The sequence below is a fragment of the Atractosteus spatula genome, chromosome 11 (assembly GCF_055471065.1).
Source record: "Atractosteus spatula isolate fAtrSpa1 chromosome 11, fAtrSpa1.hap1, whole genome shotgun sequence".
NCBI lineage: Eukaryota > Metazoa > Chordata > Actinopteri > Semionotiformes > Lepisosteidae > Atractosteus > Atractosteus spatula.
In genome coordinates, this window is record NC_142716.1 from 35,789,448 (window position 1) to 36,077,805 (window position 288,358).

The window sequence follows — 288,358 nt, forward strand, 5'->3', positions numbered from 1 at the left end:
TGTAATATATCATTCATTTTCTAGTCTCTCTAGGAAATACGGGCTACTGCTAGTGGACTCTTTTTAATAGTGTCCTGCAGCCGAACTCAAGTCTAGTTATTTCTTGCTGTGCTTACTTTACTAATTGCCCTTGGTACCTTGGTATGCTCTCCTGTTCTTGGGGTTTCCCATAAGGAGACAATTCTGTGTTCTGGCCACTACACCTGGCTTTCTGAGTGGTCATGGTAACTAGCAGCCAATCACTGAACTCTAGCTACAGATGATGGTGTTTGTGCCCAGCAGTTCATGAATCAGTATAACTGCATAATAATTTTTTGAAGAAACACTGTTGATGGGGTGTACCATTATGAATAAACTGCTAGACTCCTAACAATCATGTTGACTCCTTTAATTCAGAATATGGGTATACAGTATATCCATTACATTTGTGCAAGACATTTGTTTAGCTTTCAAAATCCAGTATTCATTTATTAGCTGTGGGAAGAAGAACGGCTTCAAAATGACTGAATTTCAGCTACAAGAAAAGGACATGGCCAGCAATCCAGCAGGAGGGAGGCTCCAGGGAAATGTATTTGCTGAGGTTGTTCAGTGACATCCCACACTCAGATGCGTTTTGAAATAAAGTTCTAGCTGTGGCACAAGCATGCTGTACATGTACAGTATTTAACTGCCACATTTACCCCCTGAGCTCTGAGTACGAGGGGTGGTCGCAGGAGAGGCAGTGCTGCCACCACTCTTGTTAATTGTTACAAAATAATAGGAAAGAAGTAATCGAGTCTTACATGGCAGGGGACTTCTTCTGTTCTCCAGCACAGCTCTGCTGAAGTCTTTATCGGCCTCATTGACAGGACACACAAATACGTTAACAATAAATAACACAATTATCCAATAGGCACAACGGTTACACTACAGTCAACTATTTACAATCAGTAGCTTCCTGAGTTATAATTCCTACAGACCTGCGAAACAAAATTCTGCCACTGTAAACCAAATGCACAAAAACACCATCTTCAACAAGCCAAAAAAAATGCTTCTTATTAAAACTGGACTCTATTCTGTACAAGTCTTTTTTTAACATTCTAAAAGTTATTTTTCTAACCTGTACTTGCAGTTCATTAAACTGTTTCTTTAACTGAATCCTTTTCATTTTTAATCATTTTATAAGTGCTTTCTTTCTGCTTTGATTTTTCTTGATTTAGTGAAGTGTATGGACTACTGCTTTCTAGACTTTAATTTGACTTTTTTGCGGTGTGATTCTGTTGTGTGCTTTAAACAGAATATCTTTAAATTCTTGCCATTCATTCGATGCTGGTGCTATATCTATATTATATCAAAATGCTTCTCTTAACATCTCATTCCTTTATAATCTGTTTACCTGAAATTATGAATCTTTTTTGTGTACTTGTACAGTTTTAAAATCAATTTGAAGGCATACAATATTCTAGTCGTACTTTTCCTTACTCTTACTCCTGTTTAAAAAAGGTTTGATCACTGCGGGCATTATCTCTATGAGGTCATCTGATGAAGTAAGAAATCACTAGCTTTTCTGTTTCAGCAGCTGATATCCAATCTATGTGAGCAGAATTAAAATCTCCCATGAGATTCCACTTCTTCCTCTACACACATTCTTTGTTTCATTATACAGTGTTGAATTGCAATTCATCTGAATACTTCAGTGACCCATAGTACACTTCTAACAATATGCTTTGGAATATTCATAACTGATACATACAGATTCTAAAATCTTTGATTCATCTAGATTAAGTTCCTGTATCTAATCTATGCTATTTGTGCTGTACAGTGCTACACCTCCACTTCTTCTATTTTGTCTCTCTCTCTAAACACTATCTGCTATTTCTGCTGTATATTCATCACCATCGCTCCTTAAGCCACATTTCTGTTATTCCAGTTACATCATAATCACATAAGATAATATAGTAGCTGTTATCTCTGGCATTTTTCTAACTTGCATTTTGTTCTTAATATTCCTGACATTTACAGTAGTTGTAAGCATCTAATTTCCTGGACATTTGGCGTTTTGTTTCTCCTTAGGTTCTTTTCAGCCCTGCTCTTTTTCATTCACCAGTAAAGCAGCTTACATATCAAGGTTTTAATCTCCCTGATAGCCGCGATGTACCCCCTTCAAAGGCATATTATTATAAACTGGTGTGGCACAAGTGGTCTTTCTCAGATTAAACTGCCAAAACCATATTATGGAAGAGTCTAGTATTCCCAAGTGCACAAGAAGTTTGTGATTCCTTGAAATGCAAGATACCCTGTAATATTCAAGCAAATTCTATTTGTTCATGTTAAAGGGAGTCATGGAGCATTGTTTGAATTCTGTTTTATTCTAATCTACACTTCCCATGGTTTTAAGGGGAGATCATTCTTAAGATTTAAAATGATGGCCCATCAGCGAAGGAGGAAGAAATGGCTTTCAAAATATAATCCTTAGTCAAATTCTGATATCTATCTAGTTACTGCTAACATTAACATTTTTACTTTATTGATTGCTGCTCATTTCACTTATGCATTAATTCCCTTGGAAATCCTGACAAATGTTTTATCAACTCTGATGTGACTGTGAAATAAAGGCTATTAAAATAGCTATTAAAAACTATTAAAATAGTCAAATATTCAATATCCCTGTGTTTGCTTGTCAGGAATTCTGAAATCTGTAGCAGCAAGCACAGAGGCAATGCCACAAAAAATAGCATACATAAGACACTTTTCAGTGAAAACAGAAGGTGGGATTCCATTGTGGACAAATTTGAACCAAATCAGCTTTGAAAATCAGTTCCGTTTCTGTCATACATATATAAAAACTCATTTGTTGAGTTTTTAATCCCTTTCAGTACATGTACTGCATATTTGTGCATTATATACTGTATATATACTGACCTCCCAAAGTACTGGGACAAAGACCTTACTGCAGCCATTTTGAGTTCATGCCTATGCTTGAGGTGTTTGGACTTCAGTTTTTCTTCACCACGCAAAATGATTACTTGATTGGATATAACTCTGGAGGTTGACTTGACTGGTCTTAAATTTTACACTTTTCATTGTCATCGTCTTGCTGCATGGTGAACCACTGCCAATATGTATAGAAGCATTTTCTTCTACTTAAACAGGCAAAATGTATCTGTAGACTTCAGAATTAATTCTGGTGATGTCAACATTAGTTACATCATCGATAAGACAAGGGAATCAGTTTCAGAGGTGGGCAAACATGACCAGACCAGTATCTCCATCATGCCACACAGATGAGCTGGTGTTCTTTGGACCAAAATGCAGTTGCTTTCTTACCCCCTCTCTTAAAACTTTCTATTATTTTGGTGTCATCTATAAGAAAACATTTCCAAAACTAACTTGGCTCATCTTTGTTCTTCCAAAATAAATATTTTCTGACTTTTCTGTTCTTGGCACTGGTGAGGGGTTAACATTTTGTGTTGTAGTCTTTGTGTGTCTCCTGTCTCGGTCTTCTGTGAACTGTGGATTTTGATACCTTAACCCCCTTGGATATTGGAGGTTGTTGGTGGATTCGCTGACAGTTATTTAAGCTTTTTTTCTTGACAGCTCTGCCAATTTATTTTTCAGCTGCAGATGTTTTCTTTGATGACCTGATCTTGGTGGACTGGAAAGTGTACCTGTGATTTCTTTTTTGTCAGTATACAGTGATGTGAAAAAGAAAGTACACTGACTTATGAATCTATGGTTTTACATATTTCAGACATATCTGACCTTCATCCAGTCCACACCAAGTCCTAACAGTAGATAAATCTTACCTCATGTGACAGATAATACACACACATTTTACATTGTAATTATTCATTAAACAAAAAAAATCAACCAATATTCAGTAGCCTAACATTCAGTATTATCAATAAGAAGCATCTCTCAAGAAGAGAGTATCTGTTGATTTTGGTACGCCCTATTTCTGTGTCATGTTTGGGATAACATTTTTCTTTCAGCTTTAAAACTGCTTCAGAAGTTGTTCTTTAATAGAAAGTTCTTTGGTTTTCTTTTTTACTTTTGACCTTGGACTTCAAACACTGAAGTCAAAGTGAGATAGCATTTTCACATCTCTCAAATGAGCATAATTACCCAACAACCAAGAACTGAACAAAAGGAAAAAAATTTACCAGTTTGTTTAACTGACCTAGGAACTGAATACTTTATTAAATAAGAGCTACACAATCATATTTTATATTAGAAACATTATTAGAGATCATAGTGAAAATCCCAGTTAAGACTTCATGGTCCCAATATTTTTTTGGGGGGCACTATATCAAACGTTAAAAAAAACAATAGTCTGGAGAATTTAATTTCCAATCCAACTTCTCCAAGAGTTCTGGGCAAAGACCATAGTTGCCACATTTTCCAAGATTCAGGTTAGGCTTAGGGTAAAGGTTACTGCTTAATTGTTTTACTGGATATGGGCAAGCACTGAAAAAGTCAATTTTTTGACAAAAGACAATTTTGGGATTTACTCAGAAGTCCTTGGAGAAACCAGAACTGCCCAAGCAAAATAAAACAGACAACCAGATGTGGCCTGTAACGCATATATACTGTATATCAAGAAAACAAGGTGCTTATGAAGTAAATTGGTCTACAGTATATTACTTCAACTGTGTTCCGAGTAGTGTGCTCAGTAGATCATTCAAATTTCACACATACAAATGGCACCATGGGGAATGTTCTCAACATGAACATGAGAAAACAGACTCCATCACCTGAATGTGGCCACCAGTTCTGTACCTGACTGTTTACTGTATGTACTGCTTAACTGCAGCTCTGTGGTAAGAGGTGACATTGACGCTGCAGTTTCCAAACACACACATTACAAGTACGGTATCATATCAAATGCTTGGGACTAAAGGAACTAATCTGTGAAAAAAGCATTACTAAAGACTGAATATTTGAAATCATGGATCCCCTTCTTTTAAAGCAGAAGAGGTTTGTCACAGCTGTTTAACGGTGCTCAGCAGCCAACGTGCATCCTCCTTTCTGTCAAGGACATGGTGATTAAAATCAGACCTGTCTGGCAAAAGCTCTGGCTGAAGCCATGCTTCATGCTAAGAGAGGGGAGGTGACTCATCTTGCTTGTTTTTCTGCAATATTAAAGGGGAGAGGGGAAACAAAGACAAGCTGTTCCGGGCTTGTTTTATATTGCCTGGTTATGCTGCGCTATTTTATGCCTGCAGCTGCCATCAGGCTCGTTTTGCATACATGCGTGCCCCACGGTTCAATTATTTTGCCTGCCAAATTGTGACAGCCAGCTCTCCCATGCCCACAGCCTACAACCACAACCATCATGGTAGTCATGAATCTGCAGCACTTATTTAACTGGTAAGTTATTTGTAAGTTATTTCAGGTTTAAAAAAAAACTGAAAACAGCCTGAAAAATAAGTCCTGTCCACCTCTTCCTGGTAAAAAAAAAATGTCTTGATCTTAATAAGGGTAGCACAGTGGTTAGCATAGTTTCCTCACAGTGCAGGGGCCCTGGGTTAAGGGCTGTACTTGGGCTGGTATCTCCGTGAAATATGTATGTTTTTCCCATGTTCATGTGGGTTTCCTCTGGGTGCTCCAGTTTCTTCCCACAGTTCAAAGACGTACTGGTAGGTTAATTGGCTTCAGGGAAAGTGGGGTGTGTATGTGCTTGTGTCTGTGTTTGCCCTGCGATGAACTAGTGTCATGTCCGGGGTGTCTGCCTTGTGCCTGTTGCTTGCCAGGAAAGTCTCCAGCAACCTCATGACCTTGCATTGGATGAAGCGGTTAGAAAATGAACAGATGGATGATCTTAAGAAAATCTTTTCACCTTTGCTCATCTTTGGTCCCAAGAAGACTCCTGCAGTTTCTATTTGGTTTCTACTTTTAAATGTAATGACTATTGCCTCATTTGTCTATCATTTGTCTATTTGTCAAACAATTTGTGTCAGGTAAGATCTCTTTCAATAACCTTACAATCTGGTCTGGTTGGGAAATATAAAGACTGAATTTCGTAGAAACTGACAAAAGTGACTCTGCAAATCAGAATTCTAGAAAATATGCAGAACATTATCGATGTATTAGGAGATTGTGGACACCAGTACAGGGAGGAGTTGACAGACACACTTCAGCGGATTCCTGACTGCGGAAGATGGGCAAGAGGCTTCGACCAGTCTCGTGTTTCTTCTGGGGTTCTGTGAACTCCGTCTTGTAACATTTCTCAGCTCTGTTGAGAGCAGAGATTAGAACGAGAATCTTCTTTCTTCACGCTCGGCTGCTCGTAAATTGTCTCAGACTGCTGCTGCTGCCCAGTAGAGCAAATCATGTCATTTGACAACCCAGAAATTGATCAGTTTCAGCCACAGTATGGTTTTCCCCCACCAAGCACCATTGCACAAGCACACCCCCCTACAGGCAATGGTTTAAACAGTCCTACAGTATATTCCTTGATACTACTGCATCTTTCTAACAGGAAACACATTGGGATTGAGGAGTGACCACATGTTATAATCTTCATATATTACCACACTATTGATCTATCCAAGGCTTATTATGCATGTCTGAATTGAAAGGGTTACATAAATGATGAAACAAAAGAAAAATCCTATTTGCCACAGTATGTATGGAGGTTAATATTCTCTATGCAAAGGAATGGGAGATCTCTGAAACAAATTGGGTTGCTGTTGGATCAGCAGGTGGTGCTCTTTTCTCTGAACCACATTTTACAGACCTGTGCCCAAGAATGGTGACCTGGGACACAATGTTGTAAGAGGGGCCTTTCTTCAAATGAGATGTTGATCCCAAGTCCTAATTACTTGGCAGTAAAGGTTCCAGGGCACAGTTTAAAAAGAGTAGCAGCATTAAATCAGGTGTCTCTGGGCTTCTCTTAAGCTCCCTCTTTATTCCACTAGTGAAGCAACGTCTCCCTTCTCTACCTGATCTGCTGTGTAGTGAGGTTGTTGGAGCACAATGAATGCCATGTGTCACTCAGGTGGGAGAGCTACATTTCAGGGGTGAATGAATATATATATATAAAAAGTTTGTATATACATGTACAAACATTTTGTGCCTGGCATGGGGGGTCTTTCTCAAAGGAAGCAGTACTGGAGGAGTTTACAGGCAAGCAATACTACCTGTATTCAAAGTGCAGTTGACACATTTTTTACAGATAGTACCTAATGTCAAAGATCCTATTCCTTCTTCATTATTATCATCATCATGATTAAAATGCAGCTTTTCAATCAGAGGTTCAACTCATATTTACAACATACTGCTAATTAATTACCTTATTTGTTATAATCCACTCCGTATGACACACTTCAAGTATTAGACTTTAGTTCTGTCTAAATTAATTCATTAGTGCCATCAGTTTCTTACTTTTTACAGTGCAGTAGAAAAACAGTTTGATTCACCATCTGCGGAGATGAGAGAAGCTCACGGAAAGTGTATTCTTTGGCAAGGATGTGCTCAACATTATTCTAGAGATGTATTTCACCAGAGCTCGCTCTCCCCCCTCTATCTCTTCTCTTACTTGTCCTCTAATAAGCATGACTTCGGCATTCATAATCCCTGTTAAAAGCTAATTTTCTCAATTTCATGTCATAATAACTCAAGACAGCAGAGTGCAGCACAACAGGCATTTCATTTGTCCAAATCTTTCCTCTGGCCTTGGCGGTAATTTGAATCCGTGGAGTCCCCACAGAAGCCATTAAAATATGTCTGGTTTAATAAAAGCATTTGTAGGACAGCCAATCGATTGACGAATATGACCAACATCCGTTCCAATTCTCCCATTTGAACCTGTGGTGGGTAGGAGGTGTATGACCTTGGAATACTCAACCACTTCATGCAACTTTTGTTCTGCCATTGTTGTTGCTATGGCAGCCTTTTCTATTTCCTCTGCAGGAGCAAACAGAATAGGATTATAATTGGTTAATTAGCAGGAAAATATGCAATAGATATTTTTACGCTTATAGATCTTTGCCTTTTATTTTCCTTTGCACTAGTGACAACTGTGTAATATAAATATGACCTCGAAGAATGACTGGGGTGTGAATCGCCTCAGGGTAATTTGTATGCAGCGAGTGTGGCGTTCAGTGAATGTTCCTGGCTATGAAGGGATTCAGTGAGTTCCATTCTGCTGTAGCTGCTGATTAGAAAACAGAAACCTATTGGCCAAGACTGTGAAACAAAGAGCTGGGTGCTTCTCCACTTGACAGTTTACAGAGGCTGGCAAGAAGGAAAACACTGCTTTAAGACCAGAGGGGACAAGTGCAGCTATTTCCAATTTACAGTACCTTTTTTCAGCCCACTTTGCAAAGCTGTTTGTTTGAACCAATAAGGATGACAATTCAATGTAAATATCATTAAGGAGACAGGGTCGATTTTTTTTTTCTAAATCAGTGGAGGTGTTTAACCAAGAAAATCATAATTTGTGATTTTCCAGGCTATGAAACTTTTAGCAGTTGAGGTTTGTGTTTAGATCCTACTGTTACACTTCTTATTTCAACCAGCAGGCATCAGATTTTGGAGAATGAATTGTGACCAGTGGGAATCTAACCCATTTCCTACTCAATGTCTGCTACTGACTCCTTCACACACCACACTCCTATAAGGTCACAAGAATATTTTACACTTACAGAATTGACTGTACAAATGCCAGGACCGTTTCATTTTTTTTTTCATTTTTAATTAAATTGTAAGTAAATTACAGGAAGACAATTGTATTGCAATGACTGAATCAGACACAAGTTCTAGTGTCATGTCCCTATGGGCTAAAACTCCACTAGAAACATTGGTGCATCAAAGTACATCACGTATACAGGTAGACAAAGAATTTCCATTACATTACTGGCAACACATTACATTATGACAGTGTGCTAAACCACTATGTCCAACATTTTCATGTTTTGGCAATGACTAAGGAAATCGGACAACCTGGATTGCTTAGCAGTCAGGCTGGGCAGCTGTCGTTGCCAAAATGATCTGCCTCTTTTAAGTTAGAGCACAATAAGATCAGGATAAATATATATGTCACAAAGTGCAGTATTCCTTTTGCTTCAGGTTGAATTCTCTGTATCGGAGAAATGAACAAGAAAAAGCTCAGCTGGTCACCAATGTGGGAAAGATGAAAAAGTAGCAAGTCATTTTCAGATGGTTTCCATGGTAATTCTTTAACTCGCACTCTGAATGTCTGCAGCTTACTTGAAGAGGCAGGTAAAGGGATACTGCAGCTTGCAACCGCAAGAGAGTTTCACAATGTATTTCCAGAACAACATCTTAAGTTCATGCAAATGTGTCTAGAAAACATAAAACACACATATTCCATCCAAAATGTCCCTTTTTTGTGTTTTATCTTTTTTAAAAAGGCAAATGTCACGCTTGCAGCAGTAAATTGATGCTGCTTTCCACCGAAGTCCAACTGTTATCTGCTCCAGCTGGGAATTAACGTTGATCAGTTTGTTTAGATTTTCAGTCTTGAAAAACTATGAACAATTTTCGCTTGAAAATGAAACCCGACAGATTTCTCTCCAGTTAATAAAATAACATTGAAAATAAAAATAAAAAAGCAATCTGACTTCAGGACATGGAGTGCTGGTTGCATCATGTTGTAAAAGAAACAACAGTCCTTTCTTTAATACCCAGATAAATCAGAAAGCTGAGGTTTAATCAAGTAACACTTCACTGTCAACGCTAGTTATTTTCCACATGGTCTCCCTTGATTTGGTTTAACAGTATTACAAATACTACAGTATATACAAATACAACACAGTAAATAAAAACTAACTTTTTTCTTTGTAGCCCTAGTTTGTTTCAATAAGTCTTCACAGCAATCTTCACTCGGGAACACTACACATAAAATTGTGCTACAGTGAAATTTCACCACAATGATCATTACATAGCTTTTACAAATACAGTTCAGTACTAATTTTGTAGGATATGTTTAAAACATACCATTTTGTTTTTTAATTGCCCTTTTATACAGTATATCTTACCTGGCATTTTTGCTGAATTCTGACTATTCAATTCAAAACTGCAAAAATGTAATCAAAAGTGAATTTTGGTACAAAACTGCATAAAGGGAATTAACTCCCTTTACAAACTACATGAACAGACCAGTATATCATAACTAAGAACTAGTTAACCTAGTGCAACTTTCCAAGCTTAAGACCTGCCATAGAAATTAATATCCACCAGTCACGTTTTTGCCAAAGATATGCCACAAGTTGAATTTTGTGCCCTCTAAAAATGGACAGAATGCAAACTAAAGCATCACAAAAATCCATTGACAAGTTTCTGAACAAACTGAAAATCAAGACTATTCAAAGTCAAATAATAAAGGCCGAACCTACAGGACATTCACGCTGCCATGAAGTAAGAAAAAGAGCTACAGTCGATAAAACGTGAAACAGTTCCTTTAGGCTACCCCTTTGCTGACAGCAGCACACTCTCGGTTTTAAATGGTGCTGAAAATGATGTGAAGAAGAATGCTCTATTCGATCAAAGTCCCTAAAAACCAGAAACGCTCTTTTCCCTGTGGATTGTGCTGTAGGTTCGGGGTCCATCACTGCTTTTCAGGATTTTTTGCTACATTTACTCCATTCAAAAGCATAAGCTGTTTCTGTATTTCACATCTAACAGATAAAAGATGACATTTGGCAGGAACTTTGCCAGATGAGACAGAACAATTGCAACTGCACTCTGGGAAACAAAACCCCTCCACCGGGCCCTCCTGTAGACTTCACAGAAGAAGTCAACAAGCACTTATGCTTTCCACTGTCCTAAAAGCTCTGGCCTCTACACAAGAAAAAGGCAGAAACAGAAAGTAAATATGTTTTCAACTGCAGTGGCAAATTAATCCACTATAAAAAAAACAGATCTCTAAAAACTCAAAACATGTACTTGATAACCGTTTTCAAAGTGTTTTCAAAGATTACATTCTGGATGCTCTCCATCCGTCTCTCATGAAAGACACTTATATGTATTTTTATATATAAAACTAACTGAGCGAATGAAATCACTGTAAAAAGCTGTAGTCAAACTGAAGTCTAAAATCTGCTTGTGCCTATCCCTAAGACTAATATACTGTATAGAGAACAGCATTCTGCAAGATCTGCCAACAAACTGATTTGGAAACAATAGGAATCTTGCATGTTCTGCAAGGTTATCTCTATCTTACATTGTTGCTTCAAGGTATAAATATCTGCAACTAATAGTGAAAACATACTGTAGGCAAATCCAGTCATTTCCTATCATAACTAGCATTTTGATCAACAGCATCAGTGCCAATATAACTTTAAAGTACAGACAGAAACAGTAGATGGCCTCGTGCTATAAACATGATCGTATCTAGAAGATCTTGAACAAGAGACTTCATATAAAATGGATCATCAGGAATAGTCCTGCAGCCCTTACTGAGTACAACTGCAGGAGGTTCGATGATGGAAAATAAATTTGACATTCTTAGAGCTCAGAGCTTAAGAAGCCATGCAGAATACGTGTATCACCACACCCCTGGTAATGAAACTGCAACGGGCAAGTTATATTTCTCAGGGAGCAGTCCAGAATAAAATTCTATCTAAAAACACTGAGAAGCAGCCAATATATCTGGTGCCTGTAATGACTGGGACAGCAGGTAAATACGTGACTTCTGTACAAAATTCTGCTTTATGGTGACTGCATGTGTAATTGTTCTCTGCCTTAAAAGGTTTGAAATATCTTGGAGGCCATAAATGCAGACACGTATGGATTTCTCTCGGTTCAATGTCCCATGGGACAATCTCAGGAGCAGATAATCTGTTTGATATAAAGGTCCACGACGGACTAATTTCTAAACTCCACATATTCATAAATGTGTGACATCTGGATTTACGCATGCATGCATTTTACATCATTACATACAAGACCCTGAAATCTGGCTTCTGCGTCATTTCTGTTCCATTCAAATAAATATTGCACTACAAAGCCAATTCTGATTCTTTTCTGTAGTACAGTCTGGATTATAAAATCAGCAAGCAGGAAAAAAGAAGGTTGTTACAATGAACAAATTATATTGCCTTTGCATAGAGGCTAAAATGACAGAACACCAAAGATATTATGAGTACTTATTCTGATAAGGGGCTGAAGTGCAGGTATGGCCAACCGCAAGAGACTGCGCAATGCCAAGAGGCATTTGGCACTAGAACATTAGCAAACCATAGTATTAAAATAAATCAAAGAGCTGGCACTAACGATGCCTCTACAAAATAAATAGCAAAAATATATTTCTGAGAATTCAAGAATCAAGTGAATTAAGTAAATAAAGGCAAAAACTTTTTTATCTATACTACTGAAAACTCAGTTCATACACACACAAGCCACACACAAACATACACACTAATACAGTACCATAGTTCACGTAGCATGTACACTAATGATCACCACAATGCAAGTTCCCCTTTCCTGGAAACATTCTGCATTATTTTCCTTTTTTTTTGCTGTCATTTTGAACAGCTTCGATAATTAAAAGAAAATAAAAAAAGTCACATTTGTCTTTCTTAGCTCTTCATTCTGTGCAAAACTGACACTTGTTCCACCTACGAGAGCCACACGCCAGCTGGCTTCAGCCATAGCATTCTCTTCTTTTTTTTTTTTGCAGGAAAACGTAACGTATTGCTTTAAGAAATGAAGATTTGGTCATTGGTAACAATACCAGTTACAGTACAAGCACATCTGAGCTTGCTCTTCTGACTTTGTGTTTCTATTCAATGTGACGTGGTGAAATGTGTGAAAAAGGTGACGGATGTGATTGTTCGAGATGTCTCCTCAGTGAGGTAATTGTTCTGTTAGAGGAAGCTGTCAGGGCTGTGTTTTGAAAACCTTCAGATGGCAGCCCCCCTTTTTAAATTTGCCTGTTCAGTTTTTTTTTTTAATGTTTGGCGGCATTTCGTAAGGTCCGCACGCCTGGAGGCTCGGAAGAAAAGCGAACACCAGCTACCACCCACTTCCACTTGCGCATCGAAGATTCTGGAACCCTCTTCAGCGAAACCCGAGGACCGCTCTGCGTAGGATACCGACAAGCTTCTACACGCAGATCTCAATGGGCGTCGCCACCAAAATCCGACTGCTGGAGGTATCCCGAGAGACTCGGTCGTAGCTGTTCGTGGAGGACAGCGAGCTGGTGGTCGACAGCGAGGAGAAGTGCGGCGCTGTCTCCATGACAACGGTGCTTTTGTTGACGTTGCACACGGGGGACAAGGTCTGCTGCTTCATGCGGTCCACCAGGTCCTCTTCGGAGGAGGAGGAGCTGATTTCGGCAAGGTGGCCCCCATTCTCATTGTCCAGCATCCAGCAGTGGCTGAAGTAGCCAAAGACCTCCTTGACGGTGCAGCGCCTCTCCTGCTCAATGGACAGCAGCTTGCGGAACATCCGCAGGGCCTCGTCGGTGAAGCGGCGCCACTGGGACGGGATCGTGCCAGTTCTGCGTCTCTGCCACCGCACAAACTCCTCGTAGAACGTGTCGGAGGGCAGGGCCTTCTCCCAGGGGAAGTTCCCAGTTAGCATGCAGAAGAGGAGCACGCCAAAGGCCCAGACGTCAGTGCTGTAGTCCACGCAGAAGCCTTCGTGCTTGGAGTTGTCGCACAGCTCTGGGGCCGTGTAGGGGATGGTCCCGCTTACCCGTTTCACAGGAGAACCAGCTCTGCGGGTCATCCCAAAGTCGGACAGTTTGACTTTCCGGCACTCCTTGTCGAATATCAGAATGTTTTCTGGTTTAATGTCACGGTGTACCAGTTTCTTACAGTGCAGGTAGTCTAGGGCCAGAGCCACCTGGTGTACACAGCGCTTGGCTACAGTCTCTGGTAGACCAACCTAGAGGCGATAAAGAACAGCTTGATTAAGCACAACACAGGGATACATAGATTCACATGGATCAGGTCATTCCAGGTGAACTACAGATTGCTTAATGCTACACAGTTAACAGAAAACTCTCTCGATTTTGGCCAGCCTGAGGGATTTTCTGACGAGGGTCAGGTAATAGAGCATTTACAGTGCATGAGCTTAATAGCTCAACAGCGCAGAAGTGCTATTTTGTGAAGAAACCATTCAAATCATCCCAAGTCATGGCAAACTATGAGAACAGAAACCAGAATTCTCACATCTTCTTATTTTCATTGAAAAACATTCAATCTGTCCCCCAACAAGGAAGCTTTGTTTTTCTGCAGAGAATTAAAATGGAGCAATTGTAAACTTGATACAATTAATCAACTTAAGATCAAGGTAAAAATCAATCCTACTAGTCTTTTTTTCTTTTCTTTTTGGGCTTGTATGTATAAATAAGGGGTCCCAGCTCATAGCTCCAACTTATGCTCTACAAGTGACTTCACTCCAGAGTGTAAAATAGCTGACCACCATGAAAGCAGTAACAGTAAGTAATTCACATAATTTGAAATGTTAAGCAACTGAAAGATGAATCTCAAATCCCACGATTGAGAGAAATGCACAAAAATACTTTGTGTGCTCACTGTGTACCGTGTACAAGATTTACATGAAGGCACTTTACAGAAGCAAACTGAAGGTTTTGATGGTGTACCTGGGGTGGAATGATGTCAAAGAGGTCACCAGCCAGAGCATACTCCTGGGCAAACACATAGTACTCGTCCGTCTCGAAGGCTATCCCAAACATGTTGATGATGAAGGGACAGGGAGACAGGTAGAGGGAGATGCTGTACTCTCGGAGAAAGCTCTTGAGCTTGGTGGTTTTTTTCCGGAGGAATTTCAGGGCCATCTTTGTGCCTGTTTCCAACAAAACATATTTAACAATCATGATTTCTATTCATTCATATGTCCTAAAACATATGAATACACTGAAACATATACTGAAGAGAACCCTCACAAATGCGACTCTCACCTCTGCACTTCTGCAGCTTTTACCTATGGGATGTTTCAGAATAACACTGCAGATGTAAAACTATAAAGGAAACCTCTGCTTATGAGTAGCTTATTCTTCTTTGTGTCATTTGTTGAAGCAATGTTCTATAGTTCCACAATGTTAATATTACACAACTGCTATGAACATCATTTAAATTGTCTTGATAACATTTTAGTGAATTACCCAAAAAATATTCAGTCTATGCTTGCTAAAATTCAGAATATGATGGCAGAATTAAACGTTGTGCACTTCTTTAATACATTGCAATCAGCAAGTAAGTATTTTATTGTGATAAATAGGTAGCATGCTAAATTCAGCATCTGATGTTGACATTCAATCTCTGCTTCGACAATATGGCTAGACTGCTCGTTTCAGACTCCTGCAATACTTTGTGTACAGAAGTGCCTCCCGTTTTCAGTCTTGAATAGGAAAACGTGACGAAAAGATGATGATGTTCATTACGGTTTCACCACAGAGAAACAGACCGGGTATCCTTTGATGGCACTATTTCATTCTAAAGGATTTACCATCCTGGATTTATCACCTCTTACTATACAAAACAATCTCTGCCCATTAAGGTCTAAATGTCTAATATATTCCAGCCTGCGATAGACAGTTTCCAGCAGTAGAAATGCCACAGTTTCAGTACTAAAAAAGAATGTTCCAGAAGCTACTTGGCAGAGATACAGGCACTGACAAGGAGTGGTCATGACTTTCTGTGTCTTCACATCAACCACTTCCTAGAGAACAGGTCACGAAATCTCGCAGGCCTGCCAGTAACCCTTTCAAACTTCATATATAATGTAGGGGCTCCAGCACCACAAAACAGCTGGTGCAGACTGGAGGGAGCTCACCACAGTAATCAGAAGGAAGTAGCAAGGGCCCCCAACCGTACGTTTGTGCACAGAGAGAGAACAGTTCAAATTAGCAGACAAAGACTTCAGAAAATGTGTCTTCATATCCTGTGGAAAATTACCAGATGCATGCTTTAATAACGGACACAGCTTAAATATTAAAAAACCAAGCAGCTTAACCCCACCTTTTGTGCTATTTGCAATAGCTGTTAAGTGGATGCTTTAAAAAAATGCAGTTGTATTGCTGCAATAATTATTTCAGCAATTACTGTATATCAAAATGTGTTCATGTGGAAGCTTCCATTGACTCAGTGCAAGAAATATCTTGCAGAGTTTAATAATAAGCACTGCACAATGCTTTAAATTGATTGGAAAACTATTTTAACTTTCCAGTTGAAACTGATTGCACAATTTTACATTGATGAAACCCCTCAGGCCATGCATTTTCTGTACAAACACGCCTTTCGTTTAATATGCAAAACCTTGTGTTCTTGGATTGGTACCGTATTTTGATACTGTGTCTAAATGGATATTTTGCATGAATCAGATGAATGCCATCTGCCATTCTGTATCTCTCGCCACTTATATCACTGCACAAAGTTTATGAACAGCACATGTTATTTAATGGTGAAATGTGAATGATGGCATTTAAAAATAATTTATAGCAGTATGTTCCCCTGGTGATTTGTTTTAGCAGTTCAGATTGGTTACAGTAATGCATTTTTTCTCTGCTACCTGAGCCTTATGAAGGTATGCCATGCTTACATTTGCAAGCTGAACACTAATACAATATAGCAGACTGCTGTCTATGAAAAAGCACTGTGTTCCTCAACAGCAAAGGAAACCCAGTAGGGAATTCTGGAGTCAGATATACTAAGGTTCTCCTGCTATTCAGCCGTCTTCCTCTGATTCAGAGTGGGAGCACCTGTCTTGGGTTTCTCAGTCTGTAAATTATACAGTAGAAGTGATCAAAGCTGGCGGGCCTCTAAGATGTTGTGTGACCAGATGGTCTGTAGTTTGACTGTTCCTTCCAAACATGGTGGGACAGGCTTGCATTGAGTCGTTGCCAGGTGACAACAAGTTGAAACCAGTAATTTGTTCTTTCCTAGTATAGTTCAGAATCCCATTTAAAAGGAAACAAATTAATAAGTAAAAAAATAGTTTTCAAACTTCTTAATGGAATCACCTGAGGTCTTTTTTATGTTAAGGATGGAGAAATTAGCTTTTGTGGATCTTGATCCTCTTTTACTATTGCATACCCATCCACACCTGCCAAATGGTTCCTATATTATACTAAGCTTTTTTATTAAGCATGTTAATAGCCTATTTCAGCAAGAGTCTCTGAGTGGTCTTTTGAACAGTGGTTGTCCATGCCATTATTGGAAGATGATCACCATAAATGGCCTCCTGAAGGAAAGGTAGTTAAACATTGAAAAGTCTGTACCGGTTCTCAAAGACTACAAATGTCTATTTTTTTCTGTCTGCGTTTCTTGTCCATACTAATGAAACTTCTTGGAGCTTTTTGGCATTGAACTCAAAAAAGTGCTTTACCTCACAACAAAAGTAACCATGAGGTCTACACAAATGCAAAAGTGAAATAAGGATCACAGGCTGGATATTTGGGGCAAAAAATAGGATTTCATGCAAATATTCAGTATTTCATACAAAGAGTGAAAGATGTCTATAACAAACTTCCAAGCCTTGTTGCTGAAGAAAACATTTCAAGAAATGGTTGCAGGAAATTTTTAGATTAATTATGTATCCATCCATCCATTTTCCAACTGCTTTATCCAATTCAGGGGAGTTGAAGCTTACCCTGCAAAGCAACTAGCAGGAAACATCCTATATGGGACACCAGTTCATCACAGGTCACACACAGACATACCCACACACACACTCACACCAGGGCCAATTTTCCTAGAAGCCAATTAACTTACCTGTATATCTTTGAACACTGGGTGGAAACCCATACAAACACGAGAGCATACAAACATTGATCAGATATCAGTAACCAAATTATTATGTTTTATTTGTGTAGCAGATCCTATATGCAGGGTGGTGATTTGAAAAACATGCACAAAGTTTTCCTATCAAATAAATAAGATGCGTCAAAATGGCCTCCTCTCATTCATAATCCATATGATCACGCCTCATGAGAGTGCTGTACCTTCAAATTTGGGGTTCAGGGTCATTACCCTGGCCCCCCTGTAATGCAGACCCTGCGGTTGTTGAACAGGCATGCTCATTGAAAGGATGATGGCAGGCTTCTCACCTCGGAGTTTATGGATGACCAGATCAACTTTGCCATATGTGCCTTTCCCCAGCTCCCGAATCACCTCGTAGTACTTGTTAACCTCCAACTTCTCCAGGTTCTGAGCCGCAATGAGCTGCAGCTCCTCCAAGATGTCTATGGAGGCTCGGGAGACCAGTGGGGAGGAGCTCATTCTGCTTCTTGGGGAGCCGCTTAGACGTGGGGGCGGAGGGAGAGATCTTCTGGGCGCTGTTTCTATAAAAAAAAATATCAATACAAAATGAGTTTTTTGTTAACAAAGCACCACTTAAATGTTGAAAACCAGAAATCGGCACCTCTGAGCCCAACCAGTTTTGAACAGACAGAGAAAAACAAATCAAGTCAAAACAAGGCGTAAGAGACCAAAAGAGACCAACACCATTGTATATCTGGTATAAAAAAAGACGACTCATTGCTGCCTCAGTGCTCCAGAAATACAGTTTCAGAATTGCTGGCGTGTATTCTTGTTATGGCTCGGAAACTTTACCCAAACCCTCTGTTACACTGCTTTTTTCAGTCATCAAGTAAGAAGTGTTTTGGAGTGAAATTACACAGGGCAGGGGGCACTGCAGAATAATATCTAGAAAGATCCTATTGTTGTTGTGTCCATGAGAAACTTATTTTACCCAGACTGCTCCAGTTCACATTTAAATTTATAAGACTGCCTGTGACCCTACAATGGATCTGCTTCCCATCATCATGCACTGGGGAAATCATGTCCATTTAATGCTACAGGATTTTGTCTGACGAGCCACAAGGCTGGTGTATTTTGCTTCACTGAAAGTACAAGTTGCCATCCTGCAGTTCCTTTTCTCTCCATCTCTGTACCTTGGAAGGTTTTCAGAGGCGAGAAAGCTATACTCTAAATGATGCTCACTTTGGCAGAAATCTGACAGCAGCTGTCAGCTATTTGCCTTGTATTTATTCACTGTCTGCAAACACAACTGGGCAAGAGGCTCTAGAGCAGAATGACACACCGTGAAAAAAAGACCATGTCTACAGTATGTCTGTTGCCCAGTGAAGTTTCAAAAAATGCCAAAAAGATGAAAAGGCATCATACACAGAGTTTGTAAGACAGTATATAGTTGATATGGGAAAAGAGCATTGTATTCTCCTTCATATGTGAGGCAGACCCAGGAAAGTTGTCTTGGTTCCAATTGAAAACATTTTCATGTAAAAAATATTTATTGTATTTTAGAATTTTTCTTGTTTCCGCACTGTTAAAGAGAAAATATTTTTAGATTTAGAGAAGTCTGATATGCTGTGTACTGGTGCCCTAATTTATTAGTCAGTGTTGTGCTTTATGTTTGAATGCATATTTATGTGAAATGCCAAAGAGTAGTCTAGCATTATATAACAGCAAATGCTGAATGCACTGTAAGCTTGTCCGTGATTAATTTTTCTTTTCTTCCATTAGCACTGCAGCACAAAATCTAGCAAATGTATTTTCTTCTCTTGATGCCGTTGATGAACACTTCTGTAACAATGAATAAACAGGAGCTCCACTCTCTTAATTAAGAGTTCAGAATTACATAATCCTGGAATCCTGCAGGGAGCCCACGTGTAACATTCTTTAAGCAGAAATACTTCAAACGCAGAACACAGCCAGCATCTATTTTTTTAGTTCAAGCACAATCCCGAAGATTTCAAACTCCAGAAAAGGAACAAAAGAAAAAAGCCTGGCCCTTAGTGCAGAAAGTCAGTTGGCTTGTTTGGCAGTTTCCAAAACTCTCTTTCACTTCACTGTTAGTCTTGAGCTAGATGGTTACATAAGGCCATTTATCACAGGCTGATTGCAAAATATGAGTCCAACTGTCATTTCAAGTGATGCACCTCGCTGGTTTTAAAGAGCACCGGCTGCAGATGCCTGCTGCCTTTCCAGAGGATTCCAATGTTTGGATCACTTAGGCCGTTCCTGGCTGCTATGAACAGTCAAGACAGTTTGTTCTCGATGATGATCACAGCTGCTCACGCTGCAGCAGGGGTTACTGTACATGGCAGCTGTGTTGGCGTTGGTTTTTTTTAAAATAATTTATCTTCTTCTAACACATTATAGTTAGCGTTTACATGGACTGATGACAAGATTTTTTATTTCTGTACACGATCACACAAGGTGTAGGCGTTATATTAAAAGAGCTTCAATCGCCTGTTGTAAAGGGTCATAAAGTTTTAGTGTTTTGCACCATTGTATGATTGTTTTTCCTCATTCCCATTCATGCTAGTTTTTGGTTTGACAGACAAGCGGAATGTCTCAAGCCAAGTTTTTACCTTCCTTTTACAAAATGGATGCAAGTATTGCAAAAACACACCTCCAGTGCTCTTAACAGAATGCAGAATTTGAACTCTCTGCAACAAAAAACAGGTAGTTTAATTGCTGATAAAGAAAATCTGTGTTTAAAAACTATATAACCTCAATTTGTAACTCCTTAATTACAAAGGAAGTGTTTGGGGCGGGGGGGGGAAGAACTTGTCTCACTTCATCAGAACCCATGTCACAGAATGTGTTAAAAAAGAAGCTGGTATGACAGTTAGACTTTGTGTTCCCCTGCAAACCAGCTCACTGATGCAGCTCACAGAAGCTGATGGCTGTTTTCGTAATATTAATTATACTACAGTCCTCAACAGGGTTGTAAAACCATTATGCTTTACAGTGAGAGTCACTCATCAACGGCAGAGCATTTTACTCAATCAGATCTCTCACACTTGCCTCCTACCCTAGCAACAGCCTTGTTTCCTTGTCTAAATGTATTTTAATTGATACCCTAAGCAAGACACAGAGTACATCATTTTTCCCCAAGAGAAGCATGCCCAAGTACACATAGGCATTTGGCTGTATGTGTTTTGAGGAATCTATTGTGCGCCATCACCTTGTCAGTGCTGGACAGACAGCAGTTGAAACCCTATGATCAACGTCCCTGAGAGGAATAAAAGAATCTCTCTGCACAGGATAATACAATTCTTTCTTTTCCATGTGTAGGTCTTCTCACAAAGAAAAGAACACTCTGTCATTGACTGGAATCTGAGCTTTACTCAGAAGTTTATTTTTAATTAATATGCAGTAGCTGAGAGGTACATCAAACATCCCTTAACATCTGTGAGCCCTTCAATTATAGCGTTACAGAAACCGTTGCCGGATGGGGGAGGGGGATTTCAGAACTTTTCTGAATGTGCTTTTCTCGAGTTTTTTTTCCAGTCAGGAGGTACTCCTGCAATGTTAACCTCTAAGAATTTAGGCACCATTGCAACATATGCAGTTCTATCCAGGAATATTCAAATAACTACATCTACATAACTCTGTGCAGTACACAGTAGTTTCAGCAACCACTGTTTTGACATACAGTAATGCATGCAGCACTGCACCCAAAGAATAAAGCCAGCACAAATCCAATACAGAAATGGACAAGGATTCTGAAGGTAAAGGGGGGCAGTATTGCTGGCCAAAAGAGAATCATTGCAACCTGAAAATCAATGTGGAAATATAAATTTGAGATCAGGAGGTTCTTCTTTACACAAAAGGTTGTGGCTCCCAGCCACATTGTTGAAGCTGGTAACAAGCTAGATATGACAAATACATGAATACAAATGAACATTTGTTTACTATTTTTTACTATCTGATCACACTTTTGTGGTTTAAGATTGACTGCAGAAGACGTTTACTTCCTTCTCTCCCTCTTGCTACTGCTGTGTTTAGCGCTACAACATGACCAGCTCTCAGGGAGCAGGATGTACATGACTGCTGTGTTTTCAAAGCTCCTTGAACAGCGACGTGCAACAATACATCCTGCAACGTGCACAGTTTAAACTCACCCACCCAAAAAGTTCAATGTTTGGATTTTTTACTCTGTGACAATATGATAAAATCAAGGCTCATTCTTGCTTGCTTAGTAAAACAGAGGGTAGCTAGGGAAGACGTCTTTAATCATCAGTGGTTTTAATTCTGTTTCTGAAAGTAATTTATGTCAAGTTCCATTTAATAGGATCAGGCTGTGCTTGTCATCTGTTTATGGCCTCAGTGAACATCCAGAGTATGCTGTTGATATAGGAGCAGACTTTTTTTACTTTTTGATTTTTACTTCAGTGATGGGGCACCTCTTCTCCAAGTAGTCCCTGCGCATTCCTTCAGAGTCTTACTGTTTTCAAACCTCACAGCAAGGTTTAAAAGGACCTGGTACTCTTTTTGAATGAGGAAAAGAATGGGATTTTCTATTGTTTTCATGCAGGTATGTATTGATTACTGTGTGCTTCTATTTCTCTCCTTCATGCTGCAGAACATCATGTCCACTGATCCACTGTCATATCTGATCATGGTCTGGTTATGTACTCATCTGATGTTGTTGCAGAAATCAGTGCTGCCCAATGCTGCCATTTTGTTCTTATTTGAGAAAGAGGCCTCCAGAGAGCTTCTATTGGGGCTCTCTGGGGCCTGAAATCAGCCTTAATTCTTGGAGAGAGGTTACACATCCTTTATTGGGAATGGTTGTAAAGTTTTTATTTCTACTCTGAACAAAAAAATGCAATGAGCTGTTTAGTTGTCTCATTAGGAAAAGTCAATTCTACAGTTGAGTGGAAAACAAAATTGAAACTTCATGAAGAGTAAGGCTGTAGTCCGGCTGCTCTGAAAACTGAATTTAAAAACTTCACCACAGCACAATTCCTAACACACAAGACAAAGTCTTAACATCTTGACTACAATTAAAGCAGGTTTAATTAAATCTTCTCCTTTACAGTTTACACTATGTGATAGGATTTCATTTTGAGAAATTCATATACTTTCTTGTACCAATGTCTTATTAATGATGACACCCATTTCACTGCCACTACAATGCCCAGAACAAATACATTCTAGTATAATCAGTTTAATTTAGACAGCAAGTAACCAAAAGCAAGGAAGATAATCTTTTAAATGTACCTAATTCTAAATGATACTTGTGGGTTTTTCATTTGAAGGTATTTTAAACATGGCTGAATTCCAGAAAATCAGGCTAATGATGCGCTAGCGAGAAATCTTAAATACTAATAAGACTGCAGGATTTTTTATTTTCTGCTCCCTAGGCAGGACAATATGTCTTTGAAATGGACCAATCTATTATAAATTCACTGGAGCCTCTTACTAGGCAGACCCCTGAAATGTCCTAAACTTCCAAAGATCTGGGATAGTTTCCTCAAATGGATTCTCAACCCTTTCCATACTCACCCTAGTCTTGTCTACAAGGAATACTTTCCGGTGACTTGATGAGAACATCCTGCATCTAAGGGAGCCTCACTCCTTGCCTGAGTTTTCCCATTTCGTCGATCTGACTCCACTTCAGCATTATTGCCAAAATGATGCCATGGGCCACTGACTTACTCCCCTGTGATCAGTGGCTGATCTGATCATTTTACCTTGTCACTACAAGTGTCTAGTCCCTTCCCCAGATGACTTCTGTTTTCTGATCTAAACTCAGTCCCTTCCCATTTTTTTATACGGGATTGAGCACTAGAGAAGCTGGATGGTGGTTCCAAATGGGATGCAGCCTAGGACAGGACTTTCTCATCCTCTAAAAGCCTAGCACACACACGCTAGCCAGTCTATTTTAAACTTGCAGACATAATGCATGCAGCACTGCATCCAAATGAAGGCTGTTGACTACCTGCACATATGAGGGGAGTGTCCGGTGACAGAACAATGTGTCTCTGCATCCTTCCTTACTTTCTTGCCCGAATTATAATGGCCTGAAGCCCCCTATTCTTGTGCAAGCCTTTTTTTTCTTTTATAATTCTTCTCCTTTTTAACATACTGTATTTTAAACAAAATATGTCACAACAGATATAAAGACAAGAGCAACATAATACTAAGTATTTTACAAAGTACAAAATACAAAGTCTTTTGGAGCACATATTAGGTCTTCAGGGAGGGAAGAGAGGCCAGATGGGTGAGTCGCCTGTCCTTTTTCAAAGCTGTATCTTTTGCTTTTGGGCTTACTTTGGGGTGCCCGATGCGTTTAATTAGACCCATCTGAGCCAACTGCAGAGCTCACATTCCCAGGGCTGATTAACCACACGGCTGTGACAAATGAAAACATTAACAGTTTAGCGTGCAGTGCAGTGGGAATCTGGATTCCCTCTCTGTGTCGGGACGCTCATCTGTGTTTGATGTTATCCATATAAAGTTCTCTGGCTCGTCAATAAAATAGCAGAGTGGTTGTCCAAGTTGATTCAATGCTGTGGTATTTACATGCACTAACAGTGCGCTTAAAAAATAAAGGCAGCTCAGAAACGAGAGCATTCTATTGTTCCAAGTGGATATGTGCACTGTTTAAGCACTGTTCTAACTCTTGGTTTAAGCACACTGTTCCACAGAGATATCTTACCATAGCAACCACAGTATAAATGTCTATGTTTTGAATTCACTTGTGAGGCTATTATAAGGGAAGCTAGTTTTCGACACAAATTCATAATGTTATGAAAACACAGTAGAGGAAATCCCAATGCTTAAAATGCTTGTTTTCTCTTTACAGACAAACTGGGGGGCAAATTATTCACCCTGTATTACATACAGTAAGTTATTAGTGATATTCCCACATGTTTTCCACAAGACAAATCAAATAAAAATTACACAATTTACTGAAGACAATAAGGCTCCCTATAGCCGTTTATGTTTTCATTATGTGGAAAGTGTACTTTAAAAAAACGCTAACCCAAAAACAAAGTGAAACAAAAATCATTTACTATAGGCTTGTATTCTCTATTTTAATAATTAATTATATATAATTTATTATTATTATTATTATTATTATTATTATTATTATTATTATTAACAACTACAACAATAATAATAATCTTTTAAGCTTTTTGGATTACATTTTCAGTTTGATGTGTCAGGGATAGGATTTTTGACACAAACCCCCTTTTTTCCTTGCTTGGTGTTGCAATTATATTAATGGAGATGTTGTACATCATATCTTTGGAAATTGATTTCTGCCACCAATAGTAACTGACACTTCTTTGACCAGCTTTGGGAAGTCTTATTGGAATCAGTGAACAATAGATGGTCCTGAGGCACATCTAACCATTGTGCATGTGTGCAAGATACCCAATGGTGCATATGCTGTCCTCAAATACCTTTAAGGTGCACCTCCACTCTAATGTCTGTCAGCGTTTGTTTAAAACATGCCAGTATAGGAGGAGCCCTCCTTTTTGTCCTCGTTCTAGTAAATTGCCATCAATATACTGCATGATGGCAAAGTCAGCGTTCAGGAAGTACTCCACAGGCTGCAAAACAAGGATCAAGGGGGCTGTGATACTGAACCCTGCTTATGATGGAGAAAAGGACTGTTGTGCCACTGTCGACCCTCTTCTAGTCTGTGGTCTACCCCTCAAAGAAATGGGATACAAATCTAGCACAACCTGTGGGTATGGACACATAAAACTACTGTGTAATTACGATCTGTAATTAAGGGACAGAGTGACAGTGATGGGTGCTGCAATCACCCAGCCCTGGGGAGTGATCCTCATCTGTCCCCAGTAAGAGGTGGGCACCACACCGCACTACCTGCCCCAGTGTAGACTGGCTGTGCTCTCTCCCTCCCCAGTGACCAGAAATGGGGCCAGTGGGGAAACAATCCAATGAAAAACAATAGGTATAGACTGAAGTGTAATCTTAAAGACTTAACAAGAATCTGACTCTAACAAAATAAAAACTAGATTGTGAATGGAGATGGGATTAAAACCCCTTACTTCTGGAATAATGTACAATCTTTTGATAGGACTAGTAAGAAAATTTGATTTTGAAAAAAATGCTATGCCTCACATTCAAAAAAGGCAACAATAACAAAGCTGTCTGGCATGATAGTAAAGTCCTCCAACATAGTTTCCCAATAAAAGAATACAGCCATAGCTGAGTCATTACAGCCTAAACACCTGAACCAATTCATACAGTAGGATGCAAATTGTGGTGATCAAGTAAATACAAAAGTAATGCAAATATCAGTTCTCTTGTATTTTCTGGGACATCTGTATTGTCTCACAAGTGAAGCTCTGCTTATTAAGAAATTCAGCAACAGCATTGCAGCATTGTTATGCTTCTGTTGTACTTCACATATGCACGACTATACAGCACTTTCAAGCTTTTGAAAAGTGCTTTGCAATAAACCATACCTTTCCTATCAAAATCTAAAGCACTGAATTTATCTCATTTCATCCCTTCACTCACCTATCCAAAAAAGTCTATCAGTAAAATCATATCAGAATATATGTATTTCAAGGTTCCACACTTAAACAGTTACTTCTACAGTGGAAATTGTTGCCCCAAAGAATTACTAATTTACCAACACCTGGATGTCACTACTAACAAGCCAGATCAAGACATCCCTTGTAACACATTTTTATAGGCCTTGTGTTGCAGGGACTTTGGTCTTGAGAACATAAGAATGGTTACAAATGAGAGAATACCATTCAACACATTTGGCTTGGTACTGTAGTTAGTAGTTACTTGATCCAAGAATCTCATCCAGCCATTTCTGAAAGACACCAAGGTATTGGCTTCAGCAACATAGTTGGGTATCTTGTTCCACACTCCAACTCTTTGTGTAAGGGCATCTAATTTCTGTGGTCGGTTCAATCGGTTGACATGATTTCAGGAGAAATACAGATGTTTTTCGTATGTCTATATTAGCTCCTTCAGTTGATAGTACACGTCAAAGGAGAAACTCCCATCAGATAGACCAAAGAGCTTCTGTACAACTCCATGACAGAATTGTGAGGAGACACATAGAGGGGTAAAAAACATACCGAGGATATTGAAAATTCCCAGGAGCACAGTCCTGTCCATCATTAGGAAATGGAAAGAATACAGAACCACCCAAATTCTTCCAAGACCTGGCCATCCCCATAAACTGAGTCACCAGGAAAGGAAGACCTTGGTCAGAGAAGTGACTAAGAACCCAATGACCATTCTGCCAGGACTACAGAGTTCCATGGCGGAGATGAAAGAACCTGTCAAGAGGACAAAAATCTCTGAAGCAGTACACAGGTTCAGTCTCAATGAGAGAGTGGCTAGATGGAAACCATACCTAAGGAAACATAAAAGGACACCTGGAGTCTACAAGAAGACACATTGCAGCACACGAAACATGGGGCAAAATATTCTCTAGTCTGATGAAACAAAAACTCTTTGGCCTGAATGTAAAGCTCTATGCCTGGGGCAAACCAAACCATGAAGCATAGGACTGGCAGCATTATCTTACGGGGATGCTTTTTAATGGCAGGGACTGGGGAATTGTCAGGATACAGGGAACAACCAACAGAGCCAAATACAGGCTCCACTGAGGAGAACTCGCTTCAGTCAGCACAGGACCTTAGACTGGGTTGTCTGTTTGGTTTGTTTGGTATATTGTATGAATCAAAGGGAAAAAATAACTTCAATTAATTAAACATTCTGGTCATAATGCAATGATATTACTGATTGTTTGGGAGAGGGTGGATACTTTCTGGAGGCAATGTATAAAAATGCTTGGACATTCATATTCCAATCTCCCCATGAACATCTGTACTACACTGTGGTCTTATCTTTCCCTTTCCAGAAAAATAGAAAAAATCCTCCTTGCACACGTGATGGCTTCACTGTTTTGTTCCTTCCTGAGCATTAATCCCCTTGCCATGCTCTATTTCCATTTTGTGCAAGCAAAGCAATGCTATTTGCATCTCAATAAAGTGTTATGTTTGTGCTTGAAGTGAAGTTGGTTTGTTTAAGATTCAGTAAGACGCAAACTTCACCTGGCAGGTTTTTACTTTCCATTAGTCATCTAATGTGAAATGAAATACATTTAACTTTATTTTGGCTTTGTAGCAGCTGGTAGCAAAAAGTCCTGCTTTAGCTCTCTGAGTGTTAATTTTTCTAACAGATACCTACTAAAAAACATTAACATTAGTCTCCAAATCCATAGCTACAAAACATGGACAATTATTTGACCAAAAGGCATAACAGTCTTTTGAGCTACCTGCTCAAAAGTCTTTATTATTCACTCTGACTTTTGTCCAGGTGTAAAGTGAGCTTTATCATCTTTATAAAGGGGTTTAACAACGTTAGAGCTTCTTCTAGTTTCTCTCCTGTCTTTTACAGTGGCGTGCAAAAGTATAACTTCACTGTTGTCAGATCCTGATTTGAGCTCCCTCGCCAAAGCCCACTGCTAATTAAGCACAGACTCCAATCTACGGAGCCTGAATCTCTTCAGCTTCCAAGACAAGGCTGCAACAACACTGCCAGCCACTGGCTCTCTGCTCCAGCAATTCCTGTCATGACTTCTGGAGCACATCAAAGATACAGAGACTGGGCACCACTTCAGTAGCAGGGCAGGGATACCAGTGGGTATTCAGTGCTCCCTCCTGGGAGTGAGGAAAGGATCTATCTTGTCTAGACGAAGGCGCAGCTTGTCAGTAGGCTTTCCTTCTTGGGGTGGAGGTGAAGGGGGTAGGGGGGCAGTAAGGCACCCGCCAAGTTGTAAATTAAAAGGCACAGATTTCCTTTTTTTAAAAAAAATGTGTTGCTCCTTTTAAACAAAATTTGTTGTTTTGTCCATCACAGGGAGCATCTACATCTGGATAACTCTCCCACTCCCCTCCTTAATTTCTAAAATGAATGGAACCTGCAAACACACTTGCAGCCATTACGACATTCTTCAGAGGAGCACACAATAGCCAGCAATAGGTTAACCACTTGTTTCACTTCATGCTGTAGCAAGTGGTGCCCAGCCCGACTGCACGTCCTGCCCTGACAGGTGAAAGACAGAGCCCCTTTCACAGGTTTGCAGACCTGACTGCTTTTTACAGCCCCTTCCTCGACTGTCTTCCTCAGCACATTTTGAGTCTTTGCACAAGAGCCCAGACAGTAGTGAGAACAACTCGCACAAGGAGAGGTGTGTCAGCTCTTTTCCCCACAGCTGATCCAGCAGGGTGGATGCAAGACATCGACACAAGCAAAAAGGGACAGCACCCGCTGTAAGGGTGCAGAATTCTGCCATGCTCTATGCACAATACATGGTAAACACAAATCACATTGACTGTTTATGACAAGTGGGTATGAAGTGGCAGATAACACGATGCCTACAGCAGTCAGAGAATAAATATTTACTGCATGTACAGTATGTAGGTGTTTGTGTGTACATGTTATGTCCCGTTATTAGAGGGACACACTGACGTGCACAAGCTCTGTAGTATTAACACAGAATAATCCGCACTTGCTCCGTGTTTGTGCGCGCACATAAACATGCGCAAACGTCTTCACGCACACCGCATACTGGTACACTGTAGCCCTGCGCCACTAGCACATCTCTAGAAATAAACAAACCCTTTCTCCTCGCATTGGAGCGACAGAAAACCCGACAGCATCAAACGTAGTGTGAACCGTATGCAAACAAATAATTAATTAGACACAATCAGGAAAGGTCACAAGTCAGCCAATAACGCATCTAGGCGTTGTTGTGCTACCGACTGTCTCCTGCCCTGCCTTAGTTACTGTGCTATTAACGAAGAAACGTAAAAAAACACAATTACGGATTTCCAAAAGCAATAGAGCAACTACGTTTGTAAAGCATACCTTTTAACATCAAATTCTAACATACTATGCAACAAGATGCAGAAGCAGTGCCACTTCAGAAATGCTGTGGTAAGACAAAAAAATAATACTAATGGAACCTGTAGACAATATCCATTGTCATTCACTTACCTTTTGAATTTACAATGCATGCAAAGGCTTTCACCGTCTCTCCGTTTAAAAGCAAAAACTTAAGCAAACGGGTGGGAAAGCACCTTGGTTTCGCGATGACGGAAGTTTCTTTTTCCCTTGGAGCGGCAGAAGCCTTTATTTTCCGGAGCTTTGCTATCGATTCACGTACTGTAATGTATAGCGCAATTTCACCTTGCTCGGGAAGCAGGAGCGGACTGCTGCTCTCTTCGCCCTATTGTCTCCCGCATCACTCCCGGATGAAACTGCGAAAAGCCCAACCCTCTGCAGTCACCGTCCAATCGCCGAACACACCGAGGCTGGAACAAACCCAAGCCTGCCTTAAGAACAGTCGTCTGTCTCCGTACAGATTCTTGCCGTTTAGCAATTGGGGATGTATGAGGAATAAAGAATATAGCTTCTTGTCATTGAAAAGAAAAGGTTACCGATACGACGATGCTTACTACTTACCTTGTGTGCGTTTATTGTTACCCAAGGTACTTTAAAATACTACCCAAAACTATTAAAACGGTTAATATTAGGGATTTCATTTAGTTTGCATGCGGTTTAGTCCCTCCAGCGCGAGATCAATGTCACACTTAGACTGAGCACAGCATAAAAAGTTACACATCACTCCCCTCACTAAAACTTCATGGCTAAAAGGGGCATGTTGTCGACATTCAAGCATGAAAGTAGAATACATTATTTCATTTTTTTTCAATCCATCACCAAGGTGAAAGACAACATTTCACCGCCTGGACGGCGTAAAACGCATCAGGGAGAGGACAGATGATTCTGCAACTGAGACATGACATTTCACTTGCACATCTGCACATTTGATGTTCGCAAAGAGGCAATGTTAGGGTCACCTGTCGAGATATCGCCACAATGTACTGTATAAGACCCGGCCCAGGGCAATAATCAATGATGAGCAACTGACAGTTCATATTCTTGGATTGAAGGAACTGGACCGTGAACTCACGGGTTTGCGTCAGAAGTTTACAGGAATGAGATTTAAGGTGGAACTGCAGTGGTACCGCACTGTATGTACACATTTCCTGAGCCGTGCGACTCCCCGTAAACCGTTCGAAAATTGTTACAAAAACAACAAACAAAAACAACAAAAGCTCTCCAGATTCATACAGACCTACGAAAGAGTATGCATTTTAATGTTGTTTTATGTTAAAATACTAGTAGTATGTCACTGTGTAATTGGTGTCGTTTTTAAAATTTAGAATTGTGTATATTCAGAAATTTAAAGGGCACACGAAGGTTAATTTTTAATTGGCCACGCTAGGCTAATGTGCATTGAAATCACATATACAGTACATGCAGAGAGATATAAACTTTTTTGCAGGACGTAGCATTGCTCATTTACTTCATCATAACGGAAACAGAAACGATAGTTTGAGAACTCTGCAGTGATTAATCGTAGAATAACAAGTAAATCATAAAAGTGTAAAATAGCATTTAATATTTCACCAGTGAGACATTCACTACTTTAGTCCTCCTGTTGCGTATTTCATTGTTTTATTGTACAAAGACCAGTATTCCCAACGTTTGAATTACTTCTCTCTGCCCTGCATGGCAGTAACTTTCATGCAAAACAGCAGACACAAATATTAACATCTTATCTCCTAAACACAAGCGTGTTCAGGGTATATGTCGCGTGCAATATTTGCACCCAGTATATGCAGAGAGCATCTGTCTGAAGAGAGAAGAAGCTGCGCGTTATGACTCAGCCATCCGCGTGCGAGTGCCTCTGGAGATGACAAACTCCTTAAATGACCGACTCTTGCTTGCATTGCAGCTGGTAGGTTTGGTGTCTGTACGGGTCGTACTGAATGAAAACAGCCTCAGAGAATGGAAGAAAAACATTTTACTGGGTTACAATCTGACATCTGACAAGTCGGATTTTCCTTCTGCACTTGCTTAAAGATCTCCACGTTTTCAATCAAAACACGGAGGCTAAATGGACCTAGAGTCTAGTAACTGCCAAAATCTTTGATAAAAATGGTCTGCCTTAGAACGACGGCTGGCATCCTCGCAAAAGAGGAATGCACAAATGCAGAAAACAACAAACAAGCAATTGTTCGCGATTTCAGATCACAAACAATGATCTCAACAACCTCCTGGACTGAAACGTGACTAAACTTCTAAGAGAGGCACAACAGGCAAGCGCTCGTTCTTTCCTCTTCAAGAGAGAGATTTCGTTTATACTTACTTTCCAACTTAAAATTTCAGATGTTGCATCTGCAAACAGTTCATCCCAAGAGGTGGCTCGGCGGCTTTGTGCGGAAGGGTATAAATTGCGTTCTTCATATCAAATTCGTCTTCATCTTTCCATTCAGCCCCTCAGACGCAGGACCTGCGTCATTGCACTAGTTTGGTATTCAGCTAGTAACAGTACTGGTTTCAGGACAGATCAGGCGCTGTGATTATTTTTCAGGGCTGAAAGGAGTCAGAGAGAGACTGCAAGGAATGTAGATAGAAGAAAGTAGACTGTGCCCACAAATGTAAAGGGAAATACGAGGTTATCCTACTGACTTAAAGTGTCATGTTAAGTACACGAGGCTCTTCTAATTTGTAATAGGATTGTCATGTTTTGGCAAAATTACAGATGTACACATGTGCAGGGGACATGACCAGACAAGGTTGTAACACAGTCATAATGTTCCTGCAAGGTTTTCAGAACTGGCAGTCCCAGAAGAAAAATTGATAATTCATATTCATTCTGTTCATTGCAATGCAACTGTGCTGCTACAGGCTTCAGAATGGACCTCATGTCTACAGGTTAGCTGTAAAGGGAACTGTCCCACAGTGTAGCATACTTTAGAATAATACCTCTGATGAAACTAGCTATCATACCACTGGCTTTCAAGAAAAAGGAGACTTAATGGTCTTTTTTACAGATATACTGTACAATCTTTTAATATTGTAAGATATTAAACTAGCTTTCACACTGGTTTTGTAATCTGATATGTATAACGAGCATCATAATAAATGTATCGCTGCTTATGCATGTATATTTAGAAAAACAATTGTATACAGAACTTGGATATTGCTTAAATGTTTTGGTATGATTTTGAGACTCACTGTGAAATACAGTACAGTACTAGTGATTTTCACTGTTGCATGTGCGCTAAATTACCTGTGAGACATTTTACTCAAATGATGAAGTAGTTTAATGTGCTGAATATCCATCCTGTGAAAATTAGGAAGGATCCACTACTCCCCCCGTATCAAAAGAAAGCTTTTGTGCAGTCATTATGTTGGATGCTGGACTAAGACAGCAATCTATTGCTCGATGTCTGGAATGTTCACAGGCTGTAATTTGTACCTTGTAAATCATTACAGTCAATCCCAGTCTGTCAATCATAGGCCATGATCTGGGTGACCATGAGTCAAGGCATCTCTCCAAGATTGACACATCATGGATCTTTATTCTAGGGGACTTTAATATACACATTGACTCAAGGTCTTCCAGTCTGGCTAAAGACTTCCTTTCTCTATCGGGATGTTTTGATCTTACTCTGTTTTTACCCCTGCACATAACAAAGGACACACCCTAGATTTAATCATTGCAAATGACTCTTTTTAACATTTTGTATATTGTAACCTTTGAACTCTTGTGTATATGTCACCATTTCTCATGACTTAGCCATGATGCCATAAAGAACTCAGAAAAGTAGTTCAGTAAATTCAAATCATCATCACTACATGCCCTTCCTGAAGGCTAATCCTGATGTAAGGTAGAAACATCTTTCTATACTGACTACTGCTGTGTCAGGGGCAGACGTTTTGCAGGTTCCCAGGCCAAACAGGATAGGCTGATTCTGGTAGGGGTATAGAAACAGGGAAAGCAGAATGGCTGGCTGAGAACCCAATTTAAGAAATAATACAGTGTTATGAACACAGGTCCTCCAGTCCACACTGCACAAGTAGCAGGATCAACTAGATTATGTGAAACTAAAATTTCATAGAGCCATTTCTTAAAAGTACCATGAGACTGGGCTTCTGCACTCTGGAAAGTGTTCTATTAGTAAAAGGAATGAATATTATTGATTTCCTTTTAGTTTTAGGTTGTGATCCCCACATCCATGTTTTGCTAGTGTGAAATATACCCTTGTGTTGGCCTTACCTATACCACTTAGAATCTTATATACTTGAATCTAATTTCTCATTTTTTTCTAGACTGAAGAGATCTATCTTCTTTAACTATATATTAGTCCATATTGCTACAAGGGCTGGAGACATTCTTGATGTTCTTTGAACTCTTTCAGCTATAATGTCCTTATTGCGAAACAGCTATACTGAACACAAAGTTCTAAGTGAGGTCTTAGCGCACTGTAAAGCTTAACTCCCCTGGATTTGAATTCCACACTTTTTGCTAAAGACCCATTTTGTGCGTAGCTTTCTGCAGCTCAAAGCACCCATGTAATATTTAAAGGGTATGAACCTATTCTCAGTGTTGCATTTGAAATGTGAAACTTCAAATAATGAATTTATTTGTGTCATGTCTATCAAATAAAATACCAGTGCACCTGCTTCATAAAGATTCCATTTGCCTGAAACTTTAAGAATTCGCTGCAGTTAAAAGACTTATTCTTTATTGATGCACAGTATATTTCTATAAAGACTTTTGTCATTCGAAGGCATAAATTATCTATGATGTGGTAGAATCTAATCTGCCAACTGAGCATGTCTAACTATCCATCTAAACCAATTTTTAACTTCTACTCTTTTCCCTGTATTGAGTGCTGTAATGATTACCTATTTTTTCCATTTGTGTGAAGTACGTTCTGGGAACTCACAATAGCCGCAAATCAAAAAACTTTTTATAGTACTGTGCATATTTGTATTGTATTGTGCAAGATTCTTCTGTGCATGTCATGTGTGGAATGAAATTGAAAGAGCATGAGCATTTCTCTGAGGCTTAAATATCTTCACTAAGGCAAAAACAAAAAGCCTCATAGTCTGACTTGAGATAGACCAATAATTAAGATTTAGCTATTATGAATACAATTGTTGTTTGCGTGAATGAATGCACATGAGATGAGCAGGGTAGATCCCCGTGATGTGGATTCCATAGCTATGTGAAAGCTAGCCTGGAGAATCTGGGCTCCAAAGTGAAGGCTAATTGAGATTAGGACAGAACAACAGCACATTCTTTCCACTGCTGATGTAACAGGGGCTTGGTGAGCTTGTTACAAGGTGATGTAATCCTCTAGGAAAACCAAATAGAGATTTCTCCTGTGGCTGAAGGGCCGGACTTTTGTGAAGAGAACTGATTGCAATCTGAGGAGGCACTGAGACGCTTGGAAACTGGAGATACATGAGAAACATCACATCATCTTAAACTTTACTAAAACTAATTATACAATTACATATGAAGCCCATGGGGTCTGAATGAATTAAATAGTAGTGCTTCTGAAGTAGAAGTTATTGCAGTATAAGCAGGAAAAAAACAGCTACTGATGAGGCACTTGAGTTGTAGGAGTCTGAAACAAGTTACCTAGTCACAATGTTGAAGGAGAATCCCCATGGTCCTTAAAGAAATATCTGCATATTCTTGGATAAACAAGCTAACAGCACCCAAATGAACTAGATGGCACAGCTGGCAAACAGACAGCATATTTCTTGCTATTAGATGAAATACTGTAAATAAGAGAACACAATTTGGCAGCAACAACTTGTTGGTTAGTAGAGGTTCAGTGATCTGAGGATGTCATCTAGCTGTTTCTTGAATAAAGCCAGGAGATTAAATTGATCAGTATGGAACCTTTCTTGAAGTTTAGTGAAGATAAAGCACAAGAAGACATTTTTTAAGAAAGAAAATTGAGACAAATTGAGGAAAAAGAGGTCAAGCATAAATGCTGTCCAAAGGAATAGATACCATCCACAGCACAATGCCTTGCTGATATCCAATAAGAACCAGGTTTGAAATTCAGTGCATCACAATCACTCATTAAAAAAAACAATCCATTTCTCGCAGTACTTTGAGCACAGTTTAATTTTTGTTTGGTGAATGGTTTAGTTCCAAAGTTACAAATGGGTGGAACCTGATCCTATAGCCATGGTGAACGGATGCACAATTCAAATAACAATCCAAGCATGAGGTCTACTATATTGTATCGATGGCGTATAGTTAATAGTTACTGTTATGTTACTGTTAAAATGCTTATAAAAGCTGCACATACCTGTATACTGTATATCTATAAAAACAGAGTATAAAACAGAGTTTTAGCACTCTGGATGAAATAAAAATTAAGATATATCTTCCAGGTACCACCTGATCATAGGTCCTTGCCTGTTGACACAATTATTGTGGAATCTTGGTTTAGTTATACTACACATGACATTACACATTTAAAAACACAATTGTCGATAAAAAAAGCTGAACCTACAGAAATCAATTGCCCAATAAAATATAAAATCAGTAACAGCACTGAACATCAGTGCATTTTTAATTACTCTGCACCCTGTTCGATTTTTCAGATGAAATAATAGATTGAACAACTCTTATATTTGTTCCTTATATATAATTAAAAAGGTCTCTAGTCATACAGGCACTACACAAACAGGAACAACTCCAGTTCCTTGGCATGGAGCTTCTGGGCTAAATTTTTAATTCGGCACAGGCGGGCATTGTCCACGTCCCCGGCATTGTACACCCTGTAGATGTGGTACCGATCCTTCTCCTTCAGCGCCAGGCTCAGCTCGTTGGCTGACAGGTGCAGCAGGCTTCTCTCTGCCTTCACGGTGGCCTTGACCTCGATGAAGACCTCAGACGGGCCGTTGCTCGCGGTGCCGAAGGTGACTTTGAAATCGTACGGATGGCCGCTCTCACCGTCTCGGTTGCTCCAGATGATGTCCACGGGCCCATCGGGGCTTCCGCTGTCCTTCCAGTTCGTTAGGAAACTGTAGACGTAGCGCTCCCCCCACTCTCCGACGGCCACTGAGCTCGTGCTCTCGTCCGGTAGAGCCACTGTCTTAGGCCTGGAAACAGTGTTGTCGATGACCAGGTCCTCCAGCACGGCCTGGTGTGGCTTCCCTTTGGCCCAGACTGGGCTGTCCAGGGGAATGGGTGGACGCTGGATGTCTGTGCCCTGGAATGTGGTGGAATGTGCTTCCAGCACTGGAGGGGGCTGGAGGCTCCTAAATGGATAGAGAGAGGGGGCAAAAATCAGCCAGCAGGAATAAAAACAAACTTTAGTAGAAATACTAAAGGGCCACAGTACCTCAGACTGCAACACCACCTGCTTGTTTAAACCATGCAATCCTGGTGAATGCGGAACAGAATACCTGGGACCAGACTGGAATCTGTGACTTTCCTGAGACCATAAACCACAGGAGTAGCAATCTCTCACCCCCCATCTCCCCCACAAAGTACAAAGACATGGAGTTTATAATGAAGGGATGACAACAGCCAAGTTCAATCAACCATAACTGTCAGTGATTTCTAATCATTCCTGACATAATTGTCTCCCATAAAAAGCTATTGAAGCTAAAGAAATGCTATAAGTAATACATTCTCTCTCCCTTGCATAGATCTTTTGCATCTCTCCACAACCCCTCACTACACGTGGGGGTCCTAGCCCACTCGTCCTGTGGCCAGGAGGTTGTCCCTCAGCCCAGCAGGTGAAGCAAAATTTACTGCGTCTAAAAGACTCTATAAACCTTTTTAATATGCTTAAATCTTGGGTGTTGTTATTCCTTGTGAAATCAAATAGTTTTACTGTAAGTCTTAAAATCTATAAAACTCAATCTTCTTTCAGAAGAATAAAACTGCACTACAAAAGTGTGAGATGAGAAAGAAATCTTTGTGATGAATGCTATTAATGGCATGATATATAAACATTAAAGTTTATTATTCCACATTAAGACGTGGCATAAATGACATATAGGTGCCACTTTTCAAATAAATCATTCAAACTGATTTAATAAAACTCAGTAAATCACTCTGCAAAATACACGGGAGACTCAGTCTTCTTTTGTTGGGCCAACAACAGAAGTCAAAAGCAGAATCGAAGCCCCATACTTACATGTTCGAAGGTTCTGACGGGTTTGGTTCAGCAGCTACAGCGTCTTCAGCTACAGGCTGCCCGGAATCAGGACTGGTTCTGCTTTTGCTGGTTTTCGGCTGAGTGTCAACAGGCCTCTGCCCGCTTAATGCGCCACCAAGATCTAAAATTAAAGGGAAAAAAAATCAATCTGAAGCTTTAGAATAAGCAGGCAAACCTCTCACTCCTGAAAGAAAAGTAGCCGTATTCACGTCCTTTTCAGGCCACAAATCTTTCTCTACTCATGAGCTGCTGTAATGGCTTCCTCAGGTGGAGGTCGTAGCTCTGCAGGGGTTTAGCTAGAGCAAATGCAAACCTATTTCTTTTAAATGCATGTTGAGCCAGACAGAACTATGTAAATCAGTAGCTACTTCCAATGACTGTTCCCTGTGTTTAAAGAGAGAAAGGAATTGATGGCACAAGTGGGAAATTCAAACTGCCAATACTGGCTTCTCAGTCTTGTCTTTCTGCTTTACCGTAGCTCTCAGCTACTCTGGTCACAGTTTAACTGCACAAATTAAAATTATTTCCAGTTCTGGACAAATCACAGGCCCCTATAGAACTTGTCATGAGCTTGTTCTCAGTGATTGAAGCTGACAGGATGGCTAACCTGTTAATGTCTCTAATTTTAGCTGTGAAAACTAAGAGGGAACATCAGTACGCTGTACTTTCTAAGCTGCACAGTTTGCTTTATTGTTAAAGCCAGCTGTTACCGTTAATAAGCCTCACTGGATAAGGACATAAGAAAGGTTACCAATGAGAAGAGGTCATTCAGACCATCTGGCTCATTTGGATACCTCTTTATCCACCTTTAACAAAATTTAATTTGACTAGAAATGCTGGATATTTTAGTAAAAGAACTGAACTGTGAGATTAGTAAAATGACAGATTCTCCATTTGTTTCCCTAATGCACCTGTTTTAAGTCAATTCAAGTGCGAAAACCATATTTCTACAAACAGTATTGGTTCCAAGATAAGAGGCAGAGAACACTGAAAGGAGACAAACCCAGAGGGTGCCATGCAGTGACTCCGCTGGGCTGGTCTCCATGGAGGTCTGGGTGCTTGTTCTCCTTCACTTCAGCTGCAGCCTCACTGGCCCTGGCCCCGTGGGTTTTAAAGCTCATAGCTGGGCCCCTTAGGTCTGAGGGGGAAGGTTCGGCTGGGGGGGGCCACATCTTCATCACTGCTTCTGCTGCCTGCCCTGCAAGCAACACAAACCAGACCACTTTCTGAAGCAGCTGCATTCACATCAGCAAGGCCCTGTCAGCAACTTTCACAACAATTCCCCACCCCAGCCGCATAAACACTCTTGAGGAAAGCACAGACATCCCTTCATATACTCCTAACACAGGAATTGTAAATGAAACTAAAAATCCTATCCAGTCTCTGGCAATGGAATATATAATCCTCTTGTAAACATCCTGTTATGAAAAGGTCTGCTGTTCAAATTTTGAGATTTATTTTGTAATGCATCTGCTTTTTATGCCAACTGTTATCAGAACATTTTTTAACAATTCTTGCCAGTTAATAGACTGTTCAAAGGCATTCAAAGGCCCACCTGCCTGCTCTGCTGGAGCACAGAGAAGACTGCCAGGAACACAGTTGCCCCTGGCAACTAGTGATCTCTGTATCAACAAAAATGGCAGCCCTGTGTTAAATGGCTACCCAGTGCTTATCAATTTTAGAAAGCAAATTGTGATGTTATAGCATCTCTAAAGCTAAATAAATCTAAGGCAGGAGTGCAATTGGATGATCAAAATCTCATGTTTTAAAGAAATCTGACTCTTTCCTTCTGTTTAGCTCTTTAAGAAGTGTGAGGATTTTCAAGTGGCTAGCTGATGCAGTGTTTGTGTTACAATGTTCAACAACATCCAGCTGCACAAAAACAGTTTGGCCAAGGTGCTTGTAGACAAGGCTCAACCCAAACCTTCTTGAAAGAGCAAACATGGAGCTGTTTCTCAGAGAAAAAGAGATACAACTGATATTTAGACAGAGGAAGAGAATGGAAATTGGGACTAGGCTCCCTGACGGAAGTATCAGTTTCTAGTGACGGGCACCTAGGACAATGCTTTAAGCTGGATAACACCAAACAAGATTAGGTGCCAAATTCATTCGGCGTGCAAGTTTTAGCCTCATGACTTGAAAGCTACTTGTGAAGCTAAGCATCTTTGAGCTGATCAACGTGCAGTCTCTAATCTACCCTGACCTTACCTGTGTAGTTGCTCGTGGCTCCATGCAAGGATGACTTTGGTGGCCAACATGCCAGTGTCTTCTCCCCATCCTCAACACCCCCTCTCCTCTCCTCCTCTGTGGTGCTGCCTGACTTGCTGATGTGGTCTTCTGAATGGATTGCTGCAGGTGAGGCGAGGTGCACCGAAATAAACAGCAGAGAGACATACCGTCAACACTCCAGCTCTACAGCACCACGAACTACTCTCACCAAGACAAAATGCTGCTGCAGTCTCTCAGCACACCTGCATTCATTCATCATTTCTTAGGAAAAGACTAAAACATATGTTTACCTCTTTAACCATCAAGATATTAGCCATGCATTATAAAATGGGTTACAATAGCATTGTATAATTTTAGCATCATTGATAATTATATTCTAGCGGGACTAGGATGGCTAAAAATGACGTTTTTTTAACATTTATAATTCAGGAAAAGATGAACATACAGTACATAGAGATTCAGCAAGGATATTTCAACTCTCACTTAGAATGGGACTTACAGACTTAAAAAAAATGCAATTGTAGCATCAATTCATAAAAACCTGAACCAGAAAATTACAGACAAATCTCTTTTACATCCAGTCACTGGAAAAGTTATGGAAAAAACTGAGCAAAATAAGAAAAATACTAAACACTGTCATTGGAACAGACAACTAACATGGATTTAGACAAAGAATGCATGGTTTAACTGACTTATAATAGTCCATCAAACAAGCCTTAGAACCTTTAACGCTTGGGCATATGATATGAGATTTCCAAACCTCTATTTTTGCAAATGTAAACAGTGGAGTGCCAAAAGGATCTGTCTGAGGATTGTTGCACTTCCTGATCTATATTAATGATTTAGATTCTGATATGGTCAAATTTGTCAAATTTTCTACAAAAAATAGGGGAAGTGACAAATAAAAGCAACAACTTACAATATATCAAACAAAATCATGGATATAAACTTGGCAAACGAATTTTAAGGATGATGAGAGGCAGAGTGATCCACACAGCTAGTGGGAATATATTGAATGGGGCAGGTACACTTAAATCTGAAGTTGCTTTTAATCTGTTGAAATGATTAAATGAGCCAAATGCCGTGAATAGTTCAGTTCAGTAATTAGGAGCTCAGGTAGACTGAAAATCAGTTCACCTTGTAGTTGTCAACGAGTGATGCTGAGCTAAATGTTTGGAATGGCCATTTCTGAGGAGCACTCCAGTGATGAGTTTACAAATTGTTTGAAATATGCTGTTTTTTTTAGGAAAAATTATTTCCAACATCGTAATTAAGTAAGTAGGGGAGGCGTGGTGTGGAAGTGGTTAGCAAAGCAATGCTTGGGTTCAATTCCAGGGGTGCTATCTGCGTAGAGTTTGTGCGTACGCTCAGCATTTTCCTCCGGGTGCTCCGGTTTCCTTCCACAGTCCAAACATATACTGGCAGGTTAATTGACTAGTTAAAAACTGTCCATGATGTGAATATGTGTCTGTGTTTGTATCTGTCTGTCCTGCAATAGACTGGCATCCTATACTGCATGTATCCAACCTTGTGCCCATTGCTTGCCAAGACAGGCATTCAGAAAATGGATGGATGGATAATTAAGTAAATAATTGGTACAATTAAGGGAATAGTTACAACTAAAAACAGAAGACACTGCAGTCCTGAGGACCAGAACCAGAAAGATCCATTATAAAGCTAAATTCGTTGAACTACTGTACAGAATGACAATGCAGGAACCTCACAAGAGATGTAGTGCTATATTCTAAGTGGTTCTGTGAGCTCCTAAGTCCTGTGGTGAAATCTTTCACAAAAACCCAAGAAAGCTCTGCAGCCCAGTCTACAGCATGTTACAGATCATTAACACGATGACGTGATACCGAATTTCACCACACTCAAATTCTCAACTGTAAAAAGGAAGGTTTTTTTCTTTGTACCACATGGCTTGAGATATTAATACCTTTAAGGCCATCATCCTGATTCCAGATTCCAGTATGTATTTTCTAAGGGAGTGAGTAAATTCCCATGTCCCGTTCTGCATCTCCATAGTATCAGAAACACGGGGCTTCTAGTTATTTGGCTCATTCCAATGCTCATTCGCACAGCACGACAGCCAGACCTCATGTCGTCCTGCTTTCAGACAGAGCGTAAAGTCCTGCTCAGCCTAGAAAACGAAGAGACTGATCTTCCAGAATAATGGACAATGGGATGGCCTAGTTTTTGTGCAACAGTTTCTGATTCCTGTTTAGCTGAGAAGTGCTTAGAAATGGCACCTGCAGTGCTCATCAATCAGAGCAGATGGGGGATATGACTGATGGCGAGATGAAGGAAGAAGGAATGAAGCATCAGTCATTGTAATTTTTTTATTTGTTCTGATCTAGAGTCATTAGCAGTTTTGATGATTAGCTCGGATGTTTTTCAATACATTCCAAGGAGGCTGTAGACCAGTTAAGGGTAAGAGTTTAATGACCTGGAGTACAAGTGCTACCAACAATGGGGACTTTGCTCTTTTATCACTTTCCTGTGAATTGTACTAATTGTAGAAGAATTGCACCTTCGTTCACCTAAACTGAAACAAAACATAAGGCATAATTTTTGCACTAGCAAAATGTAATCTTGCCCTTCTTTGTTTATGAGCACAAATTGCGTCGAATGAAAGTGATCTAAGGTTACCTCATTCTCTGGCAGAATTATTTAGCGGCAGATTTTTTAGCAGCAATTCAGACCAGCCAGAAAAAGCTGTTGTAAATGTGCAGCTCAAAAGAAAAAAGAAAAAGAAGGCTATTTATTACCTGTGGCGTTTACTGTGGTGTCACACAGCAAAGGCAAAGTTTAACAAGACATGGAAAAATCAAATCACAGTAAAGCGTAACAGCACGTGGGAAATCTTGAGGAAATACAGTTATAACAAGGCTTAAATGAGAGAAAATGGTGAAAATACTATGTAAATATACACTGCTTCTGGCAAAGCACATCTTGGAGGTGTGGCCCAATCAGACACTGTTAATACGACACACTGATGAAACCATCTTTGTGCAAAAAAGAGAGTAGGATTATCTGTATTAAGAGAAATTGGAAAGAAAAAAAACCTTGTTTGTCAGTTGCATTTTGCTGTGTAATTACTAACCTGTCATGTTTAATACACCATCTCCAGAATTCAGACCTTACTTGTGAAAAGCTGAAGCAGTAGCTGCTTTGTAACTAATAAACTGGCTGCACCTCATTAGTTTTCCCTCCTTTCTTCTCTGCCAACTAGGAAAGCTGCATCATTCTAACTCGTAGACCCAGCGACAGCATCTCTTTCATGTTACAAAGCCGAAGAGCTAACAGACCTGAATTATCATAAGCAGGATCCCTTGGGTGGATGTGCGAGTGCAGCGCACGGAGAAAACACTAATTAGGAAACGGTAGAGATAGCCAATGGCTGGGCTCAGCTCAGCCGCAGAAGGTGAACCCCTGACCTTGCTCATAAAAAACACTCTTGGGGGTGGCTAAGAGCAAAATCAGCCCAAACGAAAACAAACACAAGTTAAGGGACATGACACAGTAGGGTTATGGACACAGACTGCAGATATGTTATTCCAGCACCAGCGAGGCCAAGGGGAAAAAACACCAAAATGAAACTACCTGGGTCTGTCAATGGGGAAAACTAAGGGCATTAAAATCGCCTCTTTGTTAATAAAACAGACAATGTCCTCACAAGTTATCTGCAAGGGATTCTGAGATACACACAAAGGAGACCGAGATGACAATTTCCCAGCAAGTACAGCTCTTTCTTTCTGAAGGCTCTAGGAGGCTACAGAAAGACAAGGGTTCTGCTTACCTCTGGGCTCCAGCCTTATCTCCAAAGGTTCTGGAACCTCCCATTTCTCCTCAGTGCTCGGAATTTCACGGATGTCCTCCGTTTTCAGGAATCTCGTCAACGCTGCTTCGTCCTGAAAGACATCATCGTAATAATTTGGGACCCACATAATCAGGGGACCCCAGAACAGACCCATGACTTACTGCACTTCCTCATGGGAGAACTTTACTTTATTAAAATAAAGCGGATGGAAATTCTGATAATGTTTGCTATCAGAAATAATAATCCATGTTGCAGAGCAGAACAATGATCACTATTTGATTTTTTCCCATAAAACATTATGGGGGTGAATATTTAATTAAAACAAAGGGCAAAACAGCTAGGGAAGATGAGACACTATAGCCCAGTTTGCTGTAATGTTATCCTTTAACAAACTACCCAGGTAAATAAGGCATTTCAAATAATTTTTATTCTTAATTTAGGGGATATCTTTATCTGCAGAGACTTAGAAACAATGAGTACTACAACATTAAACAGTTAAGAGTGACAGTGGAAAGAAATGAGGTGACAATACAATAAAGGCAAATAATAACATTTAATACAATTAAAATATGAATCTCTAAAAGCACAATCCAGAGAAACTGATGATAAATATATCTAATCTTCCCTGTTGTCATTAAACCATACAGGACACTGTATCTTATATTAATTTCCCAGAAATCCCTAACTACCAGCCCACAGGATACGTGTCCGATCAATAAACCTAGCAGAGATATTACTTATAAAATTATTTTGTCTGCAACTGTATTTCCATAACACAAAATTATTCTCAGACACATTCTCTCACAGGACATCGATCTGTTACACACTCTCATGTGTAGAAGCGAACTGCTGTTGTAAGGGAAAATAAAATGCACAAAACACTCTTGTGCTCAACTTTGAGAAATCGTTACACAAACATCAGGAGCCATCTTTTAAGTCCGTTACTTGAAGTTTTGCCTGATTTCCTCTAATTACAGAGTTGTTTACCTAATTACCATTCCCTGTTAGAACGCATTGTTTGATCAATTCCCCTGAAATCCAATAATTAGATCCCTAGGTTCTTCCTTGAAAGCATACATGCAAAGTAACAACAATGCCAATGAGCTTGTGTTTGGTGTGTCGCGAGAAGACAGGCTACATATCAACAGTTTCCTGTGCATCAGTAATCCTGAAGTTTTGAAAACTGCAACACAAGTGGGACCCAGCTGCCCACATGTCATCTGGGCCTGGAGCCACTCTCTCAGTGCCATTTGGAGAGTAAAGGTATTCAGTGTTCTTAATCCCAGGAGAGAAATCCATTCGGTAGGTGTAGCCTCTGGTGGAATGACAGTTTCTATCATTTTTTACACCCGGTGCTGGATTTTGGGGCCCAAGTGAACTTTAGGACAAGTTATAGTTTGCCCCTATCTTCAACTTTTTTTTCTGACACTTTTTGCTGCTCATATTGTATATTGCACTGTTCAGTAATTGTACTCCAAAACTGAGTCACATCAAAAGTTGTAAGATAACCTGTTCTACTGTGCAAACTCTCTTAATTTTATCATTTAATGTGCAATTAGAAGCATATCTGCAATCAATATTTAATGGTTCTTCTAACTCTAACCATTTCTGGCCTGAAATTTGGACTCCTTCTGCTGCTCATATTTTACTGTAAATCAAGAATTCCTACTGAAGCCTACAGACATTGATGCCTTTTTAAAGATGCCTCCTAGCTTTTCTCCTTGGGGCTGTATAGACTCACAAATGCCCACATTTCCTTCAAATGCTCCAATACTCACATCCAGACAGGACATCAGCCCTTGCAGAAAGCGTTCCAGCTCCTTCATATACTTGTCCTTGGTACTGAAGAGCTTCACAATCTCTCTACAAAAAAAAGAGGCTGTTTCACTTCTGCAAATTCACGTGTACAGGGAGAGGCAAAACAAATCTACACTTTTCGCAGTGCCAAGAACACCAAAGAGCAGGAATATAGAAATTAAGCAAAAACAGGAAAGGAAAACAGCCAGAGGCAGCTGAACAAACCTTTAGAAACCTCACTTCTAAACTTGTGTAGTTTTGGACCATAAAGCTGGAAATGCTAAAGATGAAAAATTGGCCCCTTGTCTCAACAGAGTCAAGGCTTTGACAGCTGCGTGGCTTGAATATTACAGCAGCATTTTTGTAGCTGTTTACCCATGTACTGTAACTAACGGAATGTACCAAATCTTAGGCCTAGCATATAACAGGCCACAATTAATGTTTTATTCCTATCATACTGTATGGCACATCTGCATTTCTCAGGCAAATTATTTTTCTCAAGACATTTATAAATCAGCACAAAGATATCTACAGCACTACCTGAAACCTGCTATAGGGAAAGTAATAATATTTTGGCTCAATATGGGCAAGTAGGGATACTCCAGAACAATGCAGGCAAGGTTTTGCTAGAAATAAATTTGCAAGCCCTACCAAAACATTGTGTGTTTCAGCTTAGTGTTTATTAAAATGTAACTAATTTATTCCGGGTTGATAATACACATTCCAGGGCTGGATCAATTCCATTCCCATTGACTGAAATTGAGTTTTGTGAAGCACAAAAAGAGGAAGTCTTCATTACTTTTAATGTCTTCATTACATTACTTTTGTGCAATCTATCAAGTTAGCATCCTCTTCCACCAAAGGTGAGACCCCCCTGAGCAATATAATACAGCCAGTATAGAGTATGTTACCTCTACTGTCAACACACAGCTTCACTTTTCTTACCTGCAAATATCCAGTTTGGAGGTGATGTGGTCTTTTTGGATATAAAGTTCTTTGTTGTCCTTTAAAAGGCATATCACATCCTCTCTTTCATACAAAGGCTCCTCATCAGGCAAGTTTAACTGATACTGTATGTATAGTTTACCCACCTACAGTACATCATTACAGATCCAAAACAAAGAGAAGAGAAAAAAGGTTTATAGCTCACGTTGATCCAAAACCTCTCTAGTAATGTATTCCTGTGCTCAGCTGCACTGTAATAAACCCGGCCTGTATATATGAGAAAAGCAGCTGATACCACTGGTTGTGTTATGCTTAAGAGAGACTACAATATGAATGGGACCTTTAATCACTGTTCCCGAACAGTGGGCATCTTCATCAAATGGGCCACTCACAGTGGACTGATCTTTGTGAAAGGAAGCTATATTTATCAAATATCCACAATTTCAATTAAAGGGGGTCTCTCAGTCACGATTGAATTCCTATGGTGTTGGGAAGGATTTTGTTTCATCTGTCCAACTCGGTATGCTTCTCAAAGATCAAAAAGATAGATAAAAGAACCTTTGCCAGCAGATTAAAAGTGTATATTATTAAAGCAGTGGTACCACATCTGATTAGTGTTTGCGTGAAAGGGGGCTGAGTCAGGTCGGTAATCACAGCCAGCAGGGCAAAAGGCCTTTCCTTCCCTGTCAAAGAAAGACACGGCAGGCCAGGGTTCGCAGCACAAAACATAATAACATGGAACAGTTTGTATCCACTTAACAGCAAAATTCTTAAAGGTTTATAAAAAAATAACTTACTAAGAAGAAAAAGAATGCTGGTGATTACAACAGCCTTTTGAGACTTCCGTACTTCAGCTGTTGTTTACTCAAACAAAAAATACTTAATTTTGTTTACATCTAGTCACTACACTGTTATGAGTATGGTGAAAACCAACACACTCGAGATCGTAAATACTGAAAAATGTAATGTTTCTTTGATGTGTGCAATGATGTTACAAGGAATCTAAAAAGTCTTGATTGAATTATTTTGATGTTGCTGACATTAAAGGGGTACTGTTCATCCCTTCCAAGACATTCCGTTTCTGATATCACCGTGACTATCTCATACACCCCTGAGAAGGAATTACTGAGCCTTCTTTCACATTAGTTTGACATACTGGTAGAGGTTTTTCTCTGCACATCTGAGGGACAGTCATACAGAGTTTTCTGTGAACAGAGCCGTTTCTGTCTCAGAGTATACGTAGCTTAGACTTTTTTGATGTACATTAATTTTCCCACTTTACTACTCTGCTGGTATTTTGCAGATTCCAAAGGCAAGGGAAGAGAAGAACTGATAGATTTATTTTGCCAGGCTCCAACACGTTTGCACACATCTGACACTGCTGTGCTGTAAAACTGAAGGGGCAGGAGGATAAGCAGCCACCTCCTGGAGAAACAGCTCTCGCTCTTGGAGAGAGTGGAAGACACACATGCTCTGAAAGGGTGGGCTGAATGTGTGCACGTGGAGAAGATAACGGCTTCACCTGGCCCGCTGCAGCCACATTGCCACATAGCACGTTGCCTTGGTAATGTGCTGCAGTGTGAACACAGAGCGCAGAATATCTGTGTGCTGCGACACTCTAGTAGCTGACCACGGCTAATTCATATTCTTTCCTTCATCTGTTCATTCATCGTTAAAGGCCTGTTTAACGCGGTGAAGGGTGCGGCAAGCTGAGCTGCTCCCGGACCCACAGGGCTCAAGGTGTGACAGAGAACCCATGACCACTCTCCCCTAGACAGAACACCTGTCCATCGCAGGACCACAGAGCCAGGAATAATGTAGAGCATACCATAAAACTCAAAAGGCGTGTCTCTGGAAGGCAGGTGGACACTGGAGCACCTGGTAAGTACCCACAGGTCAACGCCTCACAGAGGTTAGTCTAGCCCAAAGTCAAACCTGGGTCCCATGAGTGGTGAGGCAGCAGCTCTATTCATATTGAATGAAGGAAGTACAGTATCTTGAAAACATGTGGAACATGTGATGGACACACACATAGTATATATGGATTCAACATCAAATCATTCTTCACACCAGTAATAAGTTCACTAAAATTACAGACCTTTTGCCCTTTGGCTGCTGCAAATATCAATCAAATAGTTATACTTCGGAACACCCCCTCATATTCATGTTGTTTTTACTTTATCACATTTCACATCGCATATCACCTCTGTGACCAGTATTCGAAAGTATCACAGACATTTTAAGCTTTTAGCTTTAATTCATTTGCTGCGTTGCACACAGGAATTTAAAAACAGGAAAAAAAATATTCACCAGCTTTGCAAAGATCTTTTGCTTATCACAAAGAACTAAACTTGAAGAATAAAAGAAGACCAGTATGTCTCACCTCTTGTCATCATTTGTACACAGATTTATAGTATTTGACCATGAAACCACGACTACTCACAAAATGCACAGGTTTTTAAAAAGTAAGCAATCTTTACCTGACCAAAAGACAGTGCCTTGATTTGCTGAGCAATGTTTCTTTCCTGGAGGTCTTCATAAATGTTTCCAAGTTCGTCATGATAGTACAGAAATTTCTGAATGTAGGGCACCACCTTCCGGATCAGGGCCTGCACCGGGGGACAGGGTCTGTAGTTCTCAGTCTGGGCCTGGGTAGTCACGCACTCGGAGAGTTTCTTTATCCCACAGATTTCCAGGAAGAGAGCTCTGTCTTTTTCGTTGAATGTCAAGTTCTTGTCATTCATAATCCTTTTCCCTGTGGGTAGTCAAAAAATCCTTCTTCTGACTCAGAAAATTCAAAACAGTATTTACTAAAAAGTAATTACTTGAGCAGCACAATTTTGATGTTTGAATTTTTTCATTTTTTTAAATTAGTCTCCAATTGCTTCACTTTGTAATCCCTCTCACTGCCCAGTTTAGAGTTCTTAATTTATTAGCTTAAACAGCCAGGCTCACTTCTACGTTCTGGATGGCTAAATGAGGAAGTTGACAACACACACTGTCCTCCGCAAGCTTGAGTAACCTCACTCTAACAACGGGACAGCTCTTGAATGATTTAGATTCCTGTTTATTCCATCTCGGAACCCTTGAATCTCAGAACCTCTGAACATTCCTCAAGACACATTCCCCTTTTTTCCAAATTTTTTATTTGATCTAACTAGGAATTTAATTTTTAGGTTTCTGGAAAATGATATTCTGAACTATGACTTTTTGAATCAGCTTTCCACGTGTATGGTTGTGTTTTTCGATTTCCCTGTCAATGGGCTGAAACCTTTTGGCAATGCTGCTGAAATAAAGTAAGCTATTGATAAGCGGTCATTGGTTTCAGAGCCACACACACTCTCGGTCCTGACAAGAGCAATAAATGGATATTGGCATACCCTCGGAAATACAGAATTGGCAATTATTTTTACAAAGTGTGTTAACTTTAACTTTTACTGGTTAGAGAGGATGACAGTTGAAACTAACATTGCAAGTATTTACACGTTGAATGCTAACACACGGATGGGGATATTTTAAACTCTGAGAGAATATTTCGCTTTCCTCAGTCCATCTGCGTGTGAGGTGATATGGAAATGCATGCAGAGAGGCCGAAAGCAAAATTTATAAGAGGCTGGCTGTACCACGCAGCACAGGAAGAGAGGCTGTAATGTAAATAAGCACCATACAGTAATAATACTGTGACTGGCACAGCTGCACTTTGGGAGATTAAAAAACAAATCTTCCATCTTCTGACCTTAAGAAATCCGCAAGGAATTCAAGACAGAATATTAACTTGTCCTATTTAACATAAAAAAGCAAGCACGGTCTCAATGTCTGTAAGCTATTTGGGGATTATTAATGCTTGGCTTCTAGTACATATACAAAACTGAGAGGAAAGATAACACCATTTACAGAGCTGTGCTATTTTTAATTCACTCTTTCACTAAGTGCAGATTATCTTACATCTGTTGGCCTGGCACAAATGAGCTAGAATGATAAAACTCATTAAGATAAAACTAGGTATCTCCTTATCCATTCATACACTGTGTAGGCATCGGCTTCACTCTGTTTTAATTTTACCTTGCTTTAAGCCTGTTTTGGCCCTGGAAGGCTTCACCTCTGCAGGTGGAAGACTGAGCAGACACACTTGACTGTGGGATTTGAAAACCTTTTCCAGAGTCTTGTTGTCTGGAATGAGAGGTCTTCTTGCCAGTGTCACCCAGCAGGTATCCTTAGTTGGAAAGACTTTCTTGTCACTTAACATTTCTACAAACATAAAAGAAGAAAAGAAAAATGCTTATCCTTGAATTTCACATTACTCAAGGAGCCATTAAGGAACTCAGTCTAAATGATCAATAACATTTTACAACAATTCTTCTAAGAAAAAAGTAAGATTGTTGACCTATTTTTAAATAATGGGGGAAAAAGGAGGGATTTTTTTTATTAAAAAGGGAAATGTATACAACCTTTAATTTAGGGGTATCTACAGTACAGAATAGCTGATGTCACATGTGTGCTTTAAAAATCTCTTCAGATACTGGGTTGTCAAGATTCATTTTGTCAATTGCATATTGATGGATGGACAAAACTCTGGGCAATTAAAATGTCAAATAAAATGTGTGCATTGTTTTTTAAACATTTCAAACACACAAATATAAGGTATAGGCCACATGATATTAGTCCATAAATCTGTTTAACACAGACTGAGGATGTGCATAAAATTCTTCTAAAGAAGATCTTGCTCTGTTATCTTCCAGTACATAAAAGTGAAGGTCAGGTGTCTGCAGCTTCTGGGTCACAACTCCTTCCTTCTTTATCTGTCTATCTCCTGTTTGTTCTTGAAACAGCCGTTCTTAACCTCCAAGACTTCACCACTACTCACCTTTCAGAAAAATGCAGCGATTTCTGTCCAGCTGAAGTTCGCTCTCCTGGTCCTCTGGGGTTTTACACTTGTCAGCTGGAAAAAAAAAAGATGATGTCTTGGATTCAAGTGACCTTCGATGCAAATCGATTAAATTAATCTGAGACTTCATCAAGGAAGCTCCTGTGTAGTTCGCTTCTAAAGCTGTGCAAATGCAATGTGAGAAGCCAGTTTGAATCCAGGCATTGTCATTAACCAAAAAGGCCAGAAGACCCCAGGCAGCTGTGCACTATCAGTCAAGCACTGACTGGGCTTGGCGAGTTCCCATTGCCCAAGGTCTCCTTTGGTTTGCCAAACAAAAGCAAATCACAGCAGATCACGCTGTGGCCTACCAGGTGCCTGTGAGAACATAGTGTTATCAGTGAGAGAGCTGCCAGTGTCTGTTTGGATGCCCTCCCCCTCCTGAGGGCCCTGGACACTTGAATTCTCTAAAGAAACAGATGAGCACATGTTTCAAAGGACATTGCATGTTGTGTTCTCTCCTGATAAGAAACTTGGTTACTTTAGAAGAATAAAAAGCCTTCCAGTCCGCCTTCGCAAGCACAGGTTCTAAATAACTGGTTTAATCCAAGAATCTCATCAGGTCATCTTTGGAAGGAACCTGGCTTCCGAGGGAGGTCTTTTTGACACAGAACCTCAACACCTCTTTAAAGAAAAGCTTCTCCTTTTCTCAGCACTGAGGGCTCCTGCACATAACCCAGAACTGTAAGGGAGCTTCTCTCCCAAAACCTGGTTCTACGAGGCTAATTCTTAAATTTATGCTTCTGTTCTTTCAGATTATACTCATGTTATAAGGCCATATCAGTAAAACAGTAAAGACTGTGGACATGATTCCATGATGCCCACAAAGGACTACAATGAAACTAAAACACAGAGCATCCTGCCTTGCTGTTTAGCCAGTGATATACAACTGTCTCTTTCAAAAATAGCCGTTGAGAGGCACACTGCCAAATGATGCAGACTAATTTGCTTTAACTTGTTTAATGGGGCATCGGGCATATACACTCTATAAAAGCCTTGTGGAAATATTTACTTAAAAGTGCTGTTTTAGAGATTGTGGGGGGAAATTGTTTTATTTTCAAAACTGCATTTACGAATTATGTTAAAAAAGTTCAAAATCCATCTTTTTTCTACAAGTATATTCAATGACATGCAAGGATCATTCTGAAAGCAAAGATCTCTGCTGAAGATTCATACACAGCATATTTACATAATGAATAATGTTTCTTGCTTAAGAAATTCTACACTTTTATACTGTAATCTTAATAGCACTGAAACAAAGTCATATCTGACATACATTCCAGAAAACAAAAGGCTCCCATTTATTCACATTCCCCTTTAGTGGGTATTTTGTTAATCATCCTTTGGCAGGGATTACTCTGACTAGATGTCTTCTGTCGTGTGCAATGATGTTCTAGCACTTCAAAAGGGAAAGTTATGATCATTCCTCCATGTACAATTGCTCTAAGTCCTTCAGACCCTTTGGTTTCCATTAGTGAACTGTCATCTTGAGTAAGAATCACAATTGTTCAATTGGATTGAAGTCTGGAGGCTGAGATGGCCAGTCAAGAACATTTATTTTGTGGGTAATTATTCATTTTTTTCAATTTGTATGCATGTGAATCATTGTCATGATGGAATGTGCATTACCAGCAAAGCTTTAGTTTCTTGGCAGAAAGGGCCAGGTGTGGCCAAAATGTCCAAGTACTAGCTGGTGTTCAGATGCAAAAGAATCCCAAAACATAAAAGATCCCCCTTACAAAAGTTAACATTGCGTGTCAGTGTTTTTTCAACATGAGCTTCAACTTTTACATGAAACATAAGCTGATGAACATGTCCAAAACCTCCATTTTCATTTGATCTGACCATAAGACTCCCAAGTTTCAGTCTGCTCTTTTGTGGTTCTCTCTGACCTTAACTATGATGCTCCTGCTACTACTGAATATTTCTTGAGTGTTACAGTACGTCCCTTTATACTCCAAGGAAACAAGAAACTCTAAGAGGGCTCTATATAGTTCTGGCTTCTTCCATTGCATTTCCAGAGGGTGGAATGCTACTGCAATTTGTTGTTGTTTAATTTTTTTTAAAGCAATAAATGTGACCCTCTTATATTTATGTTATGATAAATATGACTTTGCTCTCTGCAATATTATTTTGATTACAACAGAACATTATTAGAATGTTCTAAATGAAACACATTATCCAGTACACAACTCAATAACATGCTATAAGATGGTTTTTGTTCTGATTTGATCAGGGGTATAAATACATCTGAAGGGCACTGCATTTGCTTATACTTACACACAACTGTATAAACCACAGCTTTTATGGAATCCCTTTATACTAAAACATGGATTTCTTGTATTACCATAAATATTTAATAAATTCTTAAAATTCCTAGGTTCACCTTCTTGCTGTAACATGCATGAAATGAATGGGTTATATAGTGATATAACAGTATTTAAGTTGATATTATTCTCTGATCTAAGCAGCATAGAGACTTGACCCCATAAGACAGATGCAAATGTCTAAATCCCCCAATAAAGAAGACCATGACAGCAGGATACACATAATACTGAATTATCTTTGTGGTAAAGAAGTGTTTATTTCTTTTTTTTTTTTTAAATGGAATTGTAGCCAATGCAAGAACTAGTTTAGGATAACAAATGAAGCATTAATCTATTAATGCTTAAGAGTGTGGTCTGTATAACTAACAATTCTACTTTATATTGCCATCCTCATGTGACCTAGTATTATGGCACTATTTTCAGTGACACGGACAGTTAAGCCACACCTTTTACACATGCTATGACAGAAACATGACCTCATATCCTCAATAACTGACTGGATCATGTTGGATAGTTCTAAACTGTGAGTGCAACTGATTGTGCAAATACTACCTACTTAAGAAGAATGTACAGCAGTACAACTGGACATAGAATTGCTCTATTTTGGAATATCTTGCAATTTTTCCTTTATGTACTTTTTTAGAGCCTGACAGGAAAACATACTCAGCTGTGAGAACTGTTCTATGTTTGGGAGGGCAGGGCACATGGTTGCTGTCACTCTACTTAGGACACCAGTGATTTCAGCCACCTCACAAGACGATAGAAGATCATTTTGTAGTGACATAGAAAGCTGAAATCACAAAGAAGAGCCACACTCTTTCTACCACAGATGAACACCAAGGATTAGGAAGGACAGAAACGATGCGGACATGGGATTTGGGTATCTGTAAACTGTGCCAATGCAACATGTTACTGTTGCAGCTTTTTGCCAGTCCATGTTAGAGCTGCAGATTTATGCTTTGTGTTAACTCACAGCGGACTCCAGCCCTCTCCCTGGAGCAGTAATTTATGACAGCCATGACAGAGTCGCAGTGCGATTGCACCAGTATGGCAGCGACTGTAATTTCCCTCTTACTTATTCTGCAGTGACTGAATGGATTAAATAAACCTCAGAGGCCTACAGTATGTCATGGGCCAGTCAGAAGAGAAAGCACTGGCTTGTGAGATTCCACAGCGTTTATTCATTATATAACTCACCTAGTTTTGCATAAATGATGGAAACATCCTGCAGAATTTCTCCAGTGGGCAGTAACTTCAGGCTGCAAATTAGCTCCAGAAGGTCCACATACTGTTTCATTGAAGGATTGGGTTCCACATCTAAACACTAGAGGCAAGCAAATCGGCAATTGGAAAAGTTATGTTTACTTTTAAAATGTACCCAATGCAATCTGTCTCTACTTTGTGCACACAGTGAAACACAAACCCTCTGTAGTGTCTTCCATGTGTCCTAAGCTCATGCACGAATTTAAGAGAAGCAGCGCTCACCTATCCCTTGCTTGACTGGGATATAGACTTACCACTCCATTCTGTCACAGGCCAAAACTTTAAAAGACTTTAAACCAGGGGAAATTGATCATACAAAAATGTATACACATGTAAAGAGGGTTATTAGCTTATATCCAAGCAATGAGATGCCTCGCACCTTACAGAATAAATCCTTCATGTTCTGTAATTGGCCGTAAAATGGAGCCAGAATGCGTGGCTCCTGCACACAGCCATCTGACTTTCGGATCTGATCCTTGTACCGCAGGAACATTTCGGTAGGATCATTCCAGCAGACTTCCTTTTTCAAGTAGAACCTCCCAGAGCACATTTCTTCCGTTCTATAATTCAAGAGGAGACAGCAAAGTTAATTACCTGGGTAAAATATGTGGAATTTCTAAACACGGAATTATTAACAAGAAGGCAAGCTAATGCACCATACCTTTCATAGGCTATGAAAACAGCAGGCGTGTGCAGAAATAAGTCTTTTAACTGAGTCGGATTGCAGTTTTCGTAGAGGTACGTGTAGACATTGTGCAAGTGCTGTACACTGGTTGTAAAATCAGCTCCTTCAATTTCTTCAGATGAGCTACCCGATTTATTTGAGCACCACAACTTCAAGTGCGTGATCACTTCTTCAATGGAAACAGAATGTTTCATTCCTGGCAGAACACAAACGTTGTGCGAAAGAAGTCAAAAGCTGCCACCAGTACATAACAGATCAGAAAAAGATATTCAAAATGCTGTGAGTCGACCAAAGTCCATGTTTCAGAATCATCAGTAATAAAAACCAGAAACGCTGACAGCTGTAAGCAACACATAACCCAAGGGGACACTGAGAGGAAGTGCATTTAGAACTGAAAATATGAGGCAATTCTGTGCACAGAGAATTTTGGGGAGGTGTGATCCTGGAGATAGTGTTGAAGCTGAGGCCTCAGAAACTTCTGAGAAATATTTCAATTCTGATTGTCAAATCAATAAGTTACTAAAACAAACAAATAATCAAGATAGTAAATGGCCTACTCCTGTTTGTAACTTTTGTTACTATAATCTTAACACTCAGTAATGCACAAGGCCAGGATGTGCTAGTTGTCAAAATGGACAAACTCTCACACTTCTAACTTACCATTATTACAATGACTCAACCAATAATTTAACTTTCAGTCTAATTTTTGGTTCAAAGTTCACCTTGAGCTTAAAGGCAGCAGTTGTATTGCTTTTGCCTACCTAAGAGAACTCATTAGTTATGAATAAAGAAATAGGTCTTACCAATTAAGTTAGTAAATTCACTGGGACTCATGTCAACATAATTGACATGAACTCCCAAGAGACTGAAGACCCCAGCAGAATACAGGTACACCTTGCTAGGGCACATGTACTCCACAGTGTGCTGATCACAGCTGCCCAGGTCTGCTCTGAACGCTGGAACCCAAGGCAATGTGGTCAGGTAATGGGTGAAAGAGGACCTGGCATCTTTCAGCTTGTGTCCCTGGCTGTTGAACACCTGAGCCTGCTTGTACTGAGAGTAGTGGTCCCTGTAACGACACAATCAAAGCACACTCCATTTTCTTCAGTTCTGACAGTTAATCTGATGCTTAAGGTAAGATATGAACAAAGATAAATGAGATTACTACAGAATCGGCAGCAACTGTATAGTGGGCTGAATTGAAAAAAAATGGTGCAAGATTTATGGCAGTTAACAGTTAACACAAGACAACACTTTGATCACATACTGGGGTAACAGGAATGAAAAATGAGAGCAAGTGATGAGATGGCATGGCAATATTCTTCATTGTTTCAAAAATAAAAATCAACAAAGTTTTTCAAAACAAGCCACTGTGAACTCCCTGGGCTGTTGTGCTGCAGTGTCTTTGTGGCTCACTGACCTGTCTCTCTTTCTTTCATTCAGCCATGGGGCTTTCCTGCAGAGCCCTAGTGTGTGGTGTCTCGCTTTTTAAATAGTTTAAATAGAGAGGAGCACAGCTGTCAGATATCAGGATCGTAAGGACTGACAGCTGCCTTCTCTAGACGGTGATTGGGCTAACTGCCTGTCTCAACAGGTTAACTCCTTGTATAAAAAAATAAAACCCCTCATTTGTACATAAATATATTCTCAGAACTGTTAATATGGATTAATATGGATTTTTTACTTAACACATTAATCTTAATTTCAGGATAATGTCAACATCTGATGCCTCGATGCAACATAGAAGTGTGAAAGTATGCATTAAAAGGTACAGATGTGTACAGCACTTCAGTTGTAACTGTTAATAGTACCTGAAACTGCATTGCAACTCATTGCACAGAAAACAATGCTTGACCTCATCAATAGTTCTTTTGCTGTGATGAAGAACTTAATTCAGATGTTCTAAACGGCTGTCTGAGAGTCTAACATTTCTGAAGCATGTTGGGGCCCCTCATTCAATTCTGGACCTGGGGTGTGCGGAGTTTGTGTGTTCTCTCTGTGATCGCATGGGCTTCCTCCAGGCACTCCAGTTTGCTCCTACTGTACATAGTGGTAGGTTATTTAGCTTCTCGGTTAAAAATGGAAAATCCCAAGATGTTTATAGGGTTGGTGACCCCAAAAACAAGGAGAAATTATAATCTAGTCCTGCAAAATCCCCCCCCCCCTAAAATTTCTGCTTTATTCAATCGATATCTCTCTTCTTCACTTGATCTGCTATGTAATGGGGCTGCTGGTGCAGAGAGATTACAGCGCCACACCATGGTGGAGCCGTACTTTAGTGAGTAACATAGATCCCCCCTATTTGTGAAGCTATTGGATGAAACTGCTAAAAAATGTTAGTAGAAGTACTGCTTTTTTAAATTCAGTGGAGTCATAAAAAATATGCATCTACTGTACGCCCAGAGACCTGCTCTTTTCGGAGATTTAAAATATCCTTCAGAACTCAAGGCAAGGTATTCAAAAGACAGAACTAAAGGTGAGTTTGGCACAGAGAGCTGCAGAAAGGCTGCAGCCCTGCATCAAGCACAAGCCTGCTCATCATGCAGGACACATCACCTGTGTCCACATCACCACTGTGTCAGAGCTGCTGAACTGAAAACCCCAGTGCTTTGGGTCTTATGTTAAAACCGTAACGGGCAGCACAGCGTTCAAACATCAAAGGAGTTTCTCCATTCAAAAGTTTCACTGAAAACGATCCATAGAAAAGAAGATTAGCTTTAAAAGTAGCCGTGGCAGAATAGATTTTGGCGATCCTTGCCTTAACCCTCCTCCCCAGAAGACAGAGAGATTGGCCTGCCATTCTGTCAGACAGCACACCACGGAAAACCAAACTGTGTTTAAACTGACTCTGAAATGAACTCACCCAGTAACCCAGTTTTTGTTGAGCAGACCCAGGAGTTCCCGCCTCTGTTCCAGCTTCTGTTTCTTGTTGAGCTGATCCGCTGTTACAAGGGCGTGGAACTCATCACACTGGTGATCTTCAATGATGTACACGTTGTCCGCTGTCCTGGGCCACAGCTCACAGTCGAGAGCCCATGGGCTCGAGGCCTGAGAGAGAATCAGGAGAGCTGTAATTAAGGTGACCTGCCAACACAACTTTAGGGGCTCTAACAGATCAAAACCCACCAGTTCAGTGAAGGAGGCCTACAGTGCTTGTCCACGGTGTCTTGGAAAGATGAGAGACACAGTGTTTAATCAGATACTGTTAAGCACTTAAGAATGAAGACCTTGGACATAGCATAAAAAGAAGTTTCTATCTGAAACAAAACTATTTTTCACAAAAACATTCATATAGAAAATTTCCAAAGCACTAAATAAATACATAAGGCCTCAGATCATTTCTCCTATAAAACCCAGCACCCTTAAGAGTGCTAGACAGTTTAGACATTTTTATTTTTCCTTATGAAACCTGAAAACGTCTATTGTGAATATTTACCCTTTCATACAGAATTCAAAATCATGTTTGTTATATTTTACTGAATATGTACACTGAGTACAAAACATCACCACAGTTATCCATTGAAACCCAAGAAGGAGATGTATCAGGTGTGTGACAGAGTACACAGGTTTCATTCACTCATCGCCAAATTCACAACGCAGAAAAGCAATACAATTTCATTGTGCTGCACTTGTACATGACTTACTACCGGCAGAGATGCTACCGCAGGCAAGCCGTGATGATTGAGGGCTACAGTTCAACAGGTTCCCATGTCTATTCAAGGACACTTTCAAGCAGTATTACTTTTATGAAGACTGTACATCCAGAGCTCGTAGATGGAAACTAGATTTGTTTTCACTCCATTTTTAAAATAGCATCTCTGGATTTCATTTTATGCTTTTAAATATGGCTATATGTCTGTTTGCTTTTTCAATTGCTACTCCACTCTCTTGGTCATCATCTGGTGAAGAACACAACAAGACAGACACGGAGAGCAGCAGTTTTCCAAAAAACATACAACACCCCAGTGCAGAGTTTGAAACACTTTCTGAAAGGCCAGGTACTGGATGAGAGGGGACACTGGATCAGTCTCTGTCCTCAGGGGGAAAACAGGATGAGAGTGAAATGACAGCGTCGTGTTGAGGAAATCAGGATGTACTCAGTATAAGGGGTAAGTCCGAATGTGTGAAATTAGTATTACTGAAACTCTTCCAATTCTGCCAAAAAAACTTTGTTGTCAATGAGCTTTGAATAGCTCAGTCTTTCTCTCCACGTTGTTAGCATAAGGGTTAATACAGATGTCCTGAAATCAAATAAATCATTAGTCCATTGGCAGACTCAAGATTAAATAAAACTTGGCTATAAACAACCTGGAGGATAATCAGTTCTCTTGCATGGGGGAGAGCTATCAAAGCTGCTTTTGGCTCCAGCTGCCTTCAGAGTCACCCTAATCAGTCACAGATCTATCGTGCTCCTGATTTAGCTGTGACAAGGGGGGCAGCCTTAGGATTGGGCCCGCATGACAACACTTGCACCAGGAAGCTCATTCTGAGAAGCTGTTCTGTTAGAACAGCCCTGCGCAGACTCACACTGGTTTTAAATAAGGATAATGAAGCTCTCGGGAATAACAAAAATGTAAAAAACAATGTAACAGATATCACCTGAACTAACCTCTTTTGTTTGCTAGTCTGAAAACAAGTAGCAATACTGTCTAGTCACACTGAGCTTTACCACAGAGGACAGTCTAATCTGGGGAGGTCTTCTCTGTTCACTAATTTGGTTTGGATTTCTTGATGCTAATTTCCCTATAGCAAACAGAACAGGTGTCACTGGAGTTTGGTGCCCCGAATTGCTCTTAGTGGGATTAAAAGCAATAAGTACTGAAGCTAATATGATTGGAAAGAGGGAAATACTTAACTTTCTAATGCACAGCTGTCAATATAGAAAAGCTTATGTAGAAATACAATTCCTATGGAAATCTATTTGCAGAGGCAGCATGCATTTCATGGGAATTATCAAAATGTTCCGGTACATCGGAAGGCATGTAATTTTTACCACATGCAGTGCTATGATAGAGAATCTTCAAGAGTATTTATAATGCACCATGATTAAACAAACTTATAAGTTGCAGGAATAAAGGCAGTGTATTAATTTTTATGTGGGAATAATGACATGTTTTTACAGTACAATAAACACATTTTATCATAATTTGGACCAAGCAAGACAATGCATGGTTCGAAACTATTGGAAAAAAAGGCAACCAAAGTGCAAGAAAGCACTTATTTGGAACTGTAACACCTGAAAATACTGTTTTTTGCTATTACAAAGGATCAACCAAAATGATTCCCTTTACGCTATCAGTTCTAAATTAAATAAGGGGAAAATAATCACAAAATAAGAGTAAGAAAACTTAGGCTCAAAAAAGAAAGATGGCTGAAATAAACTGAGTATGAAAAGTGATTCATATTCCTTCGCATTTCCCCACTGTAAGCGTAGAACCTATTCACCGTTTTGTCTTGTGGCTTCCATAGCCTTTAAGTAGCAGTCTCAGTTTTTTGGGGAACAATTGCTAAGAATCCCTGATGTGAATCTCGACTTGCAGACAGGATACACTTGTGGGCACGGTTGGAGGCAGCCCCAGAGCAGTCATTAAAACTGATTGCCAGACACCAACAAGTTCACAAGCTCCTCTTTTAGACTCTCCTTCCACTGCCTGGTGTTCTGTAATACTTCTCTCTCTACGAGGAAGCACTGTCTCTCTATATGGAACAGTGATTTCAATCTAAGATTTAAGAACAATCTCTTCCTGGAAAAGAAAGCACTTGCATGTTTAATTAAACAACTCAGTCAAGTACAGAGAGCGCTGCAGTTATATAAGGCACAGTGACCTTGATTTCTCACGTTGACAGCTTTTCTTTAAGAGCAGATTTAATTTTTTGCATTGGTCTTCTTCTAAATGTGCTAACAGACACACATGGGCTCTGTGTCTTAACTATTTTTATACTTTCCATACCTCTGCATATAGAAATTGCAGTTCTCTGGGGTATACACATTTTGAACACTGTCACTTATATTTTTTTATTGTTTGATATTCCAAATTTTTTAAATCTATCATACATAAACATATAACATGTACACATACACAACTAAGGTATAAAATGAAGACTGATTGACAGACATGAAAATGCAGATACCTTTGGAAAAATAGGACAAATGCAGAAACGTGACTATGTAAAGAAATGAAGTGTCCATTATGCAGGTGTAGGGTGGCAGGGTGGTGTGGCAGTTAACATTATTGCCTCACACCTCTTTAGTCCTGGATTCACAGACTCCCTCTGTGTGGAGCCTGCACTTTCACCTGGGTTTGCTTTGTGTCGTCTGTGCTAGATAGATAGCTTTCTCCTTTCCCTGTGTTTCAAGGAGATGCACTGTGGTTCCAGAACCATTGCCAGGAGTAACTGCTTCTATGCAGTTATTCTATTTTAAATGGACGACTGGGCCTCCACTAACATCATCTTCCCAGTGTACAAGAAGTCAACACATCAAAGTGGGGATAAAGTCCTGGGTGTCTTACCAGTTCGTTCAGCGTCAGGGAACGCTTTGTCTTTTTGAAGATGAACAAATCCTGAACGCCTAAAGCACTGAAGAACTCTCTCCAGCCACTGGGATCCAGGTCTGCTTTCAAATAGCAGCTGTGCAGCAACACCCAGTCCACCCCTGAAACACCAAAGAACACGATCCACACTTAAACATCTAATTGCCAAGTCGGCAATGAAGCGAATCTCCCAACTTTCCTTCTCCAAATCTTTCTGCAACATAAAATAATATGTTTCCAGCGAGCCCTGGATGTCACGAGCTGCAGTGAGCAACCTGGACACTCACATGGGATATAAAGGTTAAAAACAATGTTAACAAGAGTTTCTGAACACACTTGAAAAGATGTGCTAACAGAGTAAACATCAGCAAGGTCATTCTTATCATCTATGATTTTCACAGCACTGGATCGAAATTCTAGTACTTATCCTTCAGGGCTGTCAGCAGCACATAATGCATCACGTGGATGTGCCGGATTGCCACTATTCTACCACAGACAATGCTTCCAAAGAGTTTTACCCTCACAGCATTTTCGACTCCAGATACTTTGCTTTAAAGAATTAAAATGGTGGGAGTGTTTAAAAAAACACTGGCCAAAACAGCCTTCTATTGTTAAGGCAGAATTCACAGGCAGGACCTTTAAAACTGGTCTCTTTGCACTGAAAGCATTTATAATAACAGCGCAGAGCTTCCGAAATTTCAGTTCACAAGTCCAAAGAATTTTTTTTTGTCCAGTGAGATGCTCCATTCAGCAGTCTTAATCGAGACTAATACAGATTTAGCCTGCGGACGAGAAACGTTCAGATAAATAACCGGAGATTTTGTTAATATCCATCAGTGAGAAAAGGCTATTTTAAAGACTAAGTTTAAAATCCAGCAGGGAATTTCTTTTTATCTAACTTGGCAGATTGTTACAAGATAAAAGATGCAGACATATTTAAAAGTGGTTGTATAAAGACAAAATAGAGGTAATCCACTTTGTTACCTGGAAGCTTTGATGGCAGGTCAATGTTTCCATAATCCTTTGAAAACTGCACCTTGGTTTCTCTGGGACACACAAAACCCTTGTTTGTGAAAACTGGGATTGCTGCATCCAATTTCACATAGTCTCGACCGCACGAATGCTGCTTGATGAACACAAGGTAGCTGATAACAATGTCTTCAGGCTTGACCTAAGCAGAGACGAATAAAACAATACTGTATATATAATGAATACTTTAAACTGCACAGGTCTTGACAGTCTACTGTACTTCTTACACACCAAACGCAGGCTGCAATTCTGTCCTATTGTAGAATTTTGCTATGTAGTCACATTCATTGCAACCAAATCTTTCAGCCAGTAATCAATGATAATTTTTTTCTTGCACCATGATAATCAGATGGCCCAGGCTTTTTAGGTTTCTGTTGGTTAGAGAGCATGCTTTTGTAAAATACTACCTGGTTGCACTCTGATATTAGGGGATTTATGGTTAAAGAAACACTTATTAAAGGTCTTAGAATTACATTGTCAAGCAAATATAAACTTTAGTTGCATCATATTGGGTACCTAGAAAGATTTAAGATCCTATTTGTGGGATTTTTTATGTTCTCAAACTTGGCTTTGGTTAATTTAAAAAACCCTCAATATATTTCAGTCTCACAGGACTCTCTTCCACATGACTTGTAGCCTGGACCCTTTATTCATCACTGTTTTTCTTTCACTTCAGGTCACAGCTAATTTACTAATCTGGGTCCTGGGCAAAGTGGGAATAGTTACCTTCCATGTGCCGCTCTTCAGAATGGGATAAATGTGCTCCTGGAGGACTTTCTCTGGCTCCAGCTCATGCACTTCCAGTCTCTTCAGCAGCTCTCTTACTTGAGAGTTACCCAGGGGATCAAGGCACTCCAGCAGCCTGGGGTTCACTGTACTAAGATCCTTATAAATGGCTTCCTGGCCTGAATGGTACACAGAAACAGGAAAATCTGACCCAAAACTAGATGAACCCATCGATGAGAGAGCTTTTTATTAAAAAAGACCATGCTCTAACATTTATACACTCATATTCACTTCAGACAGTCTTCAAAGCCACCCTAATTCTATCATTACAAATCTGTTTGACTGCAAATCTTGAAAATGTCCAGACACTTCAAACATTATTTAAAGCACTGTTTCCTGTAAGGTGCATTTTACTTCATGTACTGTAAACAGCTATACCATACTTAAAAACAATGGTAAAGGATATTTTTGTACACAATGCAGTAAAAAGCTTAGGAACTTAGAGGAAATCCTAACAATACATCACATAAAAAATGATATTTTTTTGGTTAGGAAGATCTCTGGATGCACTGTTTCTTCAGCTGAGGTTCTCTGTCTTGATATGCCACTTTTCAACTGGATTTCTTTTGCTTCAAGGAATCTTATTTTGACAACAGCAAAGAGATTAAGCTTTGTGGCATCTTGTACAGCTTTTGAGACTGCTGTCATTCAATTATCTGTAAGCCTGACAAAGACTTCATAAACCTCAGTAACATTTCACTCCACAAACAAAAAAATTGAAATAAATGAATTTTGTATCCTCTTGAATAAAAACAACACATTATTTTATTTATCAGCTTTGCAGCTGTTTCTGATGTTTAAGCTCTTAAGTACAGTATTTTAATTGATAAAAGCATCCTTCTGTATTTCCAGAACAGTAACTTACATGAATTGATATAATATACGTCATTGAATCATGTCCTGTTCATGTCAGTACTATATTACTAATATCGGGAAAGTTGTTTTTGCTCATACAGATTCATATACAGTATGTCTGTAGTAGAACTGGGCGATAATTCGATAACGATAATTATCGCGATATAATTTTCCTCGATATAATTTTAACAAAAGTTCGATAAATGTTCGATATAAATGTTCATGCTTTGCGCATGATATGCGCATGCGCACAAAATACTGCGCGAGTGTGCGTGCGTGTTGCAGATCGGGCAGCTAACAGATTTGTTGAATGTCTCTGTTGTTTGTCAAGTGATTGTTGTGTTCTTAAAATAAAGAGTTGTTTAATTTACCAATTAACTGTCTGGTTTCTTCAACTTTCACTCAGGAGAAAAAATCTGCCTTCAAACTTGAAAGAAATAATGATCTTATAATGATTTATCGTGATAATTATCGATATCGACTGATATGAAAATTTTTATCGTGATAATGTTTTTGGCCATATCGCCCAGCCCTAGTCTGTAGTCTGTGGACAGAAAATGGGTTTAAGAGACTGGAAGAAAGTGCAGGCCCTTCTCTGGACTGAACAGCAGCATCAATAGTCTTGTTCTGGTTAATAATGCAGGAGTCTAGGCTATGCTATAGATCACAACAGAGGAATGTAAAATAAATTTTTAATTTTCCCTAGCACTTATACTTGACCTCTCAGTGCTCAGTGCCTTTAAAGTGCTGGTGTAACTAAGTAACTTCTTTAAATTCTCTGGCTCTGTGATTCTGGCAACTCATTTGTACTCGAGAGGGAAAATGACTTATGGATGGACATACAAGGGGAAAATCTAAAAAAATGAATAAAAGCCTTTGGACTGCATGTATTACATATGTGTATGGAAGAAAGTAATTCATTTTAAAAACTTACATGTCTCAAAATCATTAAATAGGTTTTATTTTGGGGGAGGGGAAGGCATATCAACCATGCTAATACGGACTAAATACATTTATACAGTACTTCAATAAAAAATATTTATTTTTTGCATTGCCTAAATATATATTTGGAAGAGCTGAAGGTATACTTGTAAAAAAAGAAATTAACAAACACAGGGAGCTTGTAAAATGAGTCAGTCTGCTCATGAAAACTGTGCACACACAAATGGGACTACTGAGCGCATGTTCTTGGGCAAAGTACACACCAGGGGGCGCTATGCTTGTGTCCATGATAGCAGGACACAACACTCCTGCCCCACAGGAGACAGCTGGCTCAGGATACACGTGTCTAAATGTGCCAAAAAGGTTTATAAACAGTATCCAGTGTAAGTAAACATCTTAGAACTTTTCATCTTACTGCACAAAAATGAAAACATTTTTAGGGTACAGTAAGTGCTCCATGCAAATAAAGGATTTAATCACCACACTGGGGAGAGAAAAGGGCTATCCACAGAACCAAGCAGAGACATGTAATTGCATATTAATTGACATCGGCAGCAATCTAGCACTGAGATTTCTCTTTAATTCAGGCCATTGATTTCCTCGTCAAGCGCTGATTGAAGTGCTGCATTCAAATGCTAAATTCCTGCTGCTTGAAAGGCCTGGTTATCCTAAGGCTTTGTCAAAAAAAGCAATCTGGACACATTGTTAACTACACCTAGAGCTGTCGCTAAAGAAAGACTGACAAAGGCACTGCTTTGAAAGAACTAACCGAGTCGCACAAAGGGCTTGAACCTGTTCAAATAAGAAACAGGTACTTCTCTGTGTAAATCAAAGAATTTAACCTCCATAACGCACAGTTATCAAAGACTATTCGAAAAAGGAAACAGCGATCCTCACAGGCCTGGGGGGACATCTAGGCGCATGGCAATGGTGTAAACCAAAACGCAAGGCAACAAAAGAAAAAGGTTGCAGTTCCACACTGGGTGACTGTAAAATCAAAAAATAAATAATATCGAATAAAAAATAAAAAGCAGCAAACATTCTGGCTTTCCTTTCTTCTTTTTGCCAAACAAATGTATGTCTTGTCATGTTCAGGGTTCAAGGCACAAAAATCATTCTGTGTTAGTAAGCAGAAAGCGCAATGGATAAGCAGAGCCCAGAGGGCACAGATACCTGTCTGGACACTGTGAGGGTTGCTGAGGGGGAAGAAGACGCCCACTCCATCCAGAGCCACCATGCGGCCATCAGCCAGGGGGATGATGGGAATCTTTCGGAGGGCCTGTAACATGGCGTCAGCCTCCTGGTACTCCTGCTCCAGGGTACGGAAGTTACACACCAGCAGTTTGGCCACCTTTTTCAGGGACTCACCTGAAAGGCAGGGCCCCAGATGTCACACAACAAAATACGTGACAGATCCTTATGGCACACACCAGTACTTTCTAATCAAATCTGCTGGCAAACCATGCACACCATTGCAGCTCCCATACCAGACTCTTGTCAGGAAAATGATTTATGATTTCATGCCTTACAGATTACTGTGGTGAAGCACTGGAAAACTGGAGTGAACTATAGAGAGTGAGACATTCACAACACACAAAACCATGACAAAGGAAAAGACAGGCTGAATACAAATTGCTAAAAGGCAGAATATACAGTGAAAATCTTGAAAAATTTGCCTAATGGAAGAAAACGTTCCAAAAATGCTCTTTGGTTCAGCATACGTGATTCCAAAATCATACGGCAGCCGCCAACAATAAAACAAGCACAAAGTAAGAACATGACTCATTCCCGTTACTGGGACTCCAGCCGTCCACGTTGCCGGTGGTTTGGTGACTTTCTGATTTACCGCTGTGTGCGCTGTGCTCCCGGAGGAGCTCCTGAGCCATGGCACTGGTGATGGCGGTGATGTCGGAGCCCCTAAGGCAGTGCACCCCCAGGGCGGTGATCAGGGAGGGGGGAAGGGAGGACTGCAAGGCGGGGTGCAGGTAGGACAGGTTCAGGTGCCGCTGCAGCAGCTCTGGACTAATCACCTCCTGGATCAGCACATCCTGGGACACGGCAATCTGGGAGGGCAGCTTGAACTCCACATTGCCCTCTGGAAGACACAGTGCGTTACTGGAAATGACGGGCAGTCACTACAGATTTCATCTTGGCCTCAATGGAGCTCAGCTTCATTAAAATACAATGTCCTTCGGAGTTGGAGGCTAGCAACAAAAATCAACCTTCCTTGTTGCTACAGGACCAGTGCCTTTCCTTTTCATTTTAATGGTTATCATTCTTTAAGATCATAAAAGGCCTTCAAAACACACAACCATTGATGCCCATCGTATTAGCAGGTTCGTAATTGCAATTTAAAAGTCCTACAGTCACTGTGACATGCATTTTATTACTGTATGTTCTACCATTACCTTGTGAAGGACTGTTCTCAGGTTGCCCAAATTTACAGGAAGAGGAAAAAATAGCTCTACTATTTACGATAGAGAGATGTCTCTGTCTCAAGACAGATGAAAAGACGGACCTTTATCCTCCTTTGTGGGCAGACAAGCTTTTCCTTTGAGGAGCTGGATGATCTTTCCAGCCACAGGATTGAAGAAGTCCAGAATTTCATCTGGAAGGGGGATAAACTGCAGGAACTGACAGAGACCTTGCAGGCCACTGAATTCTGGATGTTCCTACAAAAAAAAAGAAAGAGAATAACGTCTATAAAAACTGGGAAAGTCCTTAACAATTCTTGGAGATACTCTCAATAAATCTGCAGCTGATTGTCTCACTAAGGAAATACCTGGATAAGAGAGAGACTTGGATTGACAGATAAACTTTAGCTTTTAAACTTTAATTTTGTTTGAAATAAAAAAAAGAGCTTGAACTTTGATTTCATCTGTGAACGTATTTTAACCTTGAAGTGTCTTGTGAAAGGTTTGTCTAAACTATGTTTTTAAGGATCACAGTGTGCATAGAAATCACCGCAGTCTGCTTTCTTTCATACCCAACACTTTTACATCTTTAGTTTTCTCTCAGGAGTGTTATGACTGAATGCTTATCAAAGGCTTTGATGCACTACAGTGCACCACATGCACTGCAGGTACGCTTTCAATAAAAATACCCAAAACAGCAGCAGAGAAATGTTCCAGAATTCATCTTAGGATACATTATACTGTGGACTTAGAAAATCCACCCTTAATTCATTTGGCAAAGTTATTTCTCATTTCAAAAGCTAATCTAGTGGGGCATGATGGCTGCTATGTGTCATCCAGGTGGGTGCTGTACTTCAGAAGTGGATGAAGAGGGTCCCTCCTACATGTGAAACACTTTGGAATCCTTGGGAATGAAACTCATTACACAGGCATAAGCAATGAATAGGTACATTCAAACAGGAATGGATACAGGAACAGTTTGCATGCAGCAAGTCCAATTTAAGGAACTCAGTTCCTGGACGAAAACAATTGAAAAAATAACACCTGTCTTTGGAATGTATCAACAAATTATTTGCACTATTCTAATATCTTATACATGATTACTCTGAAAAAGAATAATCAGTTTTTAGAGCAATTTAAGAATGCAGCGCGTCCACTAATCACATTTGTAGAGGAATTAGAACTACCGAATCTGCTTTGACTTTAGAATCCAAGGCAGCCACCACATCTCCTTCGACACAGCTCCAACTCTTACCGTGAAGATGTCCATGGCGTGAAGGAAGAGCTGAGGGATTTCTGAACGGAGCCACTGATTCCACGGGCTGTCACGATCCACGTCTTCTCTGGAGGATGGAATGTCAAAGTCCCCTGCGGAAAAGACAACAATCAGATACTACACACTCAGCTCCCGCTATATGAGCATCATTGGTACCCAAATTTACGGTCACAGGCCAAAAGCGAGACCTAATTTGCATTAAAATACACATAGAAGTCTCAACTTAATTCCAAGTGCTCATTACTGGACATAAGATAGTTGAGATTAGGTACTTTTCTGATGTATTTCCATAATTTGGCACCATAAATTGCTAAGTGTACAGTTGCCACGGTGGCGCTCAGTTAGCATTACTGCCTCGCAGTCCTGAGACCCTGGGCTAAGTTCCTGCGATGCTACAGTACAGTATGTATGTGTAGTTTGTATGCTCTCCACTTGCTTGCATGGCTTCCCAGCCCTGGTCAATTTTTTGGATTTGGGGAAAATTCGCATTGATGTGTGTGTTTGTGTCTAAGTGTGCCCTGCAATGGACTGTTATCCAATCCAGGGTGCATCCTGCCTTGCACCCATTGCTTGCTGGTTACTTGCCAGTACCCCTGCATCAGAGAATGGATAGATGGATGTTACAACAAATAGAATTTAACAACACATTGTTGTGTTTCAATATATTATGAAGCAGTTATATGGAGGACTAAAAACTGCATACAGTAATCTCTATAGCATACATGAACAATAAATATGAATACTGAACTAATCAAAATTCCTTAGTAAACAAAAATGGCTTATTATGTTAGTTAATAAATCTTGTGCAGTCAAAAACAGAATGAAATCTATTACTGTACAAATAATATAGAGCATCCGGCTATCTGGCAATATGGATTCTACGGTATGCTTTCATAAAGTCTAGCTCCTCTATATTTATGTGAAGTACCAACAACAAAGTCCAAGCAGAGCATTGTGGTCTGAAGATGGTGGTTGCCTAGCAATTCAAAGAATCTCTGAAATAACTTTTATCAGCCTTGGGATGACCTCTCAAAGTTACACTTCAACAGGCTTTAATTTAAGGCTGAAGGCCTATTTCTTTACTCTGTTTTTCTTAGTTTATACTCTAATTGGGTTGCAAATGTTCAGAGCGTGTTACATCTTTTCATTTATCTCAGTCTGCGGTGTTCTGCCCAGTTACTGTAACAAGAGTTTCCCCCATTTTCATATTCCCACTACTGGAATCACTGCACTGGGTCCTGCCATTGAGCTAATTCTCTGACAGCTTAAAACCTGGAATGCTAGGCCCAAGATCACAGACCAAGGAATTCTCAGCTCCAAAATTGAGCTTACCTACTAGAAATACACCTGGCAACCTTTAACATCCCATTATCTGGGTTCCAGTCCTGGGATCAGATGAAGAGACCCATGTTCTCAATTTACCCTGTGGAATGTCTTTTGGATAACCCTAACAAAAGGCCCAGGACAGCAGGATCCCTACTCTTGAGGCTGCAGAGATTGTCTATAATGCATCGTAATTTGTACACCACAAACCCGCATCCGGGAGGAGCGTAATATTGTCAACTGCTGTGTCATTCAAGCTCTGTAGAAAAATGCAGTAAAGGGTACAGATTGATCGATAGCTGCACCCAAAAGACAGAAAAGAACATGTACCTTGAATGATGAAGCGAAACCCAAAGCTTCTCAAAGGCAGAAAGGCAAAGACAGGCTGCTTCTCTGGCTGCATGGTCAGGCCTTGACAGTCATCCCCATTGCTGAGTTTAAAGGCCAGCGCTATTTCAGTGGACTCCACGTTGTCCTTGATCTGCAGAAGCACAAAATAAAAATGAATTCTGCCGGAATCAGGTCTGAGTGCAATTAGTTGGATAGCCTCCTCTCGGCTTTCTAGTTTCATGCGGGCTTGAGGTGACATCAGCGAGTGTCGCTCCTCTCCTCCAATCAGATCTTACTCTCCTGTCTGGCATGTCTGCGCAGCTCACAGGATGTCACATGACAGATGGCTGTGCAGGTGGGTGTGGCTGTGAAGCACATCTGCACCTCTCATTAATATTGTTAATACCCTGTATTCCAAAAACAAATACTGAACTAATTTTTTTATAAGTAGTGATTTTAAATTTGGCTACAAGCCAGACTGGCAATAAGCAAACACAGAACTAGAAAAGCTACAGTATGCAGATATGTCAGACTTCCTTATGCTATTTATTCAGCTAAGGCTGTCATTTTTAGGGACAGAACACCATGTACTGTAAATTAAAGATAAAATCCAAGTCACACAGTAACAAACAGACATGGTTGCAGCAGTCAGTGCTTGACCTGATTCTCAACACACTGGAATTTAAATGAGCCTCTATCCTACATAAAAATGTTGTGTCCAGAAAACAACATTCTCCAAACACTCAACTGCCTTTACTCATGTCACCCAGCTTCATTAGTATTGTACACAGTTGCCTACATTTTTTCTTAACGCAGACTGGTCCTGTTATGTCTGCAGTGTGAGAACAAATGCTAATTGGAAAGGGGTCTTCTGTCTCCCCTGAAATTAAAGTCTGGATACAGGAGAAAAAAGAGGGTTTTTCAACTGGATCCAGTGTTGCCAGCAACAATATCTTATCTAGCAGCCAGCAGCTTTGTTTAGTTTATTACTTTAGTAATTCTTTGCCTTGCTCCCTGTGTTTGCACAGAGACACTCGGAGTTCTGAAAATTAATTCACTACACCCTGTTAATAAGGCCTCTGTCATTAAGTTTAAATGAGACGAGAGCGAAAAGTGGCTTTGTTCTGAAGAGTGAAAGCTGTACAATGATTATATAACCCAGAAAAAAAAATGCAGTACAGAAGCCTGGAAAAATGTCCAAAAATGTGAGCTTAGCTGTTTTAAATACAATGTTCACTCTCTTCTTTAGAAACTTGCATGCCGAGATTAGTGTGGGATGGTTGGAGGTAGGTCAATACATATTGCCATATAAAAATACTGTGCACTGTATTAATCTATTTTGAGTAATTTTTTACCCTCTGTACCAGGAGTCCTTAATCCTGCAGTTGTTTGGTTGATGTGTTGGCAGATTTTCTAGGTGCCTTTCAAGCAAGATCACATGAAGAGGTGGGAGAAGCTACTGTACTGAACGGGTCCAATTAAGCCAATAATGAGATGGTTTAGGTCCTTATGGGTCCAGATGAATAATATACCTGCAGACCTACTGGCCCACCAGGCTCAGGACTGGAGTTCTCTGCTCTGTAGCTCCAGACTTTCTGTTAGATACTAGAAGGACGTTTCTCTCCGCGAGTAATGAAAAGTTTCATTAACAGTGAAAGATTTAATCAACATTTCTGATGCTGATCAGAGCACTCTCCAGACTTCCATCTGGGACCTCATCGTCCCACCACCAGTCTCTCCACCTACAAACTATTTAGAAGTACTGCCTCACAGCGCTGGGGCCCTGGTTCAATTCAGGACCTGTAGTGATTTCTACAGTACATGGAGATTGTATGTCCTCCCTGTGTTTGTGTGGATTTTCTCTAGGTGCTCTGATTTTCTCTCACAGTCTGACGACATGCTGGTAGTTTAATTGGCTTCTGGGAAAACTGGCCCTGGTGTGAACGTGTGCCTATCTGTGTTTGTTTGTCCTGCAATGCACTGGTGTCCCATCCAGGGTGTACTCTGCCTTGCACCCGTTGCTTGCTGGGTTAGGCTCTGGCTCCCAGGCGACCCTGAGTTGGATCAAGTGGTTAGAACATGGAGGAATATAAACACAGCATGGCAAATGGATGTCCACGAGATTACAGGGTTGTATTGAAATATAATTATGAATCTCGGGGCTTCGGAAGATTTTTCCTGTTATGCAGCACTTTCAGAAATCAAAACCAAAGTCTACAGCCAAACTTGGTTAACTTGAGATCTGTAAGGAGGCAGCCATTGACAGAGTGTCACACAGGAAACCTCAATGAATCTCACTTGCCTTCTTGGCGCACAGAGCGCGTTTCAGGACCAGCCACCGCTCCGTGCCATCTGTGTGCTGCACCTCTAGGACGTTGCCGGCCAGATCTCTCCTAGTCATTGATATGACACGGTTCTCACTCTGAGAGAGAGAGAGAATAAAAAAAAACAAATTAGTGAGAGGTGAGAAGCTCTTTTCTACAATTAAGGCTGTCAGCTGCTGTGGAGGAGCTCAGAGCGACAATGATTCCACACTACACACAGAGAGGCACAGTCTGGCAATTCCCTTTGTGTGAATCTACTGCTAAGCTAATTAACAAATGCTAATTCTTGAATGAAAATGGGAACAGTTTGTTTATTTAAAAAATGTTCAAGTCTTTCAGGAGCCTTAAGCTCACAGGGCCAAAATAAGCCCTTATTTCTATAGCAGAAAGTGGACTCAGAGTACAACAGGACAGTTGTAGACCTCCACCAGCAAATCACCACAGCAAAAGCCAGTACAATAAGTGCCTCCCCATCCCCCAGGGCAGTCTCCTCCAGCATGGTTAGCTATAATGGGTCAAAAACAATTGCAACCAAATATTCCCAGAGCACCAAGGTTGCACTACAATGCGGTTGATTCTTGAAATGGCTTCCATTGTGCTGTAGCTCTGAGCACAAAATCGAGTTCCATTTCTCGAATCTGCTCTCTGAATGCCATTCCCAGGCGGCATTGTGATACTCCCAATGTTGCAGTCCACGCTTAAGTGAGTGAGTGCATTTGTTATCGATGAAGTTAATAAAACACAAAGGATGCATTATTCGGCTAGCACGTTGACACAATAGTTAGCAATGCTGCCTTGCAGTGATTAGTTCCTGGGTTTCATTCCGGACACAGGGCGCTATCTGCATGAGTTTGCATAGATAAGGTCACTTTAATGGCCATATACAATTTCTTGTATTAGGAATTTGTCTTTTCACATACCCCAACTTGCTCTCCATGAGACACACAGACAGGGAGAGAAGCTTGGGGTCAGAGAGCAGGGTCAGCCATTTATACTCAGCTGGGGTTAAGGGCCTTGCTCAGGGCCCCAACGGAGTAGGATTCCTCCGCTGGCCGCGGGATCCGAACCGGCAACCTTCCAGCCACAGGCACAGATCCTGAGCCACAGAGCCACGGCACCGCCCTGGTTCATTTTATTGCAGTATACTCTCTAGTCAGCCACTAGTGACATGATATGCTTCTCAGTCAGCAAGCAGGGGCTGGAATCTCAGAGACCCGCTGACCTGGTTGACGATGGTGATCGAACGCAGCCTGTGGAGGAACAGCAGCAGCGATGGGTGAACGTCGTGGAAGAGGTTCCGCGTCTGGTAGCTCTCACACCGGAGAGGCAAGATTATCTTCGTGGTCCAACTGCTTGGAAAGAGAACCAGCAGATATGAGACAAAACAGTTCACCGGTATATTATATAGAATATGCAAACTGCATACCACAGTGAACTTCAAGAAAGCTTTGCCTTTTGCTTTTTTGCCTTTTGAAACAAAAACAACAAGTCCTGGGATGTTGATCTACATCAGTTTTAGTTTAATCCAGACCTCCATCAAAACTCATGTATTCAAAACCCAACTGTAGTTTAATAAATGAGAAACTTGTAGGGCTGCACAGCTTTTTAAGTGGAGCAATATTTCACAAGAAGGCAAAAAAAATAAAACAGCTTAACCACCCTTCCCTTTCCCCCATCCACAAATGGAAGCTCAAGAAAGGCTGTTCAGACCAAAGCAGAATGACGACCATGAGGTCTGGCATGTTGAAACAGGTTTTGAATATTAGAAGAAGCACCGGACGTATTGTTTGAAAAATGTACCTGTTTAATTTCAGTTCCTCTGCCACAGGTAGGGGTCTCTCTGTTTCGAGCCAGTGTGGCAGTATGTAGCCCATCGGCCCACTGTTCTTGTCAAAGCAGATGTGGAAACCATTGGAGTGAATCTCTGGACAGTCAGTCACTTTGAAAACGGACTTGAAGCCAATGCCCTTCTGGCCTATGAGGAGACATGGAAAAGGTTACAAACAAGAGAATACCATTCTCCTGGGAGACTACTGCTGTTACTCTACCATTATTCTCCATTCGATTAGTTTCATCATTTGAGGTCAAACTCAGATCTAAGAAGCAGTGGGGTCAAGGAAGGCTTTGGATTTGACACAAATTGGTCTATCAAACAGGTGAAGAAAGAATCCTTTGGCACAGTACTTTGAGAACATTCAGAGAAAAGGAAACGCATTTTACTGGAGAGCTGAAGCAGAGGACTGTATTAAAATAAACAAGAGAATGAGATTTTCCAAAACGATTTTGAAGCACATCATCACCATGGGTAGATTTTGAAATTTTGTACAGCAAAAGCACTAGCCAGATATTTGTGCATGGGAGGCTTCAAAAGAGGATAGTTTTTTTTTTAATTGACCATAATTCTCCCTTTTATAAAGTAATATCCCCACTCCCCGAAAGAGGAATGAATTGGCTTGGAATTATCTAATGGGACAGAGCACGTCTTTTTATTATACTGCTGGGAGAGATGTGCAGTGAAAATGACACAGCCCGTAAAAGAGAGAAAATGGAACAAATTACAAGGCAGCCACTCGACAGCACTAGTGCCACTCAGACTGTGCATAATTGAATCCTTTCCTCAATTTGACAACCTGAGTTATAGCACAGGTAAAAAAGCACAAAGGCCTGTGATTTAAATATTTATTTTCAGGGAACCAATTTACTTGCCTCAGTAATACAAACACAGATAAAACCGCTATCTTGACTGTCTCCAGCCCATTTCCGTGTCAGTATTATACAATTGGCTACAGCATTCCCAACTACATTACTACAGGCCTCTGAAGTGAATATCATTCTTCCCAATGCAGAATCTGTGTATACTTTGAAAGACAACCTAACACTGGGGAATATAACCATGAAGTCTGAGTTCAAGATTTAAATAAGAAGGCTATTTGCCACGGTGGAGCAATAGATAGTATTGCTGTCTTGCAGCACTGGGGCCCTGGGTTCAGTTCTGGACCTGAGGTGATATTTATGTGGAGTTTGTATGTTCTCCCCAAGTCTGTGTTTCTGTCTGTCCTATAATACACTGGCATCCAGTGTGTCTTGCTGCTTGCTAAGAACTACGGCTCCCCTGAATTGACTAAAGCAGTTAGAAAATGGATGGATGGAAGGTTTTTTGAAATTGGACTCAATGGTGTTGAATGTCAGGACTGCTGTTTGTAGATTATGGGTCAATACTGTCTTCCCATTTAAAAGTGACAAGGGTCTATACAGTACATGGTAAAAGCAACAGGAATTGTTACTAAAAGCTGTTATGAAAAGGGCCAGGCCAGCAGCAATGAAGACAGTGGTTTCAGCTGACCTTCCACCAGAGGTCATTTAGTCCTGTATTGCTTGTTTACAGGCTCACATGTGGTGCACTGTTTGGGTTTATTAGTTAATTGGAGAGAGCCACATTCTCACATGGGGTTAATTTAGACTAGTGTGGGACTCGCAGTGATAGCTGGTGTTGGGCTACTTCAGAGTATGTTTTTGTGTTGTAAATAAACAGTACAGTATTTCTGCTGTCCATCACGATCTGTCCATGTGCTCAGGCTTCATGAGCCACCTGCTAAGATATGCCTGTCACATTATGCAAACTGATCCTTCCAGTAGTGTAAAAACAACCATTTTTTACTAGTGAACACAGCGGAAACAAAAATCTGCTAAAAACTAATTATCAGAGTGAAGCCGCGCTCGTTTGGTTTTGTACCTATGTAGCCGTATTTGTGTTTCCCTTTTGTGCTTCTTCCCACATCACAGACGGCACGAATGTTCCTCTCCTCGAAGCCGCACTCGTTGTTAAGGATGGAGATGCAGTCCTTCTCCACCATGAATGTCAGAGCTGGCTGCAGGCCCCCATCAGCAGGGTAGCTGTTGTCATCGGCATTCTGTAAGCACACACTGGACATTTAGAGAACTGGGCTTCTGCTTCAGAACTGCTGCCTTCTCTACTGTATTCTTTAAGCAATTTAATCTACAGAACTCTTTACATGGACCCCTTTTTGTGTATAACAGTATATGTAACTGTTGTACTGTACGCTACTTAGAATAAAGTTATCATCCAAATTAGTACACATGACTACAATTATTACTAATAACAACAATAATAATAATCATCATTACCATAAATCTGCCACAAGCAGCTGTGCTTTCTGAACAGCTCACAGAAGAAGAGTAATACCTTTTCTACCATACACTATATGCTTTAGGAAATGTTTTTAAAAGCAATTGATCAAAATATGCTCAGCCAGTATTTCAACAGCCCAGTTGTCTAATGAAGAGTATTTCTGAATAACTCAACGGTACTTGGACTCTCTGAAGGACTGTTCTGAAAACTTACATAAAAAAATTAAAAGACTTCTTGGTGCAGGCAGTTCACATTGTAAATAAAGTCATTCCTAACAGAAGATCATTTCCCTCTTTAAGTTGGGAAGTTCCAACGTTCAATTTCTAGAACACCCACTGCAGCCACAGAACTAGAATAGCTGGAATTGAGGAAGGTCATGCCTTTCACCTGCCAGAGAACACATTTTACACTTCAGGACACTCCAGAGACATAGAGGAGAACGACGATGCCCCACAGTAACATCCCTGCAAGCTCACAGGCAATAGAAAAACCTTGGGGTTCACTCCTGGCAGAGAGCCGAGGATACTTCAAGCCCAAATTGAGGTCTTCTGAGTAGTCAAGGAGGAAGTCAGTGACCCTGGAGAGCCCCAAGTGCTTCGTGGTTCATAGCATCCGCAATTAACTGTTAAAGACTTTCTGAATAGCAAAATGGCAGCTGGTTCAATTACATCTGAGAGAGCTGGGATGAAATAAAAGACAGAAAACCCTGTAGCTCTCCAGGAGCAGTGCTGGAGACGTGGCCCACCAGCTTCAAGACTCAACTGCCCCCGAACAGCGACGAGGCTGCTCTGACCTGGATTAGCTCCAGCACGAAGTGCGTGTCCTTGCTGTACAGCTCAGTGGACAGTCTGTCCAGGCTTCGGCCAAGCCGCTCCTGATGGACCTTCATCAGGTTCCTGCCCTCTTCGTTCAAGTCCACCCCGATGCCAAATTCAGTTTTTCTAAATATGCAAATTGAGATAGAAAGAGGCAAGACTGTTAAAGTCAAAACAAAATTAAACATAAATATTATACAGCAAATGCTACAAATGATATAGATTAATAGCAAGATTATCACACAGGCTCTTAAAACAGCAGGTGCTTTGATGACATATTACAAGAAAAAGCCTGAAATTAACTGGTGGGACATATTGATGACTTACATCCATCCATTTTCTAACTGCTTTATCCAATACAGGGTCATTGGAGATCCACCGTCTATCCCAGCAAGCAACAGGTGCAAGGTAGGATACAGTACGGTATATCCTGAACAGAATGCCAGTCATCGCAGGGTACAAACAGACACAGTCACACACACCAGGGCTCATTTTCCTAGAAGCCAATTAAGTATGTCTTTGGACTGTGGGAGGAAACCAGGGCACCCTGAGGAAATCCATGTGAGCACAGGGATAACATACAGCATAAAAACTCCACAGCCCAGGAATTGTACCCAAGGCCTCAGTGCTGTGAGGCAACAGTCCTAACCACTGCTCCACTGTGCCAGTGGAATATTAAATCACAGCATTATGTAAGCATGCTACATATTACGTCATTGACGTTTTGCACTCAAGTTTGCATTCAAAGGGGTTCAGATTTACGGTTCTTTTGCCTGAAAAGCTGATGCCTCAATTTGACACAGAAGAAAAATTATTTCTGAACATCCCAGCAAGCTGCCTGTTTCTCACTACTCCCAAGCATGTTGAAGTGAGAACTGATTTGTCCTCAATTAAGAAGTGGCATATATTCCTGAGGTGCATTAAACTAACAACGCACAAATTAAGAGTGCATAAATTTTTCCCCACCCTCGTTCCCAGTGGCCACCACCGCAATCCAGAAGTCATCTCATCCTACGGACTAACACGTCTACCAACAGCCAGTTGCTGCTAAGTTAACCCACACACAACTGCTGAGTGAATCACATCCTCTATGAGAAAGAAGGACAGGCGTGGCTCCAGCTGATGTGAGCTCTATAGCTGTTCATGTCACTGTAATCAGCTGTTATTGCTCTTTTCGTTCAGCTCAGAATTCCAATGTAACAGTTATCTCCAGACCTAATATCGTCGATGATAGCTTTGCACTGGTTCACTCTTTCCTCAGCCAGGCTTTTCCCCAAGTCTTCGGATCCCTGTCCGTCCATCTCCGCCGGGTCTGCGTTCACAGCCCCGGAACTCAGGCCCTGGCTCTCAGAGGCGCTGCAGACCTGGCTGTTTTGTTCTGAGGTAAGTTCATAATTCTGCTCCTCGTCATCTGCAAGAAACAGCACAACACCAGCCTTAACATTAAAAGCAATGGCAACATTCCATTACAAAACTGCTGTAAGACTAGGTAACTAGGTAAAGTTATAAAACATTCTGCTTTGTGTCCGGGCACTTCATGATGGCTCTTTGCCTGTCTGGCAAAGAACATAAGAAAGATTACAAACAAGAGAAGGTTTTTGGGCCATCTAGCACTTTTGGTAGTTGGAGGCGAATTGATCCCAGGATCTCATCCAGTTGTTTCTTGAAAGAAGTCAAAGTATCTTCAACAGGTCAGAGTATCAGCTTCAACAACATAGCTGGGAGCTTGTTCCACATTCCCACCGCCCTTTGTGTAGAGATCCTCCCACTCTCAGTTCTAAATGCAATTCCACTTAGCTTCCAATGGTGTCTTGATGAATGGTAATGAATGGTGGATAGAAAGCAGGTTTTGATTTAGGTCTATACTAGAGTGGGAGAATGCTCACAACATGTGCATACGGGGAGCTAGAGAAAATTACCTCAACCTGAATATTTTGTCTCTTGAACCCGAAAAATCAAGAATACGGAAAACAAAATGTAGATTTATATGTGTACATACTGTATATATGTACACATTTAGCACATATACAATGCATATATATCTGTAAATGCATTCCACATAATGTAAACTTGGTATATACTGTAATTTGTCCTGGATAGGGCAACTATTTATCCTTTAATTAATTAGCTACTTAAATAAATAACTAATAAAAATAATTCATATTCAGAGCATACACAGCAATGAAAAGAAGGAGTCTGTGTGCACAAAGAATTTTCTGGGCCTGGGCCTAAAACATCATTATAATTAAACAAAACTGACTGCAGCTTTTCTGGTACAAATGTCAGCATCAGCCTTTTGAAAGAAATTCTCTTTACCAGAGATCTGCGATGAGGACTTGTCTTCAGGCTCTGAATCAGACTCCAGCTCGGGTTCCTCATCACTGAAGTCAGCCACCAGTGACCTGCTACTCTGGGACATAGAGTCAGCAGATCTAGCCTGGGAAGAGATACGCGAGGATCAGTCACCAATCACTCACAGTCACAGTTATACACCCCGTGCACAAACCGTTAAGATTGAATAGCGGCCTGTCTGGCTTGGTTTACCACTACCACTCTCACAGCAGCAAGGTGGGGATGAAGGCCATATGCACCATGGAGCCATCAGCAATAACATGCCCTGTAGCATTGATTGGAAGACCAACAACTTCTACACGTAAAGCTGAAAATCTTACAGGGATTTCTGCTGTGCTGCTGCCCTAGGATACATAACCTCAGTCATAGTCAGCTAATAACACTATGCAGGCTAGGACCTCATTCCTTTCCATGACTTTTCCCTGTGGAATCCAGTGTTCCAGTGGGTTTTTTTCTAGTGCGGCAGTAACCCCCACCAGGCAAGGACATTAAAGTCAAGTTTAATTGGCTACTTTAAAACCGTCCTGTTCCAGGGGACTTAATATAGTACATACAGATTGTTAGTTCCCAGTACTGCAGGGGATACATGACAATACAGTGCAGTTCAGCGCAGTTTTCAAACAAGATTTAATTTGTTATAAAAAAAATGCCATTTCCTGGAGAAAACCCAAGGAGACACACAAAGTGCAGAGTCCTCCTGTACTCTGAATTCAATCATTTTTCAGGAAGGTTTTATACTGTAATCCAAGTACAGCCCCTAGTACACTCTCTAGAAGTGACTGCATATGCATTTGAACCTATACAAAGATTTGAACGAAAAGTTTTTTAGTGGTTATCTCCACTCAGCTATTCAGTTATTCCGAAATGTCACATACGACAGAAGTCTGTCTCCCTACATTTAGAATGAACCCCAGGTTGCACCCCTTCTCATTTGTGGTCTTTTTAACATTCTGGATTACAGAGCTCACCCATGATCTGAAAGTACCTGAAAAAAATGCTTTTAAAAAATGAAGATCTTTTGGGTCAATATACTGTACTATTCTCATCATCTATGATTATAAGAACATTTTGCCATTTGTAATGGGCTCCCAAAATACCCTTCAGAACAGCTTATTGCAATACTTGACAATATCCCAAATGCAATACAGCAACATGATATAAATTGTAATAAACCATGGCAAATCAAGTGGACTATGATGTAAAAATTATAAAATTGAAAATATCATTTAGATGTACAGCAGCACAGCTTCTTCAGGGGAAGAATGTGCCCTTAAAGTATGCAGTGAAGAAATGCAGCCCAAACCTTTGAGATCTTGGACGGTACCACAGGCAGCTGAGGTGAGCTCAGCTTGGTCTGAAAGTCTTTCACCCACTCCGTCAGACCCAGCAGCAGGCCCATCTGGTGCAGCCTGTTCTTGTAGCGGCGGTCCGATTGGGCCGTCTGTAAAAGAACCGCCTTGGACTTGGCCTGGCCCAGCACCTTGGAGAACGGCTCAAGGAAGACCTGAAACAAGAAGACAAATGTGTGTTACTGTCGAGGGGTCTGTTAATCATGTACTCTCTGACTGGAACCACTGCAGAATAAGATGGTTTAAATGCAGCCTTGTAGTTAGTCTTAATAAAGCAGTGCAATACACATTTTATACATTATTTTTCCTAAGGTCATATACTGTACAACACAAAGGTATTGAAAGTTTTTTTTTTTAGCCTATGTAACAATGATTACTCATCCTAGTGAGCAGCAATAATGATAGCTGTGGAGTTGCAGCTTTCGTTACAGACATTGTTGCAGACATTTTAAATTACCCTTAGTACCTGCTACTGTCTCTGGGATCGACCGTTCATGAATGTAATTTATTAAGCAATACATATAAACTAAAGGAATAGGTAAATAAATGTTTCAAATGAATAACGATACAATTTATTTTCAGTGACTGTTATCTGCTGAGCCCAGGCATAATTTATAACACACTGAGCTCAGAATTCACTGTCAAATCAATGACACTTTTCATTCCAGATGCCATGACATTACAGCTCCACAATGAAAGGCTGCTTTCTACTTCCCTAAGAGGAAATTCAGAGCCACTTATTTTGCCATACTCAATTCGGCTAACATGACTAAATGCTTTTTAATGTTGTTTTCTTGTTTTTGGTACCTGCAAGTTTTAAAAAAACATTTCTAACAGAAGAAGAGACACAAAGAGCTAAGGTCTTTTTGAAATACCACTTTCCAACTGGAATCATTTTATTGATTCCAAAAAAAAAGATATGTAATAAATAATTCAGAATTTGCGTTGCCAGCTGCTCCGACACACAGTTGAGTTGTTTTCCCTCTTCAACGGACTGAAATGGAAGAGAAACATTGCGCCAAGACATCTTCATCTCCTGGGTTTTATGAATGAAAAGCTTTGAAGTAACTTTTAGAACTTGCCATCTAATATCTTAAGGCTGCAGACTTGGTCTCAGCGACACCGAGGTGAGAAGCAAGCTTTTAAACAGTGATCCACACAGCACTCCAGAATCAGGGTTCAGAGCTGACAGATCCACAGAGAAGCCAAACTCGAAACCTTTATACTTCTGCCAAAGAGTGGAAAAGCTGAGTGGCATCTACACTCACTTCTTACCACAAAGTTGAAAGGGAAAATTGAAATTAACTCCTTATCACTCTCAACATACTCCAGCAGATGCTGGAATATTATTGTGAAAATAAAAATAGAACCCTACCTGCTTTATTAGGGATTTGCACATTTTTGTTGGTATTCGAATGAGACAGTCAAGGACAAACTTGGCAGTTGTGTTCAGTGAAAGTGCTTCTTCAGGCTGTGAAAAATCTGACCAAAACAAACATTTCATTAGTTCAATCTCAATAGCCTCACCTGGACTTCTTAATAAAAAAATATTGACTGCATACAGTACAATACTGTGTCATTATACGTTATGCTCTGAAGTATATTTCAAATCTGTACAGGTAGAGTTCAAAACAAAGGTTTACAATTTTAGGAAAGCAGACTATGGAGGAATGAGACAGAGTTTAAGAGCAGTAGAATGGACTCAAGTGGATATTCTGCTTGAAGAGCAGAACAGATTAATCTTAGAAATTAAATCAAAGACTAGAAAGCAGTGTCTCAGATGGGCTAATTAAGAAAAATAAAAAAACACTTTATAAAAATGATTTAAAAAGAACAGCATCTAGCGAAAGAAAAGGTGCACTGAGAAAAGCAAGCTGAGGTAAATAAGGATATTAATATAACAATTAAAAAAGAAAATATTGCTATGGAGACTACAATTGTGTTTTTCAGTATTACAACAGGAAGAAGGCCATTACAGGGTGAAGTATAAATAATAATAATGAAAAAAATAGACAATGAAAGGGAAAAGGCTAATGTTTTAAATGAAAATTCCACTTGGGTACTTTCCAAGGAAGAAACTGACAACATGCCTCAGGCAGAGGAAAAACAATACCCTGTATTTAATAATATTATCTTAAAAACATGCAAAAGTGTTGCAGTTACTAGAAGTGTTTAAGAGAAACACATCTCCAGGGACTGATGGTATTTCAACAGTGTACTTAAGGAAACAAGAGAAGCTATTCATATACAGTACTGTACCACTACAAAAACTCTTTCAGACATGGTTTATACTCATTGACTGGAAAATTGCTAATGTAGCCCCCATCCATAGAAAATGGCAATAAAGTCTTGCCAAGAAATTATAGACCAAGAAGTCTTGCACCTATTACTTGTAAGATTACAGAGATGATACTTTAAACTATTCTCAAATGTCATCTGTATGGAAGCAGAATTCATGGGGATAGTCAATGTAGATTTAGAAAAGATACTGTAGGTGTTGCTTAACTGACATGCTAGAGTTCAACTAGCAACAAAATTACCAATTGTCACTGTACAGTGTTCATTAACCACTCAGTGCCCACTTGGCTTCATTTACAATTAAAAATAGTACTGTGTCACACAATATTACAGATGGCAGGCATTCATGGTACTGGTTTTGGATTGTGAACTGATTAATCAATAAAAAATAGACCACTTATAAGGAGTAATGTTGGGATTGTGTTGACATTACTAGTTGTCCACTAACACAACTGTTGTTGTTTTTTTTCTTTCATTAGAATCGCTAGCACAAATTCAGTTACAGGACAAGCAGGTAGTTGAAACAAATTAGAAATATAATAACTATAATAAAATACACTGGAAAACACTTAAGTGTTTATGTATCATAGTCGTTTTCATTAGACAATATGTGGAAGCAATGAATATTGGAAAACAGTTAGGACTAGCAGTGCAATTCTTCAAAAGAGAAACACAAATCAGAGTATACAAGTGGAAGCTATAGTGATGTGTATGTAAAACCGAGAACCCTCTCTTCTTTCACGAAACGGTTGTTTGAGATTCTTGGATCAATAGGCTACTCTGTACCAAATAGGCAAGAAGGGCTGAATACCATCCTATCCTTTGTCCGAAATTTTAAGTCAACTCAATTTAATTTTTCAAACTCCACAGTAAGACTTAAACTAGAGGATACTACTGTGGAAGCAAAACTACATTTGAAACAGAACAGGAGGCAAGTTGTTTGTTTTACACAAAGGATTGTTGGAGTATGGAACACGCTTCTAAGCAAATGTTGTTAATATTGTTGAAATTGATACCCTGATTTCATTCAAGGATGAAGTAAATGAAATCCTTGAATCAAGTAGGTACAAAAAACCAAAAGAGCTAAATGGGCCAAATATCCTCATTTCATAGGCAACATTTTTCTGTTATATTTAAAGGGAATTAAATCTGTAACAGAAGCTTCACCGTAATTGATAAGGATTTTGCTAAGGCATAGATGCATCCCAGAGGCACTCTGCATCAAAGCAGATGAGACTTGAAAGTTTAATTAGCTGCTCATGGATCAAAATTAGCTAAGCCATATTGTGGTCTGTGAGGGGTGCAGACTCACAACTGAATCACTTATCCATTTCTTTATAGATTGAGCTGTGCTGCACTTGCCACACAGTCCTTATTATAATTCTGTAGTAAAATAGAAACGTATCAATTTTACCTGCTTTCTTCACACAGAATCAGGGCTGTAGCACAGATCTGCTTTGTGCTACAAAGACACTGCTATACCTACCTTCTTGGACCATCGCAGCAGCCAGGGAGCTTTCCATGTGATTGGCCAACAGAGCTATAGGTGCATTAGCAATCCCATCAGCCAGCACTATGGACACCAAATGTCCAGCAGTGTCAATGGGATCCAGTGCCGTTGCTGCCTCTGCAAACAGCTGAGCGCTGGTGAAATTTGTGACTCTAAGCAAGATTCCTGGCTTCACCTCTAGGGCCACCAGGTCACCTACAACAGCTGTGCCCATTTGAAAGAGAGAGAAAAAAGAAAACAGCTCAAAACCAAACTACTCAAAAATGAAAAGTAGTAGAAGCACATACACAAGATGTATTACATGTTTATTTGAGAGCCCGTAGATAACTAATCATTTCCATTCCATTGCTCCAAATAAATTTCTAGTCTGCATCACAACTCCAGCTGTAGTCTTCCCCATTCTTTTGCCAGCCAGCAACTACCAAAAATAGATTATTTACACTGATACCGTACTGTTCAACAGCTGATGCCCTATTGAGCAGCCCTTATTGTAATGTTGGTAGACATACTTTCTCCTGCCAACTGGGTGATTTTCTTTCCAGCGTTCTTCTCTATGAAATCCTTAAGGTTTCCATGCTCGGGTTCGAACACCAGCTCCCACTGCGACCACTCTGACAGGTCCTCCAGCAGGGGAGCACTCAGGAGACAGGCCAGGGCGTTTCCTATCCTCTGTGGCCCCAACAGGCCTACCGACTCATTTGCCTCAGTCCAGGAGCTCCTTTAAAAGCAACACAGTTGAAAACACATTGTAGTTACCATTGGATTAGCGAACAAGTAAAGGTTAAATTCATGCTGAAAAGACAAGAGACAAAACGTTTTGGCCGTGGAGCTTTCTTCAGGTGTGAAGAATAAAAACATAGTTTTTCAGCTTAAATCACTGTGCAAAATAGTGACGAGCCAGGTTTCATAGTTACAGCTTGTAATTGTATCTCTTATCTAATTAGGTAGCTGTGTCAGTTTGTGTAAGCTCAAAGGAACAAGTAAAGGTTTATTCCATGCTGAAAAGAAAAGAGACAGTGTTTCAGTTGTGGAGCCTTCTGAAGAAACCTGGCTCGCCACTATTTTTCACAATGATTTAAGCTAAAAATCTATGTTTTTATTCTTTTTGAGCATGTTAAATTAAACTATGATAGTAATCCACTAAAGTTTATTTTTACTTCAATAAATGCCCCCATAATACAAGCAGGTGTTTCTTCTATCTCCCATTTATGAACGCTTCCAAATTTTGGTCATGGAGAATCAGCAAAAGAGATCTAACCTTGCTTCCCTGGAAAACAGCGGCGCTTCGTAACGCACAGGGCTGGCCTGGCTGGCGTGAATCCCATTGCTCTGCTGCTTCTGGCGCTGAACAAGAACGACGAGAGTAGACAAGGACCCATACCCCAGCTCCCGACTGTCTCTCACTTTGTAGTGATTTCTTAAGGCGGATTCGATGGCAGGAAGCTATAACATTGATTGTGAAAAAAGAAAAGGGGTCAGCAGGACAGCAAGACAGACCATGCTGCTGTCTCTATCATCATGGGACTTTGGTCCTATTCTAGCCTTGGGGTCATGTACTCTCCTGTTGTGTGACCTACTGTATAGCCAACCTCATCAGGGTAAGTAGCTTTCTGATGGTGCATATATGTTTGCTATCTGGGACACAGAACTTGCAAACAAATTACAGGATGTTGAGCAGCTTAAAGGCTGCAAGCAGAGATAGTGTTAATGAGCAGCCTGTGACCATGGTTTGCCAGTCAATGCCTGTCTGAACACTCCAGGGATGGGGCTGGCTCTAACCAGCCAAGACAGCCACAGCTGGGTGAGCAGCAGCATCTCCTGGGGCCCTGCAGTGTTATCAGAATGAGAGCTGTGTCTGCTCCTCATCTGAGGCCTACTCCACTCTGGGCTCTGTGCAGCTCGCAGTTTGAGGGTAACCCAATGGCTTTCCAGTGTGTGTGGTCTCCACAGCTCTTGTGCTAACAGGAGTGTGAATGAAAATGCGGGTAGACAGGAAGAGCTCTCTTTGGATTTTACACATGATGATGCTGCTATTACTGAATGTTTTCCATTTGTTACTGCCTTTTACCCCAGGGAACCAGGGAACTTTCTGAAGCCTCTAGATAGTTCTGGAAGCTTCCTTTTAACTTCCAGAGAGCACAATTTCACTGCAGACTTATTTTTAAATGTTATTTACAGGAATATTTCAAGATGTGAATAAATGCCTTTTGTTTTTGGCATTAAATTAAGTATGTCAAATACAGCTTTTCACCCTGTAATGCTATTATGATTACAGTACTGTACGGTATTATGATTTTTTTAAGTGAGACACAATATCCAGTTCATAACTTATGCTGCACTATTAATTTTTTTGTTCCTATTTCTTTAGGGTATGAATAAATGTGGATGGCACTGTATTTTAACTGAGTTGTAGGATATTATTAATGCACAATGTGCAGGAAGGCAGAAGAGTAGATGTGACACCGAGCTTCAGCAGTGGCAGAAGCATGATCCTGTGCACGTCAGCCACATTAAAGTCTATGTCAAGTTAAAGCTGCACTGAAACAGAAACTGCATACGCTGCGTTGTGTAGAAATACCGTTGAATGCATGAACTATACCCTACAACATAAAAACAAAGAATTCTGAGGATTGGGTTAACACATCTTTTTATCAATCAATCACTTCAGGCATTCTACCAATTCCTTTGAGACAAATAACACATTTCAAGACTGACAGCTTAGTCAGACAAATACGTTTGAGATCTTTACTTGACAGTATTCTACAATATAGTCTACAATATAAATACAGTTGGCTGCTGTGTCTTTTCAAGGCCTGTAGGGTCCAGTCAGCATCACTAGATGGCAGCCTAAACACTTCCATTCATCACTCACTCTGTCTTGGCCTTCAACTCCACACTGTTTGAGGAACTCGAAGACATCCTGCTGGCTGGGTCTGAAGCCACACGCCCTGGAGTCCCAACTGCTGAGTGGTAGAGCCCCTACACCAGCCTCCTTCAGAATCTGTGCCAAGAACAAACCCAGTAAACCCCATTAACCACAGTGGGCACCCTTACAACAGATCAGACACACAATGGCCAGAAAACACAGTTAGGAGCTCAAAGGTCTGGTTTTCCCATGGGATGGGATGCAGACTATTCACAGTAAAGTAATTTACTGCTCAAAGGACAGTTTGTCCAATTTGTCCGCGGTGAGGGGGGGAGAGAATCGGAGCAAAATGCTTTAACAAATCAGAACACACATTTGAAGAAATTTCCTTTCCCAGTTAAAACAGGCTTCTCTCTCCCTATCCGTCTGTCTGTGTGTCTCATGGAGAGCAAGCTGGGATATGTGAAAAGACAAATTCCTAATGCAAGAAATTGTATAGAGCTAATAAAGTGATCTTATCTTATCTTATAAAATAAGCAAAATGGAGAAAAGAGCAACAAGTTGAAGGGAGAGATTAGCAGAATGAAAGAAGCGGTCCAGAAAGGCTCTTGCCTGAGACTGTTTCACCAGGAACTCCAAGAAGGTGCCGTGTTCCATATGGGCAAACTCTTTAAACTTAAAATGATTAACCATAGCCTTCTCCAGCTTGGACAGGTAGGACAGGTCAGGCAAGCCATTGAATTTGGAAATTTTCTCCTGGAAATACTGCTTCACGGAAGCTAGAGGCAAAACGGTACAAAAAGGCAAATGTCAGCTAGGGATCAACTAAAAAAAACACAAAGAAGGCTCTTTTCCCTACAGTTCCCCAAACCATTTATCCCCAAACCATAAAACCGTCATTTTTTTTGGTCTTATCAGTTTGCAGTCTTAAGTGACTTAATGTAGGTAGCACTGTTATTATTGTTTTCACTCAAGAATTAGATGCGGGTGTTATGTATTGAAAAAGGCACCGATAACTTGAATATATACTTCTAGGGCTTCACCTGTTTTTATATTTATTAACATTACAGAGAATCACCACAGGGCTGTGTCTTATCTCCCACACTGTGCATTTTGTACACTAATAATTGTAAGAGCAAATACACAGACATCTCATTGAGTTTGCTGATGACAGAGCCCTGGACAGCTTATTAAAGGACCCAGAAAATCACCATGGTCCCATTCTGAGTGATTTTACTTAATAGTGTGATGAATTCTCTTTAAAGGTACAGTAAAAGTAAAAAAACAGAAGATAAAAAAGGAGCTGATCACTGATTTTAGGAAAGATGCAAGACCCCTCCAACGACTGTAATTAATGGTCTGTAGAAACCGTAGAGGTTTTTCAATGACTAGAAGTACTTAGGACTGGACATAGTCAAAATTTGAGGTAGGACAAATAGGACACCACTTATGAAAAAGGCCAACAGAGACTTTTTGTTCTTAGGAAATTCAGCAGCTGTACTTTAATGTAGACAGGGCTATTTAACACTTTTCTATAAATCATTTTTTAATTTAAAATACTGTCAAATGTGTCAGTTTGGCAACATCAGTACTGTTAATTGTAATAGGTTGGGGAAATTAGTAAGGATAAGCAGCAAAATAACTGGTGGAAATCAAATCAACCTAAATAAATAAATAAATAAACAGAAGGGGAAAAGCATTATGGAATGTATAGCTCACCCCCTCCACTGTGAATTTACACTACCCCCATCTGAGAGGCACCTCTGTGTCTCCAGGTGCAATGGTAACAGTCTCAGGAAATCTTTCATCCCCTTCACAATCTCCCTCTCAAACATAGGTCACCATATAAAAAAAATAATTCAGTATTGCAAAAACGACAAGGTCCTGGGTTGAATTTTGGACCTGAGGTACTATCTTCATGGAATTTGTACATTCTCCAATGTGTTTGTGCAGGTTTCCTCCGGGTGCTCCGGTTTCCTCCCACACTCTAAAAACATACTGGCACATTAATACGCTTCTAAGAAAACTGTCCCTCGTGTGAGTGTGTCTGTGTTTTCTGCAACGGACTGGTATCCCATCCATCCTTGAGACTCCAGCTTCCCCATGACCCTAAAATGAATTAAAGCAGCTAGAAAATGGATGGATGGATATTAAGCAACACAAGGGACATGAACGCAAACACCTGTCTAGAGTGACGAGCTTTAATACTGAAAGTTGTGAGATTGCTCTGTGAAAGTACACTACAACCATCTGTGAGAGACCTCTGTGACTCCAGGTGTAACACTGCTCATTAGTGTTTAATGACCGACAGAACCCCTACCCTCGCTAGGAGCTTCTACAGCTGCTTTCTGTTCCCTGGTCTCCTTATCCTGGGTGGGCTTGTGGGTCTTCTCTTTGGCCACCAAGTCTGTGGGCACCTCCAGAGAGCCGCCACAGATGGCCAGTTGGAACAATGCAGTGGACAACCGGTCACCTGACACCCGGAGCAAAAAATCCTGAACATGCTGGAGAAAATAAAAAAAGAAGAATCCAAACAATTTTACAACTAAACACAATGGGCCTGCCTGTCACACAGACATCTGACTGTGGAGAATCGTCTGATTTTGTGGCATTGCTGTGCTTATCACATTTTTACACCATGTATTTACTTTGTCTTATTACCACGATTTCACTGTGTTTTAGAAGGTAGCAAAAGATTTGAAAACAAGTCTCCCTTTTCATGGTAGTATAATGGCAAAAGGATTTTACATAATAAAAGAAAATAATCCTACAAAAACAGTTAGTATACAGCTGTCACCAGGCAATGAAATACTGTATAAGAAAAAAACTAAAACATTAATAAACATCATTTTAGCACAGGCTTGGATTAGTAGATGCCAAGCATGACAATGCATAATGAGCAAAGGATTTAGAACATCCTGATCCCTTTATTAAGCTCGGCTATAACCTTTCTTACCCGAAACGCCAGCTTACAAGATTTTCCAAGCAGCTCTGCATCACATGTTTTATTACAAAACATGTAGACACAGCCAAGACATGCAACACCAAGCTTCTGTTCTGATGTCAAAGATGCACTACTAGGAGGTTTGTGGTTCTGTGCTTAAGGTAAAGGGCTTGCTACCAGGGGGATCCAAGTTCAAGTCCCAGCTGTGCCTCTGACCCCCTGTGACACAAGCCGTTGCACCTCCTCAACCTTCAGCTTTTCAATGTGTAACACCGAGGTTGTGTTGTAAGTGACCCTGCAGATGATATTGTAAATGTTTAATCCTGAGATTTCCCAGGGTACAGTCTGTGAGGGGACAGACTGGACGTGACCAGAGAATGCACAGCTTGTTAAACTTTTGAAACGGTTTCAGAACACATTGAACTGTATTTGTCAATAAAGATTACGGATGACAAACAATTTCTGACTGTAAGAGCAGGGAAGTTAACCCTGGAGCTCTGTCTAAATTCCACTCTTGGACTGAACAATTTTCTTCCCTACAGCTGCCTCTTAATTGTACTGCTGAGGTAATTTGCCACTCCTCCCACTGATCTGCTGCTGGAGGAGATCACATATTACCCAGGTGGGGGTGCATTTTAGTGTGCCCCTACCTACTGTATATGAGATCCTTCGGCATGAAATGCACTATGTAAATACAATTAATTACTTTGATAGCCTTTTCCAGCAAACTGGAAGCCAACTATGCAGCACGGTGGAGCAGTGGTTAGTGTTGCCGCCTCATAGAACTGTGGCCCTGGGTTCAATTCCTGGGGTGCTCTCTGCATGGATTTTTGTATGTTCTCCCTGTATTTGTGTGGGATTCCTCCAGGTGTTACAGTTTTCTCCCACAGTCCAAATATATAATGGTAAGTTAATCGCCTTATGTAAAATCAGCCCTTGTTTAATGTTTTAATGTCTGCATGCTGCATGTTTCTGTCTTGAGTGTGCCCTGCGATGGGCATCCCATCCAGGGGGTATCCTGCCTTGCGCCCGTTGCTTCCTGGGAGAGGCTCCAGGCCTCCATGACCCCGAATAGAATAATCAATCATTGAAAGTTGGTAGAAGCGAATTTTGCTCAGAAGCATTAATCTTTAAAAATTCCTTCTCTATTTCAAACCAAACTTAGCAACATCAAGAAACCTTTCAGTATTTTAAAGATTTTTCAAAATGCTGGCAACCTTGACTCACCACATGCCATCACCCCCTGCCTAAAAGCATCCCCCTTGCTGCAGCAGACAATTTAGTACCTTGGTCATCCTGGTGCTGAACACCCCCTCTGTGTTCTTGAAGACCTCCAGCACAGCCTCCGCTGCAGTCAGGGAAGTGTACTTCTTCCTCAGCTCCCTACTGCCTCCTGAAGAGAAAAGCTCAGGCCCCTGAGCTGGCTCCATCAGGGTTCTCTTGATCTTCCTCATCCTGCTTTCCACCTCCTCCATGATTTCCCTCTGAATGGTGGCCCTGGCTTTGTCCATAGACTCATGCTCGGATTTCACAGCTTTCCTCAGCGTCTGGCAAAGCCCAAGGAGAGAGGGGGTCAACAGTCCAGTCTCTGAAGAGAAATACATGCACTTTATCTTGTCAAACACACACCAGCTTTGGAGCTCACCTTCCATTCATCCCTTGTGCTTTGTGGCATAATGGAAAGGACCTATTCCAAACAGAGTTTTAATTCTCAACAGAAGACTTTCAGAGCTTAGACCCTGATACTGCAGCACAGACTGAAGTGCATTTGGGAGAATCGGGCGTCACGCTTTCCCAAAGTCTTACCGAAATGGAAAGAGCGATGCTCTGGATTCTGACTCCCAGCTCGTATGGCGACTCGCAGTTATACTGATCTGCCAGGTGTTTCATGAAATCAGCCAGGTCCACTTTGGTGCGGTTGAGGTTGTGCTCTTTCATGAAGACACGCAGACTCTGCAAACATCAAGGAAAAACAATGGCCAGAGGCACAAGTTCATGTATGTGGAACATGTTACAGGACAGCTAAGGAAAAAACATTGAATGACAGCAAGCTGCCTCTTCCTTGTCCTGGTAACGATAAACTAGCACAGTGGAGTGAACTAAATTATCTGAATTTTAATTTGTTTGGTAATTAGGAGGGTGGCACGGTGGCGCAGTGGTTAGCATTGCTACTAGAGCCCTGGGTTTAATGCCAGACCAGGGGTGGAATCACAGTCCAAAGACATACTGGAAGGTTAATTCGCTTCTGGGAAAACTGGCCCTGGTGTGTGCGTGTCTGTGTGTGCCTGTGCTGGACTGGTGTCCCATCCAGGGGAATCCTTCTTTGTGCCTGTTGCTGGCTAGGATAGACTCTGGCTCCCCCATGACCCTAAACTGTATAAAGTACTTAGAAAATGGATGGGTGGTAATTAGGATGAAACAGTTCTGATTTTTCTCCTGCAAATCAAGTCAGGGTCAAGATCTGTTATGAAATTCCAAATCCTCCAACAGTCTGTCTCTGAGGGCTTCTGGGACAGGTGAGAGAAAAACAAATGATTGGGATTATATTCCAATTCCAGTTCTTAGTTACCTAAACTGGTCTAGTTATTTGCTTTTCATCAATATGTTTTCAATTTTTTCCCAGGGCTTTTACAGCTGATCATTTAAAAGATGCCATTATTTCAATAAATTATTATTTTCAATAAATTTGTTTGAGTTCAAACAAATAACCAAATCTCAATTGTCAGAAGAAAAGCCAAATGTCAGAAGTTGAGGTTTCCCCCTTACTACAGTTTAGTGTGGTAATACTGTAGTAAAGTCTAATGCAGAATGGTGAAATTATTAAATTACAGCAGAGCATGCATATCAGGACTCGCTTCTTTACAGAGAGGTTTTTAGGGTCTGGAGAAAACAGGCCTAGCCCCGCTGTTGAAGCTGATTCCTTGGGATCCTTGAAAAAATAGCTGGAATAAATCCCTTAATCAAGAAATTACCGGCATCCAAAACAGCAAGATGGGACAAACAGCCTTTTCTCATTTGTACCACGTTCTTATGAAACAAAACAGTGGGAACACGACATGAAAATATATGCAAAGCATAAGCAATGTAAAACATTAGGACAATTGGAAAATGACCATGCAAATTTTCTCCAAACGACCTTTGGAAGTGAGCCTGACATTATGTGCCCTAGGAGATGGAGGCTGGAGTGTTCAAAGGTGATCACTGAAGGAGGGTGTCCTCAGGGGAGATCTCAGATGGGGGCATCCTCAGAGGGGATGTCTGAGGGGGGTTTCGCTCAGAGGTGATCTCTGAGGGGGGGGTGTTTGAAGGTGAACTCTGAGGGGCTGTGCTCGGAGGTGATCTCTCTGAGACAAAGTGTGACAATCACAATCACCTTTATGATGTCCACAGTTTCGATCTCACGTATGTCATCGTCCTTCCACATGCGATCCACTTTAAACATTCTGTGGATCAGAGGAATCTTGCACAGGGGGCCCAGATTCAGCTCCTCAAAACGCTTCTTGTTTTTCAGGGCTGCCAAGCTCTGGCCGAGTTCGTAGAGGGTGCACACCGTGCGCACTCCTTCCACCGACTACGAGAGAAGACACACAAGAAACAGATCTCTTATCCAGGACAGTGACACAGTTGCTACTGTAACTGCCTTCACTTCACACACGGTGACCTTCAGCAGATACATCAGTGGACAGGTCTTTTCTGTAGCAACCCCGAGAGCCACTACCTAAATGCCTGCTGACACAGTAAAGGAAGTGACTTCAATGAAATTGAAACTGAAATTGAAATTCAATGAAATTATCCATAAGAATGTAAAAAGCTTTGGTAGAGTATATATTCACAGATCACTATAAATACAAAGTGGATTTACAAACAAAATCAAATTTGTTATAGAAGTGAGTCATTTCTCCAAAGAAGCAGCTAAAAACTATTAGCAAAAACACTGCATGACTGCGTTCTTTGATCCCCTTTAAAAGATGTCAGTATTAGTGTCAATAGCAGTTTTCCATCCAAGGCGGCTCAATAGTCTACAAGTACAGTATGTTACGTGTTATGTGGACTGATATCAATTTTGAAGACAAGCTATGGAAAATATTAAAACACTGGTGTAAATTATTTCAGTTAATCCATACCTAAAACGGTCATATTAAAATAGCTTTCTGGATCTTTCCTAATTCTAATTCAGTCATTAGTGGCCCTGTAGGTGATCCCTTTGAACATGAATTTCTACAATATATGCCAAAGTATGCTGATAAGGACATGTGCAACTACAGTAGAAGCGTCCTTTGAATTAGATGTTAAACTGGAATCCTGACTATTCGGTCATTAAAGATTCTAATACAGATTTAGAGAGCCATTATTGAGAGCATTCTGACTGCCTCTATAACTGCTTGGTTTGGCAATGCGCCTGCCGCTCCAAAGTAGAGTAGAGTAGTGTAGTTTATTGCCATATGTACATGTACATTGGAATTCTTAATCGCGCTGATCTCTCAGGACATACACAATACAACAGACAACACTACACAATGTAGACAACAGGAACAATAAATAAAAATAAATATGTAGTAGTGAGACTAAGAAAAAAAGGGGTAGACTACATAAACAGTGCGTGCAGATGTGTACTGAGTCTGAGGCCCTGCAGTTAGCTGTTGTTGAGGATGCACACTGGCAAACTGCAGTGTGTTGTTCACTCTGTGAAGAGGGTCATTGGCTGTCATTCAATCTGATTTGTACAATTCCAGAGCAAACGAACAGGCAGGAAAGATTGCTGGTGACCCCTCCCACCCAGGTTGCCTCCTGTAACAGCTTCTTTCCTAGGGCTGCCTTTTTTCTTAACCCAAATTCCTAGTTAGTGTATATGTGCACTGTCTTAATGATGTCTATTATCTTCTTGTGTACGGTATATAGAGAATGCTTTTGCAGCACCAAGTACACCAGAGTAAATTCCTTGTACATGAAATGTACTTGGTGAATAAAGGTCATTCTTTATCTCTCCGTCCTAAGGTTCCACCTCAATTCAAGTCATGAAGTAACTTATTGCGTCTCCTTTAGATCTGCCGTTACAGAAACATTCAGGTAATGGATGGATATATTCCTTCCTACGGGTAAAGTGCTTAAAATGGGGATTCTTGTCTGGACCACATTCCCCAGAATGCTGTGGGGAATGGGTTGCTGCCCTTGGTCACCTAACCAGCTGGTGCTAGACAATGGGTCAGACGACAATTTTAAAAGCAAGAAGCTTAGGCTTCCAACTGTTGCTCAATCTGTTACCTGGGAACAGAGGGCAGATCCCAGAGGTAATGAAGAAGGAGGTGACTGACCAAATAACAGAGAAACTAAGATACCTGTAAGTCTGAAAATTCACATCTTCAAAGTTCCTGTTTCATAACATCCTGCACAAGGGTGCGGTGCAGATCCTTTTGGGTGAAACACACTATATACAGTATATACAGTATCTAAGCAACTACTGTAATTAACAAATTTTACTCTTACTGTATAGTATATTGTGAATAACAATTGGTCCTCTACTTTATATAAAAATTTCTACCTCACTGTTAACTCTTCCAAAGCTTTCCAATTTCAAAAGCACAACAGAAGGAGAAGCGGGGCTCACCTCAATAAAACTATTTATCTCCCTGAGGGTTCTCTGAAGCTCCTTCACAGCAGTTAGATCTCGCACAGCAACAATTTGTATACTATGCAGGGACTTAATTCGTAAATGTCTGCAGATTCGGGAGTCAACCTATGAAAATTAAGAAAAGAAAATTACTGCATAATTACACAAGTTTTTTTATTGCCATACCTTGGAGACAAAACAAAGCTAAAACTTATTTTCTGCATTCAGTTCTTTGCTGTTTCAGTCCATATACTGTACATGTAAAATTATTAATCAGTGACTTGTGACTGGCTGCTGCCTACTGACACACATTTCTATGACAAAAACAAAAGATTTTGTGCTTTTAAAGACTGAAAATGTTAATTTTCAATTGTGAAAGCAATTTTATCCTGCTGTGCATCCAAGCTGCTGTTTTTGAGGAAGACAATGAATATTTTTTATTTATTTTTGTAAGACAGCAGGATAACACTTTAAAATATTCATAAAAATGGAATTGATTTATGATCAATCAAGTGTGATTCAACACCATGCTGAGTGACTTCTGTGTCTGTCAGTTTTTTGTTCTCCATTGGTCAGACACTGATCTTAATAGGAAACAAAGTAATGATTAGGAGAAAAATATCATAGCTACTTCTAAAGAAAGTAACAGTTGTGACTCCAGAAAAGAGCGCCCCATAGCACCAGCAATTGACTGCCCTACAATCAGAAATAACCAATTGCACATACAGTACACATACAGTATATACACTTCCTAAGGATCTGCAATCCACACGGACAAGGAGACATATTGTAAGTGGAGATTGGGAGCAAGTGTTTTTAAACCTGAGAAAACTTCCCTATGACCCTTCAATGAGGTGGTGGCTAAATAAAAGCCTTAAATCAATACGTTAATAACACACAAACAAGCAATGAAAGGATCAAATAGCCTCAGCTAACTTACTGTATAAACTTTGAATGTTCTTATTAACACTTAGTACTATACAGAATGTTAGTAAGAAACTTAAGTCATAAACAGATGTGAACAGACAAGAAGAGTGCAATCAAACTGTTTGTCTTAATGACAGTTATGCTCATGTTGCAGTTGTACAAATTACAGCTACTTTGTTTGTATTCCAATTGCTCACTCTTCAACAATCATTCCAAAGGAAACCATGATTACTTTAAGTACCTTCTGAAAACAATAAACCAAACCTAACCTAACTGAACCTAAACCTAACTGAACTTTTCATTGTGGTCACTTTAAGTCTACTAAACTCTTATTAAATAACCATGACCACAAATCTGATTTGGACTTCAACAACTGGATTTGCTCCTTCTAGTGACGTGTGCTCATAAAAACTTTTCATTTTGGGCCATTTGGTTCACCAGCTTCCTTTTCTTGTTAGTTTCTTCCTTTTATTAATATCCGTATTATTCCCATCTTGGGTAGTGTGCCTCATGAACTTTAGACGTGATAACTCAACCTCAACACAAGTGTTAACCAAAGGCCCAGGCATTATAGTACTTTTACTCAAAATAACTCGGTGACCATTTTATACACATAAAACCCGTGTGAAAATCCTCACTCCACACCTCCACTCAACCACTGGTGTTATATACAACATGTGAACTGTACAAACATTTATTGCTTGAGGCTGTCTCAATGGAGCTTGAAGGGAATAACTGATAAGTTACAGTGCTGCCTAAGCAAATACAAGTAACAACATTTACAAACATTTACAGGACAAACGTATTCTTGGACATTTATATCCACCAACCTCTTTGCTCGTGACAAGCTCTCCTTCGGCAGCGATGGCACGGATGCAGTCCTGAGCCAGGCTGTTCACCTCTGAAATGGAGAAGTTTCTCCCAGGCCTCCTCTCCAAACTGAGATCTTCCAGAACTTCTGCAGCCTGCATGTTTGAATTGTGAATTTCCCTCATCTGGGCATTGTAGGCCTCCTTAAACACTGGGGCGCTTGATTTGCTTCTCACTTTCTTTGCTGCCTCCTCCTGGAGATTCTTCTGCTGGGCTTTTGTCAGCTTGGCTCCCAGAGCTGGGAAGTCGGACTGGGAAACTGCAGAAGCCACAGGAAACGGGACAACAGCTGGCCAGTGAGAGGGCCCTGGGAAGACCGCAGCTGGAGTTACTAACAGGGCTGGTCCCTGAACCATAGGGTTCGGTGGCTGTGGGGATTCAGCTCTCTGCTTCGCTATTTTCATAGTGCTCTGCTGTATAGCTGCAAGACAAGAACCAGAACCAGCTTATGAGATAGGCAGCAGTTAATCAAAAATGCAGGAGACCAAAAAAGGAACATATAATTACTGTATATCTCTACAACACTGACCATGAATGACCACACAATAGAGGAATCTTTGTCTCTCATGGACCCAAATATTGCTTTAGGTCACCACATCACAGGAAAAGCTGAGGCTACAAAATTGAATGAATTTAGTGAAACATCTTAAGGGAATCAGAGAAGGTTTTGAGGAAATCACTATAATATTAGAAAAGTAGCAAACATAACTTTTCTGCTTTTAAAAACATCTAGTTCTCTTTATTAGGCCTAATAAATTGATTTTTTAAATTATTTTTAACTGTCAAAGCCATTCAAATGCATTTTACTGATTCCTCTTCCACCACGAGAAACTGTTCTGCTGTTGCAATCTTATTCTAAAAAACTCATCAGCTAAAGGCAGCCTTCATTACAGAATCACCAATCACAAGCAGTGTGTACTGTATATGGTTCAGTTTGAACTTAGGCATACAGTGGAACAAAGAACAGCCTGGGTGCAAAGCACAAGGCACTAACCCCTGTAAAATCTTCACAATTTCATCAAAGAATAAGATAAAGAAACAGCAGAGTCATACAGTACATCTAGACTGTGCAACAACGTATAAATTGGGATTCTTCTTACCAAAAAGGTTTTGGCTAACTATATCAAAATCAACTTAAGTGGTTAAAGCCATGAAAGAGATATCAATGTTGAGTGGCAAGGACCAGCTGCTTGCTGGCAGTGGTAACTGCCCTTTGCCCATATGTCTGGTTACTAAAATTTCTTTCAGTGATGAAAAGGTGCTATTTCTGTTGCTTCTTTGGTTTTGTTTGAAAACTTTGACATTTTTTTGTAATGGAATTGTAAAAAGTTATCTGGATTTGCAAAGTTTGTTGACTGAGGCAAAGAAACTCTTTGGGGTGGGAAATTCGCCACCAGTTACAATAAAGTAAAACAATAAACCAAACCTAACCTAACTGAACTTTTCATTGTGGTCACTTTAAAAAAACAAAAAAGTATATGAAAAATCATGTGATGATGTAGGTTTTCTCCTACTTTGTAAATGTTTTCTGAAATTCAAAATGTTGTGGCACATTTAAAGTCCAGTCCTGCCTGTAACCTTTAAAGTGCAGCCCTTGCTTCCTCTTAAGCAGTCATTCAAATCAATTTCCTCGTTAGATTAAACGTGGCTGAACCTACCGTTTTGACATTTCACTTCATTTTTAAGGGTTTGTCCTCTGACCTTTATATTAAACATTTTCAACAGCCTGATCCATTCACAGGTGTTGCCTGGATATCACATGGAGACATTTGATTCCTCAGGTTTTGCTCGCACTAAAACCTCTGTGTGCCCTTTAGCAATGTAATAAACTTTACCTGATGGTTCAGCCTTGGCAGCCTGAGGCTGAAGTGGCTGTGTGGCCCACTTCATCTCCAGAGGCTTTGATGTCTCTGGGCCTGGGAGAACAGAAATCGCAGAGATTGGCCTGTGGTGAGAATTGTGAAAAACCACATCTCCTTCGATACGCAAGTCATCCTTCAAAGACTCTATAAAACTGGTGACAGAAGGAAAGCCGAAAGACCTCACAGTCAGGTTCCTCTTGTACTTCTGACTGTAGAAGAGAGACAGCTTTTTGAGTGGAATACCTTCAGGGTGCTGTTTTAATAGATCTGTGACATCCCAGCAAGCCTTCTCCATTTTGCCTGTAAATTAAAATAAAATTGTAAACAGTAAATTTCTTTTGGACAGTGAAACAATAAAAACAAAGATTAATTATAAACAAAACAGTTAACTATCTTGCAATCTTGAAATAAAACATATTACTGTTCCAAAGGAACTGAAGCAATGCAATGATGCAGTTTAAAGTAATGCTTCTTAGATAAAGTTAAGTAACAACAAGCAAGCTTTTAAGTAAATGTCAAATTGGCTTTTAAATCTGTCAGTTATCTAAGGTTTTTTACACAATTTTTTTACAATTCCTATAAAAGCAAAACTCATTCACAGCAGACATAAGTCCTACAGTCAAACCTTGTGTGTAACATTAATCCATTAGAATGGTAACTACTGCTTCCTGACAGTGAGCAAATGTTAGATCATGAGTTTATTAAACATACTAAAATAGAGACAAACACTGTCAGAGATGGAAAACCCAAGGCTTACACAGTATCTCTAACACACAAACATGAGCAAGGTTCAGATTTTCACAGCAAATTCAAAACTCTTCAAAAGTACATTTGGACCTGTCCCAGTTATGAATTCAGTGAGATAATTTAAAACTGGGGAACGTGTTGTGTGCAGTACGAAATGATAATATCATGTAGGGATAGCCTTCTGTCACATTCTTTTCATCAGTGAACTTTTTCAATGTTACATTACTGAGCATTTCTAAGCTTTTCTTTGTACACCGTCCCAGATGTGTATAATCAGCATTCTTACAATAAATGTATTCACTAGGAGCAATCCAACATTTCTTAAAGAAAAGAGCATGATTTTGACTATGGTTTTCTCTGTATCATAGTCAAATTAATCATTTCCTAAATTTCCACATGCCTTGTATTAGCTAATACATATCTTTCATTACTGGCAAGGCTCTGAGACCAGGAAGACACACACATACATTTCAGTTCTACGCCTGCTCGTCACACAAACCATAACTCAGTGTCTGTGTCCATGGCACCAAATCTGAATCTGCTCACCCAACAAACCTATGTTTACACCAGAAGCTATTTTGTTTTGATATATACTGTAGTAATATAGGTCACACCCTGTTCCTCAGACTGGAAAGGATTTGGGAAGGAGAGGCAATGTCTCTCAGGCAGTTTTTCCAAAAAGAAGCATTCATTCACCGTTAGAAAGATCAATGTTAGGTGGGAAGGGGCAGCAAAGCAGAGCCTGTCCCAGACGCATAAAGTGAAAGACTGGACCACACCCTGGGTGGGCAAAACCTCACAGGAACACAGGCACAAAAGTAACCAATTAACTAAAGGGAGCTGGGAGGAAACTGGAGCGCTTGAAGAAAACCTACATGGACATGGGGAGAACACGCAAACTCCACCCAAACTGGAACTGAACCCAGGACCCAAGAACTGTGAGGCAGCCACACGCTGAAAAAGGGTAGTCCTGCATAACGTCCTGGGAAGAGCTCACCATTGAACACAATTCAACTTGTGTTTAGCCTATAAGATGGAGTCAAACACTATCAAGTGTACTTAACAACTTCCTCGTCTTCTTTGTAAAACAAAGTTTAATCAATAAATTCTATTCAGACTTGTTTTTCTGTGGAGGTGATCAATCCAGGAATAAATAACATGGCATAACAATTTAACTATTGTTTGGTAATATAGTTCCTACTGAGAGGGATGGAGGAAATAGCTGTTTTTTGCTTGTTTAAAAAATCAATACAATAAAAAAGAAGAAGTTAGAATTTGTGAAAGTACGGAAAACACCATAATAAAAATGATAGCACAGTTCAAGCACAGTAAATACAGTTCACAGCAGAAGTGAAAGTTACAGAACAATCTCAGTAAACTGTACCTAGAGAGAAACTAGCCAAAAACTGACAATGACTTCCAAAACATAAAACTGATACTGATGCATGTACAGTACATCAATATTCACAATGGCATTACTTAAAATGATTTTTTTTTGTAAAAAAAACCTCCACTGACAAAATTCCATAGCAACAGTCATGGTACAGTAAACTACAATATCACAAAATAACACAAAGTTCTCTGTACTAATGCTAATTAAAGACAGTTCCAGGTGAATCCAATCAAGAGGGAGGCAGCTGAAACGAAACCGCTTATTCCAGTTTTTAAGTAATCAAATGTCATTGCTGCTTCCTCATTCCTGTGATAAGACAATAACAAAAAATTAAGCTAATACAACAATGGCAGAGAGTGACACTGGAATATACAGCGCTAGAATTCAAACAGATCCTAAGTGATGTCTTACTCTATAGAAGGAACCTCAAATCTTTCATTTTTCCTGCACTGCATGTACATGTACAGTAGATAAGACATAAACCAGCACTCCCCCATTCAGTATAAGACTGCAATATCAATCCATTTCTTTCACTAAAGCATCACATCTTGGACTTTTTGTTGGTTCTTCTTAATTAATCCCAGGACAAATCTCCCAGGAGAAACTCAGCATGACAGTAAACATTGAAAAACCTTCAGGCGACAGTTCAAAAACATTTAAACTGAGGTTGTCAAAGATTTGCAAAATAACCCGAGCGATTTGGTAACCTGAAGCTAACTTGAAAATGACAAAAAAAGCACAGCACTATTTTGTAGCCTTACCAGTGTATATAGATCCTGTATTTCTTTTATAGTCACCTCGGATGCTGCATTTCCTGTGAAGCTGTGAACTGGTAATTCTGTTAACAAGAGGCAGTAGTCCTGCTTATATTACTTCAGTCCCCACACTGTGAAGAGTGCCTCCCCCACGGTTTGATAAAGCCCAGACAGCTAATTTGAGCTTACCATGAAACAGAAAGTGAAAGCAAGGAAAGGAGCCCTTTAAACACAGACAGCCTCTTTCAGTTACATTTCACTTCTCTCTGCTTGGTTTCTGGTTTCCATCGCTTTCATAGTAAATCACACTCACATTCAGGATTATCGGTATGACAGGAGAAAAATTAAGGATAAGCCCACATCAGGTTTTAAGTTTTGATTTTAAAATATAAAAAGCTTGTTTGCATGATTTTTAACTATTTTTTACTATCTAGAATTTCCTATACAGTCTGAATCCTGTATCACTTCTAAACTGGACAGAACATAAATATCTTGGATAACAGTACTTTTAACCACTGCCACATTCCTCAGCTGAACATGTATCCTGTGAGCATTTACAGTCAAAAAGGCTTGTTAGCTCTGGCAACACTTCCTTTAAAAGGTGTTTCAGAAGGTATTTGAAAAGGTACAATCTGATGCCATCATTCACAAAGTTTATATCAAAACACATCACTCAAATGACCTTATGACTGCTTCTCTACAGAAAAAGCATGAGGACTTAGGTTTCACTTTCCTGGCTGAATACAGCGGTTTCGTTTCTGCTAGTTCACTCAGGGCTCACTCAGGGCTGTTGCATAACACCGGTGCTCTGCCTAGCAACAGCAGAGGAAACGTTTTTTCTATATTTCAGACAATAGCCCCGTGGTACAGACAAATTTGAGAGGCCAACAATTTCCCGTTGAACAGAATATTCCTATTTATTTCTATAAATGATAAAGCGCACTGACATGGAGACACTGTACACAGCAGCATTCAATATACACTATTATAAAGTAACACTGTCACAATACTGTTGCTTTTGTAAACCAGTAAAGGTGGTGGTGAGGGGAGTCCTCCAATAACTGTAAAGCCCTTTGAGTGGAGTGTCCAGAAAAGTGTGATATAAGTCTAAGGATTATTATTAGTTAAATACATATTAAGGTAACTTTAAGCAATTACATGCCCTTTATCACAATGCAAAGACACAATATTCCAAAAACGATTTGCTGGAACTTCATACGCAAACAATTAAAAGTCAATTATTCTTCCAAACCTTAGAAAATTTGGGCAAAGCCCAAACTGTTTTTCTTATTAGATTTGAACTTAATTCAATATGAACGAATGTAAAGTTTCTACAAGTAGCCTGTTTCAACATACAGGAGCAACATTTTGTTTAGGCTTCAGTTGTTACTTTTTACTTTACTTTAGTTGTTACTAAATGTTGTGATTGGCACAAGGCAACCGCAACAGCAGAGCAAACTAAAAGTTGTATTTAAATATGTCTTTAATAAGATGGCTCAATCTCCATTTCTTAATCTGCGTTTAACAACAAATAAAAATACAGGTTTTTGGAAGAGGCTAAATATTTTGATTTCCTTTTAAAAACATTTTTAATGATTTATAACCATCTATTTTCTTTTTTTAACAAGTACTTTCACTGTTCTCTAACCAAACAGAAATACATAAGTGACATACTGAAGTAATATTACAGAGCACCTACAGGGATTTTGCAGTGCTTTATTTCAGAATAATTTATGAAAAGAAGAACTGCAGAATTTCCAATCCCACGCGTTTTCTAAGCACGTTATCTAATACAGGGTCGTGGGGAGCAGGAACCTATTCCAGCGAGCAGCAAGCGTGAAGCAGGATACACCCTGGACGCGACACCAGTCCATCATGGATTTGCTTTTGAGCACAGGTTACTCAAAGGTCATAAGCATCTTTAGACACACTTTGAGTTGACAACATACCTGAACCCCACTTGACGGAAGAACTGGTGCTGGCATCCGGGTCTCCCTGCTGACCTGGGGCGCTCCAGTCGAAGTCCTGATCCGCAGGGAGGCCTGCGCAGTCGCCCGGACTCACCGCCTTCACGATGTTCTTTCCACCTTCACGCACCATCCGGGCCTCATCCCCGAGCAGCAGCAGCAGCTCCTGCAGGCTCTCCAAGCCATAATCCTTCAGGCGCAGCCTGCGATGGTACATAATTCCGTACGTCTTGCGGATTCTGGTCAGTTCTACGCCTTGGGGAAAGCTCTGGAGTAAGGCAATTAACTCCGCTCTCAGCTGTGGTTTCATGCCATCTGGAGAAAGGCGACAGGGAGATAAAGAACATTTTCGTTTTTGGAATTGTCAATAATTTATCTGCACTAGCTATTGTCATGCAGCAAAACTTTCAAGGGTTAGGAGCGGATTTCAATCAAAGAACCTGAAAACTGCCTAGCTGGTTTGCAATGTTTTACAAAAAAAATAATCTACTCTATGTATGAAATACATTTTGGAGTTTACTGTAAATGTAAAGGACTTCTAAAAACTTCCTCAGTAATTTCATCCTTGTGCTGCTGATACTGTATGTTAGAATGGAAGACAAAGACACATACGTCAGAATGCTATTGTGAAAAAATTTTAATAAGGTAATCTGTTCCTTTACATACTATAATTATAACTATGGAGCCGAGATTCTATTTCAATTTTGAATGGTTAAAAAAAAAACTTACTGTCTGCACAAAGTACGTATTTGATTTAAATAAGTTAATGGTAATACGTGATCAAATCTGTAATCCTTTATTAACTGACTTTACACAAAATATGAACAATATTAGCAACTAAGCACTATACAATATGCAGTAAGGCTCCTTTCCAGTGCAAGAGTGATGCAAAAGCTATGTGAAGTAGTGCATAGAATAGTTTAAATAGGGTTAGAGTATCTGTGTCTGTCTACTGTACTGTAATGGACTGCTATCCCATCCGGGATGTACCCTGACTTGTGTTCATTGCTTGCCGGAATAGGCTTCGTATTCCCTGCAACACTGAATTGGAAGGTGATTAGAAAATGGATGGATGGAAGTCAATGTCAGATCTGACATTGCTGTCGGTGCTGCTGTTTTTTTAATTTGTCTCTTTTTTTCTAAGAAGGCACCCAATGTCAATATGACAATGCATCATACCCTAGATTTTGTCTATTTACAATACATTCTTGGTTTGTGATAAAATATTTAAAAAGAAAAATACAGCCCATAAAAACAATGATGAGGAACATGCTTCAACACCCTATAGTGGGCTGAGCGTCAGATGTTTTACACCTTTTTCTCATGAAAGCCTTAAGAAGAAGATGATGTTTCCAGCCATGAACAAGATCTAGTTATGAATTACCACTGCTAAAATTGCCAAAAGTGGTATGTGTAAAACTGAGGATTCTGCATGAAACTTAATGACTGAGCATGCAACCCCTGGAGTTAACATTTCCCTTACTCTTCCTTTTTTTATCTGCTTGACGTTAAGGGTTTTGTGCGAAGTAACATCACATACTGAACTGGCATACATTAAGTGAAAAGGTGCCCATTTTATTATTTATAATTTATTGTGAAATAATATATTAACATTTATTACATAATAATTCCCAGAAACTCATAAGATTTTGTGCCCTGGCTCATTTGGATGATAAAGGCAAATACGTCAGAATGCTATTAATTGATTACAGCTCCATATTCAACCCAATAGTTCCTTCCAGACTAGTCAGGAAGCTGAATGACCTGGGCATCAACACCTCTCTGTGCAGGTGGATTTTGGATTTCCTGACTGGCAGACCACAGACTGTGAGGGTAGATGAGAAACTTTCTTCCACACTGACCATCAATTTAGGTGCCCCTCAGGGCTCTGTGCTTAGCCCTCTGCTGTTCTCCTTGTTTACCCATGTATGTTTGGCCAGACACAGCTCCAACTCTATCTTCAAATATGCTAATGACACTACCATCATTTGCCAAATCACTGCAAATGAGGAGACAGCCTACAGGGACGAGGTCAGGAACCTGGAGGAGTGGTGCCTTGACGATAATCTCTCCCTCAATGTTGGCAAAACCATAGACCTAGTCATTGATTTTAGAAAGCAGGGTGGGGACCACACAACTATTCACATCAATGGGGTGGCTGTAGAGATGGTTAGCAGCTTCAAGTTCCTGGGTACCTTCGTTGCTAATGATTTAACGTGGTCCCAGCATGTAACTGGAGCTACAAAGAAGGCACAACAGCGCCTTTACTTTCTCAGACAACTGAAAAAATTTGGACCGTCTTCAACTGTCCTTACCACATTTTAAAGGTGCGCTATCGAGAGTGTGCTCACATGTGGTATTACAGTGTGGTTTGGCAGCAGCTTGTTGTCTGACCGGAAGGCATTACAGGGGGTGGTCAGGTCAGCCCAGTCCATCATTGGAGTACAGCTCCCCTCTGTTTCAGACATTTTTACAACTTGCTGTCTCAGGAAGGCTGGAAGTATCACTAAGGATACCAGTCGTCCTGGTTTCTCACTTTCCTCTCCCCTTCCCTCTGGTAAGCATTATAGGAGCATAAAGGATGAAAGTCCAGACTCAGAGACAGTTTCTTCCCATAAACTTTCAGATTACTGAAATTTACCCCTACACCTCTGGCTCACACTGATGTGTTCTTTTTTTTCCTCTAAGATGTATGTTATTTAACTTGTTGCTGCTGTTCTGCGTTTTTGTATTTGGTGTTTCCTTAATATCTTCTATAGGAGCATACATGCAAATAAGCATTTCATTGCACTTGTGCATATGACAATAAAATAAAGTGAACTGAGAATGAGCACTGTCAAGCCATCTGGCTGTGAAGCTGTTCCAGTGCAGCCTTACCTTTGGGCGAAGCTGCTACAGGCTGAGGCGGAGACACAGCAGGAGATGAACCAGTAAAGGCTGAAACGTCACTGGCACCATCTGCGTCCCACGAGGCTGAGGCGGATTTGCTTTGAATGACATAGCCACTTTCCTGCTTCACCATATCGACTATGTCGCTCATTGATGCCACCAAATCTTTAACTGATTTGAATCCCAACTTTCTCACGGAAAGGGGCTTTTGGTACCTGTAGTAAAAGTTCTTGCTGATCTTATTCACAGGGAAACCTCCTGGATACCTCTTGCACAGTCTTTGCAGCATTTCACGAAAGGCCTCTATTGAGCATTCTGGTGCAAAAGAGCAGAAACCCAAGTCACGCTGTTTCAAACTACTGCCTTCTAAACTGTTACAACAATAGTTGTGTCACATAAGAAATCCTAACTGAAGTAGAACAACATATCCACAAAATCCCCACAAAGGTCCTGCCTACAGTATATCAAGGGTAGATCAGTTTATCTGGCTGGTGGAAACTCCTGACAAGCAATTGCTCTCAATTTTAACCTAAAAGCAAACTGAAATGATAAATTACTACGATTGCCCACAACTGAAATGTTAAGTTGCTCTTAAGAATGCATGTATTTTTAAGAGGAATCCGTTACTGGAGTAAAATCAGATCACAGATAACTACACTGATGTTTTACGCCATGACTGAAGTCATCATTTTTTTTACCCAATACTCTTTGTGACCAGTTAAGTGAACTGAGAACAAGTTAACTGCAATGGTACTCTAACCCTATTGGACAGTTGAAGTGCCCTAAGGGCTAGACAGACACCCTACATTAAGAAACAGCAAACTTATTTAGGAAATGATTACAAACCATTTGGATTTTTTTGCCAGTATGGCATTCTGTAAACTATTCAGAGGAATATGTGGAATTCTGAGTGACAGCGATATGGGGCAGGTGCTGTTTCATCAGTGCAACACTTCTCTAATGGGGTCACCCTACTCATTGCTACAGTATATAACCACAGTAAAACAGGCGTCTACTGGACCTCACTATTCAGTACTTACCTCCTGCAGAGTCTTCGACTTGAGGCGGGCCAAGCTCTGCATCTTGGCTTTCAGGATCGTCAGGGGAAGCTTTGAGCACTGCATCATCAAAGGATTTTCCTATCAGAAGAATCCCACTGTCAGTGGGGACCATATCCCAGACGTCGGTCAGCTGCCCCGCCATCTCCTTCAGAGACTTGAATCCGTATTTCTTCAGGGTGAGGCACTCCTTATACACCTGGTTGTAAGTGTTGCACAGCGTGTGCAGTGGAATGCCAGAGGGGTACAGCCGGAACAGGCTCTGCAGACGCTTCCTGAGTTTGTTCAGAGCTCGACATCCTGGAAAGCCGAGAACAGACGGGTCAGGGTGTGATTCAGGAGTGCCCATGTCTCTAAAAGCTTACTGCAACATTCTAGACGTATCAGATACCGGTGAAGGAAAGCAATTTATTTTAAAACTCAGAATAAAATTCCTAACCTTGCTCACACATGGCACTACAGCATTTTTTTTCAATCCTGATGCAATGTCTAATGGATAAAGAGACTTGAGTATTAGTAATCAGTCAGTTTTTAGAAATATGACCAGAATCCTCTAGATGCATCATTTGCATGGGTCATTCAATATCAATTACATATGGGTTTCTTGCACAGGCTTTCGTGGTCTTAATCTGGGCTGCTGGGCTGTTATCTGCAGCTCTGTGATCACACAGAGGCAGGCACAACTGGATCAGCACTGCTGATGGGTGGATCTTAGTTCACAAGGCCAATCTCAGCCTGCTGGATAGAGGTAAGACCTAGGAGCTCACAGCCCCATCCCTTCCCCTTCTCCTGTTTGCTGTGTGAACGAGAAGGATGATCTGATTAACTAAGGCCTGCTAACAGTAGAGGAATGTTAAGTGGGGATCTGTGAAGCCTGTAAAGAGTAAAACTTGATTTAAAAGCACACTTAAAGTGATTTAAGAGTAAAACTCTAACTTGATTGGCTTGGTGGAGGAATGGCTGCTGGCAACTCAGGTGGACTGGAAAGTAGTGGTGTGAAGTCCCCTGGACTGGACGCGGGCTGTACCCACACCCCTTTCTCATCAAAGTGCAAGGAGACTTTGTCCAGCATCTCCTCAAGAAGGCCTTCCAGAGACCCGAAGCCATGCAGGCCGAGGTCAAGCTGCTTCTTGAAGGTCTGTCTGTAAACCAGTGGGATCTTCAGTATCGGGATGCCCTCAGGGTAGCACAAGCAAAGGTGATGGATTTCTTCCTTGAGCTGCTCCATGATGTTAACTAAGTGAATAAAACAAGACAAACATTGAAATAATCCAATCTTTAATTTATACAACTGATCACATACTGCCCACTATAATCATTTTAAAAGCTCTCAGATGTGCAGTGAGGTCCCACTCAAGAGAACAACAGTTATACAAATTTTTACGAATACGTTTCTTTATACAGTCTAAATACTATACAGTACATTTAATATAATGTACATTCTACTGGTATATCGGCACATGACATTAATCCATAAAGATAAGTGCAATATGTTCTTTTATCTTTCATGGTTAGTGGACAAGGGAGCTGGGAGAGATGTGCTCACTTTTGAATCAGGTACAGACTTAACATCTTTACTTTGTCTTGAGCTACACTGGATCAGGTAAAGGTTCGTTCAATGCTAAGAGGTAAAGAAAAGAAACAACGTTTCGGCTGTAGAACCTTCAGGTGCGAGGCAGAGGGGGGAAGTAGTAGATAAATGAAGCACAGGAGAAAAAAGACAGAGTAAGTAAGAAGAGACAGGGAGCAGGGAGGAATTGGGCATAAAGCCGGTGAAAATGAGTGTCCAAATTAAGGAAGAACAGGAGAGAGGTGTGGAAAGCCTAAATTTGCAAATGAACAGAGAGGATTTAGAAGGAAATGAGTCGGTCTTTGAGAGAAGGAGAAAGGTATGTTCCAAGTTTAGGAACGATTTTGATTTTGGATGTCTTTCTGCAATAGTAGTTCTGAAACTGCTGTGTGAGGGTACAGACAAAGAGAGCAAAAAATATCTTGATTTTTAAAGGTGAAAAGGGGGAACTATAGGTCTGGAGAGATCTTTGATCTTCACAGCTCTGACGTGTTCCCTGACGGTCTGCTAGCCTACTTCCTGTCTCTCCAATGTAAATGGCTGGGCATTTTCTACATGACCTGCAGTGAATGAGGATGTTTGAAACACATGATGTCATCTGGGTGTCATGGAATGGTCCAGATGAGCCTTGAATGTGGGTTGTATTGAATATTTGCAGATGATGCAGTGGATTCTGTTGCAAGGAAAAGTGCCTGGTGTGGATGGTTGCTGTGGGTGGTTAAGGGAGCTGTGAACATGAAGGTTGCAAAGATTAGGTGGTTGGCAATATGACATGATGGGGCGGTCAGGAAAGAGGGTTCCAGTGGAAGGGTCCTCTTATAAGATGAGGAAGTTGTCATTGATGGTCCTGGGAATAGGAAGGGTGTTGGAGTTGTGAGCCTGGGAATTCTTATTTGGGTTGATGACCCAAGATCAATAACATGTGCTGGATATCCTCTATCAATGAAAAACGAGTGAATTTAGAGGGCATGGTAATGGAAGACTGTGTCGTCACTGCATAGCCATTAGTGTCTGCAGACCCGCGAAAAAAAGGAAAGAACTTACAGTGTGTGTGCAGAGGAAGGGGCTATCTAGCAGATAGCTGTCTGAGTCAGTGGGACTGTAACAGACAGAAGTTGAGAGTTGTAGGCGATTAATGGAGAGGTTTATGTCCAGAAACAGAGGAGTAGTGGAAGATATGATAACTGTAAACTTAAGGGATATGCGAAAGTTGGTCAAGTGATGCAAGAAATGCTCTAGTTGGTCCTTAGAGCATATGACAGCACCGGCCCAGTCATCAGTGTATCGCCTGTACAGGGGAGTGATAAAGCCGGTATAGGAAGCAAAGAAGGATTCTTCTACCCAGCCGACAAAAATATTTGCATAACTGGGTCCCATCCTCGTGCCCATGGAAACTCCTCTAACCTGCTGGTAAAAGAGGTTATTTGAAAGAAAAGGCATTCAGTGTGAGGACCAATTCCAAAAGGTCAATCAACCCACACTGTCCTATCAAATTATTACAGACAGATACTGTATGCTGCTTAGGAATTACCTATCCTGTCCACAGCAGTGAGAGTGGCACATGTAATATGATTCTTCAGTCTGTAAAGTAGTATCATATCCATCCTTTTCTAGTCAGTGTGAAATGATGCTCATGTACAATAAGTGGCTTCACAGAGGTATGCCATTATAGAAGCTATTATAACTGTTAGCAGCTGTCCCACATTTCTCAACACCTAGTGGATTCAGTGCTGGGATGTTAGAGCTGCAATTGCCACTATGACTAATCGGTAGACCAATTTACATTTAGGTGTATTTCTCTGTATTTTGGCATGGAAGTACGTATACATGCAAGCATAACAAAACAATTTCAAAAGTCCAATTAATGTATTTTTATCATTAGTTACTGGAAACCAGGAATGTGAGGATGGATTTAAAGAAGATAGCTATCTGAGGACTAATATGGAAAACCTGAAGCCAGTATTCTTGCAAGACTGAAATCATATGTGCATGTAATCAATACTGCTAAAAGATCAATACTCTTACACCATGTTTCAGTCATTCTACTGTATGTCTGAGGTCGTGAACATTCAGCCCAGAAGAAGTTACTAAAAGAATGGCTGTACTCTGCACAGGTCTGATTTTTAAAATCACTCTCGGATCTCTCGCTGAGTCTGTGGCGAAAATAGTTGGCGCCCTGTGTTCAGTTTGTACTTCTACATTACCAGTTTGAGAAACCGATAAAAGAGCATGCCGCTGTTTTCGCAACAGATGTTCTAGAAGTTACTGGTAGTATTTTTTTCGGTTTCCTTTAACATTAAAGGATCATTATATTGATGACCTTAAGGATAATAAACCAGTTTATCTGTGAACATGAAGGCTGCCCTTTTGGATTGGAACTAAAGTTCAACACCGGTTTTACACACGGCACTTAAAACATCACATAACTTAAACGTCATTCCACAATCCTTTTCATTACTTTTTCAACGATACTGTAAGAACGTCTTCTTTTTGCATGTAGCGTTTATGTTTTTAATTAAAGATGTCTGTTGTGTTGCACATTGACTATTCTCCTCGGTTAACTGCTAAATAAATCCCACAGCATTAAAAGATACAATTGCAGATTAAAAAACTAAGTGCACCGCCACGTGCTTAATATCAAACACTTCAAAACCCCAATTCTCCGACAACGTATAAAACGATTAGTACTGTAACATCGCGCATCCTGACAATTCATTCTCCTTCCACAGACACAACAGACTAGTGAGATTCTAAATGCCAAGTCTGCAGAAAAAAGGTTTTTCCAGTCACACACAAAGGGGGGGCAATTTACAAACGATGTACCTCAATAATCCGGAATGATGTACACATTAGCTGTTTGCATCTTTATTGCACGAAGAGAGTTGAATTTTCCTTCTTCCTGTTATGTCACGAAGGGGGAGTTACGTACATTAGGAGTCGCTATTTTACCCAGCTCTGTTTGGCCAGCAGAGACATGTGGTTAATAATAGGTGTAGGGTGCACAGAAGGCCGAGGCATGGCTGTCTGTCCCGGAACGAAAAAGTTGGGTTGGGTTGAGTTTGTCAACTCCTCTTGGAGTCAATATTTTGGCATTCAAAACAAAAGATTCGGTTCTTTTAGCCGTTCGGTTTACGACTTTTTTATTGTACCATTACGTACTGTTCATGTTGCTCTTATCCGAACCAGGTCCACAATACCTTTTTCTTTGTAAAAAGACGACCAAACGTGTACACAATATTCTAAATGGGGTGTTCCAGTGTAGCCTTTTAATAAAAAAAATGGCACAACTTCACATCATTAACATTCTAAGCTTTTAACCATGTATATAAAGACATTTTATTTATTTCTCCCCCCTTACAGTGCCTAGACTAATCACTTTCATGTTTTTTACAGAAGTAAAAAGCCCAGGGCTTCCCATCTTTTATTTATCATCTACATTTTGCAGCATGTAACACTGCACTTCCCTACTTGAAATTTAATCTGCCAGGTTTTAATGAGCAACGTACTAATTTGTTATGAATATGGAATATACAGTAACACATATATATATAGCATGAATACATGCAAAACTTAAATGTCCTAATTGAAATAACGTTATATTTAATTTGTAAACATATTCTAATTACAGGCATTTGTAATACAGTATGTAGAGGACTACCTTAATTAATGAATATTTTTTTACATTTCCTTTGATTATGAAAATGAAACACAAAACAAGTGGCATACAGTACATTACGATATCATATAATCTTTCTGGTTAAAAAAAAATACATTCATTACATTTACGGTGACAGGTAAAGAATAATGAAAATTTGTCACATGCACCTTATCTGTGTTTGTAAACTGACCTTAATGACACAATGAAGTCAAGCTCTCATGTGATTCCAATGTACATTAATGGAATAGAACAGCTGAGCAGTTTGCAGGTGTAATAACAAACAAGTTACAGCTGAATTACAATTATTGTGAATTCACATTCACAAATTCACATACGGTTCACAGACAGTCCAGAAATGTCATTCGGTTTTCTTACTCTGTGCCCTAAAGAATGTATTTCCTCATTGTCCAGTATTGAGGGTCTCTTAATATTTAAGTGTCACTCTGTAGAAGACGTCCTTTATTGGGAATAGCTCCAATTCAGCTTGTGGGTCATAATACACCGTGTACTGTAATGTAATGTGTAATGTGAACAAATGGAAAGAATATATCACTTGGGTTTAGGTATAATAGACATGCAGAATGGAGTATTATATTAGATATATATTAAATAGGTTAGTAGGAAATAATACTTTATATTACAACAGCTAAAGTGTGGATTGCTAACAAGCTTCTGTTCACTGGAATCAGTTATTATTTTCATCCCACATAAACTTGAAATTGACATCCTTCATCTTGTCCTTGTACACAAAGTCAAACAGCTCTGCTTGGGCCACTGTGAAATAGTTCTTCCAATCGCCACATATCCCTGAGAAAGAAACAAGCATTATTCAGTTTTGTTTAGGAGCACTGACAGTTGTTACCTTTGAACTGCTTGTTGAGTGGACAAGCCCAGCACACCAAAACCAGCCTCCCATTGTACAGAATTCGAATTGGGTACCAGGGAAGTGAAACCATCATAACAATCTCATCTTATTCTGGGACCAGGATCTAGCAAGATCTAGCATGTCAACTCCTCCTATTTAAGGAAATAATGGATTTACTTAAGTTCATTCTGTGCTCAGATGGAACACAAATTGTGGCTCTTCAGGACTGGAGTTATAGAGTCTGATTAGCCTTAGGCTGATTCAATCTTATCTAAACATTAGGAAGCCTAAGATCAGTCCTAGGCTGTGTGAAACCATCTCTGAGACCTTGTTTTTATGTTATAAAAACTTGTTTTTATGTTTCATGTACAAGGGCCAGACATGGCCATCAAACAGGCCATTTATCTTTCAAGTTCTAACAGTGGTGCATGCACAAAAAGAAATAAGAGATTCGAGCACAAAAGGAAAAATTGAAACCTTTAGAATCCTTTAAATCTTTTATAAAAGATCTAAGATCTCTGATATATGTATTGATGAGAGAAAGGATATTGAGTGAGGTTAATATAATTCTACTGTGGAGTAATTTAGAATTTAGGTCCATGTACTAAGGAAAGATATTGTAACATAACCATGTACAGTACTATGTGACAGAATTTTCTCCTGATGAGTCTCAAAGCTCAGGTTACCTTTTCTGAGAAACTCAGATTTTTTCTGATTCATGAACTCTTCTGGAACAAGAGAGTAATTTGACATCTTGTTCTGCTTCATGTTCTTGAACGTGCAGTGATCAGCTATCTTCTCAATCAGCTCAGTGCTCAGGGACTTTCCAACAAAATCAGAGATTTTGGAAACAGAGTCCTTCAGATCCTGTGAAGACCAGACCACAGAAAAGGTGTCAGTTGGCCTTTAACTGAAATCTGAGAAGAAATGCAGTACACACAAATGCACTCTTACAACGTGGCATTAGTCAACTGTGATTATCCAAGGGAAGACACGTGTTTGACAGTGTCACTGCATAATTTTCACCAAGAAAAGTTTTGGTGAAACATTCTTTTCTTTGTTCTCATCTGTGTTTTTGCAGTGCCATCAGTGAAAGACTCACTGCTCCACCAACTGGCACTACATCTGCTGTTTGGCCAAATGCAGCTCACAGTGTGCTGAAAGATGAACAGTCATCTATGGCAGGAGCTGCCTGCACACTGCTGGAGTTTTACCTCTATGCCCAGGTTTAAACAAGAACCAATTCAAATTTCGGAGGGCAAATAATTTAAAAATGGTCATATCTTAAGGAATAAAAACATAATCTATGATTTATTTTCTACATGTATATCCTACTGCAATTAATTATTCTGTCCATTCTTGAGCATATATTGTAAAACTGGTGACATACCCAAATCATTTCCTCATATGTCATGTACAATATGCGGTCCTTGGCTTCTGCATTAAGCCATCCTTTCACATGATCAAACCATGAGCCAAACATCACTGAAAGAGGGAAGAGAACAGTGGCATCAAGGGTCTCTTAGAGATTCAGCCAAATTTAGAATTGTTACGAGATGGGATTAAAAAGACCACTGCAAAGCTGTAAAGTCTTAATTGAAAACTATTCATAAGTTCACACTTTAAAGAGGTTTAGAATTACTATTTCAACTTTCAGAATATAGTATTCTGTTTTGTAGAATAACATCTTGGGTGACTAAACAGATAACAAGCCATCAGAAATAAACAATATGATTTGTCCCCAGTGTACTGTATATTACACAAAAACTCTTTAAAATAAGTGCAACATCATTCAGTTGATCAGCTCAACATTTATTTTTCTGTTCATTGTTATACTGTAAATTTCTGGCAGGAACTGATTACTGACATCTTAATGAATATCAATTTGGGTCTAGTTTAATGTTTAATTGTTTAAAAGTTATATTTTGCTCCATTTCATAGTTATTTTTCTTTGTGTGAAGAATCATGTCTCTTTTTGAATTTTTGGAGGACTCAAATACACCTGTTAAATCTGCTGGGAGACATTTGTACCTGAGCATAATGAAAATGGTTGGACCAGGTTGAGACTGTCACATGTTAACCCCTAGGGGAATGCCAGCATTAATTGTTGTAGTTGTACACACTGTACGTTTTCTTTGGTGTGTTAGTTTCATGCTATAAGTTGTACTGTAAATAGACTGTGGTAAAGTACATGCTGCACCGAAACGTTAATTGTGTTGCTCTAATTACAGTTGTATCATTAAATGTTATATTACAAAGAGGCATGAGTATGTAATAAATAATTAACCAACACCATGTTCTTTGAACCCAGCCAGATGATGCAATTACCTTGATGTAACATTCATGCACAACATTAGCCTTCACAATGGACCCTGCACTCTTTAGATATCACTTATACTGTAGATATATTACTTGTAACTTTTTTGTTTAATTAGGGTTTTAAAATAAGCAGTTGTTAAATTTTTTTTTAGTTCAATCAAACATTTGCAAATTTAACCCAAACCATTCACTTGTTTATTAGGTAGTTGATGAATTAATAAAATGATTGTGTACTTGAATCAAGGCTGTGCTGCTAATTGTGACACCCTGATGAGAGCGATCATTTATGCAATGTAACTTCCTTTCCACACTGGAAACTTGCGTTTCTTGCGACATACTAGTAGGAACTGGTTGTACCAATGAGAACAGACTGTAACAACAGATTGCCTTTAAGCAAAATACAGTACCTTTGGAAAATATTGCATGCCTTTTACATACTATAGCACATGACCAGGAAAAGAAGACTTCTCCCTATATTTTAGAACTCTAATGACTATAACCACAGTCTATACCGCCCCGACAATGGAAACTATGCATGGAGCAGTAAAGTGCTATATTACTTAAATACATAACATATACTGCCATAATGATGGCATCACTGTTGCTTTACACATCTTCCAAAACAGTGCAGGTGAACAGCAGTACCTGCAGCACTGAAGACCTGAAACAGATCAGCCTGCAATACAGTTGGATTCATATTTCCACCCCCAAAGCATTCACAGCTCCAACATGGAGCTGGTACTTTTACTGACTAGATTCTTTTATCTCTTATACTGTATGTTTAGCCTGCATTAAAAAGTCCCAGTTTTACTTCATCACCGTTATTTTTTAGTTTTAGTTCCTTACTAATGTGTGACATCTTTTTATAAATAGATTGTACCTTTTCCATCCAGGAATTTTGTGAGGAACTCATCCCAAGTCCCTGGTTTCACCAGATAAGATGCCATTCCATAATAGTGGTAGGAAGAAGTAAAGACATCCTTTGGGTTTCTCATGACATAAATAACCTGGATTTGTAAAAGAAGAGGTTAAGTTTTCTTTGATAACTTTTGTCTGTTGTTCTGTCTAAACAAAGCAGTGGATTTAGACTTTACCAACTTTAGTCTCTTAACTGTGAATTCAATACAGTTTTATTTAGGGATTATGGATACACACAGTGCTATTGTTGTGCTCCTTAGAGACCTTCCCTGAAGTTACATTGAAATGAAGAGTATTCTTTTTATGTATCTTTCTTGACACTTCAGCTGCCTAGCCTACCCAGTCATGAGTGAAATTATTTCTACCACTTGAACACAACCATCTAGAGCATACAAACACAAAATCTTTAACACAAAGAGGAGTGTCTGTTCCTAATCTGGACTTTAATTTTAAACCAGATAAACCGGTTGCTTAGACGTATATAGTGTTTTACTTTATCTATGCTGGACACTCCACTCAAAGTGCTTTACAGGTAATGGGGACTCCCCTTCACCACCACAATGGCAGCGCATCACACACTGTACGTTCACCGCACACCAGCTATCAGTGGGGAGGATAACAGAGCCAATTATTAGGGATTATTAAAATAATTATTAGGGATTATTAGGAGCCCATGATGGGTAAAGGCCAATGGGAAATTTGTGCAGGACACCGGGGTTACACCCCTACTCTTTTCAAGAGACACCCTGGGATTTTTAATGACCACAGAGTGTCAGGACCTCGGTTTAACGTCTCATCCAAAGGATGGTGCCTTTTTACAGTATCGTGTCCCCATCACTATACTGCGGCATTAGGACCCACATACACAACAGGGTGAGCTCCCCCTGCTGGCCCCACTAACACCTCTTCCAGCAGCCACTTTAGTTTTTCCCAGGAGGTCTCCCATCCAGGTACTAGTCAGGCTTACACCTGCTCAGCTTCAGTGGGTTTCCAGTTGTGAGTTGCGGTCATTGCAATTGAATTTCTCTGTCCCATAACACAGAGACATTTTAATTTTTTTCCAGACTAGATAAATCCTAGGTTGCATCTACACCTGCAGCAGCAGCATGGCAGTGTCTGAAGGTCTCCTACTGTACCTTAGGCTTGCTCTGGAAGTAGGACTGGGGCATCATGCTGTAGTGGAGGTGGGTGGCAAACATGCGTGGCGAGGGCCTGTTCTCCAGGTTCAGCACCATGGCGCGATGCTCCTCCAGCCATGGCACGCGGTCCCAGTTGGGAACGGACTGCACGACCGTGAAGTCCCCCTCGCTCACAACCAGTGGCAGGATCTCCTGCATCCATGTAGTGCCTGCGACAAACAGCCACATTCACATGATACCTTCAGTGGATCTGAAGCTTCGGTTATTGTGAACCCTCTTTATAGTTTACAGAATTTCCAATTAAATTACTAAATAGGATAAAACATCCTCAGTCAGAGCCATGATCATCGGTCTCAAACTGATCACCCACAGGTCATCAAAAGTCCAAGCAGTTCCACAATCCACACTGCAAAATATTTTCAAGTGATTTTTTTAATAAAGCCCTTTCATAACTGGTTAGTTGCAGCCAGAGCTGATCTGCATTGTATTTCTAATGTAATTTGTTGTCATTTGGTGCTTTAAGAATCACCTGCACTCGGTGATGTATATTCAAACATTTTCTAGTTATGACAATGGTCAGAAACCACGGAAACCATATTTACAGTACAGTTGTGTTTCGGAGGTGGACGATCATGATGGTGAAGGTATGTGGACGTGCAAGCATCTAGAATATTTTATTTGATATAGACAGGAAAAAAATAGTCTTTCAAATTCATTGAGTTGAATTATTCCAGCAAGTACACCCTGAGCTTTGCCAGCAAGTATAAAATGACTGCCACATACTTGATCTGCAAAGACAAAGTTGCCATTTTAAATAATTACAGTATTAAACTACATTACAAAATTAAACCCACCCAAAATAAGATAACTATCTAACACTTATGTCAGTGAGATTGCACAATAGCAGTGAGTGTTCTAGAGCTATTTAACAATATTAATGAGCATCTCATCAAGAAAAGCACATCATTCTCTATATATTCCATTTTCATTGATGACAGTACTGATTTCTTTGACAGTTTACAGCCTGTGATGTTTTTGAGAGATGTTGATGAAAGCTTGTGAAATGTGCAGTAGAAATTTTTCGTTGTCTCACAGAAGCACTGGAACAACAGTCTGCTGTGGCATTTATTAACACATTTAACCACTGACAGGGCCCCAGCAATGTGAAGTGGGATATTGCATATACCCAGTACTTCAATATTACTATTCAAGCCTGTTACAGAAGGTATTAGAGTAGTTGCTGAGATCTGTTGACTTAGACCTTACCAAAAACCCCAAAACATAAAACTGGACAAACCCTCAAAGGCTGCAAGCAACAGCACAAACAAGTAAACTTCTGCTGCATATCAAAAGACTGGACAAATGCCCAGAAACATAGGCAACAGAACAAGAAAAACAATTTCTACTGCATATTAAAGAAAAGGACAGGAAGTACTGTAATTACCTATCAAAGAACAGAACAAGCACTCAAATTGTGAAAAAAACTTCTTTCTCCGCCTCTACTGTGAATGAAACCTGAGAAACCCTTGCAGTGTGTCTGTTCTAAGGCACTGCATTACTGTACTTATTGAGCTCAGTTTGCACAAAACTGTCTCCAACTCTTCTGGTGAAGAATTTCCCACAAAACTGATAACAGCAGTGCAATGAAAATGTACAAGACTAAGCAAACAACACTCACTGTGCAGTAAATCATTTAAAATAAAGTGTCATTTCCATGGTTGTGAAATGTGTAAACTACAACTGCTTAAGGGGATTCCAGGACAGTTCCATGCTAACTTGAAGGAAAATTAATTCAAATATGGTGACTCCCTTTACTTCCCTTAATTTCCTTGGCAAAGCAGGAAAACTCTTGGTCATGAATTGGAGCCATCTTCAATTACAGCTTGGAAGAACAACAGTTTACTCTCTTGTATCGTACTAAGAACCAGATCAGCGTGTCTCCAGCATTGTCAGATAGATAGTGCCGTACTAAATACAGTAGTTCACTACCAACACTAGAACGGGCATTCGTGTACATAAAAAAAATTATTACTGGTCCCTCATGTTGAGATTATAGCAAACCATTATAGCAAATTGTTGTGTATTTTCTACTGTTTAATGAAGAATGTTTGAAACTTACCAGATTTAGGATAAGTCACAATAATTATGTCGTCGCTACGAAACGTGAAGTCCTCAGCATATTTTAAGCTTTCTGTGGGGTGCAATAGCTTTGGCACATACACCCCCTTGTATACTGAATATAACTCTTCTTCCGTCATCACTTCTGAAAGCAAGAGCTCCAGTCTGTAGGCGAATGCTCCAGCTACTGACAGGAGGGAGACCTCCCTAGGTTTTGACTGTTCTTGGGCTGTTTTCCAGAACTTACGCATAGGGAAATTAAACTGTGGGCAGGACCAAAATTACATTTTACTTCCTTAGCGACGAGTATCAACAGAGATCTGCTCTTGCAGCGTCCCCGACACTGGCTTTTTAAAACCAGGTTAGACAGAGTAGAACAATATCTTAGAAGCTCCCTGTCAACAAGTGATAAAACAACGAATGATGCCGAAGAAATTAAAGACTTCAAAATCCCAGAAGACGTAAGACAGGTTTATATGTTTATATGTAGTTTTAATGTATTATATACCATGTACTGTAAATAAGTAATGTGTCGACTACATGAAATTAACATTTACTTAATTACGTCGTTCTCTTTTACTTAATACGGTAATAAGCTTCACTAGTAAATTGTAATAAATAACAATTTAAGTTTTATTATTCTTCCTACCACAATAACTTTGCAGCTCATGGCCTCTGAGTCACAGAAAGCTGCCAAAAATGACCCCAGAAACTGTTTTTTTCACATTCAAATTCAGACAAATTTTATTTAGTATATATACTAGTATATATAAAGTATATACTATCAATACAACCGCCAGCTCAATCGAGTTCCCTCCCCCCATCCCAGTATGAGATGTTGTGATTCTGGCTGCTGTGTTTGATTCTGGGATTATATTTTGGGGAAGAATGTTTGTCGAATCCCAAAACATTTCTCACAGTGCAGTAGAAAGTACATCTCTGTCTCTGTTTCAGTCAGGTCTCCCTGTGTCGCCCAGTTTCTATTGCGAGATTGTGGTCACTGAGCCTATACTTTGTCATACATTGTCTGTTTCTCACACTGGTCAGATATTCAGCTTGTGTGTATGGTCTGTTCAGGGTTCTGTAGCATTCCAGTTTATGTTGTGCTCATGTGTGTGTGTCCCAGTGGGTAAGGTGGTGTTGTTTGGTTTGTGTTGTGATTTGGTTGATTTTGATTTGTGTTGTCCTGTGTTGTAACCAATATTTGGTTGCTCCCCATTGTATGCTGATTTGTAATGGTTATTGGCCTGATTCAGTATTATTGCATTGTTAGGAGTGTTTCTCTGTACACGGAGGATGTTTTTACAAACCTCCATGCACAGAACTTGTATGGGGTATCTGTCCGATTAAGTGTAATCTTTGTCTGTGAGTGGATCCCACACTTCACTGCCAGATAGGGAAATGGGTTATATTACACTTTCAAATATTCACAGCCAACCACAACCCTGAGTGAAGAATTCTGTCCTTTTGTTACTGATTTTCACTGTGTATTTGTTATCTGAGTACACTGACTTCATTACGCTGTAATCTTTACCTCTTACACCATTTGAAGGAGTTTATAAACCAATCCTCTATGCCAAATTAAGTCACATGCTTTTTTGAAATTAATAATGCAGGCAAATATTTTTTTGTTTATAAGTGTGTAGGGTGTGAATGTGGTCAGATGTGTAGCAGTTTGGAAGGAAGTCAATCTGACCATATCGATCTTAAACATAGCTCATTGGTTTTCTCTACTAATCCAATATTTACATGCTGGACTTCACCTGGAGAGGGGGATATGACATCACCCTTTCAACTTATTGGAGATATTCATCCTTTGTCTGTTCTAAATGTAACACTTATCTAGTCTCACCTCACAACTACTAACCTTGTGGAATTAACCTTTGCAGTTAATGTGTGCTGACTCAGCACTCCTCTCAAACATAATAAAGAAGAGTAATCATATCTTGAGGCTGGCACAGTGGTTAGCATTTCTGTCTCATTGCACTGAGGCCCTGGGTTCAGTTCCTGGGGTGCTATCTGCATGTAGTTTAAATATTCTCTTTCTGTTTGTGTGGGTTTCTTCTGGGTGCTCTGGTTTCCTTCCAGAATCCACAAACAGACTTTTAGGTTAATTGGCTTTTGAGAAGATTGGCCCTTCTGCGAGAGTCTGTGCTTGTGTCTGCCCTGTGATGGACTGGAATCCTATCCAGGGTACTGTATATCCTGTCTTGTGCCCGTTGCTTGCCGGCATAGGTTCCAGCTCCCCTTCAACACTGAATTGGATGAAGTGGTTAGAATATGGATGGAGGTACATTATGTACTGTATATTACAAATGTTTCATACGTCACCCCAGATAAGAGTGTCTGTTAAGCTCCTGGGAGGGTTTTTTTACTTAAACTAATGAGCTCTGGTTGACTATAACCCAAACCCAGTTCACAACCAAGCTTAACACAGATTGGAACCAGAGACTGCAAGTATACAGTTTTAAGGTGGATGAATGATCTATTATGAAATAATTTTTTAGATGAAGTCTTTTTCATTTCTGACACACTATGAAAATACATGAGAAAACTTTAGGTTTGCTTTCTCTGGGAAAGAGTACAGTTTTTATATAGTACATACTGTGTCATTGTAACACTGTTATACTCTGTCTCTGTGTAGTGCAAAAGTAGTGAAATGTAAGTTGATCAGTGTTTGTTTGGGTTTCATTGCATTGTTTTTCCAGAACTACAGTTCTGGATGCTGTAGAAGAACCTCAGACAGCTGAGGGCTTCAGCATGCCAACTCTCAGACAGCCCAGTGACCAGGGAATTGTGAAGAATAAGAAGAAAAAGAAGCTCAAACTTACTAAAGGGGAAAAGAAACTGGTAATATTCTGAACACCTTTTTTTTAACCAAGACTTTGTATACAAAAAAACGAAACTGACATAACGTCTTAATAATGGTACATTTAGCAGCTTTGGGTACAAAGCACATAAAAGTTTTATTTCCAAAAGCTGTCTTGACAGCTGACACAATGCATCATGTTAATTTAAAACACAGTCAAACAGCCAAAGCAATGCTGCACAGTTCATTCTTCAATACCTCTCCTAGGTAAAGTTAAAATAAAATATTACAACATCTAATACTATCATTACTGCTGCTACTGATATTAATAATAATGGGAGGCATGGTGGCGTAGTGTTTATCAGTGTTGACTCACAGCACTAGGGTTCTGGGTTCCTGCTATCTGTGTGGAGTTTTTATGTTTTCCCTGTGTTCATGTGGGTTTCTGCTAGGTGTTCCACTTTCCTCCCACAGTCTGGTCGGTTAATTGGCATCTGGGAAAAGTGGCCCTACTGTGTCCCTGTCTGTGTGTTCCCTGCAAGGGACAGGCAGGGTCAAAACAAGGGTGTGTCCTGCCTTGCCCCCATTGCTTGCCGGGATAGTCTCCAGCTCCCCTGTGACCCTGTGTTGGATAAAGCATTAGAAAATTAATAACAAGAAGAAAAAAGGGTACTGATGAATGCAGTTATTGTGCTTTACGGTAGGTGTTGACTTTACACATAGGCAAGGCTGGAAAGAGCCTGCAAGGATTTGCAGGCCAAGAGGGATGAATATGAGCAGTTCCTGGATCGCATGAGCTCCTGGCTGCAGCAGCACCACCAGCGCGCAGTGGAGCTCTTCAGCTGCTTCGATAAGAGTGGCACAGGACTGCTGAGTGCTGAGGATTTCCAGCTGGGTAATCACCACTCACCATCCCTCGATCACCTCCTGTCACTCTCCTGTTCTCTTCGCATTGAAAACTCCCAAACTCACATTCCTAACTCTTATCTGAGAGAAAGTTAATATAATATCCTTGAATATTTTATCCTTTCAAAGTAAATAACTAAAACCACACCTTTGACTTATAACTGTATCTGAGATGTTGTTCCTTTCTGTGCATGGTTTTGATACTTATTTTGGACAAAGAGAAGAATTAATATGGCTAAGTATACTGTATCTGAAACAGCCTTAGTCAGTCACATATGGTGGGATCATAAACAATTAAACCATTCTATCCAGTAGCCTAGGTCTGGGGTTTAATTATTACAGATCCTCATAAACAGGGTTCTAAATTTATCCAAATCCTCCTTACCTCAAATTATTAAATTTCTGAAACTTAAAACAGCGGATTGTGATATCTTTTTGAGGATTGTGTCATGTTAGTTATTATTTATATTATTATTAATAATAGTATCATATTTAATGATATCATTATATCAATAATACTATAAACATTATTATTATTCAATAATAATAAAAAAATACCCTACAACTGTATAGTGCTTTTCATCCCAAATGATCCCGAAGCATTTTGCATATAAAAGTCACCCCACTAGGTGACACCGCACCTGAAGTTAGGTATCATGTCATTGATTCCAAGGAAGCTGGAGCACACACACTCGGAGATGGCCCCAGGGTTAACACTTCTGCCTAACACTGCTCGAGCAGGGCTGTGTCCCTGGGCATTACTTGGCTGCATTAGATATTGCAGTCCATAGGGAATTGTGCCACCCAGTGATCCACAATACTACTTTCAACAACAGATGGGTTTCCTTACAAGTCCTCCCGTCCCAGCACTGACCAGGCCAAGATGACTACAAAGCAAGTTTTTTTTTAATTGAATTTTACATTTTCAAAACCGTCCCCCCCTGCAGATCATTTAGGTTTACTTCAATTTATGTTGTTATGGCATGGTTCACAGCTCTGTTGTACTGTTCTTTACCATGGTTTAAACAGGATATAATATCAGACTTCACATGGTACCCTACAACAAACATTAATAAGGGCTGCTCAGCTTCGTCAGCTGGAACAGGTTTCTGCTGTCTGCCTGTCAGGTATGCGGGACCTGGGGATACCCTGTGTGGAGTTCCAGCTCCACCTGTTGGCCAGGCTGCTGGAGAAGGATAACGGTGGGAAGATCGACTACTTTGAAATGAGCACCAGCTTGCAAAGGGCCAGGTAAGGGTGAGACTCCTCTCTGGAGCTCAGGCACACAAATCGGATCCAGTGATGTTCCAAATATGTGTTTTTTATATTCATTTCACAAACTGCTGTTTTGAGGTTAACTGGATTTGGCTTAAATGAAAGAGCACAGTCCACTGCACCATGGGAGCAACAAAAGGAAAAGCCATTTTCACCACCTTGGCTGCCACACACAACAAACAAAATTAGCAGTAGAATTACCACCCTCACATCCTGATCTTGTTAGGTCTCATAAACTCAGCACAGGCGTGGTCAGTATAGGCAATGGAGACCAAGGAACAGCAGGTTTGCTGTTGTGATGTTTGTGGATCAGTAGGTGGTGCTCTTCCCTCTTGATCACAATCTCCAAACTTAACACTCCATATGTAACTGAGAACACTACTGTTGGATGTGCCATCTTTTAGCTGAGACAATAATCTAAGGTCCTTACTACTTGGGTTATTAAAGAGCCCATGACATATTCAGGAGAGCGGGGATGTTAACCCTTGTGTCCTGGCTAATTTTCTATGGTTCATGTCAGTGATGTGCACACTTCCACCTCCCCCTTAATTCAACTGGTGAAGCAGTTTCTCCCTGCTTCCCCTGACCTGCTGTATAGTGAGGCTGCTGTGCTTCACCCAGGTGTGGGTAGTATCTCAGTGGTTCATGAGGAGCGGCTTAAAAGCTTATGGTCATGAAGAGTCACATAAATGCAAGAAATTCTTTTAAACAACTGTACGTAACAACTTCATATTTATTCAAGAGGAATAACAATACAGAATAGTATTGTTATCGAAAAATGTTTCTAGAATGTTTTAGTCAGAGTAAATTTCACTTAACCCACTTGGCTGAGCACCGATCTCTCGGCCACATGGCGGGGAGGCAGGGACCCCTGTGCAGAGAGAGGAGTGACCAAGGGGCAGCTGCACAGGTAGAGTTGGGGGTTGGAGGAAGGATGCAAAAGACAAATGCAAAGGAGAGAAGTGGTTCACGCATAGTATTTATAGTGTTTTAAATTGTAGGAAATTATGTCAGGAATTAGTATAATAGGATAGCTGAGGACTGCTGTATCCCTCTCAGACTTTAATTGTAAACTCCATTTATTGAAGGGCACAGATAGAGAGAAGCTCCTGAACATAGAGACATTCATCACAAGGGAAGAAAATCCCCATTTATCCTCTGGGCAAACTGCACTGAATGAATTGGACAGTTTGTCCATGGGGGACTGCAGGTCCTTATACTGGCCTTTGTTGTTGTTGTAGAAAATTAGTGTATAAAACAGAATAATGACATTTTCAATACTTAAATGTTGTTTAAAAAATATCAAACATTTAATACTGTTATCTACCTGGAATTTAAAATTTTATCTTTCTGATTTAATATAAGACAGGTCATTTGTTTGTTGCTTCATGAAAGAAAAGTGCATCTCAGACCAATGCTTGCAAGATGGCAAGAATCAAATTCAAAATCACTTTAACACTCTTTTTCAGACTGGCAGATCTGAAACTCAATAAGGAAGAGGAAGGCGACAAAGATGAGGTAGACACCAAAATAGCTGAAGAAGATGAAAAAGAAGAAGCAAGACGACCCATGTGTGCAGAAGCCGACCACTTGGTCATCACCAGAGAGACGCTGGAACGCTGCCCTGTTTGTCAGCTGGCGCTCTGGAAGCCATCAGCTCCCATCAGAGAGAGGTACCTATCTGCACAAAACATCATTGCTAGAATAAATGCAGGACATGTACTGGTATGTACTGTCAGTCTACACTTTATCATCATCCTGCAGTTTTACTGAGTGAAACTGAGCATTTAAAACCAGTTCTTAAAACCAGAACACCATTCTTGATTATTTTAGAATAGAACCAGCACTTCACAGAGGTGCTCGGTACATGTGCTCCATCAACATATGACTGCAGTTCTGACATGGACTTTGCACTGTACCTGAGAGGTTAGACAAGAGGTTAGCCAAAGCTGGCAAGTGTTCTGTCCAGTTTTTGATGCATTTCAGTCACAAGATCACATGGCTTGTTGTCTTATCTAAGTTGTTGTCTTATATAAGTTGTCTTATATTGCTGTGTAGAAAGGTCCTCTAATGTGTTTTGTCTTTTGGCTCACACAGGTTCCTTCTCCTGAATCTTAGACTCATAGCTTTCGATGGTGTTCGATCTCACCCAGGGCATTTCGAAGATGTGGTTCCTTCCAGCATCAAAGTATATGGACTAATAAATCGAATACAGGGGCGAGTGGGAATTGGAAGCATCAGGCTGAAGATTTTCAAGGATAATACATACTCGCAGGAGTCCGTCCTCTCTCCTACCATCTCCCTTGAAGAATCTGGCCTTGTGGGAGGTCCCCCAGAGTCACCCACGCAAGCGACACTTTACTACGACTACAGCGTGGAGTTCCCCGACTGCTCCATCATAAACTGTGATCATTATTTCGGGTTAAGGCGTCATTAGGTTTTACATCATCTTAAGTCTCTGCATGTCCTCTTCTTTGGAGTATACAGTCATGATTCATGATAAGTCATGATAAGAGTCATAAGTCTGATTTTCAATTGTTGTCATTAATTTACATAATGTACAAAAGTTAAAATGACAACAAACTAAGATTAAATCTAAATATTAAACCACTAACCTAAAAACCTAAAAGACAACCCTCACAATCAAACATACAACCAGGAGGAAGAATTAAAACGTGAATTTTATGAAAATATAACTGTTAAAACCACTGAAATATTGGACTACTGTAATCATGTACAGTATCAATTTACACAGAGAGGCACAGTTATATCAATACTTTTTTTCTTCCATCATTTTATTGGTGGCCTAAGCGGTCCTCCAGTGAGGAGAATCTTAGGGAGTTGGTCCCTGGTACGAGAGACATTTTTTAGAAAGAGGAAAAGAAAAACACCTTACACACTTACCTGTTTTCAGCATTACCTTAGCATTTATTATATTGCAAAGGTACAGACACATTTATTCAGTTCTTACTTAGTTTAATGAAAAGACAAATCATATACAGTATAATTAATGTATAACAAAATAATTGTCAATATAAACGTTGTAAAATCACAATCAGAATTTTTCATGAAAACAGATGAAGTAACACTGTCTTACAGGTAACAACAGAAAAAGATGAGGTTTGAAAGACAAAACCCAAACTTCAGTCCGACCCGAGCACAGAGTGTACAGGATGAATCAGGACCCAGGGGTTGATACACTCGATACTTCCCCATGTTCGTCTTTTAATAAGAGACATTTCAAACCATAGAGAAAAGGGCAGCCCTTCTGACTAAATACCCATTTTGTCTATTCCAGCTCAATCAGTCTGATACATCCGCCAGATCTGTCAGGCTGACTACTGATTCAAATCATCATAATAGGATTTTACACTCTGAAACGGTAAATGACTTTTCTGCTTATACTGTATAAAATATTGGCCCTATAAAATTAAGATAGGGTTTTTACATTTTTACATAGTAAAGATAAAAAAGTATATTATACTGTGATTATTTATGACAAAATGACAGAATTTGGTTGTGTAATGAATACAGATACAGAGAACATCTGAGGCTTGTTGGCTGAAAGACACCTAACAGGTGAATCTGTCCTGTCGGCGCCCTGCACAAAGGCACTATTTCAGTTCTGAACTCTTGACAGCTGCAATTCTTGTGGATCCCCAGGATGAGCAGCGGTCTGTATGATGCTGAATTTGCCAGTTGTGCTGCCAAAAAATGTCATCTGTCTTCAACAAAGACCTAGAACTTTATTTTTTAATCAAGACAAAATTGCAATTCTGTGATTACACTCTTTCACAGAGCCAAAGTTTTCCAGATCTACAACAGACTCCCTGTTAGGTGTCTGTCATTGACTGTGCTAAAACAGTGTTCGAGCACTAAAAACTTGATGGTATATTAAACATATTATAATTAAAAACAATAAGCCGTCCACATTTTTGGCCATTTTTTCCAAGCCACCCAGTATCAAACAGCATATTGTTTTTTGAGAATTGTAACATTGTAAAATTGTTTCAGTCTTGAGCAAGTAGATTAAAAAAAACAATCTGAACAGCAACTCTAGAGCAACGAGTTCCAAAAAAAAACAACACAAAATGCTGCTTCAAACAACAACAAAAAAGAGCTAAATTCTTGAAAATCCTTCACATCCACCTGAACCAGGGAAGTGCTTTGCACTTTGTAACAGTCACTGTATTTAAATACTATCCTGTTTATAAAACAATTCACAAAACAAGAACACATACACTGCATCTGAAGTTCCGGCGCAGTCTCTAAGTGCACGTCCCGGTTAGGGTCTGGCCAGGCAGGTTGACGAATGTCCTGCAGGTCAACAGTTTGTCGGCGAGATGCATGACGATCCTCGCAGCTCCGACTTGGCCACCAGTAATCTCAGCCGGTCGCCCGAAGAGCGAATCAGCTCCCTACCTCTTCAGTGAAAGGGACAGAAAGGTATAAATAAATCAGTTCGCAGCTCAACACTGCACAGAAAATGTCCTTACAGTACAGTAGACAGACTCATTGCCGTGTTCAATATCATGAGGCAGTTGTCTAGCACTAGTGAAAGCAGGCTATCTGGTCACCTTCCTCCAACTGACCCCCACATGTGAAATAAATGTTTATTAAGGAACTCTAAATAGTACTCCAGTGATACATTCACTGGCTTTAGGTTAACTATAGCAAATAAGACATTTTCCCATTATTCCCTTTATCTCTTTCTTTTTAGCTGCTGAATAGGTGGAGATCAACACGGCCAATCCCAGACGCACAAATCCCTTTCCAAAACACTCACATGCTGTAGTCTATTCCCACCAGGCTTGCTCCATTGACAGCCAGAATGCGATCCCCCATGTGCAACTTCTTACACATGGCCGCAGGAGAGTCAGGAATTACAGACCGGATGTAAATTCCGCTCATTTTCAGCTGCGTTTTCTGTGAAAAAAACACAACCCAGAATCAGATTTAACCTAAAATAGTATTAGAATGAGCATCCAGATTAGAGTGGGATTAGGGAGCAGAGGTTGCAATTAATTATGGGTATGAATTTTAAATACGTCTTTGTCCAATCACAGTACAACAGGAGACAGAACTATTCTGACTATTTTTCATTCTGTTATTTTGCATCTGTGAAGTCAAAGTGAGCTCACAAAGCCAACTCTGTTGCCTTTATTATTTTCACAGAAATGTACATCACCGTGGCATAGCTAGCTCTGACCAGTGACACAGATGTATATACAGTATGCATTGGAAAGAACACCCTTCCAGGATGAACAAGGAGATGCCAGACAGCTTAATTTTGTGAAGTATAGTAGAGTTTTGATTGGATTAGTACCCAGAATAGATAGCCAGACAGACCCAACCATTTTGCTAGAAATATTTACCTAGGAATTTATTGCTTGCTGAGTTCAGAAATGCTAGTTACTTTTTATAAGAAATATGTCCTGCAGGTGAATTGTTCTGGCAAAACCTGAGGTGACAGGGCAACAAAATACCCCTTTGTAAGTTGGCATAGAAGGACCAGCACTTTATTATCCAGAAGGAAACTTCCATTAGAAAGCCCTAGCAACATTAATCATGTTAAGTAAAAAAAAATCTCAACACAACTTCATCATAAAATACACATTCTATCAGGTGTTTACACTGTTTGCCAAAGTAGCTTCTAAAGCTCTGACTAGGGTAAATAATGATTTTAATAATTATCTTACTTGCTGTTTGGAATCATATAATTTTTATTTTTATTCTGAACACTCAGACCCCCAAACCAGCTGTAAAAGGTAATAGTAATAGTAATAGTCTGTATATATTGTACAACAAGGTCATAAATACTGTATTAAAATCAAAATACCATAAATGGGAAAACAATATTTTTTGGGTTTTCTTGTAAATAAAATGTGTGTGATCTTTGCATTCCATTTAAGTCCATAAATCATTCCCATCATTTTCAATTTCCAATCATCATCATCATCTTTTGCCATAGGATGTAAACCTATTCTTCTGAAAACCAGTAATCTGAGTTTCATGTATAAAACAAACATTCACTTTAAACCATTCCTTTAATTTCTAAATGGTAAATTATTTAACTATTGTTCTGGCAAACGGTCTATTTATAGAAGCAGTACACGCCACTCACTGTCAGAAAAAATGCGGAGACTAAAGGCTGCAGTACCCCCTCATCACCTGAGGAGGGCACCAAATACTCTGCCATCTGGGACTGATTATTACAGTACACGAGTACTTGATTACAACTCCTGTTGGTTACAGCTTTTAAAAATAACACCGAAGTCAGGCTCAAACACATTTCGACCGACACTTCCGAATCTTGTGCTTTATATTAATGCCCTTCTTAATTTAGAATTAAATTCCACTCCTTTCAGTATCTTACATTTAAAAAACATGAAAGTCAACATTTTGGGTTTTGTAGAGTGTTGAGTCGGAACACATGCTATTTTAATGTTTTCCCCCCTTTCAGCTGTTTGCCTTTCTGGAGATGACTGATATCATAGGGCTTTTTCCACAGGACAACAAAGAAAATTGCAGCATTGATTATTATTATAAAGGAAGTGGAAAAAATCTCTAATGCTGGAACAGCCTGCTGGAGGTTTTACTTTGTGAACCTGGAAGTCTTCCCTGGGCAACATTTGTCGAGACTGAGACATTCCTTTTCAGAATACCACCACAGTATCTAGAGACCTTTGTGGGTCCAGATGGTTGTGACGCATGTCAAAAAGTAACTTACTCAGTTTATGCCTCGCCCAAAGGAGCACAAAAAGGTTCTTAACTCTCTCAGAGCGACACAGATTCCAGGGCAGAATCAGGGCTTGACCTGGAACTCCCTGGTAACAGTTCATCACCCTGAGGAAAACCCATCCTGCTTCATACCGAGGTCATGTGTTTCCTCTGCTCACAAACTTGTCTGCTGTTTTGATGATTGTTAGTGAAGTGGATGTTGCAACATGTATAGTGTATTGCATTTTCTGCTAATTTTAGAATGACTTCCCTTTAAAAAGTAATTAGCCATCAGGGCATCTCACTAGATCTCAATTAATTAAAATATATTCATGCACCAGGGGTGTTGTTTTTTATCACAATCCATAACAGACACCACCAGAAAGCCATCTAGTCCTGGTAAATGTCTCAGCAGCCAGACACCAATCCCAGAAACACAGGGCACAAATCTGGACTATATTCTCCAAGGGATGTCAGGCCTTGCTTGAATAAACCATTTTTAATCAATCATCCATCCATTTTTAATTTATCCAAAACAAGGTCACTGTGTGCTGAAGCCTATCCCGGCAAGCAACAGGTACAAGGCAGGATACGCCCTGGGTGAGAAAAGTTTATCACAGACGCATTTACACCAGGCCAGTGTTTCGAGAAGCCAGTGAACCTGCCAGTATCTCTGTGAACTGACAGAGGGAACCAGAGCAACCAGAGGAGACCCAGCTGAACACGGGAAGAACATATGAACTGGCAAGGCAGCAATGCTAACCAGTGCACCACTGTGCCATCCCCTTTTAATCAATATTAATGGTCATTTACATATTGCAAGTATGACTCATAAACATTCTTGTGAAAATCATATTGTTGGGTCATCTCATTCAACAACTGGCAAAAATAAATACGCCACCATACATTTATACAATATGTCATACTCAGACACTGCTGGACCAATGTCAGTTTTGAATGGGCTCTGGGATTCGTGCTCATCCTCACCTGTAAACTGAGCCCCAGGGACAGAAACAGGAAAGGAGTCAGTGATCAACACAGCTTAAGTGTTTTTAACTGGGAAACAGAATGAGCCAAAGTGAAGCTGTGTGACAGAAAATAAACATGTAAAGCGTGGAAAGCTAAACATGCAATAATGATTACAGTACAGCTTAGGAAGATGTTGACACAAGTACTCTGGAGTGCTGTAGAGGCTGTGTATACAGATACAGCTTGCAGCGAGTCTGGAAGTCTGCAGCAGGGATCTATTTAAAGGCACTGTGTGCATAACTGATCTCATGAAGCTCAAACACAGACAGATCCACAATCGAGGCATCACAAGAATACATAAGACACAAGGACGAGGTTAGCTGGGTGCTGCTTAGAAAGACATCATCCTATTTACCTTCATTTTCAGTTGGGGATGGCATCTCAAAAAACAGAAAGTTACACAAACATAGCTTTAATTGTAATTTTCCAAATGTAATTGTTTCCTATAAACAGTTACACTGAACTGCATAAAGCTTACACTTGCTAAATAGAACGGGGTCATGCTCCTAATATTAATCCTTCTGACCTGCTGTCAGCTGCTCAGCTGATGGAGTTACTGTCTCAATCAGCTGCAGTTATGCAAACATTTCTATTGCACAATAGCAGAAGTCTTTGTTAATTAGAAAGTAGCACACTGTCTCGACAACACAAGAATGAAAACACTGGCAGAAAGAATGGAGACAAATCCACAGCTAATCCTACTCCGTTTTCAGTTAGAGTGAACTTTAAAACACAACAACCCAGTGTTCACTGCAGTCCTATGTATCCCAAAAGTTCTTGTTAATGATTATCTTCACTGTAACTTTTTTGATAAGTGGAAATGTGTTGAAAAAAAGGAGGAGCTTTGAGTAACAGTATAGCTAGGAGTGTTTTAGTCTTGACCGAAAAAAAACAAAACATGAGGGAATTTCAATATTTAAGTACCAAATCCTGGACAGTACTGACAAACTACTGCCTTCAAGACCACTGTGGCAAAAAGGGCCTCTGTGAGCAAGAGAAGATGAGTGTCCTGTTGCCACTGGCTCCAGGAGATCGGATAGACCTACGCACAATTAATCACCACTTACCTCATTCCAAACAGGATATTTCAGACTAGTCTCCATTGTCTCCATACTAGTCTCAGCATTCTTGTTCCATTGTTTCCTCTGTGCTTTACTTTCTTTACTCGGCTACAAACTATGCTTTTGGTTTTGACTGTGCCTTTGAAATTCCCTAGAGTTTGCTTGTCTTTACTCAGCTACAAACTTTACTTATTTCTCCGCCTATGGACTCTGGACTCTGCTGTCTTTCATTCAGTATTTCAGGTGGGGTAGCTGCGTCAGCATGCATAGGCTGCAAAGGAACAACTAATATGTTTATTCCATGCTGAAAAGAGAAGAAAGAAAACACACCGTTTCAGCCGTGGAGCCTTCTTCAGGTGTGAGCTCTTTCTTCTCTTTTCAGCATGGAATAAACCTATTACTTGTTCCTTTTGTTCAGTATGCCTGCCAGCTCTGCCCTGCACTTGTGTTCCACTCATGACCTGGGATTGCTGCTCACATTCGGATTCAAGCAGCACTGTTACATACAGATTCTACATACAAAGACTGCATCTCAGAAACAAAGGCACAGACACACTCACCAGTCCGTCCACCAAGGCTAGACCCAGTCCATGAGGGCCCCTCTCCAGCTCCACAGTGAACACCTCTTCCTCTTCCTCGGCATTCCTCTGGGCCCCGCAGCCCAGAGAGCGGCTTTCCTCTGGGGATGCAAACAACAACAGGCACATTGTGGGGAGGGAAATTGAATCAGAGCCATCGTGTTTCTATAGCAACACTTCCCATGTCTGTAGACCTCATCACCCCTCAGACTAGAGTTGCAGTTGGAGATTGAGTTTATCATACTCATACCATCAGACAAAACTGCTGTGTGTACAAACAGTGCAACAGTACAGTGATAGTACGATACTGCAACAACAGTTTTGCAGGGTGAAAAACTGCCTGAAAATCCTCTAGGGAAAACAAATGCAGGTGAGTGGTGTTTCCTTTGCGAAAAACCTTTCCTTCCAAATGTTTTTTCCTGAAGGGAGTCGCTACTGGGCTGCAGGAGTTTGCAGGAGGATAATAAAATCTGACAGGGGTCTGAGATATGGGGAGGAGACGTCGCTGGTCTAACAGGACAAGAGTAACATTTAAGGTTTATAAATAGTTGTGAGATTAGTGGGAGCCTAATATTTAGAAACTGGAAACTGAAGTGAATCCATCTTTAAAGAAGATTGTCTACATTCCTTAATGTTAGAATTTAACACAGAATCTGAGTAACACACTGGCTACCATTTTCTATTTCTGGCACTGTGGATGAAAGTTTGTGCAGAGAAAGCATTTAGTTTGCAATCTGTATATCCATATGCACATTCTAGTGGGTTAGGCAGCAATCAAACCCAGTGGGAGTTTTGTCATATCCGTGACTTATTGTATTTGCAAGAAGACTGGGGTGCAAAATGCAATAGTGTTTACAGGATCACCCTGATCAATTAGCTACTGCAATCTCCAATCACACAGCTTACTGCCAGACATCCCCAACACCAGCAATTCCCATCGTGACTTAGATTCCATGCATCAAACCAACTGCAAATTCCCACAGTGGCTCAGTGACAGCTTCTCTACATCACCACTTCACTGGAATTACTGTGCTAGATTAAAGGATTACTCTTGCTACCAAAAGAGGGTTACATATTAGCACTAAATCGCCAAAAGATAACTTTCAAAATGATGAATGTCATATGATCAGGATTGGCCCACCTTTTTTTTCAGGACATATTGTAAACAATGCCATCATATCTTTATGAAAGGAAAATGCCATGTATATATAATTTATAGTTGCAAGACAAAAACCCCTCTGTATTTAAAATGAGATTAATTTACAGTACACCATGGATTATATAAGATTTGGAAAATAAAAGTATTCATACTTTGCTACTAATGTTTAAATTTTTTAGAATATATTTTAAAAACTAGCAAATGTATAATTTTTGAACATTTATGGTTTAACAATTAAATGTAAAATCAGCTAATAAAAATTCCGGAAATGGAGAGCATCAATAATGTCTGAGGACAGCAAAGACAAACAGATTAGCTTTTAAAATAGTTGGCCAGGCTTTTTGTTGCTGTTGATACCCTGGCTTCTTTCAGAAATGGCTGAATGAGATCCTTGATCAACTACTAGCGAATAAAATGGGCAAGATGGAATGAAAGCCTGCTCTCGTTAATAACCTTTCTTATGTTCTTTAGTACACAGCCTAGTGCAATTCCTTAATGAAAAATTTGGAGTTATTTGCTTTTGTTATTGAACATGAGTGGATTTTTGCCTGAAATTAGACTTTTTCCAAATTATTTATTACTTATCACTGATCTGATTGTGCTTTTAGAGATACGATTGTTGATATTTCAATTTAAACAGATCTGAAAGGTGTAAGAACAGTCATCAGATTAGATTAGATGGAAAGGAATATTTTCTTTGTTTCTTCCTCACGATACAATTTCACATCCCCACTGAAAAACCACACAGCTATTAGACTTAGTCTTAGTTACACACTTAGCTTCTTAAACAATTGTACAATAATAGCTTTGAAAACAATGGGGAAATCAGAAAGGAATGTTGAATTGTTTCATAAAAGGTTTTCAAGAAGAAATTGTACACACCCTGCTTTGAACACAGACTCACAAAGAACAGTAAGAGCTAACAAAGGACAACACCTCATTCTTAAGGAAGTTCTCGTGGTTTGAACAGTAACAGTATAAAGAGAAACATTTAGACTTCATTTATGTTGTGCTCTCCAGAGATAAACAGAATGTTCTCACAGTCCAGCTATTCTGCTTCGCAAAGGAATTCTTTATTTGTACTGTTCAAGGTTCTTATGATAGTAGGGACCCGTGAGGAGATAGACATTTTTTAGCGGAAAGAAAAATTATGTTGCAAAATTGCAACAGAAGGACGGTGATTGCACATTGGCAGAATCAAAACAAATTTTTAATTTCTCAGATAATGCATAAGGCATTTTGGTTGATCCAAACACTGGATCGAAAACTGATTTGAGAATTGTGAACAAGGCACACAGTCTGCACGCTATGTTTTTGATAGCACCAACTGCAGAAAGACAGACACACCGTTTTTGATTTGGGTCAATAATTGAAATAAGGAAATTTTAATAAAAAAAGTTTTGAATGATTATACGGTATCTTCATGATGGTGGTTCTTGAGTCTTTCACACTTCTCAGCCAGTCCATTTCTGTCCAATGAGAGGTACTGTTTGTGATGAAACAGATCAAAACAACTGGACTCCTGATTCTGCCAGTGCAAGTTTTGTAAGTAAAACTGCGTACAGTGGCCTCGTTATTTTTCTCCTTCATAAGACGAGAAGAATTACATTTCCAATTTTTTAAAAAGTGCAGTCTCACCCTTAAACCACCCCCATTCTATGTGTGAGCAGTCTACAATTTCAGACTGCATTTGTATAACAATTTGCTACTATTACAATTTGTGAGATCATCCAATAACGCATGACTTCAGCTTGTACAGAAGCATAGCCTTAGCCTTAATAGCCTTAACCTTGGTTCTACAGTATATAGAGAGTACTGTATATAGAGAGAATCTCTGGTATGAACTTCTTAGATATTATTAAACTTTTACAATTGGATACAAGTGCACTCGATCTGTTCTGTTTCTCACTGCCATCATATTTAGGCTTCATGGTAACAAAGCAGCAGGAAAAACATCAGCTTGACTTATGTGACATGGCCAGCAGCTGTATCACACTGCAGCTCACAATTGGCAATCCACTGAAGCTCAGCAGGTGTGAGCCTGGTCAGTACCTGGATGGGGTGTAAGTGTGCTCACCCTGTGGTCTGTGTGGGTCCTAATGCCCCAGTATAGTGATGGGGACACTACTGTAAAAAGGTGCTGTCATTCGGATGAGATGTAAAACCAAGGTCCTGACTCTGTGTAGTCATTGAATACCCCAGAGCGTTTTCTAGAAAAGAGTAGGGGTGTTACCCTGGCCTCCTGGCCAAATTTCCCATTGGCCTTTATCACTCATGGCCTCCTAATTATCCCCATCTATGAATTGGCTTCATTACTCTGTTCTCCTCCCCACCAATAGCTGATGTGTGGTGAGTGTACTGGTGCACTATTGCTGCTGTCGCATGATCCAGATGGTGCTGCACATTGGTTGTGGTGGAGGTCTTCATTACCTGTAAAGCACTTTGAGTGGAGTGTCAAGAAAAGCACTATATAATTGTAAGCAATTATTATTTTTATTATGTGAGACTCACCACCTTCCCTGTCTGGGCTGCTGCCATTTACGATGTGCTTGTAGGTGCCTTCCTGCAGGTCTGCCTCTGCCTCGGCCAGCTCCAGGCCTTGGGGTGTGTTGGGGGGTGTGAGGAGGCAGGAGGGATCCAAGGCCAGTCTCTTGTGGCAGCTGAGGTCTGCCTGACCCGGCAGGCTGCTCTGCAGTTCCAGGTTCTTCAGTTTCTGGGTGAGCACTGCCTCGCAGGAGCTGAGGTCACCGCTGCAGGCGGCGTGTGAAAAACGACCGTGGGGAGGCACTACCGAGGCATCTTTTTCCTTGGACTCCTCTTCAGCCCTGGGTTTTCTGGAGGCCTGCTCACTGCTGCCCTCCTCTGGGGAGGCAGATTCCTCCGTGCCATTTGGAGAGCAGGACACCTTCTTTCTTTCTTCCTCCTCCTCGACTCTAATCTGCTGGCTCTGGAAGGGGAAAAAAAAAGAAAGCAGAGAAGGCTATGGTTTTTAAACCAGCAAAACAGGGGTGTCTTGAAAATATTTTAAAGCTTTATGCAGCTTTATTAAAGTGTTTATGCTTGCTTCTAAAATACAGATTCATGCCCCACTGAATTTCTTTAAAAATTTAAAACCCCAGCCCAGCAGCGTCATCGCTGCCTCTGTGCAGTGAGCGCAGGAGTGTTGGTTTCCCCGTGCTGAGGGTCTCTACCTGCTGGGGCTGCGTGGTGCTGGCAGACGGCTCGGTTGCTCTGAGCTGCTGCAGGAAGTCCTTCAGTTGGCTGAGCTGCGACAACAGACCTGGCTCCTTGACTGGCTTCCCCAGCTCGATGTGGAAACTACTGCTGGGCAGGATCAGGGGAGGGTGATTGTCAAACCCTTCCAGAATATCAGCTACAGACAGTGAAAAGCAATGGGCACAAGTTCAGGATTGAGTATTAAGACTCAATTTTACAAGTCCTTTGATTGGGAATGATCTGTGAAATCACAAATGAAACCTGAAATCAACAAAAGGCCCTAGGCTGTGAGTGCCTTCAGTTTCAGGTGTCCGCAGGGTGCTAAATTCTCAGAGGCATGGCAACTGGACTCAATAGATAGAGGCATGGCAACTAGACTCTTCCTTGGTTCCAAGGTTCCACAGCATGATGCTTGTAGATGGTTTATATGCCATTGCCTGACACCCCAACCAGCTCCCTGGACAGCACCCTGGACAGGGCAGAAGGACTCCCTGCTTTTTCACTTGTGCAGGGAGAGATAGAAGACCTGACCCTGAAGAACTGAAGAACTGGAAGACCTTCTTGAAGAGATCAAGCTAGTTTACCAGACTAAGGCTTTAAACTGAATCATTTACATTTTGTCACTGCTTATCTACTCCTGCTTATGGAAAATATATAATTCCAATTAGCACACTACAGTCCTTCAGCTGTTACTTTGCTCATAGTGTATTTTTATCTGAAACAGCGAGCCTTACAGGATTAAAGGTGCTGAAAGTACAAGAAAAATAACATTCTTTGTGTAACTAGCAGAAAATTGCTCTAAATTTCTCTTTTCCGCCTATTTCTCCTTGGCCTTGCGTGGCTGGGGTGTGTGCATGTTTTGTTTGCGTGGTGAGGAGTGGGTTTCTCTCACCTGTTCTCATGGCAGCGTCGGCCTCCTCTGGGGCAGGGCTCCAGCCTGCGGGACACGAGCGCCCAGGGTTGTACCCACGTAGCATGTGGTGCAGCTGAGCAGGGTTGAGGTTGGCAAACTCGCTGCGCAGGGACCGCCAGCTGGCCTGGAGGAGGAACAGCACAGAAACCACACTGAATGACTCTCTGCGTGACACCAGCTCACTGTCCGCAGTTCCTAGGATTCGATTTTGGTTCCTCATTTTGAAATCACAGCCTGTTGCGTGCAGTCTGAACTGATTTCACCTTGCTGGCTCTTTCGACACAGTGGCTTGAGAGCTGCCGCAGCAACCTCCAGCCTGCAAAGGTTCTCAGAGACGAACAGCAGGAAACCATGGGGGAGGTATTTGAGTGTAACACCAGAGTGCTTCACGAAAGGACACAGGGATAGTGCAGTGATGATTTGCTTCACTTGTAAGCTCATGCTTCCCAGTAAAATAGCTTTATAAATTCCTACTAGGAGCTGGAAAGTGAAAAGGGAACGTCATAAGAAATGTAGAAGAATGCATGAGGACTAACACCACCAAAAATAAAGGACTGAAACCACAAGAAAATATAAACAGCTGCCTGAATCACAATTTCTAGACTGCCACATTAAAAGTATCCTCAATGTACAAGCATCTATTCAAAATCTCAATACACTTCAAAACATAGCATTGTGAATGCATGACTGCACATAATCATTGCTTTATGAGATACTTTAAAGAGATGGATATCACAGAACATAACAGAGGCCCTCTGATTACAGTGACTGTGTGCTAAAGAACAAGGAGGTCAGAATTGCAGATTAAGAAATATAGTTTGCACAACATGCTCTTTCAGACTGTCTTTTCCTTTCAAAACAATTTTAAGTTGATGTCATGTACTCAGTGTAAACCAATCATACTGAAATACCTAAAGTAAGGGCTGATTAGGACCCACATATGCAAGCCTATTCTAAAGGGCATTTTTTGGTCTTTTAGGATACGAGTGTTGTTGTTCAAATTTTTAAATTTCTAACTAATTGGTCCCAGTGAAATGTGTCAATGTTGAGATGTTTATCTTGATGTGAGAGGTATATTGTCAAAGAGGTGCTAATTGCGACCAGACTCAGCCCTATTTGACTTCACCGCAATGAGGAGATTACAATTGACTAAAATATGTTACACGAATGAAGAGAAAACCTTATCTGTTAAAATAATTGACAGAAACCAAAACATTACTCATTCTTGGCTCCAGCAGTTAAAAGTTTGAGCCATGTAGAATGTTTGTTTCTGCTAGCAGGTCTGTCTCTGTATGGATGTGCATTAAATTTAAAACCAATATGCTTGCATGTATGCACAGTGTGAGTCAGACCTTTTAGAAATATTATTCTGTGTTAATAAAGGCAAGCTATGTCAACTGCAGTGAGATTAGGTGAACAAATACTCTAACATGGGCTGTGAACTCAGGAAAAGGGCAGAAAAATATAGCGGCCTATCACCCTTCATCATTACTTAGACTGTAAATGACAAGTAACTGAAACTCTCTTGTCATTAGCTTTTTTTTTTAACACAGCAGCTAAGAAGTCAAAATACAGAAAACCAAAGCTGTGCTGTGCCAAGTGGTGCTGAAAAATTGATTTTATTACTTGGAAAAAAAGAAGATTGTTGTAAGCCAACAATTAATAATCACCATCCCTTGTCAACACCAATAAATAATACGTTATGCCATGAAAACAGTATTATCCATAAGAACAAAAAAGGCATATAGCCAAGGCATGAATGATATTTTTCTATAGTTATTATCCTTCTTATTCCATACATAGAAAATAACATTTTAATGGAAAATGTAAATAAGGATTATTAAGTGTGATAGAGATATGAAATATGCACATTTGAATAAGAAAGCTGTTGGAAAGCTTTGATACCACTGAATGATTTAAGAGGCGAATTGGCTGTGTGAATTCATTTTTTGCATAGTTCAGTTCCCTGAATTGCTATGCTGTACAGCTTTGGGATTTATAGACAGATAAGACATGCTATCATGCAGTTAGTGTTAGCCTTCCACTGTGCTCTTTATCATGAGCACTGGCCTGCCACTGTTGCCCTTATCAGCACATAGTCCTCAGCCTCTTCAAGAAGGTCAAGGCAAGACAGCGTGTTGCCAGCTCCCACTTATTACCCAGCACTTAACTGTGCAGCTCACAAACTACAAATATCAGTTTGGCCCAGTACAAAACTCGGTCTCTGTAGTCCTTAACTGGCACTGTGTGCCAGTATAACTGCACGTTTATATTTCCGTATGCCACTCAGAAATTCTTTTCACCTGCCAAAAATAAAATGTTCTCCAGATGAATTCTTGATTAAATAAAAGTGCTTTGGCAAAATAATTCTTGCATTATTCTTACTTTGCCCTCTTTAATCTTGCAGTTCAAATAAACATCAAGACCATCATTTTTCTTTCATGCCTGCTTGCTTTTAGTGTATTTACTACTAGATAAACTAATCCAAGCACTTCAGGCATTGATAAATAAACCATTAAGGTGCTACTACATACGTCAGCAGAAAATTGCCAATTCATTCCCTCAAGGTGCACTTCTAATTATTATCTCAATCACTCAACTGCAAGTGCAAAAGCTATTAACATACTGTATATCAATAGTGGAAACAAAGATGGGAGAAGCCACCAGCTGTAGCAGAATACTGATTAATACAGAAGTTTACAGAAATTGGCTACAAAGCAGATATTCTAGAATGTGCTCCAGACTAGCAGCTTTCTGCATTCGTCCATTTTCTAACCACTTATCCAATATAGCGTCATGGGGGAGCCAGAGCCTATCCCGATAAACAACAGCCACAAGGCAGGGTATACCCTCAATGGGACACCAGTCTATTACAGGGCAGACACACAGACACATTCTCACTCACACCAGGACCAATTCATTTTATTATCAAATATGATGCATATTTACTGATGGAAAAAAGAAACGCAACTTCTTCTGGAATGACAAATGCTATAGTTATAGCTTATGTACTTGTCAATTTGTTTTAAGCCCTCTGACCAGCAATACAGCTTGTGCAGTGAGGCATTGCAACTTGCCAATCACACGAAAGCTCGTTAGGTGTACTTTTACCCAATGAGGTCCAAGTGGAACAATGCCTGATCAGGTCACCTTTAAAAAGCCTTATTTCAAAGCTTAGGTCACTGCAAGAAAAAGGCCACACTTAGTTAGATTTCTGTGCATTCCATAATGCCTCGAATGTCACCAGAAGCCAAGGGAGAAGGCCACTGGCATGCTGCAGGCAGGCATGTCATGTGCCAGCGCTGCCAGACACTATGGAGTAAGCCGCTCCACTGTGTCCCGACTGCAGAGCAGGTTTCAGCAGACTGGCAGGACAGATGACTGTCCAAGATCTGGTCGCCCTCGAGTGACCACATCAGAGCAGGACTGACACATCAGACTGGTCCATCCATTTAAAGACTCCAGCTTTTTAAAATAGCAGCTGTAGAGTGTCCATGTTTCACAACCATAATGAATTGTGGATATTCACACTGCCTTATATACTGCCTCTTGGGTGTTTAAGTACAGGTTGCTATTACTGAAGCCCCTTTTTCTCAGCTGTCCATAAGACAATGAGGCCTGTTTGATATGGTTCTGGATGTCCTAGTCAATAGTAAGTCTTCAGAGAGGATACTTCCAAGGTAACTGAAGTGAGGCACAGTGGTGAGAGTAGAATAAGAGATGGTAAAAGCAGGTAGATCAGTTGGATGACCACTGACACAGAACCTCTATCTTTGCAATAATGACAGACAGCCCTATTCTTCTGACCCTATGCTCGTACAGCTGCTGTGAGTGTAGCTTGCACTGCTTCTGGGGTGTGTGCTACAAAAGCACAATCCTTGGCATACTGAAGCTCAAGCGCATGTTCCGATTTTAGCCTAATACAATGGTAGAGTCACACACTGAGGTCAGTGAGGAAGTTTTCAGGAAGCTTTCAGACAACAGTAAAAGAAATCCTGCAGGATACTGGAGCCAAACGCTTGATTTCTGCACATATCCTGTGGAATACTGCAAGGATGTTAACCTCCAAATCCTGCAGGATTTCTGCATTCATCCTGCAAAATTCACTGCAGGAGAAATGCAGCATTGTTCAGCGTGGCTCATCAGGAACCTTCACAGACAGAGGACAAGGGGGGGGGTCCTCAGAGAATCCCCTTTAAATTTCCATTTACGTTGCATCCCGAGGCCAGTGGTCTATTGTGTTCAGCCAGGCTCACAGAAAGGGAAACAGGATAAAACAAGACACAAACTGTTTCATCTCCCGCCTCCGACAGACGCATCCTGTTTGATTTGTTGGTTTGTTGTTTGAAGGAGATGGCGGTTCCCTTCCCCAAGCTGGCTGTCTCCTGAAGTGAACTCTGATACTGTCACACTGGCTCCTGCTCACTGACACAGTGGCCGATGGAGTCTCTTCTTCCGAAGCATGGGTAAGGCACAGTGCTGCAGTTTTTGGCATCCTGCTCAGTTGGTGCTGATCCTTTCTGAGACAGAAACAACTGTTCTGCAGCCCTTTCTGACAAACTGCAGAATGTGACCCAATGTGACAACAAAGTGCTTCGTAAAATATAACTTGATTTCTTGATGAATTACCTGTACAATGTAGAGGACAGGGATATAGAAGCACAAGGACAAAATGTTCCATTATCTAGCTAATGCAGGGTTTGTTTCAGATATTGTTTTTGGTTCAAGGCTCTGCTAAGTAATGTAAAAAGTATATGTTGTGGTTTCCACTAACTTTACATTCCACAATGTGGTTCTGTCTGGCTTTGTTGGTTACCTATGTAAAATGAGCCAAGGCAAAGAACTAGGTGTTTGATACCAGACTGCTATACTGGGCTGAAGGGCAAGCATTGTATAGAGCTCATTTAGCTACAGTATCTGGGACTAAGGTACTGGGTTCTACTACAGTTCAAGTCTACCCCAACCACCTCCCCACTGTGTGAAGTGGTATAGGTTCAGCTGGAATATACATGGTGCTCACACACTTCCTACCCTGGTTGGTGGGGATCTGATTACAAAGAACATGAAATCTATGTTATCTTGCTACTTGCTAATTGCTAATTTCTTTTTCTCCTTAGGGAACAAAGCAGCAATTAATACATGACAGAAACTGTGTGAATTGCAATGAAAATATTTCTGCTGAGGGGCTGTTAAATGTATGTTGAAGCATAGTGTCTTTGATACATACATATAGAGTACTGCTTTTACAAAGCCAAAGGCCCTGATATTCTCTGTCAAGTAAGCATTCACATGTTCAAGAGCTGTAACTCAGGATGGAGATCAAGTTCAGCTAAAGAATACTCACAGAACAAACAAAAGAGCATCACATCAGTCAGGATTTCCACTGTTTCCAGGTAAGAGCCACAGTAACAACGGAGACTCCTAAGAGCCAGAGGGTGTTGCTCATGTGAATGTGTTTATACAGGCTGTACAGTTTAAACCCACACAGGTGATACAACAGCACAGGCAATCACCTAGCAACTAAGTTCAGTCCTCTCGGATTTTACAAATACTTTCCCAAACACTCAAAAACCATAAAAAGTATATTTCTGAGCTTTGATCTTATGGGTGGGGTCGTTTCAGTTTTCAACACTGTCGACATCTTCTTTGTACAAGAAATGGAGATCTCAGGCATATTCAGAGATATACTATAGGTAGATACGGTTTACTGGTTAAACTTGCTTTTGTTCTCTCAGCAACATTGTATTATTTTTCAAGTTTAATCCTGTATCAGAGAGTCCTGGTCCCACAGAGTTTTCTATGTCTCTTTGTGGGATTAACATTTCTACACCAGTGTAGGAGGTATGGCAGTTCAGTTAACGCTATATTAGAGCTACTGAACCCTTCTTCAGTCTTCAACTCTTGGTTATGTAAAAACAGCTGGACCAGAGGCTGGACCACAGTCCTAGAGGGACAGAGGAGGGAACACCTACACTATGTAAGACGACATTTTTTTTTTAAATCCATTACTTCAGCAATCTTAATCACTTAATGACTTTGAGCTCAGGGTGAAGAAGAAGGATTTTGTGCTGACGTAAACCGTTTGGAAACAACTTTTAATTAGCTACTAAAAAAACAAATGGGCAAGGAGGGCCAAATGGCTTCTCCTCAAGCCTCCTGAGCCTTCTCCTGAAAACTTCTTACTCTCTTTTACAGAGGGCATAAGACTGAAAGGGAGCGACTGAGGCAAAATTCTGAAGCTGACAGACAGCAGAGATAAGAATGTAATTACTGCATCTCATGTCATACTGTAGCTGTTACTCTTTTACTGTCAAAAAAGTACAATCAAGAACAGTTTGTAAGGAAGTTCACTCATTAGAAAAAATATTTTTCATTAATAATAAATTCTAATTGTATGAATGTATTTTTATACCTGAATTCCAGAACAATGAAGGCCCATTGGACCCAGGTACTGTATTATCTACTCCTGTATTTTTTGTATTCACCTGAATGTTGTTCTGAAAATGGCTTATGCTGAAAATCGCTGGACTGTGTGGAGCAGAGAAAAGGCAGGGACATTTTTTAAAGGAACTACTTGATCCACTCCAGTGGGAGCTCTGGAATGACTCTGTGATGAGGTCATGCTGCTCTTCAGTGAGGAGGCCACACTCTTCTAAAGCCGATTTTCTTAATGACCAATGACAAAGAGAGGGTCATTAACCCCCGTCAAACGTAAGATACAGTCACTGTGTGGGCTGGGAGTGTTAATGACAAGTCATTCAAAAAGGAACCACAGACTGTCTGAGGTATAATAGGCCTGACATCAGCCTCTTTCCAAAAAACTGGAACCAAGCTGGATTTCAAGCTTCATTAATTTCACAATGAAAACAAGGCTGCCGTATCTTTTAGCTTTTTGTTGCTGGGCTACTTTACTAGTTTCCTTGTTTTATGACCATGCTGGTTTTAACAAGCTGCAATTCCCCAGGCATTTAAGAATTCATTACCTTAAGCAAAAAAAATCTTACACAGTTTAGAAAAGGTATGGGGATCACAGATGCTTATAAAAGCCTCTGAACCGTAAACATTTCCCCTGCACTGTGTTTTTATTGCTATTGTTAGTATTTGTTACAAGAAAGGTGAAAAAAGTTCAATAAAACTAATTTATATAGTGGCTCACAGGCAAAAATTAATGTTTGAATTTGAGCGGCCTGTAGTAACTTAATGGGATTTAAAGGCTGCAAAAGTTTTAACTCTTTTAGGAAAAGGTTTGATGGCCTACAGTGGAATCCAGAGAAAAATTAGATTTGAACAATCATGTTTTGGGATCATACCATTTATGTGAAAGCTTGGCACGTTCCAGATTCAAATATCAATACACCATTTCACTCCCCAGCAAAACAAACTTTTCACATTTGTGCATTCAACTACGTTGTTTTCACCTGCTCTGAGAGGACTGTAAAAGGGCGATGTTTTTCGGAAATTAAATTAAATACTCTACGGCAACAACATTCCTGTTTATTCAGAATTTCACTATGAATCGGTTTTGAAATTATGCCAGCTTTTAACAGAGAGAACTTTCTCAGCTGCAAGAGAAAAGGCCTCTCATGGAAACTCTTTTGTTTTTCAATTATTATTTTTAGCACGACCCTTTACTGAAGTGTAACAACTGTATACAGAAAAAGGCTGAGAGGGTGACAGATCCCAAATACAAGCCAACAGGAGCAAGGCAGGCTGTTGTGAAACGGGATCAGAGGTCAGAGTAGGAATTTGCAGACCTCAGACTACAAAAACCCTGCAGCTTTTCTGCAAGACATGCATGAAAGCCTCCTTTACCACCCTTTTGAAATTTCTGTGCTTGTTTTAATCCTTCCACAGACATTCATTTCTGTAAATCATTCATGAGGGCTGAGGTCTTGCTTAGGTTTAAAAGAGTCTGATTTTTGGAATGGCAGAGCAAAATAGTCACAACTGGGGTCCAAGGGGGGATACTCACAATTAAGACAAGCCCTCAAAAAAAGGGTCAGAGGTCACCCAAGGCCCTGCAATGGAGTCACTGACCCCACAAAAAATCCAGGACCATTAGCAATGCGAAATTCCATTAGAACATTTTTTCAAGTGGCAGAAAAATACTTAAGTACTTAATTACTTTTAAGACCAAAAACACTAACTTGTTTGCAAATGTGATTATTTGATACTTGTTATGCAGGAACGGCACTAGCAGTAGTACTAGGAGCAGTACTACTGTATAGTAGATTTAATCAATTTACTCCATTCTTTCTTTGATGTATTAGTGCCCAATTAGCAGTAATTGTAGTATGTCATAATTTAAGGGCTAAAGCCAACTTGGTTAACTGGTTTCCCAACTAGATGATCACACATCTTTTTAGTAAAGGGCATCAGACAAGTGCTGAAAGATCAACAAAGGGATAAAACAAACCAGCAGCCTCCCTAAGTTTGAAAAGCACAATGCATCTGAGTCACGAAATGCCCACAGCTTTATTCAATACAATAGGGCAATGTGGAGCTTCGTAACTAAGCACAGGCTTATCTTCAGGTGAGAGTAGATAAACTGCCTTGGCTTCATCTCCTCTAACACCTACACATATTGCCTTGTGCAATTTTTTACATTTTAAAACAGGATCCTGCAGTCTTGTCCTAGAATGTTTTGGAATGAATCAGAGCCCGTTGCTGTTGATAAAGTACCGATTGTCAAAACAATGTTTTCCACACAAACTGTGGAAACCTGTTGCTTTCTCTCAGAGACACTTCAAGAAGATTCACCACTAAAGCTGGTAAGACCAGAGGTTAGAAGTGGAAATGATCAGGAAGTGCATTAATGACTCATAACAATGTTTTTTTAACAAAGAGTTCTTCTTCATGGCATTGTTCTTATGTTTCTAGAATTGTACAGAAAACTGTACACAGCAGAGAAGATGAAACAGCCGCATACACAGTCTATTTAGGTGGACTGTCAAAATAATCTACTTTAAGTGTACTGTTTCCAACAACATTAGCACACGGAACTTTACACAGCCTCTCCTCAACTTGCTTGCAGTTGTTTTGACTGAACAGCTCTTATTAACTGATCAACTGCTTGAGTGAACATGAAACTACAACACTGTACTTGACACACACACACACACAATACTTTTTTCTTTTGTACAGGTCCTCCTGGTTACATTTCAGGTAATACACCTGAATAAGGGCAGTTCTGAGAGAACTCAGAAATTGATGTCAATTTCAAATCCTTTTTGACCTTTTAAGAGTTTAAAGCAAATTCACAAATACTGTACTGCACACCCCAGAAAACTGTTATCGATTAGCATGTGATTAAGAACCAGCAGACAGTGTTCCTCCAGGACCAGGGTTATAACCCACATTTTTCCCCAATAGAATCAATCTATTACTCCGAAGGGTTTAAAGCAGGCCATTTCAGTGTGCCTGACCTGTAAAAAAACAGCCATTCTTTACCACTAGAATGATTTCCCTCAAATGATGTATATGTATGAACACTTCACACTCCTACTCCATCTTCCCCTGCCCTCCTCGGCCTATCCATTACAGCTGACCAGGTCAGAAGGGAGTTGAGGAGACTCCATGCAGGGAAGGCAGCGGGTCCTGACGGTGTCAGCTCTAGGGTGCTAAAGATCTGCGCGGACTAACTGGGTTCAGTGCTGCAGTACATCTTCAACCTGAGCCCGAGATTAGAAAGGGTTCCGGTACTCTGGAAGACATCTTGGCTGGTGCCAGTACCCAAAAAGGGGCACCCTAAATTCTTGAATGAGTAAAGACCAGTGGCACTGACATCACACCTAATTAAAACTCTGGAAAGGCTTGTACTGGACCACCTCAGAACCCTGGTGAGTACAGCACTGGACCCCCTGCAGTTCGACTACCGGTCACACTTGGGAGTGGAGGATGCAATCATCTATTTGTCACACAGAGCTAACCCTCACCTGGAGAAGACAGGAGCATTGTGAGAGATATGTTCTTTGACTTCTCCAGTGCCTGTAACACCATCCATCCACCATTACTGAGAGATAAGCTAAGGGCGGCGCAGGTGGACACTCCCCTGGTGTCCTGGATTATAGACTATCTGACCTGCAGGCCACAGTATGTACGGCTACAGAGCTGTGTGTCCAAACAGGTTGTTAGCAGTACTGGGGCTCCACAGGGGACTGTCCTTGCTCCATTCCTGTTCACCTTTTACACCTCTGACTTCAGGTACAACTCTGAGACATGTCATCTGCAGAAGTTTTCGGATGACTCTGCAATTGTGGGGTGTATTAGAGAGGGAAGGGAGGAGGAATATAAGAGCTTGATTACCAAATTTGTGGAGTGGTGTCATCTTAACCATCTCCAGCTAAACACCAGCAAGACTAAAGAAATGGTCATGGACTTTCGAAGGAATAAGTCTCTGCTGAACCCTGTTTCCATCCAGGGTGAGGACATAGAGGGGGTGCAGTCCTACAAGTACTTAGGGGTACACCTGGATGATAAGCTGGAGTGGTCTGGTAACACTGACACCCTGTACAAGAAAGGTCAGAGCTGACTATTTTCTTAGGAGGCTCAGGTCCTTTGGTGTGTGTGGAACACTGCTACACATTTTTAATGAATCAGCGGTCATCTTCTGCGCGGTTGTGTGCTGGGGCAGCAGCATCTTGACAAGAGATGTAAATAGGCTCAATAAACTTATCAAGAAGGCTAGCTCTGTGTCGGGGCTGAGCCTTGACCCCCTGGAGGTCGTGGTTGAGAGGAGAATGCTGACCAAGCTCACAGATATCATGAACAATGCCTCTCATCCACTTCATGGGACTGTTATTGGAGCACTTTTAGCAACAGACTGCTCCAGCTATGGTGTTCAAGGGAATGTTTCCACAGGTCTTTCCTCCCGGCGGCTGTCAGGGTGTATAACACTGCCCTAGGCTAGGACTGCTAGCCCTTCATTTGCTTGTCTATGGACAGCATGTTGCTCCATTGTGCTTTTTTTTTGGACAATCAATCTGTATATACCTATGCACATTTTGCACATATTTTATTGTTTTTACAGTGACTATGAGCATATTTTGCACACACCTATGTATTTATTTTTATTTATTTATTTTATATTTATTTTGTATTGCTGTATGTATTTTAATTTTTCGTCTATTCTGATGTCTGTTCTTTTTTGCTTGTCTTGGGCTGGACTGCTGTAACACATCAATTTCCCTTCGGGATCAATAAAGTCTTATCTATCTAAAATATGAAACTCAGTATGTTTTCTAGAATTTGTTTTACTGATAAAAAACGAAGTTTCACCAGCTACACTTTTCAACATTTGCTCTTTTTATTTTTGTTTTTTTGCAACAGCAACCAATTACTATTAGCCTTTGAGAGAAAATATAATCCTGAGTCCCATGAGTAAGATTAGGCACCAATACAGCTTCAGTGTTTCAATTCATGGGGGCAGGGAGATGCTTAGTACTGCACAAGTGTCCTTGGCTTTCACAGGCCTCTGTCTGACAACAGACAGTATTGTTACTGCTAAAGTCTCACACTAACAGGAAACAGAGTAGCTCACTATTGTTACCATCTCTGTTTTATAGTGCTATAAGGTGGCAGTGTTCATCAAACAAAACAGGTTAACTACAGTTTTAGTAGGTAGCTGCTTCAGCATGTGTAGGCAGCAAAGGAACAAGTAAAGGTTTATTCCATGCTGAAAAGAGAAAAAAGGAAACAACGTTTATTCTCTTTTCAGCATGGAATAAACCTTTACTTGTTCCTCTGCTAACTACAGTTTTGTCTAGAGGCTATCCTACCCAACATTTAGTACATATGGACATGAAAAAACATTTTTCATTGGGTATTAATGCAACAGGAGTATTCTCGAGATTATTGACCATTAGCCAAGATTATTTCAAGCAGTTTATGCCTTTGCTAAAATTGGGGAAAAAAAATAAGATCAATAAGTGCACCACAAAATTACTTGAATCCAAGATTAATTGAAATATCTGCTTCTTCCCAGAAAATGTAAATAATTCAATGAGAATTGATTTACATTTGCCACCCCTGATTGGCTACATTCATTAGTTTCCAATTTTTCAGCTACTTGACCAGAAATACATTCCTCTGTGTTACACCTGTGGTTAGATAAAACCCAACAGCTCTTTCATCAAAGCTTGAATCCTCTCCAAAGTGTTTCCAATCCCTTTAGACATGTAGAAAGCAATTAAGAGCCTCTAACTGCCTGTCTCCCGCATTGATCCTGATATAGACATATATATGTCATATAGACATAGACAGCTCTGAGGGAGGACAGGAGTGCACCAGTCAGTCAATGGGTCCTACCTGCAGCAGGTTCTCCTTGGGTTTGGCCAGCAGGTTAATGGCCGAGGAGAGCTTCTGAAAGAAGTCCAGAGCCAGGTCCCCCAGCCCGATGCCCTGGATCCAATCAATCAGCAGGTCCAGATTAGCGCGAATCTGCACCCCTTTGGACCACTGATAAAATCCCCCTCCGGAGCCTGACAAGAAACAGACACTCAGACAGCGCCACTACAGAATCAGAAGGAACCTCTCACCTTGCAGACAAACACCCCCCTCTTTCCTGTAAATAAATACTGTCAAGAACACATTTTCAGATCTGTAAGAAAAACAACCATTTTAACCAAAAATGAAATTGCATTCCCCCCCCCTTCATTTTCTCTGTAGATTAGCGATTGATCTATAGAATAAATAACAGACCATTCTTATCTCAGCCCTGATCTAAGAATCTAACTATCAAAGGTTTCCCTGATCTTACAGAAATATTAAAACATTTGATTCTTACTATTCTACTCTACTCCTAAAACATTAAGGACTTCCTTAATGTTTTCCCTGCTGTTGGCTGAGGCAAGAGTGCTGTGAATTTGCGCGGGTCAGGGGGCACCCATCCTCACCTCGCTCCATCAGGGCGTTGAAGAGGGAGGCGTTGGTGAAGAAGAAGAGATAGGCGAAGAGCTGCGAGGCGATCTCCGCGTGCACCTGGTATTGATTGAGCAGCTGCAGGGTCTCCTTCAGGATGTCCAGGATGCTGCTGACCCCCTCCGGGATGCAGAGCTGCCCGCTCTCGGAGAAGGGGTTGCTGTCCAGCAGGCCAGGCAGAGTGGCGTAGAGGGTCTGAGGGGGCAGAGGAGCATGGCACAGAGAGTCAGCAGCCCTTTCCGAAACTCTAGGACATCTAAACCCTTCTGACAAACACTCGTGCACAGCCACGCAAAACCCCACTTTAAGATAATGCAGGCCACAGTGACTCCTCCATCCTTTGGAAGATTAACGTACTGCATAAGTTTAACTATCCATTTTCTAAACACTTTACCCAATACAGGGTCACTGGGGAACTAGAAGCTATCCTGCCAAGCAATGGGCACAAGTTGGGGTACACCTTGTACGGGACTCCAGTCCATATGGCAGGGTACATAGACCCAGACACGCCTTCACACCAGGGCCAATTTTCCCAGAAGCCAATTGACCAACCAGAAAGTCTTTGGATTACAGGAGGAAACCAGAGCACCTGAAGGAAACCCATGTGAACATAAAAAGAGGTAGCAAGGCAAACCACTGCACCACTGTGCCACCCTTACTGCATAAATAAGGTGTTGAAAACCTGGTTTTACTCTTTACTGGCCTGACTTAACATTCCTCTACTTTTACTGGACTTAAGTTAATACGAGGGATTCTGAGAGCTATTTTACGATTTTATAATTCTGTCTTAACTGTCCTGTTAGGAGTTCTGAAATGGTGTATAACAATGGGGACTATGGGTGAAAGATTTGTACAATTCAAAGGCAGCTTTTGATTGTTGTTGAAATGTATTCTTTTGAACATACATGGAGTACATGGTGTGCTGCACCACAGTCCATGATTGCAACTGCAATGACTGGAATCGTCATCAGCTGTACTTTTTGATTGGATTTTAAATTTTTACTCCAGCAGAGAGCGAAGAACATTATGTTCGTTTTGACAGGAATGAAACTGCCATGGTAAGAGAGCTTTACCGACCACACAGCTGGTACAAAGGGTTAATTGAGTTCAACGTTTCCACTCCTCATACCAAGCCTGGATACTGTCTTTTTGAGCTGGGTTGTCTGCTATACATCATAAGGGATTTTTTTCCAAAGCTCAGATAAGATAATATTACTCACACAGCCCCACTGTTCCCTCTCTGGGCACACAGCTGACTTTACAAATGAAAGTTCTCACCAAAATAAACCCCCTTACACTCTGCTCTGACAAACCACTGCACATCTGGACAGCTGACAAGGCTCTGCACTGCACTGCTGTGCAAAACGGTCAGACTTTGTACAGTTTTACTCTGGCAGTTCATGGAAGTATAGTTTCAGTTGAAATATACACAGGCTCTCCTGATCAGGTTATGAGATTCATACTCTTTTACATTAATTAGTAACATTTTAAGAAGTTGGTTTGACACATTTTTTATAGAAGATAATAGCGTCATCCTCAGTCAAACATCTGCAAAATATTGCTTGTACACAATAAACATATATCAGGATCTCCATAGCCCAAAATGTTTGCTCCAACAGTTTCAGTATACATCATAAATCTTAACACGAGACACAAACCTTCAACTACTTCAAAACAACTTTATTACAACTGCTGCTCCACCCTCCGAAACACTGAGAAACACTCCCCTGACAGTGAAATGAACTGTTTGGTCAGAACAAAAAAGAAGAAGGAGAAACCTATGACTTTTAAACCTTAAAAGAATTTGTGAATTCACCATACTCACTTTCAGTCGATTTCTTTCATGCCGTTTTATTTGTGTCTAAAAAAGGTTTTCATGCAACACTTTAGAGGCTGAGCCCAATTTCATTCACAATAACGAGCTGGACAGGGTGAAAGGCCCACAGTGACTGGACATTCCTGCCGTTTCAATTTAGACAAGCCCACTCTGAATGGAGCTCAGTACAGCACTTCAGCAGTAGTCTGCAAGAGTGGTGCAAAACAGGCTCTTTATGTGAGCAGAGCCTTACAAAACTGGCTTTGTCTGCTGACGTCCTGCTACTTTTACACAGGCAGCCGTTTCACATGGGCTAAGGCCCCACTTGCCAACACAAAGACCTGTCTCTTTACCACATGGACATGCCTTACAAACCTCTGTTTTAATTGACATGATCTTGGTTTCTGTTTTAGAGGAATGCCTTTAAACAAGCTCACGAAAGATCTTGTTAATTGTTATTTTAACTGATCATGTGCTTGATAACATGGATTCAGTACTGAAAAAGTTAAAAATTGATAATGCATAGCATTTATCTTAATGTTTTTACAGTCTGTGACAAAGATTACTGTATGAGCAATACTGTCAGCTCATTTGCAGCTAAATAAAAAACATGTTTCTCTTTGTATATTTGCCTTACACTATTATTTTAACAACTTTTTTGAAAATATTTTTTTCATTTAAAAACATTCATACTCCAAAAAGCTATTAGTTTCATAACTTTTGAGATAAAACGTTTTCAATACAACAAAAAGTGAAACAAATTATGTAGCAGATAAGGTGCAACACAATAAACATGAATAGCAAACACACAGGTGAATGAAAGATCAACCAAGAGCTGTTTGAAATATGAAAGTTTGAAGCCATGCTGCAGTGACATTGATCACTTCTTATTGCTGTATCATTAAGAACTGCTGTGGTGATGTGTAATTGCAGGAGCCTTCTTAAATCTCTTCCTTTCCCACTCAGGCTTACCAGTCATTCAAGGAACGTTTTTCCAGATGTGACCCACAGAAGTGATAAGGAATTCACAAACTAGTATTGGAGCCTGCAGTACATTTCACACTGGAAGGAACTTCAACAACCAAAACATGCTTTTGTTTGTGGAAACCCTGCAAACAGCTGCTTCCTCTGTGAGCAGATGGAATTGGATGAAATTCCCAGAAAGTACACTCAACTTTTAATCTTTGTTATTTTAGGTTAGCAGTTAGCCTTTCTCCGACTTGTTTACTTCTGATATAAAATTGCACACAGGGCCGAACAAGTGTAAGCATTTGGGGTCTCAAACGATGTTGTCTTATCTATCTGGGGGGAATTGTGGGATGTGGGAAAGCACAAGGCCCACATGTTAGTTTTAGCCTTATTGATTATTTGAAGTTGTTTTCTATGGGAAAAGACAAGAATAATAAATGTTTTCAACAGCAGAAAGTCTGGGTTGTCTAAAAACATGCTCCTCATCCTCGTGATATTAAAAAACAAGCTTCAAGCAAGCCTCAAACAGTTTTCACAGGATTAAAAAAACTTATTTTTAAACAAACATGTTATGGAGGAATAATGCAAATACAGTAATAAAAATGTACCTAAAAATTATATAAAACATAGAAAAGTGTTATGTTGGTCCTCCACTTTTTTGTCTCATTGTTGTTCAGAATTGTGGTACTTTTATTAGTACTTCACAAATAAAGAGCAAACCAGCCCTAGAGCAACTCACTACTTCTTTACACAGAGGGTTGTGGGAGCATGGAAAAAAACTACTCTACCAGGTTGTTGAAGTTGATACTTTGATTTCTTTCAAGAAACTGCTGGATGAGATCCTTGGATCAATTAACTACTACCTACCAAATGCACTTCTTTGCAACCTTTCCTCTTATGTTCTTATTTGACTCTCTGCAAACTGACACAGTTATTTCACAATTTACATTCATATAGTCTTGCACCTTAATAAGGAACATGGGGAGAAACAACTTCAAGAGCCCTCACAGCAGAATAAAACCTAATCCTAATTCTACGTTTTAAAGGATTATTTTAATCTGGAAGGAAACAGAACAAGAACCCAGTAAAAGGAGCTGGAATTCAAGAGAGACTAGCAAGTTGCCTCATGTGACTCTCATGCTTTTGTGCTAACGAGTCAGTATTTGTCTGCCTGGGGATCCGGAGCTGGTGTCAGCAGGGAGCCACACCACACCGAAATCAAGGCCGTTTCTGGACCAGCACAGAGAAAGCCACAGCAAGCCCTCACAAACTGTTCTTGGCAAAGTAAACAACCACATACAGAAATAAACCAACCAGACACTGCCTAATTTATGTGTTTTTTTGTTCACAGACAAAATAAAGCTCCTAATCTTTCCACAAATGATACACTATGAATAGCTTCATGGATTTTACAAATGATCAATCAGGACAAAAAAAAAGGAAAATAAAGTAGGAAAAAAGTGAATTCCCTTCGTTGTTTCCAGACTCTCGCCCATACTTCACCGCTGTGAAAAACTTACATTGCTTGCACTCCCTGGGCAGAAACAAACCAAAATAATCCCTGGGCTTTTCTAAATGTGGATCTGGCCACAGAATCATATCCTTTCACTGCCCTTCAACAGCCAAAGCCTTAATTCTCGGTTTACAATTCTAGCTGTCAAAGATGGACAGACCAGGCCCTGTGTTTTAGGCTATGCATAGGATAGCCACTGGTGTGTCAGGCTGTGAAGCGGATAGTCACTGGTGTGTCAGGCTGTGAAGTGGATAGTCACTGGTGTGTCAGGCTGTGAAGAAGAGACTGATGTGGCAGGGATGACAGCCACACAAACAGAGGATGGTCTCCTTAGAGTACACTGCAGTAACCGGTTTGTGTGGTGCTGGCCAGGAAAGAGCAGGCTAACAAACAGGCACCCCATGAGTTCACAGGTTGTTCCTTGAATCAGCACATTCAAGAAAATGATTTACAGTCCTCTTCCAAAACTACTCTAGCAACCCCTGAACACCAGTCTTACCACTCTGCACAACATTTAATTTAAGTACACTCTAAATTTCAGTAATTGTTTTGAGAGTCAGAAAGTCATGTTAGATTAAGAGTTGGGTAAATTTATAATTTTTGTCAAAAGGACTTCATTTATGTTGCGTCTATTTTTTTCGATTCAGTCCTTTCTGTGATGAATAGCTAACTAAGCCATTGACTCCTTCTGAGTTTGTGGCTCTTTCAGCTTAACTGTATTTGATTGGCATTCCTGTCAAAAACGTCTTTGTCTCATGTTTCACCGTTTATTCTGTATGAGAACCACCAAATGCAGAAGACACAGGTGGAAACTTTATAAAAATGTATTTAAACCTGAACAGATAGCACTTCTTTATCCAAAGGGTTGTGGGAGCACGGAATAAGCTACTCTACCACATGGCTGAAGCCGGTACTTTGGCTTCTTTCAAGAAACATCTACATGAGATCTTTTAACTACAAAATAACATTGTTCAAACAATCTATTCCAGAATTTCAGGAATTCCTGACAACAGTATCTACTGAAATTTCACCTCAGCACTAGTGGCTAGTGAGTGGCATTCTGCAGATCCAATGAGGTACCCTACTCTGTTAAATGCATCTATACTGACAAATACTGGATATACAACATCCAGAAAACCACAATGTTTGAATGTCAGACTTCAGATAGATTCCCAACTATTAGTAATAAGTAATTTAAAAAATTAGAATATATGTACAATTAGGTCCTGGGAAAATTATAGTACTATAAAGAAGCAAAAGGTACCAATAAAATCAATAAAATTTAAAACTGAAACAGTTGTACTTTTAGTTTTTTTGCCTGGTACTATAGCTTTTGGCAACAGAACATTTATCTTTTAATTGTGTTTGATTACTGGAAAACATTTCTGTCTTTCGCAGTTAACTCACACCTTAGCCTAAGGCTCAATAAAAACAATGACTATCCTCATTTTGAACTGGTCGCGCAACATAACCAGATATGGTGTACTTGACAAACGATTTCTGCTTTGTCCAAAGACACAGAAGTGACAAGCTTAGTGTCTCTGCCTGACACCGGCCCTTGAGCAGTAGGCTTCTTGGAACTCTTCCAAGTGAAAGTGTTCTGATCCCACCAATGGAGGAAATGGGACACTACATCACTGGTGTCAGGCTCTCTAAAAAACATGACGAGCTACAGAAGGAATTGCAGATGTCAAGGCATGTTATTCACTGCTAACAGAAAGAACGGTAGTGAGTAATGCTGAGTCTGTGTGGGGCCGTGCCTTAATTCTGTCCACCACCCACTTGCTGATACATGAAGATAATTGTTCCAATCAGTGAAGTGGCTGCAGCTGCTTTCCTAACGAGCGTCCCACCTGATAGAGCAAAGTGTACTTTATTGCCATTACAATGGGAAAGGACTTTGGAATCTGCTGTTTATGTTATACAGTATAACATCCGTTATCACAAAGCCATTGATTCCTGGTAAGAGGTAACAAGGCACACACGTACAGAGACAGAGACACCGAGGCAGCATGTCTTTGTGAGGTGGGAGGAGACTGGAGCAGAATAAAAACTGCGAACTCTTCACTGAAGGTATCACAGATCAGATTTGAATTTGGGACCACTGTAACTGCAAGGGTAAAATATACAGTGCAGTTTTCAAAATAACAGAAAAGGAAAGCATACTATTCTGTACTGTATTCTCACTCTTGTCTTCCCTTGCTAAAAACATATGACCACATTAGCTCAGAATATGTGTCCTTGACGGATGATGATGGCAAAAAAAAGAAAATGACAGTTCTTAGATACTAGGCACATTTTGTGTTAAAACAAATATTTCATTTCGACAATCATATAACAAACTGTCTATTACAACATACTGCTGCTCCTGCAAAAGAGGAATTTTAAGTAGAAAACCAAAACGTAGTTGGAGATTAATTTTGGGACCGATGGGTCCTTTGGTAACAGAAACTATCGAGGCAGTTGGATTTCAGGAAAAAAAACTGTGCCAATAATATTCTGGAGTGACAGCTTTACAGTGGCACTTCATCTGTGAGATGAAAAAGATTCATGAACGATGAAGGAATAAGAATATAACACAGTGACAAAAAATAAAATGATCTTATCCAAAATTCCATATCCTGATTAAAGATGAAACTGGAACTGGTGGCCCTTCTCAGGCCTGCTGCCCACTGTGCTGTCATGACATCAGCTCTGCTCGGGTTCACTATTTCTCCAACAGCAAGTCAAGAAAAGATGCCTCAAATCTCCCAATTTCCTATTCAAATTCATGTCCAAATTCCAGGACTCCCAGGGGCAGTCTGGGCTTCTGAGTAATGCATTTGACACGGAGACACACCTGGAAACACTGCTGATGAAAATTCCTGTCTCAGATTACTTATTATATCACTGAAACTACACACACAAAATGCAATTGTTTTTGAAAGGGAGATTATGTCAGCAGACTGATTCAGCAATCTGTTCTGACTATTCGAATAATTATGTTACATAAGCTTCCGCGACCCATAATTGAGCTCTGTAATCACATTTGTGTGTGTTGGTGTTAGCACTACTTAACAGCTTTTAATGCTGTCCTACACCAAATTTCCCTCAGGATCCAATCAGGAACTGTCATAGCCACTATACTGTAGGTCTAATTGAAAGGTCATCCATTTATGTTCCTGTACGTTCATAAAAAGAGGATTTTCATTACACAAAAGCGCATGGCAGTGAGGAACAGACAGACAAGCAATGTTGTAATAGCCAAAACTTTGAGAGGTCCTTCTTGTGTGCCTCTTAAGGTATGGCAAGCTGAAACAACACAACTATTGCAGAAGTATTTGTAATATTTATGGTGATGGTCATACAGTATACTATTTGTGACAGTTGCTTGTGTTTTACTTGGAGTAAAAACATTTTACTTTTCTAACTCAAGGACATTTTATTTAATTTCTTTGTTAAACCTAAATACTCAAATGTACAGTATGCAGAATTTGCATACATGAAGTTACAGCCTTGTAACCTTTCTTGAGTCTTCAGAAAACTATGCAGGAGCATTACTGACACAATGCTTCTTTGTTGTTTATCTTCTCACCAGAGTAATTTAGTTATTAGCACTTCCAGTTCTACGCAGACACGCACACAAATAAGTAACAGTATACTTCTAGGCTAAACACCACTGCAGACTGTATGGCAATAGCTGACACAGTGTGGTGCTATCTGGGTTGGAACTGAATTCATAGTTAGAGGTACTGTATTAAGTGTTTTCGGTGCTGGCTATGATCCTGTCGTTATGCCGGCCTGAGCTTTCAACAGCTGACCACTGGCCAACCTCATCCCTGCTCTCCAAGGAGCTTTCCATGCAACCATGGCAACCATGGCTCACTTCCTTTCATCTTCCTCTCAAGGAAACAGGCTGCAGCACCAATATACATCCCCCCCAACACACATCTCCTCTCTCTACCACAGCTGCTTCCTGATTGGATGAACTTTTGCCGAAAGCTAGGTGAAGTTTCCTTTTCTCTTTGTACTTGTCATTTCCTGCTTAGTATTGTAGAAACGTGTAAAAATGGGGCCTGACCATGTGCAGATTAAGCTTAAAAAGGGTGGACCTTGCCTATATATTAGCTGCTCTCATACTGAACCTGAGGCTGAAAGAAAAAATCTGATTTAATGTTTGGTGGAAAGTAAGGCCCTTACCAATGGGTTTTCCCAGCATGGGAGAAATGTCGTTCAGATAGGCAGAGCTCACGCTCACCTTTCTTAACCAGACGATGGAACTTTAGAAGCAGCCAGCTTTTTCCATCCACCCTGACAAACATGCCCAACATGCGCTCAGACATCCTCCCCACAACTGCCTGAAGCCTCTCTATGGGAATGCAGGATTTACAAACAAGACTCTCTAACATCTATGCTATTATGCAATAGAGGATTCCACAAAGAGTAAAGCTTTTCATCAGCTGTCACCAAATCCAGGCATAAATTCCTATATTTACTGTACCATTGCTTTCTAGTACAGCCTTTGACAGTATGTTTAAACATTAGGGCTTATTCAGATAAGATTTGCATAGAATTCCCAACAACCTTCAAGAAATGGATGAATGTGACCATCAGATTAGTAATTTACTAGCAATGAGATGATGTAGATGGTCCACCTGGCCTCCATGTATTTCTAACAGTTCTATTACTTTTTAAAACATATAATATACGAACTTTGTGGAATGCACCAAAATCACCAATTTCCGCAGTCCGCCCTTGTACATTTTGTGTCGCATAATTCCCTTTGGCAAAGGTCTTGCGGAATCTCTTGAAAACTTGCTGCTGAGAAAGTGACATGACACTGACGTAGCCAGTTCAATCATTTTTCAAAATAAATGCCACTATCTTCCTAAACAAACCTTTTGCGAAACACCACACTCAGCACAAACCCTGTGAGGACTTCTGTTGATTTAGAAACTTTAATCACAAGCGGTCCCTGGTATTTAATTAACATATTTCTTCAGACTTTAAATCATGTTGTTGTCCCTCCCAACCAGCTCCTGCGTGATTTGGAAATAGACCCAAAGAGATCACCGGGCTACAGAATGCATTTGATGTCCACAGCTCCTGGTTTTCAATATCTGCCGTCAGGCTGGCACAGAAGCACAGTCCCACAATGCCTCTGTTGTCTGGCGTCTGATCCGCAGTGGGCCACGGTGTTGTTGTAATAATGCAGCATTTATTCCACTGCTTTACTTGGGAGCTTGTACAAAGGAAACTGCAATAACGCCCTGCTGGGAGTGCCCTCCTGGGGCTCTTTGTGGAAGCAGTAAGCCCCTGATTGTTGTTTGTAGATCTAAGTATCTCAGCTGAACCACCAGCCTGGAGCATACACAATAAAGAGCACTGGCTGCATATTCCCAGGAGCTGCTGAGAAAGGAGGGATTTCACGTTGGATTTGAATCCCCCCTGGACACCACAGCCAGTTAAACACTGAACCGTACTGATCTTTCCCAGTAAAAAAAAAGACAGCATGTCTTAAAAGAGTCAGTAGTAACATAATTTAATTTCAAATGGGAAAAAAATGGCAAAGCAGCCTTGTGTCCAAGAAAGAGGTACAGTATTTGTACGGCCATATTCTGACCAGAACCGTAACTGCTCTTGTGGTTGGGAAAACACAGATGCAACATCCTGTAGCTGCTTACTAACTTAATTTCTTGGTTATGTCCCCTGAGAGTTGCAGAAAAAAGAAGCCCATTGATAGTTCTTTGCAAACACATACTGTAAGTAATTTAAGAATGTTTCACAAAGACGAATCAGGCCTAAGTCAATCATTTAGCTTAAGGTTATATTGAGATTTATCAAATGAACTTCCAATTCAACTGGGGGTAGAAGAACAACAACCAGCAGGCCATTCTCTTTGAAAACTGTCAAAAGTTCTTTCTAAATGCACATGGGAGTCTTGGTCCATTAACCTCTGCCCATTGAACTCTGGTGTCTCTCTAGACTATTATTTTTTAATCCAGTAGTCCTGTAAAGACCCTTGCACTTCTCCTGCAGATGAGTCCTCAGACTCCTCCTCATTCTTTCTGAGTACAGAGAGACCTCTGCCCCCCTCTTTACAATGACACCCCCCATAGATCTACATGTATTTCACACTACTGCAACTCTATTATGGCAGCTGAAGCACATTCTTTGGTTAGGAAAACTGTTCACACTGTTCAGGGAAATGCTGGGATTTAAAAGTGTATTAGATGTCCAGTTTGTGACTTGATAAGCAATGCTTATTAATCCGTAAAAATGAAAATGGCAAGGAATTGTAAGCGTGATCTGTTTTTAAAGTTTTAATTTAGAAATCACTTTAAATGACTTTTGTCATTTGAAACTAAATGTATAATTAGAAAAGAAAGAGAAACGGTAGGGACTACAGGGGAGAGAAGAGGAAAGAGGGCAATTTACTATAATTATTCCTTCAAAAGCACCACCTGGCCCAATGGAAAATAAATGGGAAGTTGGTATCTCTGGTAGTCACAGAAGCCATGCGAAGAGTTAAGGTTTTGTCTCACGTATCAATGTTTTTTTTGTCATGAGGAATTTCGTGAGGAGGGCAAGCTCAAAATGTGTCCCCTTCTTCAGTGTCCATGTGGAGTGAGTGCAGCAGTGATGCAGCCAGGACTCTGGGCCTGCTGCCACACACAACAGAGGTCTGTGTCCCAGTGGGAAGGGTCTGGCAGAGGCTCGACCTGGCCCCACCCATCCACAGGCCGCACTGTTTACCCATCGCCGAGGTAACAGAGGGGCCACACGCAGGAGAGCTAGCAGAGCAGGGCAACCCAGGAAAAAAAACACGACCCTCATATTTTAATTGACATAAAGCTTAATTAATGAATGCTTGGAGATGTAAAAAAACATCTGTATTAACCTTACTACTTTTCCAGTTGATGGTCATTTTATCAATATTATGAAGAAAATGCCTGTACTGTATGTTTACACTGTTAAAATAACTACTGTTGAAAAGAGGTCAAATTCTCTCTGAGAATTTTTTGGCTAATGTTAAAATTCCACTAAAAACATTTGCTAGAAAGTCATGCTCATTTCCTCTGTGCTGATGACTTTCCTGTTTTACAGAGTCATCCCAGATATCCGGATTGAATCTGAGTCTTAACGAGCAGTTGCTGTTATTATATATTCAGGTGCATGGAGAATTCAGACTCCCAAACTCCTTCCCTAACCCCCCACCCCCATCCCAACTCCCTCAGGGAACATCTCCCAGTGATAGCTTATAGAAAGCAGCTTCTTGGCTGGCTGGATGCTTTTTTTCCCCCAAGAAGGGAAAGATGAAACAGAGCCTGTGACTTCAGTGAAGACAGTGTAGAATCTATACATTTCCACTGGCACATTTCTGATTTTGTCAGGCATGCTAATTGCATGTTAAACTAACCAGTGTCTGTATTTATAACTTCAGCCTCCTGTTTTGCCTATAGCTGAACATTTGATTTGCATGGTGAAAAAAAACACTAGCAGAATAGTGCTTACTTTGGTGAGGTAGTAGACAGACTGCTGGAAGGTAAACATAATGACCTCCTCAAGGACTGTCATTGCCTCCTCGCTGGCTGATCTGGTGGCCGACACCTGAGAATCAGACATTTCTGAAAACAAATCACAGTAGAGACAACAGCATGATCCTTGTTCATGTGTTAAAATGCAAAATAATGAACAGACTTAAATTCTGGAACTTATGCATGAACAACATGCAATTCTTTTTTGTGTGGTCAGATAAGAGTCATGTACAATAACGTAATAATACAACAACCATCCGTACATTTTCTAACCTCTTTATCCAATACATGTTCATGGGAGGGCCTATCCCAGCAAGCAATGCGCACACTCATACCAGGGTCAATTTTTCCAGAAGCCAAATAACAAAGGTCAATTTTAGGTGACAAAGTTTGTGTTTTCAGTTGACATCAATGACCTTAGAAGTATTCCTGACATCCAGTAGGCATGAGGGGAGGTCACTGAATAGTTGTCTTGTTTTTGTTTGAGTGGCCCGAAAAAAAGAATGCAACTCTACAGTGCTTCGATCTCAGTTCAGAGTCAAAAGCAGCAGCAGGGAACATCTGTTCATCCCCACCAGCAGACCCAACTTCAGGCTGCAGGAATACCAAGGGCAGTCCTGGGAAAGATACAGACCTGATGCTGAGAGATGATGAAGGCTTTAAGCTCTGCTGTCCCGCTATACAAAGCTATATAACGCTATACACAGAGACATACAAATTAATGTTCCCAGGCTCTTAATTACTTATTTCATGCCCCCACTTAATTACCACAATGTATTCTGCCTGTGAAAAGGAAATGTGTGGCATATGCAAAATGTTCATGTCGTGGAGTTGCACCACTTATCTAGCGCTCCTCCTGTCCTGTGGTCACTGTGCACAGTGAGTTCAATCACCTGCGATGTCCTCCTCGCTGTCCCAGTGCAGGAGCTTGGGAACATCCTGCTGGATGAAGTGCAGCAGCTCTATAGAATTGGCCATCCAGAAGACCAGCGGCTGCAGGCCGGGGATGAGCTCCTTGATGCCCAGCAGGCTCAGCTCCTCGGGGTCCGGCTCAGCTCGACTGGAACCCCTGGAGCCCAGACGAGATCAGATCAGCCAGATCAGCTTTCCCACACTCGTAGGAAAAGACAGCTTCCACTAAAGGACTTCAGCAGCAATCTCTCCAGAGCAAGAGGGAGTGAGCCCCTTTAACAGCTGCAGCTCAAATAAAAAACCCTGGCTTACCAATGCACTTGTCTCCCTCTTATGCTATCCGATGTTTATAAATTGCACTACTTTCCCCGTGTGGCTTGTTCTAAGCGACCCATAGGTCTCTACATTGATATGATCACCACAAAAGTAAGGGTGGTTATATTTCAAGGAAGATAAACTGTTATAGGCTGTAGGCTTTGCTCTGGTGAGCAACAGTACTCTAGTATCCAAAACAATTGCATGCCATTCCTTTGCAAATACTGTATATTAAATGATTTCTAAATTTCAATCCTAGAAGGAACACTGCACGGTAACTGCGCTTGCTCACATAGTGACAAGATGTTCCTACTGTTAGATCATGGACTTACAAACTAAGAGCAGGGTAGATTGTCATACTGTACATATATACATTTTACATTTAAATATTTCATTTAAAAAAACGCTATTTTTCCACCACCACAAGACATGCGGTGTTATAAACTAAAGCATTCACACTATGGAGAGTGCTTTGAAACACTAGAAACAGCTTTAATGGGTTTACAAATGGGTTTATCTCCTAATAGGAGGGACTGTAAGTATCTGTGTTTCCAGCCAATTTAAGTGTTCACACTTTTGGAGAATGAATGGTTCACATTAACAAAACAGCTCAGAATCCATTAAAGAGTATGCCGTAAGGCAGAAGATTTAGCAATTAAAATGAGCTAGCTGTGGGTGTGGGAACAGTTCTTAAAATATGATTTTAGCATGAGCAAAGAATGATATAATTCATTTTAAAGTGTTGAGCACATGGATAAAGAAGTGGTCTCACATTTCCGACTGGATGGCAGCAAGCTCCTTAGTCCTTTCCTACGATACAAAAAGATAAGTGATATTTTTGAAAGCAAGAACAGCCAACATGTGAGCAAGTGCTGTAACAAACAAGTCCTCACATTTCTACTGCAGTAGCATGAAGAACTGCTGTGCTGTTTAATTCTGATCGATTAGTTCTGGTTACTTCACAAATCAGGGCATTTTCCTTTTTGGGATATAAATTAAGATAAACTTAAGAGGCATAACACTTTAATTAAATATGAGTGATATATATATATTAAAGAAAAAATTTCAAAACACTAAGACACAGACACTTCATCCTTCTTTTACCTATCAAACAACTGAAAAGGAAAAGTGTTTTTTTTTCTTTATTCACCCATGCTGGGACACAGCATGGGTGTTCTGTATCTTGCAGAAAAGGATTTCCAAGCATTCTTTCACTGCAGGTAGTTAGATCACTTGCTGTCTGCCACAAGAATTATTCATACAGAAACAAAATAAAGCATAGAGCTGTCATTGTTTAAGATGGCAGCAATGAGGCAAGTACAGTAGGTAGAACTCTGGACTCCTGACCAGAGGGCTGTGGGTTCAAATCACAGGCAGTAACACAACCCCTATAACCTTGAACTAGAGGCTTTATTCTAGTATTCTATACCTATACTATGTTCTAGTATTCAATAGTATATATGTACCAAAATATATATTCAAAAATCATAATAGGTATTTGTAATCCCAAGAAATAGCTTTGGATTAAAGCATTCTGTCACTTGACATAGAGTTCTCACCACGGTATATGAGAAAAAAGAATCTTATTTTAAAAAGAACAAAGTTGAATAATTAAGGCCCTAGTGGAGGACAATGTGGTATACATTGATACAGTAGTTCAACTGATACAGTAGTGCAGAGCTTTAGCAATTCAAATGAGTCCCAAGAGAATGTCGGAACGTTTCTGAAATTGCAGAATTAGTGGCGTTTCCAAGCGGACACAACTACGCTTTTCCCCACAGTACTGAGAGGACGTCGCCAACTGATTCTGACAGACTCAGCCCTACAGATACATACCCACATGGCAGTCTGGACCTGGCTGGCTATCCTGAGCAGAAGCCTGCGGATGTCTGCCATCTCCAGGGAAGTGGCCGCGTGCTGGATGCAAAGACACAGCAGGAAGGCCGGGGTGAGGCAGGGGTCGCTTCCCTTGGGGTCGGTCAGGTGGATGATCCTCCTGAGCAGCTGGTCCTCGTGCTCGGGGTCGTACGGGAGGGAGAGGTCTGCCCCGTCAGGGTCCTTCAGCAGGGGCAGCAATCTCAGATAGGCAGCTTTGGACTTCAGGGCAGAGCCACACGTTCTGCAGGTGCCCGTCAAGCCAGGGGCGTGCGACATCAGCCACGTGGGTCTCTGGTTTGCGGCGGGGGCAATGGGGTCCTTGAACATGAAGACGTAATGGTCGCCAAGCCCCAGGAGGTCCCCCGGCCGGAGCTCAGCCTCGCCTTTGAGGGGGGCGCCGTTGTGAGTCACGGGGGCGCCGTGGAGCGGCCGCGCCAGCGTCACCGTCCTCTTGGCTCTGTCCCCCTGGCCGGGGGTCTCCAGGCGATGCACGCAGCAGTGCTGAGGCAGGACGTCCGGGGCAGAGAGCAGGATGTCCACTTTGAGGTGCTCTACATCCTCCCCAGTTGAGTGCTCGCTGCAGCGCCCAAAAATGTGGGTCACCCCGCTCAGTAAGTAAATGACGAAATCCTGGAGAACACAGATGGGATCCACATCATAAACACACCGACACAGATCAAGACCTTTGGCCTACTCTTGATAGATAAAGCTGTCATGTTTTACTCTCCTGCTGAACCAAGGTGGTTATCGCTTCTTTGCGATTGCATTCATGCATCTATTCTGGTCCCGCTGAGGCCTACAAATCAGTGCGAGAGCGAAATGGAATGGAATGGTTAAATAATCAAGAGTTGAGTCGGAATAAAATTCTAGGACCAGGTCTGGAATATTCCGATCTAAAGAAACAATCTTGTTTGTGAGCCTTAACAACAACTGTTTGTGATTTCAACAACTAAAAATCTGCCCCTTGTATGAAGATGCACCAGAAACCCCAGTTGAGTTTCCTTTGCAATCTTCAGGCTCAAGATGTGAACTCAGTTCTGACATGGACTCTGGAATGCAATTTATTGGACAATACAGCATTAAAAACATCCACCCACCCATTTTCTAACTGCTTTATCCAATTCAGGGTTGCAAGGGAGCTGGAGCCTATCCCAGCAAGGAACAAGCATATAGCAGGATACATGCCTGGAAGGGAAGCCGATCAATTGCTGGGAACATACAGTACACTCACACCAGGGTGAATGTCCCCAGAAGCCAGTTAACCTAACGGTATGTATTTGGACTTTGGGAGGACACCGAAGTAACCAGTGGAAACCCATACAAAAACAGTAGAACATACTGTACAAACTCCACACAGATAGCTCCCCAGGTCTGGAATTAAACTAGGGCTCCAGCGCTGTGAGGCAGCAATGCTAATCACTACGTCACTATACCGCCCACGCTTCAGACAAATTGAACATAATCTTACAATGGAAGAGCAGCGCGGGCCACATTCTAAGAGAGGCAACCCAATGCTGACACACAGCTCAACAGCTGTGATGGTTAATCCAGGACACTGAGAGTTTATTCCAGCTCAATGCTTTGATTTGTAGCACTGAGAGGTTTATACTTCCTTTCACAACAGGAGGATCAAATGAGACTTTTTGAAAAGAGTATGTCACAAATCCTATCCCTAATTTTCTTGCCCAAGAGGTGTGTGTCACCATTTCAAGTTAGTCCAACAGCGAAAGGCTTGGCTGCAGTTCTGGAAGCATTCATTGATTTCCCCTTTCATTTCAATTATGCATTGACCTCCCGCTTACTCTTTTTTCAATCTCTAATGATAATGCTGGCAAACCCTTAGTTTGAATAAAGCTAAAAACCACCATCAGAGCACTACACAACATGATAAAACAAGATGCACAAAAACCAGGCTTGTAAAATTTTATTTTACAAAAGACACCAGGAGCATATCTATTGAGCTGTATCTGCAGAAAGTCTTTAACAGTGTCTTCCGTCATTTTCACCTGAATTCTCCCTCCCTGGAGCTCTGCTCTTATCTTTCACTGAAATAATCACTTTCACTGTCTTGTTATGAATGGTGGCAAATAATGTTGTGCCTGTCAAACGTCTGTAAAGGATTATGTGTGTTTTTATATTGTGTACTGCAGTGTTTATGAGGGTTTTGTTAGCCGCTTTCAAGTAAAAGCGATACTGACAGGTCTACTAGCAACCAGACGAACAAGACTGGTCAATTAGCTTCCTCTCAATTCTGTTATATTATGCTGAAGTACTAGAGAGAGAGCCAAGATGACCAAAGATGTCTGAGTTTGTCTCTTGCTATTGAAAAGAAAGATCTACTTGTCTCATTCCTCTAGAGACTTGGTCCTTGTTTCACAGAGATTCCCAGCCTGTCCAAACAAGGGTGATTATTGTGCGTGGCATTCATGTCAGTCAAGGTTAGTGGCCTATTCAACAGGGAAAGCTTCAGCATTTAACTTTCAACTAGTGTCAAGGTATGTGTACACAACACATGACAACAGTTTTCACAGCAGTATATATGCCAAAAAGGGGGCACTTAAAATTCAATGAATGAGGCTAGTAGGTTTTCACAACACAATGAAGCACATACCAAGAGAAAACTTGGGACTGGGCTCTCTCTAAAGGTTACAATAGAGACTGGAGCTCAAAGCCAGAGTCCGAATAATCGTGGCATCCTGTCTTGTCATTGTGGTGTCTTGTCAAAAGAAGAAAGGTGTGCCAATTCCAAATCCAGTACTGTGCCGGAATCATGGCGCAGCCTGCTTTATGAATCCCGAGACAGGAAAGCTGGGAAGGCGGGATCTGATAAGGTGGCCGGCTGGATACCAACAATATGAGGAACATCTGTCACTCAACTGCTCAGGAAGTGTGGTCATTACAGCCTGTAACACAAATCCCATTCACAGGATGGGCTCTTTTATTCAGCCAAGCTACTACTGACAGAGCAGAGCAGAGCAGGGCTAATCAGGAGACAGTGGAGCTGTGTATGTTGTTCCAGTGGCTAGAAACAGTTATCTGGGCAGCTCCAAACCAGGACTGCTCTCTGTGGTTAGGATCTGGCTCCACAGTAACAGTTTTTGTCAAGGACTGGAGGGTGCTGCAAACCATAACAAATCAAGAATTGAACTGGCCTGGATTCAGGATGAGTACTGCTAGTTAACATTCAAACGGAAAAAAATCCACAAGACACATACTGTAGGTACTGTAGAAGAAGCATTCCAAACTGATTTAGGCAATTTGCTCAACGCTGTATCAAAACTACATACTACAATTTTCAGTTACCTCAAGAATGGATTAAACGCCAGAGTTGTTGAGATTACATGCTTGACAATTATACTTCAAAAACTACACATGTACCGATAGTGAACATAGATTTCACTTTTTAGTTCATTCGAATGCTTCCAAATCAGACAAAAGTTAACAATTCCACCATATCCACACATGAATGGACACACATTTTAATGCTTAAATATGGCACAACACACCTGCCTTCAGCAAGATACAGGGAGAACCTGCTATATGCTGACACTAAGTGTTTTGAACACCAATGCACAAAATTACTAACAGCAATAATTATTAATACCGTCACAGCAGCTACATCTGCGGATTCGGATGACTTGTGATCTGCAACCAGGAAAAGCTGGTTTATCAAAAAATACACACTGCACGAACCTGAAAAACCTGAACCCGAGTAACATCTTCCCCAGAATGCCTTTGTGCTGATTTATGCGTTATAAGTGTGATCGCTGAGGGCAATCCTGGGCCAATCCTATTGCGACAAAAGCACAGGGCAACGCTCATCACTTCCTTCACAATGGAGCTTCTGGCAAACTTTCAGCGATGTAAGACAAGGAGAACATACTCTCCACAGCAAAATGCACTTGCAAAGTTCAGATGGGCTAAGCCTGCCATTGCAATTAATCTCACTAAGATCTATTGTAAAAGCAAGGCAGACAAAATGAATATTGACCCAGAAAAGTATATAAATGATTTATACTTAAAACACACCTTGCATTTCTATGCTTTACTGAGCTTATGGTCTCAGACAGCTGAAGGCTTATAATTCCTACATGCAATGGATTTGGAAAAGTGCTCATTTCAACTTGGCAGTTCCCAAGCATGTTCTCTTATACATTAAATCATTATCTGTATTTTCTTTAAGCTTTCTGCAATTTTCCATGAGGTTTAATTCATTCTAACTACTACACACTGTAGTGAGAGAGAAATTACAGCTAAGCGTTAAGGTTTTTTTTCAGCACTGCTTTGCCTGCAAAGTCAAAAGAGGATAAAACTCAGACCACAGTGCCCTGCCTGAACTCAACTCCCTCCAGATAAAGCTCTGTGCTGTAGGAACAGAAGATAACAGCTCAACTGAAAAACCAGAGGAGCAGAGGAAGACAGACCATGTTCTTTGATAAGTCCACAGAGGGAAGAAATATCGCTATAGGACAATGGAAAAAAAACCAAAATGAAATCTGATTCAGGTGAAGAGACTTCTGAATGCTGCCCTTGAATGTCACCATTGTTGTTCTGAATTAACTCTGTTTCACCAAACAGTTTTCTTCAGCAAAAAGACAAACGTAGCATCCCTCAAGTCATGGTTCTAACATTTCTGATCTGGCGAGAACACTTTTTATGTTTTAATCCAGGCCTTATTCTGTGAATGTTCTCGTCAGTGTGCACGAACCTAATACATTTCAAGACAAAGGCTGTCAAGTTTGGATTGTGCTGCTTTGTTAAGTTAGAATAAAGGCATCTAAGGCATGAGCAGACTTCAGCATGCCTAGAATTGACACAATCCACTACAACATAAAAATGACATTAAAATACACTTTTTTTTTTCTCAGTTGCAAATGCTCTTCTTGCAAAACAAACCACTTATGAGGGTTTGCATCTGAAAACCATTGAAGTGTATAGAGATGGTATCACAATATAAGGGCTGAACTTTACCTTCCTGGATAGCTTCCACTGACAGGCATATTGCTCCATTTCAGGATTAAGATCCCTTATGTTGTGTGGGATGACAGCAGCTATACACTGCCTCGCAGAACACAATGAACAACCTCTGTTCCATTCAGGTGGATCCCACCCATCATCTGCAACCATAATCGCAGGGAAATCGCAGACTATTCATGCAAAATCCATGGTGAAATATCTTTCTGTAACCACAATGCTTTTACAGTTACCTGCTGCCAAGGGAAAATGCCTATATGCCCATTAACCTTTAAAGGGAACATTTCAGGTCACAATAGAAAATTTCCTGGTCATTCTAATTTCAGTGTATCTCAAAGCTTGCTCAATTATAGGGATCACAGTCAATCTTCTCTCTCCACAGAGCTCTTTCATGAAAAGTGAAAGATTTATACAATCTTTCAATCGGCCAACTGGTTTTGCTCAGCTGGAAGCTTTTACCCCCACCAAAGTGTTTCATTTCTGAATGGTATAAACTACAAAATGTATCTAAGACTCAGAGCCCATTTTTCTCCAGCCTAGGTTGTGAAATTCAACTTCCAACACACAGGAAGACATGGAGTTACAATAATTCAGCAGCACATCAGTATTCTGTATGACAAAACCTGAAACAGATCAAACTGCTATGCAGTAGTAGTCACCTCTGTTGCTCCAAATCTGTATTATATTTGTTTAATTAATCAAATCAAAATTGAATCTTCAAGTGAGAGCTGGGAGAGGAGGCAAACACAACGAGAGGACATTGTTCCTCTTCAACATACTGTATCAGAGTAAAAGGCTGGAGTAAACAACACAAAGAATTCTGTCATTTGCAGAGATCCTTGGGTTGCTTACAAAACAAAGACAGCTAAGATTTGATATTTTTATCACCACAGTGGAAAAATGTTCAGGGAATTTTGTCTCTCACTGCCACTTTATACCACAGAAACCTTCCTCTTTCATTATTCCTGGAGTGTAAAAGACACTGGAAATACACAATGTCACCAGCTGAGAACAACTCTTTTGCTATAAGAAACTGGCCGATACATCAGCATGAACTGATTCTGGTGTTGCTAACTTAGTTTTTAAGAACTAGCAACTTCTGTACAAAGAGAGGAAGCTTAAGAGCAACTTTACCCTGGCATGAAGCACCCAGACGAAAGGAATGTTTGAATTAGCCCTGGCCCAGTCTTTTCTAACCCCATTGGAATTTAAAACTGACCAGATCTTGCTCAGGTATGAAAGTGTTCTTCAGTTTCGAAAGAAAAAAAAAACAACTATGATGGGGATCGTGCAGTAACTTTGGTTGGTACTGTATGAAGAACAACATTTTTCTCCAGTGTTTGAGGGCATGCAGAGGGCATGCAGAGGTACCCCAGAATGCCCTGAGAAACAGTGCCCCAGTGTGTCCCCGCCAGAACAGGGGCTCCTACCTGTCTGTAACTGTAGCCCTGCAGCAGGAGGAAGTAGGGGAAGTCGAAAGGGGGGTGAATGGAGTACTGTGTGGCGTTGTCGTCGCTGCTCTCTGTCTCCTCCTTCTCGATCCGCAGACACTGGGCCTCTTTGTCCGCCTCTGGCTCCGTGTCCTCCAGCAGGAGGGGCTTGGCCTTGCGGGGGTCCTTGGACTTCACAGACAGGTCCATCTCGCTCACACTCCTCCACAGCGCCAGGCTGCTGTTGACGTTGTCGTCGATGAATGCAGAGGTGACCCGGGACCTGATTTTCTGCAGCTTGCGAGCCTGGGCGTTGATGCCTGAGAAATGAGAGAAAGGTACCAGAACTGCCATCTTTCCAACTGATGCTCTAGATTATGCGCAAGCAGTGCGTTTCATTCATTCCATTTTCAGGAAGCTGCTTAAACCTGGTAAAGGCCATGTAACTGGAGCCAAGCAGGACTACACCCTGGAGGGGAGGGGATGCCTCTAAATCGGGTATTTAAATTATTATATGCCCTCACACACACGGACAAATATAAGATACAAATTAATCGAAACACTTGGGTCTATGGGAAATGGCAGGAAACCGGAACAACCACAGAAAACCCATGTCATCATGGAGAACATACAAACTCCATACAGTTTATATGGGGGGAAGGCATCCCAGGCCAGAGTGAAGCCCAGTACTCAAGAGCTGTGAGACAGCAGCTGTAAGTACCAAACCACCCGATAGGTTCATTTTAATTATAAAGATGATATATGAAATAGCTGAAATATGTAAAAATTATAAAGATGCACAACTGCTTACAAGCCTTTTTCCGCAGAGAAGGAACTAAGACTCCTCTTGCACAGCAGTTTGAACATGAATTTGTCCAAGTTTTTCTTCATCTTCAACTTTTTTTTCCATCATGACACATTGGAAAGAAAAAAGGATCCTCTTCCCAATGTCTAAAAGGAGCCTATGATATTTTACCCTAGTAAATGTGAACGGCACTGGCCCTATAATCCTGTGGTTTACCAAACCAAGACAGAGCTTAACTTCTGTTGTGATGGTTACCAATAGCCTGTATGTTGGCTTACCATACTGCTTTACACCTGTTGTTTCCATACTACATTACTTTCCCCATGCTGCACTCTCACTTTAACATCCACTTCCATTCTCCTATCCAATCACACTCATTTGGTTTCTGTCCAGCAGAAACACCAGAGCGTTCTTGTAGGCCGTTAAGAAATGTGGTGAGAAATTCTTTACAAAAGACATTTAAAACTCCCCTGGGGATCCTAACATTAAAGACAAACTTTTCACCCCCTGCCTAGGAGAGTGCAAAAATGTACATACAGTAGCAGAACTTCTCTCAAAGCACTAATGATGATCTGCTAGTGGCTGTTCCAACCTTAATATTTTATTAGAATATATAATATAATATAATTATATAATATATAATTCTTAAATTTAGATTTTGGATAGATGTGTTAACTGAAAGTGACCTCTTTTAAACACAGTCCTGCTGACAGGAACTTCTGAGTTGCAAGACTGTCAAGAAATTTCACCTCATACAGACACAAAACTCAACTTTCAGTGTGCTTTGGACTACGTATAAAACAACACAAACTCTGCCATGTTCCAAAAAGAGTTAGCTTGCAACCAATTCAATTTCCTTCACTGTGAGGAATTCAGTCATGTTCCACAGAGTATCAACTTGTTTGAAAAATTAAACAGAACTCGAGTCATTAAAACACAAACAGATTCAAGTTCAATCCATTATATCCGCCGAGGAATTTACAGGAACCCAGCCTTCAGCCGGCCTCAGTAGGCGTTATCGGCTGTGGAAATGGGTGTTCTCGCATTGTTTTGCCAAAGACAGAGGTGCTCATTACTGCTGCTCAGCTCCTCCCCAGAAAAGTCTCACTAAACCCCACTGAACACAACAGGGGTCAGCCAAAGTCAACAGAGTGCACTTCGATGTGCAGGAAGCAAGCCTTGATGGAAAGAAAAACAAATGACAGGTTGACATTTTTCACTTCCTCGGCGAGAGTGAGAGAGTCCTGCTCTTGGGGTGGGGTCTTCAGGAGTCCTGAGCCAGCCAAACCCCTGAGCCACTCAGAAAACAAAGACAGCAGATAAAGGGAACCACTCAGGCTGTTTTCACTCTCAGAGAGCCAGCGCTCCGGTTCCTGCTGTTTATCTTAAACCTGCCAGTTTCTGCGTTCCTTTATCTTCGAAAGACCTTTGACCCCCCTCTCCTGATAGCGGGTTGGTTACCATGATGGAGATGGATATCATCACCAAATGTGACTGAAAGGACAGTGCCCCCTCTCGAAGGAAAACTGCAGAGTGCCGCTTTTAAACCAGCCGCCTCTCCCCAAAACCCATTCACGTTCTTCACCTGCCTACCCCCCCCAACCCCAAAACTGGCATATTTAGCTTGTAAAACTGAGCTCCCCCAAAGCATGAGAAAATTTTGATATTCCTTTCTCCCCTTCCTCTTCAGGGGAAATTTACAGTCAAATAAAACACCTTAAGGATCTTCTAGACTTACTGTCAAGGAGCTATCAGCAACCTCAAGAGGATTAAGTTTCAAAGTTTTCACGGTTTATATATTATATAAATATATAATTATATTATACAAATGACTCTAGACGCCAAGACGGGGTCAATTCTGGCTTTTCCATGTCAAATCCCTTTCTCAAACCATTTCTCATTCAAATTCTGTTTGTTTTTCTTAACAGAATTGGAACTGGGAATTAGTTTGAGGCAGGAACTGTAACACTGGAATTGACCCAAACACTGCTGGGTGGTCATGTCTGCGGCCCCCTCCTCCTTCAACCAGCTGTGGTCAACATGGTCAACCCAAATGGCATTGAAGAACGGATAAGAGCAGGCCTTAACAGACCAGAACGAACAAGGGGTTGCGGGAATATGGCACATGGCCATTTTGGTTGCCATTCCAGTAGCAACTACCAACCAAATATGTTGTCATGCACGGTATATCCTCCTTTCATTTCTTACCTCTCCTATGTTTCTACATTTGCGTGGCAGGGCAGGGTAACAACTGTCATATTTAGAAATTTTCCAAAACTATACTTGAGCAGGTGGGATTTTCAACAACAGCAGTCTTCAATCTACTAGGGAAATGAGCATTTAGTAATGATATTCAATGCTCTCAAAAATGAGTCAAGGAAAGCCTCAGTTTCTGTAAGTTCTCCAATTACCGAACAAGAACATATTAAATTGAATACTGATGGATACCTTTTCTCTTAGTAGGCTATTGACATAAATGTACTGAACTGCTAATGGACACACAGAGTATCTACTTGTTTGAAAAATTAAACAGAACTCGAGTCATTAAAACACAAACAGATTCAAGTTCAAACTGTCATTTGTGTCCTAGAATTTTTTTTTTATTCTTCTCATTAGAGAAGCTTCCTTAATATAAGCATTACTTCAGTGGCAATGATGTCTTTTAGCTCCAACATATTGATCTCTACCTGCTGTAAGCGTGTCTTTCTCCCTGGCAGTCTTCTCCTCCACACTGGACTTCTTCTGAATCTCGAACCGCCGGGAGAAGCCCTCCTTGGGTTTCCATAGCGACTGCAGCATGAGGGGCTTCTCATGGTCGCCCACCACTCGAAAGCACTCTGTCCTCCACTGGTGGTCCTCCCCAGTCCGTCCAATCACGTCACACAGAACATAGTCCCCAGCCTCAGCCTTGTCCAGCGAGTACCTGATAGTGCACAGATGAAGATTAAACATTCCGACGGAGAAAGTATGTCTTTACACTTGGGGCAGGTTTTTGAAATTTGGTACCTAGCCCTGTTATTGAAGTAAATTTCATGGGACCCTGCAAAAACAGATAGCCGAGATTCTTGTATCACTCTGCCACTGGCAACCAAACAAAATGGGCTCAATGACCTCCACTCAATGACAGCCTTATCTTCTTAAAAATGCTGATATGCAGTTGACTGCTTTTTCTTACACAGATCTGAGATTAATCTGAAATCCCATCTAAAACAGATTTCCTACAAACACATTCATTATATCTTAAGAAATGCATACTAAACTGGAACAAGAAGGAATTCTTTTACCCAAAGGGCTGTGAAATTCATAGAAGAGCATGTATATGAGCCCCTCAAGGACATCACTGACAATGTCCAGGGTAATCAGGTCCTGTCTGAAGACCACATCACAATGCACAGCATGTCAGGTTAGTGATGACCATGCTGTCAGATGGCTGCCACTCAGGACCCGCGTTTCAAATTGGTGTGTGAATTTCAAATTTCAAATTTCAAAATGGTGTGTGAGGAGATGCCATTTCGGGGACAACAGAGAACCAATGACAAGGTCAGCTCTATTTCCAAGAAAGCTGCACTGGCAAGACATTCAACATCATCCACCAAAGAACTGGCTTTCAAGTGTGACTCCTATTGGAATCACAGATTATTTGAGCCAGACATCAGCCAGACTATGCTGATCCATGATCATACAGGAAGGAATGACTGTCCATGTTTTCTCTGCCTTTCCTCAAAGCATCTCACCCTACCATACTTCTCACTGCCTGATGACAATGTTCAAAATATACAGAGGCTACATGCATAATAAGACTCATATTACAAGCAATTATTCTGATACTATATTTTGCTAATTAATCAAGGTAAACCTGACCTTGATTTTTTCATATATTTTAGGTATCAGATGTATAGTATGAAATATGTATACATCTGTAGAAAATATTGACTGATTTCTTTTCTTATAAACACACATTTCTAAGGGATTTGCAAATGATATATTGTTTAAATAAAACTAGTAGAATTAGAGGAAAGATGCAAACATTTTTCTATGTTACTAGATTTAACATTTTTCTATAAGTTATTATATTTAACCACTCAATTTGGATTGCTGAAGTATTGTAGATGGTGATTCATTGTGGAGCTGGAACAGAAATGGATCTGACCTCAGCTATTTTCATCAAACCAAAAAACGTAAATTTTTAGGTAAGAGAAGGTATTGTAAGTGACAGTCCAAAAAGAGAACACAGATATAACAGTACTTATAACAGAAATACAACATTATAACGCATAAAACAAAAACAGACATTTTAAAACCTTCCAAACACCTTCCATAGTGCACCAGGAGCTTTCACTGAGAGCATCAGATTTTCCCCCAACAGTGAGGTGAAGGCCAAAAATGTGGTCAGTCTGGAATTTTGCTAAATCCCAGATTGCTGAGGGATTTGGTGCTCAGTGATTCAATCAGACAAGGGAGGACACCCTTCTGCCTATTTGCTGAGTGGATGTTTTTTTTTTAGCCTCCCCCACGCAGGGGACTCATAAGTAATGAGAAAGCCCTGCTTGATATACAGCCCTCTGCCGGAATGTAATACTGTATGTCCTGAAGAGAGTGTGCATGCACAGGTTATCAGATCATACCTCATCCCATGCGAGTCAAGCAAGGACTGCATCCAGACAACTGTTGCCTTCTTCGGGAATGGTATGAGGTCAAACCACAAATCTGCTTACAATGCTCAGTGATAGAGAGCAATAATTTACACAGGGCTTTTTAAAACCTCTAAGCTCTCAACAAACAGAGGACTGCTTCCCCCTCCAGCTCTATTATCCTGCACTTACATTTAGAGAACACAATGTTTCTATAGCATCACTGATATACTACTTACATGTACCTATGTGATTTGTAAACTCAACTGAAAACAGCAATGCAATGGTGTTCACTGTGGTTTGAAAGCCAGTTGCATTTAATCTTCCCCTACAGGATTCAGAACAGCTTAAGGAATAACACACATGTCCAGAAAACTAAACAGAATGGAATGCTGTAGGTCACACACTGCAGTTGGTGAGAATGCTGAATTTAATAACAATACAGTTAACCTACTACTGTATATATGTTTTTTTTAAATCAGTATTTTTTTTCCATCCACAAATGTCAACAAGCAAACTAGCCAGATTCACATCCTGCTTCCTTCACACAAGCATGGAAAGTTTCAAGGTTTTTCAGTTGAACCTCAGTTGAAGAGCATCGGTTACCTCTTCTCCATAACAACATTCTCTCTTCACATACCTGCACTCTTTACAATTTTACATTTGTGTACAGAAAAGCAGGAAGGAAGACGTCAGTTCCTGCATAAGCCCTTTCCCAAACAGCTACGGTGAGCTCCTGTCTGCTACTCTACAAACAGCAGCCCTCACCTCTCCAGGGCCTCCTTCACCAGCTCCTTGGCGCTGGAGCGCGGAGTGGCCAGCACGCTCTTGTAGTTCGCGCCTTGGCTGATCTCGTTGCCAAAGATCTTCAGGACGCCGGGGGCGGACACCTGCATGGAGAGCTCCGCTGGGTCGTCCGTCACCTGGATCCCACCCATGACTGCCGAGTCCCCCACTCTCTGGCTGTCCTTCAGGTAGGGGCTCCGGCTGAACACCGTCGACAGCCGGTTGTTGTGCCTTCGGATCTTGTTTTTGGCTGGCTGCCTCACTCCCACGCTTTCAGCCGAGCGGGTGGTGATGCTGGAAGAATTTGACCTTCGGCAGAGACGGGAGAAACAAGTGAGAGCTCGGAGGCACAGGAATCAGCTCACACAGAGACACCGGCCCTGTACCCCGAACCAACATTGCCACCCGTGGGAATACTCCTAGCTGAAAAGCAAAACCCAGTCTCCAACTTCAGAAGTGAAAATTAAGATGCACAACTGAGATCTGGGAGATCTTCTTTATGTGGACAGTTGAGGGTGTCTAGACTAAATAAACCAACACATCCTTCAAGAAATGACGCCTCTCTGGGGTCATTAAATAAATGACCAAAATAGGCTAAGGATCTCTACACCTTTGTAAAAGGTGTCCAAAAGCTTAGAATCTAACAGCTGTCACAGAAAATTTCCTCCTAGGTCTGTTACTGTTAAACCCTGAAGCCAACGGGTTCTCTTTACACACTGAGACAGGAAATGAATTGCCTTAGGAGTACATGACCATGAAGAAGCTGTGTAAACAAAGTGTTACCAGGGAGAGATACAAAACATAGACAACCTCTTCAATACTGGATCTATAAAACAATTAGAAAAAACGGGGCTGGATGAGTTAAAACAGACTGTTTTACCTGGGAGTGAACGAACAGAAGGATCGTCTTTACATAAAAGATTGTGGCAATCTCGAACAGCCTACCCACTCATATTGAAGAAGATACCCTGGCTTCTTTCAAGAAACAACGAGATCCTCTGCTTATTTAGCTTCTATCTACCAAACTGGCTAGATGTATTGAATGGTTTCCTTTCATCTGTATCTTTTCTTATTTTCAGATCTTTTATAACAAGGGACTCTTAGAAACAACAAGAAATTTTTCAGCCCCTGTCCAGTTGGGTGTCAAACACAACCATACACAGTGGATCTGCTCTGACAACTTTATTCTCATTGTGTTTCTACCAAAATACAGACAATCAATCCTTTTGGAACTAAACGGTCTCTTTATCAGCCCTGAATAGTGTTTTTGTAGACTGTGGCAACGATTCTTTGTAAGATAAACAGAGTTGGTTGGAAAGGTCGGATATTTTCCAAATTTGTTCAGGGAAGGAGGAACGAGAAGTCCCAGGCTTTATAGACAACCAGAAAAATTAACCTAAGGGTCTGTCAGCCTGGGCCTGCGATAAACACAACTTTTCAAAGATGTGCTTCTGTATGAATCTCAATACTTGCAAAAAAAAACAGGGTGAGGAGAGCTCTCATGGAATAAAATGTTAATGTTAAAGGAACTGCAACACAAGTAATTGACCAAAAATATTATATAATTAATAACTTAAATGTGACATTGACAAAAAATATTATAAAACATAAAACATGCTTAGCTTCGCTGTAACCACTGTAACCTCCAGAAACACTAAGGCCAATGACAAAATAAATAACAAATTAACTTTGGCCTCAGGTTTACTTTTCTTTAAAAAAATAAAATGATACAATTTATATATGCATTACTATGTGAAGGTTTTTAGTCTAATACATAAGAAAACTAAAAACTAAAACTTTGTCTTCACATCTTCATTCAATGCAAGCACACCTTGATTATAAAGAAAATTTTATCCAAATAATTCACCTTATTCAAATATGCCTTTTTTTACTGATCGTTAGAAAAAAATCACACTACACTTATATATTTAAATATAATATGCAGATTCAAGATATAGATTAATCTTTTTGACATAAATTTATTTTAATTGATCATTCATGACTGATCCTGATATACTCTAGTGAGTCAAAAGCATTAACACTAAATCATCTCATGAGATACTGAACACAAATCATGAAGAGATTCAACCTGTTGAATGTCAGCAAAGAAAAATACAAAAAGGATCCACTCTGCAATGGTAATCAAGAGTGCTACTCTGTGTGCTATGATGTTGGAAGCTGGACTAGGCCCAAGAACAGTCACTCATTGTCCAGTGCATTCACAGCCAGCAATTCCTAACCTGGCAAGACATCTCAGTCAAACAGACTGTCAAAGATCTGGGAGACCACAAGTCCTGCCATTTCAAGAAAACTGACACTCTGTCATGTTCCATCTTGAGACTGTAATTGGACAGCCAGTCGTACTGCATCAGAAAAGGCAGGCTGCAACAAGCAATTGATGGAACCTGAGAGCACAACACTACATTGATCACATCCTAGAAACTCACTTGCCACCCTTGTTGTGGGCTTCTTCTGATTGTACAAAAAGAGAGCAGGAGAGTGCACATCCTCATGCTGCTGACTGATAATGGCTTTCTGACGAGGTGAGAATGTGAAGATGGGGATCCCCAGCTTGCCACATTTGAGCTTCTTTGAGCTTTTGTAGGATAAGCTGGGAGGGGGTGGCATCTGGGGCTCAGAGACCAGGGAACAGGTACACTCTAGTCATGGCTGTACAAGAGAAATCGTACAGAATCCCAAGACAGGATCTAAAACCTGTGTTTCACACAGCATGTATTTCTTCTGATTGCAGCCAGGCATTTACAAATATAGTGATCATTATATATGTTTTATTATATACTCAGAACAGAAACTAAGAGCGTGAATGTCTATTCTTTTCCTTGAAGAACCAGTGAAAAACTTCAAGGGACGCTTTTAAAATGATTCTGTTATAAACTCTCGTTGAATAGTTTTCTGTGTTTCTTACAAGATATTCAGAAGATTAGGGAGATTGCAAAAGGCCAATTATGTTGGGCTCAGTTATCTATCAGGACAGCACTAACATTAAACCTAAGACAGCACATGTATAAATTTATATATAAATGTATTATGTTTAAGGTATAGATGCACATATATATACAGCAAATGTGATATTATAATGCTGGGAGATTTCAATTTTCCATTGGGATATTGTGACGGGGAATAAGTCAATGAGTGCTTCTTAACCCTGTCTGTAAAGGTTCCTACGGAGGAAAATGTTGTTATTCATTATCAAACAACCAGCATATAAAAGTAAGAGATGTGATAGAACCAAATGGAACTGGGAAAATGTGAAAATATTAATAATTATAATTTTAGATAATCAGATTATAAGGAACAAGGTAGAGCTTACAGATGGTGAAGTGGGAACAGAAAGATTCAGTGTCAAACAAGGATAATTATACTACAGGGAAAAAAAGTTCAAGGGTCAAAACAAGTCTAGGAAAAGTCCAAGTCTTGGATAATATTGCTTAAAGGGTTTATTAATAGCATATAAAAATATGAAGAAAGAAAGAGCTCTACTGGTCATGTAAAAGGGTCCAAAAAGATTTAAAAAGTGTATGCTGGGCTTCAGGCACAGCCCATCGCAAAAGATATTGTAATTGCCAAGAGGGAGAAAGAATACAATGTTGAAACACAGACAAAAAATACTGCAAAGATTTTTTTTCAAACCTAAAAGGTTTAATTACTTTATGAGCTAATGTGGGATTAGTCACAGAACATAAAAAATTAAATTAAACATAATTACGATTTACTTCATATCAATTTTAACAATAGAATAAATCAATAATTTGTATTATAGAAGAAGCTTCATCAGCGTTCGGTAACATAAGTATTTAAGTATACTTGACAGGTTGTCAAGTCTGGATCATCTTAAAAGTAACAAATCAGAGGTCTGATAGTATTTTCCCAGTCAACCTGAAGGAAATGAGGAGGTTATCCATACAGTAGATCCCTGGCTAGCATAGTTCTGCGTTCACGTAGAATGGGAGCTATACTCACAAGCTGGAGAATTGCAAATGTAACACCAATTCATAAAACATAGGGGGTCAAAACTAAACCAGGAAACTATAGACCAAACACTTACTTCCGTTACTTGTAAAGTTGTAGAAACAATAGCTAGAGATAAACTACAAGAATACTTACCAAACAATGGCTTTTTAAGACAGAGTCATCTTGGATTTGGAAAAGGGAAAATCTTGCTTAAATTACCAATATTCTTTGAACAAGTAACAATTACAGTTGATACCACTGATCTATACAATGTGATCATTGTAGACTTCCAGTACAGTTTTAGTAGGTTGATTCTCAAAATAAGAGCCATAGAAATCCTGGGCAATGCATGCATACGGATGAAGAACTGGTTAACAAAAAGAAAACAGCATGTCATCGTAAGGGCCCTAACCTCTAATTGAGTATGTGTACTGTATGCTGTGGTGTACCACAGTGATCCGTTTTAGACTCACTGCTCTTCCTTACATACATCAACAATTTAGATTATAATTATCTAGTTAGCAAACTCGATAGACTTGAAAAGGATACAGAAATAGGGGGAATGAAACAATAGCATGTGTGTCAACACTGTGGATTGGGATGGGCAGATGACATTTAACACAGAGGAGCTCAAAGTGGTCCACGTAGGAAGTAGGAATGAATACCAAACCATAAAGATCTGTCTGTTTATACGGATTTTTCTACTAGTACTCTATGTACTTTTCAAGAAGTTGTGGGGAGGCAATGAAAAAGCAGACAGAATGCAAAAGGTATGAAATTTAAATCCAGAAGAGTTATGTTTACATTTTACAATGCACTATTAGAACATCGGGACCTAGAACAAGGAGATTTTGAGGAGACTTGATCCAATCACACAAAATTCTCAAAGGGTATAACAACTCATATTGACTGCCCATGTACAGTAATTGAATTCTCTGTGATATAATTATTTATTAAATAACAAGCAATGTGTCTTTTCATTCAAATTAAAGAGGAATGAATAACACTCAAGGTTATTATAATAGTAAAAAATGTTGGTGGAGGATTTGAAATTGCTGAATCTTTATAACATCCATACACTAACTCCTTTGAAGGTCTTTGTTAAGATTATTTCACACCAGTTAATAAATATTTCTGACAAGGAGCACCCTGCGATTTTTTTTTTATGGTAGCCTTTAAAGAGCATGCAGTTGCTGAGAATTATGGGTATGAATATTAATAAGCTCATATCACACTGTCGCCCTAATAAGGGTGAAACAGCTGTCCATGACTGCTCACTTTGACCCTTAGCCGTAGAAGGTAGAGTAACAATGAGATGTTATAAAATGGTGTCATCTCCCAAGTATTGTTATATAGCATGGGTTAGTGTAAACATATACATATGAATTACATATACAATAAATACATACAGTATATAAATGTCATTAAATACCTCAAATTGAGGCAAAGTGGAATTCCTTTCTCTCTTATGTTACGTCAAGCTGAGACAGCCCATACAGTATGTGACCCTTGATGGAGTAACTGGTTTTAAATGAACAGAATACTCAGACTTCACTACAGTAAGGGCCCTGTCTTGAAAGGTAAACTGTGCTACAGAACAATTGTAATGTTCAGGGTGGATACTGCTGCTGTGTATGGAAGAAATAAAGCTTTAGTAGCACAATATACAGTAGGTTTGCTGACACCCTGCCTGCCACAAGATTTTCATTACTATAGGAGAGAGGTGGAGTTTGCAACTAAGGAAACAAGAAGAGCTCTTTAGCCTTCAGGTAGTCCTGTAACTGCACTCTATAATTGTCTGTGCTATTTCAGCAACACAGTGTCACAGGATTAAAATGAGAAAACACCTGCTTGTGATAATTTGAGCTGTGATTTGGTGCTATTCAAAGGTGCTGTACATTCAGCTCCATGTAGCATCACTTAGATATACCTCAGTTGTGGCTCTACAAGGCTTTAATGGGTTTAGATCAATATTCAGGTCGTTGAAAAGACCAGCTGGATTGAAAACACAGACACACTGGGACCCCAAAACCAGGACTGAGGACCCCTGCTTTAATCTGAAAATCAGCGATGTCCACCACTGTGCAGTGTGTCAATAACTGCAGTTAAGATGTCAAGCAGACATCTAAAAGCTACTGTATAACCTTTTATTTTTACTGTGAATCATATGGTATTATTCTGGCACACTTTTTTTTCTCAATCTAGGGGAAATACTGAAGATAAAAATATCCTGTTGTCTGCTTTTTAATCTTTATCTTCAGGTGGTCTTGAAAATTCTTTAGATTACCATGTGAAATTGCCATCAGTCAAGACAGTTCTTTAAAAGACGCTCTCTGGCCAGGATTTGAGGAGATGCTTCATGCAGTAAAAATGTGATAAAAACCGAGTTCAAAGTGATTTCAGTGCAAAATGACACAGAGCCAAACTACAATCTCCACCAATTTTGTTAATATATTCTACCAACAGCTGGACATGAGATAGTGTGGTGCTACTGATAAGAAGCATCTTTCATGCTACAGTGATACATGTACGTTATGTAGGGTAATACATATTATCAACATATTGAAAGGTTAAGAGGAACAACGCCAAAGCTCAGATAAACTAACAGTTGATTCCTTTCATTTTTGCTTTTCTGACTGGATCTCCGCGTACAGTAAATCATCAGATCACCGTGTAGCACAGCAGATTGGAAAGGACACCCCGTCAATGCACGTGCCCTCCACAGCCGTTACCCTAACTAACCGGATTGCAGCTACATCGCCGTCCACACCACACGCGAGACAGATTGCGGCACTCCAGTAATCTCCGTGGGCGGCAGGGCCTGACAGCACTTCTGATCTGAAGCTCTTTCAATCCTCTGAGCAAAGGGCTCCGTTAATCCTCTTGAGCTGTCAAGGTTATTTACAGCTAAACGACGGATGCCACCTTCTATCAGGCACTCCGAATTTTACTCAATGTGGGGGCTTGGTGTTCTAAGCCAGTTTAATTATATATTTCTGATAACTTCACTACATACCCCCAAAGACAACCACGCTAGCAAAGAGCAATTTTACAGAACTTCAGACTTAAGACGAACACTTTACGCTTAAACAGAAATTGCCACAACCACAGTTTAACAAAAAATGTCTTTGGTTTGGAATTTTGCTGTGGACAAATCTTTCAAAAGATTACTAGCACTACATCTACGTCAATTATATCTTAAAAATAACATGTACAAGTCCCATACTGTACTTATCTAAAATGTAGATCTGTCATGTTCTTAAGTTGGCAGAAGTCCGTGGCTCCTGCCTATACTAACCCATAAGTTACTGTATCTATTAATTATTTTGTGTTTACGTCAGTCAGGTCTGGTGAATGTTTCACAAGTGAGCCGTCACGATTTTACGACGTGTTAGGGTTTATGATATAATGGTGTGCTAGAATAGATTTATCTCCCAAGCTCACCAGACGTCCTGGACTTTCCTCGCGGGAGAGTAAAAGGACAACAGCACAGCTCTTCTCCGGTTCCTCAGCAGGATGAACACGCGTGCCCGATTCCCTCCCCCGTATTTAAATAAATACCTGGACAGGTGGGGCCGGCTGTCACAACAAACGTACTGTATGACGCCTATGACACAGCGGCCAGGAGTTACCAATCAACATGATCTCCCTCGCCCATACTTTAAAAAGCAAAATTAAAAAAAAAAACACAGACGTATATGCTTTTATCTAAGTATTTCCAATAGGAAAACTAACGCTAATAGTTTTTTTTCTCGCTAGTGTTTTCAAACCCAAGGAACTGAACTTGCCCTTATAGTAAACTAGACATCCCTAAAGTAAAATTCACAAAGCAATAAAAACACACCACAATCCCCACGAGAAATATGGGCATATAACTCGGCAAAGTTGTTGAACGAGTGAGCGCACTATTAGAATAAAGTTGTTGAACACATCATGGAATAAGCACGAACTATATTTTTTCATTGTCATAGGATTAGCTAAAAGACGCTGTAAGATTTCGGCGATTGATCCCTTCAACTTGATCCATCAGACTCGAAGTATAAACGACTACGAACTAAAAGCAAAACTGAAATTCCCCCTTGCTCCCCAAGTACAGCAGGTGAACAGGCCACCCCCGCCCGTGTGAATCTGTTCAAACCAAGAGGTACAGTACATGAGAAGAGGGAAAAGGCGCAGGTGCGTATTAACCCGTTACTTACTGCACGGATCCATTGCTGGGTTTCCGGCCCAGTTTAGCTAAGCGTCTCTTTGGCGAGCTGATCAGCAAGCCCACGGGGAAGTTTAAAGCCTGCTTGGCTACGTGATTACTTCGCTCTTCTGAAATCATTTTGACTCCTTTTTTGTTTTCTACGTGCTCTCCCGTGTCTCTCAGAGTGTCCCCGACTGGAGCTGCAAGTCTCTTTTTCGCATTCCAGATGAAGTTCTGGAGTCTCTAGCTGTAAAGAGAGGACTGGATTTGCGAGCAACTACGTCCTTGATTCTTTTGGGTGCCAAGTGCTTTTTTATTAATCCACAAGCACACAACGATCCTGTTTCCTGTCACTATGAATTGGCGCTCAGTGCCCCTCAGTGCGGAGACTCTCCCTGTGGCTGGCTCGGAGTAACAGGTCCGAGATGAAGAAACAGGCAATCTCCTGGGCAGAGACTGACGATTTTCAGCTTTTCAGTCATGCCACACACTCCTCGATTTTCACATTGGAAAAAGGGAGAAAGTCCACCCCAATACGCAGGGTTTCAGATGACTCGTCTGAAATCAGGTGTTCACCTCATTTCTCCAATATCGTGCTTCGAAAAGAAAAACGGATCAAAACACCGGTATAAAAAAAGCCTAATGACTTTTTAAATTCTTTTGTAGCCCCATTTCTTAATTGCTATTCATATGACTAATGTCACAGAGAGGAACCTTAGTCAAGTCCAGAAAAAACTGTGATTTCACACAGATGAATCAAGTACATATTGAGGAAAAAGTCCCAAACGAGAGAGGTTCTTCGATATCGAAATCCCGCTAGGTAGCTCACAATTCGGCAACCAGATTTCAGAGCTAGCGTTCAACTTCACCCATCTCTGTGCGCTCAAGTGTCGGTGCCACAGAGCTCAGTGCGTCGTCAGAGGACAAACACAAAAAGTTGTATTGAATTCCTCCCTTACGTCATCGCTAACTGCAGGATTGGGAGAAACTTCCCCTTCGGACAAGGAAGGGAGGATCGTACTCTTGCTTGTTTGTGTTAAACCGTAAGAGGTTTGTTTCTGTTCAGATATGAGGGCCGCCTGATTTCCTCTTGTGTTTTCACACGCTTGCTTTGCAACTGCTTATAATTACGAAATGGCTAGTCCGCTGATAAATCGATTAAGGAAAATTCTTTAACGGCTTGAGTAGCCGGGTCCTTCTACAAAGCCTGGGGAGATGTGTTTTTCAGACACGAATGGATTACAGTACGACGCATCATCTTTTCCTGCAACGTCTCCGGCACTATTGCCAACCTTAACATTTTCGTAGCTTTAAGCTGAATTTCGGGTTTCCCAAACCCGGGTTCAAACCCCGGAACACCAACACCTTACACTAGCTCAGATGAAAGTAACAAAAACAGCAGTTTCATCACCGGAGAGTAAACTCATTTTTAGTTATCTTAAAATATAAGCGCTCTCAAATCACCAGCGTTGTTTAACAGAGTCAGGAGTCAACGAAATATATTCGTGCGAGTTGAATTAGATATGCGACAGGATTATGGTCCCAAGAGCAATGTAAAAGCAGAAAACAGTTCCAATTCATTTTAGGAACAGTTACACCGATTCATCCTAAGTATTCTGAATAAAAATATATATATATAGTAGTTTAAACTTGCAGATACAAATACAAATATAAAGTTCCACACACAACCTCAGTTATCTTTATGAAGTCTGCAAAATGCAAAAAGTCTGCAAAATGAGTTTATTGGGGGGGGATCAGATTTCAGATTTCAGCCTGCTCCAGCAGACATGTGAACGAAATCCGAATACAGCTGGATCCTGTGCTGTTTAATGTAATTAGAATGACGTCAGCTCACCCCGAAGTGGAAGAAGGCACAACTAGTGTTCAGGCTACTGTGGGCGCTGTATCTGCGGTTAACAGGCGGAAAGGGGAAGGGTATGGCACACAACGGGAAGGATATTCCTTGATTTTTTAAAATATTGACTCGCGTCTTTGCCTCGAAATTCAAAAATGGCCGCCCGTATCCAGACTTGCTGACGATGAACAGCGGTGAAGTGTTTACTGATCGTAACCTGTGACGTTTTCAATTTCATAATTTTTATTTTATTTTTACTGTGAATCAAATGGTATTATTCTGGCACACTTTTTTTTCTTAATCTAGGGGAAATACTTTTTCTGTCTAAAGTCTAATTTGAAAAGTCTTAAGTACATGATGGAATTAAAACGTCTCTTAATACACTTTTTTCTTTTTTATGATCTTCGTAAGAACTAAAAAAAAGTTACAGCCAAGAGGAAAGAAGGCCATATCGCCCATTCTAGTCCATTAAGTTCGAAGTTTATTGATTCAATGACGTCAAAACGAGCTCTCAGTAACAACTGTCAATCAACCGATTAATTGTCATGCCATTAACGAGACCTTGAAGTGTTTTATAAGTAATGGTAAAACTAATGTTTTGCGTCATCGGTTGTAAAAGACCTTAAGAAAAAATCCATGTATACTGTATCTAAATAATTAGGTTACTCATTGACTTTTCAGTTCTAGGGTTCTCCAATCCAGCAGTTTCTATAAATTACCAGCTTCTACAGACTCTTCATAGTGATCAATTAAGCAAGTGATTTTTTCAATTAATTAACTTAGAGGTCTAGTGGGTCCACAGTCTTTTACTTCGTACTTTTCCTCATCTCAATGAACCCATTAATTTAGACAGATTTCTGGTTTAAAGGTTCAGTAATTTACAGGTGTTGCCACTTTTTGGGAGCAGTAACCTCTGCAACTACTACAATATTTTCTGGTGTGCGAGGTGCTCCCCCTGCTTGTGAAAGCGTTAACGTCTCTTGATCCTAATGCGTTGTCGTCCTGTACTTAACTCGGTTTAGAAAACGGTTTAAATACAGGCTGAGAAATGTCATCCACGGTACCACATAGCAAAATTAATTTCTTGGATCTTCCATTTCGTGCCATTACATGACTGAAATTTCACTGAATCGATCTTTATTTGTTATATTATCTCAGGTGCGGAAGGTGCGCCTGTTGCTTGTTGGGATAGGCTTCAGCTCCTCCGTGACCCCGCATTGGATAAAGCAGGTAGAAAGTGAATGGATACAGTAGATACAGCCGTTCTTTAGAATGACTATTTCCTATTTGTTTTGGTCAAAACAACTGTCAGCACTCGTGTAATCATGTAGTCATTGCTTAATAATGTACTGTAATGCGCTGGGATTCACATTCTGCAATTTCAATTTTTAAACCCTTTGAAAAAGAGAACGAGAGAATATATCATTTGATAACACTAAATAACCTGGTGTGGGAGAGTGAGGTCAAAGGTTGACAGTCGAAAGATAAGCAACTGTAATAATATATTGTAGCTAGTGGTCTTTCTAAGTGTGATACGTAAAGAGATGAGCAAGTGTTCACATTGTAGTTTCTCCGTTTATAACGGTCTGTGCTGTGGTCAAATCATCCAAGAGCATAATCCAGGTGTATCTCAGTGGCCTCTGTTGGTAACGGTTAGTAATGCACTAACCGCTAATCCTACTGACCAATGCCACCGATTTGCAACTTTTTGTATTTTGTGAAGATATAAAGGCTTCGGCTTCGGCTTTAATTACGCTACATAGAATGACTGGTTTCCAGAATTTTAATGTCTCTTGAAGAGCCCCACCCTGTTGCTATATTGGGTTCCTGGGTGGTGAAGTTGGTCACATATTTTCCATTGTGCAGTAGAATGGTTAGTCCTGCTGACATTATTGCTGTTAATAAATGTCTTTAAGAATCAGAGGGTATCCAGAGATGCCTAAATCTAATGACAAAATGCAGGATTTTATCATTTAAAGGCTACTAAAATGCAATCTCAACAAAATAGTTAACTGAATGGAATATCAAGAAGAGTTGTCTGTGTTCAGGAATACATGCAGTATGCTGTATGTAGTAAGGGGAGGCTAGCATGCTGAAAGCAAATGGCATGAAGTCCAAACCTTAAGCACTCAACAAACAGAAACAAGGGACAGATGCTGGAGAAGACTGCTAGGCCTGGTGCTTCAATAATCCTTAACACTGAGTAGCAGACATGCTGAAATATGCTCCTTCATCAGTCCTGCCTGTTCTGTCCACCTCTCCAGGAGGCTTTGTTTCTTTGTCCCCTGAGGTAGAACCAGCTGCCTGCCAACATCAGGACTCTGGTGACTCAGGAGACCCGTGCCTATCATACTGTCTACTGACTACTGCTGTAGATAAACTACTGTAATAATGAACAGCAGCATTTCTTGGCACTGTGTTATAGATCAATAATCTGTGCTAATCACATTATCTACTAACAGTTGTAGTGCTGCTGTTCCTTGCCACTGTGCTATAGATCAAGAGATCTGTGATTAACTCCTGTATCTGACTATGCAAGAACAATAAAACTACTACATTTTACTATTGCACTTGCATGTTTTAAATTTGAGAGGTGATACAGTGGTACAGTGGTGCAGTAGTTAGTATTGCTGCCTTGCAGCGCTGGGGTCCTAGGGTGCTGTTTGTGTGGAAATTGTATGTTTTCCCTGTGTTGGCATGTGTTTCCTCTGGATGCTCCGGTTTCCTCCCACAGCCCAAAAACATAGTGATAGATTAATGAGCTTTTGGGGAAATTGACCCTGGTGTGAGTGTGTTTTTCTCTATGTGTTTGCTCTTTGATGAACTGGCATACTGCCCAGGGAATACCCTGCCTTGCTACCCCATGACTCGGTATTGGATGAAGCTGTCAGAAAACGAATGGGTGGAAATAAATTTGAATTTACAACATTTTTTTTCCATTATAACCCATGCAAGTCTCTTGAAAAATACTTTTGCAAAGTGATTACAGGATAGAAAGGTTTGGATTCTGGGGGGGTTGCATGTTCAAATCCCAGGCAGAGGTGGTAATGCTGTACCCTAAAGCACAGTAATTTGCCCAGAATGCTGTGTGAATGTTCACCAAAATGTCTATGGGAAAAAAAAGACAATTATAGCCCCTTTACTTTGGATAAAAGGCTCAGCTAAACAAATTGATTCATCCTAATAATGACAAAACTTAATTTCCCACATTACACACACATCACAGTATATCACAACAACAGCTCTCTGTACACCCCACAAAGCAAATAATGTAGTAAACTATTAGCACTGGGCAGCAATTTTAAGTGATTTTTCTTTATTTTATTTAATCAGCTCCTTAAACAAGCAGTTTCTCAGTTTCACAGAAATTGAGCCTGTAGTCTGAAGTAATATTAATCCATTTCATTCTTAATATTTTATATGATAGTCCTAAAATATACTGGAGGTGATCTAGCTCAGTGTGAAAGTATAGCGATTTTGAACTCCTTTGGTAGAAAAGAAATTTATGACTCCCTGCAGCAGTAGTACTGTAAATATATCATATTTCTTATCTGAAGCAAGTCCTTACTTGCATTTAGAATATGTTCCCACTAGAGGGAGCGAGCGATACATTTGTTTTCGTACTGAAGAGCAGTAGATTTACTGAGCAATATACAGTACTTCTATGTAAAGTTTAGGTCCTAACATTTCTCAGAGATGTACTTTCAAAAATTTGTTGAAACTGGTGTCATCCTTTCTGACTTACTGCAGCTGAACCCTTTCAAACAAGTTTGTGTATCTTACAGCATTTTCCATCTTTGTTAGGTAAATATCGAATTTCATTCTCAATCTAAGTGTGAAATTAAATTGTCACTTTTGTTTCCCCTATGCCAGGAATGGGCAGCTCCAGTCCACGAAGACCATAGGGTCAGAAAACTTTCAGACTTTCAAGATTCATTCAGTTTTTGATCTTTCTTTATTGCCATTACATTACTGAACATTTTTCACATACAGTACCTACACTACCTGATTTGGAACAGCTAGCTGTAGGTTTGTCATGCCTCAGCTTGAGTCTATGAACCTGACTGCAGACCGGGGAGGATAAGAATGCAGACAGACTCCTCTGCCCAGTCCACCTTCAAGCCACTCCACACTGAACTCATTACAGGCAGCACTGCCCAATCAGAGGAGAGGTGTGTCCCTCACCAACAGCTGCACAAGCCTGCAAGTGTCCAGGAGGGGGCCCTGTGTTCCTGAGAGCAATTAGAGCCCTGACTGACTAATCCCGTGTTGCGCCTGGATGTGACCCAGGCATGAAACCGTAACCATTGAGTTTAACCTGTGCTTAGGTGAGCACCTTCACTGGATAAGCCGCTCAGAAGACCCAAAATTGTTTTTTAAGACTGGGCTCTCCACAGCTCCACAGCTCCTGAGCCTACTCTGGAAAGAATGTGACATTCGGAGAATGAGACACAGGGACATGCTCCTCCAACACATCCACCCGCTGAGCCATTCACTTTTTGACACACTGTGAGGAGGAGGAGTGCCAGCTATAGGAAAGGTGCATCTCTCACTACCCTATCTGCAATCAGCAGGCACCCAGAAAGTCATTGGAGTCACTGTTTTGCCCGATAGCTGACAGAACTCTGGCAGGCTAATCAGGCACCTGTGCAAAAACTGTCCAAATACCGGTCACAGTCGCTATGGAAAGACTGAGGTAAGAGCTTATGCCAAATGCACTGGGCTGCAGATCTCAACTGTCATCCTGAGCTCTGGTACAGGCGGAGCCATTTCGGAGCCCTCTGACTGCTTATAAAGCTAATTTGGATACATACTGTAAGTCAACATAAGTGAAAAGTACCTGCACAGGCTGTATTTGTCCCATCTATGTCTTACAAATTAAACAGTTATGCACAGAGCTAAGTAGTGATCCAACAGAACATGGCTTCGCACAGTGACGGTTCATGAAATAAATCATTTTTCTAATGGACGTTTGCAGTATTTCAACACCATTAAATTGGGGGGAATACAGCTACTCATAAATGTTTGGAGTTAATCTGAATTCTGCAACTGTTTAACAGCAGACCACAGTTAAAATGATCAATAAAGACACAAAAATTGTGGTAAGTTTGTGTAATGAAACCCTGCCCTGTATTAAGAATCAAATTTCAACACACAAACAAAAAATAAACTTCTAGGTTCAGAATGCCAAATGGGAGCATTTGAAGTGCCTACTGTATATGGACTCTTAAATTACTACCATTCGTCTATTATCGGAAAGCTGCTCATTCCTGGCCACAGCAGCCCTAAGCCTGTCTCAGAATCACAGTGAGGAAGGCATGACTCTGTTCTGGACAGTGTGCCAGTCCATCACAAGGCGCACAAACACACAAAGAACACAGGGACAATTCAGAGACTTTAATTACTGCCTTGGAAGATATCTGTCACACTATGCAACTAAAGTTTGTTTATTTGTTTTCTTGTTAGCCAAAAGCAGGTTTAAAATCACAGCTGCTAATGATTAAGGCTATATCCCATAAGACATAAAGCAAGTCTCAACTTTTTATGTCTGCTGATTTGATTTTTGGATGTCTCTTTCTCCATTTAGTATGCATTATTAACTTGAAATAAAAATGCTCTGACAACTGAGTACACTTTTTTTCCAGACTGGCCTTCAGTTCCTTAAAGAGCAATGGTTGTTCCTGTTTTTTTCCATTCTGTGGCCTAGTAGTATTTCCTTCTTGCTGTTTTTGCTATAGGATTAGCAGTGTTGTCACATTTAGAAAAGTTATTGCCAATTGTATCATGTGAGGTGAAGACTTAAGGAATGTGTTTCCTGTTTTAAGTTTCAGTACATTTGGTGACACTAAACATAGCACACCAAAGCGTAACCATCATGCTGTAGTTATATGGAAATGAAAGTTTAAAAAATCCCCTTGCTGTTGTATGTTTTACAACTTAGATCCATTCTGATATTTTAAGACATGGCTACTGTGTTACAGTGTAAGTGGAAAGAAGGGAGACATCACAAGCACAAAAGCACAAACTAATCATCTTCAAAAGGTTGACCATTTTAATTCTGATGTCCCTTATTTAGAAAATATTGAAAGATTTTCACAGAAATATCAGCATCAAAATGCTACATTTTGTACCTTTCTATTACAGACATAAATAAATATAACAATACAACTTTAACAAGACTTTCCCTTTGCAAATAAAATATTTTTTGAGGTTTTTTAGTTTATCTCGAAGTATAATTTCCCCAACTTTACTAGTAACAAGAGTAATATTGACTACATTTTCATGGTTTAGTTTTGACCTCTCTTTCTGTCTTCTCAAATGCGTATATTTTAAAAATGTAAATTTTAAAATTGTCATCATTTTCTCCTCACCATGTTTCAGTTACTCCTATAATGTTGTAGTTCGCTGGTAATGTTGTGGCCTTGGATTCTGAGTTGTGTCTAGACATTTAATATCATTGCATCTTTATAATAACACCTTTAAAATCAATACCTAAAAAAGATATATGACAAGAGAAACAAATTATCAGTCTGCATATGAACACAAAGCAAACACAAAACAAGTTCCCAAAATCCAGAGCTCCTGTGGGTGAGTCCCTGATTTCTGCCGGGATGGTGTTCCAGAGCTTACACTGTCACCCACAAAGTATAGACGCAGACTAGAACACTTTGTACACCAGAATCAGCTGAAGGTTGTGTAGAGGGAAGTAAAAAGATAACATATCAGCAAGATACTGGCACGTTGTACCATTTAGATCCTTGAAAGTAAGAAGAAGACATGAATAAGTTAAGCTTGTTCTTAATTCTGCCTTGGATTTTCCTGATCCCACCAGAACTGGTCTATTGTGACCTCCCTGTTCCCCCATTTACAAACTCCTCAACGACTCTACACAAATGCTTCCATATCATACGAGTCCGCCTCTAGTTCAAGTGCATCCTGTCCTGTTTAGACAGAACAACCCCCATTAAGCTAGACAGCACTAGACACCCTATCACTTGAGCTCCCTGGGGCCCTGTCATCTTCCCCTTTTCTTCCAGTTTGGGAAGCAGTTGAACACAACAGTCTCTTTGAAATACACACACTGCACATTTCCGGCAAGGAATCCTGTGGGATTAGGCTACTTTGATTGAAGAGAAGCTGCTACAGAATCTGTCTTACAGTTGAGTGCCAAGACTGTCAGTATAGTGACTGCTGAACAGAAGACGTGGAGGTGGACATACAGTAGTATTAATAACTGTTCCACATGCCCAGACAAGATTCACTACAGATCTATCCTAATTATTTTTTTTCCTTGAGTGCAGCTTCATGCAGAAAAGCCTGCCCTCCAATCACTCCAGCCTTTGGCAGTAGAAATATATTTTGTAATTCTAAATAATTTGAAAACCTAAGAAAGTGAAGAATGGTTCATTTAAAAAGGGAAATCATTTACAGACCAATATTCACCCGTGTTCTGTAAAATAAGCCAAAGTTGTGAAAGTACTTGCCTAAAAACCATCAGCAGACTGTCCATTGTCACTAAAATCACATTCAAATAGCGATTTGATAGCTGTATTATGTCATCTGGATGTTTACCTGAACGACAAGAGCTAGTGGTAAAATAAAATTGCTCTGCATGCTGGTGGAGCGGACCGCACATTTGTGACAAGCTCTTTTTTGAGGTTCAGCATAAAAATATTCTACTAGGAGTATATTAAAATCAGAATTCACAAAGAAATTCGGAGAGGCAGTTTTTTTTTCCCAATCAAAGGCGACGTGCAGTGTTAGATTAAGACGAACAGAAAACCATCAAAGTCATAGCACGGAATGCCGAGATAAAATTAACGTTTTGTAGGCTGTGCACCCTTACTCGAGGCGACGTTGGTTCTAGGATTCTTTATGTTGCGACGTTAAACTTTTATTGTATTGTCACACACGCAAAACCTCGTCAAGCCACCCGAGAATCTACAGCCAAGTCCAGCTCAGAGGCGGGACAGAGAGCGCGTCGGGGGCGGGGGCTCCTGCTCACAATAAGGAAAGTAAATTGCAGGGCGCACGTCACTCGGCCAAGGGGAAGAAGCAGAGTAGAACTCTGCTTCTTCTAGAGGAAATTGTGTGTGTGTGTGCGATTTGCAAAAACCAAAGAAAAGGCAGATTTTTACTTGTTCAAAAAGCAGGGACCTGCAAAAAGCGAAGCACCATGAAGCATTTCTGTGGACTGAGGAACTCTTCCTTCTGGGTAAGACGCAATAGCTAACTTGACTGTAACACAAATTACGACGTGAAAGGTTATAATTAAACACAGTACTTCACCACGGGCTTGTGGAATATTGTTTGCTTATCAGCTGCTTCTGTTGCACACAAAACGAAGCAAGCTCGCCACGCGCGACCCCTGAAGTCATGCACTGAAGTCAACACTCAGTGAACATGCAGCAGTGCCAGATTTATCATTTTTCTGCGCATCAAAACATCGCCTGGTGTATGTCCACACCTAGGCTATTAGAAAACGCTGATCAAGTCGCGTGGGTGTTAGATGCAATGTTTTAAATGGCTGGGTAACAGTTCTTTATGGCTGGATTTTGGAAAAATGCTTAAGTTGCCGAACCCAAACTTTGCGAAGAGTGTAGTACAACTAAAATATCGTACCTTCATAAGAATTAGCAAGATGCTAGACGTCGCGTACTGCTTTGAGTTTTCCCCGAAGGGTTTGCAAGCTGCAGGGATGTATCAGTCCCTCTTCCTCCTTCCGCGGTATCTGTGATTTGCTCTGCGTGGGGCATCGCAGCGCTGGAGCGAATGGTGCAATACAGGTGCGTCGAAGTGGGCGCACGATTGTCTGCAAAACATGCCCCCTTTCGAGCCAAGGTGTGGTACAGGCAGCAGGCACAGCTTTGGGGCGCACTGGTGCAGCTTACCAAATTTTACAATAAAGCGCAGTTATTGAAGTCCTGTTGTACGAGCGAGCGACAGAGACTTGGCTAAGTACTGTCCAAGCAAGGCGACCAGCCGCGGGAGTGCTTCACGGTGACACTCGGTGACATTATCTCTACAGATATTTCACCTAACGACAGTGGATTAATTTTAGTCGTCGGAAAAATAACTCACAGTAAGATACTTAGTATTTTGTTGAAATTGTTTCACAGGTTATTGACTTTTTGGCCAACACACAGGCAAAGAAAAACGTATGAAGTGATATAGAAAAGTGAGCTCTGGAAAGGGACAAGTCAAAAAACTAAAAGACAAGAGACTGCGCAGAACCTAAGCACGCTAATGTTTTACTGCTTATGCCGCCGAGGAAGTTCGGTAGGGTAGAATAACCCCTTCAATACTCTCAATACTTCAGTAATCTCCTCGCTTCCCTCCTGTCAATTGTCTAGAATTTAAACCCCTTAAACTAAGTCTCTCATCCACTACAAAGTTATTTATTTAAGGTAAGACTCCTGAATTGACATTCAATTCGTCATGGTATGTCTGAGGACTCACATCATGTGTTCTTTTGTTACAGAATGAGAGAAGGAGTATAAATCTGAGCAGTTTGCCCATAAAGTTGTTCTTGTAACACACAAGAACAACTTTATGGGCAAACTGCTCAGATTTATACTCCTTCTCTCATTCTGTAACAAAAGAACACATGATGTGAGTCCTCAGACACAGCAGTGTCTCAAAAATGTTACCACAAATCTGGTGAAGCTTGTCAACTGTGATGGAACTCAGAAGCAGAAAGTTACAATAATTTGTTTTGTGGATTTTTTTAGGATGAGAACAAGAGTTTCTATAAGCTTACTTTACTTCTCTTAGAGAGCTACTGACTGGAGATCTAATGTTTAATTTGGACCTCCCTGCCATCTTCCTTACAGTGCTGTGCACTCGATAGACTGTGTTCTGTAATCCACTTAGGCATGGACGGGGGTTGAAACCAGTGAGAAGCAGATCAGTCAGAATTGGGGAACTTGGTGTGATGATGAGAACTGAGAACAGAAGGCACTTCTTGACACAAAGGGTTTTGGGAGTGTAGTTGAGGCTGCTACCATGGCTTCTTTCAAGAATCACCTGGATGAGATTCTTGAAATCAATAAGTTAATAACTAACAAATGGGCCAGATTTTATTACTATTCTTTTTATAACTATTCTTTTCAGAACATTTTTTGGATGAACAGCCCTGTTGGGACCACATTTCCCAGAAACCTCTGCTGCTATCAGTCACCTGGCCAGTTGCAGGGAGACACTTGGTCAGATGACTGCTTAAAAAGTAGGAAACAGAGGTTTCTAGTGTTAGTATGTCAGTGTATATCTGCTGCTTGAAGGCCAGAGGGTAGAAAGGGAAATAAATTTGTGAGTTTTTGGAACTTTTAAAAGGGTTCTTTGTGAAGACTACAGTACTTATGAGAGTTGTGGAGAGAAACTCAGTTTTTAATAATTATAAATTTTGAGAACAGTCTCGGGGGAAACCGCAAAATTATTTGTTGAGGCTGGTAAGCTGTTTAGCCGCGGTTTGGCTGAGATAGTTAGGGACTTTAAGATAAAATAGACAGGCTTTTATTTTGGTGTTTGGTAGTGATGCATTTTTTATTTCCCCTGCACTGTGAAACAAAACATGCCTGTTTGGTGTGTCTATGGCTTGGACCCGCCTATTTTAAAAATCCCATTGCTTCACGCTGTCACAAAAGAAACCTGACATTTAATAGGTGGCTCAGATCTAATAGTGGCACACCTCGAATGAAGGGAACTTCTTTAAAGCTGCTGTATCTCACATTTCTGTTCTGTTTCAAATGAAAGAATAAGTCTTTCTGTTATTATTTGTTGACTTGGCTGACTTCTTTATTCAAAGCAACCTGCATATATACAGTACAGCTGGGTAATGTACTGACACAATCTGAGTGAAAAACCTTGTTCAAGGGTACAAGAGATGTACTCTAACCAGGATTTGAATCCGCAATCCTCCGGCTAAAAGTTTAGCGCCCTCACCATTCCTCAACATTGGTGCCTATATTAATATTTCTTAATATGACATTTATAACTTTTATATTCTTTTAATGAAAGGAGTTCAGAAGGAAAAAAACCTCCAGAGACAGAAAAGGCTTTTCTACATGCTTATAGCCAATGTTTAGGTATGTGCAACAACTTGTTATAAGTAAACTTTTTATTCCGTCTTAATAAAATTAATAGCAATGTCTTAAAATCTTTGTGCTAACGTGTTTGTCTCCAATGCAGGGTATCAAGGTGTCTGATAATTGTTGAGTGATCCTGTGGATACAGTGAAAGGAAAACCATGAAGTAGTTCTAACAAAAAAAATGCAAACTAATTAAGGCTTTGAAAAAAGCAGGATGATGAATAACACATCGTGAGCGGGAAATGTAGTGGGTGGACAGTGAGTCTGACAATGTGCTTTTGTCTAAATTGCATAAAGTTCAAACAGCAACTGATGTGTGGCTGACATATGGTGTTTACCTGGTGTTACCACAGGGGATGAAAGGGTACAGCAGACAGATGTCACTTTGCTTTCCCACCTGCTTTGTATGATAAAAAGAAGGCCTCTTCCTGGACCCTAGCCTCTGCCTGCAGGTAGATGCTGATGTTGGGGATGTTTCACTGGGTCTTCACTAGTCCACTATTATTGACCCTTTCACTGGGCTGACAAGCAGCAGGAGTTCAGCTGTGCTGTGGGCCTTTTCCTCGAGTCTGCTTAATTATTGCTCAATAAGGCCTACCAGTGCCAAGCCTGTTTAGCTCAGTCTTCCAGTGGGCACAAAGACTTTTCTACAGCTACTCGTAATCAAAGTTAGTACTAATTATTAGCTAATGAGGAACAATTAGGTTAGCATGGAGACACAGTGGTTAGCATTGCGGTCTCACCGTAAAGGCCGTAATTCTGGACCCGGGGTGCTGCCTGCGTGAAGTCTGTATGTTCTCCCCGTGTTCATGTGGGTTTCCTCTGGGTGCTCTGGTTTCCTCCCACATTCCAAAGACATACTGTTAGGTTAAGTGGCCTCATGGGAAAATGGGCCCTGATGTGAGTGTATGTCTGCCCTGTAATGGACTTGTTAACCACTGTGCCTGCAAGTGGTACAGCACAGCAAGGCTAACCACTGCACCACCATGACACTTTTACTGCACAAGTAAGATGGTGAAAACCTGTTTTTTTTACTGTTTATGCACCTCACAGATCCCCCACTTAACACCGTTCTGTTGTTAACAGGCCTTATTTAATATGAGGACACCCAGGTGAAGATGGGGAGAACCTATAAAATCCAAGCAGGCAGCACCTGAATAGAAACAGAGTAGAAACCCACGCTCTGAGGCAGCAATGTTAACCACTGCGCCACTGTGCTGCCCTTATGTATTGCACTTATTCCAGGTTGTTATGAATTGTTGATTTAGAGATGACCTGTAAGACCTGCTGTTGGCCACCAGTGGATTAGAGCATGATTCCAAACCTCAGCTGGTAGCTGGTGAAGACAACCCTAGCATGCAGGAATGGAGTCATGCTTCTAGCTGTGGATGGCAGTATAAAAGTGATCACATTGCAGTGATTCAGAGTGGGAATGTAGCCCGAGATGTTTAATGTAGCATCCCTGAAGGTTTCTTTATCTGTCTCAGAAACTCTGTCAAGTTTCAAGATGTACAGTATATCTTGGATTACAGAGTGATATGGAAATTGATAAATGCATTCACATGTAGGATAAGCAGGTAGTGGATACTGTAGTAATGATTTAGCAATGTTATTTCTCTTTTGTTACATTAATGCATTAAAAAAAAACTGATTGTGCATTTGCATGCCACGGTGATAATATACAGTAACATGTACCTCCGGCTCATTCAGTGCTTGATGCCACAATTGCCATATCCTGGTGAATGTGGTGCTGATAGTTTCAAAATTCAGCCTGGTTACCAGTTACCAGTAAAAAGAATGAGGCAGTTCTCTCAGCTTGACATGAGGATTGCTTCAGTCCCTGTCTGGGTGTTTCTGATATTATAGATGAATAACCTTTTGTGCACCCGCTGGAGAGACCTATCTGTTCCCTGTAAACAAATTATGCTGCTGGTATTAGTCACGACCGCTGTAACATTGTTTAATTCTCTCTACGGTTTACTCTATCCCATCCCATTTCTCTTGGCAGGAAATGCACAGAATGTGCCTACAGCCTGACTGAGTTAAATACTGTGTGATTCAATTTTTTTGGAGCGCTTGTCGATTAGAGTTGGTACTGCCATTTTTCCTGCTGCAGGGGTCATGCGAGGTAACAGTTAGCAAATCTGTGAGCCGATCTCGGTCTGCCAGAGCCCCAGTTTAAGACCCTGCTGTATTAATGGAATCACACTGCCTGTCTGAACAGTACATGCTGTCTGTGTGCTTTATCTATTTTGTCCTAATGTGTAAAGCGGAAAACCTAACACAGTGTTTTATAATGTCTCCATCTCTTTTGAAAAATAAAAAGATTTCTGTGAAGGAGTAATTTTCTGTGCTCTGTCTGCGGAACATTTTCATCTCCGAAATGTATGGCTTTTTTTTTCAAATCAGTTGGAACCCCTTTGATTTTTCGCTTGTATTGTGTTGAAAAATAGTAACATCCATTATGCTGTGGGTCAAATTGACCGTATGGTTTCAATCTACTCAGAACAGTCATATAAAAAAAAACCTCACCTGGCCATCCAGTAAGAAATATGCAAGAGAAGTTCTATTTCAAATGCTGAATTTAATAACTGACAATTAAACACATTTCCTTTGTATAAACAGTCCGATTTTGTTAAAACCTGCAGATTCAGGTGATTGCAGCCTTGATCCCTTGAACCCTTTTAAAATGATCTCTTTACTTTCTTTCACTCGCTTTACTAACTTTGTGTGTGTGTGTGCTTGTTACTGATGTACTTCTTCCATTTGGTAAGTGGCTCGGGCGGAGGTTGGGAAGATCTGGCATTTTGCATGTTCTTTTTTACTGCCAGGGAATTGAGGTAGAGGCCAGATCACCAGAGGCCAAAAGGCTGTACATTTCTGTCACCTTATCAAGGCTGTCACCCCCTCCTTTGGTGGAACTGTAGTCCAGGATGATTTTTGGTTTCTTATCCTGTCTTGTCTCAGAGAGGCTTCTTTGTGCTTAATACACAGACATTCTTGTTTGTCTTGGGGCAGTATGACATGAAAGTAGTACTTTCAGAGAAAGTGAGTTCTGAGTAATTTAAAGCTATGCTCTGCAGCTTCAGACGTTCATTAGGGAGCGCTGGTGTGTTTCCTTTCACTGTTCCCAGCCTAGTCAGCTTCTTCTTTTGTAGCTCAGTTCTAAGTTGGTAGCACACGAAGAACTATCACATGTTAATATTATGGCCTTGCAGCTCCTCACTCGTATCCAGCACCACCTGCATCCCCTGATTCTTCTCAGGTGCTCCTCTAGCTCGGCTTCCAGTATAAACTTGCATATTCCATGCATAAATCGATTTCTCATCACATGGTGCCCAAAATGTGATGCTATACCTTGCTGGCGTGTTGGGCATGAACTGCCTGAAAGGACAGTGTTCTCCGAATGGAACAATGCGTTCATCCACTGTAACCTGAGGACCAGCATTGTACATGATGCAGGATCTCCATCCATTTCGATTTGCAGCTGTGTCACAGTGGCTGTTTCTGATTGCAGCCAGCTTGTCTCTTTCATGTCGAGCAGGCCTAGTGTGAAGGCTATTGAAACGAATCACCCTAGAGATGATATGAAATGAGTCCAGTGATGTGGTTGCTGGAAAAATTGCTCTTCCACTCTCTGCATTCCACAGACTAGCAGTTGCTTCTCCTTTTGGTTTGTAAACTCCAGCTAATATCTGCAAACCTATGTTTGCATGTAAGTCGGCCTGATCACGTGACTTCTGTTTCTCTTGAAATGCATGCCTCCTATCCAAGTGGGTCATCTCACTACTGCTTAGGGTAGAAGAGTTCAAATGCTGATTGTATGTCATGGATTCGATTGGCTGCAAATCCTGTAGACCCTGGTGCCATTTTGATTATATTAGAAGCTGACTGCCTGCCTTGGGTTTGTTATGGTGATATAGACTATTCTGTTTTTCCATCTTTAAATTTCTATATCCTTTCTCTTGAGAATGGTTGTGTTGTCCCATTGCTTTCATTTGATGAAGCCCTGGCAGATACCTCCTCTGAAACCTCATCAGAAGGAAAGACACAATTAGGATCACCAGAATCACCAACGTCTTCTGTCTCTGAAATGTCCTATGTCTGTAAATACTCATTCTCTATGTTACTATCATTACCTATGCAGAACCTGGGAGGAGCTCATTTTTGAGTGTCTAAGTTAGACATGTACTGATTCAGCAATAAATCAGGAAAGCTCTTTTGCCAAATGCTTCCAGGAGCACAGGCTGTGGATCAGAATTAACTCCAACTCCATCTTTGTGTACAAAGTCTGCACAGTCATTCCAAAACGGATAAAAGAGTCAGAACACTCCATATGTATTCATGACCCTAAATGAGAAAAACTCATTCAATTATACCGAGAAACAGATTAAATAGTAATGCTGTCAAGTTAAAAACTAAAATGAGTCAAGTTGACCTGCAACTGAATAGGAGGGTTAAACATGTTTCTTGGCCAGCAGTGAAGTGTGTGTGTACCATTAATGTTTGCAGCACTGGTTTAATGATTGCCTTTGAATTGAGAATAACAGAAACATCACTCTACAAAAGTATGGTTACAGATCCTTTGTGTCACGCAAGGAGGTGTCCTAATGTATAACTTATTTCACTAAAAATCTGGCAATTTGGAAGAGAGCTTGTACTTGGCTGTTGTATTTTTCATGATTGATTTATGTCTTGTCTTACAGCTTTGGCTCTTTGGACAAATGGCTGACATGCTCCTCATACTTGCTCACCTTGTGATTTTCACATTCTGCATGTTCCAAGGGGCTTCATGGGACGTTTAACGTGCGCTGGAGGAGTAGTGTATCCCTCCGTGACCTCGCTCCGTAGGTGCCTGGGAATCGCTGAAGTTGCCTATTCTGGCCGAAGTGCTAGCTGAATAATCCCAAGATGACGCCTGGCAGGCCTCCACCAGATGTTCCAGGGGAATTCTACTAGTCACATGGCGCTTATAACTAAAATGCTTTTCTCATCACAATATCCTCACCCTAAACACTCATGTGCTCTCCCACTATATTTGCTTCTGTTCTGAAAGGGTGCCCATCTGTAGTGCTGCATTCCTACAACTACTAGGCTTTTCATTTTGTGATGGCTGCAGATCAAGAGAAAGTGACGTTGCAGTTAGCTGTCTTAATAAATGGTGCGGTGGTTTATTATTTAATATGTGGTTTCCATGAGTTTGTCCATGGCAGTATGACAGTATTTTGTTTTTGCACTTCAAGGCTTACCATTTCTTTTGAATATCCTGCTTCAAATGTGAACAAATGAGAAGAGTGGCTGTACCCATCAGACAGGGAAGACATGATGTAGGATTAATTGTTGGATTAGGATTCAGTTTGAAATTTAATTATTCATGGCTGCATGCTGAGATGCTCTAGAATTAAGTCGATCTTAATCATTTGCTGTGATGTTTTTTGCTGGCGGGTCTAAGTGCAGCTAAAATTACTTTCTTGAGACTGGACAGATGCTGAAATACCCTTTGATTGCAATTGGTTTTATTTATTTTCTAATTTTATGTGCTCTAATGGAAAGAAGTACTGTACAGCTAGTTTGCATGTTGCTAAACGTGGGGCCAAATAGAATTTCTCATGTTGTCAAAATAACCCTCTTCTTTCTTAGTTTTATTGTAACCTTCCTTCCTTTGCTTTATGTCTTAAAAAAAAAGTTTATTAGGCTTTTTTACCCACTTAAAGTAAACAGAACCCCCTAGTATTGCAGTAAAACAGTAATGAAATTAAAAGGTAAGATGAGAAATAGCATCTGACCACACTGTCATTGCACTAGTAGATGTACTTGTCTTGCACTAAAAAATCTAGCCATGCATTTTTTACACAAACTATTTCTGCAAATTAACACAAGGATGTGAGGTATCGAACCATCTCCACCCAGCCACATCAAGCACATTTTTTTAGCGGCTGTTACATCTGCCCGTAATGGACAGCTGTCAGTTGACATTGTGCCAGGAGAATTTCTGAGGTAATTCAGGAATTATCACTAAGTACTGTAGGAGAAGGCATGGGCCCTGCCTTAGTGGAGTAATATTTGCCTGTTTAACAACATTGGATTGTGTCCATTGTCACTGTCCGAGATAGAGGAGCAGTCAGCTTTGATTTCTGAAGACCCTACCTAATGTTTTATGTCCTACTGTACGTAAATGAATGCCTAAAACCTGAAACCACGAATTATGTATTGCATTATGGCTTGAATATTAGCAGGCAACTTGCTGTGTTTTGTCTGCTTTGTCTTGATGAGTAGTTACAGAACTCGTCTTTCAGGCAACATGCAGTGAACATGAGTCCATTGCAAGGGAATTTGACCTGCTCAGAAATGTCAGGACTCTTTGGAATGGTTTGATAATGGTTAACTAACACAACTTGTTGAAAATTAATTCTGATGAAAAATTTACAGTGTCATTTTCTTTCTACCTGACAACTTCGAGGCAGCTGAGGCAGACATCTCTTTATAACTCACCCTGAAGATTTTTTTTCACACTTTAACAGGTTCTGTAATACAAAACCTTATATGGGTAGAACAATAACTATGTAAAATAACAAGTCCTGCACTCAATAATGGATTGCATTTGACCTTAAGACAACTTGATGGTTGTCTTAATTGCTCATTTAAAGAATGGAAAACCATTTCAACAGCTTTTGGAAAACCATTGTTTTCTGAAGAGAATTGTTCTAATAGTCATTAGAGGAATTTTATCTCTGTAATGTCGTTTCCTTCTGCTTGTTTTTAAGTGGTATGTGAACTAAACCATCACAGTGAGAGGAAAAGCAATGCAAAGCCAAATTAGAGCAATTTCAGCTGATTAATATGGTTCTTCACATGGGGTCACATGGAAACTCTCAGAACCCTCCAGAGAAGATGGGGATTTTTAAGATGTAAAAATTGCTTCTTATAAGAAGCATGTAGTGACAGGAAGACATTCTTTAAGATTAAAATAAAATCTGTTTTTTTTTCACAAAGGTAGGGGGAGGAAAGAGTGGGTGATTGATAGTTGTGTAACAACACAGTGGGATTTCTCATTTCCTGTGGATGACAAAGCATTCTTATTGAAAACAACAAAAACCAATAACCCACTTTGTGCCTTTGTGATGTTAAACTGAAATGAACTACAGAATTCGGTACCTAATGTCACCTTTAGTCTTAGTCACTTAAGATTTGGCTTAGTTTAGTCGGGTTTCTACCTGAAAGCAGCTCTGTTTATAAGGCATTAAGAGAATTCCATGTCTTTCTTGAGAACTGGATGGACCAGCTTTGACAGAACAGCCACACATTGGCAGACTCTCCAGGTATGCTTTTCGTACTAAGACATGTTTCAGAGCCCCGAGGTCCTGACTAACTGGCTATTAAAGATCACTTCGTGGATAATATAAAAGGCACTCTGTGGAGGAGTAGGGGTGTTAGCCCTGGAGTCCTGGCTGAATTACACTTTGGATGTGTACAGTCAGGTCTTCCTAAAATTTCCTGTTGATTCAGTGTGGAGAAGAACCCATTCACCACTCATGTACTGTGTACTGGAGCTGCTGGCACATACAGTAATAGCTACTCTGCAATACCCAGGTGGGGCTGCACTCTAGTGATTCTTAAAGTGTGTCCCCTGCTGTATGTGAAGTGCTTTAGGGTGTAAACAGCTCTATAAATGTGATTGCATTAATTATTTTCCCTTCTTATGAAAAAACACTTTTGGCGCTTGTGTAGCTTTTGTGGTAGACCATTGCACTAGTAATACAAAGCCTTGGGGTACATAATTATAATTAGTAATTATGGCCTTTTTTTTCACTAAGGAAACTGACCTTCATATTGCAAAAGGCTTGAATTTAGTTTCTAAATAAAAGCGTTTTTTGGGTTTTATTGGAAAAGTGAAAAGTATTACTAATACACCATATGACAGATCTCCACTAGTGAGAGGTTTCTATTGCTGCTTTTCTGTTTCAAATCACTGGGAAAATAAATTGGATGAAATCTTGTAACATTTTGGCTGTCAGCTGAAGGAGAAGGTCATGAAGATGAGCAGCTTCTAATTGGGCTCCAACACTGAGTCCAGGAACGGTGGCTGTGCTCTTACTGAACTAGACAAGCGCTTGCGTTTCCCAGAATAGTGCAGTGTGAATCACTACTGCAGTGCCCTATTTAACACTGACAAACTCTTTAGCACTTTTTTTATTTAAACAATATTAGCCATGTGGATTTTGCATTTTACTTGCTTAAAACAGAATTGTGTTTGTCCGAGCTAGTAGTTCCAGGTGGAAAAGATAAAGTTGACTTAATGATAAATTGCATTTATTCAAAATAAGTAAACATCAGCGAGGTTAATCCAGGAGGTCTTGTTAATGTGTAAAAAAAGTTGTACTTGGTGCATAGAATTTCTTCTATTCATATTTATACATGTACTTTCAACAAGTCCTCAACAGTGTGTAGATGGTTACCTGGTTACCTGTATTGTCTGTACAAAAATCTTTTAATATAGAAAACCTAGGATCCATAAGGAGTTCATAAGCAGTCTCAATCTAGACTTGAAGTAGGAAGATCTGAATATACTTAATCATTCATTTCGGCCCTGGCTTCAGTTCTGGGCCTGGGATGCTGTCTGCGTGAGGTTTGTATGTTCTCTCTGTGTTCGCAGGGGATTTCCTCTGGGTGCTCCAGTTTCCTCCCACAGCCCCAAAACATGCTGGCAGGTTAACTGGCTTCTGGGAAAATTGCCCCTAGGTGTGAGCGTGTCTGTGTGTGCCCTGTAACGGACTGGTATCCCATCCAGGTGTGTCCTGTCCTTTTCCCATTGCTTCCCCCACGACTCTGTATTGGAAGAAGCAGTTAAAAAATGGATGGTTAATTTTACATTTCCTACATCAGAATTGACTGATGAGCAAAGTATAAAATGCATTAAACAGTAAGAGATCTCATTATTACTTTTCCCTCGTAATAAGAAGTTAGCCTGATAGTAAGTCTTAATAATTTGTACTGAGTCTTTACCAGTTGAACGGAGATTTTAATGAAAGTTCAGAAGGAGTGACAGCAGCCAAGTTCCTCTTCACCTCTGCTACTCTAACTTGTGATCCTCCATGACATTGCTTCCCAGAATTCTACAAAAATCTCAGTGAGAGCCTCCATTTTCCTCACAATCATTTTCTGTTGCGTTCCTGCTCCACCCCATGTCCACGTTCACATCGAGATGTGGTGTCGCAAGTGGCACACAGTGTTAACCCTGAGAAGGAAAGTGTGAAATTAATTAGTGTTACTATAATCTTGAATACGTAATTTAACATTTCATCAGAAGTAAAATTCAAATCTAAGAGATTAGACAGTGTTGCCAAGAGTGGAACAGTGGGTGAGGTTGTCCTTGCGATGCTACATGCAGAAGATCTCAGCTGCTCAGTTCAGTCTGACCTGAGGCGTCTCACCCTTGTTTCCCAGGGTTGGTAAAACTGGATTGCCATGACTTTTTTGATGGAAAATACAGTAGCCGTTAGTGCCTCAATCTGAGAAATTGTTCAGATGTTTGGTTATTTCCCTAAACCTGTCTGAGTAGCTCATGAGCACTGTTAAATAAACTTGCACAGGGCTCCCCTGAAATGCACATACCCACTTTTTTATTTTTAACAGTAAGTAAGGCCCCTGACCCCTTCAGCAGTCAGTGTTTAGTCCTGTTAAGAGATTTTTTCAAAACTAGTTTCGTCACATTCCAAACTGTTCATTGTGGATTGAATCTCGGCAGGACTATTCTTTTCTGTGAAAATAGTGAAAGTGCCCAAGCCCGTTTTTTATTTCAGCATCCTGACATCGGCCTGTGTTTTACTGACCAAAGGTCAGTGTCTGAAGAGTTTGATGATTTTGGGTGGTGTATTTTAGATGCTTCGTTCATTCATTCCCCTGGCTAACCTCTTTGTTGTTTCTGTCATGTCTTTTTCACGGTGATCTAATGCTGTTGCAAATCCATTATTTCGCACTTATCTCTGCCCCTAATCTTCATCATTATCTGCACGATGTCAATGGCTTTTCTGTATTAAAAATGTCTGATTATTCTAAGGTGTTGTCTTGAAGCTGTAGTGATGAACTCACCTGTCATTCCTCTCTGAAAATTGGCTCCTTTAACAGCCCTAGTGTTTCTGTGATGCCTTTCATAGAGTGGGCTTTCCTTGTTTTTTAGCCATGTTTTGTTGCGAAATTCTTAATGATTTTTATTAGTCAAATCTGGTTTTAATTAGTAAACAGACATGATCAATAAGTCGAAAGCATTAGCTTTAGACTGTTGTTGTACTTCATTCAGTGTGGATATAAACAGGATCTTCTATTCTCTCCATAAGCAATAGGACTTTCTAAGCAAAGATTTTTCTGAATACCTCGAATTCCTGTCTGCAAACTTGTGAGTATGGTATCAGCCTGTGTTAGTTCTCCTTTAGATATGATATTGGTTATTCTTATGTTTAATGTTGTAAATGTTTGGTTAATTGTTGTTTTGGCAATACTAATCCATTGTTCATGCCATTACACTTGAGTAGAGTAGGATCCATCTGTGTCTGGTGGATTTATTGAGTGAATTATGTCATCCACAGGGTGGAAGCTAATAAAAACTGGTGTTTGTCAGAAGCATTCTCTGGTTAGAAGGGCAGACCCCTTTATCAAATTGTGCCTACAACACATTTCATGTTATCTGCACTGTCCCTGTCTCCTTGGAAACTGGCCTTGTCAGTTCCCAGAAGCTAAGACAGACCAACATTAAGAAAAAAAACCTCATACCTGTTAGTGGTCTGTCAGGTTTCACATTGACAGAAGCCATGAAATGCCATTTTTGTTTTTAGCATCCTGCTGGTGTTGTGTTTCAGAGATGTTATTAAATTCAGCTCCTTAGATTTGCCAAAGAGGTTGGCATGGTGGCACAGTGGTTAACTGGGTTCAGTTCCTGGGGTGCTATCTGCGTGGAGATCGTATGTTTTCTCTGTGTTTGTCTCTTCCTCGGGGCACTCTAGTTTCTTCCTATAGACCAAAGACATGCTTAATTGGCTTCTGTAAAACTAGCCCTGATGTGAGTGTCTGTGTTAGTATTAGTGCAATGCACTGGCATCCAATCTAGTGTGTATTCAATCTTACACCCTTTGCTTGTTTCCCTGTGACTCTGTACTGAATAAAGCAGATTGGAAAATGAATGAATGGATGGACCTGGATAAGGTTTACATCCTTGAGAGGAAAATTATGGGACCTTGTACAGTATCTTTGTTTTAATCTAATTCAGTTTAATTGGTCATATTCCTCTCCTGGTTTTGCTTGTGGCTTTTATAGTAAGTCTGACCTATGCTGAAAATCACATTTCACATAGAACAGCCACATACTGATTGAATTCTTAACATAACTTAGATCTGTTTTATGTTACCAGTTTAATATTTATTCCATTTATCTACAGACTAAAATCTTTTCATTGGGCAAGGAGAATATTGTTGTCAATACATCTTTATAAGGATGCTGTGAAACAGGAGGGCAGGGAAGCAATTCTGAAATGTATTGCTAATCTGTTGCAGTGCTTTTGAATTGGAGAGACAAACCCAGAAAGCTATATTTGCAGAAATAATCTATAAATGTCAAGTCACATGTCATGGAAACAGGAATCAGTAAACAGGTAGTACTGCTAAACACTGCATCTATGACTCACCTCAGATTTTAGGATTTGTTAGTGCAGTGTTTGATTTCCTGAAAGCCCAACATAAAATATAAGTGTAAAATACATCTATATCATTTCCAAACCCTGAGATGTACAGCATTTTGTGGGTAAATAAGTGTAGAGATGTTCTGAGGTCTACAAAATGCAAACTTTAAAAATTGTTAAATCTGTAACAGGTGTGTAATGATTGCATTTAATGTTAATTTTCCCCTTACATTTTGCTTTAAGTGTTCCTTGACCTTAAAATATGGATAGTAACCATGGGCTGGGGGATATCTAATGTTAAAGGTGACCAAACTGAACCAAGTAACTATAAACTGACCTCCATTAAATGTAGTGCTTTTGTAGAAATGTAGAAAAAAAGTGCCAGCACCTTCCTCCAATCCAAAAACAAATTTGATGTTGGTAAAAATATTGATGGAAGCAGGCTTGTTTATCAGTTTATTAGGCTTGATAAAAACAACATCTCAGAGGACCTTTCCTTGGTAATGGACCTTAAAGATAGAAAACTGCCTTTCTTTGTCATGGTTTTATCTTTATAAATTGGGAGAAAGCAATTCCTGTACTTTTTCTTAATTTTTTTTTATCTCAACTCAAAAATAATAACATTTTTAGCAGGGTTAGATAGCAAGCCAATATTATGCCAGTTCAGTGTTATGGATTATAAATGAATGTTTTTTTTAATCTAACATGATTCAAATAGTAATTGGTGATTATTAGGGAAGTTATTTAGCTCTGTGAATCTTTAAAAGTGCAAAGACTCTGTAAGCAAAATAAAGAAATGAGACATACCAGTACAGTGTTTTTCTCACTGTGAGCCCCATAATGACCACAGCTGAGTGAATATTAATTGGAAAATGGATGCATCTCTTATTGACCAAATGGCAAGCATTCACAGGATTAAATTCAGGAGTATCGTTTGTAGTCTGCTGTTGACAAAGAGGCCCCTCTAAGCCATCCCAGTACAGCACTTAGGTAAAAAATCCCCCTAATTACGTAATTGACTTAAACAAGAGTCAGCCACGTGAAGAGCTAGCTGCTGAAGACACAAGTGTCCTCCTTTTTTGTGCAGGGCTCTTAATGGAGTTTTAAATGAAGGTTTGGGAGGAGGTCACACTCTGTTCTCGATGTGTAAAAATCGCATCTCTTGAACTTCCGCTTGTGCTTCTTCTCTCACGCCCCGCCCCACAATCTAATAGCCATTACCTCAGAGTTAAACCAATAAAACATTAATCCAAGTCAGCCCTTGACTTCACATTAATTAGGGTTTGTCTGAGCTACTGAAAAGGGAGGAGCAGAGTAGGAGTTAATGACTACCTATTCAGCCCTTTGGACAGTCCTTAATCTCACACCAAGCAGTACATCGGGAGCATTGACTCATTCCAGGCCCTGACCAGCAGCTACTGTACCATTACGGTTGCTTCCATTTACTCTCTGACTGCAGATCTGGAGTTTGATCTTAGAAATTCTTACGCTTGGACTGCAGCCACACCAACCAACACTCTAGACACGATTTACAACTGTTTTGAATAGATGTGCAGTATGTGCTTATTTTGCACTGCTTTAAACCAGATTTACTAACACATGTCCAAAGCTTAAAAATAGCCTTTCCAGACAAAAGGATACTTGTAGAGGAAAGTGGTTACAATATCTGAATTATGTCTAGGATTTCTTGAATTATAGGTTCTCAGACCATATTTGATAGCTACCTGCTGAACTTCAACTTATTACTAGTGGTGCTACAGTACAGTCCCACAGGTCTATGTCAGCATGTGCAGGAACAGGTAAAGGTTTATTACATGCTGAAGGGAAAAGAAAAGAGACACGACGTTATGGCCACAGCCGAAACATTGTGTCTCTCTTCTTTTATTTGCAGTGTGCACTAACCCTTTACCTGTTTCCTAATTAGTAATATGTTTGCGACCTCTAGGTTGAATTTTGACTGCATCCATTCAGGCTGAGCGCAGCTAGGGCACACATCATTAAACAGCAAGTAATATTGGACAGCCAAATAAAACTTAGCTCAGTGAGAGAAGAAATAGCAACTGGCTAATGGCAAACACCCTAAAACAGGTGCACAAATTTGCTAGCAGTGTTTTCCCTGGTTTCTCCAAAGGTGGGGAGTCTGTTTCTCTGCCACACTGGAGGGGCTAGTTCTTCATGCAAGTGGGAGAGACGCGTGCTCTCTGTCGTGCCCAGAGCTGCAGACCTCCTGCAGAGAACAACACGCCACAGACCCTTGCACCCACACTGCTACGGACCTGAACAAAGCAACACAAAAGGGAAACACTTTGTAATAACATAATTAATTATTTCATGCGTGATGTATTTGGGCCCTGTGATTGATGTCCCTCTTTAGCACAGCTCCTTCTGGTTTGAAGGGTTGCTCCTTGGTAAACCAAAACGTTTTTCTCTTTAACCTCTCTCTCATACAACTAAAAGAAAACTCACAGAGCAGTGCAAAATACATTTTCTCTTTTTTGTGAACTAAACAGTTCTATAGTCATATACTGTAATTTCGGTGTGGCCATGTTATGGATTTATTTCTTCTTTATTTTCATATTTTTAAGTTTTTTCCCTTGCTTGGGACTTTGCCACCTTGAACCTAAAAGGGCATCAAAAAAGTGCCTGGAACCTGAGAAGTGTGTGTTTATTACTATAAGCTTATGAAGGAATGAATAAAATCAGCAGCTGCTTAGAAATCTCCTGCACATGTCCCTCCGGTTAGAAAAAAGCAGAACAGAAAATGCTTACATTTGGCAGATTTCAGTCTGGCTTTTTGGATTTTGGTCTGCATTTTGAATGTTAACATTCACTGAAGTTACAGAAAAAGTAACTTTGCAGAAAAGAAAGAACTAAAGATGAATAGCAAAGATTTGAGCCAGTAGCAATTTGATGGTAGAGTTGTTTGCAGTGTGTCATTCAAAATTATTTAGACCGCCCATGCTACCTCTCTGTTATTCTGGTATAGGCTGAGTAAACCCAGAAGTTGTTGGCTCTGTGTGAGCTAACACTTACACTTATCATTCATTAGAAATGAAGTGATACACATTTGCAGGAATAGAGCTGCTGAAGAGTCTGAACACTGGGTGATAACGTGCAGATACATGAGCATGAAATGGAAATGTGCAAAATGTAACACATTTAAATGTGGTGAATTGCTTGTAAATATATAGTAAAAAATATCCTGGTCTGTGTGGAATATCCATGACAAATGAAAAATGAATGCTAAATGAATCCCATCATCCGTGAGAGCTAGAATACAAAACTAAAACACCATTCAAAAGTTGGTTTTGCTTTTTCCCCCTTTATAGGCTTTGTTTCAGTCAAATGTAGAGTTTTTTTATTAATCATAATTTGGAGAAAAGAAAATTCATTATTCCACATAAAATAGCTAATATATTGTAGTATAATAAGAGGTGAAAAATGTTAGGGACCGAAAACAATTCTGAATTTTCCTTCAGGATGATTTTAGAATTGATGTTTGATAAGTATATGCTGTTTATTTGTTTGATCTTGGGACTAAGAAGTTGTAGTAACGCCACACTGGAGCTGACATCTGTGCCTGTGACTAAACTGCACCTTTTCACTGGACTGATGGGACTTAAAAATGTCCTGAACTTCTAGTGCTATTAACAGTATCATCTTGGAACAGAGGAAGTAGTCATTTAGATTACAGTACTGTATATTGCTATACATGTGAAGGGGGTGAAAAGTATTCTGGGTTAAAAAAGCACTTATGTTTGTTATCTTTCAGGCTTAAGATTTTATGGTTGTTTTATACTGTCTATCTTAGGTGATAATTTTTACAGGGATGCCAGGGGAATTCTGGGGCTGACAAACTGTAATCTCATTGCTGCATGTGGCATCTTGTGATTCTGTCAGCTTACGATATGGTGCTATTGTGCAATTTACACTTCCTATAATCTTGCCATACAGTACTTGTAGATCAAACTCTAAACGACTCTAAATTCGAAAGCCCATGTTGTTGGTTTATATTTGTGTTTTTGCTAAAGGGCACCTGTTGATGTCTGTTAGTATCTATTATTGTATGTTGGAAATTTGTAACATTTGTAGTAGTGTAATGTGCAGTACAAATGAAATGACAAATGCAGGGTGCTGATCTTAAAATGGCAGTGTGGTTTAATACACTATAATGACGGCGATTTAAAAAGAAACTGGAGAATTTCTGCTGTCCTCCCTCTCAGAACACATTTTCTTTGGCTCTTTTAGCTCTCTGTGATGTTTTTGTTTATATCCACTTACCTGCCCAGTGTGCTTTAAGCCTGTACAGGGTGGGAGAAACGCTGCCTGCTTGCATCTCAACAGCACTGTTGAAGAACAGTGAAGTGCTCTCAAGGGGATTGCTTGGTGTGTGCAGCCGAGTGCCACAGGCTCAAGGGAAGCAGGGACAGCTTCGCTGCTCTCAGCAGACATTTCAGCCTCTGTGGTCACAGCCGTTTGTCTGAAAGAACAACATCCTGCAGCCCATATGGGCTGAACCAGTCTGAACCAGTTAGTGTTGTCTGCCCTTCTGGATCAAATGATCATGTCTACAAAAGGCCACAGTCCCATATTATGGCACAGCATCAAAGGCAGACGCTTTGTTTAAACTTTTAATTGCTTTGTTTAAGCTTATGCTGGAGTAATGAGGTTTGTATATGCACTACTGTTGTTTTGGCATTTGAAAATTTGCAATTTGCATGGAGGAAATGTTTTTTTTCAATCTCAGACCACCTGCGGCATTTACTGCGTGATATATTTTATAGGTACAGTAAACCACACGTATGCTGTCTTCAATTAGCGCTTCTGTTGCTCAGTTGCTCTCTTGCTTGTCGCAGCTGTGATTTATTGTGGCCCTCTGTTTAAAAGCTCTTTCCCTTTCCACCAGAGAACCTTCAGTTGAAACGAAGTATTAGAGTCAGTTCTGCTGAGATGTTCTGCACGCTTGCTGTTCAGCTGGAGTTGTGCACTGAAAACTCTGAAGAGCTGAGTCATGTCGCGAGTTCAATTATTGCTGAAGGGTAGAGATTGGCAGTGTGCCGGTGAATGATTTCAAGAGCATTGAGCTGTCAAGTGCGGGAAGCGCCTGTGCACACTGGCTCCATGTTTGCAAAGTCAGCTACCCCAGGTTTCTTCAAAATATGCAAACCTTTGGCAGTTTACTTGTCAGGAAGGGCAGACATGATCGGAGTTTGAAAAGCTTGATGTGCTCGACTTGCATTTGGTACCTCTTCGACGCTACAGAGCTGCTATCCTTAGTTCTTACAGCGATGAAGCAGGCCCGGAGAGATGTGCTTACTGTAAAACATGAGCTGTTTTATTGATAACTTTGATAGAAAAATGATACAAATCGGATTTCTTTTTTTTTACCACATATACATTGTATTGCATAGGATTTTTCTATGTCATTTTTTTTAGAATATGCCCACCGACTTGTGGATCTGAAATGATGTCGTTACGTCTCGGCACACGGTGTCAATCCCTGCATCCATGTGGGGCGAGTCAGACTCCATGTTTTAAACATGGGAAAGGTTATAAACGAGAGGAGGCCATTTGGCTCATCTAAACCATTTAGCAGTTAAGGGCTGAATGAGATCCTTGGGTGAATGAACTGTTTTGTGCAGGGTCTTAGATTCAACAATATAGCTGGGTAGTCTGTTCCATACTCCTGCGACCCTTTCTGACCACTTTGGGACCCAGTCTCAAACGTGCAAATGTCTTTAGAAGTTAAGCCACTCAAAAGTTTTAAAATTAACATGTATAAATCCCCTGAGGAATGTTTAGTCAGATTGTGATCATTGTCAAGCATATGAACAGACCCTGGGCTTCTGAATAGTTTTCCAAAATTTAACAAATAGTTAATTCCTGTTTTTTTTTATTATTGGAAGTTTGGATTCTGCTCATCTTCTGTGATAGCTCCACAGAACTTTCTTCTGGCAGCCCATCTGTCATTAAAGATAAACATCCAGGGTCCTTATATAATGAACACTTCTGAGGAAAGTCCCTAATTACTGTGTACTAGTGTGGCAACTCGACTTCTCTGATATCTGGTCCATATAGACTACAGTATAACAATAACATGCCCAGGTTTTATAAAGTGCTGATATTGCATTCAGAAATAATGTTCCATATATCATGGGCAGCACAAGTTTAATGTAATTCTTATTAAACAGTAACTCAATAATAATTTCAAACGAAACAGATAGGCTTAATTTCCTAAAGTGTCGAAATGAAAATAATATATATATAGGGTTTGTAAATATAAATAAATACCTGGACTTTGTAAATTTGTGTTTCTGTCCATAAACATTTTGGGAGTTGTATATTTGAAACAGAATGGTTTCCATATATGCTGCCTTCTTTATGCTTGCTGTTTTCATGTTTCCAGAACCAAGGAAATGTGTTTCCCATAGAAGGCCCAGCTGCTTTGTAGGCAACATTTTGCCTTTTGCCAATAAAGATGAGCTCACTGAGCACGAGCCTTGTGACCTTCAACAGGAGGTGACATGGTGTGAATTGACTTGTGCTGTCAAATGTGTACTTTCAATTCAATTAGAATCAATTCATTGATTTAATGGAGTAATGAGGAGGAAGTACATACTGTATATACAGTATGTTTATACATAACCAACATTGAACTGAGACATTTAAAGTACTTGTGAACAACATGTTAAAAAGTGTGTTTAATTAAAAAAAAATATTTAAAACTGCTCTGATTAGTAAAAGGGGAGAGAAATGACTAGAAAAGTAGAAAAGCCTGCGTATTGGAGATATTTCAGAAATCATTCTTGTCTACGCTGTCTGCACTTTGTGACAGCCCTGTGTGCATTGAGGAATTTCCTTTGTTTTGGTTATTGGATGAATTCAAACCTGTTACACAATCATAAATACAAACAACATTCAATGAAAAAATACAGTGCAGTACATTTAAAGATACTGTGAATAGGTCTAGCAATAAATCAATTTAATAAAATAATGCTTTGTTAAACAGTAATGAAGGGTAAAAGTGGTGGTTATGTGATTTGCAAGCTTCCTGGCCTCAGCCTGGATTTCCATCCCCTGTGCACTAGCCCACCATCAGGCTACTGCTGGCTACACGCCGTACATTCCTACACAGCTACTTCTACTGGCGCACCACTGTCTGCCTTCCTTCCTGGTAGAGGAGTAGATCCACTCCTTGCACCCACTTTGAGCTTTTGTTGAAAACATATGTGCCTTTTATATAGACATAATGTGTTTCTTTAAACCTTACTCCTCACACGCGCACTTGACTAATCAAGTATACCAGAATCCCACTTCTTTGAAAAATCTAGTTTCAGGCTTGCTCTCAAATTAATGAAACTGCCTTTTCGCTCCACCGATAGAAGCCATGGTGGATATACTCTCCTCACACCTGTGTAGACAATGAATCGAGAAGCATCCACATGACACCCGGATGACAGACTGAATTAATCCAGAGGCCGGCCGGGCAGTCAGCATCTACAGTACATTCAGTATTTTGCATGTTGTGCTTTATGTATTTCATCCATCCATTTCATGGAAGTGCAGCCCCCATCTGGGTGATGCACCAGCAGTCCCATTGTCCAGCTGATTGGGTGGAGAAATAACACATTATTTTTACCAATTGAAGCCATTTTTTACCATGAAGGGTGTTACTCTAGGGAGGCCAGAGTTTGCAAGCCCAAAGTGGAATTTGGTCCCCATCTGCGAGGTTGTTGGTCTTGCAGACTGGTGAGCAGTGTTTTGGAAATTACGGTCTAGAGGATGACCAGCTGCTAGAGTGCCAACACCACCTACTGTGGTAACCTAGTTTTTCTTAGAGATCTCCCATCTTAGAACTAACCAGGCCCAGTCCAACACCTCTCAGTGTAATATGGATTTGACCTCTTTTACTGTAAGAGCCAGAAATGATCACCTCTTGCTTGAGAAGTGCCACAATAGCAATCCCAATGATTTAAGAAGAAACGTTTTCCTCTCTGGGTGGCACGAGGGGGCATTGGTTAGCATTGCTGCTTCACAGCTACTGGGGTCCTGGGTTCAATTCCTGGGGTGCTACAGTATCTGCATGGAGTTTGTATGTTCTTTCCCTGTTCACCTGGGTTTCCTCCAGGTGCTGTAGTTTCCTTCCACAGTCCACAGACATATTCTTAGGTTAATTGGCTTCTGTAAAAATAAAATGGACACTAGTGTGAGTGTATGCGGCTGTGTGCTCTGCAATGGACTGGCATTCTGCCCAGGGTGTATCCCACCTTGCGCCCAGTGCTTCCCAGAATAGACTCTGGGCCACTGTGACCCTGAATTGGATAAGCAGATGTTGAAAGTGATGTGACGGTGATGTTTCCCTCTGTGGCGGGGGCTGCTCAGGGCTGTTTGAAAAGGAAATGGTTAGTGGAACATGATCTGGTCATGTGGGTTTAAGGAAACATGAGAGATGAACTGAAAACTTTCACTGCTGGTTTTGCCTTTCTGCAGAACTGGGTGCATGAGAGCAGTCAGTGTAAGAGATTCGATGGCCTTTAGGGCCCGGATTTCCTTCTTTTGAGTCATGAGCTCAGCGACTTTTGCCACCACAGCTTTCTTGAAGGAAGAAAGAAAAGGTTATGTTGAAATCATGAAAAGGTGAGTTAGCATTTTAAACTTTTTTTTCTTTTAAGAATTGGAGAAATGAAAGTGGTTCTGGAGCACACTACAAGCATGGTGTACAAACAAGCATGGGTGAATCCTGAAAATGTATAAGAAGACATTCAGTGAGTTATAGCAACTATAGACCCATCTAGCTATAGACACAGCAGTGTCTCGCACAGCACCTTGGGAACCCAGAGAAGAAACGTGAAAATGACTTGTCTGGGTTCTCGCACCTTAGTCACTAAGAATAAAGGCTTCCAGTTACACGTGCTTCCTGGGATTTCCCTGAAAAAGAACATTCTGGAATAGTTCTTGCCTTTGTTTGTTGTGTGATGATTCACTTTACCTGAAAAATAAATTCCGTACCTTTGCAATAATAAGCAGATTCGATGCTTGTGACAATATTGCATAAACATGATGGAGAAAACATTCAAACAGGAAATTGACTATATTTATGTAGAGAAACCCGTAAATTCAAATTCTAAATGATTACATTCACTTAATTAACATGCTGTGATGGACTGGTGTCCCATCCAATGTGTATCCTGTCTTGTGCCTGTTTCTTGCTGAGATAGTCTCTGGCTCCCCATGACCCTGCATTGGATGAAGCGGTTAGAAAAGGGATTGATTAATTTACATGTCAATTAATATTCAGTCACTGTAATTTCCAGGGTAGCATTAAGTTTTAGTGGGAAGTTTGGTTTTGATTTGGATGCTACCGATTTCAGTCATATGTGTGTATACAATCTATGCATCACATTAGAAATGAAGTGTAGTGTGTTTTTCCTCATATACACTGTATGTTTATGACTCTCCTTCAGATGTGAACTGTGATATTTTAAATCAAATAAAAAAGCTTCATTAATAATCAGAATGAAGTTTTCGGTTTCACTCGAAAGATGTTTTTCTTTAAAAAAAGCTCATGTTTTTTGAGAAAATGTATAATTAAATTTGGTTGTTGTTTTTCCTAGTGTATGCTAGTTGAAAGACGTTTCCTAAAGCAGCAAGAGTGTTGACTTCACGGTGATCATACAGAAATGCACAGTGAGATGTACTGTAGCTGTAATGGGAGGCAGGTTCATAGTATATGGTAAGATTGAGTGTCTAGGGGAGCTCTGTGAAGTATGTCTGTAGGCTATTCTGTGTGTAAGGCTCACATTTTTGGGTGCTGAGTAATAGTAGAGCGGGGGAGGGTGAGTTGACGTGTTATTCGTTATGGTGCTGAAGAAATTCGACAATATACAACACAACAAACTACAAACTGTTTGTTCTTGTAAAATGCCTGTTGTTCTTTTTAAACTTTGTATAGTTATACAGTATAGCAAACAATCCATATTCTCAGAAAAAAATGTGGCTCATTTAAAATACATTGCTGAACTCAAGCAGTTAAATTACTGGAGTGTATCTAATCTTTAATTTCAGCCTGCATTTTAAGGGATCTTTGTTTAACTGTTCCAAGCAGATAAAATAATGTCTTTCGAGATGTTTTGTATGTTGATGTTTATTTAATGAAATGCAAATTAAGCAACATACAATATACACAAATGTGTAGCAAAATGTTCTGAAAGTAAGGCAAAAAGACTTTGTTAGTTGTCCTCATATTTCTTCACAGAGATACTAAGTAATTAGCTGAATTGTAAAATGTTAAATAAAAACATACTTTTCAAGTCTTAATATCAAGGGGATTTTAAACCCCTAGACATCTGAGATTACTTCAGCTGTTCCAGTACTTCTGTAGGCGTACTTGTGGGTTGAAGAAACGACACACAAATGGTTTGTTTTTCTGTGCCACAAGATTTTTGTGGACTAGTTCTTGTTCTGGGTATAGCAAAAATATTAATTTATACTCATATGCGGTCTAGCCAAAATTTAGAGAATATCTCACCACAGCGCATGTTTCATGATTCCTTAGAACCATCAAGTAGTAGCAAACCAGGCCTTTTCTTAAGTGTGTCATGCTGTGCCTAAGTGGGCCGATGCAAATTTTTCTCCCTACAGGCATGATTGGACCAACTTGGGCATGCACTCTAATATTGTGGTAGCACAGTAAAGACAGCAATTTTTTTTTCCTTGATGTGTCATTTCAGTGTGAGACAGTGCTGTAGTTGCTGCATGCATTTACTCTACATGCCTAGAAAAAGTGTTTCAGGAGTGGGGCTTAAGAATGTCACATTTCTTATCTACTGAGACAAAGGAGAATGTTTTCACATCCATTAACCTTGCTTTCTCATTTGAACCACCATGAGCCACCCTGAGGAAATCTCAGAAAAACTATGAAATGTCATAGGAGTTATGCACTAGATATCTCTCAGGCCGCATTCATGGTCTGTCTGTTGGGTGGTATCTGATTTATACACATGAATCAGTAACTGATCAACTGTAACTCTGCCTTCCCTAGTCTTCATTTTGCTTCACAGCAGCACAATGTATATAGAATTAGAATAATAAGATATAAAAATCATTAGATTAGTAAAAGGGGAAGGAAATGACTAGAAAATAAGAAAATGGAACTTATGTATGACTGTAGGTAAAAATGTGTTTATGATATTTCAGAAATCCTTGTAGTCTACACTGGCCACTATGGGTTAATGAAGTCCATGGCTGGTAATTGGATGAATTCAGTCCCCCCAGCCTGATTTCTTAAAGCTTTGTTCCTGTCCAGTGTTCTTTTCTGCTTTGTGTCTTCTGCCCATACCTGGCATTCTGGAGCACTTTTTTTATTCTACATGATTCAGCAATGTAGCCGTGCCCTGGCCTAATCTTAAGCAAATAAAGAAAACTATTGGAATTACAAAGGAAATTTTACATGTTCCCTAGTGTAAAGTATCACTTGGCATGGAGCCAACTGAGGAATAGGCTGTCATGCAGTCTGAGTTCTGCAGGGAATTAGACTGAGTTACTGTGATACAAGCCTGGTATAGTATAATGTAATAATTCCTATGAGTTGAGAAGGTAGGGAGCAGAGAGAAAAATAACAGTTTATAAGTTAATAATAATTGAGAATAATTCCTTAAATTATATAGCGCTTTTCTGGACACTCCACTCAACACGCTTTATAGGTAATGGGGGACTCCCCTCCACCTCCATCAATGTGCAGCACCCACCTGGATGATGCGACGGCAGCCATAGTGCGCCAGAACGCCCAGCACACATCAGCTATTAGTGGGGTGGAGAGGAGTGATGAAGCCAATTCATAGATGAGGGATTATTAAGAGGCCATTTCTGGGCTTCTCTGTTATCTGTGCCAATTTAATTATAACTTAATATGACTTACACTTTGGTGCATTCTTTAAAATATGAGCAGTTGAGAATAGTCAAGAATCTGCTGTAAGTGATGGAGATGGAGATGTTTGCTCAGTGATTTAAAGGGTATTCTCAAAATCAGTTTTAATTAATAACTTTGGTACCCTAGTCCTTCTACAAATAATTATTTATAATAGTGCTAGTATCGTGATAGAGCCTTACTTGACAAAATAAAGAGATATCCCTATTTGTGTAAGCAGAGGACAACTCCAGGTTTTAGTGTGACAAACCTGCAGGAGAATCCATCAGGAATAGACTCAGAGGGGTGCTGGAAGTATTTCATGTACTGTAACAGAAGAATCCCTTTGGATTTTAGTGAAGGCTTTTTTTTAAGGCTGTCAGAATAACAAGATATGACTGGACCAAAACAAAACATTTGAATTGATTTCTCCAGAAAATGTGTGAAGAGAGCAGCTCTTGAGATGAATGTGTTATTTTTGACCAGATGTTAAATACAGAAACTTGTGGGAAGATAAGTATGTTACCTATATTACTGCATTTGAGTGTTTGTTCTTACTTTATTACATTATTTCCTGGTATTCTGAGGCAGTTACCCAGGGTGATGTAGATAAAATAGGACTGTTGGCATAAGGAGCTGTTTGAACCCTTAAGTAAATATCAATGTTAATTGGTTCATGAAAGCTTTAAGGAAATGTTTAATGAAAGCTGTTAAAAACGTGTATTACAGAAAGCAATTGACTGTCTTTGCTGACCATACTGTGTTTGTTCTGTAAACCTGGCTTGTAAATCTAGTTCGAGTAGAAATACTGCTTTTTTATTATTGCTGTATGAATCTGGTTTCTGCTTTTACCTTTGTGGCACTTCCACAATGTTTTTTTCTGGAATGCAACATGCACTCAGAGTAATGCACTCACTTCTTTTCTAGAAAAAAACAGAATAACTTTTAGTGCCACAAAGTTAAAAATGCTATTGCGTAATACTTAGTGGATTGCATTTTCTTCTTGTTAATTTTGAGGTTTTTTGTTTACCACACTGTGTGAAGCAGTTCTTTTTGAAGGCAAGGCGACGAGGATCACCTCATGAAATCAATCTTATTCACTCAGCCATGAAACACTTTGAAACAGTGGATTAATTGCTGAAATTTGCAGTGAATATTTTTTTCCAACTGTGTTCATTTTCTCAGTTTTCCTTCTCACCCCACTGTGTAGCAGAAGCAAGCATTTATGTACTGTATAACACAGACCTGAATCAGAATTAATAGCCTGCTTAGATGGTTCTGTTTCTAGTATTGGGGAAAATGGTCACAGCAAATTCCTTTACTTATTTCCTATATGTAGTATCTTCTTCAGAATGTATATTTGTTTAAGTTTAAAATCAGTGAAGGTACACAAAACTAAGCATTGCGTATTTCCAATAGATTGACTGTAATAGCCCTTTATTCTATTATATCTCAATCTTTTAATTTCAGGAGATACTTCTACAGTGTTTACTAATATTTGTAATTTGGTGCAAACTTGACTAGTTTACTAACTATGCCAGAATCTCAATTTTGATGATAATTAAGAAGAGCAGTGTTTTTCGAGCAGTGTTTCTAGTACAGATCCATGTCTTAATCAACATCCAAGTAAAGGGAAGTTATTGACTTCTTAAAGTCTAACTGAGCCTAATAATTTACTATGTCTTGTTCCCAGAGCAAGTATTTATTTTGTGCTGCCATGCATATTTAAAAAGACAGTAAAGTTAAAACAGCTGAAAAGGTCCCATATACTATCTTTTTATTATGTTACTAGAAAGCTGCAAACATACTATCTTTTTATTATGTTACTAGAAAGCTGCAAACATTACCCAGAGGTAACTGCAATTGCAATTGTTCAGCCATGGGAAATACATCTTTAAACTTGTGTGTTAGTTTTATCATATTCAGTCAAAGAGGTTATCATATTTGTTTAGAGTTAAGTATGTTCTATAGAGGTGGGTGATTCTATAACAGTGAATGCTTCAACAAATATACTGTATTGGAAAAGCAGCAGAGTAGAGATTTGATCAATAAAAGATAGCCCAGTCTTTCTATGTCACTGGAGAGGCAAATAAGAATGATTCCATTAGAAATTCATCATATTCTGGAGGTACCTTGACTTTGAACTTCAGTGCACAAACTATTTTCTTCCTCCTGTACTGGAGGTGTGGGGAGAATGGAGAGTAACAGATATGATAGACATTTTGAGAAGGTGCAGTGCACAAATAAAAACAACAAAAGGAAGAAAAAGAATGGGAGACAAATGGTTCATTCCTTCCTGGAATAGATCACTTTGCACAAGGGCCTCTAAAAACACCCATGTGGCAGTTATCTGGCTTGTAATCTTTGGGTTGTACTGCGCAGAATCTAATCTATTCAGAATTCCATCTGTCTAGACAGAGGTTAGGAAATCTGGATTTTATTTTTTTGGGGGGGGAGGAAACAAATAAGTAATGCATTCAACAACACAATAAAAAATCAAACACATATTCTCATATTCACTTAGCCAGGGGATAAACCTTCCTATCCATCTCTTCCCATTTTATCATACTTTCCCAGGTGAAACATAAGGTTATTTCTGCATTATTGCAAAAAAGCCATGAAAATGTGTAGAATTTAAGGCCCTTGATTCTGTTCAGTGTGTTAGGTCACTTTGTGTACCCTTTAGTTTGTCTCCCTTCAGTTGTGGAACAAAACCAGTTTCATGGCACTGGGGTAAGGAGATAAAAGATGTGGACTGCAACCACAATGAATTGCTGCTGATACTGGTAATTTGTGGGAAGAAAGTGCCTGACAGTGGTTTTCCTAAAAGCTTTGCTTCTCCAAATTGCTCAGACTTTTGTTCTCCAAGCTCTTTTGTCAATAATTTTTAAGCAGGTGCAAGAAGGACATACTTATTAGAATTCAAAGTATGTATCAAACATCTTTGACTGCCCTGTCTATGGATTTATGGCATTTGAGTGTATATTGCAGAAATTGTAAGGATCCTCCTTCTAGTGGGCTGTGATGCTGTTTATATTTATCAGTGAGGGAAGTGTTCTCTGATTGATAGAGCCTGGCTACATAATAGCCTAGGAGCAAAGTAATAATATATGCTTGAGCTGGTTGCCCAAGCGACCAGTCTGAAACTTGCACAGATACAGGAGTTCACTTAAACATTGGAATGGCGAGCTTAAAATAGAGGCATTGTGTTACATTGCAAAGAACATTTAGTCCTCCCTACTGTATGTGATTAATACCGTAAGTATGGTGATTCTTCTTGTCTCCTGTCATTATACTGTAACATTTATTTAGAGCGAATTGTGTTGGGGATGCACACAGAGTTGAGATACTGCTTGTGAGACATGGGGTCCAGGATTCTGGGTTCTATTCAAGATTGGGGTACCTTCTTGAGGTGGCTTTTGTGTGTTTCCCCAGGTTTAGAGTGGATACTCTACTCTTGTTTCTCATGGTCCCAAAACAGATTAATGAGCATGACTAAATTTGTACCCCTTGCAATGGACAGGCTTCCTCTTCAGGATGCTGTCCTGCCTTGCACCCTGTGCCCACTGGATTGGGCTTGGCACATGTACACCCTCTAAGGATCAAGAGGCTACTGGGGGCTAGATGTGAGAACATTAAGGGCCTGAGTGAGGGACAACACTGGACTGTTTTACAGCAGCTTATTTTGGTTGATCTTTATGATGCTATTAAATTTCTAATTAAGCCATTATCTCTTTTGCTTAAGGGGATTTACAAACAGCTGCTGTCTGGTCTGGCCATTTGCACTTATCTGTTCAAGCGTTTTTTTCTTAGCCCTCTTACGAAAAACACTGGGATAGTGAACTGTTCAATTTAAATTTAAATATATATTTAAGTCTTTTGCAGAATCAAATTGATTAGTTGCAGCTTCACAACTAGAAGATACCATCGAACACCTGTGTTTTTCTGAGTGTCTAAGCCCCTTTTAATTCCTTGTTCTTTTGCATTTACAGTAGAACCGTGATTAAAATCTTACATTTCTGTTTACCAAGGTAACTGTCACATGGGAGACTACAGTAACCGTTTCTCGAAACAGACTTTGCGAGGCCTTCTGTTCTGCTGCAGATTAATAAAGGGCAGCTGTTACTGCTGACGATCAGACTGTAATTGACATTGGTAAGAACCTTGTCATCATGTGGCACAGAGGGGAAATGCACTTGTTTCCCTTCTGCTGATAAGCATCGCAGCCTTGGTTACTGCTCCCCCAGCAACACTTTTGCGATTGGAGCTGCCTTATGGATCCCAGTAGCTTGTAGTCAGCTCATCACTCTGTGTGTAGTGACATTCTGTTTGTTCAGCTGCTGCATTTATCCCAAAGAACATGGCATGGTGGCGCAGTGGTTAGCATTGCTGCCTCGCAGTGCTGGGGTCCTGGGTTCAATTTCTGGGGTGCTTTCTGTGTGGAGTTTGTATGTTCTCCCTGTGCTTGTGTGGGTTTTCTCCCGATGCTGCTGTGTCTTCCCACTGCCATAAATCATACTGGTAGGTTAAGTGGCCACTGGGAAAATTGCCCCTGCTGTGAATGTGTACATTTGTTTCTGTGCGTGCTTAGCGATGGATTGGCGTCCTGCCCAGTGTGTATACTGTATGTCTTGTGTACAGTATATTGCTTGGCACTGTGACACTATATTGGGTAAAGACATTATAAAATGGATGGGTGGATGTATCCAAAAGAATGCATGAGGTCTACTGTATACAAATACAGTGGGATATACAAATTTAAAAAAATGTATACATTATAGTAGGCTCGATTGTTCGGTAATTACATCCACAAAGTCCTAGTTAGCTGAATTTTGTCATTGCCACACATGTTTTGAAGTGTATAAGATGAAAGTAGCGAGATGTGGGAAGTAGAATTATCTGGAGCCTCTTTATCATAGCAGTGCCCTTCAGTTATGTAGTCAGATATGTGTGTTTATACAGTACTAAAAAAATCTGTAATCTGGCCAATTTATTCTGGGCACCTTTTTGTTCTGCTTAATAATAGCTCTGCATATCTAGTGACCACAAAATCTTGTGCCGTTTAAGTTCGTTGTCGTAAGAGAACTGTGTATACTGGACGGTGCCTGGTATAAGTTATCCAAATAGCAAAGCTTGAAGGTATTGAGTCGAATGAGGGAACTAAGTTGTACATTTAATACAGTATCTGTTTTGTTTCTGATTTATAGCTTAAAACAATTAACCCAGACAAAACTAGAGCAGGAATGTACAGCAGCTGTTTGTAAAGTATGTGTGTTCATTGCTCCAAACAGAGGAAAATCCTGTTTACGGTCATAGCCTGTTGGTGGACTTAACTTGCCTTTATTAGTTTATGTTATATCTACCCACTTGGTTGTGGTTTGTAGTTGTAGTTTTAACAAATAAGATCTAATTTTAAAGAGTTACTGTACTTGGAATGAATGATATAAATTCCACATACAGTAAGCAGTTTATATGATGAAAGTTTCTAAGGGGGAAGAACATTCCTTCTCCATTAAGCTGAGTAGTTTAAGCAGCGGGGTCTGGTGAAAGGCAGCACCTGGGACTGATAGCATGTGCTGGCTGAGCGAAAACATAAATGTTTAAACAAACATCCGTAATTGTATTTAATACTGGGAACACCCACACAACCTTTCACATACAGAAAACCTTAACAGCCTTCCCACACCTGTGTCAGTTAATGGAAAGGTGCGCTATCACACGTGCTTTTTCCATTTTTTCCACGTGACATCACTGGAGGATAAGGTATCATGATGGATCGACCCTGTTTTATTGTTCCCTGTGACGCGACCTCAAAACTACTTGGCGCCGAGAAGGGGGAACATGTCTTTCACATGTCACCCAAATTAGCAAACCTGTTACACACAGCTCATTATATTCAAAAAGTAATGTAAATGTAATTGGGAATTATTTTGCATAAAACATATGGAATATCTGGGATACTTTTAGTAAATTGCCACCTGATACATTCCAGTGTTTAAAGCAATCTCTTACACTGACAGGCTAAAAGACTTTTTAGCCTTGAACAGAGCATCCTGGAACATGATCCAAGTATTCAGAATCCTCCCTCCAAGGCTGTGACATAGTCAACCCAGGGCACTTCTTCTGAATGAACAGTGAAATGAGAACAGACACAAGTGGAAACTATGCTCATATTTAACACTGAGAGCAGAAGGCCTCCTCTCATTTTAACCATTGTTATGTTTTTATGAAGAGTGTCTCAATGCAAAGAAGTCACTCATCTGAAGTTACCAGAGAAAGACACTTTAATGTGGACACTTTAATTAAAGACACTTTAATTCTTTTTTATACTTATTATTATTTAATAACAAGAGTTTTCAACCTAATATATGAGTTTGGCAGTCCCTATGCATAGTTTTAGCACAAAACACAACGTAAAGCAAATTTTGCATCCAGCCAGTTCTTCTCTTACTGTAGGTCGAAGGGTGTTTAGGAGCACCCTAAGGTTTTTAGTGCTGAGGGAGATTTCTACATTTTGTGATTTATGTTGTTATTTTCTTCCTCTGTTTTCCTCATCTTGGAAATGGTGAGGAACCTGTTTGAGTATTAGTGTGATGTTCGTTGTTCTTTGGAAGGCTACGGAAATGTTTGGATGGGTTTTTGAGAAGCTCTCTGCTCAAGCAGACATTGGCATAACATCAGCAGAGCTGTTTGTTTTGGAAATGCAATCATAAAAACATCTGTTAAACAGGCAGCAGCAGTGACCAAATAAACCCACTGGTGTTATTTTTGTGCTAGTTCATCCACTCAAGGACTCCCACTAGTAAAACAGTGTGCTAGTGTGTTTTTGCTGTTGGCCCCGGGAATTGTTTTTTTCAGTAGGATGAACTTGTCTATTACAGTGGCAAAGAACATGTCATTGGTTATGCGCCGAATAAGATATGTAATAAAGAAAAAAGGCAGATATGACCTAGGCACATGCTTTTAAAAGAGGTCACTGCAGTGTTTAAACTTGAGAGAAGCAAGTCCCAACAAGCTGCTCTGTTTCATACTACGTGTCATCGTCTATGCTACATCTCCCAGCCATGTAGTGGCCTTTAGCCTGGCCTTGATGATAAATATTTGGAGACCATCAGACAGATGTTTATTGTGTGCATTTCTGACTGCATTGCGGTTTTTCTGTTTATGCACGTTTTCATTCTCCTGTTTCTATTAGATTTTGAAACCTGAGTCACCCTTTACAATATCAGTTTCCTTCTCATTTCTTACACACATCGGAAACACCTGGGATTTCCCTTGTCTGAGTAACGATTAGGGAAGCAGCTGATTTTGGCGTATTGAAGTCATTTGTGTGTGAAACCTGAAAATCGTTTCAATGCAATTTTCACTACTCCTAGCTAAAAGTGGTGGAACACAAGGAATATATTGTAATCCTCAATAACATTTTTATTGAAAACTTTTAATTCATCTAGAGATGACATCTAGACAGTGATTTTATAGCAAATGCTGTCTTTAATAATAACAGCAGGGCTAAATGTACCAAATTCAGTAGTTTTTTGTATAAGAATGTAAAAAAAATGTGATCAATGTCAATAATTAGTGTAATCTCTGACAGTACTGTCTATAGATTACCCTGGTTGACAGGTCTTTTGAATCAATTTTAATATGAAGTACTTAATGGGAAGTTTGTCTTCTAATGCCATGTAATAAACGGGGATAATTTTTTCTGAGAAATCTTAGATTACTTACAGTGAAGCAATACATTAAGCATAATACGTGTGTACACTGATAGCAATAGTTATCACTTGCATACTGTTGAACATCTTATCGCTCAGGCAAGGAAGCAAGAAGGCGTCCCACCCTTATTTCGCAAGAGGAATCTTGTCACATTGGCCTATTTTGTTTCTTGCTGTCTACTTCCCTACTCTTCTGTTTATAGTCATCCATCCATTTTATAATCACTTCATCCAATTCAGGGTTGCAAAGAAGCTAGAGCAACAGGCACAAGACAGTGTACAGTGTACATCAGCCATCAGGACGCCAGTCCATCAGAGGGCACACACAGACACACAATTTTCCAAGAAGCCAGTTGTTCCACCATTATGTTTTTGGAATGTACACAGATAGCAGCCCGGGTCTGGAATTGAATCCAGAGCCCCAGCTACTTGAGGCAGCAATGCTAAACACTACGCCACCGTGCTGTCCCCATACGAGTCTCAGTCCTCTTTTTCCTTCCTCTCTCTCTCCACACAGCCTTTCAGCTTTGATTTGTTTTTTCTCCAGCAAGCAAAAAGGGCAATTGAGTCCCAGCTTGCAAAACCAGAGCTTCCCCTGGCTCAAACCTGTTTTGTTCCCCAGAGTTAATCTCATTACGGGTTTCCATTGTGATCAGAAAAGGGAAGCACATCACTGTTGCTTTTCAGACTCAAACTTTATTGAAGAGTCACAGGAGAGTAAACTTTGCACTTCCCCTTTGAGTCACAAGTTACAGTATGCACACATCCTCCATGTTGTGCAATCAATTTTCATGCCAGCCGTCAAACTTTCATTGTAATAGAATTACATGTGGGGTTTAATTAGTGTGACAACCTGATTTACAGTTTTGATCATTTCCTTGTACCTTCAGCACAAGGCAGATGAATTGTATGTACAGCAAATCTTTGTCTGATTTTGTACTAAAATACATCCATCTGTGTTTTAAAATGCCTTTTTCTGTACAGGAGGGACTGGCAAGCAAGGGGCACAATGTGGGATAAACCCTGGGTGGGATGCCAGTCCAGTACAGGGCAAACACCGACACAAACACACTCATACCAAAGCCAGTTTTCACAGAAGCCATTTAACCTCCCAGAAAGTCTTTTGATTGTGGAAGGAAACCAGAGCACCTGGCGGAAACCCACATGAACACTGGGAAAACATACAAATTCTATGCAGAAGTCATCTCAGGAAATTAACTTTAATTTTAAAAACAAATTTTCCTCCATGAATTCATGAGGAATGCAGACAACCTCAGCAGTAATGTGCTTAATTTAAATGCCCAAATCTTCCCTGTGACACTGAAGCTGCATTTTTAGAACTGGTGTATTGTGGATGAAGATATTGTGCTTGGTGTTAGTAATATCTGAGTGCTGAAAGGCATTCTAAATCAGTGTATGATTTCCACTTTAATCTTCTTAAAATAGATTTTCTCTTCAACTCAAGAAGTATACTCAAAGCAGGGGTCCTAATGTGTACTGTGCTGGATAATTGCAGGCTTTGTTAAAGTCATTAGCACTCTTGCTTTTAGACATGTTAATAGTATATTAGAGAAAATGGCCAAACTTAAAAGGCCAAGATGCAAGCATTAATTCATTTTGTCACAGCAGGGTACCCAAGCTTTGAAAAGAGCATTGGTAAAGTTTGTGACACAATGCTTAGGAGACACATTAATTCGTTTTGCCATTTTGACTAATTAAATCAGCCAGCAGGGACATAAGTGAAGCTGTGGTTTGTGAAGCTGTTCTCACTTGGGTTCTTAGGATTTTTTGTTCTCATTCACTGTGTTTCTGTGAATCAGATATGCAGGTAACATTTAATATTCTGCTTTAATTAGCAGATTTTCTGCTGTGCCATGGTGCCTTTGTAACTTTCTTTGTTTATTAATTGTTTTTGAAATTGTTTGTTTTCTGCTGACACCCCCCTTTCTAAAAATGCACCCTTGTGTCCTCTCTGTTACCCAGTGCTCTAGCCAAAATGGGAAAAGTGCTGTGTCTAGGTTTTCAGGGAAAAAAGATTCGAGACTGTAGCATATGTTTGGGTTTCTGAGTGCCTTTCCTGTTCACCAAACTTTGAGACGTCACCACAATCCCAGCAGTGCCAGCGTGCCATTTTAATCTTTCACTTTTTAAGTGGTCTGCCCTGCTCTTCCAAACTCTCTCTGGTATCCAAGGTAATACTGGGCCTTCTTTCTTCTGTTGGTATCCCCCTCTCTGTCACACTCAACTCATGACTCATTACACTCTTAAAGAGAAAATGCAGTCCCAATTAGACTGGTTATTAAATCTCTGTAACAAAAATAAATGAATTGATATTGTTGCAAAAGTGTCCAAGTTTTGAATTAAGCAGAAAATCGACAAATTTGTGAAAGTACTGTATGGTTGCCATATTGTCGGAAACCACCGGTCTTGCCAAAGGCGAGAGCGAGAGTTTGCATGAATTGCAACATGAAGCGGCCCTTCCTGCTCACTAGTTACTGTTATTAACTAATGTACAAGAGAATAGGTGCAGTTGGAGCAGCAGATATTTCACTGCAGAAATGTTCCAACGTGATCTGTATGCAGAGTTAACAGCTAAGTAGTATTTGTCTTTAAAACTGTTTCAAAGTTGAGAATAATGTTTCTATTAGATTAGAAGAGATGTATTCACAAGCCTACTTGTTTACAATGGAGCTTTGTTGCCTCGTTTTGAATCACACACAATGACGGCAATGTGGCGCTGCACATGCCTGGAAATTTAATCTATTTTGTGATGTAAATTGGAGGTCTTACACTTTACAGTGTATATTTTGCTTTCATTATGGTACTCATCAATGCCGATTATTCTAACCCCAAAATATACAAATAGCGTTGCAGTTCCCCTTTAACTCTTGCAGTCGCTCCACAGGTTTTCAGCTTGATTTACTCTGTGATGTCCATTTCTCTGTCTCTTCACTAATCTAATCAGTAGCATTTTGAGCCCAGTTGGCGTTTTTCTCACAAAACTGCTGTAGTAACAAAAACAACGTGGATCATGTGTAAACCATGTTGATTTGTCACCTATTAGAGATAAAGTAAGTCATGCATTTTCTGTCATTTTTCACCTTCTCTCTATTGCAGTGTTAAATAAAGTATTATGGGTATATTGTTCTTTTATTGTGCCTTTAGGCAATATATGTCTTTGTTGGGTGTCCTACAGGTTATTATTATACATTGAAAAAATGACTAAGGATTACATTAATATTTCACATTTGAAAAGAATGCTGCTGATCATGGCCATGACTGGGAGAAGCTGCATGTTGTCTGCATTATTACAGCAGTCTGTGTGACGTGCTGTAATTATTCACTTCCTAATAATGAGATGGTCTTTCACACAAGCCTGACCTTAGGGAGCTAACTGACTGAGCTGTGTGACATGGAGGACAGGCTCAGTCTGATTGGTTACTTTAAATTGTCCATTTTTCCTTGTCTCTTCTCTGGTCTGGTGTCTCATCCAGGGTGAGAGCAATCGTGCATTGTTCTGTTATGCTGCAGCACAGTCGGTTTTGATACTGGATGGATCAAATTCATATTATCTGTTTATTTAACCTTTTATTATGGTTCTTTATTTATAATGAAATGATCAATATACTTTCTGTTGTTGAGAAATGTTTTAAATATTCATGGTGCTGTGAATATTTATAGAGATGTTGTGGTACTGGATTTAATTCCTTTTTTATCATGACTGTAAAAAGACGTAGGAAATGCAGACATAATGTGCTGCAGACATAATTTTCTCTGAGCTGCTGTTTTACACTACTGTGCAGTAAATCACTAGATAAGATCCACTAGTTAATGTTGTCTGACTCATGATTTAAAGTACTGTCAGGTACAGTAGTTTTTTTTCAGTAGAATAGCCTTATTCAATGTGTCCAGTTCCATTAAAACAAGCCTTCTTGCACTATAGGATCTAAATCAGTAAAAATATCTCTTTAACAGTGACATGGAGTGTTTAACAACGCTTGTGGTTAACATATTTTTTAGCAGGAACATTTGAAACCATGCAGCTGTTGACTAGAAACTTCACTTCAGGCATTTGCATTAAAATTGTCAATCAACACGGATACGATGTTAAAACAAGGTGTTTCCATTGTCTCGGGAAAAACTAGACAGCCATGGAACAGCCTGTCTTTTGTAAATAAAATGTTTGTGAATTATTGTAAATTAAAAAAGTAAACCTTCTTAATTGAGCCAGAGCTTTTTGTTACCCAGTCCAAGATTTTCTCATGTTAAACCTGTAATCTGATGAAGGTTAGGTTAGTTTTGCATTGAATGTTGTGACGGAGCAACTTCAAAACCACCAGAGTCTGCGTGAGAATCGAACATTAATTCAGAGACAAGAGTAGCATCAGCAGAAGCCATTTATTAAATAAGTGCTGTATGGTAACATTGTATAAACTGACGCAAGCACTTAAGCCTTCTCTTATGTATAGAGTGTAAGCACTAAGGTTAAAGGTTTTAGGTTTTTCAGGTTTGCTTCTTTTATTATTGTTATTTTGCAAGTTAATACATCTACGACTCTGTGATGCCAAATAAAACCAATTCCAGCAACAGAAGAAAGGTGTAGAAATATAGAGAGCAGACTAAAATCTCTGTCACAAGTGCTGCATTGAATGTGAACCAGACCCATGATATCCTGTTACAGACTGTGCAGTCAACCATATGCACAGCACCTCAGTAGGAAACACTGCTGAATCTTAGGCAGGTCACAGGGCTTCACACATGTGGGAACAATATCCCTGTAAGCAGGCAAGGACAGAGGGCTATATAAAAGGAGAAGCAAAAATAAAGGCCATAACAATCTGACAATGTTCGTGAAGACAGCACTTCTGTCTATGTTGGCACCTGTTGTCACCTTAATGTCTGTTAGACAAGTGTGCCCAGTCAGACAGAATTCACATTAAAATAACTTAAGCTTGGATTCACTATATGGAAGGACAGCTGGCCTTTGTCAGTGCCATTTACAACATTTCCCCTGGAGTAGAGAATTTTAATGTTAATTCTTTACTTTGTTTCAAAGCTGGAGGTCAGTATTTATTTCATGACATTACAGCCCACCTCTCTGTGGGAGCATCAGTAGACCTTGTTTTTCCACCCTGCAGTCCTGTGTGTCAGATCATTTATTGGAGACAGAGATGGTCAATCAGATATATTACATTAACATTTTGATATTCTAGTAAATAACCTTCAATGTCAATTCAATTATGGGGCTACCAGACTTTCTTAAGTAATAGAAGGTAGTGTTTACTTGAAACCCTAGGGAAGAGGACAGACTCCTGGACCATGCCACCTACGCAGAAATTGAAATAATTAATCTTTCCCAGCGTTCATCTCTTCACAACACTCCCTCCTCCCCTGCAGCATCTTTCTTTCTACCCTACTGCAGTACACTTCCTCAACAGCTAACTGCAATGCCTCAATACACATCTGCACTTTGCACTTTTTGCATGGTGTACCATGTTTTCTTTTCTCACTTCAACATATTTATTGTTCCTGTTGTTATTATGAATGTATGTAATGTACTGTCTATATTGTGTGGTGTTGTCTGTTGTACTGTGTATATCCCGAGAGATCATCGCAAATAAGATTTGCAGTGTACAGTACATGTACTGTACATATGGCAATAAACTCTTCTTGGCTCACTCCACCTAGTGGTGGGGTCTGGTATCCATATCCTCAACACCATACTGCGGTTCCCTCAGGTGTGCAGCTTGGTGCTAAATCAGTGTCTCACAGATCTCACTCACCAACTCTACAGGCTTTGTCTGGAGCTCCTGAATGTTGGTGTTCTTTCTTTACAAAGCTGAGTGATATTGGATTGGGACCAAAAATATATGAACCAATGAATGTCCCCATTCTGTACCTGAGCTAATGACAGACTACTCATTGCTATGTTTCCCTTCCTTTTGAATCCCTGTGTTATAGGGAGTCTTTTGTTTGTAAAGTAATTTGATAGGGGTTGAATTTCTCTATGCTTTGCTAATACAGCTTAGTTTTGACAATTAACAGTTTTTGTTGTCTGGTAAAGGAGGTAATTACTACTGTGGTATGTGGTATTATTAGTAACTAGAATTTAAATAAGAAAGGTTTCCAAGGGACTTTGCACAGGTTTGTCTTTAAAGAAGCGTGAATGCCATGTTCTGCTGAGAATTGGAGCTGAGAGATTGTTTTGTTCTCTCCCTGCAGGATTCTAGCTTGACTTTGCACACAGACAGTCCCGACCTCCCAGATTGCTTTCAGAAGTCCGTGCTGTCATGGGTCCCCTGCATCTACCTGTGGCTAGCCTTACCTGCCTACGTGCTCTATCTGAAGCGAAACAACAAAGGATACATCATGATGTCTGTGCTGAACAGAGCCAGAACTGTAAGATGAAAAAGATTCTGTAAGATAGTTTAGTAGCATTTTGATACAACACCTTTTGGAGTGTAACATCCATAGGCCCCTATTACAAGAATAGCTGTGGCCTTTGCTCCTGTTAACCGGAAGTCCGCCCCCAGGAGTAATTTGGAACGGGGAAGTATGCTTAATCTTTGATCTGTTCTGAATCTGAGTAAACACATTTTTTGGTCATGATACTTTATACTTTGAGCAGATGTTCAATGTTAGGCTTTCAATTGTGAAACAAAGACTACAATACAACCTCTTTTTCTAAACTAACTTTACAGGTTTACAGTGTAGGACTTGAATATACATGTCTATAGCATTTAGCTGTAGATTTACTGTATTTGTGTTTTAGTGTTTACTGTCTGTGTCTGTTTTTCTGATAATTTAATATGCTCCATGGTCAATGCATTTACTTCCACACGCAAAAGTTAAGTTTGATACCCTGTTTAAGGCCAAGAACCCACATGCTATTATGTGTGCTTAACTGCTACAGGCACATCCGTTTCCTCATTGTGTCTTTGATTGAAGCTAGAATATTGTGAGGATTTTCTTATTTTCTTCGCTTTCCAGTATGTCATTAGCAGAGTTTTTGTGCATTTCAAGGTATTTTAATTGTTTAACAGCTGGAATAGAATCACTTAAAATTAGCATTGAATAGTCTTGAAACTGGATTGTCACATATGACACATTCCTCCCTTGCAGATTAGTAATATCTGACTGCTAAAGGCAAAAATCTCAAAACAACAAGGAGGAAACAGGCTATGCAAATTTATAGTCTAATAGTGCTACACTACAGTGCTACAGTATACGCAAATGCATTCTTATACTTTTAGAATAGTTTGAATAAGCTGAGCAAAATTAGTGTTTAAGCAAATTTGAGAGTGTAATTTCTTTGGGTTGTAAAGCATCTTGCGTGAATTTCTGTATGGTGGCCTATAAAATAAACAATATGGGCTTGTATTCGAGATTAATGAATTAACATGTTCAGGGACCTTCAAAACCAGAAAACAGATTGAGGACATGGAGGCAGGTATTAGCCATTCTACAGCTCCTGCCTCTAGCCCTGGCCTTTAGAAGTCCTCTAACCTTTTCAGTTTCCCAGTGCTTTTTTTCTGCTATGACAAAACAGTGTGGAAGATTTATGTGGGCCTGAGAAGCAGCCATACGTCAGCAGACCCATTGTGGTCATTTAGTGGTGTTGATTTGTTTCTCCATTCTTCAGGGCAAAGAATGCATATTTCCAAGAGTTTTTTCCAATCAGAAAATCCTGGTTTATTTATTTAAATAAAAAGGATGGACCTGAGAAATCCCTTATTTTTCTGTGAATGTGAAGAACGTGGCTCACTGTTCTGAAGCCCAGATCCCTGGTTAGGCCTCATTTGGCTTGTCTTGCTGTGTCACTGCAGGTTTTCGGTGTGCTGCTGTGGATCACCTGCTGGATAGACCTTTTCTACACCTTTCATGAGCTCCGCCAGGGCCACATCCAGCCTCCAGTTTACTTTGTTTCTCCTCTGCTTGTGGGCATTACAATGGTCAGTGTGCATCCATTCTGAAGATAATACAGACAGTACTAAAGTGAACTTTATGTGTTCTCGCCTTTTACCTGTTTACCGCATGGGTTCTGTGTGATTTTGAATACTTGAATCCGCTTCTCTTTTGAAGACTAAAAAGATTCAGTTCTTCAAGCCTGGCAGTGTAGTCCATTCCCTGAATCTCAGAAATTCTCAGGACGAACCATATACTTTCAGTCCATCAGCCCCTGGAGATGTTTATGCTTAAGTACGTCTACTAATTGTAACACATCTGTCTCTTCTTTGCTAATATTATTGAACAAAGTGCTGTCTTCTCTCCTGAGCCTCATTTCCCCTTCCGTTTCCTTTTTTTCTCTCAGAATTTTTTCATCCTTTACTGTTCAGCAAAACTGTTGTAATTTTGGAAATAAATATTTTAGTCTCCATTGAAATATTATTTTATCTCTTTATCTTGGTGGTTCTAAGTTCCCTTTTATTAAAACATATGTTGTGTTTAATTCACTGTTATTTTTTGTTAATTTTTAAACTGTATAGAAACATTTTTTCTCTCATATTTCTGTTAACTGATTTATTCAACCATTAAGAAAGGAATAAAAAGAAAGGTCTGCCATTTTTGGATGTAGCATCCCTATTGTTTTTTCCCTTAATTATGTCAGGAAAATTAAAATATTCCATGATTACCACTTCTTCCTTTTAAATCTAATTGTAAATTTTCTTGATTTCATTATATGAAACTAGCATTATGCCAAACATTTTGAATGTTTTTTATAGTCTAACCCATATACTGTAGTTTCAGCTGAGTTCATCTAGGTTAGCCTCTTGTGCCTGAATGATCTTTTTATGTACCTTGCAACACATCTCCCTCTTCCTTCTGCTATGTCTTTCTGGAACATTCTGTATCCATTAAAGTTGTATTCATCACCATTACTCTCTCTTGACACTGCTTCTTTGTTACCAAATATATCATAATTGACTGCTACTGCTGTACATTCTAATTCTTGTATTTTGTTTTGAATACTCTTGGCATTTACTGTAGGTCTAAATACTGAATTCATTTAATTAATTTTTCCCTTTTTGCTGTGATCCGTATGTATCGCCCCATTACTGAATTTCTCTGCAGATCTTTGTCCCTACTTGTCTGGTGCCTGTTTTGTTCAGATGTAACCCATCATGTCTGCTGAGACAGCCTTTGTTATACAAAGGTTTCTGGTGCCTCAGAAAGATGAAGCTTTCTTCAGCACATTGAGTCTTTAGCCATGAGTTGTGTTGACAGATTAGCTCCAGTTTTTCACCTTTGGGTGGTGAAAACCACTGATATGGTCCTGCTGCTTAGTTTGTTTCCAAGGTCTTTGTGCTGTTTGTGCCAATGGTGTTTGTCCCAACAGTAACGGTTCTTTTCTGCCTTTGCTAGGATCTGGTCTATTCACAGTTTTGTCGTGTTAGTGTCCGTACTGCATACTCATTTGCAGTGTTTCTATACTAGAGAGTTTCCAACAAACTTCAGTGTCCGTGATGGTGAGATGGTGTCTCATCATGTCCTTGACTTGTTTAGCAATGTGATGTCAGGATAGTCTGCTCTGTTTTACTTCCTTTGACAACCTTGTCAGTTGCTCAGTGCTTGTGCTCTGATGACGTTGGTGCCACATTTGTTATGGAATGTGAATAATTATATACTGTATCATTTACCATTTGCAAATATCCATCAGTGGATGCATTTTGCGAGATCTGGCATTTCATGCTGCTGTCTCAGTTCCTGCAGCTCTAATTACAGTGCATTCACTATTTCAAGGTGGTACTGCATTTTTAAGCTGTTTTGTATGGATGCAGTTTAGCTGCTGACTGTTTTTCAGGATGCAATACATGCTTAAATATTTTAAATGAATTATATTCCTACATTCTACATTGTAACTTATCCGTGAGCTTATATGCTTTTGCTAAACTACATTTCAACAATGTTTATCTATCTGTTGAAAGAATTCTTTGGAGAAGCCATATACTGTAGAGATGAGGTGTTTTTAAGAGGAAGGAGAAATCATTATGGATTGTGGGGCATGTGAATATGAATCAGCCATCTCCATATCTTTGTCATGAAAATGGGATATCAAACAGCAAAGCAAGCTGTCTGTGGTTGCTTTTCTTAACCTAATATAAGTGAACCAGAACTGGAAGTCTCAGTATATAGTTCTGCTTTCTCACATTGTGAAAGAGTCATGGCTAAGTAATATTCATCAATGTATTTATCAGCTATGGTTTGCGTTAATTTGAAAATGTTAATCTTTTATTATGATAATATTGACATGAAAATGGACTGAGTTGCCATTGCCAGGCATGTTTCTCAAAAGAGGTTGTTTGGGTTTCCCAGTGTTACATCCCCAGTATGGCTCAGTCTATGAGGAGAATGGGGACTAATATATGAGCCAGGGTTTAACAGACGGAAATACACACAACTACATGTAGGATGGTGAAAAATGCTAGGAAGTAAAAAAAAACACAGGGGTAAGTGAACAAAAAACCCCAACTAACTACACTATTCTACAACACAATTACCCGCTAAACCTGTCTCCCGAGAAAAGGGTGGCAAAGCCAAAGAAAAGTCTTCAGCAAGCTGTCTACTCTATACTAAACTAAGCTATAATGGAAAACTAAAAAAAAACATACTGGTGCCACAACAATCCCAAACCTACACCACAGCTAAGAAAACAAATCTGACACATCTCATGTTTTCACTGTTTCTTTTTCTTACACCTCTCTTCAAACATACCCTCAGGACGTCTCGTACTGGCATTTAAAACCGGATCGCTCTCTTCAACCAATCCAGAGAGAGACTTAATTTAGGGATACTCCCACTTCCAAAAATGTATTCCCGCATGGGAGGGGAGTAAAAAATAAAACAAAACATAACACCAGACTATTGAAGGGAGTCCTCTAACCACAGGCTGTATCTGTATGGTCCTTGTGTTACAATTTCGCGTCTGGGTATCAGTAGGTGATCTGATTGGCCAGAGCCGGTCTGTAGCACAGTGACCCTCTTTGACCTCCCTGGAGCTAACAAGCATGCCGTGCTGTCAATGAGGGCCCTGCCTGTATTCAAAGGTGGGCAGGTGGGAGAGGTCTGCCTCAAACTTCCTTCTTCTCCCCTGTGTGCGGTTGCAGGGTTTGTAGTTGCGAGCCTTAACCTGAAAAACACACAATTTGGGTGGGTCAAACAAAAATTAACAGTTGTCAGCTCTCAATTTTTAAAACAACCCTTGTAAAAAAAGCCCTGCTGTTTGTGTGGCCCCGTTTGCTGCAGGCCTGTACATGTGTAAGACCTCTTGTTCCCAGTGAGTTTTTAAACATGGTGCTGTCCTGCCTGTTGTCTTGAACACCTTTGCGCTTGACTAATGAGTGTTCTTGTTCCCTTCCCAGCTCCTTGCCACGTTCCTCATCCAGTACGAGAGACTGAAGGGGATGCAGTCCTCAGGGGTTCTCTTCATCTTCTGGTTCATATCTCTGCTGTGCGCCATCGTGCCTTTCCGCTCCAAGATCTTACAGGCCACATCCCAGGTGGGCAGGCGGGCAGGGGGATCTCCTTAAAGAGATTAGATTCAGCAGAGTTCAAGCAAGGACATGGGTGTGTTGAGAAAAGAATAGTAGTGCTGTTGTTTCGAAAACTTAGCCAGCAGTCGGATTATTAAATTAGAAGTTTTCAAGCTCACTGTGTGGGATAAAAAAAGCTTACAGGACTATGATGTGTGCAGGCATTGCTTCTCATTTGTGGTAATATATATAAAATAAAGGAATATGTTTTCATTTAATTCACCAGACTCAAAGTCAAAGCTCACTTCTAATTTGTTTTTATATTTTGTTTGTTCTTCTACTTTTATGCTCTCGCTGAAACCTCCTTGTTGTATTATGGGCTTTGTGGACGTCGCCACTCCAACATTTTGACCTCCAATCACTAGGTTTTCCAAGTTGAAAAGACAGCCCTTCCCCTGGCATCCATGCTTTGGAGCATTAAATTTTTTTACTGGAAAAATTCAAAGGGTTCAGTTTTCTAAATAAGGAATTTATTTTGAAATTTGAGAAACCTTTTCTCTAGCTAGCCATATGACCAAGGTTTAAATAATTTCAGTACTTTCACTATGTTCTTATGGGACATACTGTAGTGTTCCTAAACAATGAGACTGTACATCCCTATCCAATGGGATGTACTGTACAGTCTCATTGTTTCTGATGCTTCCAAGATCATCATTATCATCATCATCATCATCATCACCTGTGCTAGTCATCCAAAATAATACCACTACCCTCTTTGTCTTGCAATTGGATGTGTAACTTTTAATAGTACAAAAGAGAGAAAAAAAATGCAAACACAAAAATTGTGGCAGTGCCATCCAGAAAAATTCTATGGTTGGGGAACTCATGCTGTGTATAGTGATTAAGGCTTGGTTGCTGAAACTCTGACAATCGTAATACAAACCTTTCAGCTGACTCTACTGTTTCTAAAACTTTGAATGTGTGCCTTGTAGACATAATTCTTCAGAGGGCTTTTTTCTTCCAAAGAACCACAACAAATTGTCATATTTTAAGTTGAACATGCGAACATATGTGTGGCTTAGTTCTCAAATGCAGTACTTCCTTGCCATGTGTTTTCTTACAGGGCAGAATTACTGACCAGCTGAGGTTTACCACCTTCTATGTGTATTTTGGACTGCTTGTGGTGCAGCTGATCCTGTCCTGCTTCAACGAGAAGCCCCCCCTGTTCTCCAGTGTGGTCACTGACCCAGTGAGTTTGTGTGGCCGGGATCACTCCAGGCTTCTTGTCTGGTTTCTGTCAGCAGTGTGTTTCTGGAGAAAATAAAGTGCCCCAGAAAACACCTCATATGTTATCAGTCAACCCATTAAATAGCCTCTTTAGTTTCCTGTCATCTGTCCATTGATCTGCCTGTCTATTTAACATGCCAAAGATGACATTCTTGAGCCACCTTGTTTTTGACATTTTGTATAATCCTAGAAATTGAAGATATAGGCGTGTGCCTTTCCTCCTTTTGTGAATAGATTACTTCTCAGAGCACTGAATCTATCTTTTTCATTTCTTACTTTAGGGAAATTAAAATGATCTAAATAGTTTGCACTCTTATAAAAGAATTCTCTTTTTATCAGAACCCCTGTCCAGAAACTTCTGCTGGTTTCCTGTCGACCTTAACATTCTGGTGGTTCACAAGGTGAGTCTTCCTCTATTCCCGGTGTGACTTATGTGGTCTGCGCAGTTCAGGACACGGTTGTGGCTGTGGTCTGCGCAGTCTGGGATGCAGCTGTGGCTGTGGTCTGCGCAGTCTGGGATGCAGTTGTGGCTGTGGTCTGCGCAGTCCAGGACACGGTTATGGCTATGGCCTGTGCAGTCTGGGACAAGGCCATATCCTTATGTATGTCATACAGCTTCTAAACAAAATAATATTAGATTTAAAGTCAGTTGAAAATGAAGAGCCTTAGAGAAAGAGGTTCTGGAGAAACATCATCTATATTCAATTGCTATTATGACTTTTGGAGAATCAATCAGTCAGTCTGCTGTGACTACAAAGGCAAAGCTAGATACAATTAGATTTGGAGGTAGTATTTTGTAAATGATATAACAAAGTTTCATTTTGCAAGCATTTTATTCCTTTATACATCATCATTTTTTTCTGATTTTCACCTTCTTACTTTCAGTATGGCTGTCAAAGGTTACAAAACCCCCCTGGAAAACAAGGATCTGTGGTCCCTGAATAAACAGGATAGCTCAGAAGTCATCGTGCCAAAATTTCTCAAGGAGTGGGAAGTAGAAAAGACAAAAGTTCAAAGGTATAGTTTGCATTTTGCACTAAAATAACAGTCTTTTCAAAAAAGCTTTAAACTTCATCACCTTCCAGACAGCCAACACCCTATTACTTCCTGCAGACTTCTGATACAGTTCTAAGGAAAAGTGCATTTGCATCTCACCTTATCAAAAAGAATGATTCAACCATAATAAAAACCCATTAAGCAAAATACAGTTAATTGCAGAAGCACTACACAGACTGTAGCAAGTATGGACGAAGTTCAAAATCTTTTTAACAAAAGAACAATACAGTACATTTTGCAATGACTGCTGTGTTTTTGCATATTTCTACTTTAGCTAAGGCAAGGTTTTCACTGCAGGGTCTATTTTTAATCTGATATTGTGAGAGAATGTCTGTCATTGTTGCCTGCAGTGTATTTTCAGTTTCCCCATAGTGTCCTCATGCTCACAGTCTGGTTATGGAAGCCCACATTGTATATCTTTAGCTCTGTCCTAGCAGTTCATTGTGTTTTACTGTACTATGATTTTACTGTTGTTTAGACCTCTGCAGGGGCCACACATTAGCTCAGTGAACAGAATCCTGTTCTTGCACGTAAAAACAGTAGGGAGCCCTTCACTCACTCAGTATCTTCCAGCTTCACCTGGTACTGTTAGACCCTGGCCTTGAAGTAATAAGAAAATCAAACCAGCTTCTTTTTCTGTAAAAAGAGAAAATACAGTCTGCAATTTATCCTCTGGTGTAGGTTGTAGTTTATCAAGTGCATTAAAAAAGAGGGAGTGAAGAAAAACTTATTTCGGAAGTGAAAGGCTTCATGCCACAAAAGGGCAGCTGATAGCTGGGCTGTTGAGCTTTGAAATAACTGTGTGCAGTGTGATTCTCTTGACATAGTTACACTCAGGGGTGCAGTAAGCCTTAGGGCAGATCTTCCAAGAGTACATACAGAACTGAATTACCTCATCTTATAACATTTCTTGCCATTATCTTGCACACTATAAAACAATAACATCTTTCTAGTCTATAGGTGCATTGTTCCGTTTTTTTTACCTGTCTTTCTGACACATTCCATCATGTATAAATGGAGCAACAGCTGTGTGAGAGCCAGGTTACAGGACTAAATTAGGCCCCCTTGTTCTTCAAATATCAGAACAAACCCAGATCGTTAGATCATTGAGCTACTAGCAACCAGTTAATTTAGATGGGCAAAATAGCCTTGTCCAGTTAGTAAGCTTTCCTGTGTTTTTATAAAATAAATGCTGGATTTGGAAAGAGATTAAATGATGTCAATGATTTCTGTACCGCAGGGGTTATGATATATGAATATGATTGAGTTTTATTTTTTGTGTAATGCCCTTCATTACAAGTTGTGACAGAGCTCTTTCTCAGTTATTTTCACAGACTGAGTGTGTGGCATTAATTACTGTAAGTAATAGGGGGTAGTCCTGCGTAGCTCAGATGCTCTTGACTGAGTACAGGTTGAGCTGCAGCTCCATTTATGGGTTCTTTGGTCTAGTCTGCAGCCCCTGGGACATGTCTTAACTGACACTAACCGGCTGTGTAGAAGTTTTGTGCAAGAATTAGAAGTCTGTAATTATAAACTAGTATTGCATTCATTTCAGGTATCATATTCTCAAAATGTGTTGTTCTTTTGTGGAATGGTTTTATTAATTTAGAAAGCTAAATCTCTCTAAATGAGGCTGAGCCCAGGGGAGCTTGTGAAAGACACGTAGTCAACTCTCAGTGTTGACCAGCTGACGACATTGCTTTTAGACCATCCAAGGTCTTCAGATCATATTGCTATTTTTGTTCTAAGAAAATGGATATACTTCGTCCAGCGTTCTTTATTTCAATACTACAGATTGCCATAGATCTTATCACTCACTGAGTCAGACCATGACTGGGATAATAATTTATCATGGGTTTAAATCAAGTCACTGTCCCCAAAGCTCTCCTCCGGAGAGATATTGCTCTTCTGAGCTGAACGTGCCTTGTTTTTTCTTGGTGTTATGTGACAGGAAGAACCAAGTGCTTTACTCCAAATCCCCCAATGTCCCTAATAATCACGTGGATGGGGGCCCTGAGGAGGCCGAGGTGCTGCTCTCGGGGAAGAAAGAGGCTATACAACCTTCCTTCCTCAAAGCGTTGCTGAAGGCCTTTGGGCCCTACTTCCTCATCGGCTCTGCCTTCAAACTGCTCCAGGACCTGATCAACTTCGTCAACCCACAGCTCCTGAAGTAAGAACTGATCCAGGGACTCGGGCGTTATTCCTGCAGAGCAGCTGTCTTGTTGACTGGTGACTGATGACAGTACATGCCGATAATGTGCAATCATATTCTCATTTTGGATTGCGTCTGTCTAATGCATTTCCAGCAGGTAGTTGTTTCTCTGATGATGTGAGGTAAAAAAAACAACTAAATTACAGCTTTAAGAGCTGTCTGCTGCAGGAGCTGTTGATGTACTAAAAGGCACAAGGTGAAGAAAAGGTCTTTAAACTTTTAATGGGTCCTAATTTAGCAGAGTAGTATGGTATTGAATGTGCTTTGTATATGGCTAAATACATCAGTGGTTTATCTAGCTGAATCTTTTCTACATAATTCTTCAATTAATTATAGTATCTATCTAGGATATTTTAATTATGCATAAGTGTGTTTGTAATTCATGTCTCTTGTACCTTATTTTGTCTTCTGAATTTGCAATGCAAACCAATTATGTAAATTTCCCAGTTCGTAAACAGCACACTGAACCTTTTTGTTTACGCTGGGTATAATTCTGAATAACAAATTTCATCATTTGAATTACTTTGAATTTCAAATTATTGTCCTTTCAGTAATTCGGTAATAATGCTATTCTCCGAATCCATTTAGCCTGTTACTACAGAACTGAAAATGACTCCTCATTCTTCTAAAGACTTAATATGTCATATGGGAGCTGATACATTTTTTTTCATAACCAGACCTTATAATTCACCATTATGGCTATGAAATAATTTTAAAAATGAAGAGACTCTATGCAATCAGTAGAGAAGGCTGACTTAAAGGATCTAGGATCATGAATGAAAGGAAATGATTGTATAGTATTATATTATAATATTATCTATAGTATATTATAACATATAATATTATCTGTGAAATATATGATTTATATACAGTATTAGATGTAGTACTATCAAAATTGTTAGGACTGGGATAGTTTTTTGTTACATACTAATGAAATTTGAAAAAAAGATTAATAGGAGGTAAAAGTATGTAATTTCAGCTTTTGTTTCTGGGTATTATTTTGCATACATGTTAGAACAGTGTCACTTATTGTGTTCAGTACCCCTGTTGCCGGTGAGCAGAAGTACTGGAAGAAACTTAAAGTACATTAAACAAGAGCAAAGTTAGTATTTCGTCACATACTGTACCTCTTACACAAAATGACTGCTTCGAGCCTGCAATCCTTTGACATCACTAGACTATAAATATGTTCCTTTGAGATACTTTGCCAAGACTTAACTGTACCCACTTTTAGTTGTCTCTTGTTTGTTGGTTTTTCTGACTTCAGTTTCCTATTCAACAAGTGCATATTTAATAGGATTCAAATCTGTTGATTGACTTGGCCTGTTCAGACGTTTTCACTTCTTCCTGATGAACTCCTTGGTCAAGTGTGCAGTCTACTGTGTGTCGTTGTCTTGCTGCAGAGTGAACTGCTGTCTCATGAGTTTGAAGGCACTTTTTGGACATGGGCAGACAAGGAGTTCATGTACACTTTAGAATTTATTCTGCTGCCATCTAGAGTTACATAATTAATAAGGACCAGTGAGCCAGTTTAGGAAGCAGACATACATGTCCAAGCCATGACACAACCTTCACCATGCCTCACAGATGAGGTGGTGTGCTTAACATTATTTGCAGTTCCACTCTTTCTCCACAGTTTTTCCTTTCCAACATTTTGATAAACGTTTATCTTCATCTTGTCTGCCCATAAATCTTTTTTTCCAGGATTGCTATGGCTCAGGTACTTCTCTTTGTACTTTTTGCAAATTCTAATCTGGCCTTTCTGTTTTTAGAAGTTTGCATCTTGCAGTGCACAGTGAATTGAGAAACTTTCACCCCTCTCTATAGATTGTTATTTTACATTGCTCTTCACTGCTCTAATGATTTTTCTGTCATCAGCTGCTGTTGTTTTCCTTGCACTTTGCCGATTGCTTACTCTTCCAGTAGTTTTTTTTTCTTTATCAAGACATTCCATATTGTTGAGTTTGCGATGGCCAATCTCTCTGCGATATTTCTAGTGGGAATTTTATTTGCTCTCCAATTCACAATTCAATGCTTTTCCATCATAGACAAATTTCTAGTCTTCATGATGGTTTATGCCTTTTAGCTCAAGTTGCATACCCAGAAAGTAAACTCCAAAGGCTGACACCAAGGCAGTGGATTCACAGCTCTGTATTTGATAAATGCAACATGGAACACCTGAGCAATTAGAAACCACTGTCACCATTTTGACAAAATTCAACTGCACACTTGAAATAGGGGGATTGAATACAACAAGTGACATTGTTCTAACATGGCTAAACATATGCAAATTAATACCCAGAAACAGAAGCTGAAATTTTATACTTGTGCCTCATATTAATCTTTGGGTTTTAAATACAAATTTCATTAGTACACATAAAAAATGAACAAATCTCACCTCACTGTCCCATGCTTACACTTTTTTTTACTGTATATAATGATTATATAATTCATCAAGTCTGCAATTGTATTCCTTGAACAGTGATTATTTTGACAGGTGCTTAAATGAAATAACAGATACATGGTATTTAAAAAGTTAAACTGGCATGACCTTTTTGTATTTCTGCTCATTTAACAGTTTTTAAGTAACAAAGTTTCAGTTTGCCAAATGTTTTGGATATAAAATACAGAACAGGCAAATATTCAGCTTAAAAAATGTGTTTAATCTGAAGATGAAGGGTATTTACAATGTACAGGCTGTAGTCACAGCTTTCAGAGAGGCTACAGGAGGGCAGTGCTCTGTCCAGAGGCTCCAGCTTGATAGCTGATTAAGTCTGCTTTGAACAGAGCTGCTGACGTCGGTCTTGTTATCGGCATGACGGGTTGTCAGCCTGCTGTTCTTTCTCCCTCTCGGTGTGTGCCAGCCTGCTGATCTACTTCACCAAGAAGAAGGGAGTGCCCTCCTGGTGGGGCTATGCTCTGGCCTTCCTGATGTTCTTCTGCGCCATGCTGCAGACCATCATCCTGCACCAGCACTTCCAGTACTGCTTCGTCACTGGCATGAGGCTACGCACCGCCATCATCGGAGCCATTTACAGGAAGGTTAGGGACTCTCCGGGGTCCACTCCATCCCCAAATATTCAAATATCCTGCCACACAAACGGCAGTCTGTCTCTGCTGGCCCTCTTTTCTGCATGTTATTTTTTTAACTTTCATAATACAGTACATGTTCTCTGCTTCCCGCTGTGATAAAAGTCCGGATTGTACTGTGTGCAGTAGCATTTATCTTTTCCTTCCGGCTTCCTTGAGAGGTGGTTTGAATGATTAGTGGAGTTTGTAATCCAACACCCAGGACATCCAAGCCAAATTTAAGAAATGAACGGTGTCTGGGCTCTTAAAAAGTTCACCCATGTTCGGCTGTAGCTTTGATGACACTGGATCAACCCTGTCCTTAGATGTGACTTTCCAAGCAGCAGTGCACAATTAGGAGAACATCATCTGGGTTGGGTCTTCTGAGCTTTTTGAAGCAACAGTGATTCCTTGGACCTGCCAGTTTTCTGCAGGCTTGCAGTGCTGTCACTGAGGGCTGTGCTGCTCCTCCAATCAGTATTGGAAGCTTGTGCCATGGAGGAATGGCATTTTTGAAGAGATTTTCTGCATGGCCTGGTTTTCTCTGTTTTGTTGTTGGCACTAACCAATAGTTGAAAAATAATAGGCAATTCCAGAAGTGAGAGGTCCAGCCATCCATCTGTTTTCTAACTAATTCTAGGTCAAGGGGAAGGCAGAGCCAGTCTATCACCTGGCGCGAGAAGAAATAGATATAAAATGGAAAATGGCAAACTATGCTGAACTAAATATTGGTAATAACCAATTTCTGTGTGGAAGTTTACATCAAGTGTATGTATATGGGAAGTACAAGCTGTAACGGGTAGGAAAATGATGGTAATGTTGAACTTATTCCAGGCGCTGGTGATTACGAATGCAGCAAAGCGCTCATCTACTGTTGGGGAGATTGTGAACCTGATGTCTGTAGATGCCCAGCACTTCATGGATCTCACCACCTTCCTGAACCTGCTGTGGTCAGCCCCACTGCAGATCATTCTGGCCCTGTACTTCCTCTGGCAGGTACGCCCACAGCCCCGGTCTTATCAGTTTCTTTCCGCCCAGGAGGCAGAATCAGCTCAGGATATCTGCAAAGGATGTTGTCCATGAAGATTTTTTGTAACTTTTTCACTCTGTACTTGGAGGAATCCACATGAACCCTTTTAATCTGCTTTGCAGGATAACCCTCACAATGCTATTTTGAGTCTGATTCAGCTCTTGAAAGCTATTGCCTTCTTCAGTAGTAAAATAAGCTCCCTTGATTAACCTTGGGAACATAATATAAAAAACAAATCGTACCTAATTTGTGAAATGCTTTGCTTCAGATGGTACACACAGATCTTCAAAAGCCACTTAATAGCACATTTTGTCAGGCCAGCATTTTTTAACATTTAATACAGCAACGTTGCTTTTTTGCCTCTCAGTATGTTTATTCTTCTTATACGTGGTTGTTACCTCTACTGTAAAGCATTCAAAGATTTAAATAGGATGAAGATTTGTTACCATTTGAGATAACAAGAAAGGTAACAAAATAAAATCTTATTACATTTCCTGCACACGTCTTCCTGAGACTCACCTGCATTTGGAACATTTGCAAAGGCCCAGTGTTGAATGATTTAATTACTTATTATGTTCTGCAGTGAGAGCCAGCTATGCCCTGAGAGCACCTTGTCTGTTCCTTTTGTGCTGCAGAGAACTGGCGTTGTGGTTTAGATAAAGCAGTCCAGACTCAAGGTCCACAGTGAGAAAGTAACCCATGAATTATGAAAAGATTGTGTTTTTTGTTGCAGGCAAAAATATCTGGTCCAAAGCTAAATGGCACCACCCTCAAACTTTATTTTTTAAAAAACTTTTTACTTTATTATGTATGTACAGTACTTTTATATCGGCTCAGATTACGCTTGTTAAAAATAGAGTTTTCAATCATTTTTAAGAACCGCCTTTACAGTTTTTTTAGGATATTAAATTTATTTTTAATGTTTTTATTTGTTTTTAAACCTGTTTTATATAAAGAAGATTTGGTTTCCTTTTATGTTGGATCAGTTTCCCCTGTAGGAAATTGATCCAGCTTAAAAGGAGCATTATTTCCTCTGTATAACACAGGGTAGGCAGAGTTCTGTTTCTATCCACACAGTGTTCCCTGTTCCAGGGATTGTCAATGTTTTGTTTTTGTGTAGAAACTTGGTCCCTCTGTCCTTGCTGGTGTGGCGGTGATGGTGTTACTCATTCCTTTTAATGCAGTCATTGCCATGAAGACACAAGCATTCCAGGTAAGACATTCTCAGGTTTAGATTTCATTTTCGTGTGCTGTTTCATGTGCTCCTGTGTTTTGGAAAGTGGCGAGCAGTTGCATTCTCATTCGTGTGAAAGAGGGCTCATTCAGTGTTGTGAAATAACCCTTTGGGCGCGAAGTATGTGTGTATGTGTGCAAGTCTTCGTGTGAGAGTGTGTGCGCTCACGTTGTGAGGTGAATACAGGAGGAGAGATTGAATCCCAGCTGTGGATGAACAGCTTACGTGACATTTGCTGTTTTTATTAATTATCGTTTTGGGGGAAAAGAAAAGGGTTTAAGCTGATTCTTGAGATGAATGAATATGTAGCTCAAATGCTTTATTCTGCATGTCAAAAATGGTACTTGCGTTACAGTGAAACAATCCTTTATAGATTAAATGTTGCTGAAATGCAAGAAAATAAATGTTGATTTAAGATTGAGCATGTTGTTGCTTAATAAGCTGAATTTTATCTCTTTAAAGGCAGTGTCACTGTAGGCTGATAGGTTCCAACCCTTTAAGATTGTTTTTATCAGAACTGTAAAGATTCTGAACAGACCTACCTCTTATCATCTTTTTGTTTTAGATAAACTTCAGTGCATTTAGCTAAAACACCAAACTTCTTTGGTTAAAAAATTAGAAGAGATATTAGTGTTTTACTTATTAATATTGATGCATAAGTATTTTAAGAAAATACCATTATGTGTATGAAACACTGATATTATTACACCTCATTGATATACTTCACTTGAGAAAACACATCAGGGGGCAATTTGTTCATGGTTTAATATTGTAATTTGTTTTTTTAGTTTTGATCTATTGAAAAAAATTAACAGGGTTGGTTATAAGAATGTAGACATCTCATTGAGCTGGTCTTGCTCATTTGGTTGCTAGTGACTTAATTTATCCATGGATCTCATCCCACTAATGTCTGGAGGATCCCAAGGGATCTGCTTGAACAATATGGATGGGTACTGTACCTCCTGGCTGCAGATTGACACGTTGTTGTTTTTTATAAATGTCTGTGTGTTTAACCAAGCAGAAGCATCAAACTTGTTGGGTTAAACATTAAAAGTGCTATTAGTGTTGTACTTTTTCACAATCTAAATTTCACTTTCAGATTGAAGTGAAAGAGAAGCATCTTGTCCACCGATTAGGACCAGATTCACAGGCTCTGGAGTCTAGGATGGGCTACATTTGTGCTATTTGGAGACAAGTAAAAGCAGTTTTAGACAGGGCATACGATTATTAACCTTTACTAGGATTTAAATGTGACCTAAAGATAAAGCCCAAGTGAACAGAATGGCTCTACTTGTTTTACACAAGAAGATTACTAATGGTGCAGCACAGCTAGTCTGACATTTTACATTTTATTCCCTTTTTTATATAAAGAACAAACATTGTTTAAATGTCAAAGATTGAAATATACAGCTACAGCACTGAAGTCATTGTCTTCTATTAAAGAGCACCTGTTGAACTATTTTGGCATCAACAGGTGTTTTTCTCTCTCTAAAAAGCTGTGGCATTGACATTTTAGATTTAAATGCCAAGTGGAATTACCTATTTCCTGGAGGTAATATAATGTGTTCAAATTGGACAGAAATGCAACTTTTTTTTCACTTTCATTAAACAAAAAACAGCTTAGGGGCTAAAAGGCATTACAGATTTAAAAATCAGGGGATTTCCGTGTGAAATGAGTTCATTCTGTTCCTTTTTCAGATGGAACAAATGCAGTACAAAGATGCCCGCATCAAACTGATGAATGAGATTCTCAATGGCATTAAGGTGCTGAAACTCTATGCCTGGGAGAATTCGTTCAAACAGAAGATCATGGACATTCGACAGAATGAACTGAAGGTCCTGAGGAAAACAGCTTATCTTGGGGCTCTTTCAACTTTTCTTTGGACAAGTGCCCCTTTCCTGGTAAATTCATTTTCAACTTACTCTGTTTTGATATAGAGGACGTTCTATGTTCAAGACAATTCCAGATATTCTGTTACAAAGTTATATATTTATTCTTTCCAGTATCTGGGGTCAACTTTAGATTTTTAAGGCAGAAAAGTTTAAATTTTCTATTTAAAAATAACACCTTCATGGCACACCCTGTGGAGAGGTGTTGTAAACAGGAACGGTGCTAGGCAGGTGTAGTTAAAATAAACACACAAGCATAACACAGAATTCTCTTATCTCCTGAAGCACTGCTGTACTGTCTTCTTTGTTGGCAAATGTTTGTCTTTGTTATATCAGACGGCACCATAACACAGATTCCCCCAGGGGATAATAAAGCTTGAATTGAATGAAAGCATCCATAAAATAGAGAGAAATGTTTTCTCTTACGGTGTGAAGCAAATACCCCAAACTCTTAAATATAAACTAAACTCTAAGCTGCTCTTTCAGCTTCTCACTAAACTTCTTCAGATCCCTCTCTGTCAGTAATCAAGGAGCTAAAAACAAAGTCACCATATTTGAAACTTTAAACACAACGTTCTCAGATGCTCCTTCTAGGGCTGTTTGCACGTGAGACTATCTGCACCCTGTTTCCAGCCAGCAGATAAAAGACAGACTCTGGAAGCCTCTGCTTCCTGGTTTTTAACTTTCACCCGCCCAATTGTGTTACACCAAACAATCTGGTGACAGCAGGTCATTCTCCACAGCCCTACAGCTTTCTGTGGAATGTTGTTCTTATGATTAACAGTTGTGTGTGAATTTGCCAGTCTTCTGCTCTGGTAGCTGAAGCTTCCAATCCAACTGGCTCAGCAACCTCTGCACGGAGGCATGCACCAAATCGAGTCTGCAGCTTACTGTAGATAGGCATTTCCTCCCAGACCAGTCTACCACCAGACACACTCTGCGAGCTCTGAAGCCCCATCCTTCATGTGGAGATAAAATAGTTTCAGGGTGTAGTGACAGAATCAGCAGTGCCAAAAGTAATAGATAGTTATAAGCTATTTAGTTTATTGATGCTTTAAATTATGTTTTTGTTTTCAACATAATCAGTTTTATTGATCTCACAAATACTGTACATTTTGCAAGAGTACATGTTTTGTTTAAGTATGATAAGCCCATACTCAATGGCCATTTGTCTTTAATCACTCTTCTTGTGTAAATTATTGACCGTCACAACATGCTGTTACTATTGGTCATTCAGGTCCTGTATATCTCTCAGAATGAAGAACTATAAGAACTCAAGATCTTGTTGTTTTGCTTTAAGAAATGCACATCATGCAAAACTGAGCTGTGGTTTAGCTGATTCTTATGTGGTAACATTTTGGATAGATGTACTTGACCTTTTTAGACATCTTATGTGATAAATAACTGCTTGTGTGTTTTAATTAGAAATAGCTGATTTCTGTTCAAAATTGCTTTTATTTTCAGTTGTTTGTAATTATACTGTAGTAGCTTTCCTTCCTCGGGATGATTCTGAAAACATGAAAGAAAAAATCACACAAAAGGAATAAGCACCAACGTTGCAATAGATAGCTATGTTGGAGCAATTGTTTTTATTTTTGATAGGAAATAACTTACTCATGCCACTAATCTATTAATAGATTAATTAATAATACCTTGCAGTGTGCAAACCACAAGATTTGTACTCCCTCTTTTTCAATCAGCAAATCTCTGTAAAAATATATTGGAAAGAGCAACCCGGTTTGTTCATTTGGTTAAAAAAGCAAATCTTTTCCTTTCTATTCTGGCTTTGCTTTTCCTAACTCGAGTAAGAAGCTGTGAATCCATACTTATTTTGAGGCTTTCTCACCATGAGCTCCTGGAGCTCCTTTGCATCAAAGCTGCAGAGCTGCCAAGTGAATGTGGTGACTGCTGCCTACTGCCTGTTCACACTGCCGTGCCACCCTCTGACCTGCAGGCGCAACTGAAACACATTCATCTTTGTCACAGCTTTCGAATACTGCATCTGAGCAGCAGTTGCTGAGCAGCACTATTATCGCCTGCTTCTGGAAGTGCCTGCAGCAGGGTGGTCTACCTGCAATTCTGTCTTACTGCTTGACAGTGCCAGGCCTATATTTTTGTGGTTCATAAAACACAGGGGCCCCCACTCCTGGTCCATGAAGGCTGGTGCATTTCCAGGTTTTCAGTCCAGCTAGGGCTCTTGAACAACCTTAATCAGCTCATTATTGGCTTAATTGGACCAATTTAAATGCTTCTTCCAGTTCTTGAGATACTGAAGCTTTACAGAGACCTGGAAACTGTGAAGACATAGGACCAGGACTGGACACCCCTGTTATGAATCGTTCGGTTTTGATTTCTGTGAACACGGACTGTTAGTACCATTTAGCAGGAAGTCCTACCTCGCACCCAGCACTTTTGGGATGGGCTGTTGGGCTGTGGGCTGCTGTGTCATCAAGAGAAGCTGGCTTCCTGATATTTGGTAGGATAGGAGGTTGATTCGCCTCAGTGTGAAGACTGGTGGCTGTTGTGTTGCTAGGTTGCTCTAAGTTTCCAGGTCTGGTTTCTCTTTGGCATCTGTACTCAAATTAAACATATTATTTATGATGATAAAAAATAAACATAGGTATCACAGTGGTGTAGTGGTTAGCATTGCTGCCTTGCATCACTGGGGCCCTGGGTTCAATTCCAGACCTGGGATGCTATCTGTGTGGAGTGTCTGTGTTCTCCCTGTGTGTATGTGGGTTTCTCCTGGTTTCCTCCCACAGCCCAAAAACATACTGGCAGATTAATTGGCTTCTGGGAAAATTGACCTAGGTGTGAATTTGTGCATCAGTGTTTGTTTATGTGTGTGCCCTGCGATGGACTAGCGTACCTGCAGGCGTACCCTGTGTTGTGCCTGTTGCTTGCTGGGATAGGCTCCAGCTCCCCCATGACCCTGAACTGGAAGAAGTGGTCAGAAAATAATTTTACTGAGTTAGAGAGAGGAAGCTTAGAAACAATTCTGTTCAGAGAATGAGGAACTAGAAGTGACCATGTCTTATCACATCTTAAAAAAATAAAAGCTTTAGCTTAAGCTAATCAGTATGAAGGTTCAATTCTATTCCCAGAAAAACAAAAACCTTTTCTCCTTCCTGCTGCTCGGCTGGGCCTCATTAATGTTGTTTGCTTGTTTTTTTTAGGTTGCCCTGACAACGTTTGCCGTTTACGTGACAGTGGATAAAGATAACGTGTTAGATGCTCAGAAGGCCTTTGTGTCCCTGTCACTGTTCAACATCCTGAGGTTTCCTCTCAACATGCTTCCACAAGTCATTAGCAGTGTTGTGCAGGTAAGCAGGGCAGGCGCTGGGACTCTGGGTGTTCTGTGCTGGAACCGCGAAGAGACCAGGCCTCACTCACACATCACTTTATTCCTGAAGTGGTGGGTTGAAAGGGTGTGTGCAAGCTTAGAAAACAAGCTGTAGCATTAAAGGTAACCACCCTGTCACCAACATTACAAAAGGGATGGCAAAGATTCTAAAATTCGTGATGGTAAAAATCAAGAAGTCTACCTCAGAAAAGTGAATTACACATTTCTTTCAAAACCCCTTTTCACAAGTAATTTCATTGTCAATGATGGAAAGAAAATGAATGTGTCATCAGCAGCACATGCCTGGTTTCACACGCATTCAGTTTGAACTCGATAATTAGATTGCATTAAGATTTGTTGTAAAGTGTAAGTGATTAGTGTTTGTCAGTAATTAGCTGTATGCATCTCATACAGCTAATTAGATCTGAGTAACACATGCTTCTCAGCTGTGGAGAGGGTTTTAATTTTGGATCCCACTGTAGCTCTCCTGATTTTCCCATCAGGAGTTCTGATTGAAATTTTGCATCAACACTCTGGCCAGAGGCAGGATTGTTCTGCATATTATGAGAGTGCCTGTTGGTTTATTGCTGTAAACCACAATGCCCTAAGTTTGTGTAAGAATAACTGGGTCTCAGCTAATCCAAAAAATTACTTTGCTGCTGAGCTCATTAAATCTAAAAAAAAATTAATAGACTGCTTCCTTAATTTCTACAAGTCTGTTTTGTTCTAACAAGTTTATAATAAATATTCACTTCATGTCATGTCGCTTCAGTAGTGTTCTTATCAGTTTATCTCTCTCTTTCCTGTGCTTCTGAAAAAAATTGGTTCTTGCGCTTAAGATACATCTATCTTTAAGAATCTGTTTTATACAAGGAAATGGGTCAAGGACTCTGTAACTGTGATATAATGTAAAACAACTTGAAGAGCAATCTTCATGCCATCATCTGAATAACAGAGGTTGAATAACTGCTGAATAACAAATTGTGCTCCATTTTAAAAATTCTGTGTTCTTTTTTTTTACTGGCGTGTATTATTTGTTTTCACTAAAGTGAACTCTTTTGCTTAAGAGTTGTGCCAACAAGCATTTCCTCTGCACCAGTAAGAAAGGCTGGGTTTTACCTCTTTGGCTAGTGCGGACCCAGAAAGCAGAAACAGCTCTTTGTAAATGTATATAAAAAACAGATTGGGATGCAATGAGTAATTTCAGTGGGTAATTAGGGCGTTTTTGTGCAGCTAAGGCTAACTGTGCTCCCCAGCTTTAGACACAGTAAATAAACGAGAGGGGAACCTGCTGCACAACTGGTGGCTGAAAAGAGATGTTTTCAGCTTTTTGGTCCAGCTGGGCTTTTAAAAACCTGAATCAGCTTATTGGCTTATTAGGATCAGTTTAATAGCTTCTCCCAGCTGAATAACAACAGGCCTCAGCCTGGCGCTACCCTCAACTCCAATAAACCTGTGCAGAGCTCTTCCCATTTCTAGACCTAGTGGAGGGGGCGATAAAAGATGATGTGAGTGTTGCTTTCCTGATGGAAGCCAGATGCTAAGCCTTTGTTTCCTTAATAAATTACCCCTCTACCACCACCACTCTGCATCCCACCAGCTTTACTGCCCCAGCGTCTCTGTGTCCCAAACATCTAGATCAGGATACACAACTGCTGAAGTATTTTAGGATCATTTCTGATGCATTTGCATTTGAGCTTGGGATTTAATTTACTTGAGCCCTTTATTAATACTTTTTGTAACACACCCTAGAATAGGGTGTCTTAAAATATGAAATTTGATAGACCAGTCAGAGTAAGACAGGCACACAAAGTGGCTGTAAGTTAAAAGAATAAGTGTATTATTTACACTGCACAGGAAATGCCTACAGTAAGTTCCCTTTTGAGCTTCTCAACAGACCTCATTCCCTGACTAACAGTAGCCGAGAAACAAAGCCTCTTTCTGACTTTAAACAACAGTCTCTGTCCAAAACCTTCAGAAGTCAAAACCTGGTCAGCCCTTGTCTTCCTTCTGTCGCTCCCTCTGGTGCAGCTGGCATCACAGACGATCTTCTCTCCATCTTCAAACGGTGATGGTGACTCACCGTTTGAAGCCCCTGGTCTTTAAATTGCCTTGTCAACCTCTCAGGTGTCAGGTTCATCTTGTCTGATCCTACTACCCTCTCACACCCATGTTCTTAGGGGAAAAGACAACCAGCTATGGTCATTTGCTGCTCAAGTTCTTTTTGGCTGAATGTAGAAACAAAAGGGCTACGTGGCTGTCAGGTTTGTACACGGTTCCACACCGGCCCAGCCCCAGGGTGGTTAAGGGGAAAACTTGCTGTTCTCAAGTTCCAAAGACATCCTGGTTAGACTTGATTGGCTTCTCCAAATAGCCTCTTTCCCCATGGCCCTGCGGTGGACTGGCATACCATGCAGCACGAAAGCAGTTGTGCTGTCAGATGAACGGGAAGAAATAGCTTTACTGACAATGAAAGAATGTGAAAAAACAAACTGTTTTCGGACTAGCCCATGTTCAGCCTTATGAACAGAAAGGTTACAAACAAAAGATGGCTATTTACCTCATTCTGCTCATTGTGTGGCTAATGATCCAAGAATTCTGTAAGCCATCTCTTAGAATCAACATCAGTGCTATTGTATGTGATGTGTCAGAAATAACTGTTGCACATGACACCTCAGAAATAACTTAAAGGCAGGAGCAGCATTATCAGAAATAGCACTGTGTCATAAGTAGAAGAATTTTCTATGGTAATGGTCACTTATCAATACATATTGATGGTAATAATGTAGGGTGACTATGGCTGTATTACAGAACTCTGAATGCTGCTGAAATTTAAGAAGCTGTTAGAAGATCCATCTTGTGTGCGTCTTCTCTGGAAATGGTCTTTTTTGTCACAAATTAAAACTTACCTCAGACCTTCACTGAAATGTACTGTGACTGCTTGCATCTCTACAATCCCAAAGCACTTTACTTATCGGAGAGGACCCACTTGCTCTGCCACTTGAGTGCAGCCCCCACCTGAGTGACACACAGTTGCCATTCTGCACCAGCAGCCCCACTACACAGCAGATGAGGTGCAGAAGGGAGAAATTACTTTACCAGTTAAATTGTGAGGGAACTTTTGGTAGGATAGCACTGGGATAACCCAAGGGTACCCCAACTAACATTGGTTTTAATGGCAAACTAGCCAGGAGCTTGGTTTAATGTCTCAGCCGAAGGGCAGGACAGTCATGGTGTCCCTCAAAACCATACCAAAGCCTGAAAATACTGGACCAGATGGAAGTACGCCACCTACTGGTCAACTCACACTGTAGACCACAGCAGCATTTTCTTGTCTGTTTCCAATCCCAGTATTGATCAAGCTCAACCTATGATCAGCTTCTGAGATGGTAACTCTGCTGTCAAGTAAAGTAAAGCCCAAGTAAAATGTAAAGCAGTGGACTCCCTCTTTGAAAGAGACGTATTAGCTGATAGGTAACAGGTATCAGGTAATGTTGAAATATAGCACACTGTGACTTAAAATGAAATATAAATGTTATTAAAACATTTTAAATGTGTGTGCGTGAGAGGTTTTTAAACAGGACACAGATTTCAAATTTTTTGTTTATCATGGAAGCAGAACAGTTTCCTAAAATTGTGTTGTATTTGTGTTTTTTTAGGCTAGCGTCTCCTTGAAACGCATTCAGGACTTCCTGAGTCATGATGAACTGGACCCAGACAATGTTGACAGAAAGAATATAACCGCAGGTACACAACTGGCCGGAGGCTTTTCTGAAAACAAAGTTCGCCCTTTTCAGAAGCTCCAACCCAGATGACTGGTCTGAACCAGTTTGGGCTTACTCAGCATGATGCTCAAGATAGTGAAGAGACAGTTATTGGGGTTTGTTCGTAGTTTCACACTCATTTTGCAGTGTGAAAATATGTGGTTTTAAAATCTGAACAGATGAAAAAAACAAGAAATAATTAATCATTAATCTTTATTATGGAGGGACAGGATACAGTATTCAGGTGATATGAATTTTCTTTCTAAATTTATCTGAGTCCTTCTATATACTGCATAATGTACATACAGGGTTAGTCAAAATGTTGTCGACAAATACAGTTAAAATCACCAGACCTCACCCCCTTAGATTTTTATCTATGGGGTTTTGTGAAAGATAGTGTGTTTGTGCCTCCCCTACCCGTCGCTCTGCAAGAGTTGCGAGGACGTATCACTGCAGCTGTCGACCAGATTGACAGCAATATGCTGGTGAAAGCGTGGCAGGAATTTGGTTACTGCATTGATGTGTGCAGAGTCACATGTGGGGCCCATATCGAAGTATTGTAAGGTAACTGTTAGAAACTTTGATATTTATGCTTTTGTTTGAAACCATTTTTGTCACAGTAACCCATGTAATTTGTACTTAACTGTCAAAGTTGTCGACAGCCTTTTGACTAACCCTGTATAATTAATGTAACACTTCCAGCTTTTTCATAAGTGGCAACTTCCTGCTTCAGGTAGTTCTTGATTTAAGTGCTCTTAATTTGCACATTTGTGTTTTAAGGCATGTCAGACCTATAAACCATTTCTTATTTTAGGTCGGATCAGTTCTAAGGCAACTAGAAGGAGTGATTGAGAGAGTACACATATCCAACTTTGTGTAGGGGTGATTAGTCTCTTGGGTGACATTTGGACAGCTGGGTGATCTGTCCTTCCAGACACTGACTGTCTCCCACCAACTCACAAATACTAAATACATCAAGAAAATAACTATCATCTTAGTGTGTACAGTATGTTTATATTGTATAAAATCTACAATAAAATTATGTGAGGGACTGTGTGAGAAGAAATCTTAAAAACAAAATTCAATGTAAAGAATTTGCAAATACAACTGTAATATGCTGTACTTACAAGATGTGCCCAGCTCAGAACTCGAAGAGGGGATCCAGTGGCAGGTCAGGGAAGATCTGGAGAGCTAAGCAAACAAGCAGAGAAACACAGCCCAAGGCTGAAGTAAACAGGCAAGGGACAAATCCATAAAAACTTCAAATCAAGGTGCTGAAGGAGTATCCTAAAAGCCAGAGAGCCGAGTAGGAAACAAAGTTTGAAAACCAGAGCAAGCACAAATAACAAGCCAGGCAGTAATCCAAAGCAAAAGTCCGAAAGACCAAACATAGTCCAAAAACCCGAGGAAACTCCTGAAAAAATGCCAAAGCCAGGTGAAAAACACACCAGGGCTAAGCGCCTTAGTATTGCCAAGGCAGGTCTTAAATTTATACATTAATACGGATTAAATACATCCAGATGGGATTGATTTCCATCCATACCTTGTTGTTTACAGCCTCATTTACAGGATTGTCAGTCATGGTGATCTCTGTGTGGTTGGCAGACTTGCATAAGCAAAGACGACAAAAAAATCATAAAAGTTATTTTTTCATCATGCAATAGAAAAGTTTTGAAAGCACAGTTTGTTACCAAATGTTTCTAGCAGCGTAATGTGTGTAGTGTTTATTCTGGTATGAAAAACAAAATGCATCTTGGTGCCCCATATTCTCAGAGATTCTGTTTCACAGGACATTGAAGACACTGTAAATGTCTTAATTATTAAGAGTGCAAAACAAACACAATGTTCCTAAGTTTGTACTCTTAGAGAAGCCTTCTTTTATGGTAAGAAAGACTTTTCGTGTTAAGGTGCAAAGGGGAGCAGAGAAATATTTGTTATTGTGAGTACATTTTGAGATGACCCCAAAAGTTTTAAACAGTGAAAACAACAGTCAACAGTTAATAGTCAGCTGAAACCTGCATATGGAAAACATACGATATTTTTACAAGACTTCAAAGTAAATGACATCCAAAAGACTTACTGCCAGGAAAAAGACTAAAGATAGCTACACAGTCCAGATGTGACTGTGTGTTTGTGACATTTCCAACACAGCTAGCAACAGTGTCCTCTTCTGATTTTTCATGAAATTGATAAGAAGCATGTAGTCTTTCATAAATAAATGTGTGTCATTGTCTTGATTAAGGAGGTCAAACCTCTAGCTGGAAAAGGAATGCATTCTGCCCTATTTACTTGCATTCTTTTAGGCAATTAGTTTTAATTTCTGTGTTTTTGAATTACTGTATGCGAGAATTTTGGAGGGATTTTCACTCTGCTGCAACAGAAGTAGTTAGTAGTTGTTGCATTTTGAATACATTAAACAACAACCTTGTGTTCCCCTCTTTCAGGCTTTGCTGTCACTGTTGTAAATGGGAAATTCACCTGGTCTAAGCAAGGAGCTGCAACTCTTCACAAGTACGATTTCTTGGTATTTTACTGGTTGTGCCAGCTGTACAACATGTACTGATTTGGAAATACTACAGAAACACTGGATAGGAGCACAGTGATATAAATATATGAACAAGCTATAGAAAGCAAGATCAAATGGAAATGAAACCTGATTTTAGTGACTTCAGATGCAGTGACCTCATAAATTTGTGGTGCACTATTATGTAGTGAAACAAATGTTTTACATCCTAATGTTGTTAATATTTTATAATAATAAAATCAGTTTTTGATTGGCTTTTTCAGAGAGCCCTATAGAAGAATGGACAAAGTATTAATATTTAGAAAAGGCTTTATATATACAGTATATACTATATACTGCATACAACTTTAATATAATGCTCCTGCTTTTCCTTTACTTATCCTTTACTTTGTTTCATATAGTTGTGAGAAATGCAGTTAGATCTTCTCTTAATGAGCTTTATGAGCTGCATGGACCCGCCTAAGTAACAGTGGAAAGATGGAACTAGACTTAATTTCCAATGTGTTTGATTTGAAAAATGGAAGTTCCGGACAATTAAAGTGGAGCCCCATGCAATGCCTTCAGTGTAGTAGCTTCACTCCTGAAAATCATAGCCCCCTAGATCACTGACAGTTCTGTTGACCACAGGAGACTGGACTGTTGCACATCTGTCATGATATTGCTACACTAGTAGTAGTACTTAGCTGTGACAGGGTGAAATTGATCAATCCCAGGTGTGGGCCTTGTCTTTTCCATTTCTCCTGTAGCTATACAGGCCTAGACACTCTACTGCTCTTTTTCCTAGCAGTCTGTAGCTCTCTTGTACACTTATTGTCCGGAATATTAAGACACTCCCAGTCAATAAGGTACTGTGCCTAAGACAGCAGCAAGACCAGCTCAAACTGATGTGTATTCCACCATGGATCCTTCCTTGCCAGCCAGCTCAGTCTGAAAAAAAAAGTTTGTGTTGCCCACCCCTCTCAGATTTAGCCAGAATAATCCATCTAGTTGTACTTTTTATTCTTAAAACTGACTAGCATGTCTGTACTCAGGGGGCTGGAACCCACAGGTGAATTTTACTCACCTACAGTACAGCAGCTATGGGTTGAGCTGGTGTGGAAGGACTCTGGCACACACAGTTCACCAGAGCAAGGGTCTCAGTTTGGCACGTCATGCTCCTGTACAAGCTCAGATACATGGTTTGGTGTCAGACCATGCAGAGCTTAAATAAGGAGAACAATTTTGTACTTACCTCTGGTGCTTTCCTCTGTCTGCAGTATCAACCTGATGGTGCCTCAGGGCTCCCTCCTGGCAGTGGTTGGCCACGTGGGCTGTGGGAAGACCTCTCTGTTATCCGCGTTGCTAGGGGAGATGGAGAAGCTGGAGGGGGAGATATCAGTCAGGGTTTGTTATTTGTGTTTCATACTTGTTTGATATCTGCTTTAGTCTCATAAGAACATAAGAGAAGTTATGAATGAGAGGAAGCCATTTGACCCATCTAGCCTGTTTAGAAGCTAGGTCAGTTGCTTCTTGAAAGAAGCACTTTGATGTAGTTTCCACTTTTGCCTTCTGGTTTTTATTTTACTGCTCATTGTGAAGAAGTCCTCTGGGTTTACTTTTGTCAGTGCCTTTGAGGATTTTGAACACTTTTATCAAGTCGTCTTTTAGCTTCTCTGTTCAGGATTAAAAAGGTTTAGTTCTTTCAGCGTGTCACGATATGGCATTACCATAAGCTCCAGAGAGAGTGCATCTGGTTTTACTTCTGTGGACTGATATAACTTTTCTATAACATGGTGACCAACATCATACACAATATTCTAATATACACAAAAGTCTCTAATATGGGTGTTTAACCTCTTTTCAATGCAAAGACACACATGGCAACATCCAGCCTGACCCTGGAATTGGTTATGGTAGCCTTGTGGTTACAAGACTAATGTGGCTTATTTTTAGAAATTCTTGTCATGGTACATTTTTTTTAAACATTACAAATTGGCGACAATTAGGCTTTGTGATGAAAGTTTGAGAGCAAGAGCTAACCCTCTGATGGGCCTGACTGAGTATATGTATGGGTAATGTACACCCATTCATCACTTCTCAATCTCTCCCTCCATCCTGTCATCAGCAGGCAATTATTATTACAGCCTATATTATTATATTGGGCCAGTCAGATTAAAGCGAAAGCAGTATCTCAAGTTACTTATGTACTTGATTGCTCAAGAACTAAGTTAGAGTTCTTGTTAACTTAATTAAAAGTCAATTCTAACCAGCCAAGTAATAACTTTGCCACCCAGTTCATAAACGTTACGCCTGCTTCACACGGCCCCCTTCCGAAAAATGAAAGGCAGCTCTGACTGTGAGAAGGAAATTGATACCACACCCGTCAGTGGACCGGTCGAAGGCATCGTTTGCTGGGAGATCGTTTTAAGATGGCAACTGTGGTTTTCTTCTTCTTTTCAGGGTTCAGTGGCCTATGTCCCCCAGCAGGCGTGGATTCAGAACGCCACCGTGAGAAACAACATCCTCTTTGGGCTTCCCTACAACGAGCAGAAGTACCGCAGTGTGCTGGAGGCCTGTGCACTAGTCACTGACCTGGAAGTCCTGCCGGGAGGGGATATGACAGAAATTGGAGAGAAGGTATTGATGGACAGGGAGGGGCTCTTATCAGCTTGCAGCTGTGCACCAAAATGTCTGCTTGATCTGAGTGTTCGTTGCCTGAGCAGCGGTGATGGACCCTAGGGCTGCACTGATGTGTTTGGTGAACCATGAAGCTGGAGCTGTGGCAGCTCAAGCGCTTGCTGATTTAGCTCGGCTTCCTTCCCCTCTTCCTTATTTACCTTCTACCTTCTTGTCTTGCTTCATTCAGTTTAACATAAAAAATAAATATATCCATAAAGTAAAATCCACAGTCAGTTTGTGCAGATTGAGAAGGTTAGTAGCCGTGGGAATAAAGGAAAACTCCATTCTGTGACACCTGAATCTCGATTGTCTGAAACAACGCCCAGATGGAAGGAGCTCAGATGTGCAAGATAATCATCGTGGTCGCGACAGTCAGTGATTATTGTGACCTTCCACACTATTTGTTTGAAGTACATGTCTGACTGCTGTAGCTGTTGTGCACCAACAATTGTGCCACTGCGGGAAATGTTGTGACAGATTGAATAAAGGTTCTATAGAATAAAGTCTTCGTTGTACTACACACATTAAAAGAGCAGAGTTCGCAGGAAGGACAGTTGCTACTGGCTCTTCTTACATATCACATCCATGTTTTCTTCAATGGTTAGCTTGTAATCAGCAGTACTGCAAAGATATTTGTAATGGTTGAGAATTGTAATCTATTGCTCCTCGATGACTGTTGATTTTGCAACTTGTAGTTGCTTTCTATAATCAATGACCATATGGTTTCCTGCACATTAAGTTGAATGAAGGAGTTGTTACATCACTCAACAAAATAATCCAGACTGAAAATGACAGAGTCATCAGCAAACTTAATGATTTGTCTGTCAAAACACAAGAGTTTCTACAGGTGTCTGTATAAAAATGTACTGTATAGGATGGGGGATAGCACATAGCCCTGAGGATACGCAGTGGAAGAACAAAGGTGTTCTGATATAAGATCATTTACCACTCTTTGTAATCTTTTGGTCAAAATGTCTTAAGACCCAACCTATGATGTTAAAGTCTTAGATTAGAATTTGATTATGATAAACCCAGTAGATGTTTTGCAGTAGCCGTGTATGCGCATGTGATGGAGCCAAGCACAAATCTTTCCAATATCTATCGCTTTCCATGCAGAAGACTGATAGTTCTGATTAAGTCAATTGGGTGACTTCACATTTTCTTCATAGATCACTGCACACGAGACTGAGTGGCCTGGCCCAGAATATGAAAGAAGTGCCGTACATTTTGTGTAACAAATGGGCCCTTCAAGACACCTGACTAGTGATGTTGTATATAAAACATATTCCGAAAACAATAAAAGCAATTAAATGGAACACCGATGACAAACGTGCCTAGTGTTTAAAGTACACAGAACATGATAAATTTACCTTTGCAGAAAGCCAATAGAATACCATAAACTCTTTCTCTGCATTGGGTAACTATGATTTGCTGTTCCTCACACGATCTTGCATGTACTTTTTCTATCAAGAAGGTTAAGGCAGGGTGTTCACACAGGTGTCGGAGAAGCTTTGGGACCCCAGAGAGTTTCTTGTGGTTTCCCAGATAAAAGTTCAAAGTTTAAAATCTTTCACCCTACTCTTTAATCTCTTTAATGTACTGTTGGTGTCTCTGTCAGGTTCTAGTAACTGAAATCTTGTTATAGGAAACCGCTGTCCCTGAATTATTAACTGCAGTACAGCACAGGGATATACATTATACCAGGGCTCAGCACAATTGCTTTTGGAAGAGTTACAAAAATGTTAAAGCAAGATTTGCCTGATGAAGGGTTTGGGGAAGGAATTATAGTCAAGAAAAATAATTAAGAGATGGTTTTCTTAAAGTATGGGTTATACAAAGTGTGTTGTATATTCTTTTCAGCATATTCAAAAAAGTCAAGTAGAGTCTTATACTGTTTTATATAACACCTTTTAATGCTAAAACCTCAAAATAAAAACACTAAAGGACATATTACAATAAAAATCACAATATATAATACATAAATACAAAGCAAACAAAAGATAAAATACCCCCAAGAACAAATAAAAAGTAAGTTACATAGATTAAAGCACACTCTGAGTTAACATAGTATATTGGTTAGATACTGAGGAACCAAGAAATGTAGATTCTTAAATTTAAGCAGACCTATTTTAAAATCAACTTGAAAGTTGACAAGAAGCCAATGCAAAGACTCCAAGACAGGAGTGACGTGATCACTTGCATGTGACCTAGGCAGGATTCTGGTTGTTGAATTCTGAATGTATTGTAATTGTATAAGTGTTGTTTTAGAGACATACAGGTAGGGTATTAGAATAAACAATCTGTGAAAAGACAAACATGGTCATCTGATTTGCAGGTACTGTATAACAGCATAGGACATAGCCTGGAAATATTTCTAAGATGGAAAAGCAGTACCTTTACAATATTCTGGACCTGAGGCTCAACAGCAAATCAAAACTCACAGGTCACCCCCCCCCCCCCCCCCCATCTTTCATTTCGGAATTAAACTCTAACACAGTACCATCAATTAACATTGATACAGAATTCATTCACTTAATGTTCTTAACATTTTAAAGGTGATTAACATCAGAGGTGTAAACTACGATACAAGACCCTAAGAGCAAAACATAATTGTCTCCATCCTTGTTGAAAGTTTCAATGATTAAATGTATTATCACATTTTGTGAAATACCTCATTATAAGAAGGTAAAAAATGTCATTATTACAAATGAGGCTAACATTTATGAAATAAATTAGAACAGAGTCAGCACAATCTTGAGGGTTTCAAACACAATTCCTGGAGAGTTTTGTGTCTTCTGTTTTCTGTTCAACCATGACTAAGCCAATTAAACCATTAACCCATTTATTATACTGGCTGGACATATTTTTCGCAAGCTCTTTGGCAGTGGATTAGTCAGAACATACACATCATTGAAGTACAGTTCAGTTACGTACAGAGCACCTCAGAGTGGAGAGTAGAATTATTACTATTTACTATTCTGAATTACTGTTACTACTCTGAATGAATAACTGTGGAACTGAGAGTTTGAGTAGAGGCATTTGAGAGATGCCGGAGAGGGCTGGGAGTACCTGGCTCTTCTCTGACTTGTGTTGTCCCACCCCCAGGGCATCAACCTGTCTGGAGGCCAGAGGCAGCGTGTCAGCCTGGCCAGAGCTCTGTACAGCGAGGCTGACCTCTACCTTCTGGATGACCCCCTGTCTGCCGTCGATGCCCATGTGGCCAAGCACATCTTTGACAAGGTTATTGGGCCAGAGGGGGCACTCCAGGGCAAGGTATGGCTTATTATTTGTGTTATTGTACCAAATGCTTTTCCTTCTGTTATCTGTGTGGGGCAGTTCTCTTTAGGAAGAGCCCCTCTCTGTGATGCAAGGAATTCAAGTAATGGCTTTTTTTTCCTTTTGCGCTTACTTATCATCATAGGAGTACCTTCCTAAAACAGGCCAGCACTGCCCAGGACATTGATAGCTCAGTGATAAGCTAAAGGTCCAAGCAGGTTTTAGGATACGAAGGACTGAAAGCTGTGAAAGGAAGACAACCTCATATTGAGTGCATGAGAAGAAAAATATTTTAGGTAGTTTGAGTTTAGTCTCAGTTGTAGTTAAACTGCTGATTAGGTGTTCTTAAACATTTAAAGTTAACAAGGCTTGAATAATAGCACTGATGTCCTCCCCTCCAGTCAGCAGTATTTGTGTCACTGTACCTTGACCTTGAAGTAATCTAGTACTTGGTGGGAGGGAATTAATGCTACTGGCTTGGAAGTTGTTTTAGTCGTCAAGTAAGAAATCCTACAGTTGCTGTGTCTTGTGATTGGAGAGTACAGTAAAAGTAAGGGGAATAGCAGGACCAGTCTGCAGGCGGGTGCTCTGTCTTGTGATCGGATAGTACAGTAAGAGTAAGGGGAATAGCAGGACCAGTCTGCAGGCGGGTGCTCTGTCTTGTGATCGGAGAGTACAGTATGAGTAAAGGGAATAGCAGGACCAGTCTGCAGGCGGGTGCTCTGTCTTGTGATCGGAGAGCACAGAAAGAATAAGGGAAAAATGTAAGACAAGAAAGAATCTCTGGACCCTGTTACTTCACACTGTATGTTTTCCTTGAATCTGAAGCTTCATGGTAGACTGAAAGTGGCCATAGAAGCTCATCTTTTCCTGATTATGTTACAGACCAGAATCCTCGTGACCCATGGCATCAGTTTCCTGCCTCAGGTGGACAACATCGTGGTGATAGTGGAAGGCAAAGTGTCAGAGATGGGCTCCCACCAGGAACTCCTCAAGCAGAACGGAGCCTTTGCTGAATTCCTCAGGAATTATACGATGGAAGATTTAATTGAGGAAGATGAAGCTACAAGTACCTTTTTTGGGCTTTAAATATTTTCTTCCATTATTCAAATTATTGTTAAATTCTGTTATTATTTAACTGTTTGGCACATTTATGCTGGATGAAATTTTGAGGGTAGTTGAAATTTTCCATTTTCCATTTCCATTTTCAACTTCAGGGAAAATCCTGCTAGGAAACTACATATTTTCTTTTAAGGATAAGCGCTCAAAAGGTTAAAACTAAAAATATTAACTTATGCTTCCTGAAAAATGTGTTACTCACATTTGTTACAGAATAAGTAAAATGTTTATTTGCATTCAAGGTGGGGTTTAAGAACGGTAGTTTTATTTACCATAAGGTTTTATTTATATACCAAGAGAATATATTCTTAGGGGCCGTGTCTGTTAGGCCTGTTTATGTGTGGCTTGTCAAAAGCTGTCACAAATGATACTAACTGTGTATTTAAATTTCACCTGATTCAGTGTCAATGCTTGAAGACGAAGAAACCTTCCCAGATGATGCTCTGAGTAACCACATTGACATGGTAGACAATGAGCCTGTTGTTAATGAAGCGCGCAGACAGTTTATTAGGTAAGATTTTAGCTACCACCCATTGAGCGGTGTATATCTTTTAATGCCCCCACATTCCGAAAATAATACAACCTGTGTTTTTATTGAATTTTTAATGTTCACATGTAAGGAGTGATTAAGAGTGCTACCTTCCCTCAGACGTAGCCTCCCACACAAGGATAGTTTTGTAGTTGAACTATTTTGTGATGTATGTGTGCAAAATTTCGATATAAAGTTGAATTCCCCATCACATTTACAAGATATAAATATCCAACAAAGGGATTCCAAACACCAAAAACTTAATCATTTGAGACAGAGCCACCTCACCAGTTGTTGGAGGAAAAACACAGGCTGGTAACTTGGTGAGAGTGAAAAGCCATTTTTACTTTTTCCGTATTTACCATTTGCATTTTTTGCATCCCTTGCAGGCAGATCAGTGTCGTGTCTGCAGACATGGATAACCCAAAGAAAATGTCCACGCGGCGGAGGTGCAGTGAAAAGAGGAGGGTGGAACCTTCCATGGAAAAGAAGAAACCGGAGACCGAGAAACTCATTCAGGCAGAGACAGCCGAGACTGGCAGAGTAAGTGCCGGTCTGCCCTCTAGTGGACATGACTGAATCTGCGTTAAAAAACAGCAACTTAATTCTATAAGGATTATATACCATTTAAGTAGGTATATAGTGTATAAAAGTATATATTTTTTATTATGAAAAAAAAAACAGTTTAGGGGTTGTGAAAAGCACTGTGATAGAAAGGTTGGATAACCTTTACAGATCGTAACCCTCAGAAGATCTATGATAATGTTGTCCTGTCTGATGACATTGTGGTCCAGGAAGACGTATAATTTTAGAGTACAAAAATGTTTGATCATTATGGTCCACAGTAGAAGGGTGAGGTCCTGACACTTGCGTCATAACTTCAGGTCTGTCGAGTTCTACTGAATCTTGAATTGTTTTAAATGCGCGTTTTGCGCAAAGGAAACAAAATCTAAAATTCACAATGCAATTTGAATGTAACAAACTGATGGCAAGCTCCAGTAGCATTAATGGGAGATTGTCTGCTGTCGTGTGTGGCTGTGGAGGAGTTCACCAACCACATGAAGGGACTTCTGTTTGTATGGCGCTCTTAGTTTCTAATGTAGACTATTCAGGGAATGTTTCTGTCTTAAGAAGTGGAACAGGCAAGCTTCTTGGATGCAGTGCCTTGTCTGTGCTATGTTTCCTAACCTCTGCACTCCTCTCCATCAAACGCCCAGGTGAAGCTGAAAGTGTTTCTGGAATATATCAAGGCCGTCGGTCCTTTCTTCTCCGTCTTCATCTGCTTCTTGTACGCCTGCCAGAACGCGGCAGCTATAGGCGCCAACGTGTGGCTGAGCGCCTGGACGAACGATGTGCCCGAGAACGGGACGCAGGTGGACACTCAAATGCGAGTGGGCGTGTATGCCGCACTGGGGATGACGCAAGGTAAGGGCCCTCTATCACCCTTTCCAGCTTGTCTCTGCTGGTGTAGGACGCTAGAGAAATACAGGAACAAGGTAAGGTCAATTCCACACTGCACAGTAGAAAGAAGACGCAAAGCGAGTCAGCTTTCATCAGGTGTGAGACATGGCGCGTGTTGTCTTTCTATTTCTCCGTGTGGAATTATCTTTACTTGGTGCTTGGCAGTCAGTGGCGCATTGACACAGCTACCCACTCAAACAGCTACATAAATCTGAAATGTGAGAGAATTACTGTCATTTGCCAAAATAATTATTTTTTAAAACGCAAATCTGCATTGTATTGTGTTTATTGCAAAAGAGTTGGCTTGGTGTGTGTCATCATCACCTACAGCTGGGTGAGTCAGAGTTGCAGAGTGAAGGCAGTACAGTAAGACTGTTATTAAATCAGGATAGTGGATGGCACTGGTCTGACCACACATAACTGCATTGCATCTGTGTAAGATGTACCTTTTGGTTTTCCACTTTTAAAATTGCTGAGGATTTGATTAGTTTTAAAATGTGGATGCCCTGTTTCCTGCCATGTAGTGTAAGTAAAAGAAAAATTGGACTCCTGCTCTCTGAAAGCCTTGCCCTGATCTTCATTTCTTAACAAAGGTGGTCTTTTATTGGCTTTAAACCAAACCTTGGATTTTCTGCAGTGAAATGGAAAAATATCGTTAGAAAATGTTAATAATTTTGCTAATTAGCTGATTGTCCCCCTGGTGTGAATATCAGTGCGATATTGAACAGAACATTAAACATCAATTCAGTGCTTATCTCTAGTCCTGATCATTAATATCTGAAAAAGGCTTCAGTTGTGTTCTCTTGTTCACCCTTTATACATTATTAGAGGGAATATAATGTGGAAATAAAAAAGCGGACACATTTTTAAAGATGTCAAAAGATGCAATATAAGCAATTTAGTATTATGATGTTTTTTCATTATCTTAACTTCCACATGTTCTCTTTCAGGGGTACATTTTGTGAAAGGTTCTTCCTGTTGTTGTCCTGCCAAAAGAAATGGTTGTTGTGCTCCCAAGCGAAACTGTTGAAAAGGTCACATTACAACATTCACATGTTTGTCGGTGAATTTTTTAAAAATCCACCATAAACCTAGGCAAATTTATTTTCAAACCAGCAGAGAAAACTCGTGACTTCAGTTTGTCTTGCTGTGAACAGTTCCAGTGCTCCGGTGGTGTTCACCTTTTTCTAACCTCGTGTCGGCGATTCCATGTTTCCGACACACTTTTTCGTTCTTCTTTAAGATGTCATCTCATTTGATTGTTAACCAAGGCGCCACCCTCTCATGTCACAAACCTTGTCTTTTTTTTTCAGCTGTGTCCTTCCATCATTCCAGTCACTCACCACTCTCTGTCCTTGTCTTCTCCTCAAACAGGCCTGCTGGTGCTCATCTCCTCCTTCACACTGACCCTGGCCGGTATTGGAGCCGCCAGGAATCTGCACTCGTCTCTTCTAGAGAATAAATTTCAGACGCCTCAGTCTTTTTTTGACACGACACCCATAGGGCGCATTCTCAATCGCTTCTCCAAGGACATTTACGTGATTGACGAGCTTATCCCGCCCACAATCCTAATGTTCCTGGCCACCCTCTTCGTCTCCCTGTCCACCATGATTGTGATCATGGCCACCACCCCCATCTTTGCTGTGGTCATTGTGCCCCTCGCTCTTGTTTACTTTTTTGTCCAGGTATTTTTTCATAAACTCCCAACAAGTTAATGATTGAATTGCCAAAGAAAATGCCGCTTAATGTGTGCTCTTGTCCCTGGTGAATGATTGCTTGGGTCCGTTCTTTGACTACACTTGGCTTCGTCGTGTCCCTTAACTGTCAGTCGGCTCTGGCTGCTGTGTGGCTTTCTGTACGTGTTTACAGTGTTTACAAAACTGGATATTAAAAAAAATAGGAGGGGGGGATCAAGATTTACTGGAGGGCTTAAAAATTGTATTGTTGTCGTAAAGTGACAACAGCTGTTTATGCATAATTAAAAAGCCATTGAATAGACAGTCCACATTACAAACCAAATTAAAATCAACCTCTAATTTTCTATGATTTTTTAAAAGTGTAGGGCTTTAACATGGACTGCTCACCAAACAAAGAGCAGTGTTTCCTAAATTGTTTTTTCTGCAGCTCAGCCAAATGACAGTATTAACAGCGTAGTTCACTAGTCATTCAAACTCCACAGGAAAGCTGCAAGAAAAAAAGTCATAAAAGTAGATTTCAGCTCTAATACTGTACATGCTGTGTCTCCCAAACTGACCTGCTCAAATGTAACACAAACAGAAACCCAAGTGTCTTTTGAAACAGGGCTCCTTTCAGCTGTGGAGATGTGGTCCTTTGGGCCTGTGAGTTCTGTCTTCGTGTCATGTTTTCTGTCTTTTCTAACAGCACATCATCATCTCCTTTCCCCTCTGCAGTCCTCCAATTCCTGGCCTTCTGCTGTTTTCCTTCTTTCCATATGTAAATACATGAACTGTCAAATCCCATTTTGCCAGGGTGGTTGATGACGGGGTGAGGGTGTGGGTGCATAGCAGTACAGAAAGTTTGTACACTTTCCTGATTTCACAGTAGCTGCAAGGTTCAGGATGATTCATACAGCTTGAAAGGGCTGGTTCAAAATCGATTGACTCGACTGAAAAGCATTTTCCGGCCAGGAACAATGACGTGCGAGCATGTGTACCATAGTATTGGAAATTTGAATTACTGGATTTGTTCCAGTTTAGTTTAAACTTAAATGACTTATTTTTATTTGCTCTGGCATCTTTAAAACAGCAATTTTATATAGCTGAACAGGAGCTAGTGAAGGAATTTTAAGTGCAGTTTAGTACTGTTTTCCATAGTGGTCTATATTGGGGGGATTTTAAATTTACTTGGCCTATTCCAGCAGCTCTATTGAGACAGTTGTGTTTTATTGGAACATTCTAGTAGAAAATTGCTACACAAACGGAGCCTTTGGACGATTCATCCCAGTGGGCAAAGACTGCATTCACCAGAGGGCACTCTGTTGGCTCAACATACCCAAAGATGTGCCCATGATGGTGTGGGCCCTTAGATCTTCTTCAGCCCTGCCTCTGGAGGGCCCTGATTTATTTGGGGTAACATTTCAGTCATCAGTTTCTGAAGACCTGGAAAATGTTCATTTTGAAAGAAGTCATTTAAAAATCATTTGGGACAGAAAATACCAACTCTTAAGGACCAGACTTTCCATACGGTACATCCGCAAATATTTGCTTAACTGATCAAGACCTTTGCAGCCCTGTGTTTGAAAATGGGTGATTTTGGGGTGACTTATAAGGCTTACTGGATTGATTCTCTCCTGGACCAGGGAAGACCAGGGAAGGAGAAATCTGTTGTAGAGTTAAAATGATGACCGTGGCGCCCTCTAGTGTCCACGATAACCTATTCACCATTTGTATTCCTCCCGTCATAAATTACACTAGTTTCTTGTTTTCATAATAGTTATTTGAATAGTCCTACTAATTTCATTAACGTCCTGTAATACTATTTTTGTAATAGAATTGAGCACACTACCATACAGCGAGCAGTCTTGTTCCTGTAATTCAGTAGCCATGCTCTTTGAATTATTCCACTGTTCAGATTGTGGTGTGCACTAAGTCCAGACAGGACAGTGTCAGGCTTGTATTGCACAAGCTTCAGGGTGCAGGGAGACGGATGGCTAGCAAAAAGATTTAAAGGTTATTGCTCAGTTCATGTAGTATAGCCAGGCATTAAGTTGTTTTTTTAAAATGGTTTGTTGCCGACCCGTTTACATTTGATTTAAAGATGCTGTAAGCCAAGCAAACACATACTTATGGTATAACAGCAGTATTTCAGCATTTTGGTTTCCTTGTAAAACAGATCCAAGGTATGGAAGAAAGCTTCTGTTACAGTGTACCTTATTTTTTAATGAAAATTGTTTTGTTTTTAAATCACAGCATTAGCTAAGTTGCTTTTGTCTGTAAATGGATTTTTTGCATGTCAGATAAGTGAACTTTTGATGTTTTCTCTTCCAAGCAACCTGGTTCATTCCAGCTGACTAATCTAGCCTGGAGAGAGAAGCCTGGACTGTGTCAGTGCGTATGTGGTGTGTTTTTATACAGCACAGTGGCGAGGGGCTTAGCAGCTTAGTTCTCACAGCTAGGATGGGGTTGAATTCTTGGCTGAGGAACCTTCTATGCAGAGATTGCATGCTCTGTCCCGGTTTGTGTGGTCTTTCTCTCGCCTTATGAAGACATGCTGGCTAGGTTCATTTGGAACTGGTAACCAGTTCATGCTGTACTCCCACCTTGTAGCCTGTGTCTGCCAGGTTCGGTTGTGGCTTGCCACACCAGTCTATAGGTTGAAGCAGCTATGGGTGATGAATGGATGTGTCCATTCGTTTGCTTCATATAATGAGGTGAACCTCTTGGCTCAGTTGGTCGAGCGCTGTACTGTTAAAGCAAAGGTACGGGGCTTGGTTCCTGCTTGCTCCAGCTATTCAACACACCTAGTCAGTATCACAGCTAATTCCCTCCTAGAGGATACAGTGTTCTGCATATTGGAACTTTATAGAGGTAGACTGAGTTTTTATGACATTGAAAATCTATCATATTTAATATTGAAAAATGATGCTGTGATGGTGATGCCAATCACTGGTGATTTCAGTAGTCAACTTTGGCAACAGACTGGGCTTAGGAAGAGGTGGTTTGACGCTTGATTTGCTCGTAGGTTTTTCAGTGTCTCTAGTGAAAATATGATTCCACATATGTGGAATTATTTAGTTCCAATCTTATTTATTAGATATTTCACGTGCATGGTGTAGGCTCATGTTCAACTCTTTTATTGAAAAGAATAATGGTACAAACCAGGTGTATGTTGTGTTTCGAGAGTATGTGGGATCAGATTTTCATCATGTACCTTGTTTAAACATTAAAAAAGTGCCAGGGATATGGGTTTATTTAAATGTTGTAAATGTAGAAATGTTCTGTAGCTATAGAGGTTTGTTTCTGACATCTTTTGACATTACACCTTTCATCGTTGGAGGCTTTGATGAAGCACTTTCCACAGTTCTAGGTGTCTGCCTTTATTAGGTATTCTGTTTAGGAAGCAAGAAACAACTAGACATTATTTCATGTTATTTGTCACATCAAATGACATTTTTTTTCTTCAGTCAGAATACAGCTAACTAAGATCGGTATTCATTACAGATGCTGTTCAAGTGAGGAACTCTTTCAGACTGTTATTCTTTTCCAGCTGAAGGGGAGGGGGGGTGTCGTGACTTATTGGGGAGGAAGCAGAGTTTGGGAGAAGGCATTCTGCATGACATTCCAAGCAATATGTGTCTACTGTAGGAGAGAAATATTAGAATATTCATATTAGAATCTTGTACAGTATTTCTAGCCCTTGTGTAACTTGTTTACAGTTACAAAAGACAGTGTAATACACTGAACAAAGCAACTAAGCTTCACACATAAGTCTAGAAAGAACACTAGCCTGTATACATGAAGTGAAACATTGGTTCCTAAAAACAATGTTCATGATATGTATTGGGAAATATTGGATGAGCATCCTGCTCTGTGTTATTTACAACGTTATGATGTTTTGTTTTGGTGAAAGGATTTCAATTTAAATCCTTCCTGTCACAATACTTGTTTGTTTATTGTCCTCTCCAAGGTAATTCCTCTATCTGGAGTCATGCCTGCTGTTATCTTCCTCTATTTCTGAATCATTGGTTCCCTGTAAATTAGGGATGCTCTCTTGTTTTAACACCATTTTTTCTCCCCTTTGAATTATAAACCCTACAGTGCCTCATAGCGGTCAAACAGTGCTGTGCAGGACTAAATGGGTGAACAAACTGTCCAATGAAAACTCAGTACAAACCTTTGCCTTAAGAAGTGTTGCAGCTATTCTGTGCTTTGTGAATTCATATTATTCTCATTGTGCTGCTACACAGGTGCACTTGTGCTGGGGCTCTGCTTTCTGTGCCGAGCCTACAGCATGCTGAGGGCCTCCCGGATGATTCACCAGAACATGCTCCAGACCATCCTTCGCTCTCCTCAGGGTTTTTTTGAAGCCACTCCCTCAGGGAGAATTTTGAACCGCTTCAGCAAAGATGTGGATATTATTGACAATTACATCCCTGACAATATTGATATTTGGATGCGCACTTTCTGGTACACAGTAAACGTGCTGCTCATATGCTCTGCCCTCACCCCTGTCTTCCTCATAGTGATAGTGCCATTAATGATGTTCTATTGGTGGGTCCAGGTAAATAGGACAAAGCTGGCTAACTATTTAATACAGCATGTCACGTGTTTGTTGTGTTATCGTCATTGTTTGACTGACTGTCCTAGTGTTGTAGGTGCCATATGGTTTGGTCGCTCTAGCTAGGCGGTTGAGTCTCAGTCTTGAATGGGGCTTGGTTCATTGATTTCACTGCTGTTCTTTCAAACCCTGCCCATCTCCATAACAGTTGAAATTGGGCTTCACTTTCTTAAAGTTTTTTCTGGGAAAGATTACATATGAAATTATAAACGAAAACTCATTTAAATTAGAGGACTAATCAGAGTTTGTTTAAAAATCTTCATTGTAAAAAAAAAGCTTTTTTGGCTGCTTCATAGTGATATAACACAACAGCTTAAAGCCTGGGTTATTTGAAAAAAGGAAGAAGAAACAACTTTTTATTGGCAGTATGGATTTCACATTTTGTCTGGTGAATTATTCAAAGGGAGTAGAGTGGGAATTGAAGATCAGCAGTTTTCTGTGGTAGTCTTCTTTTGTAGTGCTAGTCTGTGGACATGAGCCCTGGGTGGAGTGGTGAATAGATCATTGTATTGTGGTTGATTACTTAATTTTGTATGGCATTCCCTTATAAAGGCTTACACTGGTATACCATGGTACAAGTATAGTTAAATTCAGGAAGGAACAGAGACATCATGGTACAAACATGATAAAACAGAAGAGGGTGTGATAGATTGTAAAAAACATGGATCATCACAGTGATCAAGCATGGTATACAGTAAGTACAGTTAAACCATGTGGAAACTGCAGAAATGCTGTGCAGGACTACAGACAGGTAAACTTTTATAAGGGCTGTTCTGCCAGTTTGCCGGTAACTATTAACTGCAACTCCTGAAATGCCAATCTAGCCCATAACCTTAATGTTAAAAATCCTTTATCATTCATTCTTCCCAGTAACAGCTCATCACATTGAATCCATTTACTAATATTCTCTTATTTTCTCATTGAAATTTTGGACTGGACAAAACCTGTTGCTATTGATTTGTTTACTTGGCTACTTTACCCAGAAACTGTTAACTACAGTACCTTCCAGGATGTGGTTTAAAGTATGTGAAGTGTCACTGCTAAGCTGTATACCTGATATACAGTGACCTAGCCCTTCGTGAACACTGTCAGTGACTGATTTTTAAAAAAATGGCTGCATTGGTAATTTAACAAAATGAGCTTGATGGTTAAAGATGGTATTTTTGACTCTAATCTTTCATAGGCTTGAGAACAAAAGGTTTAAAACTTCAAAACGTCTGCAGTCTGTAGAGAACTACAGAGCAAGATCTGATGGAGGCTTTATTTACACAGATTATTTCTGTGATTTTTCACTAAGATGATTCAGGCTTTCTTCTTTCGTGTGACAGAAGCTTGATTTGAATTTGTTTCTTGCTTTCACTTTAAATTCCATCAGATTATATATTTGTCTAGTACCTGGTATGGCAGAACCTTTATTATATCTGGAGAGGCATTGTTTTATAAAATAGTATTTTAGACTTCAGTACAACTCTTGTAGAAACATGTGTTTTCCTTTTAGGCAGCAGAACCTCTAATCTTGCTGGGAACAGTCTTGGTTAAGTAGATTTGCTGGTCTATTTTGATGGCCGATTTAACTTTTTATAGTCACTCCTTTGCACTTTTAAGTATTTAGAGAGATTACAGAATCTGAAAGTGCTGCTGATAAATTGAGCAGAAAGTTGGATAAATGGATTTGATTGTTCTGACCTTATGAAAGAAGGGGAAGAGTGCTAAAACCTGGAAGTAGCAATTCCCAAGAAAAATGGAGGTCACGTGGTAAATGGTAATATGAATGACTTAGGTCTGGGCAAAGAGTGTGACCTGTTGCACTGTACATGTTTTTCTAAGGGTCTCATTTAATAAATCCGGCCTACAGAATGGAAAGCGACCCCTTAATAGGAGCCTTTAACATCTTTATGAAGTTCTTTAGATGTGCTTACAGTATCTTACAGTTTTTGTAAGACTGAACAAAACAGTCTCGTAGAGTGTCATAAATATTAGTTGCTACATAAACTTATTGATGTTAATGATAATTTCGCTTTAAAATCAAGCTGGTACTCCCGTTAAAAAATCAATTTGCACCATGTCCAAGGTCAGACAGTCTTATTTTGGTTATATGATCTTTCTTTTCTGTTTTGTTGTTGAGGCCGACGGTACATTTGTGGTATGTCAAAAGTCAGATAATGATCCAAACAGAAAGTTGCTATTTTGGTCAAGCTAGAAGCAGGAAATGTCTTGAAGGCTGTTGTTGAGCCTTGACAGGCACTCAGTCTGTGTATGACTCAGAAGTATGCTTTCTGAAGCCGAGGTATCATTGACCTCCTTGGCCAGTGACAAATGAAAAGTGTAACACAACTTTCTCTCAGACACATTAGTCCCCCACGGGCAGTGTGGTCTTACAGAAAACCGTTTCTGTCTTAGGAAATCCCTCATAGGATATTTCCTGTCTTCTAAAGCTCATCATAACAGCTGTCTAAATGCACACGTAGGCTTTCCGTAAATTAAGTTATTTTTTTCCAACAACTGGTTGATTTCCCCCCTCTCAAACGCGAGTTAAGGAGCATCCTGCTACTGTAACATACAGTACTGTGCCAAAACTATTGTGGTACTGGACTTGAGGTTATTTATGAACATTTCTTTAAGAAATTTGGAATCACCAGTTCATGTTACTATGAATTTTAAGTACCTAATTTGTAATTGGTGACTTTTAAACCACCTGTGCAGGCACTCTTGTCAGAGCTCCTTGTTATCTGACGCATTGCTGGCTCCACAGTGTCTTGTAGGACAGTTGGTATTGATTGGAGCTGCAGCACCTCTCTTACTAACAATACTACAGGCTTGGAGATGCTAATCAGATCGCAGGACTGGCTGCTGTGGCATGAACCAAGGATAACCTTAGTGATGCTAGCCCACCCATCCCTGGATGTGCATAACCAAATGTGCATCTCCACGAGGCAATCCAGGTTACATATGCTAACGGTATAGTCTGGGAACGTACCAATGACATCTGAAACAATGTGCACTCCTATCGGGAGTCATCCAGCATGCAGTGCCTTATTCCTGTCTGGGGTTTCCTACCAATTCCAAGTAGCAGGGGAGAGTAGAAGGGCTTGGGTCTGTCTTAGGCCAAATGGATTGCAATCATTTGCACTCCACACAGTGATAGCTATAGAGATGCCTGTTTCTGGAATGATTCCTGCTTTTTAGTGGTTACAGTGAGTGTGCTGGTGAGGCAGCTGTGTGGAGCAGCCATTAGGATTCTTTACCCATAACTGGAAGGTTGTGGGGTCAAATCCCAGCTGAGGCATTGCTGTTGGGCCTTTGAGCAGCTCCTTCACTTAGAGTGCAGCTGTAAAATGCTGATGTATAAATGGGAGCAAATGTAAGTAACTTTGTATAAAGCATTATCCAAATAATAATGATAACATTGAACTCGGGGGGCACATTGGTTAGTACTACAGCCTCACAGCGCTGGGGATTGGGTTCAGTTCTGGACCTGGGATGCTATCTGTGTGGTTTGTGCCTTCTCCCTGTGTTCATGGGGGTTTTCTCAGGGTGCTCTGGTAGGTAAATTGGTTGGTAAACTGGCCCTTGTGTGAGTGTGTCTGTGTTTGTGTCTTTGTGAGCCCTGTGATGGACTGGCGCCCTGTCCAGGGTGTATCCTGTCTTGCGCCCTTTGCCTACCGGGATAGGCTCCACCCCCACCCCCCCTTCCATATGGAACAAAGCAGTTAGAAAACGTATGGATGGAACTTTAAAATTCCCTCATTCTTTTTATTCTTCATCTTATTGTGTTCTTCTTGGGAACAATCTGTGTTCTGCACTGACAGCTCAGCTGACTAAAGTTTAATCTGCTTAAGGTCCAAATTAATTGATTCATATTCTATTCTTTCTGAATTGAAATTAGTTTCTTAAAAGCAAATCTGTGCATTACATCCTGGTCTTTGTAGTGGCTAATTTCTTTGCACGGCTGCTTGATTCTTTTAACTGTTGGCTGTGGCTTGTGTCCTGCTTGTATTTTGTTTTTAAAAATACTGTATTCTGCCAAGACTAGTGTTTCTTACCAGCATGCTGTACATCGAAGAGACTAAAGAAAACATTGGGGAATTATCTCCATCATTTTAGTAGTTGCCAGTGTTGCTGCAACGAAAGGGAAACAAAAAGTTGTTAAAAGTGTTTAAAAGAAATGTACAATTCTTGCCAAAATGTTAAGAGACATATTCTACAAAACACATTTGTTGTATAGAAGTCAGAAATATAAATGTCCAAAGCCAAACCATATACTACAACATTATGATAGCATTTTTAAACATTTTGTAAAATAAAGTAAAATGATTAGTATGATTTTTTCTTGTATTATAGAAATATAATGTTGTTCATAGATGTGAATGTTTCTTTAAACAACTTTGGTTCAGGTTCATGAAGCATTTACTTGTAAGATATCTGTACGGCAGCATCTGTTAGATCTGGGAAATACAGACACAGATTTCTTCTGCAGTATGACAAGATGTTTTCACAAAAACAGAGTATTAATTTCATAATGTATTTTCTGATTTGGGAATAAATGTAAAAAAAAGTTTTAGGAATAAGGGATTCTTCAGATTAATATTGGTGACTTTTCTTTTTTGAAATGGGAATTTTTAGATTGAGATCTTCCCTACCTTACCACTAAGTAGGTAGATTCTCTGCAGTATGTAGAGTAAATGCTTTCTGATCTGAACCTTCTCTTGTGTGTTGTGTATCCACTGAGATTATGTTGAGGTTTCAAGTTTTATTTTTTTTTATCACCATAGAGGTTTTATGTGGCCACGTCTCGGCAACTTAAACGCCTGGAATCGGTCAGTCGATCTCCTATTTATTCCCATTTCACGGAGACCATCACAGGCACAAGTGTCATCCGGGCCTACGACCGACATAAGGCCTTTGTGCTCATAAGTGATGAGAAAGTAGATGAGAATCAGAAGAGTTACTACCCTGGTATTGTTTCTAACAGGCAAGTTTATTTTTTCACATCACAAACTCCTTAGACAGCCTGCATTCAAATAAAGCCCACAGACAGGTTTAGAAAGAACAGATGCAGAC

General features: G+C 40.1%; 6 protein-coding genes and 1 pseudogene across 12 annotated transcripts in view; 2 read left to right on the plus strand and 5 right to left on the minus strand.

Annotated features, from left to right (window-relative positions):
- Nucleotides 1–9,634: 9,634 nt before the first annotated feature.
- On the minus strand, nucleotides 9,635–32,084 carry bsk146 (brain specific kinase 146). 2 transcript variants are annotated; one of them, XM_088927908.1, is made up of 4 exons: nucleotides 31,963–32,084; nucleotides 18,023–18,256; nucleotides 14,558–14,760; nucleotides 9,635–13,836 (listed from the first exon to the last, which is right to left on the minus strand). In XM_088927908.1, the coding sequence occupies exons 2-4, from the start codon at nucleotides 18,192–18,194 to the stop codon at nucleotides 13,051–13,053; spliced, it is 1,161 nt and encodes a 386-aa protein (XP_088784034.1). In that variant the 5' UTR covers nucleotides 18,195–18,256; nucleotides 31,963–32,084; the 3' UTR covers nucleotides 9,635–13,050. The 2 variants fall into 2 exon arrangements, with proteins under 2 accessions (XP_088784034.1, XP_088784033.1); XM_088927907.1 differs by lacking the exon at nucleotides 31,963–32,084 and adding an exon at nucleotides 29,742–29,987.
- Nucleotides 32,085–35,733: 3,649 nt separating this feature from the next.
- Nucleotides 35,734–114,470, minus strand: LOC148823946 (uncharacterized). 5 transcript variants are annotated; one of them, XM_088927895.1, is made up of 50 exons: nucleotides 114,363–114,470; nucleotides 110,906–111,205; nucleotides 109,952–110,269; nucleotides 108,900–109,226; nucleotides 106,005–106,337; nucleotides 101,404–101,460; nucleotides 101,134–101,214; nucleotides 99,259–99,719; nucleotides 97,499–97,627; nucleotides 95,267–95,464; nucleotides 93,700–93,846; nucleotides 93,180–93,440; nucleotides 91,270–91,453; nucleotides 89,562–89,728; nucleotides 88,956–89,084; nucleotides 87,342–87,526; nucleotides 86,593–86,801; nucleotides 86,060–86,287; nucleotides 83,651–83,757; nucleotides 82,230–82,430; nucleotides 80,891–81,011; nucleotides 79,790–79,985; nucleotides 78,553–78,700; nucleotides 77,343–77,520; nucleotides 75,410–75,584; nucleotides 74,832–74,961; nucleotides 73,588–73,707; nucleotides 71,286–71,436; nucleotides 69,612–69,724; nucleotides 68,461–68,614; nucleotides 67,789–68,037; nucleotides 67,116–67,310; nucleotides 64,086–64,264; nucleotides 63,315–63,501; nucleotides 62,310–62,452; nucleotides 58,661–58,845; nucleotides 56,601–56,866; nucleotides 55,774–55,993; nucleotides 55,492–55,672; nucleotides 55,047–55,173; nucleotides 51,463–51,537; nucleotides 50,661–50,846; nucleotides 49,079–49,353; nucleotides 46,599–46,744; nucleotides 45,635–45,719; nucleotides 43,836–43,947; nucleotides 40,013–40,153; nucleotides 38,808–39,002; nucleotides 37,784–37,925; nucleotides 35,734–36,896 (listed from the first exon to the last, which is right to left on the minus strand). In XM_088927895.1, the coding sequence occupies exons 2-50, from the start codon at nucleotides 111,195–111,197 to the stop codon at nucleotides 36,311–36,313; spliced, it is 9,375 nt and encodes a 3,124-aa protein (XP_088784021.1). In that variant the 5' UTR covers nucleotides 111,198–111,205; nucleotides 114,363–114,470; the 3' UTR covers nucleotides 35,734–36,310. The 5 variants fall into 5 exon arrangements, with proteins under 5 accessions (XP_088784021.1, XP_088784020.1, XP_088784019.1 ...); XM_088927894.1 differs by having other exon boundaries at nucleotides 74,832–74,958; nucleotides 101,134–101,460; XM_088927893.1 differs by having other exon boundaries at nucleotides 101,134–101,460.
- A 316-nt stretch (nucleotides 114,471–114,786) lies between these two features.
- LOC148823947 (sulfotransferase 2B1-like) lies at nucleotides 114,787–122,795 on the minus strand. Its single transcript, XM_088927449.1, has 6 exons — nucleotides 122,558–122,795; nucleotides 120,436–120,647; nucleotides 119,262–119,388; nucleotides 117,453–117,547; nucleotides 116,749–116,929; nucleotides 114,787–116,004 (listed from the first exon to the last, which is right to left on the minus strand). Exons 1-6 carry the CDS (start codon nucleotides 122,694–122,696, stop codon nucleotides 115,883–115,885), a joined length of 876 nt encoding a protein of 291 aa, XP_088783575.1. The 5' UTR covers nucleotides 122,697–122,795; the 3' UTR covers nucleotides 114,787–115,882.
- Nucleotides 122,796–122,972: 177 nt separating this feature from the next.
- LOC148823948 (uncharacterized) lies at nucleotides 122,973–129,983 on the plus strand. Its single transcript, XM_088927451.1, has 6 exons — nucleotides 122,973–123,017; nucleotides 125,265–125,406; nucleotides 126,089–126,260; nucleotides 127,399–127,522; nucleotides 129,016–129,219; nucleotides 129,644–129,983. The coding sequence occupies exons 1-6, from the start codon at nucleotides 122,977–122,979 to the stop codon at nucleotides 129,981–129,983; spliced, it is 1,023 nt and encodes a 340-aa protein (XP_088783577.1). The 5' UTR covers nucleotides 122,973–122,976.
- A 470-nt stretch (nucleotides 129,984–130,453) lies between these two features.
- Nucleotides 130,454–191,757, minus strand: radil2b (Ras association and DIL domains 2b). Its single transcript, XM_088927452.1, has 16 exons — nucleotides 190,858–191,757; nucleotides 182,669–182,995; nucleotides 179,957–180,192; nucleotides 176,465–176,784; nucleotides 170,019–170,690; nucleotides 168,955–168,992; nucleotides 167,849–168,024; nucleotides 166,933–167,045; nucleotides 155,116–155,335; nucleotides 154,529–154,701; nucleotides 142,202–142,346; nucleotides 141,285–141,466; nucleotides 140,605–141,040; nucleotides 136,917–137,035; nucleotides 132,333–132,472; nucleotides 130,454–131,970 (listed from the first exon to the last, which is right to left on the minus strand). The coding sequence occupies exons 1-16, from the start codon at nucleotides 190,983–190,985 to the stop codon at nucleotides 131,871–131,873; spliced, it is 3,525 nt and encodes a 1,174-aa protein (XP_088783578.1). The 5' UTR covers nucleotides 190,986–191,757; the 3' UTR covers nucleotides 130,454–131,870.
- Nucleotides 191,758–200,754: 8,997 nt separating this feature from the next.
- Nucleotides 200,755–288,358, plus strand: part of abcc3 (ATP-binding cassette, sub-family C (CFTR/MRP), member 3) — a 94,473-nt gene continuing 6,869 nt past the window's right edge. The window contains exons 1-24 of one of the 2 annotated variants that reach the window (XM_088928231.1): nucleotides 200,755–200,917; nucleotides 241,300–241,476; nucleotides 242,904–243,029; nucleotides 246,438–246,575; nucleotides 247,672–247,797; nucleotides 248,175–248,236; nucleotides 248,721–248,852; nucleotides 250,843–251,061; nucleotides 253,968–254,145; nucleotides 255,007–255,168; nucleotides 256,323–256,415; nucleotides 258,135–258,338; nucleotides 261,503–261,649; nucleotides 265,329–265,416; nucleotides 267,878–267,944; nucleotides 269,214–269,340; nucleotides 270,397–270,573; nucleotides 273,721–273,888; nucleotides 274,777–274,960; nucleotides 275,413–275,521; nucleotides 275,929–276,082; nucleotides 276,757–276,964; nucleotides 278,375–278,685; nucleotides 288,070–288,269. In XM_088928231.1, the coding sequence (XP_088784357.1) occupies nucleotides 200,879–200,917; nucleotides 241,300–241,476; nucleotides 242,904–243,029; nucleotides 246,438–246,575; nucleotides 247,672–247,797; nucleotides 248,175–248,236; nucleotides 248,721–248,852; nucleotides 250,843–251,061; nucleotides 253,968–254,145; nucleotides 255,007–255,168; nucleotides 256,323–256,415; nucleotides 258,135–258,338; nucleotides 261,503–261,649; nucleotides 265,329–265,416; nucleotides 267,878–267,944; nucleotides 269,214–269,340; nucleotides 270,397–270,573; nucleotides 273,721–273,888; nucleotides 274,777–274,960; nucleotides 275,413–275,521; nucleotides 275,929–276,082; nucleotides 276,757–276,964; nucleotides 278,375–278,685; nucleotides 288,070–288,269 (3,596 nt within the window). In that variant the 5' untranslated portion in view covers nucleotides 200,755–200,878. Of the gene's footprint in view, nucleotides 200,918–223,972; nucleotides 224,095–241,299; nucleotides 241,477–242,903; nucleotides 243,030–246,437; nucleotides 246,576–247,671; nucleotides 247,798–248,174; nucleotides 248,237–248,720; nucleotides 248,853–250,842; nucleotides 251,062–253,967; nucleotides 254,146–255,006; nucleotides 255,169–256,322; nucleotides 256,416–258,134; nucleotides 258,339–261,502; nucleotides 261,650–265,328; nucleotides 265,417–267,877; nucleotides 267,945–269,213; nucleotides 269,341–270,396; nucleotides 270,574–273,720; nucleotides 273,889–274,776; nucleotides 274,961–275,412; nucleotides 275,522–275,928; nucleotides 276,083–276,756; nucleotides 276,965–278,374; nucleotides 278,686–288,069; nucleotides 288,270–288,358 lie in introns of those variants that run through there. The other variant, XM_088928232.1, reaches the window with a different exon arrangement.
- On the minus strand, nucleotides 206,981–207,665 carry LOC148823951 (uncharacterized; annotated as a pseudogene).

Coding starts and splice junctions, on each gene's coding strand:
- LOC148823948 (XM_088927451.1), top strand. CDS start 122,977: ATGATGCCGAAGAAATTAAAGACTTCAAAATCCCAGAAGAC. Junction 125,407..126,088: donor CTAAAGGGGAAAAGAAACTG/GTAATATTCTGA, acceptor CTTTACACATAG/GCAAGGCTGGAAAGAGCCTG. Junction 126,261..127,398: donor TGCTGAGGATTTCCAGCTGG/GTAATCACCACT, acceptor TCTGCCTGTCAG/GTATGCGGGACCTGGGGATA.
- radil2b (XM_088927452.1), bottom strand. CDS start 190,985: ATGATTTCAGAAGAGCGAAGTAATCACGTAGCCAAGCAGGCTTTAAAC. Junction 168,993..170,018: donor AGGTCCAGACTGCCATGTGG/GTATGTATCTGT, acceptor TTTGTATCGTAG/GAAAGGACTAAGGAGCTTGC. Junction 137,036..140,604: donor CAGCCCAGACAGGGAAGGTG/GTGAGTCTCACA, acceptor TTGCATCCCCAG/AGGAAAGCCGCTCTCTGGGC.
- LOC148823946 (XM_088927893.1), bottom strand. CDS start 111,197: ATGGAGCAGCTCAAGGAAGAAATCCATCACCTTTGCTTGTGCTACCCT. Junction 109,227..109,951: donor AGTCGAAGACTCTGCAGGAG/GTAAGTACTGAA, acceptor CTTTTGCACCAG/AATGCTCAATAGAGGCCTTT. Junction 89,729..91,269: donor TGTAGAAGCTCCTAGCGAGG/GTAGGGGTTCTG, acceptor TTTTGCCTCTAG/CTTCCGTGAAGCAGTATTTC.
- LOC148823947 (XM_088927449.1), bottom strand. CDS start 122,696: ATGACGGAAGAAGAGTTATATTCAGTATACAAGGGGGTGTATGTGCCA. Junction 116,930..117,452: donor CATATGAGGAAATGATTTGG/GTATGTCACCAG, acceptor TGGTCTTCACAG/GATCTGAAGGACTCTGTTTC. Junction 116,005..116,748: donor ATCTGAGTTTCTCAGAAAAG/GTAACCTGAGCT, acceptor TTTCTTTCTCAG/GGATATGTGGCGATTGGAAG.
- bsk146 (XM_088927908.1), bottom strand. CDS start 18,194: ATGAGCTCCTCCCCACTGGTCTCCCGAGCCTCCATAGACATCTTGGAG. Junction 14,761..18,022: donor GGTCATCCATAAACTCCGAG/GTGAGAAGCCTG, acceptor TGTTGGAAACAG/GCACAAAGATGGCCCTGAAA. Junction 13,837..14,557: donor TTGACATCATTCCACCCCAG/GTACACCATCAA, acceptor TATCGCCTCTAG/GTTGGTCTACCAGAGACTGT.